The sequence below is a fragment of the Oncorhynchus mykiss genome, chromosome 26 (genome assembly GCF_013265735.2).
Source record: "Oncorhynchus mykiss isolate Arlee chromosome 26, USDA_OmykA_1.1, whole genome shotgun sequence".
Classification (NCBI taxonomy): domain Eukaryota; kingdom Metazoa; phylum Chordata; class Actinopteri; order Salmoniformes; family Salmonidae; genus Oncorhynchus; species Oncorhynchus mykiss.
Genome location: NC_048590.1, coordinates 42,525,939 through 42,778,850, shown reverse-complemented (window position 1 = coordinate 42,778,850; position 252,912 = coordinate 42,525,939). Strand labels below are relative to the sequence as shown.

Below are 252,912 nucleotides of genomic sequence, written 5' to 3'. Positions count from 1 at the left end.
ACAGGTGTGCCAAGCTTGTAGAGTCATACCCTATAAATGCACCTGCACTGTGATAGTCTCAGAGGTCCGTCAAAAGCGCAGAGAGCATCATGAAGAACAAGGAACACACCAGGCAGGTCCGAGATACTGTTGTGAAGAAGTTTAAAGCCGGATTTGGATACAAAAATATTTCCCAAGCTTTAAACATCCCAAGGAGCACTGTGCAAGCGATAATATTGAAATGGAAGGAGTATCAGACCACTGCAAATCTACCAAGACCTGGCCGTCCCTCTAAACTTTCAGCTCATACAAGGAGAAGACTGATCAGAGATGCAGCCAAGAGGCCCATGATCACTCTGGATGAACTGCAGAGATCTACAGCTGAGGTGGGAGACTCTGTCCATAGGACAACAATCAGTCGTATATTGCACAAATCTGGCCTTTATGGAAGAGTGGCAAGAAGAAAGCCATTTCTTAAAGATATCCATAAAAAGTGTCGTTTAAAGTTTGCCACAAGCCACCTGGGAGACACACCAAACATGTGGAAGAAGGTGCTCTGGTCAGATGAAACCAAAATTGAACTTTTTGGCAACAATGCAAAACGTTATGTTTGGCGTAAAGCAACACAGCTCATCACCCTGAACACACCATCCCCACTGTCAAACATGGTGGTGGCAGCATCATGGTTTGGGCCTGCTTTTCTTCAGCAGGGACAGGGAAGATGGTTAAAATTGATGGGAAGATGGATGGAGCCAAATAATAATAAGAAAACCTGATGGAGTCTGCAAAAGACCTGAGACTGGGACGGAGATTTGTCTTCCAACAAGACAATGATCCAAAACATAAAGCAAAATCTACAATGGAATGGTTCAAAAATAAACATATCCAGGTGTTAGAATGGCCAAGTCAAAGTCCAGACCTGAATCCAATCGAGAATCTGTGGAAAGAACTGAAAACTGCTGTTCACAAATGCTCTCCATCCAACCTCACTGAGCTCGAGCTGTTTTGCAAGGAGGAATGGGAAAAAATGTCAGTCTCTCGATGTGCAAAACTGATAGAGACATACCCCAAGCGACTTACAGCTGTAATCGCAGCAAAAGGTGGCGCTACAAAGTATTAACTTAAGGGGGCTGAATAATTTTGCACGCCCAATTTTTCAGTTTTTGATTTGTTAAAAAGGTTTGAAATATCCAATAAATGTCGTTCCACTTCATGATTGTGTCCCACTTGTTGTTGATTCTTCACAAAAAAATACATTATATCTTTATGTTTGAAGCCTGAAATGTGGAAAAAGGTCGCAAAGTTCAAGGGGGCCGAATACTTTCGCAAGGCACTGTATGTAAATGTGATATTTTTTAAATATTTTTTATACATGTGCAAAAAGAAAAAAACAGTTTTGCTTTGTCATTATGGGGTATTGTGATGTCATTATGGGGTATTGTGATGTCATTATGGGGTATTGTGATGTCATTATGGGGTATTGTGTGTAGATTGATGAGGGGGAAAAACTATGTAATCAATTTTAGAATAAGGCTGTACAAAATGTGGAAGAAGTCAAGAGGTCTGAATACTTTCCGAATACGCTGTACTTTGTTATTTTCCATATTACCTCGGTAGCTATTTGGATAGCTCCCACTGACTTTGAAGCAGACAGTGAACACATTAATGTTGGGGAAATTGGCTGAGACACAGCGTTATGGTTAGAGGTACACTTGGCCAGTGGAGGCTGCTGAGAGGAGAATGGCTCATAATAATAGCTGGAATGGAGCCAATGGAAACCATGTATTTGATACCATTCCACTCATTCCCCTCCAGCCATTACCACAAGCCCGTCCTCCCCAAATAAGGTGTCACCAACCTCCTGTGACTTAGGCACATCACAGATCTAGGATCATCTATGCTTGTCAGATCCTATCCTCATTAACCATTAGGGGAGATAACTCACAACTGAACTAAGAGCAGTGTCCGATCCTACTTTTCCCTCAGATTACTCCAGTCCAGACCAGACAGAGAGCTTGAGTTAAATCAATGCACTTCCCAAAGACTGCCTGAGGGTGGTGCTTCACTGGTGATGCAGGCACATGTTGGGCAGACTCACAGCAGTGTTTGAGTGTAGGACTGTGGTTGGGTTTTACAGGCGACTGGGCTCATAGATAAAAATGACCTTTTTGGTTACACATTTCACTCTTCATGCAGCCTTCACTAAACAAGTGTTTCTACTTGTTTTGATTATGACTCTCACTGCTACCACTAAATATTGTGCATGTACGAAGAAACTCATTTTTATGATGGATATTGGTTGTGGTTGTTGGTAAGATAGTAGAGGTGGATGTGTAACTTGTCCTGACAAAGTCCTGTGCATGAGTTGAAGAGTGGAAGAAGCTTCAATGTGGGAGAAAAGTGTAAGAAAAAAGGGAAAGAGAGAGACCCTGCTCAAGGATACTTTCATTAGAAGTAGAAATAGGCCATGTGACCAACAAGGTCTTCTTCTTGGGTGCTCAGACTTTATTGAGCAAACATTGGACCACTAATGAGAAAGCATGCCTTATGCACCATTCACCACTTCCTCTTCCTCGAAATAAGGTGATGTTCAATTAAATGTCAGTGTAGTTTAGTTTATAATCTGCCTCACTGCATGTAACTGTAACAGCACGTACACACACATGCATGCATGTACACACACACACACACACACACACACACACACACACACACACACACACACAGAGAGAGAGAGAGAAACACAGAAACACATAAGTGTTACAGGTCCCAGTTTTGGGACTGATGCAGCAGATAATAGTTCCTGTAACACAGGATAAATGATGAAACAGGAGAGAGTGGCTTCTCTTTCAAAGGTTCCCTCAATTATTTTATTCAAAATTCTCTCAAGTGCAAATCGTCTTTTTCTGTCTTTTCATTGTATTTCAATGTTTTTTTTGTTTTTTGTTTAAAGTGTATTTAATAATTTGTCTCATAAATCCCTGACATAGTATTTCATAAACATCAAAAATATTATATTACAATCCAATTCACATCCTAAAATTCTTTACATTTATACCCCAAACACATTTACTCTTAACTTTAATTCACCTGTTTATGTTATGATTATGTAGTTGACTGTTGCCCACTAAAGCCCCATAGGAGACTCTAAAACATGAAAGCCTTTAAAGACTGGTATAACTCATTGGAAGATACTTTATACCCATGCTCAAAATACATTCACCCAGTTTAAAAAGGGTTAATAGAAAGACAAGACTATTGCAAATTACATTCATGCTAATAATTGGAAAATGACTGAACAAGCTAGCATAGCGCTAACCGAAGCTAGCAATCATCACAGTTACAACATTACATTCTCTAAACCCTTAGGATGTTGTCAGGAGTGTCTTTTTCAAAAATAAAAATGTTCAGGAGTTAAAAATTAGTTTATTTCTAGATCACAGGAATGCACCGCCACATCATTTAATGTTACACTCGACATGCATTTTCTGTCTTCAACAGGCAAGCTACAAAACGATATTGTGGTATTCTGTTTATTTTGACACTTTACTGACCTGTAACACAGGATAAATGATGAAACAGGAGAACATGGCATCCCTTTCAAAGGTTCTTTCAATTATGAGAACACACAGGTGCGGGATCACATATAGTCTGGCAGTCTCTATGGGGGTGCCACAGGGTTCAATTCTCGGGCCGACTCTCTTCTCTGTATACATCAATGATGTAGCTCTTGCTGCTGGTGATTCTCTGATCTACCTCTACGCAGATAAAACCATTTTGTATACTTCTGGCCCTTCTTTGGACACTGTGTTAACTAACCTCCAGACGCGCTTCAACGCCATACAACTCTCCTTCCGTGGTCTCCAACTGCTCTTAAATGCAAGTAAAACTAAATGCATGCTCGCTGTCGATCGCTGTCCGCACCTACCCGCCCGTCCAGCATCACTACTCTGGACGGTTCTGATTTGTGGACAACTACAAATACCTTGGTGTCTGGCTAGGAGACTGTAACCTCTCCTTCCAGACTCACATTAAGCATCTCCAATCCAAAATTAAATCGAGAATTGGCTTCCTATTTCGCAACAAAGCATCCTTCACTCATGCTGCCAAACATACCCTCGTAAAACTGACCATCGACTTCGGCGATGTCATTTACAAAATAGCCTCCAACTCTCTACTCAACAAATTGGATGCAGTCTATCACAGTGCCATCCGTTTTGTCCCTAAAGCCCCATATACTACCCACCACTGCGACCTGTATGCTCTCGTTGGCTGGCTCTCGCTTCATACTCGTCGCCAAACCCACTGGCTCCAGGTCATCTCCATGTCTTTGCTAGGTAAAGCCTGGCCTTATCTCAGCTCACTGGTCACCATAGCAGCACCCACCCGTAGCACGCGCTCCAGCAGGTATATTTCACTGGTCACCCCCAAAGCTAATTCCTCTTTTGGCCGCCTTTCCTTCCAGTTCTCTGCTGCCAATGACTGGAACGAACTGCAAATATCACTGAAGCTGGAGACTCATATCTCCCTCACTAACTTTAAGCACCAGCTGTCAGAGCAGCTCACAGATCACTGCAGCTGTACATAGCCCATCTGTAAACAGCCCATCCAACTACCTCATCCCCATACTGTATTTATTTATTTATCTTGCTCCTTTGCACCCCAGTATCTCGACATGCACATTCCTCTTCTGCACATCTATCACTCCAGTGTTTAATTGCTATATTGTAATTACTTCGCCACCATGGCCTATTTATTGCTTTACCTCCCTTATCTTACTTCATTTGCACATGCTGTATATAGACTTTTTCTACTGTATTATTGACTGTATGTTTGTTTATTCCATGTGTAACTCTGTTGTTTGTGTTGAACTGCTTTGCTTTATCTTGGCCAGGTCGCAGTGGTAAATGAGAACTTGTTCTCAACTAGCCTACCTGGTTAAATAAAGGTGTTCTCAACTAGCCTACCTGGTTAAAATAAAGGTGTTCTCAACTAGCCTACCTGGTTAAATAAAAGGTGTTCTCAACTAGCCTACCTGGTTAAATAAAGGTGATCTAGCCTACCTGGTTAAATAAAGGTAATCTAGCCTACCTGGTTAAATAAAGGTGAAATAAGAATAGAACATTTTAAAAAGTCCCAGTGTGAAGTAAACATGTCTCACTGCCCCCGACTGGCCAACAGGTGTATAAAGGCATCGCGAAACCTTGGAGGACTGACATTTCAGTTAAAGCATTCTTCCCCAATACAAAGAAAATACATAAACATAAATGTGACCATACATTTTATGTGCACCACATATGCATGGGTGCACATACCCCCACTCACATACACACACACATACCCCCACTCACATACACACACACATACCCCCCACTCACATACACACACACATACACACACACATACCCCCACTCACATACACACACACATACCCCCCACTCACATACACACACACACATACCCCCCACTCACATACACACACACATACCCCCCACTCACATACACACACACATACCCCCCACTCACATACACACACACATACCCCCCACTCACATACACACACACACATACCCCCACTCACATACACACACACATACCCCCACTCACATACACACACACATACCCCCCACTCACATACACACACACACATACCCCCCACTCACATACACACACCCCCCACTCACATACACACACACATACCCCCACTCACATACACACACACATACCCCCCACTCACATACACACACACACATACCCCCACTCACATACACACACACATACCCCCCACTCACATACACACACACATACCCCCCACTCACATACACACACACACATACCCCCCACTCACATACACACACACATACCCCCACTCACATACACACACACATACCCCCCACTCACATACACACACACATACACACACACATACCCCCACTCACATACACACACACATACCCCCCACTCACATACACACACACATACCCCCCACTCACATACACACACACACATACCCCCCACTCACATACACACACACATACCCCCCACTCACATACACATACACATACCCCCAACTCACATACACACACACATACCCCCACTCACATACACACACACACACCCCCCACTCACATACACACACACACATACCCCCACTCACATACACACACACATACCCCCCACTCACATACACACACATACCCCCCACTCACATACACACACACACATACCCCCCACTCACATACACACACACATACCCCCCCACTCACATACACACACACATACCCCCCACTTACATACACACACACACATACCCCCCACTCACATACACACACACATACCCCCACTCACATACACACACACATACCCCCCACTCACATACACACACACACATACCCCCCACTCACATACACACACACATACCCCCCACTCACATACACACACACATACCCCCCACTCACATACACACACACACATACCCCCCACTCACATACACACACACATACCCCCACTCACATACACACACACATACCCCCACTCACATACACACACACATACCCCCCACTCACATACACACACACATACCCCCACTCACATACACACACACATACCCCCCACTCACATACACACACACATACACACACATATACCCCCACTCACATACACACACACATACCCCCCACTCACATACACACACACATACCCCCCACTCACATACACACACACACATACCCCCCACTCACATACACACACACATACCCCCCACTCACATACACATACACATACCCCCAACTCACATACACACACACATACCCCCACTCACATACACACACACCCCCCACTCACATACACACACACACATACCCCCACTCACATACACACACACATACCCCCCACTCACATACACACACACATACCCCCCACTCACATACACACACACACATACCCCCCACTCACATACACACACACATACCCCCCACTCACATACACACACACATACCCCCCACTCACATACACACACACATACCCCCCACTCACATACACACACACATACCCCCACTCACATACACACACACATACCCCACACTCACATACACACACACATACCCCCCACTCACATACACACACACATACCCCCACTCACATACACACACACATACCCCCCACTCACATACACACACACATACACACACACATACCCCCACTCACATACACACACACATACCCCCCACTCACATACACACACACATACCCCCCACTCACATACACACACACACATACCCCCCACTCACATACACACACACATACCCCCCACTCACATACACATACACATACCCCCAACTCACATACACACACACATACCCCCACTCACATACACACACACACACCCCCCACTCACATACACACACACACATACCCCCACTCACATACACACACACATACCCCCCACTCACATACACACACACATACCCCCCACTCACATACACACACACACATACCCCCCACTCACATACACACACACATACCCCCCACTCACATACACACACACATACCCCCCACTCACATACACACACACATACCCCCCACTCACATACACACACACATACCCCCACTCACATACACACACACATACCCCCCACTCACATACACACACACATACCCCCCACTCACATACACACACACATACCCCCCACTCACATACACACACACACATACCCCCACTCACATACACACACACATACCCCCCACTCACATACACATACACATACCCCCACTCACATACACACACACATACCCCCCACTCACATACACACACACACATACCCCCCACTCACATACACACACACACACATACCCCCCACTCACATACACACACACATACCCCCCACTCACATACACACACACACATACCCCCACTCACATACACACACACATACCCCCACTCACATACACACACACATACCCCCCACTCACATACACACACACACATACCCCCCACTCACATACACACACACATACCCCCCACTCACATACACACACACATACCCCCACTCACATACACACACACATACCCCCCACTCACATACACACACACACATACCCCCACTCACATACACACACACATACCCCCCACTCACATACACACACACATACCCCCCACTCACATACACACACACACATACCCCCCACTCACATACACACACACATACCCCCACTCACATACACACACACATACCCCCCACTCACATACACACACACATACACACACACATACCCCCACTCACATACACACACACATACCCCCCACTCACATACACACACACATACCCCCCACTCACATACACATACACATACCCCCAACTCACATACACACACACATACCCCCACTCACATACACACACACACACCCCCCACTCACATACACACACACACATACCCCCACTCACATACACACACACATACCCCCCACTCACATACACACACACATACCCCCCACTCACATACACACACACACATACCCCCCACTCACATACACACACACATACCCCCCACTCACATACACACACACATACCCCCCACTCACATACACACACACATACCCCCCACTCACATACACACACACATACCCCCACTCACATACACACACACATACCCCCCACTCACATACACACACACATACCCCCCACTCACATACACACACACATACCCCCCACTCACATACACACACACACATACCCCCACTCACATACACACACACATACCCCCCACTCACATACACATACACATACCCCCACTCACATACACACACACATACCCCCCACTCACATACACACACACACATACCCCCCACTCACATACACACACACACATACCCCCCACTCACATACACACACACATACCCCCCACTCACATACACACACACATACCCCCACTCACATACACACACACATACCCCCCACTCACATACACACACACATACACACACACAATATGTATGACACACACACAGCTTCACATGAAATACATGTATTTATTTTAAGCTATAAGCATTGAGAAATGAATTATGCAAGAGAACTGTTCATTTAGAGTAAACTGCAGCCCCGCCCAGGGGAGCTCCGTTTTTTATAGCTCAGTGTTGTGACAGACGATACATCCCCTCTAACCAATAACAGCCACCACACCTATCAGGAAGTAAGAAGAGACAAGTTTGGAGTTTATAATTAATCCACTGTTTATCCAACCCACAGTGGTACAGCTCTAGGTTGAATGAAAACGTTAGCGTGACAGGGAACGTTAAAGGGCATAATGTCAAGTAATTCGTCAAACAACGTGTCATTTTATTACATACAACCTGTTGTTTTATTACAGTGATGACCACATCTGATTCAGTGTAGGCTAGGCCTATTCAGAAATGTTGACATGTGCAATTGTTTTCATTAAGGACAAACACAGTGGGATAGTGGGTGTAGTTTGATATTCATAAAAACAAACAAATGAGGATGACAAAAAGGATACAGTTCCATGTGTTTTATTCCGCCTGTATAGGAATGCGTTATACAATCTGTTTTATTGGTCTTGCAGTGCTGTGTTTTTATCATGAGTTCAGGACGATGGTTTTATGGCGTCATTCATTGTGTCAAAGGACAAGCTTACTTCTCACAGTTATACAATAGGTTACTGTGTTGGTGACAGAGACAGTGCGAAGTTTAAAGGCGCTCACTCACATTTGCACTGCGTGAACACTTGAGAAAATGGCTAGCCTACATCAATTTGTTACGGCCTTCACTGCGCCTAAGGGATTCAGTTCGATTGACATACCCTGTCTATCGACGCGCTGAGGCATTCAGGGACTTACCGGAAACCAAACTTTTTCTTCAAACTTGTTTCGTAGCTGAGTCGAACGCGTCGAAAGAGGAAAGAAAAAGACAAGACCGTTCCGCGTCCAAACTTTTACAGTTCCTTATTTTCTTCCTCATATTCGAGTCATGTTGGATAATAGTTGGTTGCTGTCTAAAAGAAGTGAAATACTGACTTTTTGTCAAGAATAACGGCCGCCTTCGAGTGTTATTCCTCCACACATAGTATAACGGATATTCGTTTTTATCATGGAAGACGTGAGTATTCAGTCTATTGCATTGTTGTGATGGGCGGCATTGGTGGAATCTCGGTCGGCTATGGTTGGTTTTAAATTAAATAAAGGCTACAGGTCTAATGAAAGTTTAACCTTAGTGAAGATTCTTACATTTTCTCAGTGGCGACATAGGTCAATCTAAACACTCACGGAGGGGTAGGAAAGTAGTCTCAAACTCATCATCATTCAAGGTCAGAAAAAAAAGAGTTAAACGAGCAATGTAGCCTAGATATAAAACAATCCGCAGTTTATTGGATGGACACTACACACTACATATAGCCTGTTGAAGTATCGGCGAAGAAAATAATAATTTGTGTTTCATCAAACTGATATGCTATGCGTCAATAGGCTCCAACAACGCATCGTACTTTTCACAGTTCAAACTCAGGTGCCAGGAGCTGATAAAGCCACGCACCTGACAACCTGCTGCTTTCAACGGTAGCTTACTACTGCTACTGGGGCATTTACAGTGGTTTCTCTCACCCCTCCGTTGCTGGCTGCTGCCCCTGTAGCCATGGAGATGTTAGGGGAGGAGGAGGAGGGGTTAATAACTGTATTTTTACATTGTAATAACTACATTGTAGCTATGTGGATACATTTTAGCCTACAGGGTTAGGTAGGTTACTTTCTAAATGTAATCGGTTACAGTAGGGTGGTACACAATTGGCCCAGTATCATCCGGGTATCGCGGTTGTAGGTCATCATTGTAAATAAGAATTTGTTCTTAACTGACTTGCCTAGTTAAATAAAGGTTCAATCAAAAATAAATATAAAAAAACAGTACTAGTTACCTGTCCAAAATTATAATCAGTAACATAATTTTTGGATTAACCAAATTCAGTAACATAATCTGAGAGGCATTGGAAGAAGACAAAAATGATCCATCAAACGCATTTGGTGTGTCATCATAGTGGTCTCTGAACTTGTGGTCAGACTTGCTCTGGTGGAACAAATTTAAACTTGCGCGTTTTTTCAATGCTTTGATGCATTGCAATGCATTTGAATGTCATTGAGAAAACAAACATCCTTTCTGAATTTAATCCAAGATGTAATCATCTAGTTTTTCAAAAGTATCTGTAATCGGATTACAATAGTTTTACTGGTAAAGTATCTGATTACAGTTACAGTTCTTTTCAAACCGATAACATGTAACCCAACCCTGACCCTACATTATAGCCTACTGTTTAGATAAACTGTAGCCTACCCCTCCGGTACAGTAACTGATCCAGTGTCAGCTCTTGGGTCAAGCTCTTAATGAATATGTTGGGGTAGGCCTATGTGTTATGGAGAGCTGATCTCAAATCAGTTATTGAATGTGAACAAAGTCACCATACCTACAACCATGGTCAGTAGGCCTACACCGCAGTGTTGTCTGGGGATGCAATGCAGCTTGGGTCAGACTGAAAGAACTACTGAGTCACCTGATATGTAAGGCTCTCGTCCTATCCTGAATGATCCTACATCCTAAATAGGCTAGTTAGAACAGAAGAAGATGTACTGCTTTTAAAACTTCATCTGGAGGCCTATTTTCCCTTCTTTTGTTTGAATGTACTGACGTTAAAAAGAGTAGGCCTGAACTGACAAGCAGTGACCTGTGTGTTTTAAACATGTCTTTATGGGATAAACAGGCCTACTGTATGTGCAACAACTCATAAAGCAGCTCAAAGTTGCAAGCCGTAGATGACATTGAGGCGAGTTTCCGGAAGCTGCTACTAGAATGAGGAAGTCGAACAGAGCAGTAAAACAGTAAATCAATCAAAATTGGCTACTTTGCAACTTTTTGCACACACACATATACACACACTGGTGCAAACGCACACACGCGCACACACACACACACACACACACACACACACACACACACACATATACATACGCTGGTGCAAACACACATACACACACACACACGCGCGTGCGCTTGCGATGCAGTGAAACTCTTGTCATAGTAGCCTATAATCTCTGTTAACCCAGAAGTCAGCTGCATGGTTAACTTCTGTGTTCCTACAAATTGTGAGTTCTGGCAGAAACGAAATCTCCACCTTGCAACAAGAAACTCTCAGCCAAAGCCCCCCCCCCCCCCCCCCCATGTGGGCACAGGCACGAAGCTCTCAAGACGACGCGGTTTATGCACCGCCTTCACCCAGTCCTGATACGTCCAAATAACCAGTGACAAAACCCTTAAAACAGAACTAATGCTGCTGTTATCTCCCACATCCCAGTCAGTCCTGGCAGATTCTCTCAGTCTAGATGCTGAGTCACGGGAGATGAAGTAGTATGGAATGTAAATTCATGGTCAAAAAAAGTACTATGCCCAGCAAGGTATGGTACTTCTAGGAGCTTCTCTCAGCTACATAAACATTGATTTAAACAACTGTGTCACAATTGACTTGGAGCAATTGATTTTAAAATAAAATGTTCTTAGTGACCTCAGAAAACCCCTTGCACACAGAGGTTTAGCCCTTAGCAGCACTATCCTATTACAGTAGTGTAGTGTTAGTGTAGTGTTAGTGTAGTCTTACATTAATAACCAGAGTGCAGGGGTGAGATAAGGACCACCATGCAGTCAAGGTTTATACTACAGGGGTGCCTGGCAGTCCCATAACAAATCAGGGCACGTTCATAAACATGAAATATTGACCCAACACCCCCAGAAGTGTTAAAGGTACAACCTGTCATTTGACCAGCCTGACCCTGCCACTTGGTTTGGTAAACTGAGGGATGAGGCTGGAGAAATGGAACCACTCTCATATTCAGATGGACTATGAATTCCAAGACTAACAGTCCATAAGAATGACTTATAGTGTTAACCATATTTTCAAGCTATACATGGATTGTTTCCAAAGGTTTATTGTAAAGACCAAGGGCCAGTTTAATGGAAACTGACCTGTTAGTCCTGGACTAGGCCTGGAAACTAGCCCTGAGAGGAAATCAAGTCAGCCATCACTATGTTTTCACATCAGTATAACTATATGAACAGCTGGACTAACCACACTGAATGCCCTATATGTAGCTATACTAATGTGATCTTAATTGGTAAATGAAAGACCCTATTAGGTAGGACTGGCGGAAAGGGTTCAGCTGTGTGTCTGTGCAGTCTCTCTTGGTAGACATTTCCTATAGCAGATCTAGGATCAGCTTACCCTACCCACACATTTCACCTTAATCATTAGGATTTAAAACTCAAAACTGTCCTCAGATCAGTGTCTATGGGCAACTTCATTCTAGTCCTCTGAGTCACAGCAATAGGTTGACAGGCCATTCCTCGTGGGCCGGGTTTATATACACCGGTGTGGCTGGACAGTGTCTGGCGGCTCAGTAAAGGCCACTGCCTGGCTAGCTGCCTGTTATACACAACCAGCTGTTTTAGCACTCTGTCACTGACCCCTCCCCTCTCTCCCTTCTCCCCTCCCCTCATCCTCTCACTTCACTCTATCTTTCTATCTCTGACTCTTTCTCTGTCTGTTTTTCTCAACCCCTCACTTTATCTTTCTTTCTGTCCCCCCCCCCTCTCTCTCTCACACACACACACACACACACACACACACACACACACACACACACACACAATAAACACTACCTACCCATTGGGCAAAAGCTGTTCAATCAACGTTGTTTCCACCTCATTTCAACCAAAAAAGTCAATGTGATGACGTTGAATGAACTGATTGGATTTGCAAAAAGTCATCAACGTAAGGGCATTTCTCAACCTAATGTAAATCAAACTTAGACGTTGAACTGACGTCTGTGCCCAGTGGGGAGGTTCTTTTGGCTCAGTATCACTGACACCAACACTTCTTCGACACTTCTTCTGTAATTGTCAGTCACGTTCTGCTGTTGCTGGAAGCATGGCCATGGTGTGTGTTAGCCTGCTGGACCACAGTCTGAGGAAACAGACTTGCACATTATGTGAGGAAAACAATTAACCCTCTTTGACCACCGCTCAGCCTTGTGCTGCACAATAGTCCATTTCTGACCGTCGTTTCCCGGCATTTGGACTTGTGCTGCACAATGGTTGTGTGTGAGTAAGTGTGTGTGACTGAGTTCCCTCTGAAACTCTGATGGTGTTGTTGATACGTGTGTGTGTGTGTGTGTGTGTGTGTGTGTGTGTGTGTATGTGTGTGTGTGTGTGTGTGTATGTGTGTGTGTGTGTGTGTGTGTGTGTGTGTGTGTGTGTGTGTGTGTGTGTGTGTGTGTGTGCAATAGGGTATTTCTTTGGGACTTCCTCTTGTTTGTTTGTATCTTTGAGAGCTCTACGTCTCTCCTATTCCCCCCTCTCTCACCTCTCCCTCCCTCTCTCACCTCTCCCTCCCTCTCTCACCTCTACCCCGCTCTCTCAATTCAATTTAAGGGGTTTTAATGACACTGGAAACATATTTTTGCCAAAGCAAGTGAAATAGATAAACAAAAGTGAAATAAACAATACAAATAAAATTAACATAAAAAATTACACTCACGAAGGTTCCAAGCGAATAAATACAATGTCAAGTGTCATATTATGTCTATATACAGTCTTGTTATGATGTGCATATAGTTAAAGTACACCTCTCCCACTTCCCCTATTCCCCACTCTCTCAAAGGATACTAAGGTGTCTTCTCTCCTCTCTCCCACTTCCCCTATTCCCCACTCTCTCAAAGGATACTAAGGTGTCTTCTCTCCTCTCTCCCACTTCCCCTATTCCCCACTCTCTCAAAGGATACTAAGGTGTCTTCTCTCCTCTCTCCCACTTCCCCTATTCCCCACTCTCTCAAAGGATACTAAGGTGTCTTCTCTCCTCTCTCCCACTTCCCCTATTCCCCACTCTCTCAAAGGATACTAAGGTGTCTTCTCTCCTCTCTCCCACTTCCCCTATTCCCCACTCTCTCAAATGAAACTAAGGTGTCTTCTCTCCTCTCTCCCACTTCCCCTATTCCCCACTCTCTCAAAGGAAACTAAGGTGTCTTCTCTCCTCTCTCCCACTTCCCCTAATAGCTAGCTAAGTCAACCAGTGGAAAGGGGAGACCTTGTTAACTCAGATGATGTTGATTAGGACGTGTGGTGAGTTCAAGCCGGGCAGGGCAGCATGGAACTCAATTCATCCCAGATGGAGCCTTCTCCTCCCTGTTTGAGACTTTATAAGGAACACATGTCGACTAAGGTGTGTCTTTTTTAAGGCCTTGAAATGAGGGCTCGGCCTCGGCCCATTTGGGATGGTTGTTGAAAGAGTTGTAAAGTGAATCAGATATTGCAAAGGCATAAGAAAAGGGAGGTTTTGGATTTGGCTCCGGCTTGGTTTTTGGGTTAGGTTGTCTCATGTGAAATGAGAATTTGGAAGACATCCATTTATGACACAATAACAAAGCTTGGCCCAATACAGTTTTATATTAATTGTGTATTTGCTCGTCTTATTTCAAACATCCTCAGAGAGGCACAAACCCGTGTAAACTTCAACTTCATAATGTTACACTCGTCATTACATGCTAGCATACAACAGTCATTATCAGATGTCATTTTGGGATGTCCACGGATTAACCAAGCATCTCTTCCTGTGGGAGTCGATATGTGGTAAAGCTAAAAGCAGATCCATGTTTGGAACTGTTACACCTTCTGGCATGTTCAGCTTGGCTAACTAGCTAACACTGCTAAAGTTGCTTGCAACAATGGCCGACACCACAGAGCTCTGTGAGCTTCCAACCAGTAAGCTCAGTTGGGATAACTAGCCAACATGGCTAATGTTGCCACATGCCACAATGTTGTATGACATGAGTCCATTAAAATGTTGCACCTAACAGCATTCCCTCACTTTAGCTAACTATGCTAGCCAATGTTAAGCTGCATAATGGAAGACACAGAGTCAAGCCAACTGCTGTAGTGCAAAATATATCTTCTATAATGTACACTCTGAGAAAAAAAGGTGCTATCTAGAACCTAAAATGGTTCTTCGGCTTCCCTCAGTGGATAACCCTTTGAAGAACCCTTTTTGGTTCCAGGAAGAATCCCCTTGAGTTCCATATAGAAGAACCCTTTACAGAGAAGGTTCTACATGAAACCCAAAATAGTTTGACCTGGAAGCAAAAAGGGTTCTCCTATGAGGACAGCTGAAGAATAATTTTGGAACCCTTTTTCTAACAGTGTAGATGTATCCAGCACCACACCCAGCATTATTGGCAGGGGTGAGCTGTACTGTCAGGCATTGTACAGTACACTGGGATGTGTTCCACTTTCCACTGGCCTGGCCTTCAGTGTGTGTGTGTGTGTGTGTGTGTGTGTGTGTCAGAGAGACAAAGGCCAATCAGTGCTTTCCTCTTTCACTTAGAGACAGCGATGCATGCCATGTCCCCTCTCTCTCATGTCTCTGTTTTGTGGACAATGCACTGTGGAAGACCAATGACTGCCTTTTATCTGTCTCTCTTTTTCTCTCTCTTTCCTTCTCTCTTTCTCTCTCCCTCTCTCTCCACTTCTCTGTATTTCCATTCCTCTTTCTCTCTCTCTTCCTCTTTCATTCCTCTATCACCTCTAACCTTCTCCCTTCATCTCTTTCTAACTCCTTTAACCTCTCTGTGTCACTCCCCCTCTCTCTCTAGGCCTTTCCTCTCCTCACAGCTGTACCTTTCCTCTGTGTGCAAAGCGGAGCCACTCTTCCCAGTGCTGTCGCAGTGAAAGTGGAAAAACAGCTCGATGACCCTTTAAAAAGACATCCTGTGGAATTTCCTCCAATAGATTCGGAGTGCCTGGGAGTTTTAGACAGGCACCTGCAGTTGTTTGTGTTTTATTCTGTAATAAATGAGGACCAGTCAATTTGCTGCGCAGTGTCTCCTAAAGGAGTTTGAGGTAGATAGTGCTGTGAGCTTTAGTTTTACGTTGTTGTTTCTTCATTGGTTAATATTACAAACGCAATCCAGTCTTATTCAGTGCTGGAAGTTTCATACTATGTTTTGTAGTAACTGAGTAGCATAGAAAAGCATTGTGATAGAAAGGCATTGTGCTACAGCTACTCTACAGTAATCCTCTGGAACTGTAGTCAGCTTTCTCAGGTCTCAATACCCTGGTCTGGACTGGTATCTCCACGTATGGACAGCTCCGTATAACAACAGGGGGGTGTTCATTAAGCAAGAAATGGAAGAAAACAGAACGAAACGGATGGAATACCTAGCAAAACATTTTACAACATTTTTGTTGTGTGCCCTTATGAACAGAACCCTGGCATTCTGCTTCAGATCTGTCCAGTTTCCCGATAGTGATGGAACTTAGGCTTACAAGTGTTTTAACATTGAATATTTCCTACATTGGCTGAAGATGTAACATACGTTTCCCAAAACACCAATCAGCGAGAACGTTTGCTAAGTGCGTTGTTGAGGCATTTGTCGATACTGATGCCCCATTTACATTGTGACGTATTTCATTGCGCTTCATGCAAGCTCTTTCTGCTACTGGACGGAGAGCATAGGGTTTCACAACCAATGCAAGACAAGATGGAGGAGAGCCTAGTCTCTCGGCAGAGATCACATTTATTTTGGGAGATTGCAAAATATGATCTTTTCATTCAATACAGGAGAAACATATTGTTTCAGTTGATAATAAAACATGTTTAGTTACCTTTTCCTCAACTTGTTTCCATAATTTTCTAGCAAGTCAAGCTATCTTACAGAGCAGCTAGTTAGCTAGCTAGCTAAAAGCTAGGCTATACTGTAGCTAGCGACTTCCACCTAATAATTATCATTGAATTAACTAAAACGGCAACCGTCATAAACATAAGTTTTACATACTATTAAAATACTACTGACTTATACGAATGAGTAATTTTTTACAAGTTGCTAGCTATCCTATAAACTCATCATCGAAAACCACATATTTATATATTGGCAACTTTGTATTTGTAGTCAACTTTGTTCTGAAGTTATCAGCGGTCATAGAGAGGCGGATAAACCATGTGATTCTATGTTTAGCAGGGATCTTCTGTGTATAAAGTGACAACAGGAGGGAAAAAGGCATCTTAGCTGCTCTGAGGCAGGCATTAGATTGCGAGCGTTTTTTTCAAGTACAACATTAATAACGATGGTTTTGGGATCAGCTCGAAGATTTAATGATTCTCCTACGAAGGTTCTAACGATGAACTTAGCCTTAAGATTAGAGGTCGACCGACTATGATTTTTCAACGCCGATACCTATACCGATTATTGGAGGACCAAAAAAAGCCGATACCGATTAATCGGCAGATTTTTTACATTTATTTGTAATAATGACAATTACAACAATACTGAATGAACACTTATTTTAACTTAATTGAATACATCAATAAAACCAATTTAGCCTCAAATAAATAATGAAACATGTTCAATTTGGTTTAAATAATGCAAAAACAACGTTTTGGAAAAGAAAGTGCAATATGTGCCATGTAAGAAAGCTAAAATTTAAGTTCCTTGCTCAGAACATGAGAACATATGAAAGCTGGTGGTTCCTTTTAACATGAGTCTTAAATATTCCCAGGTAAGAAGTTTTAGGTTGTAGTTATTATAGGAATTATAGGACTATTTCTCTCTTTACCATTTGTATTTCATATACCTTTGACTATTGGATGTTCTTATAGGCACTTTAGTATTGCCAGTGTAACAGTATAGCTTCTGTCCCTCTCCTCGCTCCTCCCTGGGCTCGAACCAGGAACACAACGAGAACAGCCACCCTCGAAGCAGCATTACCCATCACTCCACAAAAGCCGCGGCCCTTGCAGAGCAAGGGGAACAACTACTCCAAGTCTCAGAGCGAGTGACGTTTGAAACGGTATTAGCGCGTTTCAAACTAGCTAGCCATTTGACATCGGTTACACCAGCCTAATCTCGGGAGTTGATAGGCTTGAAGTCATAAACAGCACAATGCTTGAAGCATTGCGAAGAGCTGCTGGCAAAACGCACGAAAGTGCTGTCTGAATGAATGCTTACGAGCCTGCTGGTGCCTACCACCGCTCAGTCAGACTGCTCTATCAAATCATATACTTTTTTTATTTTATTTTTATTTCACCTTTATTTAACCAGGTAGGCTAGTTGAGAACAAGTTCTCATTTGCAACTGCGACCTGGCCAAGATAAAGCATAGCAATTCGACACATACAACACCGAGTTACACATGGAATAAACAAAACATACAGTCAATGATACAGTAGAACAAAAGAAAACAAAAAGTCTATATACAGTGAGTGCAAATGAGGTAAGTTAAGGAAATAAATAGGCCATGGTGGCGAAGTGATTACAATATAGCAATTAAACACTGGAATGGTAGATTGGCAGAAGATGAATGTGCAGGTAGAGATACTGGGGTGCAAAGGAGCAAAATAAATAAATAAATACCAGTATGGGGATGAGGTAGGTAGATCGATGGGCTGTTTACAGATGGGCTATGTACAGGTGCAGTGATCTGTAAGCTGCTCTGACAGCTGGTGCTTAAAGCTAGTGAGGGAGATGTGAGTCTCCAGCTTCAGAGATTTTTGCAATTCGTTCCAGTCATTGGCAGCAGAGAACTGGAAGGAAAGGCGGCCAAAGGAGGAATTGGCTTTGGGGGTGACCAGTGAGATATATCTGCTGGAGCGCGTGCTACGAGTTGGTGCTGCTATGGTGACCAGTGAGCTGAGATAAGGCGGGGCTTTACCTAGCAGAGACTTGTAGATAACCTGTAGCCAGTGGATTTGGCGATGAGTATGATGCGAGGGCCAACCAACGAGAGTGTACAGGTCGCAATGGTGGGTAGTGTATGGGGCTTTGGTGACAAAACGGATGGCACTGTGATAGACTGCATCCAGTTTGTTGAGTAGAGTGTTGGGGGCTATTTTATAGATGACATCACCGAAGTCGAGGATCGGTAGGATGGTCAGTTTTACGAGGGTATGTTTGGCAGCATGAGTGAAGGATGCTTTGTTGCGATATAGGAAGCCGATTCTAGATTTAATTTTGGATTGGAGATGCTTAATGTGAGTCTGGAAGGAGAGTTTACAGTCTAACCAGACACAACGGTATTTGTAGTTGTCCACATATTCTAAGTCAGAGTCGTCCAGAGTAGTGATGCTGGACGGGCGGGCAGTTGCGGGCAGTGATCGTTTGAATAGCATGCATTTAGTTTTATTTGTGTTTAAGAGCAGTTGGAGGCCACGGAAGGAGAGTTGTATGGCATTGAAGCTCGTCTGGAGGTTAGTTAACACAGTGTCCAAGGAGGGGCCAGAAGTATATAGAATGGTTTCGTCTGCGTAGAGGTGGATCAGAGAATCACCAGCAGCAAGAGCAACATCATTGATGTATACAGAAAATAGAGTCTGCCTTAATTATAACATAATAACACACAGAAATACGAGCCTTAGGTCATTAATATGGTCGAGTCCGGAAACTATCATCTCGAAAACCAAACGTTTATTCTTTCAGTGAAATACGGAACCGTTCCGTATTTTATATAACGGGTGTCATCCCTAAGTCTACATATTGCTGTTACATTGCACAACCTTCAATGTTATGTCATAATTACGTAAAATTCTGGCAAATTAGTTTGCAACAAGCCAGGCGGCCCAAACGGTTGCATATACCCTGACTCTGTGTGCAATGAACGCAAGAGAAGTGACACAATTTCACCTGCTTAATATTGCCTGCTATCCTGGATTTCTTTACGCTAAATATGCAGGTTTAAAAATATATACTTCTGTGTATTGATTTTAAGAAAGGCATTGATGTTTATGGTTAGGTACACGTTGGAGCAACGACAGTTCTTTTTCGCGAATGCGCACCGCATCAATTAATATGCAATGCAGGACACGCTAGATAAACTAGTAATATCATTAACCATGTGTAGTTAACTAGTGATTATGATTGATTGACTAATTGTTTTTTATAAGATAATTTTAATGCTAGCTAGCAACTTACCTTGGCTTCTTACTGCATTCGCGTAACAGGCAGGCTCCTCGTGGAGTGCAATGTAAGTCAGGTGGTTAGAGCGTTGGACTAGTTAACCGTAAGGTTGCAAGATTGAATCCCAGAGCTGACAAGGTAAAAATATGTTGTTCTGCCCCTGAACAAGCCAGTTAACCCAATGTTCCTAGGCCGTCATTGAAAATAAGAATGTGTTCTTAACTGTCTTGCCTAGTTACATAAAGGTGTAAAAAAATAAAATAATAATCAGCCAAGTCGGTGTCCAAACATACCAATTTCCGATTGTTATGAAAACTTGAAATCGGCCTTAATTAATCGGCCATTCCGATTAATCGGTCGACCTCTACGTAACATGCTTTTGGGAAACCGGACCCTGGGAAGTCTTTTCCGAATAACACAACTCAAAGAACCCCTTGTGATTTGATCATTTCACTTTTGTATTTCAGTTCCTAACTTCAAATGTTTTGAGATGTAAATAAATCATATTTTATTATGGGGATGTTTTTCTTTCAGCCGCTTGGAAGAAGTTCTACTTTTACAATACTTTATACCTACTTTCTGCATGTTGATTTGTATGGTGCTGTTTTTTAATTTAAGTGTATCTTTACCCAAATCAAGTAATGTCATTTGATGTAGTACACATGCTCCACTCAATGTAGACAGAAAGACAAAAGATGGCCTCCTTACGTGACCTCAGTGTACAAAATAGGAAACTGATACTAAGCTGAAATGTGATACTAAGAAAAAACACCTGAGAGCAGAGAGAGAAAAGAGCGAACTGCCTAGAAATAAGTGTTTTTCTGAGGTGAGAAACAGAGCAGCAGAGGAGGAAGAGGTAGCGGGAGTGTAAAAATGTAATTAACTGTTACTAAATAAGAGTTGTCGGTGTTAACTTAGCTGCACATGCCTCAAGTGTCATCATTAACCACTATAGTGTCAGTTCTCCTACAGCTTGCAGTGCCCTTGGACTTACTGAGTGTCACAGCTCTCTGCAGTGCCACAGCGGGGCCTATTGAGAAGTCAGGTTTCAGGCGTTTACAAAACTCATACAAAGTCACTTCGTTTTGAGCCAGACACAGCACAAGAAATGTAGCAAGAGTATGAAGAGAAACATGCTCTAATACTTACTAGACACATTTTAGGTTTAATTAGGCCACGTTCCAATCCTTATGACTAGCTCTCCCTCCGTGTCTCTTTTCCTAAACAACCACTGATATTATGAACAGACCATACCATACAGGAAATACTATAACCATAGCCTACATAATGGAAACACACTTTGCCCTCTCACTCACCTGTAAGTGATGATGAAGGGAAGGAGGAAAGAGTATTGAGACATAGCCTCGAGTGTAAGTTTGCTGTGTGCGACTCTGATTTCCTTCCGCTGTTGTCCTCCCAGGAAGTGAAAGAGGACCCCACCAGGCCCAACGAGGACCCCACCAGGTCCAAAGAGACCATGTCCACATGGAAGGCCGGTTGGGTGAAAAAGGCCTCAGGCAGATTCCTGGCCAGCTATAAGGACCGCTACATCCAGGTGGAGAGGACGGAGCTTGTGGTGTACGAGAATGAGGTACGCTACATTTCTATAAACTATTAAACGCCCAGTGCAGATGTCCCTGTGTTTAAGATATATTTACACACTATGAGGTTGGAATAATACTGTGAAATTATGATAATGACTGTTTGAAAAGACCGCCTGAAATATCAGCCTGTTTAGTTGGGATGGAGTCTTGGCCTGCCTGGTGACATCACCAGGTGGTAAATTAGTTAATAGACCAATAAGAAGGAGAGTTCCAAACCTCACTGCCAATAACAGCAATTTTTCAGTTTTCCCCTCCTCACTCAGAACACTCCCAGACAGTCCTAGAAGAATTCTTGAAAGGCAATTAGAAAAATAGTATTGGAATTGGAATAGAATTGACCCCAACTCTGCAGGACACAAGTGAAAATAATAATAATATTAAACATAAAGCTACATTTGCTGAAATGAATGTTGTGATGTTACTACATTCATTATGATATCCTGTATCAATGCATTTTATTGCATGTCTGTCAGATGATATCCTGTATCAATGCATTTTATGCATGTCTGTCAGATTATAGCCTGTATCAATGCATTTTATGCATGTCTGTCAGATGATATCCTGTATCAATGCATTTTATGCATGTCTGTCAGATGATATCCTGTATCAATGCATTTTATGCATGTCTGTCAGATGATATCCTGTATCAATGCATTGTATGCATGTCTGTCAGATGATATCCTGTATCAATGCATTGTATGCATGTCTGTCAGATGATGTACTGTTCTCTTTCACTTTTAATAACTATTTCCATAAACACTCAGTAGTCCTTCAATTTCCACCTGGCAGATTTATAAACATTAAACACACACACGTTCTTCTGGAATAGAACGTCAGTTAATTAAAGGTGCAATTTGCCCTTTAGAGTAAACAACGTTCTGCCTGTTTGGTGCAGGACCTTGCGACCTACTTGGAGAAAGTGGACCTGGAAAACTACGATAAGTGTCACGAGTTGAGGAGCGCCTTCACGAAGAAGAATAGACTGGTGTTGATACGAGCGGCCAAATCAGGGAATAAGGTGAGCACTATTTCACAACCTTGTAAGCGAGCAGAGAGACATGTCTCTGAATCTCTGAATCAAAAGGTCTGTCTGTTTGCTTGACAAACCTGGGTTTCAAATATTATTTGTTTTCTTTCAAAAACGTTAAGAGTTTGATCGAAAACCAAGGCTAGTTTTTGATCAAACTCTTAACGTTTTTGAAAGAAAACAAATAATATTTGAAACCCAGGATTGCCAGATGAGCGGGGATTGCACTTTTGGGAATGGTCCATTGTTTCCATTGTACCAGGAAAGCTCAATCAAGCACAGCTAAAACCCAGGTCTACTCCCAGAGGTTCATTTATGTCAGGAGCATTACTGTAAATGAAACAGCCATATGTAATGTTGGCCTGTGATGAGAAAACCATAGAATGAGAAATTGATCAAACGGACAAAGCTCCTCATACATGTGCAATGCATCAATTATTCAAACATTCCAAATGTCAATTTGAATGGAAATGTCTGTTCTACTGACTCACATTCTATGGTTGAAACTCAGAAGACAGATGCTGTCACATAGTGATGTCATCATCAGCAAGGCTTGTCTTGAGCTATTTCTTAACGGACACAAAGGAGAGCGATCTGGGAAATGAGTTGGACTGTCAGTCGTCCTGGCAACGTGTTTCTCAACCTCCAATCTGTAGACCGGCGCTGGCCCATGGAAGAATGCTGACCGGTCAGTCAGATAGTCAGCTCACAGAGATTTAGTCAATTCTCAAGTGATTGTTTTAATTCAAGAGGTCAAGTTGACCTCTGAAAAGTGGGAGTGGAGGTGAAATAGAAAAAAATCAGTAGGTGTTCCAGGTCAGAGTTGGTCCAAAGCTTGCTGCTCCATGGTATGAAAGAAACTGACAAACTGGTCTGGACTAAAGTATCATATAACTAAGACCCTTCATTCAATATCTTAGTTAGTCTCCAGCTTGTCTTCAGTGTGTATAAAGCTTTGTGCTCATTCACTCAACTAAACTTTAGACACTAAACTGTAGATTCTGAAATGTTAAAGTTTAAAAACTTTAAAAACAATTTTCTCGCTTGGAAAGGTGACAAGCTCTTACCCTTGAAGTCAGCAGGTTTGGTCTTTCTCTCTCTGAGACTGCAGTGTGGCACCACTGCTCAGTGATTATCAACGCGGCCAGAGAGTGTAATTATGGGCTTTCAAGGCCTTGAGGCTTCACAGAGGTGGATGCAGTATGCTAACAGGCCGGCCATAGAAGAGGTTGTCTTTGAAGAGTCTGTCTGTCTGTCTGTCTGTCTGTCTGTCTGTCTGTCTGTCTGTCTGTCTGTCTGTCTGTCTGTCTGTCTGTCTGTCTCTGTCTGTCTGTCTGTCTGCCTGCCTGCCTGGTTTCAAGGCAAACATGCGAAACAGCAGGGTTCAGGTCAATTCCATTTAAATTCAGGAAGTAAACGGAAAATCCTACTTCATTCCAATTGTCCACAATACAAAAGTAATGAGACTAAATTGAAATGGAATTGACCCCAACCTTGTGCTTACTACAGTCGAAATCCATGAGCGATGACAGGGGTGTATTGCTAAACCAGACCTGGTTGGTATGTAGGCCTCAACTCTTCATCACCAGAGGAAATGGATCAGATCCAGCATCTGTTATGGGTTAAAGCCCCAGTCCCTCCTATGGGTTAAAGCCCCAGTCCCTCCTCTGGGTTAAAGCCCCAGTCCCTCCTCTGGGTTAAAGCCCCAGTCCCTCCTATGGGTTAAAGCCCCAGTCCCAGCTATCGGGGTAAAGCTCCTGTCCCTCCTATAAGTTAAAGCCCCAGTCCCTCCTATGGGTTAAAGCCCCAGTCCCTCCAATGGGTTAAAGCCCCAGTCCTTCCTATACTTTAAAGCCCCAGTCCCTCCTATGGGTTAAAGCCCCAGTCCTTCCTATACTTTAAAGCCCCAGTCCCTCCTATGGGTTAAAGCCCCAGTCCCTCCTCTGGGTTAAAGCCCCAGTCCCAGCTATCGGGGTAAAGCTCCTGTCCCTCCTATGGGTTAAAGCCCCAGTCCCTCCTATAGGTTAAAGCCCCAGTCCCTCCTATAGGTTAAAGCCCCAGTCCCTCCTATGTGTTACTGACTGTGTGATTATGAGATACACACACACATTAACACACATGCACACACACACACACAGTTCTGGGTCACTCTTCATCATAACCCCTGAATTTGAGAAGTTGGAGATTTCAGATGGTAAGGGAATGGATGGACTGATACAGGAGGGAATGGATGGACTGATACAGGAGGGAATGGATGGACTGATACAAGAGGGAATGGATGGACTGATGCAGGAGGGAATGGATGGACTGATACAGGAGGGAATGGATGGACTGATACAGGAGGGAATGGATGGACTGATACAGGAGGGAATGGATGGACTGATACAGGAGGGAATGGATGGACTGATACAAGAGGGAATGGATGGACTGATGCAGGAGGGAATGGATGGACTGATGCAGGAGGGAATGGATGGACTGATGCAGGAGGGAATGGATGGACTGATACAGGAGGGAATGGATGGACTGATACAAGAGGGAATGGATGGACTGATACAGGAGGGCCTATTTCATATTGAAAGCATTTAGGACTGTATGAATGTGTGCAGGTGGAGCTGAGGTCCCCTTGGCCCAGATCAAGGACAGTGGAAAAAGTCTCAAGAAATGTGGAAGATTCCAAAGTGGTGAAATAGAATGTATTACTAACAAATGAGGAGACTGGCCAACGCCACAACTTGAGCAGATGTCAGAGGAAGGGGGGTCTGTGTGTGTGTGTGTGTGTGTGTGTGTGTGTCACTTTTTCCCCTGTCCTAAATACAGTGACCAGGCAGGAGAGGAGTGTGAGTCAGACTGCTTAGCCCACAGCTTTATTTTAATGCAGCAGCCCTCAACAGCTTGGAAAGACTTTTGGAGTTGAACTATATGCTGGCCTGTACACTCCCATTAAACACTGAACACGTCAGGTTCTCTGTGGTTCTGACTCTGGTACTGGGATTTAAACTGGGTTTTGACACACTTCCTAGAGTCAGGAGGCTATGTTGGTCTGTATGTAGTATGAATATATCTGACATGCACTCAAAAATGTCAGCAGGGTGCAAACAAACATAATAAACTTGATAAAATAGAGAAAGTCCCACACTGCACCAGACAATAGAGAACGTCTACATGTAATTCTGCTGGGGTTGGTTTTGGAGGCTAGATAGACGTTGTTAAGCATCACTACACGGGTCTTACATATACTGGGCCCTAGCAAGACACCGGATGCCACACCTCCTTCATGAACACCAAGCACACCACTTGAACAATAGGCTGTATAAATAAAGTTTTTACAAAAACAAACAAAGAGGAACAAAAGTAAACATCTGTGAACGTTCATTATGTCGCTGGAAGATTTAGTCAGTGGGGAACCCTGAAGATAATGAAACTAAGGAGACGCGTTAATAATGCTTGCTGTGGTTCGACGCATTTGTTGTTATGGTGCGAAATATTTGTCCCACTGCCACCGCCCCCCCCCCCCCCACCACACACACACACACACACACACACACACACACACACACACACACACACACACATACATACACACACACACACACATACATACACACACCCACACTGTCCCGGGAGACACTTTAGTATTTGTGTATTTCTTAAATCAACATATTCCAGGATGCAACCTACTTATTGTTTTTGTGCACTCTAGTTTCCTGTTTGGTTTTGGTTTCTTTAGGGAGGAGGTTTTTATCAGGGAGAATTGTGTGAAGTAAGCAGTTGGTTGTGCTGGCCCTAGCACTCTCAAGACAAACCAAAGGGCTTTCCACGCATTTGGTTTGCCAACTTTTATTTCGGTCTCTGTCTGGTCGCCGGGTCACCTGAAACAGCAGAGAGCTCAATGCTGAGCGGATGGAACCAGACCTGGGTTCAAATTCTATTTGAAATACTTTCAAATATTTTATATGTGCTTGGTTCCATTGCCTGTTGCCATGGAACCAATAGTGAAGAGCAAACCCTTCCCACCTGGCACTCTGCACCAGGCCGACTCAAACGGCTCAAATTATTTTAAATATTTCAAATAGTAGTTGAACCCAGGCCTGGATGGAACAACAGTCAGCTTTTGGCCCGTAGAAAGTAGAAACCTATTTAACATTCACAACAGACACCCCTGTAATACAGACTCCAAAGTCCACAAACACTAACAAAGAAACGTCTATGTAAAACATTTGTCATAATTTCTGCTCAAAGCTGTGGATATTTGCATGTTCTGTGATGCATTGCATTTACACAGCTGTTTTATGGCGCTTTAAAAGCTATTTGTAGTTTAGCTTCTAAAGATACAGTATTGTAGTTTTGAGTTGGCGCTGTTGTCATTCAGTGTGAATGGACAGAGAGGGTTTGACCAGGATGTTAAGAGCTACTTGGATGCCCCTGCACTCCCTCCCTGGTAACCCTGTTTAGCTCTCTGGCTTGGCCTCAGTAGAAGGTATGTCAAAAGGAACAAAGATGGTCTTCAGACTAGTTCAGCCAGTGCATGTCCCAGAACTGCCACCGAGGCAGAGCTTTTAGTTTCTCGCTCTAATCTGTTGTACTCAGTGCTCTGAATAGAATAGAATGTATGTCCTTTCTGTCCTATTCTTACATATTTGATTATTTTCTATTCTATTCTCCACCCTGGCCCTAATTTCTTAACTCCGCAGTTTTGTACAGTGGTTTCTTAGATTCAGCCCTTTCTGGTACGTAATCTCAATTCTATTCTCCACCCTGGCCCTAGTTTCTTAACTCCACAGTTTTGTACAGTGGTTTATTAGATTCAGCCCTTTCTGGTACGTAATCTCAATTCTATTCTCCATACTGACCCTAGTTTCTTAACTCCACTGTGGGACTGTTTTGTACAGTGGTTTTGTAGATTCAGACCTTTCTGATCCTTAATCTAAATTCTATTCTCCATTCTGGCCCTAGTTTTGAACAGTGGTTTTGTAGATTCAGACCTTTCTGATCCTTAATCTAAATTCTATTCTCCATTCTGGCCCTAGTTTTGAACAGTGGTTTTGTAGATTCAGACCTTTCTGATCCTTAATCTCAATTCTATTCTCCATACTGGCCCTAGTTTCTTAACTCCACTGTGGGACTGTTTTGTACAGTGGTTTTGTAGATTCAGACCTTTATGATCCTTAATCTAAATTCTATTCTCCATTCTGGCCCTAGTTTTGAACAGTGGTTTTGTAGATTCAGACCTTTCTGATCCTTAATCTAAATTCTATTCTCCATTCTGGCCCTAGTTTTGAACAGTGGTTTTGTAGATTCAGACCTTTATGATCCTTAATCTAAATTCTATTCTCCATTCTGGCCCTAGTTTTGAACAGTGGTTTTGTAGATTCAGACCTTTATGATCCTTAATCTAAATTCTATTCTCCATTCTGGCCCTAGTTTTGAACAGTGGTTTTGTAGATTCAGACCTTTATGATCCTTAATCTAAATTCTATTCTCCATTCTGGCCCTAGTTTTGAACAGTGGTTTTGTAGATTCAGACCTTTATGATCCTTAATCTAAATTCTATTCTCCATTCTGGCCCTAGTTTTGAACAGTGGTTTTGTAGATTCAGACCTTTATGATCCTTAATCTAAATTCTATTCTCCATTCTGGCCCTAGTTTTGAACAGTGGTTTTGTCAATCTGTTTTTTTCCTCTTTCCTGGTTTTGACATTTATTTGACAGCAAGAATTCTCTGTTGAAAATGTTTGATAGGAATTGTGTAGTATTGGATTATGTAGTTATATCCAGCGCTATTCTAAGGTTGGCACTCAGCAATGTATTCATAATTCCCTGTTTCTAATTATTACGTCAGTGGTGGAATCCAAGTTGTTTAGGCGGAGAACTAAATGGCACAATTAATATACATTCTTTGGCGTTTGCTGTTTGATTACAGCACCTTGGTTAGTGACAGTGTTTTCTTTTCATTCTAGGTTTAATAGTAATTAAGGAATGATTGACAGCTCTCCAGGTTCTGTGCCTTTGTTCTAATGTTCTAAGCTCTGTGTTCTCCTGGTTCCCAGGTCCATGATGTCAAGTTCCAGGCTCAGAACCTGGAGGAGAAGGAGGCTTGGATTAAGGCCTTTAGTGACGGCATCAACAGAGCAAAGAATAAGATATTTGACGAGGTGAAGTGTTTTCCTTAATGCTGAAAAGCATGTTTCGTAACCAGTGTGGTATACGCATAGCCTGGTCCCAGATCGGTTTGTGTTGTCTTGCCAACTCCTATGGTCATTCCAAACATGATCTAGGACCAGGTTAGTATAAGCACTATCTTTATTACAATCCCAGGAACAAGACATGTTTGGAACCCCTAGAAACCAGTGGTGTTCGACATTTGTGTTCCAGTGCTCCAATATCAAACCATTCCTTTTTGTTTTGTCCCAGGTGAAGGTAGATGAGACCAGTCAGTTGGAGCACGCAACACGCACAAGGCCGAAAGGAAACCGTAACAGAAGACCACCGACCAGGATACACATGAAAGAGGTGTGTGTGTGTCTGTGTGTGTGTGTGTGTGTGTGTGTGTGTGTTATCTGCAACATAGTGCTTAGTGCTAGTGTGTGATGCTGCTAAATGCATCATGTTGTACTATGTGTTTATAGAATTCATTGGAATAAGATGGCTGTTAAACCCCTCCCCTCATCTTCCAGGTTGCCAACGTCTCATCAGACGGCATTCTCCGGCATGACCTGGACGTGGTGGATGCCAGCATCCCCAACGGGACACACCAGATCACCACAGACACCACTGAGACTCCCAAAAAGTCTGTGAAGCCCCCCATGCCCCCCACGTCCAAACCCAGCGAGGCCCCAGAGGAGTGTCAGACCACCCAGAGCCCTGACGAAGGTCTGCCATCTGAAACGGAGCCCAGTCCCCAGAAGGTCCTGAAGCCCCCCATGCCGCCCTCCAAAGAGGCCGAGACGGCTGCTGCTTCTGCAGGGGACCAACTCCCTGATGAGACTAGCACTGACAGAAGCCCAGAGAAAAAGGTTGCATTTTTAAAACATTATAGTTTCTGTTTCACATGCACATGCGTATCAGTGGAGGCTGCTGAGGGGAGGACGGCTCATAATAATGGCTATATTTGATACTATTCCACTCATTCCACTCCAGAGCCCGTCCTCCCCAATTAAGGTGCCACCAACCTCCTGTGGTACGCATGTACAAACGCATCCACACACACGTCTGTGGTGAACACACGCACACGCACACACAAACATTGTAATTCATTTGTCCAGGTCCTGAAGCCTCCTATGCCGCCCTCCAAAGAGGCCAAGCCCACAGTGTCTGCCGAGGACCAACCACCTGGGGAGACCAGCCCTGAGAAAAAGGTGCTTATCATTTGTTGTTTTACCCTCTTCTTTCCATGTATTTTACAATGTGTTGTAACAACCATATGAAAGATGTTAAGTAAATAACATTTGATTTGATTCCAAGGTCCTGAAGACGCCCATGCCACCCTCCAAAGAGGCCAAGCCCACTGCTCCAGCCGGAGACCAACCCCCCAGGAACACCAGCCCTGAGGGCAGCCCAGAGCAGGGCTTCGAGTCAGCACCACCGCCCACCCCTCCCGGCAAACCAATCGGCGGCTCCACAGACAACCTGGCCGAGGCCTCCCAATCCAGCCAGGAACATAGGCCGCCCACCCCACCATCCAAAGACAAGAAGCCCACTCAGACAGCCGTGCAGGAGAGTACAGAGGAGGCTAGTGGGATGAGGAAGAAAGGTGAAGAGGATGAAGTAGAGGAGAAGGAGGAAGAGGGTTCTGAAACAATTGTATCTGACGTTCAACAAAGCAGTATCCTTGAGGGGGCTGAGGATGAGGAGGAGTCTCCTTCCTCTCAGCTTACAACACCCATGACCCCACTAGAGGTCAAAGTTGAAACCTCTGTGACTGACCACCCAGAGGTCACCACCACCACCACCATAGAAGAAGAGACGCAGAAAGTTGCCAAGCCCATGGCTCAAGAACAAGAGTCTGCCCCTAGTGGTGGAGTGGATATATCCCCCAATGAAGAACCTCAGACAATGAAGTCTTCCCAACTCACAGTAACGCCGTCAGTTCAGACACCGGAGCCAATCAAAAAGAGCCCTGGCCCTCCCGGACCTCCCACAAAGAAGAAGCCTGTCGTCCTCCCTCCTCCCAAAGCAGTGGTGGTGGCTCAAGACGTCCACCTAAGTGAGCCTAAGAGCCAAGCGACAGACAAAACCAAGAACATCATCATCACCACCACACCAAGAGAGAAACTCAACTCTATCACTTCACCAACACCAGCCGTGGTGACCACAACCAGTCCGACTGAAGAAACAGAGGACCTGAAAGTTCCTGTGGTCGTTGAGACTATGTCTGAGTTCCCAGTCGTAGTTCTCTCTCTGAGTGACCCTGAGCCAGACAGCTCCTGCTCCAGCCCCGTGTCCTGCCACCTCTCCCCGGAAAAGAAGAGTGAGCGTGAAGAGGAAAAGTCAGTCGACAGCGGCCAACACTCGGACATCGATGTCGATGAAGATTGGTCAGAGAGCAGGGACACTTTGGCAGCCTCCACCGCTGCCCTAATGGGCAGCCAAGCTGGCCTGGACGCGCTGATGGATGAGAGTCAAGACGGAGACACGGAAACCCCCGGCAGCTTGGGACCCAGCACTGTGGAGGACTGCCCTTCTACGACCCAGACCCCCCAGGACAATCACTCTGGCCTACACTCCACCTTCCTCCAGGTGAGGGTCAGTCAGGCCTCCCATTGTCCCCCCATCCCCTTCAAACCCTTAGCCAAGCTCATGTCCACCTCTTTGGGGGATCTCCTCTCTGAGGCCTCATTGGGTGAAAACATTAAACAGCCAATCACAGACGTGGCCGTGACAAAGGCCACCGTGGGTCCTCAAAACTTAACAGATCTTGAAAATGAAGTGGCCCTGAAGCTGGAAAATACAGAGGAGCTCCTGGGGAGCGTCGTCCCCAAAGGGAGCACCGAGGTTGGGCAGAACTCGGCCCTAGCGGGGGGCAATAGCCTGGAGGACAGGTCGCCGGAGGAGCTGCTAGCCAGAGCCATGGAGAAGCTGAGGAAAGCAGACCAGTTCCTCAGGCAGGCCAAGCGTATAAAAGACTCAAAACATTCTGAGAATACTGCCAAGAGAAACAGCTGGTGATTGTTAAATATGAAGGAGAATTAGGGAAAATGTATTGATTAAGGGTGATGGAAAGTAGTAGCTTGGAAGGACGACAGGTGTTTTCTTATTCTGGCTGACTATGCAGCATATTTATGCAAGTGTTCTGCTGAGATTTAGCTAAGTGCAATTTTTTCAACTTTCACTTTTCTCCTGCAAATGGAGGTTGATTGTACTTTTTGTACTTAAAAATGTATTTTTACATTCCACATTGATCATCATCACTTTCCCAAGGATATTTACTTGAATACTTACAACCCCCGATCAAACTTTTTAATGATACGTTTAAGGATGCTTCAAAATGACCTAAGTCTTAGGGGATGTCGGAAGAGCTTGCAACTTTTTGTAATCCACGTTTTGAATGGATACAGATTGGTTTCCTCTGTAATCCTTGCCAATCAAACCATGATGACATTTGAAGTAATCATGTTTATGTAGTTGTAGTAATCATGTTTATGTAGTTGTAGTAATCATGTTTATGTAGTTGTAGTAATCATGTTTATGTAGTTGTAGTAATCATGTTTATGTAGTTGTAGTAATCATGTATGAGGTGGGTTGTGTTTATGTACAGTGCCTTGCGAAAGTATTCGGCCCCCTTGAACTTTGCGACCTTTTGCCACATTTCAGGCTTCAAACATAAAGATATAAAACTGTATTTTTTTGTGAAGAATCAACAACAAGTGGGACACAATCATGAAGTGGAACAACATTTATTGGATATTTAAAACTTTTTTAACAAATCAAAAACTGAAAAATTGGGCGTGCAAAATTATTCAGCCCCTTTACTTTCAGTGCAGCAAACTCTCTCCAGAAGTTCAGTGAGGATCTCTGAATGATCCAATGTTGACCTAAATGACTAATGATGATAAATACAATCCACCTGTGTGTAATCAAGTCTCTGTATAAATGCACCTGCACTGTGATAGTCTCAGAGGTCCGTTAAAAGCGCAGAGAGCATCATGAAGAACAAGGAACACACCAGGCAGGTCCGAGATACTGTTGTGAAGAAGTTTAAAGCCGGATTTAGATACAAAAAGATTTCCCAAGCTTTAAACATCCCAAGGAGCACTGTGCAAGCGATAATATTGAAATGGAAGGAGTATCAGACCACTGCAAATCTACCAAGACCTGGCCGTCCCTCTAAACTTTCAGCTCATACAAGGAGAAGACTGATCAGAGATGCAGCCAAGAGGCCCATGATCACTCTGGATGAACTGCAGAGATCTACAGCTGAGGTGGGAGACTCTGTCCATAGGACAACAATCAGTCGTATATTGCACAAATCTGGCCTTTATGGAAGAGTGGCAAGAAGAAAGCCATTTCTTAAAGATATCCATAAAAAGTGTCGGGTAAAGTTTGCCACAAGCCACCTGGGAGACACACCAAACATGTGGAAGAAGGTGCTCTGGTCAGATGAAACCAAAATTGAACTTTTTGGCAACAATGCAAAACGTTATGTTTGGCGTAAAAGCAACACAGCTGAACACACCATCCCCACTGTCAAACATGGTGGTGGCAGCATCATGGTTTGGGCCTGATTTTCTTCAGCATGGACAGGGAAGATGGTTAAAATTGATGGGAAGATGGATGGAGCCAAATACAGGACCATTCTGGAAGAAAACCTGATGGAGTCTGCAAAAGACCTGAGACTGGGACGGAGATTTGTCTTCCAACAAGACAATGATCCAAAACATAAAGCAAAATCTACAATGGAATGGTTAAAAAATAAACATATCCAGGTGTTAGAATGGCCAAGTCAAAGTCCAGACCTGAATCCAATCGAGAATCTGTGGAAAGAACTGAAAACTGCTGTTCACAAATGCTCTCCATCCAACCTCACTGAGCTCGAGCTGTTTTGCAAGGAGGAATGGGAAAAAATTTCAGTCTCTCGATGTGCAAAACTGATAGAGACATACCCCAAGCGACTTACAGCTGTAATCGCAGCAAAAGGTGGCGCTACAAAGTATTAACTTAAGGGGGCTGAATAATTTTGCACGCCCAATTTTTCAGTTTTTGATTTGTTAAAAAAGTTTGAAATATCCAATAAATGTTGTTCCACTTCACGATTGTGTCCCACTTGTTGTTGATTCTTCACAAAAAAATACAGTTTTATATCTTTATGTTTGAAGCCTGAAATGTGGCAAAAGGTCGCAAAGTTCAAGGGGGCCGAATACTTTCGCAAGGCACTGTAGTTGTAGTAATCATGTATGAGGTGGGTTGTGTTTATGTAGTTGTAGTAATCATGTATGAGGTGGGTTGTGTTTATGGAGTTGTAGTAATCATGTATGAGGTGGGTTGTGTTTATGTAGTTGTAGTAATCATGTATGAGGTGGGTTGTGTTTATGGAGTTCATGAAAATATAATTTTCTTGAGAAGTTAATTGTCTTGAATAACTACTTCCAAGTGTTAAAATAATATTCAGGGCTTTTATAAAATGTCTGAGACAAGCTCTGCCAGTCCAAATCTCAATGGCAGGATGTACATCAAATTTGACAACACACCTATTTTACAAGCTTCCCTTCTGACCGCTAAGGGCCCCATTTATTCAACATTTGCACTTTACATCAGGTATCAATATTGCACAGTAAGTTTACCATAGGGAATTGGACATAAAAGGTTAAATGAAAAGGTAAGAATAAAGGTTCAGAAAGTGAATCATTTATCAAGTATAAATGAAGACAGTTGGCTGTTGTAGCTTTGGTGTTTCATCTAATAAAAACAGGTGCAAACTTTTCACCAGTTCCAAATGCATAGCAAATGTGACCTTAACTCTGTTCTGGAAAATACCAATCAGGCTAGGTTTATATGCCATTTCACAAAAGGTTTCAGACTGCACATTGCAAAATAGGAATTACACTCTTAGAAAGAAATCTAGAACCTAAAAGGGTTCTTCTGCTGTCCCAATAAGAGAACCCTTTGAAGAACCATTTTAGGTTCCAGAAAGAACCCTTTTGATTCCAGGTAGAACCCTATTGGGTTCCATGTAGAACCCTTTCCCAGAAGAACCCAAAGAGTTCTACCTGGAACAAAAAAATAGTTATCTATGGGACAGCCAAAGAACCCTTTTGATTCCAGGTAGAACCCTATTGGGTTCCATGTAGAACCCTTTCCCAGAAGAACCCAAAGAGTTCTACCTGGAACAAAAAAAGAGTTATCTATGGGACAGCCAAAGAACCCTTTTGGAACCCTTTTTTCTGAGAGTGTAGGCGGTATGATTACTGAGCTACTGTAAAAGTGAGTACAGAACCTATGATGCCTGTATCTACTCTCACCTAGCCCCAGTAATGTTGTGTTGTATCTAGTCTCACCTAGCCCCAGTAATGTTGTGTTGTATCTACTCTCACCTAGCCCCAGTAATGTTGTGTTGTATCTACCCTCACCTAGCCCCAGTAATGTTGTGTTGTATCTACTCTCACCTAGCCCCAGTAATGTTGTGTTGTACAGTGCCTTGCGAAAGTATTCGGCCCCCTTGAACTTTGCGACCTTTTGCCACATTTCAGGCTTCAAACATAAAGATATAAAACTGTATTTTTTTGTGAAGAATCAACAACAAGTGGGACACAATCATGAAGTGGAACGACATTTATTGGATATTTCAAACTTTTTTAACAAATCAAAAACTGAAAAATTGGGCGGCAAAATTATTCAGCCCCTTTACTTTCAGTGCAGCAAACTCTCTCCAGAAGTTCAGTGAGGATCTCTGAATGATCCAATGTTGACCTAAATGACTAATGATGATAAATACAATCCACCTGTGTGTAATCAAGTCTCCGTATAAATGCACCTGCACTGTGATAGTCTCAGAGGTCCGTTAAAAGCGCAGAGAGCATCATGAAGAACAAGGAACACACCAGGCAGGTCCGAGATACTGTTGTGAAGAAGTTTAAAGCCGGATTTGGATACAAAAAGATTTCCCAAGCTTTAAACATCCCAAGGAGCACTGTGCAAGCGATAATATTGAAATGGAAGGAGTATCAGACCACTGCAAATCTACCAAGACCTGGCCGTCCCTCTAAACTTTCAGCTCATACAAGGAGAAGACTGATCAGAGATGCAGCCAAGAGGCCCATGATCACTCTGGATGAACTGCAGAGATCTACAGCTGAGGTGGGAGACTCTGTCCATAGGACAACAATCAGTCGGATATTGCACAAATCTGGCCTTTATGGAAGAGTGGCAAGAAGAAAGCCATTTCTTAAAGATATCCATAAAAAGTGTTGTTTAAAGTTTGCCACAAGCCACCTGGGAGACACACCAAACATGTGGAAGAAGGTGCTCTGGTCAGATGAAACCAAAATTGAACTTTTTGGCAACAATGCAAAACGTTATGTTTGGCGTAAAAGCAACACAGCTGAACACACCATCCCCACTGTCAAATATGGTGGTGGCAGCATCATGGTTTGGGCCTGCTTTTCTTCAGCAGGGACAGGGAAGATGGTTAAAATTGATGGGAAGATGGATGGAGCCAAATACAGGACCATTCTGGAAGAAAACCTGATGGAGTCTGCAAAAGACCTGAGACTGGGACGGAGATTTGTCTTCCAACAAGACAATGATCCAAAACATAAAGCAAAATCTACAATGGAATGGTTCAAAAATAAACATATCCAGGTGTTAGAATGGCCGAGTCAAAGTCCAGACCTGAATCCAATCGAGAATCTGTGGAAAGAACTGAAAACTGCTGTTCACAAATGCTCTCCATCCAACCTCACTGAGCTCGAGCTGTTTTGCAAGGAGGAATGGAAAAAAATGTCAGTCTCTCGATGTGCAAAACTGATAGAGACATACCCCAAGCGACTTACAGCTGTAATCGCAGCAAAAGGTGGCGCTACAAAGTATTAACTTAAGGGGCCGAATAATTTTGCACGCCCAATTTTTCAGTTTTTGATTTGTTAAAAAGTTTAAAATATCCAATAAATGTCGTTCCACTTCATGATTGTGTCCCACTTGTTGTTGATTCTTCACAAAAAAATACAATTTTATATCTTTATGTTTGAAGCCTGAAATGTGGCAAAAGGTCGCAAAGTTCAAGGGGGCCGAATACTTTCACAAGGCACTGTATCTACTCACACCTAGCCCCAGTAATGTTGTGTTGTATCTACCCTCACCTAGCCCCAGTCATGTTGTGTTGTATCTACCCTCACCTAGCCCCAGTAATGTTGTGTTGTATCTACCCTCACCTAGCCCCAGTAATGTTATGTTGTATCTACTCTCACCTAGCCCCAGTAATGTTGTGTTGTATCTACCCTCACCTAGCCCCAGTAATGTTGTGTTGTATCTACTTACACCTAGCCCCAGTAATGTTGTGTTGTATCTACCCTCACCTAGCCCCAGTCATGTTGTGTTGTATCTACCCTCACCTAGCCCCAGTAATGTTGTGTTGTATCTACTCTCACCTAGCCCCAGTAATGTTGTGTTGTATCTACTCTCACCTAGCTCCAGTAATGTTGTGTTGTATCTACTCTCACCTAGCCCCAGTAATGTTGTGTTGTATCTACTCTCACCTAGCCCCAGTAATGTTGTGTTGTATCTACCCTCACCTAGCCCCAGTAATGTTGTGTTGTATCTACTCTCACCTAGCCCCAGTAATGTTATGTTGTATCTACTCTCACCTAGCCCCAGTAATGTTGTGTTGTATCTACTCTCACCTAGCCCCAGTAATGTTGTGTTGTATCTAGTCTCACCTAGCCCCAGTAATGTTATGTTGTATCTACTCTCACCTAGCCCCTGTGCTCTTGAAAGCAGCCCCGTTCACTTGGCTTATAAATAGGGCACACAGGAACTAGCCACTTCCTGACTGATCTCCTCTCTTCTTTAGATCTCTCTTTAGGCAGAGACCAGATCATTTGTATCACACTGAAATGCAGTCCTAGGTGTTGCTATGTGCTAAAACAGACTAAGACTTAGAAGCTAAGTGGTATTGAAGGACCGTTGTATTAGACCGTTAGGGCATCCATTTTGTTTTAAAGGGGCTTTTAAGGCTATGAAATCTTGTTTTGTCAGGTATTTTCTTATTTTATCTTAGCATTAGGTTTAACCTTGGTCTGCTTCATAGATTTGACGTTATTGGGTATTGACCAATTGAAACAGAAGGATCTGATCCATTTTGATGTGAACTCAAATGTGGTTCCTACCTAACATTTGTCCTTTACAAATGCACAGCAAGGATGATAATGCCTTGTCCAAGACTTTAGGAAGTAAAATATGTAAACATGATTAGTTTTATATTTTTAAAGTCTAAAGTTGTACTATTAGGTCTAACGGTAGATACTATGTTAATTAATCTATTGTTATTTTGAATATCAAATTGCACATAACACATTTTCTTATGAACTACTTAATATTTAAGTTATTCATCTTGTCACACACTCCTTGTGGTTGGTTGGTCCGTCATTGTAGAAAAACAATAGATTTATCCCCTCAAACTGGCTTATAGCTGTAGCTGAGTTGCAAATGTATGTTGAGCTTTGTAATATTGTTATGTAATATATGTCATTGTACAAATGCTCTTACTAATAATTGGACTGATAAGGTTTATACGCCCGTAGACATTTTGACACGGTTTAACATGTGGCTTTATAAAGCATGTCTGAATAAATGTTGCTTTCTGTATGAAATATCTTCCGTCACATTTGTTTGATGTGGTACAACTAATTCATTTACATTCATCATATCCATGTTTATTTTCTTATTTCACCTTTATTTAACTTTATAAAACATGTAATCCAAACGACACTACTGTATTTAGGATCAAGCACTGGAGTTATAGCAACTAGAGCCAACTATATTTGTCTGCATCATTTTCTTTACAGTTCCAAAAGCCTACTTCCTCTTTCTGAAGTAGATAAAGCGAACAACAGTTTCACTACAGTTCAGAAGTAAAACAGGAATCAAAATTGTATCGCATTTGTCTCTCTAATCTCAGGCATGAACCCACGTACTCCAGAGTAGTTTTTCAATTTGCTGTCAGTTCCCCATCTGCTCACTGCTGTGGCAGTCATTTACAGTCTTATCAGTCAGTAGTGCATCTCACAGGTCTACCTCCTATAATTCACATGTTTCTCCTCATTGACAGCCCTGCTGCCTATCTCAGATCCACAGGGAATAAGATATGAGCATCAGCTGCCCTCAGACCGATTGTTAAAGGATAACCAGGATTAGTAAGACAGAGCTGACCTCTATACAAACAGCACACAGCGCAACAGAGAGAGCTGACCTCTATACAAACAGCACACAGCGCAACAGAGAGAGCTGACCTCTATACAAACAGCACACAGCGCAACAGAGAGAGCTGACCTCTATACAAACAGCACACAGCGCAACAGAGAGAGCTGACCTCTATACAAACAGCACACAGCGCAACAGAGAGAGCTGACCTCTATACAAACAGCACACAGCGCAACAGAGAGAGCTGACCTCTATACAAACAGCACACAGCGCAACAGAGAGAGCTGACCTCTATACAAACAGCACACAGCGCAACAGAGAGAGCTGACCTCTATACAAACAGCACACAGCGCAACAGAGAGAGCTGACCTCTATACAAACAGCACACAGCGCAACAGAGAGAGCTGACCTCTATACAAACAGCACACAGCGCAACAGAGAGAGCTGACCTCTATACAAACAGCACACAGCGCAACAGAGAGAGCTGACCTCTATACAAACAGCACACAGCGCAACAGAGAGAGCAAGAAGAAAAGGGACGTGTTTCATGGCTTGAATGGCAAAACATTACTTCATTATGTGGTTGAGAGATCTGGGGAATATATACCGTTTACTGCATGTTGTTCTGGTGGGGGAGTTTCTCCACACAGCTTTTGTAGACATTTATCATGGGACTTCTAGTTTGCACAGCCTTGTATTCCAAATGTAATGCTCGCTAGTTAATATCTGTATACAGCTGTCCACTGACAGAACGTAAAACAACAACTCATGAAAGGGATGAAGGCTCTCGGACTGAAACTGAAACCTTACCTCTGGACTAGAGAGAATACTGACTGGGCTTGTGGTTTAGTTCCAGAGGAGGAGAGTGATGTGACTCACAGTGTGTGTGTGTGTGTGTGTGTGTGTGTGTGTGTGTGTGTGTGTGTGTGTGTGTGTGTGTGTGTGTGTGTGTGTGTGTGTGTGTGTGTGTGTGTGTGTGTGTGTGTGTGTGTGTGTGTGTGTGTGTCCTGATGAGAGGGGAGATAAATTCTTCAGGCCATATTTTGCTCACCTACATAATGTGTGATGATGTCATTTCATGATGTGTGCAGCAAATGTCTGATGTAAAGTTGGTTGTTTACTGTGTGAGTGTAAACAGAGGATGTCTGGTGTTTACTGTGTGAGTGTAAACAGAGGATGTCTGGTGTTTACTGTGTGAGTGTAAACAGAGGATGTCTGGTGTAAAGTTGGTTGTTTACTGTGTGAGTGTAAACAGAGGATGTCTGATGTAAAGTTGGTTGTTTACTGTGTGAGTGTAAACAGAGGATGTCTGGTGTAAAGTTGGTTGTTTACTGTGTGTGTGTGTGTCCTGATGAGAGGGGAGATAAATTCTTCAGGCCATATTTTGCTCACCTACATAATGTGTGATGATGTCATTTCATGATGTGTGCAGCAAATGTCTGATGTAAAGTTGGTTGTTTACTGTGTGAGTGTAAACAGAGGATGTCTGGTGTTTACTGTGTGAGTGTAAACAGAGGATGTCTGGTGTTTACTGTGTGAGTGTAAACAGAGGATGTCTGGTGTAAAGTTGGTTGTTTACTGTGTGAGTGTAAACAGAGGATGTCTGATGTAAAGTTGGTTGTTTACTGTGTGAGTGTAAACAGAGGATGTCTGGTGTAAAGTTGGTTGTTTACTGTGTGAGTGTAAACAGGATGTCTGGTGTTTACTGTGTGAGTGTAAACAGAGGATGTCTGGTGTAAAGTTGGTGTGTTTACTGTGTGAGTGTAAACAGAGGATGTCTGGTGTAAAGTTGGTGTGTTTACTGTGTGAGTGTAAACAGAGGATGTCTGGTGTAAAGTTGGTGTGTTTACTGTGTGAGTGTAAACAGAGGATGTCTGGTGTAAAGTTGGTGTGTTTACTGTGTGAGTGTAAACAGAGGATGTCTGGTGTAAAGTTGGTGTGTTTACTGTGTGAGTGTAAACAGAGGATGTCTGGTGTAAAGTTGGTGTGTTTACTGTGTGAGTGTAAACAGAGGATGTCTGGTGTAAAGTTGGTGTGTTTACTGTGTGAGTGTAAACAGAGGATGTCTGGTGTAAAGTTGGTGTGTTTACTGTGTGAGTGTAAACAGAGGATGTCTGGTGTAAAGTTGGTGTGTTTACTGTGTGAGTGTAAACAGAGGATGTCTGATGTAAAGTTGGTGTGTTTACTGTGTGAGTGTAAACAGAGGATGTCTGGTGTAAAGTTGGTGTGTTTACTGTGTGAGTGTAAACAGAGGATGTCTGATGTAAAGTTGGTGTGTTTACTGTGTGAGTGTAAACAGAGGATGTCTGATGTAAAGTTGGTGTGTTTACTGTGTGAGTGTAAACAGAGGATGCCCCCCCCGATGATGATCTGGAGGATGATTTTGAAGTCGCAGGCAGGGCTACCTCATCACGTGACCGTGAGCCCCACTCACGTCCGCTACATTAGGCAGAGTTACTCATCACCTGAGCTTAAGTTCAATCCATCAGCTGTTGCTGTATGTGTCACTGTGTAGTGAGGAAGGGCCTTCTACCATTTCATCTCATGTGAGTTAAAACCTAGTTAGACAAAGAGGACCTCAGCTCTGAGAATCTCTCCGTGCTTCTACATTCCCCACAGAGCATTCCTGAGTCAGAGCCAACAATGATGTTTATAGAACCAAAACATTAGAAAAGACTAGAAAAAACTACCTCAGGCTGTTTCACTACTGGGACTGTACCTGGGAGTAGTCAGAGTGGAAGACATTTAATGAATTATGAGACAAATTACTGTAATTTTGGATCAGTACCTGCAGTTGCCTTTTAAGTCTTTGTGTGTGTGTGTGTGTGTGTGTGTGTGTGTGTGTGTGTGTGTGTGTGTGTGTGTGTGTGTGTGTGTGTGTGTGTGTGTGATATGTGTGAGTGTGTGGTATGTGTGAGTGTGTGGTTAGAGTCCAGTGAGTGTACGTTGGGCCTGTCTGTGGAGGTGTGTATATCATTGTGCTACATGTAGACACAGTTCTGTATTTCTCAGTGGATCTGTTCCATTCCAAGCTCCAGTAACCAAATTATAGAGAACAGGGTACCAGAGAGACAGGGCTCTATATAGTACAGTAACTAGATTAAATAGAACAGGGTACCAGAGAGACAGGGCTCTATATAGTACAGTAACTAGATTAAAGAGAACAGGGTACCAGAGAGACAGGGCTCTATATAGTACAGTAACTAGATTATAGAGAACAGGGTACCAGAGAGACAGGGCTCTATCTAGTACAGTAACCAGATTATAGAGAACAGGGTACCAGAGAGACAGGGCTCTATATAGTACAGTAACTAGATTAAAGAGAACAGGGTACCAGAGAGACAGGGCTCTATATAGTACAGTAACTAGATTATAGAGAACAGGGTACCAGAGAGACAGGGCTCTATATAGTACAGTAACTAGATTATAGAGAACAGGGTACCAGAGAGACAGGGCTCTATATAGTACAGTAACTAGATTATAGAGAACAGGGTACCAGAGAGACAGGGCTCTATCTAGTACAGTAACTAGATTATAGAGAACAGGGTACCAGAGAGACAGGGCTCTATATAGTACAGTAACCAAATTATAGAGAACAGGGTACCAGAGAGACAGGGCTCTATCTAGTACAGTAACCAGATTATAGAGAACAGGGTACCAGAGAGACAGGGCTCTATATAGTACAGTAACTAGATTAAAGAGAACAGGGTACCAGAGAGACAGGGCTCTATATAGTACAGTAACCAGATTATAGAGAACAGGGTACCAGAGAGACAGGGCTCTATATAGTACAGTAACCAGATTAAAGAGAACAGGGTACCAGAGAGACAGGGCTCTATATAGTACAGTAACTAGATTATAGAGAACAGGGTACCAGAGAGACAGGGCTCTATATAGTACAGTAACCAAATTATAGAGAACAGGGTACCAGAGAGACAGGGCTCTATATAGTACAGTAACCAGATTAAAGAGAACAGGGTACCAGAGAGACAGGGCTCTCTATAGTACAGTAACTAGATTAAAGAGAACAGGGTACCAGAGAGACAGGGCTCTATATAGTACAGTAACTAGATTATAGAGAACAGGGTACCAGAGAGACAGGGCTCTATATAGTACAGTAACTAGATTATAGAGAACAGGGTACCAGAGAGACAGGGCTCTATATAGTACAGTAACTAGATTATAGAGAACAGGGTACCAGAGAGAGAGGGCTCTATATAGTACAGTAACTAGATTATAGAGAACAGGGTACCAGAGAGACAGGGCTCTATATAGTACAGTAACTAGATTAAAGAGAACAGGGTACCAGAGAGACAGGGCTCTATATAGTACAGTAACCAGATTATAGAGAACAGGGTACCAGAGAGACAGGGCTCTATATAGTACAGTAACTAGATTAAAGAGAACAGGGTACCAGAGAGACAGGGCTCTATATAGTACAGTAACTAGATTATAGAGAACAGGGTACCAGAGAGACAGGGCTCTATCTAGTACAGTAACTAGATTATAGAGAACAGGGTACCAGAGAGACAGGGCTCTATATAGTACAGTAACTAGATTATAGAGAACAGGGTACCAGAGAGACAGGGCTCTATATAGTACAGTAACTAGATTATAGAGAACAGGGTACCAGAGAGACAGGGCTCTATATAGTACAGTAACTAGATTATAGAGAACAGGGTACCAGAGAGACAGGGCTCTATATAGTACAGTAACTAGATTATAGAGAACAGGGTACCAGAGAGACAGGGCTCTATATAGTACAGTAACCAAATTATAGAGAACAGGGTACCAGAGAGACAGGGCTCTATATAGTACAGTAACCAGATTAAAGAGAACAGGGTACCAGAGAGACAGGGCTCTATATAGTACAGTAACTAGATTATAGAGAACAGGGTACCAGAGAGACAGGGCTCTATATAGTACAGTAACTAGATTATAGAGAACAGGGTACCAGAGAGACAGGGCTCTATATAGTACAGTAACTAGATTATAGAGAACAGGGTACCAGAGAGACAGGGCTCTATATAGTACAGTAACTAGATTATAGAGAACAGGGTACCAGAGAGACAGGGCTCTATATAGTACAGTAACTAGGGATGTAACTAACTAACAGTAACTAAGGATGCTTCAAAATGACCTAAGTCTTAGGGGATGTCGGAAGAGCCTGCAACTTTTTGTAATCCACGTTTTGAATGGATACAGATTGGTTTCCTCTGTAATCCTTGCCAATCAAACCATGATGACATTTGAAGTAATCATGTTTATGTAGTTGTAGTAATCATGTTTATGTAGTTGTAGTAATCATGTTTATGTAGTTGTAGTAATCATGTTTATGTAGTTGTAGTAATCATGTTTATGTAGTTGTAGTAATCATGTATGAGGTGGGTTGTGTTTATGTACAGTGCCTTGCGAAAGTATTCGGCCCCCTTGAACTTTGCGACCTTTTGCCACATTTCAGGCTTCAAACATAAAGATATAAAACTGTATTTTTTTGTGAAGAATCAACAACAAGTGGGACACAATCATGAAGTGGAACAACATTTATTGGATATTTAAAACTTTTTTAACAAATCAAAAACTGAAAAATTGGGCGTGCAAAATTATTCAGCCCCTTTACTTTCAGTGCAGCAAACTCTCTCCAGAAGTTCAGTGAGGATCTCTGAATGATCCAATGTTGACCTAAATGACTAATGATGATAAATACAATCCACCTGTGTGTAATCAAGTCTCTGTATAAATGCACCTGCACTGTGATAGTCTCAGAGGTCCGTTAAAAGCGCAGAGAGCATCATGAAGAACAAGGAACACACCAGGCAGGTCCGAGATACTGTTGTGAAGAAGTTTAAAGCCGGATTTAGATACAAAAAGATTTCCCAAGCTTTAAACATCCCAAGGAGCACTGTGCAAGCGATAATATTGAAATGGAAGGAGTATCAGACCACTGCAAATCTACCAAGACCTGGCCGTCCCTCTAAACTTTCAGCTCATACAAGGAGAAGACTGATCAGAGATGCAGCCAAGAGGCCCATGATCACTCTGGATGAACTGCAGAGATCTACAGCTGAGGTGGGAGACTCTGTCCATAGGACAACAATCAGTCGGATATTGCACAAATCTGGCCTTTATGGAAGAGTGGCAAGAAGAAAGCCATTTCTTAAAGATATCCATAAAAAGTGTCGGGTAAAGTTTGCCACAAGCCACCTGGGAGACACACCAAACATGTGGAAGAAGGTGCTCTGGTCAGATGAAACCAAAATTGAACTTTTTGGCAACAATGCAAAACGTTATGTTTGGCGTAAAAGCAACACAGCTGAACACACCATCCCCACTGTCAAACATGGTGGTGGCAGCATCATGGTTTGGGCCTGATTTTCTTCAGCATGGACAGGGAAGATGGTTAAAATTGATGGGAAGATGGATGGAGCCAAATACAGGACCATTCTGGAAGAAAACCTGATGGAGTCTGCAAAAGACCTGAGACTGGGACGGAGATTTGTCTTCCAACAAGACAATGATCCAAAACATAAAGCAAAATCTACAATGGAATGGTTAAAAAATAAACATATCCAGGTGTTAGAATGGCCAAGTCAAAGTCCAGACCTGAATCCAATCGAGAATCTGTGGAAAGAACTGAAAACTGCTGTTCACAAATGCTCTCCATCCAACCTCACTGAGCTCGAGCTGTTTTGCAAGGAGGAATGGGAAAAAATTTCAGTCTCTCGATGTGCAAAACTGATAGAGACATACCCCAAGCGACTTACAGCTGTAATCGCAGCAAAAGGTGGCGCTACAAAGTATTAACTTAAGGGGGCTGAATAATTTTGCACGCCCAATTTTTCAGTTTTTGATTTGTTAAAAAAGTTTGAAATATCCAATAAATGTCGTTCCACTTCACGATTGTGTCCCACTTGTTGTTGATTCTTCACAAAAAAATACAGTTTTATATCTTTATGTTTGAAGCCTGAAATGTGGCAAAAGGTCGCAAAGTTCAAGGGGGCCGAATACTTTCGCAAGGCACTGTAGTTGTAGTAATCATGTATGAGGTGGGTTGTGTTTATGTAGTTGTAGTAATCATGTATGAGGTGGGTTGTGTTTATGTAGTTGTAGTAATCATGTATGAGGTGGGTTGTGTTTATGTAGTTGTAGTAATCATGTATGAGGTGGGTTGTGTTTATGGAGTTGTAGTAATCATGTATGAGGTGGGTTGTGTTTATGTAGTTGTAGTAATCATGTATGAGGTGGGTTGTGTTTATGGAGTTCATGAAAATATAATTTTCTTGAGAAGTTAATTGTCTTGAATAACTACTTCCAAGTGTTAAAATAATATTCAGGGCTTTTATAAAATGTCTGAGACAAGCTCTGCCAGTCCAAATCTCAATGGCAGGATGTACATCAAATTTGACAACACACCTATTTTACAAGCTTCCCTTCTGACCGCTAAGGGCCCCATTTATTCAACATTTGCACTTTACATCAGGTATCAATATTGCACAGTAAGTTTACCATAGGGAATTGGACATAAAAGGTTAAATGAAAAGGTAAGAATAAAGGTTCAGAAAGTGAATCATTTATCAAGTATAAATGAAGACAGTTGGCTGTTGTAGCTTTGGTGTTTCATCTAATAAAAACAGGTGCAAACTTTTCACCAGTTCCAAATGCATAGCAAATGTGAACCTTAACTCTGTTCTGGAAAATACCAATCAGGCTAGGTTTATATGCCATTTCACAAAAGGTTTCAGACTGCACATTGCAAAATAGGAATTACACTCTTAGAAAGAAATCTAGAACCTAAAAGGGTTCTTCTGCTGTCCCAATAAGAGAACCCTTTGAAGAACCATTTTAGGTTCCAGAAAGAACCCTTTTGATTCCAGGTAGAACCCTATTGGGTTCCATGTAGAACCCTTTCCCAGAAGAACCCAAAGAGTTCTACCTGGAACAAAAAAATAGTTATCTATGGGACAGCCAAAGAACCCTTTTGATTCCAGGTAGAACCCTATTGGGTTCCATGTAGAACCCTTTCCCAGAAGAACCCAAAGAGTTCTACCTGGAACAAAAAAAGAGTTATCTATGGGACAGCCAAAGAACCCTTTTGGAACCCTTTTTTCTGAGAGTGTAGGCGGTATGATTACTGAGCTACTGTAAAAGTGAGTACAGAACCTATGATGCCTGTATCTACTCTCACCTAGCCCCAGTAATGTTGTGTTGTATCTAGTCTCACCTAGCCCCAGTAATGTTGTGTTGTATCTACTCTCACCTAGCCCCAGTAATGTTGTGTTGTATCTAGTCTCACCTAGCCCCAGTAATGTTGTGTTGTATCTACTCTCACCTAGCCCCAGTAATGTTGTGTTGTATCTAGTCTCACCTAGCCCCAGTAATGTTGTGTTGTATCTACTCTCACCTAGCCCCAGTAATGTTGTGTTGTATCTACCCTCACCTAGCCCCAGTAATGTTGTGTTGTATCTACCCTCACCTAGCCCCAGTAATGTTGTGTTGTATCTACCCTCACCTAGCCCCAGTAATGTTGTGTTGTATCTACTCTCACCTAGCCCCAGTAATGTTGTGTTGTATCTACTCTCACCTAGCCCCAGTAATGTTGTGTTGTATCTACTCTCACCTAGCCCCAGTAATGTTGTGTTGTATCTACCCTCACCTAGCCCCAGTAATGTTGTGTTGTATCTACTCTCACCTAGCCCCAGTAATGTTGTGTTGTATCTAGTCTCACCTAGCCCCAGTAATGTTGTGTTGTATCTACTCTCACCTAGCCCCAGTAATGTTGTGTTGTATCTACCCTCACCTAGCCCCAGTAATGTTGTGTTGTATCTACTCTCACCTAGCCCCAGTAATGTTGTGTTGTACAGTGCCTTGCGAAAGTATTCGGCCCCCTTGAACTTTGCGACCTTTTGCCACATTTCAGGCTTCAAACATAAAGATATAAAACTGTATTTTTTTGTGAAGAATCAACAACAAGTGGGACACAATCATGAAGTGGAACGACATTTATTGGATATTTCAAACTTTTTTAACAAATCAAAAACTGAAAAATTGGGCGGCAAAATTATTCAGCCCCTTTACTTTCAGTGCAGCAAACTCTCTCCAGAAGTTCAGTGAGGATCTCTGAATGATCCAATGTTGACCTAAATGACTAATGATGATAAATACAATCCACCTGTGTGTAATCAAGTCTCCGTATAAATGCACCTGCACTGTGATAGTCTCAGAGGTCCGTTAAAAGCGCAGAGAGCATCATGAAGAACAAGGAACACACCAGGCAGGTCCGAGATACTGTTGTGAAGAAGTTTAAAGCCGGATTTGGATACAAAAAGATTTCCCAAGCTTTAAACATCCCAAGGAGCACTGTGCAAGCGATAATATTGAAATGGAAGGAGTATCAGACCACTGCAAATCTACCAAGACCTGGCCGTCCCTCTAAACTTTCAGCTCATACAAGGAGAAGACTGATCAGAGATGCAGCCAAGAGGCCCATGATCACTCTGGATGAACTGCAGAGATCTACAGCTGAGGTGGGAGACTCTGTCCATAGGACAACAATCAGTCGGATATTGCACAAATCTGGCCTTTATGGAAGAGTGGCAAGAAGAAAGCCATTTCTTAAAGATATCCATAAAAAGTGTTGTTTAAAGTTTGCCACAAGCCACCTGGGAGACACACCAAACATGTGGAAGAAGGTGCTCTGGTCAGATGAAACCAAAATTGAACTTTTTGGCAACAATGCAAAACGTTATGTTTGGCGTAAAAGCAACACAGCTGAACACACCATCCCCACTGTCAAATATGGTGGTGGCAGCATCATGGTTTGGGCCTGCTTTTCTTCAGCAGGGACAGGGAAGATGGTTAAAATTGATGGGAAGATGGATGGAGCCAAATACAGGACCATTCTGGAAGAAAACCTGATGGAGTCTGCAAAAGACCTGAGACTGGGACGGAGATTTGTCTTCCAACAAGACAATGATCCAAAACATAAAGCAAAATCTACAATGGAATGGTTCAAAAATAAACATATCCAGGTGTTAGAATGGCCGAGTCAAAGTCCAGACCTGAATCCAATCGAGAATCTGTGGAAAGAACTGAAAACTGCTGTTCACAAATGCTCTCCATCCAACCTCACTGAGCTCGAGCTGTTTTGCAAGGAGGAATGGAAAAAAATGTCAGTCTCTCGATGTGCAAAACTGATAGAGACATACCCCAAGCGACTTACAGCTGTAATCGCAGCAAAAGGTGGCGCTACAAAGTATTAACTTAAGGGGCCGAATAATTTTGCACGCCCAATTTTTCAGTTTTTGATTTGTTAAAAAGTTTAAAATATCCAATAAATGTCGTTCCACTTCATGATTGTGTCCCACTTGTTGTTGATTCTTCACAAAAAAATACAATTTTATATCTTTATGTTTGAAGCCTGAAATGTGGCAAAAGGTCGCAAAGTTCAAGGGGGCCGAATACTTTCACAAGGCACTGTATCTACTCACACCTAGCCCCAGTAATGTTGTGTTGTATCTACCCTCACCTAGCCCCAGTCATGTTGTGTTGTATCTACCCTCACCTAGCCCCAGTAATGTTGTGTTGTATCTACCCTCACCTAGCCCCAGTAATGTTATGTTGTATCTACTCTCACCTAGCCCCAGTAATGTTGTGTTGTATCTACCCTCACCTAGCCCCAGTAATGTTGTGTTGTATCTACTTACACCTAGCCCCAGTAATGTTGTGTTGTATCTACCCTCACCTAGCCCCAGTCATGTTGTGTTGTATCTACCCTCACCTAGCCCCAGTAATGTTGTGTTGTATCTACTCTCACCTAGCCCCAGTAATGTTGTGTTGTATCTACTCTCACCTAGCTCCAGTAATGTTGTGTTGTATCTACTCTCACCTAGCCCCAGTAATGTTGTGTTGTATCTACTCTCACCTAGCCCCAGTAATGTTGTGTTGTATCTACCCTCACCTAGCCCCAGTAATGTTGTGTTGTATCTACTCTCACCTAGCCCCAGTAATGTTATGTTGTATCTACTCTCACCTAGCCCCAGTAATGTTGTGTTGTATCTACTCTCACCTAGCCCCAGTAATGTTGTGTTGTATCTAGTCTCACCTAGCCCCAGTAATGTTATGTTGTATCTACTCTCACCTAGCCCCTGTGCTCTTGAAAGCAGCCCCGTTCACTTGGCTTATAAATAGGGCACACAGGAACTAGCCACTTCCTGACTGATCTCCTCTCTTCTTTAGATCTCTCTTTAGGCAGAGACCAGATCATTTGTATCACACTGAAATGCAGTCCTAGGTGTTGCTATGTGCTAAAACAGACTAAGACTTAGAAGCTAAGTGGTATTGAAGGACCGTTGTATTAGACCGTTAGGGCATCCATTTTGTTTTAAAGGGGCTTTTAAGGCTATGAAATCTTGTTTTGTCAGGTATTTTCTTATTTTATCTTAGCATTAGGTTTAACCTTGGTCTGCTTCATAGATTTGACGTTATTGGGTATTGACCAATTGAAACAGAAGGATCTGATCCATTTTGATGTGAACTCAAATGTGGTTCCTACCTAACATTTGTCCTTTACAAATGCACAGCAAGGATGATAATGCCTTGTCCAAGACTTTAGGAAGTAAAATATGTAAACATGATTAGTTTTATATTTTTAAAGTCTAAAGTTGTACTATTAGGTCTAACGGTAGATACTATGTTAATTAATCTATTGTTATTTTGAATATCAAATTGCACATAACACATTTTCTTATGAACTACTTAATATTTAAGTTATTCATCTTGTCACACACTCCTTGTGGTTGGTTGGTCCGTCATTGTAGAAAAACAATAGATTTATCCCCTCAAACTGGCTTATAGCTGTAGCTGAGTTGCAAATGTATGTTGAGCTTTGTAATATTGTTATGTAATATATGTCATTGTACAAATGCTCTTACTAATAATTGGACTGATAAGGTTTATACGCCCGTAGACATTTTGACACGGTTTAACATGTGGCTTTATAAAGCATGTCTGAATAAATGTTGCTTTCTGTATGAAATATCTTCCGTCACATTTGTTTGATGTGGTACAACTAATTCATTTACATTCATCATATCCATGTTTATTTTCTTATTTCACCTTTATTTAACTTTATAAAACATGTAATCCAAACGACACTACTGTATTTAGGATCAAGCACTGGAGTTATAGCAACTAGAGCCAACTATATTTGTCTGCATCATTTTCTTTACAGTTCCAAAAGCCTACTTCCTCTTTCTGAAGTAGATAAAGCGAACAACAGTTTCACTACAGTTCAGAAGTAAAACAGGAATCAAAATTGTATCGCATTTGTCTCTCTAATCTCAGGCATGAACCCACGTACTCCAGAGTAGTTTTTCAATTTGCTGTCAGTTCCCCATCTGCTCACTGCTGTGGCAGTCATTTACAGTCTTATCAGTCAGTAGTGCATCTCACAGGTCTACCTCCTATAATTCACATGTTTCTCCTCATTGACAGCCCTGCTGCCTATCTCAGATCCACAGGGAATAAGATATGAGCATCAGCTGCCCTCAGACCGATTGTTAAAGGATAACCAGGATTAGTAAGACAGAGCTGACCTCTATACAAACAGCACACAGCGCAACAGAGAGAGCTGACCTCTATACAAACAGCACACAGCGCAACAGAGAGAGCTGACCTCTATACAAACAGCACACAGCGCAACAGAGAGAGAGCTGACCTCTATACAAACAGCACACAGCGCAACAGAGAGAGCTGACCTCTATACAAACAGCACACAGCGCAACAGAGAGAGCTGACCTCTATACAAACAGCACACAGCGCAACAGAGAGAGCTGACCTCTATACAAACAGCACACAGCGCAACAGAGAGAGCTGACCTCTATACAAACAGCACACAGCGCAACAGAGAGAGCTGACCTCTATACAAACAGCACACAGCGCAACAGAGAGAGCTGACCTCTATACAAACAGCACACAGCGCAACAGAGAGAGCTGACCTCTATACAAACAGCACACAGCGCAACAGAGAGAGCTGACCTCTATACAAACAGCACACAGCGCAACAGAGAGAGCTGACCTCTATACAAACAGCACACAGCGCAACAGAGAGAGCAAGAAGAAAAGGGACGTGTTTCATGGCTTGAATGGCAAAACATTACTTCATTATGTGGTTGAGAGATCTGGGGAATATATACCGTTTACTGCATGTTGTTCTGGTGGGGGAGTTTCTCCACACAGCTTTTGTAGACATTTATCATGGGACTTCTAGTTTGCACAGCCTTGTATTCCAAATGTAATGCTCGCTAGTTAATATCTGTATACAGCTGTCCACTGACAGAACGTAAAACAACAACTCATGAAAGGGATGAAGGCTCTCGGACTGAAACTGAAACCTTACCTCTGGACTAGAGAGAATACTGACTGGGCTTGTGGTTTAGTTCCAGAGGAGGAGAGTGATGTGACTCACAGTGTGTGTGTGTGTGTGTGTGTGTGTGTGTGTGTGTGTGTGTGTGTGTGTGTCCTGATGAGAGGGGAGATAAATTCTTCAGGCCATATTTTGCTCACCTACATAATGTGTGATGATGTCATTTCATGATGTGTGCAGCAAATGTCTGATGTAAAGTTGGTTGTTTACTGTGTGAGTGTAAACAGAGGATGTCTGGTGTTTACTGTGTGAGTGTAAACAGAGGATGTCTGGTGTTTACTGTGTGAGTGTAAACAGAGGATGTCTGGTGTAAAGTTGGTTGTTTACTGTGTGAGTGTAAACAGAGGATGTCTGATGTAAAGTTGGTTGTTTACTGTGTGAGTGTAAACAGAGGATGTCTGGTGTAAAGTTGGTTGTTTACTGTGTGAGTGTAAACAGGATGTCTGGTGTTTACTGTGTGAGTGTAAACAGAGGATGTCTGGTGTAAAGTTGGTGTGTTTACTGTGTGAGTGTAAACAGAGGATGTCTGGTGTAAAGTTGGTGTGTTTACTGTGTGAGTGTAAACAGAGGATGTCTGGTGTAAAGTTGGTGTGTTTACTGTGTGAGTGTAAACAGAGGATGTCTGGTGTAAAGTTGGTGTGTTTACTGTGTGAGTGTAAACAGAGGATGTCTGGTGTAAAGTTGGTGTGTTTACTGTGTGAGTGTAAACAGAGGATGTCTGATGTAAAGTTGGTGTGTTTACTGTGTGAGTGTAAACAGAGGATGTCTGGTGTAAAGTTGGTGTGTTTACTGTGTGAGTGTAAACAGAGGATGTCTGGTGTAAAGTTGGTGTGTTTACTGTGTGAGTGTAAACAGGGGATGTCTGGTGTAAAGTTGGTGTGTTTACTGTGTGAGTGTAAACAGAGGATGTCTGGTGTAAAGTTGGTGTGTTTACTGTGTGAGTGTAAACAGAGGATGTCTGGTGTAAAGTTGGTGTGTTTACTGTGTGAGTGTAAACAGAGGATGTCTGGTGTAAAGTTGGTGTGTTTACTGTGTGAGTGTAAACAGAGGATGTCTGGTGTAAAGTTGGTGTGTTTACTGTGTGAGTGTAAACAGAGGATGTCTGGTGTAAAGTTGGTGTGTTTACTGTGTGAGTGTAAACAGAGGATGTCTGATGTAAAGTTGGTGTGTTTACTGTGTGAGTGTAAACAGAGGATGCCCCCCCCGATGATGATCTGGAGGATGATTTTGAAGTCGCAGGCAGGGCTACCTCATCACGTGACCGTGAGCACATTAGGCAGAGTTACTCATCACCTGAGCTTAAGTTCAATCCATCAGCTGTTGCTGTATGTGTCACTGTGTAGTGAGGAAGGGCCTTCTACCATTTCATCTCATGTGAGTTAAAACCTAGTTAGACAAAGAGGACCTCAGCTCTGAGAATCTCTCCGTGCTTCTACATTCCCCACAGAGCATTCCTGAGTCAGAGCCAACAATGATGTTTATAGAACCAAAACATTAGAAAAGACTAGAAAAAACTACCTCAGGCTGTTTCACTACTGGGACTGTACCTGGGAGTAGTCAGAGTGGAAGACATTTAATGAATTATGAGACAAATTACTGTAATTTTGGATCAGTACCTGCAGTTGCCTTTTAAGTCTTTGTGTGTGTGTGTGTGTGTGTGTGTGTGTGTGTGTGTGTGTGTGTGTGTGTGTGTGTGTGTGTGTGTGTGTGTGTGTGTGTGTGTGTGATATGTGTGAGTGTGTGGTATGTGTGAGTGTGTGGTTAGAGTCCAGTGAGTGTACGTTGGGCCTGTCTGTGGAGGTGTGTATATCATTGTGCTACATGTAGACACAGTTCTGTATTTCTCAGTGGATCTGTTCCATTCCAAGCTCCAGTAACCAAATTATAGAGAACAGGGTACCAGAGAGACAGGGCTCTATATAGTACAGTAACCAGATTATAGAGAACAGGGTACCAGAGAGACAGGGCTCTATATAGTACAGTAACTAGATTATAGAGAACAGGGTACCAGAGAGACAGGGCTCTATATAGTACAGTAACTAGATTAAAGAGAACAGAGTACCAGAGAGACAGGGCTCTATCTAGTACAGTAACCAGATTATAGAGAACAGGGTACCAGAGAGACAGGGCTCTATATAGTACAGTAACTAGATTATAGAGAACAGGGTACCAGAGAGACAGGGCTCTATATAGTACAGTAACTAGATTAAAGAGAACAGGGTACCAGAGAGACAGGGCTCTATATAGTACAGTAACTAGATTATAGAGAACAGGGTACCAGAGAGACAGGGCTCTATATAGTACAGTAACTAGATTATAGAGAACAGGGTACCAGAGAGACAGGGCTCTATATAGTACAGTAACTAGATTATAGAGAACAGGGTACCAGAGAGACAGGGCTCTATCTAGTACAGTAACTAGATTATAGAGAACAGGGTACCAGAGAGACAGGGCTTTATATAGTACAGTAACTGGATTATAGAGAACAGGGTACCAGAGAGACAGGGCTCTATATAGTACAGTAACCAGATTATAGAGAACAGGGTACCAGAGAGACAGGGCTCTATATAGTACAGTAACTAGATTATAGAGAACAGGGTACCAGAGAGACAGGGCTCTATATAGTACAGTAACTAGATTATAGAGAACAGGGTACCAGAGAGACAGGGCTTTATATAGTACAGTAACTAGATTATAGAGAACAGGGTACCAGAGAGACAGGGCTCTATCTAGTACAGTAACTAGATTATAGAGAACAGGGTACCAGAGAGACAGGGCTCTATCTAGTACAGTAACCAAATTATAGAGAACAGGGTACCAGAGAGACAGGGCTCTATATAGTACAGTAACTAGATTAAAGAGAACAGGGTACCAGAGAGACAGGGCTCTCTATATATTACAGTAACCAGATTATAGAGAACAGAGTACCAGAGAGACAGGGCTCTATATAGTACAGTAACTAGATTATAGAGAACAGGGTACCAGAGAGACAGGGCTCTATATAGTACAGTAACTAGATTATAGAGAACAGGGTACCAGAGAGACAGGGCTCTATATAGTACAGTAACTAGATTATAGAGAACAGGGTACCAGAGAGACAGGGCTCTATATAGTACAGTAACTAGATTATAGAGAACAGGGTACCAGAGAGACAGGGCTCTATATAGTACAGTAACTAGATTATAGAGAACAGGGTACCAGAGAGACAGGGCTCTATATAGTACAGTAACCAAATTATAGAGAACAGGGTACCAGAGAGACAGGGCTCTATATAGTACAGTAACTAGATTATAGAGAACAGGGTACCAGAGAGACAGGGCTCTATATAGTACAGTAACTAGATTATAGAGAACAGGGTACCAGAGAGACAGGGCTCTATATAGTACAGTAACTAGATTAAAGAGAACAGGGTACCAGAGAGAGAGGAACTGATATCATCATGCTCAACAGCCCACTCATCGTATGGCCCCTCATCTCCTTCCCAACAAACCAATATCGAATACCAAATGTAAATCCCTAACAGCACCCTATTCCTTATGTCATGCACTCCTTCTAGTCAGAGGTAGTGCACTATATAGGGAATAGGGGGTCATTTGGGACACAGAACCAAGCCCAATGAGACTACTGGGAACAATCACTGCCCACTGCATAACAGTGATGTTACCGTACAGTCCGTGTGAAGTAAGACTTGGCACAGAGAAACCTAATTATTGAGAGTTATGGCATGGAAGGGATTCAGAAAAAGTTTGTGAATTTAGAGAGAAAAAATTACCCTTACTGTCCCAAAATTACACATATCGTTTAATATGTGACTGGCTGGTCATAAGACTACATGGGCTTGTGGTTTAGTTACTGAGAAGGAGAGGTGTGTGTGTGTGTGTGTGTGTGTGTGTGTGTGTGTGTGTGTGTGTGTGTGTGTGTGTGTGTGTGTGTGTGTGTGTGTGTGTGTGTGTGTGTGTGTGTGTGTGTGTGTTTTTCTATCCAAACAAATCCCTGAAACTTAGCTCCTAGTCAGGTGTGAACCGTGCACTCTCAAACCACCATGACATACAGTTGAAGTCAGAAGTTTCCATACACTTAGGTTGGAGTCATTAAAACTCATTTTTCAACCACTCCACAAATTTCTTGTTAACAAACTATAGTTTTGGCAAGTCGGTTAGGACATCTACTTTGTGCATGACACAAGTAGTTTTTCCAACAATTGTTTACAGACAGATTAATTCACTTAAATTCACTGTATCACAATTCCAGTGGGTCAGAAGTTTACATACACTAAATTGACTGTGCCTTTAAACAGCTTGGAAACTCCAGAAAATTATGTCATGGCTTTAGAAGTTCTGAAAGGCTAATTTACATAATTTGAGTTAATTGGAGGTGTACCTGTGGATGTATTTCAAGGCCTACCTTCAAAGTGCCTCTTTGCATGGGAAAATCAAATGAAATCAGCCAAGACCTCAGTAAAAAATTGTAGACCTCCACAAGTCTGGTTCATCCTTGGGAGCAATTTCCAAACACCTGAAGGAACCACGTTCATCTGTACAAACAATAGGACGTAAGTATAAACACCATGGGACCAGGCAGCCGTCATACCGCTCAGGAAGGAGATGTATCTATATCCACAGTAAAACGAGTCCTGTATCAACATAACCTGAAAGGCCGCTCAGCAAGGAAGAAGCCACTGCTCCAAAACCGCCATAAAAAAGCCAGACTACGGTTTGCAATTGCACATGGGGACAAAGGTTGTACTTTTTGGAGAAATGTCCTCTGGTCTGATGAAACAAAAATATAACTGTTTGGCCATAATGACCATCGTTATGTTTGCAGGAAAAAGGGGGAGGCTTGCAAGCCGAAGAACACCATCCCAACCGTGAAGCACGGGGGTGGCAGCATCATGTTGTGGGGGTGCTTTGCTGCAGGAGGGATTGGTGCACTTCACAAAATAGATGAAATCATGAGGATGGAAAATTATGTGGATATACTGAAGCAACATCTTAAGACATGAGCCAGGAAGTTAAAGCTTGGTCGCAAATGGGTCTTCCAAATGGACAATGACCCCAAGCATACTTCCAAAGTTGTGGCAAAATGGCTTAAGGACAACAAAGTCAAGGTATTGCAGTGGCCATCACAAAGCCCTGACCTCAATCCTATAGAACATTTGTGGGCAGAATTGAAAAAGAGTGTGGGAGCAAGGAGGCCTACAAACCTGAGTCCGTTACAACAGCTCTGTCAGGAGGAATGGGCTAAAATTCACCCAACTTATTGTGGGAAGCTTGTGGAAGGCTACCCGAAACATTTGACCCAAATTAAACTATTTAAAGGGAATGCTACCAAATACTAATTGAGTGTATGTAAACTTCTAACCCACTGGAAATGTGAAAGAAATAAAAGCTGAAATCAATCATTCTCTCTACTATTATTCTGATATTTCATATTCTTACAATAAAGTGGTGATCCTAACTGACCTAAAACAGGGAATTTTTACTAAGATTAAATGTCAGGAATTGTGAGAAACTGAGTTCAAATGTATTTAGCTAAGATGTTAACTTCTGACTTCAACTGTATTTCTCTTCTAAGGGATGAGCATGGACATGGGGAATGTGTGAAGGGTTTTAGATTGATGATCAAACTAATGTGATGCTCTAGTGCTGTGTTGTAGTGATAGAAGAGGAATCTATCTATGACATGGGGTGGTTACTGGTCTCTGTGTTGTAATGATAGAAGATGAATCTATCTATGACACGGGGTGGTTACTGGTCTCTGTGTTGTAGTGATAGAAGAGGAATCTATCTATGACACGGGGTGGTTACTGGTCTCTGTGTTGTAGTGATAGAAGAGGAATCTATCTATGACACGGGGTGGTTACTGGTCTCTGTGTTGTAGTGATAGAAGAGGAATCTATCTATGACACGGGGTGGTTACTGGTCTCTGTGTTGTAGTGATAGAAGATGAATCTATCTATGACACGGTGTGGGTACTGGGCTCTCTGTGTTGAGTTGATCATGTACTAGTCAACCTTTCTCTGTGTGTGTGTGTGTGTGTGTGTGTGTGTGTGTGTGTGTGTGTGTGTGTGTGTGTGTGTGTGTGTGTGTGTGTGTGTGTGTGTGTGTGTGTGTGTGTGTGTGTGTGTGTGTGTGTGTGTGTGTGAGCATGTGCGTGTGTTATTTATAAACCAAACCCTCTTGCAGAAACTCAATCTACTCTGTACAAATGAATCTCACAGCAAAACAAAAATTATGAGGTGAACATTAAATGTGTTGGTTAATAAGGCCAACTTGTTTATTATTTTTCCTATAATTTTTCGCAGTGTGTGGTGGTGGGGAGACTTTATTATTGGAACCTGTATCTGCTTAGTTCCCATAGCAACAGTGTGCATTGGCCAACACCCATAACAGAACTACAGTCTGTCTGGCTAGGACTGAACACTGTTCATCTGTGTGACAGAAGGGAGCAAACTGTGAATACCTCTCACATCGCTTACAAGACGTAGGTGTTTCATCAGAAAACTCAATATTGTTAGTCATTTCAGCTCCAATTTACTGTTCTGTCACGCCTACCTCATGGCCATAAAAACTAATTCACACTATTTGACCAAAACTGACTTGCAGTGAAAGGGGAATGAGCATGGGGAACTCTTACAGGGACCCCTGGTGGCTGATATTAACAGTACACAGAGGACATACAAGAGACTTGTTAGGGGATGTTGGGTGCCAAACACGTATCCCATTAATGATGTGATTGCAGATCTTGGTTAAACACCATCACACAGGCTCCCTGCAGTACAGAGACCTTGGTTAAACACCATCACACAGGCTCCCTGCAGTAGAGAGACCTTGGTTAAACACCATCACACAGGCTCCCTGCAGTAGAGAGCCCTTGGTTAAACACCATCACACAGGCTCCCTGTTGTACAGAGACCTTGGTTAAACACCATCACACAGGCTCCCTGCAGTAGAGAGACCTTGGTTAAACACCATCACACAGGCTCCCTGCAGTACAGAGACCTTGGTTAAACACCATCACACAGGCTCCCTGTTGTACAGAGACCTTGGTTAAACACCATCACACAGGCTCCCTGCAGTAGAGAGACCTTGGTTAAACACCATCACACAGGCTCCCTGCAGTACAGAGACCTTGGTTAAACACCATCACACAGGCTCCCTGTTGTACAGAGACCTTGGTTAAACACCATCACACAGGCTCCCTCAGTACAGAGACCTTGGTTAAACACCATCACACAGGCTCCCTGCAGTACAGAGACCTTGGTTAAACACCATCACACAGGCTCCCTGCAGTACAGAGACCTTGGTTAAACACCATCACACAGGCTCCCTCAGTACAGAGACCTTGGTTAAACACCATCACACAGGCCCCCTGCTGTACAGAGACCTTGGTTAAACACCATCACACAGGCTCCCTCAGTACAGAGACCTTGGTTAAACACCATCACACAGGCTCCCTGCAGTACAGAGACCTTGGTTAAACACCATCACACAGGCTCCCTGCTGTACAGAGACCTTGGTTAAACACCATCACACAGGCTCCCTCAGTACAGAGACCTTGGTTAAACACCATCACACAGGCTCCCTGCAGTACAGAGACCTTGGTTAAACACCATCACACAGGCTCCCTGCAGTAGAGAGACCTTGGTTAAACACCATCACACAGGCTCCCTGCAGTAGAGAGACCTTGGTTAAACACCATCACACAGGCCCCCTGCAGTACAGAGACCTTGGTTAAACACCATCACACAGGCTCCCTGCAGTACAGAGCCCTTGGTTAAACACCATCACACAGGCTCCCTGCTGTACAGAGACCTTGGTTAAACACCATCACACAGGCTCCCTCAGTACAGAGACCTTGGTTAAACACCATCACACAGGCTCCCTGCAGTACAGAGACCTTGGTTAAACACCATCACACAGGCTCCCTGCAGTAGAGAGACCTTGGTTAAACACCATCACACAGGCTCCCTGCAGTAGAGAGACCTTGGTTAAACACCATCACACAGGCTCCCTGCAGTACAGAGACCTTGGTTAAACACCATCACACAGGCTCCCTGCAGTAGAGAGACCTTGGTTAAACACCATCACACAGGCTCCCTGCAGTACAGAGACCTTGGTTAAACACCATCACACAGGCTCCCTGCAGTAGAGAGACCTTGGTTAAACACCATCACACAGGCTCCCTGCAGTACAGAGACCTTGGTTAAACACCATCACACAGGCTCCCTGCTGTACAGAGACCTTGGTTAAACACCATCACACAGGCTCCCTGCAGTACAGAACCCTTGGTTAAACACCATCACACAGGCTCCCTGCAGTACAGAGCCCTTGGTTAAACACCATCAGACAGGCTCCCTGCAGTACAGAGACCTTGGTTAAACACCATCACACAGGCTCCCTCAGTACAGAGACCTTAGTTAAACACCATCACACAGGCTCCCTGCAGTACAGAGACCTTGGTTAAACACCATCACACAGGCTCCCTGCAGTACAGAGACCTTGGTTAAACACCATCACACAGGCTCCCTGCAGTAGAGAGACCTTGGTTAAACACCATCACACAGGTTCCCTCAGTACAGAGACCTTGGTTAAACACCATCACACAGGCTCCCTGCAGTACAGAGACCTTGGTTAAACACCATCACACAGGCCCCCTGCAGTACAGAGACCTTGGTTAAACACCATCACACAGGCTCCCTCAGTACAGAGACCTTGGTTAAACACCATCACACAGGCTCCCTGCAGTACAGAGACCTTGGTTAAACACCATCACACAGGCCCCCTGCAGTACAGAGACCTTGGTTAAACACCATCACACAGGCTCCCTGTAGTAGAGAGACCTTGGTTAAACACCATCACACAGGCTCCCTGCAGTAGAGAGACCTTGGTTAAACACCATCACACAGGCTCCCTGCTGTACAGAGACCTTGGTTAAACACCATCACACAGGCTCCCTGCAGTACAGAGACCTTGGTTAAACACCATCACACAGGCCCCCTGCAGTACAGAGACCTTGGTTAAACACCATCACACAGGCTCCCTGCAGTACAGAGACCTTGGTTAAACACCATCACACAGGCTCCCTGCAGTACAGAGACCTTGGTTAAACACCATCACACAGGCTCCCTGCAGTAGAGAGACCTTGGTTAAACACCATCACACAGGTTCCCTCAGTACAGAGACCTTGGTTAAACACCATCACACAGGCTCCCTGCAGTACAGAGACCTTGGTTAAACACCATCACACAGGCCCCCTGCAGTACAGAGACCTTGGTTAAACACCATCACACAGGCTCCCTCAGTACAGAGACCTTGGTTAAACACCATCACACAGGCTCCCTGCAGTACAGAGACCTTGGTTAAACACCATCACACAGGCCCCCTGCAGTACAGAGACCTTGGTTAAACACCATCACACAGGCTCCCTGCAGTAGAGAGACCTTGGTTAAACACCATCACACAGGCTCCCTGCAGTAGAGAGACCTTGGTTAAACACCATCACACAGGCTCCCTGCTGTACAGAGACCTTGGTTAAACACCATCACACAGGCTCCCTGCAGTACAGAGACCTTGGTTAAACACCATCACACAGGCCCCCTGCAGTACAGAGACCTTGGTTAAACACCATCACACAGGCTCCCTGCAGTACAGAGACCTTGGTTAAACACCATCAGACAGGCTCCCTCAGTACAGAGACCTTGGTTAAACACCATCACACAGGCTCCCTGCAGTACAGAGACCTTGGTTAAACACCATCACACAAGCTCCCTCAGTACAGAGCCCTTGGTTAAACACCATCACACAGGCTCCCTGCAGTACAGAGACCTTGGTTAAACACCATCAGACAGGCTCCCTGCAGTACATAGACCTTGGTTAAACACCATCACACAGGCTCCCTGCAGTACAGAGACCTTGGTTAAACACCATCAGACAGGCTCCCTGCAGTACAGAGACCTTGGTTAAACACCATCACACAGGCTCCCTCAGTACAGAGACCTTGGTTAAACACCATCACACAGGCTCCCTGCAGTACAGAGACCTTGGTTAAACACCATCACACAGGCTCCCTCAGTACAGAGCCCTTGGTTAAACACCATCAGACAGGCTCCCTGCAGTACAGAGACCTTGGTTAAACACCATCACACAGGCCCCCTGCAGTACAGAGCCCTTGGTTAAACACCATCACACAGGCTCCCTCAGTACAGAGACCTTGGTTAAACACCATCAGACAGGCTCCCTGCAGTACAGAGACCTTGGTTAAACACCATCACACAGGCCCCCTGCAGTACAGAGACCTTGGTTAAACACCATCACACAGGCTCCCTGCAGTACAGAGACCTTGGTTAAACACCATCACACAGGCTCCCTCAGTACAGAGCCCTTGGTTAAACACCATCACACAGGCTCCCTGCTGTACAGAGCCCTTGGTTAAACACCATCACACAGGCTCCCTCAGTACAGAGACCTTGGTTAAACACCATCACACAGGCTCCCTGCAGTACAGAGACCTTGGTTAAACACCATCACACAGGCTCCCTCAGTACAGAGACCTTGGTTAAACACCATCACACAGGCTCCCTGCAGTACAGAGACCTTGGTTAAACACCATCACACAGGCTCCCTGCAGTAGAGAGACCTTGGTTAAACACCATCACACAGGCTCCCTGCAGTACAGAGACCTTGGTTAAACACCATCACACAGGCCCCCTGCTGTACAGAGACCTTGGTTAAACACCATCACACAGGCTCCCTGCTGTACAGAGACCTTGGTTAAACACCATCACACAGGCTCCCTGCAGTACAGAGACCTTGGTTAAACACCATCACACAGGCCCCCTGCAGTACAGAGCCCTTGGTTAAACACCATCACACAGGCTCCCTGCAGTACAGAGACCTTGGTTAAACACCATCAGACAGGCTCTCTGCTGTACAGAGACCTTGGTTAAACACCATCACACAGGCTCCCTGCAGTACAGAGACCTTGGTTAAACACCATCACACAGGCCCCCTGCTGTACAGAGACCTTGGTTAAACACCATCACACAGGCCCCCTGCAGTACAGAGACCTTGGTTAAACACCATCACACAGGCTCCCTCAGTACAGAGACCTTGGTTAAACACCATCACACAGGCTCCCTGCAGTAGAGAGACCTTGGTTAAACACCATCACACAGGCTCCCTGCAGTACAGAGACCTTGGTTAAACACCATCACACAGGCTCCCTGCTGTACAGAGACCTTGGTTAAACACCATCACACAGGCTCCCTGCTGTACAGAGACCTTGGTTAAACACCATCACATAGGCTCCCTGCAGTACATAGACCTTGGTTAAACACCATCACACAGGCTCCCTGCTGTACAGAACCCTTGGTTAAACACCATCGATGATGTTGTCCCCACAGTGACCGTACATACCCCAACCAGAAGCCATGCATTACAGGCAACATCCACACTGAGCTAAAGGGTAGAGTTGCTGCTTTCATGGAGAGAGGCTCTAACCCAGACGCGTATAAGAAAGCCTGCTATGCCCTCCGATGAACCATCAAATAGGCAAAGCGTCAATACAGGACTAAGATTGAATTGTACAACACCGGCTCCGATGTTCATCGGATGTGGCAGGGCTTGCAAACTATTACGGACTACAAAGGGAAACACACCCGCGAGCTGCCCAGTGACACTTACTTACCAGACGAGCTAAATTACCTCTATGCGCGCTTCGAGGCAAGCAACACCGAAAAAATGCATGAGAGCACCAGCTGTTCCAGAAAACTGTGTGATCGCGCTTGTCGCAGCCGATATAAGACCTTTAAACAGGTCAACATTCACAAGTCCGCAGGGCCAGACGGATTACCAGCATGTCTCTGATTGAGTCTGTAAAACCAACATGTTTCAAGCAGACCACCATAATCCCTGTGCCCAAGAACACAAAGGCAACCTGCCTAAATGACTACAGGCCCGTAGCATTCACGTCCATAGCCATGAAGTGCTTTGAAAGGTTGGTAATGTCTCACATCAACACCATTATCCCAGAAACCCTAGACCCACTCCAATTTGCATACCGCCCAAACAGATCCACAGATGATGCAATCTCTATTGCACTCCACACTGCCCTTTCCCACCTCGACAAAAGGAACACTTATGTGAGAATGCTATTCATTGACTACAGCTCAGCATTCAACACCATAGTACCCTCAAAGCTCATCACTAAGCTAAGGATCCTGGGACTAAACACATCCCTCTGCAACTGGATCCTGGACTTCCTGACGGGCCACCCCCAGGTGATGAGGGTAGGTAGCAACACATCCGCCACGGTGATCCTCAACACTGGAGCTCCCCAGGGGTGCGTACTCAGTCCCCTCCTGTACTCCCTGTTCACCCATAACTGCATGGCCAGGCATGACTCCAACACCATCATTAAGTTTGCAGACGACACAACAGTTGGTAGGCCTGATCACCGACAACAACGAGACAGCCTATAGGGAGGTCAGAGACCTGGCTGTGTTGTGCCAGGACAACAACCTCTCCCTCAATGTGATCAAGACAAAGGAGATGATTGTGGACTACAGGAAAAAGAGGACTGAACACGCCCCCATTCTCATCGACAGTCATGAAGAGGGCACGACAAAATTGACTCTGTACCAGTACCCCCTGTATATAGCCTCCACATTGACTCTGTACCGGTACCCCCTGTATATAGCCTCCACATTGACTCTGTACCGGTACCCCCTGTATACAGCCTCCACATTGACTCTGTACCGGTACCCCCTGTATATAGCCTCCACATTGACTCTGTACCGGTACCCCCTGTATATAGCCTCCACATTGACTCTGTACCGGTACCCCCTGTATATAGCCTCCACATTGACTCTGTACCAGTACCCCCTGTATATAGCCTCCACATTGACTCTGTACCAGTACCCCCTGTATATAGCCTCCACATTGACTCTGTACCAGTACCCCCTGTATATGGCCTCAACATTGACTCTGTACCAGTACCCCCTGTATATAGCCTCCACATTGACTCTGTACCAGTACCCCCTGTATATGGCCTCAACATTGACTCTGTACCAGTACCCCCTGTATATAGCCTCCACATTGACTCTGTACCAGTACCCCCTGTATATAGCCTCCACATTGACTCTGTACCAGTACCCCCTGTATATGGCCTCAACATTGACTCTGTACCAGTACCCCCTGTATATAGCCTCCACATTGACTCTGTACCAGTACCCCCTGTATATGGCCTCAACATTGACTCTGTACCAGTACCCCCTGTATATAGCCTCCACATTGACTCTGTACCAGTACCCCCTGTATATAGCCTCCACATTGACTCTGTACCAGTACCAGTACCTCGTTACTTTCTATTTTCTTCTCTATTTATTTGTATTATTTTTATTGTTTACTTCAGTTTATACTTTCTTAAAACTTTTTTAATTAAACCGGCATTGGTAGTTAAGGGCTTGTAAGTAAGCAGGTCTACCTGCATTCGGCGCATATGACAAATAACATTTGATTTGATTTGATTTGACCACACAGGCTCCCTACAGCACAGAGACTTTGGCAGCTTGTGCACCATCATGCTTCCCATGAAACATCCTCTGAACCACTTCTGTCATACAGAAGTGGTTCAGTGTCCCACCGACTGAACCAAATGTTCCTCCAGCAAAAAACAGGCTTTAAAGGGATAGTTCATGCAAATTACAAAATTACACATTGGTTTTCTTACCCTTTAAGCAGTCTATGGACAATGTATTAAATAATGACAGGAATACATGCTTTTTCTTTACTTGGCCACAGTTTCAAAATGCCAACTTTTTAGCATTTGTGGCACATTCTAATGCAATTCAATGTTACCGATATCAGCATTTTAATTTGGGTGAACTATCCCTTTAACCTAACTCAAAAAGAGCCTTTATTCACCAGTGGATCCTAATCATTCAGCTGTATTGGCTAGTGCAGAAATCTCTTAAGTTCCAGATCAAATGAAATGTTATGTTTTGATGCAGGCCTTCAGAATGCAAAACACACTTTCACCGACATACCTCACTTTATTGATACCTATCAAGTAATCTACGGATTCTGAGAGTCGGGACCAAAATATGGGTTTGTTTACCGACCTTAAGCTTATGCTATAATTGTTTGGCTGCAAAATAAGTTTCAAAGTTTCAACGTTTATTCACCATGTGCCGAGGATACAACAGGTGTAGAACAATACAGTAACATTCTTACCTTGAGAGCTCTTTCCCAACAATGCAGTGATAATAATAATTATAACAATAATAATTACTAATAATAATTATTACTATTATTATTATAATGATAATAATACAATAATAATAGAAAATATATACATTACCAGTCAAAAATTCTGGACACACCTACTCATTCCAGGGTTTTACTTTATTTTAAATATTTTCTACTTTGTAGAATAATAGTGAAGACATAAAAATTATGAAATAGCATATGGAATTATGTAGTAATCAAAAAAGTGTTAAACAAATCAAAATATATTTTATATTTGAGATTCTTCAAAGTAGCCACCGTTTGCCTTGATGACAGCTTTGCATACTCTTGGCATCCTCTCAACCAGCTTCACCTCAAATGCTTTTCCAATAGTCTTGAAGGAGTTCCCACATATGCTGAGCACTTGTTGGCTGCCTTTCCTTCACTCTGCGGTCCAACTGGGTTGAGGTCGGGTGATTGTGGAGACAAGGTCATCTGGTATCGCTGCAGAATGCTGTGGTAGCCATATTGTTTAAGTGTGCCTTGAATTCTAAATAAATCACAGACAGTGTCACCAGCAAAGCACCCCCACACCATCACACCTCCTCCTCCGAGCTTCACGGTGGGAACCACACATGCGGCGATCATACGTTCGCCTACTCTGCATCTCACAAAGACACAGGTTGGAACCAAAAATATTACATTTGGACTCATCAGACCAAAGGACAGATTTCCACCAGTCTAATGTCGATTGCTCATGTTTCTTGGCCCAAGCAAGTCTCTTCTTCTTATTGGTGTTCTTTAGTAGTGGTTTCTTTGCAGCAATTCAACCATGAAGGCCTGATTCATGCAGTCTCCTCTGAACAGTTGATGTTGAGATGTGTCTGTTTCTTGAAATCTGTGAAGCATTTATTTGGGTTGCAATTTCTGGGGCTGGAAACTCTAATGAACTTATCCTGTGCAGCAGAGGTAACTCTGGGTCTTCCTTTCCTGTGGCGGTCCTCATGAGAGCCAGTTGCATCATAGCGCTTGATGGTTTTTGTGACTGCACTTGAAGAAAGTTAAAAGTTCTTCAAATTTTCTGTATTGATTAACCTTCATGTCTTAAAGTAATGACGGACTGTCGTTTCTCTTTGCTTATTTGATCTGTTCTTGCCATAATATGGACTTGATTTTTTACCAAATAGGACTATCTTCTGTATACCCCCTCATGTCACAACACAACTGATTGGCTCAAACGCATTAATAAGGAAAAAAATTCCACAAATTAACTTTTGACAAGGCACACCTGTTAATTAAAATGCATTCCAGATGACTACCTCATGAAGCTGGTTGAGAGAATGCCAAGAGTGTGCAAAGCTGTCATCAAGGCAACGGGTGGCTACTTTGAAGAATCGAATGTAAAATATATTTTGATTTGTTTAATACTTGTTTGATTACTAAATGATTCCATATGTGTTATTTCATAGTTTAGATGTCTTTACTATTATTCTACTATGTAGAAAATACAAAAAAAAATAAAGAAAAAACCCTGGAATGAGTAACTGTGTCCAAACTTTTGACTGGTACTGTATTTAAACATTAGAATACAAAAACACAGTCATGGGAAGCACAAATAAAACATCACAAATCAGGTGTCTATACTTCAACACCAAAGTTAGATGAGATGATACAAGATGCAGTAATGAGTATCAAAACTGTTACCTGTAAGGAAACGAAGGGCACTATGGTAGATGGCATCCAAAGGTTTAAGAGTAGTAGCAGCTGCACTTTGATAAATACTATCACCATAATCAACAACAGATAAATACGATGGGAGTTAAAGAAACATGAGAATGCAAGTATAGTGTGATAAGAGATGCATACTGGCTACTTCAAACGGCAGATACCTACATCGTAAGGAATTGCTTAGAGATGTCTGTCTCCCTCTTGTGGAATACATGATGACTGGCAAAGATGTTTCTTTAGTTTCAGTATTGTCAGCTATGAGCAAACAGTCTGGGGTTTCTTATTGACTGTTCTCTCTCTCGCCCCATTGATACAGAAGGTGGAGATGTGTTTGCCATAAGATGAGAGAGTAGATTTCCCAAGAAATGTGATTGTGTCAGCTATCAGACAGGGGTTTCAACATTTTTTCTCAATTAAATTATATTCGGTTAAACTTTCTATGAAGTACCTACCTATAATGCTTTATCATAAGACACTGACTATAAGCGTCCATAACCACTCATAAGTGGTTATTAAAGTCTGTATGATGTTTTATAGATTATGAACTATAATGACTTGTAAGAATATATACTGCGTAATAAATAACAACCAAGCTGGTTTAAAACACACAAAAATATAGTTATTGGGCTACACACATTAGGCACCATAACACAGTATTATAAGCCTTTATGTGAGGCAGAAAGCCTAGTTTACATCTATGCGCAGCATTACAGGCTAAATATTATTGCGATCTGAGATGATAGATCGTTCCAGTTCTCTCTCATATCTAAATGATAGGCAATGAATGTGGGCTGGTCCCTCTGCGCTCAACACTCAACACCCGGATGTGTGCGGCACTTTGACTGCATAGTAGAATCGCTGGATCCAGATAATCGACTATTTGATGGGAATCAGATCGCGGATTACGACAAAAAAATGAAATCAACCGAATCAGTGCCGTTTTGGAATCACTGACAGAATGGAGGACGATCTGGTTTCAGAGGATGATATCTGTAAGAATTTATAATTATCTCATTACTAACGGAATAGCTGTATGTATTGGTTTTTGTTATGCCTACTCTGCTCATCTGGCCTATATACTGTACTTGTCTAGGCAGCCTGCCTTTAGCAGGTTATTGCACGCGCGGACACAGTATCAGAACAGATTCAGTCAGAATAATTGATTAATTGATAAGAGCTACCATGAACTGAAGCAAGTTCAAATACTAGGCTATGTTATATTGCAATGTGATGGTTGTCGGGCTGCATGACAGGGCTCATATGGTTCCTCCTTATAGGATGAAACCATAGCCTTTTGATTTGCATTACTTCTGAAATATTATATTGTAGTAGTGCTTGACTTGGGCATCAGATCGCTGGAGCTGAATACCAGCACCTCAAATGTTCTACTGCTTGAGCTCCTGCACCACTTATAGAATATTAGCAGGACCTAGTTTGGGAACCCTGGTCAGTGGTGAGGTGTTTAGCTGTTGTTTTTGCGCTAGTTTATCATTGCACGTATAAGAGGTTGGTGGAACATTAATTGGGGAGGACAGACTCGTGATGGCTGGAGCGGAATGGGTGGAATGGTACCAAATACATCCAACACATTGTTTCCATGTGTTTAGTGCCGTTCCATTTACTCCGTTTCAGCCATTTTTATGAGCCATCCTCTCCTCAGCAGCCTCCACTGGTTGCACTAGTTTTCTGACTTGTAATGCTCAATGTACCGTTTGATGTAGGCCTGGCAATGTTGTCCATAGTACAAGCATATAACCTCCGGGATAGACCGATCTAGGTCAGTCTCAACCAGTCTGTCAATGTTGTCTCATAAGAGAAACCAGCGTCTGTAGTCATAAAGAGTCTCAGAGTAAGAGTTCTGATCTAGGACCAGTTCCCCCCTTTCCATATAATCATATTAATTGTGATTAAAGGACTAAACTGATTCTAGATCAGCACTAAGCCACTTCATGAATACAGTAGGAAGACTACACAGACCAAATCACAGTTATCAATATAGAAACAGTTCAGTCTCCCTCACATGTTTGCCATATCCAGTATGTTGTGTACGCAAAGTGGGAATGTAGTGAGAGTTCTACATTGATGTTTTCCCCAATGTTGATTTAACCGTTAAAAAGTTCCTGGGAGGTGAAACGACAGGCAGCTTTGGCTCTTATACGCACATACATGTGATGGACAACCCATCGGGCACAACGCTGATGCAACAACAGAGAGTCTTTTCTGCGCCCTAAAAAATGATGGCACAATGGTTGTGTGAACGTTTTTGTGTAGACAAACTGTCCGTTGTATCACAAAATAAATATCATCTGTATCACAACCACTGTGTCAAATGTGTTTCAGGCTACATCAGTTGCCAACCTGAGTGAGAACAGGGCCTTAGGGACCTGCTGATGGCCGTTCATTCATCCAGACTATGGCTGCTTCTCAAATGTCACCCGTATAGTGCATTACTTATAGGCCCTGGTCAAAGGTAGTGCACTACGTAGAGAATAGGGTTCAATTTGGAATTCAATCTGCTGGCCCTACAGCATTACCACAGTCTATAGAAAGACAGACATCAGGCCTCCCGAGTGGTGCTGTCACACCCTGACCTTAGTTATCTTTGTTTTCTTTATTATTTTGGTTAGGTCAGGGTGTGCCGAGGGTGGTTTGTTTAGTTTTTGTATTGTCTAGGGGTTTTTGTATGTCTAGGGTTTTTTGTAAGTCTAGGTGTTTATATGTCTGTGGTTACCTAGATTGGTTCTCAATCAGAGGCAGCTGTTTATAGTTGTCTCTGATTGGGGACCATATTTAGGTAGCCATATTCCTTGGGTAGTTTGTGGGTTCTTAGTCTATGTTTAGTTGCCTGTCTGCACTAGCCATAATAGCTTCACGGTTCGTTTTTGTTGTTTTGTTCAGTGTTTTTTCTTTCATTAAAAGAAGTATGTATGCTTACCACACTGTGCCTTGGTCTCCTCCATACAACGAGTGTGACAGAAGAACCCACCAAAAAAGGACCAAGCAGTGTGCTAAAGAGGAGTGGACATCCTGGACCCGGGAGAAAGAGGAGTGGACATCCTGGACCCGGGAGAAAGAGGAGTGGACATCCTGGACCCGGGAGAAAGAGGAGTGGACATCCTGGACCCGGGAGAAAGAGGAGTGGACATCCTGGACCCGGGAGAAAGAGGAGTGGACATCCTGGACCCGGGAGAAAGAGGAGTGGACATCCTGGACCTGGGAGAAAGAGGAGTGGACATCCTGGACCCGGGAGAAAGAGGAGAGGAAGACATGGTCCTGGGAGGAAGTAATGGCTGGGGACAAGACTCTGCCATGGAAGCAGGTGGAGATAGCACAGGAGGAACGACGACGATACGAGGGGACACGGCTAGTATGGAAGTCCGAGAGGCAGCCCCAAGATTTTATTGGGTGGGGCACACGAGGAGATTGCCGAAGCCAGGTTGGAGACCTGAGCCAACTCCTCGTGCTTACTGTGGGGAGCATGAGACTGGTCACGTACCGTGTTATGCAGAGATGCGCACGGTGTCTCCATTTTGCGTTCATAGCCCTGTGCGCTCTATTCCTGCTCCTCGCATTGGCCGGGCTAGAATGGGCATCCAGCCAGGAAGGAAGGTGCCGGCACAGCGCTCCTGGTCTCCAGTATACCTCCTTGGACCAGGATATCCTGTGCCGGCTCTGCGCACTATGTCTCTGGTGAGTCTGCACAGACCAGTGCGCCCTGTGCCAGCGCCCTGTGCCAGCACCCTGTGCCAGCACCCTGTGCCAGCACCCTGTGCCAGCGCCCTGCATTTTCAGGCTGAAAATAAACATCCAGCCAGGATGGGTTGTCAGCTCTACACTCCAGACCTCCAGTGCGCCTGCACAGTCCAGTACGTCCTGTTCCTCCTCCCCACACTCGTCCTGAGGTGCGTGTCCCCAGCCCGGTACCACCAGTGCCGGCACCACGCACCAGGCCTACAGTGCGCCTTGGCAGTGCAGAGCGTCCGATGACGGTACCCAGTCCAGAGCGTCCGGCGACGGTACCCAGTCCGGAGCGTCCGGCGACGGTACCCAGTCCGGAGCGTCCGGCGACGGTACCCAGTCCGGAGCGTCCGGCGACGGTACCCAGTCCGGAGCGTCCGGCGACGGTCCCCAGTCCGGAGCGTCCGGCGACGGTACCCAGTCCGGAGCGTCCGGCGACGGTACCCAGTCCGGAGCGTCCGGCGACGGTCCCCAGTCCGGAGCGTCCGGCGACGGTCCCCAGTCCGGAGCGTCCGGCCACAGTCCCCAGTCCGGAGCCTCCGGCCACAGTCCCCAGTCCACGCTGATCCACGCAGCGAGAGTCCCCAGCCTGGGGCCTACGGCGAGGATCCGCAGTCCAGAGCCTCCAGCGATGATCCACGGGTCAGTGCTACAAGGGCGGAGGGATTAGTGTAAAGAAGGGGGAGCGGCGTCCAGAACCAGAGCCGCCACCAAAGTTAGATGCCCACCCAGACCCTCACATATAGGTTTAGGTTTGCGGCCGGGAGTCCGCACCTTTGTGGGGGGTACAGTCACGCCCTGACCTTAGTTATCTTTGTTTTCTTTATTATTTTGGTTAGGTCAGGGTGTGCCGAGGGTGGTTTGTTTAGTTTTTGTATTGTCTAGGGGTTTTTGTATGTCTAGGGGGTTTTGTATGTCTAGGGGGTTTTGTAAGTCTAGGTGTTTATATGTCTGTTGTTGCCTAGATTGGTTCTCAGAGGCAGCTGTTTATCGTTGTCTCTGATTGGGGACCATATTTAGGGAGCCATATTCCTTGGGTAGTTTGTGGGTTCTTAGTCTATGTTTAGTTGCCTGTCTGCACTAGCCATAATAGCTTCACGGTTCGTTTTTGTTGTTTTGTATTAGTTTTGTTCAGTGTTTGTTCTTCCATTAAAAGAAGTATGTACGCTTACATCACTGCGCCTTGGTCTCCTCCATACGACGACCGTGACAGGTGCAGTGCTAGAGACGTCACTACAGACCTGGGTTCGATCCCAGGTCCAGCGTCGTCCGGGTTAGGGGAGGGTTTTGGCTGTGGGGGGGGCTTTACTTGGCTCATCGCGCTCTAGCGACTCCTGCAGGCTGACCTCGGTCGTCAGTTGAACGGTGTTTCCTATGACACATTGGTGCGGTTGGCTTCCGGGTTAAGCGTGTGGGTGTTAAGAAGTGCGGTTGATTTGGAGGACGCGTGACTCTGAGGTTTAGAGGACGCAAGGGGAAGAAAAGGGGGGTAAGAAAAAAGACAGGCATCAACATGAAGGCAAATAAATAAATTTGACAGATCAATCCATGGCTGAGGCAGTGATCCATACATCACAAAATCCATTGGATAGATATTTAAGAGATAAGATTTACAATGGCAGCCTGGGATCAGTATGTTAACTACCTTGTTCAGGGACAGAATGACAGATATTTACCTTGTCACCTCTGGGATTTGATCTCGCAACCTTTCGGTTACTGCCCCCCCCCCCCCCCCCCCCCCCCCCCCCACCCACCCCCCACCCCCCCCCCCACCCCCCCCAACGCTCTAACCACTAGGCTACCTGCCCCCTCCTTGTGAACAGAGATAGAGCCTGACGCTTGTTCCTGTTTCTCCCATCCTCCTTTCCATGGCCCATGTCTGTTCACAGTGCTCCGGTCGGAGAAGGAGTTCCACGATGCAGCAAAGAGGAACGACACGGACAAAATGCGGGAGCTGATGAAGAAAGGAGTGGACATCAAGGCCAAAAACAAAGTGAGTGCATGTATGGGATTGGAGAGCATACACACACAGTCACAGTCGTTGGCAGATACACACACACATGTGCACGCATGCACACACACTTACACACAATAGTTTACCACTGTCAATTGAATACGGGATGCTATGCATGTTTTTCATGATAATGACTATTGTTGTCTTGAAACCTGACTGAAAGTGAGTTCACAAGAACTTCTACTAATTCCACAAAACTTATACTAAGCTGTACTGATTCCCATTAGTAAACCACAGTGCAAATACCCAGGAAGGATTTGATCTGACAGAGTCGATGCCAGTCAGTCAGTGCCACACTGCCACTGCCAACGCTTTAGCAGCTGTAGCTTTGTTCCTGCCGTTTGTGCTTTGAAGAAAAGGAAACCAGCATCTTGTTGTCCCGGGAAAAGGATATGACCCGGATTTCACCTCACTGTGGTGAAATAACACCATCCGACTTGTTTCTCTTGGCTAGCATGGCCCAAGGTTTCACCGCTAGGTTGTTAACTGTTTCTCACTCAATGTTCTTGCAAATAAGTTGCATAATAAAAGTGTTTTGGTTTTTTTGCCGTAAAATATAGCATGCAACTTATGTTTTCTTCTCTGTGTTGTGATGAACTGAATTACCCTGCAGGGATCATGAAAGTATGAAGCTGTCTATGTGGTTATATAGTGGAAGTATCTTAACCTAGACTTTACATAACCTTTCAGAGCTGTTACTGTATCTGTTCCAGTGGAAAGGGAGAGAGCTTCTGTCTACCTCAAGCTTCTTTATCTGCATGCTCACGTCCACTGCAGATAAACCACCTTTCATGCCTACATTATTGTTGTGTTTTATTCCATTCTGATTCAGAACACTTTATTGTCCTACATTGGGCGATTTGGTTTGCGGCTGTAAAACAACAATATGAAAGAACAGCTACACACTAAAAACACATCAAAAGCATTTCACATTCAAATGTATTTTGCCATCCCCTCGATATGTTCTGCTGTTGTTACTCTCTCCTCTCTATCGTGTTGTTTCTCTCCTCTATCGTGTTGTTTCTCTCTCCTCTTTATCGTGTTGTTTCTCTCTCCTCTCTATCGTGTTGTTTCTCTCTCCTCTCTATCGTGTTGTTTCTCTCTCCTCTCTATCGTGTTGTTTCTCTCTCCTCTCTATCGTGTTGTTTCTCTCTCCTCTCTATCGTGTTGTTTCTCTCTCCTCTCTATCGTGTTGTTTCTCTCTCCTCTCTATCGTGTTGTTTCTCTCTCCTCTCTATCGTGTTGTTTCTCTCTCCTCTCTATCGTGTTGTTTCTCTCTCCTCTCTATCGTGTTGTTTCTCTCTCCTCTCTATCGTGTTGTTTCTCTCTCCTCTCTATCGTGTTGTTTCTCTCTCCTCTCTATCGTGTTGTTTCTCTCTCCTCTCTATCGTGTTGTTTCTCTCTCCTCTCTATCGTGTTGTTTCTCTCTCCTCTCTATCGTGTTGTTTCTCTCTCCTCTCTATCGCTATCGTGTTGTTTCTCTCTACTCTCTCTCTCCTCTCTATCGTGTTGTTTCTCTCTCCTCTCTATCGCGTTGTTTCTCTCCTCTATCGCGTTGTTTCTCTCTCCTCTCTCTCGTGTTGTTTCTCTCTCCTCTCTCGTGTTGTTTCTCTCTACTCTCTCTCTCCTCTCTATCGTGTTGTTTCTCTCTCCTCTGTGTTTCTCTCCTCTCTATCGCGTTGTTTCTCTCTCCTCTCTATCGCGTTGTTTCTCTCTCCTCTCTATCGCGTTGTTTCTCTCTCCTCTCTATCGCGTTGTTTCTCTCTCTCCTCTATCGTGTTCTCTCTCCTCTCTATCGTGTTGTTTCTCTCCTCCTCTCTCACCATTCTCATTATGTTTTCTCTCTCTTCCTCCTCTCGCTCTCCACAGAAAGGCCGTACAGCGCTGCACTGGGCGGCAGGGGCTGGGAACGAGCAGGCTCTACGTCTGTTACTAGACCATAATAATGAGGTGGATGTGGAGGACAGTGTAGGTACACACACACGCTCACACTCACGCTTACACTTACACTCATGCTTACACTCACACTCACAACCACACACTCATACAGACTCTATTTTATTGTGGGCTATGGCCTCACAAAGTTTATTGCAGTTACTCAGCCATGATCTTCATTTTCTAATGAACTGTGCGTAAAATTGCTCATAACATCCCACCTTTGTTTATGAGCCCTTGAGACAACTCTGTCTCTGTAATGCAGTTAATTTGGGTGTCTAATGAGGTAACAGTTAGAGACCCCTTCATATTCATCAGCGTAGACGTGGGGGGTCGTAGAAATGACCTTACTCAGTGTTTCTTGTCTGGTTCTCTGCACAGACACACACAAAAGTGCATGCTCGCACACACCCGCACACACACACACACGTATGCGCGCACACACACACGTATGCACACACACAGTAAACACCCTTTGTCTCAGGACACTGGCATTATAATGACTGTGATGATGAATATTTCATCAAACACAAGTAAGACACAGACAGGCAGTCTAAATGGTGATTTCATGTGTTTTGCCACTGCAATGTGTTGACTGTGTCCTGCTTGTGCTACTGCAATATTCTTAATTACAACATACATAAGGTTGTAGCCTACATTCTAAATGAACCTACAAAATATTCAGACCCGTTGACTTTTTAAACATTTTGTTACATTACTGCCTTATTCTAAAATGGATTAAACTGTTTTCATTCCTTTTCAATCTACACAAAATAGCCTGTAATAACAAAGAATAAACAGGTTTCTTTACATTTTGAAATAAACTGAAATATCACATTTACATAAGTATTCAGACCCTTTACTCAGTACTTTGTTGGAGCACCTTTGGCAGCGATTACAGCCTTGAGACTTCTTGGGTAGGACGCTACAAGCTTGGCACACCTATATTTGGGGAGTTTCTCCCATTTTTCTCTGCAGATCCTCTCAATATCTGTAAGGTTGGATGGGGAGCGTCGCTGCACAGCTATTTTCAGGTCTCTCCAGAGATGTTAGATTAGGTTCAAGCCCGGGCTCTGGCTTGGCCACCCAAGGACATTGAGATTTGCCCGAAGCCACTCCTGCGTTGTCTTGACTATGTGCTTGGGGTCGATGACCTGTTGGAAGGTGAACCTTCACCCCAGTCTGAGGTCCTGAGCGCTCTAGAGCGCTCTTCATCAAGGATCTCTCTGTACTTTGCTCCGTTATTCTTTCTCTTGATCCTGACTAGTCTCCCAGTCCCTGCCGCTGAAAACATCCCCACAGCATGATGCTGCCTCCACCATGCTTCACCGTAGGGATGGTGCCAGGATTCCTCCAGACATGATGCTTGGCATTCAGGTCAAAGAGTTCAATCTTGTTTTCATCAGACCAGAGAATCTTGTTTCTCATGGTCTGAGAGTCCTTTAGGTGCCTTTTTGCAAACTCTAAGTTAACTGTCTTGTGCCTTCTATTGAGGAGTGGCTTCCGTCTGGCCACTCTACCGTAAAGGCCAGATTGTTGGAGTGCTGCAGAGATGTCCTTCTGGAAGGTTCTCCCATCTCTACAGAGCAACTCTGAAGCTCTGTCAGTGATCATCGGGTTCTTGGTCACCTCCCTGACCAAGGCCCTTCTCCCCCGATTGCTCAGTTTGGCTGGGTGGCCAGCTCTAGGAAGAGTCTTGGTGGTTCCAAACTTCTTCCATTTAAGAATGATGGAGGCCACCGTGTTGTTGGGGACCTTCAATGCTGCAGAATTTTTTTGGTGTACCCTTACCCAGATCCGTGCCTCAACACAATCCTGTCTCGGAGGGCTATGGAAAATTTTTGCTCTGGCATGCACTGTCAACTGTGGGACCTTACATAGACAGGTGTGTGCCTTTCCAAATCATGTCCAATAAGTTGAATTTACCACAGGTGGACTCCAATCAAGTTGTATGGAAACAGGATGCACCTGAGCTCAATATTGAGTCTCATAGCTTGAAAACAATTCTAAAGCCCATTTTTTTCTTTGTCATTATGGGATATTGTGTGTAGATTGATGAGGGAAAAAGTATTTCATCCATTTTAGAATAAGGCTGTAACATAACAAAATTTGGAAAAAGTAAAGTGGTCTGAATACTTTCCGATTGCACTGTATACATTACATTCAAAAGGTATTCACACCCCTTTCCAAATTTTGATGTGTTACGGCCTGAATTTAAAATGTATTCAAATGAGATTGTGTCACTGGCCTACTACACACAATACCTCATAATGTCAATGTGTAATTATGTTTTTAGTAGTGTTTACAAATTAATTTAAAAAAAATAAAAGCTGAAATGTCTTGAGTCAATAAGTATTCAACCGCCAAGCCTAAATAAATTCAGGAGTAAAAATGTGCTGAACTTGTCACATAATCAATTGCATGGTACAATAATAGTGTTTAACATGATTTCTGAATGACTACCTCCTCTCTTTACGCCACACATACAATTATATGTAAGGTCCCTCAGTCGAGCGGTGAATTTCCAACACAGATTCAATGACAAAGACCAAGGACATGTTCTAATGCCTAGCAAAGAAGGGCTTTGTGAAATAAAATTTAAAAAAGCAGACATTGAATATCCTTTTGAGCAGATACAGGCATCTTTCCTAACTCAGTTGCCGGAGAGGATGGAAACCACTCAGGGATTTCACCATGAGGCCAATGGTGACTATAAAACAGTTAGAGTTTTTAATGGCTGTGATAGGAGTAAACTGAGGATGGATCAACAACATTGTAGTTACTCCACAATACTAACCTACATGACAGAGTGAACACAACACAACATGCCTACCACTTTTAAGCTGCAAAATATTTTTTATTGTGAAACAAACAAGAAATAAGACAAAAAAACAGAACTTGAGCGTGCATAACTATTCCCCCTCAAGTCAAAACTTTGTAGAGCCACCTTTTTGCAGAAATTACAGATGCAAGTCTCTTGGGATATGTCTCTATAAGCTTGGCACATCTTGCCACTGGGAGTTTTGCAAAACTGCTCCATCTCCTTCAATTTGGTTGTGTTCCGTTGGTGTACAGCAATCTTTAAGTCATACCACAGATTCTCAATTGGATTGAGGTCTGGGCTTTGACTAGGCCATTCCAAGACAATTAAATGTTTCCCCTTAAACCACTCGTGTTGCTTTAGCAGTATGCTTAGGGCCATTGTCCTGCTGGATGGTGAACCTCTCAAATCTCTGGAAGACTGAAACAGGTTTCCCTCAAGAATTTCCCTGTATTTAGTGCCATCCATCATTCCTTCAATTCTGACAAGTTTCCCAGTCCCTGCCGATAAAAAAACATGGTTATTTAAAAAATGTTTTAACCAGGTAGGCCAGTTGAGAACAAGTTCTCATTTACAACTGCAACCTGGCCAAGATAAAGCAAAGCAGTGCAACAAAAAATAAGAGTTACACATGGGATAAACAAAAGTACAATCAATAACACAATAGAAATATATATATATATATACACAGTGTGTGCAAATGGAGTAAGGAGGTAAGGCAATGAATAGGCCATAGTAGTGAAGTAATTACAATTTAGCAAATTAACACTGGAGTGATAGATGTGCAGATGATGATGTGCAAGTAGAAATACTGGTGTGCAAAAGAGGTAGGTAGTTGGATTGGCTATTACAGATGGGCTGTGTACAGCTGCAGTGATTGGTAAGCTGTTCAGATAGCTGATGCTTAAAATTATTGAGGGAGACATAAGTTTCCAACTTCAGCGATTTTTGCAATTCGTTCCAGTCATTGGCAGCAGAGAACTGGAAGGAAAGGCGGCCAAAGGAGTTGTTGGCTTTGGGGATGACCAGTGAGATACACCTGCTGGAGCGTGTGCTACGGGTGGGTGTTGTTATGGTGACCAGTGAGCTGAGATGAGGCAGAGCTTTACCTAGCAAAGACTAATAGATGACCTGGAGCCAGTGGGTCAGCCGAATATGTAGCGAGGGCCAGCCGATGAGAGCATACAGGATGCAGTGATGGGTGGTATATGGGGCTTGGTGACAAAACGGATGGCACTGTGATAGACTGCATCCTGTTTGCTGAGTTGGTGTGTTGGAGACTATTTTGTAGATGACATCGCCGAAGTCGAGGATCGGTAGGATAGTCAGTTTTACGAAGGTATGTTTAGCAGCGTGAGTGAAGGAGGCTTTGTTGTGAAATAGATTCTAGATGTAATTTTGGATTGGAGATGCTTGATATGAGTCTGGAAGGAGAGTTTACAGTCTAGCCATACACCTAGGTATTTGTAGTTGTCTCAGAACCGTCCAGAGTAATGACGCAAATCGGGCGAGCGGGTGCGAGCAGCGATCGGTTGAAGAGCATGTATTTAGTTTTACTAGCGTTTAAGAGCAGTTGGAGGCCACAGAAGGAGTGTTGTATGGCATTGAAGCTCGTTTGGAGGTTTGTTAACACAGTGTCCAAAGAAGGGCTAGAAGTATACAGAATGGTGTCGTCTGCGTAGAGGTGGAGAAAGGAATCACTCGCAGCAAGAGCGACATCATTGATATATACAGAGAAAAGAGTCGGCCCGAGAATTGAACCCTGTGGTACCCCCATAGACTGCCAGAGGTCTGGACAACAGTCCTTCCGATTTGACACACATGAATTCTATCTGAGAAGTAGTTGGTGAACCAGGTGAGGCAGTCATTTGAGAAACCAAGGCTGTTGAGTCTACCGATGAGAATACGGTGAGTGACAGAGTCGAAAGCCTTGGCCAGGGCGATGAAGACGGCTGCACAGTACTGTCTTTTATCGATGGCGGTTATGATATCGTTTAGTATCTCAGAGTGATGAGAGGTGTTGGGTTTGCGCCAGATATAGCGTTTTCCTTGATGGCCAAAAAGCTAAATTTTAGTCTCATCTGACCAGAGTACCTTCTTCCATATGTTTGGGGAGTCGCCCACGTGCCTTTTGGCAAACACCAAACGTGTTTGCTTATTTTTGTTCTTTAAGCAATGGCTTTTTTTGCCAGTTCTGTGGAGTGTACTGCTTAAAGTGGTCCTATGGACAGATACTCCTATCACCGCTGTGGAGCTTTGCAGCTCCTTCCTATCTTTGTTCTCTTTGTTGCCTGTCTGATTAATGCCCTCCTTGCCTGGTCCATGAGTTTTGGTGGGCGACCCTCTCTTGGCATGTTTGTTGTGGTGCCATATTCTTTCCATTTTTTAATAATGGATTTAATGGTGCTCTGTGGGATGTTCAAAGTTTCAGATAGTTTTGTATAACCCAACCTTGATCTATACTTCTCCACAACTTTGTCCCTGACCTGTTTGGCGAGCTCCTTGGTCTTCATGGTGCCGCTTGCTTGGTGGTGCCCCTTGCTTAGTGTAGTTGCAGACTCTGGGGTCTTTCAGAACAGGTGTATATATACTGAGATCACGTGACAGATCATGTGACACTTAGATTGCACACAGGTGGACTTTATTTAACTAGTTATGTGACTTCTGAAGGTAATTGGTTGCACCAGATCATATTTACGACACGCAGTTGCGCGTAACGATGGTGACAGGTGTGCGCCATAACGAGCAGCCTGATGACCTAGAGGCCTGAGAGGGAGCACACTTGACACAGAGACAAATTCCCCTTTCAGCAGGACAATAACCTAAAACACAAGGCCAAATATACACTGGAGTTGCTTACCAAGACAACATTGAATGTTCCTGAGTGGCCTACTGTAGTTACAGCTTTGACTTAAATCGGCTTGAAAATCTATGGAAAGACTTGAAACTGGTTGTCTAGCAATGATCAACAATCAACTTGACAGAGCTTGAAGAATCTTTCAAATAATAATGTGCAAATATTGTACAATCCATGTGTTCTCAGGTGTGATTCTAACATGTATTGACTCATGGGTGTGAACACCTATGTACATTTGATATTTTTGTATTTAATTAACAATAAATTAGCAACACTTTCTAAAAACATGTTTTCAATTTGTCGTTATGGGGTATTGTGTTAAGATGGGTGAAAAAATAACAATTTCATCCATGTTGAATATCAGGCTTTAAAACAACATTTGGAATAAGTCAAGGGGAAAATACTTTCTGAAGGCACATGTTATATATGAGGCAGAGATGTAGGCTACATAATCATGGAGATCAAATTGGCTGCGAGTCCAGAAGAGGGTGAGTAAAGTGAACAGCAGCAGATACTTGTGTGTTCATTCTATTTCTACAACATGCTGTCCCTTCTCAGTTTGGTATGAATCCTCTGCTGCTGGCAGCCTGGTTCGGTCACCTCAAGATCCTACAGATCCTCGTGGCCTCTGGCGCAAAGCTCAACTGTGAAAACAAAGTAAGTTATTCAATTAATTACATGAATTGACCCAATACAATGGAATGGATCCTACCCCCAATGATGTAAAAACGCGGATAGAACTACATCATGCAATTATCTTCATGTTTTAGTGTTTTAATTGTGTCTATTCTACAATTGTGTCTAATTGTAACTAGTCATTGCTTGTGTAATTCAGGCAAACAATATGCTGTTTGTATTCACACATATGCACACAAAAGAAAAGCCAACTTAACCAATTGCTTAATCAGGGGTACTCTGAGTTGGCTGGACTTCAAAAGGACAAGAAGTTGAGCTAATGTGTTCGTTTGTTCACTCAACAAATACTGCTCGAAGTTGGCTGAATTTGAACAAGCTTGTTGAGTAAAATTTCAAATTCATGTTTGCTCAAAACCAATCATCTTCATATTTCCCTGCAGGTTTGTTCTCAGAATTGTTGATTAATCTTATGCTACATTTTTCTGAACTAACCCAATCTGTTAGTAGTTGGACTTATTGCACCAGTTACTGAGATGGCTGTTCCAGTTTAGATGATTTAGGTCTCATTAATCAAACTTCTCTACCCCAGCAGTCAATTTTGGATATCCTTACTCTGGCTGGATTCCTCAAAAAATTACACATCACTTTGCAAGCCCGCATACTGTGTTTTGCAGGGTTGTGTCAGACCAGTGTGTTATGGTGTAATTAGACCCTCAAAGAATGATACATTGTCATAAAGAGTTTAATTTGAAAAATAACATTCACAAACATTTTAGCATCCAGGCAATGGCGGAGCAATTTCTGCATATTACGCCTTTAAAGCTTGCAAATATAGTGCTCTGTAAGTTCATTTATATGTCATAATAATTGACTGACTGACTTGATTTAAGCCTTTGGCTCCTATGAGGAGCATAGGCCATTGACAAATGTACTCCATCTCACTCGGTTTGGGGCAAGTGTCACGCCCTGACCTTAGAGACATTTTATTTCTCTATTTGGTTAGGTCAGGGTGTGATTTGGGTGGGCATTCTATGTTTTCTATTTCTTTGTTTTTGGCCAAGTGTGGTTCCCAATCAGAGGCAGCTGTCTATCATTGTCTCTGATTGGGAATCATACTTAGGCAGCCTTTTTTCCCACTTAATGTTGTGGGTAATTATTTATTTTCTGTGTGTGCCACAGTTGCGTCACGGTCGGTTTCTGTTTACCTGTGTTTTTTGTGAAGGTTTCACTTTATTAAAGATGTGGAATTACATGCACGTTGCGCCTTGGCTCATCTATGACAGGGAGTTTGAAGACAGTGAACGTGACAGCAAGTTTTCCAGATCACACCACTTGAGGCGGCTTTCAGTCATTTCTGTCTTACAATTCATTTTTGTATTATAATAAGACTTATAATATGTTATGTATCTGTCTCTCTGTCAGAATGGGCTGGGCCTGCTGCACTGTGCCGCCCAGCGGGGTCATAGCAGAGTGCTGGAGTTCATCATGGAGGACCTAGTAGAGGATGTACTGCTGGACAGGGTGGACAATGTGACTGCCCCACACCACATTACCGGTTCTTCACTAGCACGCTTTCTGCACTTTCCTAGTTCTTCCAAAGACCTTTCATAGCAAATTCCTTGAACTTGTATTTTCCTGGGAGTGCTTTCCTTTCCCAGGACTTTCCCAGTACTGTCCTAGGGCTTTCCTTTCCTTATACTCTCCCTGTGTGTGCTTTAGTCTCAACCCTGCCTGGTTACAGGATTTACAAGGGAAATTGATGACACAATGAAATAAATCTTGTTTACTTTAAGAATTTGATTGATGCAGTATCACCACCCTCTGTGCACAACAGATACCTTGAGGGTTTGCTATGCTACCTATTATTTATCCTGTGCCATGTTGGATGTGTTTACTAGGATGTCAAACCTGCTTGTCGCATGTTGGCTGGACATCAGTGACATCAAGCCCCACCCCCAACAGCCAACTGTCGCTTACAGAGTGACAGACTAGTCCCTTGCTCTGTTGGCTAAAACGGTTGGCTTGTGTGTTTGTGCAGGAGGTTATTAGTTCGAGCCCTGCTTGGGGCAGAACAGAAGACACTGTTATTCCATACTGTCAATACTTTCATACTGTAATTTGGTCATATTGTCATTAGTGTCATTTGTCCATACTGTGATGTTGTCATTACTGTTACTGTCTTCTTCTAGTTAATCCCTCACTCCCTGTTTTACTGTCAGTCTGGGAAGACAGCGTTTCACCTGGCTGCAGAACATGGACAACTAGAGGTGGTTGAGTTCCTCATCGGTATGGGCTGCACTCACGGCCTCAAGGATAAGGTAGGTTGACACGTGGACACATACACACTTATAGGTTAATACATGATTAGGCTGGTGTTACAGTAGCGAGAGTAAACATGAACTTTAAACACATTTTCCAAATGTGTTTAATTACTTTTCGTGTGTTTGTAACTAAGATGTTATCATGTAAATAGCATGATGTCTTTGATGTGTTTTTATATATTGTATAGGATGAAAACATGGCCATCCATCTAGCAGCCAAGCATGGACATAACGAGGTCCTGCAGAAGTTAGTTGAGACAGGAGTGGACATTGACGAGAGAAACATAGTGAGTAAAGAACATATTGTCACTGTCAGGTGTGGTGTAGGGTTAAAAGCAGCCCAGAAACTATATTTTATATTCAATACCTTTTAGCTGTCGTGGTTCCTGCTTCACTTTATATGGATAATGATGAGAAAAAATAGTTTACTGTTAATTTATGTTTTGCTTCTAAACCTTTATTTTGCCAGGAAATAACAAATTATATTTTACTATAATAACAATTAGGGTTACTGCTACTTGTTGTTCTGTTTTATATGGTTGATTATTCCCTATTCTGTTGATAGAATGTAAAGCTGATGGAGGCCTTTTGTGACGTGATATTTGGTTCTCCAGGACGGACTGACACCTCTGCACCTGTCCTCTGATGGAGGTCACTATGAATGTGTCAAACTACTGCTGGAGGCCTGCTGTAATGTCAACGCGCTGACAAACGTAAGGGTCAACTTTCAATTAACTATAACTCATAAAGGCTTTATAGAGCATTCATCTATATATTCATATAGCTGTAAATGTAGAGGACCACCTAGAAGTGGGTGCACTGACTGGGACCTTCTCTTCCAAGACATTGATGTTAAAACCCTTGCAGAGACAGGCATGGATGATACTACATGATTTCTAAAGCATCTAAATATGTCTTAACAAAGTCTTTATAAACCCTTTCTAAGTCAGTTGTAATTAGTTTAAAGTAGTACCTGATTATCACACTTACATTTAAGAATCTGAGATGGATGGATAGATAATTGGATGGATAGATAATTGGATGGATAGATAATTGGATGGATAGATAATTGGATAGATAGATGACATTATACAAAGTGCCAACTAATGTGTGAGACTGATGTACATTAGTGAGTCTGAACTGTGACCTGTCCCACTATGTTGTTGTCTGTGCAGAAGAATATGAATGCCCTCCACTACGTGGCCCAGCACGGCTTCGAGAGGGAGACCAGTCTGCTGCTGGAGGCGGGCGTCAACACAGACACGGTGGATGGTGTGAGTATGCAAGCCAACCTTTAACCATACTGTACATGCTACATTAGTTTGTGCATCGGTTAGCTCCCCTGTAGGAATAGTTGGTAGCACTTATTGCAACTTGGTTAGCTCCTCTTTCAAATTACAATAGTGAACAGCCAGGTCTTTTAGTTAAGCCCAACAGCTCAGAATACACCAGTAGGGTTCAGCATCTGCACCATGTCTTCTCCACTCTCTTTTTCCTAACTTTTTCCTACTCAGAGAATTGGTGCCACATTTGTTTGTATAATTCAGTGCATGTCCTATATTGATGTTTTCAGTAAAAGTGTTTTATTTATTTTATTTTTTAAGGAGTAGGACAGTCCCACTCCACTCATATGTTTGTTGTATTGGATAGAGAGAGTCAATAAACAGGTGTTCTGACATGCTAGTTTTAAACCCTTGCTGCAGCAGTAGGGTCCTGGAGGCAGCAGCTTAGACCACTGGATTCGCCCAAGACACAAAAGGTGTTTTTTCAGTGCCTCAGTGCAGAATAGGTTCTCTCCATAGATCTTTGTTTTAGTTTGTGTTTGACACAAGACCACAAGCTACAGTACAACAGGCCTTTTCCTCCCACGTACCACTAATCAAAAGAGAACCATCGCACTCCCCCAGAAGCTTGGCTGGTGGGTAAAACCCGCCAATTCAGACAAACAAAGAGGTGTAATGGGTTCTTACTGAATACCTGTCTGTGTAAGTTATCCCTGATGCAGTGACCATTATAAAACACAGTGAATAATGAAGTAAGATTTATGCAACGTCTTTTTGAGTGTGAACTCATTACACCTCCTTGTTCCTCCCACGTACCACACCTCTGGAACTCCCTCAATGACAATCTCAAAGCTGCTCAGACTGTTGGTGCATTTAAAGCAGGCCTTAAGACTCATCTCTGTCGGCTGGACTAGCCTCGTTCCTAGACTCCTATTGTTGTTTTCATGATATTGTTATATATTTTTAAATGTCTTGTTTGATATATTATCATTAAAAATATATATATTTTACTGTACTTCCTAGTTTATATTTCATTTTATGCACTTTGAGATTATTCTTGCATAATGAAAAGCGCTTTACAAGTACAACTTATTATTATTTACGTGGCATCTGTATGTGGTAACCATCAATGTGTATCTCATTTTACCTTGTGTTTTGAACAGCAACACACATCCCCTCTTCACACCGCCGTGCTCCACAATCACACCGAGGTGGTACGGCTGCTAATAGACGCTGAATGTGATCTGGACATATCTGACAATGTGAGTAATGTTTCCACTCTCTGGGCGTTACAGTAAACACCTTACTGTATGGAAACTTTCTATACAATGCATTCAATGATTTGTTAGGCCAATGGTGCATCGTGTACCTTAGTGTCTGTATCGATTCTGAGTCATCGTGTTGCGTGATCTGTGTTTGAAGTTTTGTGTACATTATCATTGAGGTAAAGACCATAGAACAGAAAGAATGCTTCTGTACAGTAACTGCCATAACACTTGTAACACTAATGACCTAATTCATCTCTCTTTTTCTGTCTCACTCTCGTTCTTTCTCCCTTCCCTCTCTCCCTCCTTCCTTACAGAGGCTCCAGACAGCCCTGCACATCGCAGCAGAGCATGGAAGACAGGACATCGCTGAGATGATCCTCATAGCTGGGGTTAACCTCAAACTACTGGATAAGGTATTTGATTTAATCTCATTTTAAAGGGTAATTTTTTTATCTTGTTTTTTATTTACCTTTAGAAGTGAAGTGATCCATTAAAACATGGCGCAGCAAACAAGAACGCCTGTATGTGGGAGTTGTAATGGATTGTTAATAACGCGTGGATAAAACACATTTCAAGAGTTTATCTAAATTCCAATGTGGTTGGACAACTCATTGAGGGTATCAATCACTGAAGATATGGTATCTAAATCATACCAATACAGATAACGTGTTTCACTGACAGTCACACTTGCAATAAAAATGCAATAATGTCAACTTTATTTTCCTTGATGGTAAAATTGCATTGGAAACAATGCTGTGTATTAAAATAACTCATATCATATAATACAAACATTTAACATCAGAATTCCCAACACACTTAAACACAATTTCTAAGAAAGCTTCCATTTTCATATCTCATCAGTCTGGCACAGCAGATGCTTCCTCCTGTGAGTAATAGTCCTGAGACTAGGTTAACATCTCATGGGCTCTTTGTGTAGTATGGGACCAGCCAGTGTCTCACTGGATTAATGAAATCATTTCCCCTATTCCCGTTAAAGTGTGTTTAAAGGGCTCAAGCATTATTTAATTCCAGTCTGAAGACTATGCCAGGATCCTGTTAATCAGAGCACACCGGAGAAAAGCATTTTGCAACAGAAAACAACAAGTATTGCTTATTAGATAAGTTTAGGTAGTACTTCTCATTTCACTGTTTCCCCCCGAATTAGTGCTAATGAACTGGACCCAGGTGAATTAGTGCTAATGAACTGGACCCAGGTGAATTAGTGCTAATGAACTGGACCCAGGTGAATTAGTGCTAATGAACTGGACCCAGGTGAATTAGTGCTAATGAACTGGACCCAGGTGAATTAGTGCTAATGAACTGGACCCAGGTGAATTAGTGCTAATGAACTGGACCCAGGTGAATTAGTGCTAATGAACTGGACCCAGGTGAAGTAGTGCTAATGAACTGGACCCAGGTGATGTACTGTATGTCATATTGAATCCAGTGTTGTGGCTGTGTGTTGCTACTCTCAGCAGGGGAAGACTTCTCTGGAGGTGGCAGCCAGAGGAAACCATGTCATCTTAGTGGACATGATCATCAAAGCAGACCGGTTTTACAAGTGGGAAAAAGTAGGTTCATATTTAAACGCGCCTGCAGCTCTACTTTGTTCATGTTGAGATCGACTACTTTAGGTCTTCACAGCTGTACCAGATCATCACGATTCCGGAATGAGTGTTTTGGAATTTCATAATTAAATATCAGTCTGCTTCGCAGCTCAACTGCAATGCAGTCAATCTCAAACACACCCCCTTTATTTGTGTACCAGGACAACGTGATCAGCGATGATGATTCGTGGCTGGGGAAGCAGCTGAGCTTTAAGCAGGACCACCAGGTGGAGACCCAGCACCTGCGCTCTGTCACGTGGAGGCTGGCCACCAAAGACCTGTCCCGCGGGGAGTGGAAGAGTCTCGCACAACACTGGGGCTTCACGGATGCCCACATACGCTCCATAGAGCAGCAGTGGACAGGTGAAGTGTTGGCTTGGTCTAGAAATAACCCCCAGAGCCTAGCTCGTTGTAATTTTCAGATCTGAAGCAATCACATAGGTCTAAGTGAAAATTCAACTTTCCATCTAGCTTTCTATCTGATTTTAAGGGCGTTTCCGCCATATTGCTTACATTCATATGATTCCTTCAGATCTGTAAACACCAAAGAGCCTAAGGAATAAGGAGTTAGCAGCCTGGGCAGACAGGTAGCCTTTAGGTGAGAGAGGCTGACCAGTAGCCAGAGGGTTGCTGGTTCAACCTAGAGGGTTAATTGACAGATCCCAGGTACCATATCCTGCCGTTGTGCCCTTGAGCAAGGCACTTAAGCCCAGAACTGTCCTTATTGTAGCCCACCTATTTTATATAAGTCTCTTATGACATTCACATATGTTAGGTACAAAGAGCTTCAAGGAGCATGGGCACCGTATGTTGCTGATCTGGCTGCATGGAGTAGTCATCGCAGGGGAGAACCCAATCAAAGGCTTGTATGAGGGACTGACGGGGATCTCCAGGACCGACCTAGCTGGTGAGTCAATGGAACGGGGGACGGGAGTCAACACCCATCAGGTATTCGAACCTGAGCACCAGGGCACAATGGGCGAATAGCATTTTTTAAAATAAAAAAACAACAATGGATGTTCTTATCGGACTGTACTGTCCAATCATTGTCAGTCATTTCATGCCTACTGAACACTGCCCAGCTTCCCTCTAGACCACACTGCTGTCTAGCCTGGGGGAGGTAGTTGTCCATAAGCTTTATGAGCATATAATGTAGTGGTGTAAAGTAACTAAGTAAAAATACTTAGAGTAGTTTAAGTAGTACTTCAATCTTTTGGTATTTGTTTCATTAGCCCATTGTTGATATAGTCCAAAAATGTTTTGCATGTCAGCAATGAAGATTTCATGATATATAAGTAGAGAAATACAGCCGGTAAGATGCATTTTGCATCATAAGATGCTGTGTTTTGCGTTTTGCATCAGAGGATGCAAAATGCATCACACCGGCTGTATTTCTGTACTTTGAAAGGGTATCTGAACTTTACTTTATTATTTATATTGTTGACAACTTTTAGTTTAATTCTAAAACAGTCCTAAAGCAAATATGTACTTTTTACTCCCATACATTTCCCTGTCACCCAAAAGCACTGGTCACATTTCGAGTGCTCAGGTAGGACAGCAATATAATCCAATTCAATTACCAATATAACAGGTTTTCATCCCTACTGCCACTTTTCTGGCGAACTCACTATTATGTCTGAGTTTTGGAGTGTGCCCCTGGTTCTCCGTAAATTTAAAAAACGAGAAAATTGTATCGTCTGGTTTGCTTAATATAAGACATTTGATGTATAGTATTTACTTGTACTTTTCTCAAGAATGACAATTTAGTACTTTTTCCACCACTGATATTGTGGTTATTAATTACATAAGTACATTAAATGCTGGTTTGACCATCTTTTATCATCTCTACCAGTAATGGTCCGTAGCCCGTAGGTCAACTTGAATGAACAAAGAAGTTTCCTTTTTCTTTCTTTCAACAGAAAGCATCAGACAGAAGGCAAATGCAGACACAAGCTCTCCCAAGAAATGCACCGCCATGTGAACAAGTCCATCCTGAAACACACTGATATACTGCAGGAATAAATGCCCATTCCAGGGTTCAAAACTAAAAATAGTGTCTGAATAAAGTTAACACACTGAACAAAATATAAATGCAACATGTAAAGTGTTGGTCCCATGTTTAATGACCTGAAATAAATGATCTCAGAAATGGTGCATTTGCACAAAAAGCTTATTTCTCTCAAATTTTGTGCACAAATGTGTTTACATCCCTGTTAGTGAGCATATCTCTTTTGCCAAGATAATCCATCTGCCTGACAGGTGTGGCATATCAAGAAGCTGATTAAACAGCATGATCATTATACAGGTGTACCTTGTGCTGGGAACGATAGAAGGCAACTCCAAAATGTACAGATTTGTCACACAACACAATGCAACAGATGTCTCATGTTTTGAGGGAGCATGACATTGGAATGCTGACTGCATGAATGTCCACCAGAGCTGTTGCCAGAGAATTTAATGTCCATAAGCCTCAAGTCATTTGAGAGAATTTGGCAGTACGTCCAACCGGCCTCACAACCACAGACCACAGGTATGGCGTTATGTGAGCGAGCGGTTTGCTGCTGTCAACGTTGTGGACAGAAAGCCCCATGGTGGCGGTGGGGTTATGGTATGGGCAGGCATAAGCTACAGACAACGAACACAACTGCATTTTATTGATGGCAATTTGAATGCACAGAGATACCATGACAAGATTCTGAGGCACATTGTCATGCCATTCATCCGCCACCATCTCATGTTTCATCATGATAATGTACGGCCCCATGTCGCAAGGATCTGTACACAATTCCTGGAGGCTGAACATTTCCCAGTTCTTTCATGTCCTGCGTACTCACCAGACATGTCACCTGTTGAGCATGTTTGGGATGTTCTGGATCTACGTGTATGACAGTGTGTTCCAGTTCCTGCCAATATCCAGCAACTTCGCACAGCCATTGAAGAGGAGTGGGACAACATTCCATAGCCTTATCAACTCTATGTGAAGGAGATGTGTCGCGCTGCATGAGGCAAATGGTGGTGAAACCAGAGACTGACTGGTTTTCTGATCCAAGGTATCTGTGACCAACAGATGCATAGATTAGGACCTAATTCATTCATTTCAATTGACTGCTGTCCTTATATAAACTGTAACTCAGTAAAATCTTTGAAATTGTTGCATGTTGTGTTTATATTTTTGATCTGTATATATTTAATGCTTATGGAGGCACCCATGTAAATATATCTAATATGTTATGGTGCCCCGCAACCTGTAATTCGACCCCTGGATCAGTCAAGGATCCATGTCTGTCATACAGAGAACTATAGCAGTCAGTGTTTTTCTCTAAGTTCAACTGAATTAAATGTTAAGAGTTTTTTTGTGTGTGGGGTGGTGCATTGTAAATATGAAAAATATTTGCTCTACTGGTGCAGGTGCAATGAAAATAAATGTTCTACTGAGCCATTATATTTCCATATTCAAGGCATGGCCTAACTATCTAGGCACCATGCATTTAATACCACATGTTTAGCCTAAAAGGCAAAGAGGGCATAATAAATTAACAATCACCATCTTTTTCATGCCTGAAAATAAAACAAATATTCTACCATTTAATGTTTTCATACCTGAGAAGTAAAACATGTTTTCTCTCTACATCTGCCATATTAGTATAATGCTTTTTTCAATGTTTTACTAGCGAGACCACATGTTTTATACTGCTTTCAGCTGTGTGGTGAAGTATTCCACATTGCTCTCTTCTGTACCGGACTGCAATGCCAACTCAGTCTACTAAATTACAACTGTTCATGACTATGCAGCTCAATAACTAAAATAGGTGGTGGTTCTACCACATGGTAGATTTTTACCATAAAATGCCATACATATTGTGTAAAGATCTGTTTTTAACAAATGCTTAACTATTTTCGATTTTCTTGTATTGATGGACAGTGCACTGGAATGGACTGTTATTTAGTTGATCACTGTTTGGCTTGTACATTTAGTTCAATTAAACAATTGATGATCAACAACTGATGAGGTATGAATTTGTTAATTGACTTTCTATACAGAAACATCTTAGTGAAACTTTCTTTAAAAATATATTTTTTAAGTGTATTTTGAAGATTTATTGACGTATTAAAACAGATGAAATAGATGACAGGGATATAGTGGAGAGGGAGTGGTGGAACAGGGGATCAAACTGCTGCCTTCACTGTCATGTGATCCAGGGGGCAGCAGAATTACCACTAGACCAGGGTTCCCCAACTGGCAGCCTGCGAGCCAAATTCTGTGCTTTTCTTTGGCATCCCAAGTTTTCTGAATAGCAAGAAATCAGCTTCAATTGATTTTAATTTGGTAAATCTGTTCCCAATTATTTCCACGAATAATAGAGACATGTGATAAGCAAGGTTTGAAAGTACGTTATATTTCAATATATCTGTTTGGGTTTCTTGCAGTTAATTTGCAGTTTACAAATAATTTGTAATTACACTACTGTTCAAAAGTTTGGGGTCGCTTAGAAATGTCCTTTGTTTTTGAAAGAAAAGCACATTTTTTTTGTCCATTTAAAATAGCATCAAATTGATCAGAAATACAGTGTAGACATTGTTAATGAGGTGACTCCGGAATGCTGAACTTCTAGGCAGAGTTGCAAAGAAAAAGCCATATCTCAGACTGACCAATAAAAATTAAACAAATATTAAGATGGGCAAAAGAACACACACTGGACAGAAGAACTCTGCCTAGAAGGCCAGCATCCTGGAGTCGCCTCTTCACTGTTGACGTTGAGACTGGACAGAAGAACTCTGCCTAGAAGGCCAGCATCCCAGAGTCACCTCTTCACTGTTGACGTTGAGACTGGACAGAAGAACTCTGCCTAGAAGGCCAGCATCCCAGAGTCGCCTCTTCACTGTTGACGTTGAGACTGGACAGAGGAACTCTGCCTAGAAGGCCAGCATCCCGGAGTCCCTCTTCCCTGTTGACGTTGAGACTGGACAGAAGAACTCTGCCTAGAAGGCCAGCATCCCAGAGTCACCTCTTCACTGTTGACGTTGAGACTGGACAGAAGAACTCTGCCTAGAAGGCCAGCATCCCAGAGTCGCCTCTTCACTGTTGACGTTGAGACTGGACAGAAGAACTCTGCCTAGAAGGCCAGCATCCCAGAGTCGCCTCTTCACTGTTGACGTTGAGACTAGTGTTTTGAGGGTACTATTTAATGAAGCCACTCTTCTTTCTATTCTGGTTAGAGCCAGTTTGCGCTGTTCTGTGAAGGGAGTAGTACACAGCGTTGTACCAGATCTTCAGTTCCTTGGCAATTTCTCGCATGGAATAGCCTTAATTTCTTAGAATAGACTGACAAGTTTCAGAAGAAAGTTCTTTGTTTCTGGCCATTTTGAGCCTGTAATCAAACCCACAGATGCTGATGCTCCAGACACTCAACTAGTCTAAAGGGCAGTTTTATTGCTTCTTTAATCAGAACAACAGTTTTCAACTGTGCTAACATAATTGCAAAAGGGTTTTCTAATGATCAATTAGCCTTTTAAAATTATAAACTTGGATTAGCTAACACAAAGAGCCATTGGAACACAGGAGTGATGGTTGCTGATAATGGGTTTTTTGCAAATCATTCCAGTCACTGGCAGCAGAGAACTGGAAGGAAAGGCGGCCAAACGAGGTGTTGGCTTTGGGGTTGATCAGTGAGATATACCTGCTGGAACGTGTGCTACGGGTGGGTGTTGTTATCGTGACCAGTGAACTGAGATAAGGCGGAGCTTTACCTAGCATAGACTTATAGATGACCTGGAACCAGTGGGTCTGGCGACGAATATGTAGCGAGGGCCAGCCGACTAGAGCATACAGGTCACAGTGGTGGTGGTCTAAGGTGATTTGGTAACAAAACGGATGGCACTGTGATAGACTGCATCCAGTTTGCTGAGTAGAGTGTTGGAAGCTATTTTGTAGATGACATAGCCGAAGTCGAGGATCGGTAGGATAGTCTGTTTTACGAGGGTGAGTTTGGCGGCGTGAGTGAAGAAGGCTTTGTTGCGAAATAGAAAGCTGATTCTAGATTTGATTTTTGATTGGAGATGTTTAATATGAGTCTGGAAGAAGAGTTTACAGTCTAGCCAGACACCTAGGTACTTATAGTTGTCCACATATTCTAGGTCGGAACCGTGCAGGGTGGTGATGCTAGTCGGGCTGGTGGGTGCGGGCAGCGAACGGTTGAAAAGCATGCATTTGGTTTTACTAGCGTTTAAGAACATTTGGAGGCCACGGAAGGAGTGTTGTATGGCATTGAAGCTCGTTTGGAGGTTAGTTAGCACAGTGTCCAAGGAAGGGCCAGAAGTATAAAGAATGGTGTCGTCTGCGTAGAGGTGGATTTGGGAATCGCCCGCAGCAAAAGTGACATCATTGATATATACAGAGAAGAGAGTCGGCCCGAGAATTGAACCCTGTGGTACCCCCATAGAGACTGCTAGGGGTCCGGACAACATGCCCTCCGATTTGACACACTGAACTCTGTCTGCAAAGTAGTTGGTGAACCAGGCGAGGCAGTCATTAGAAAAACCAAGGCTATTGAGTCTGCCGATAAGAATACGGTGATTGACAGAGTCGAAAGCCTTGGCCAGGTCGATGAAGACGGCTGCACAGTACTGTCTTTTATCGATGGCGGTTATGATATCGTTTAGTACCTGATTGCAAGGGGGAGAAGTTACGGTGGGATTCGAAATGGTCAGTTATCTGTTTATTAACTTGGCTTTCGAAGACTTTAGATAGGCAGGGCAGGATGGATATAGGTCTGTAACAGTTTGGGTCTAGGGTGCCACCCCATTTGAAGAGGGGGATGACCGCAGCAGCTTTCCCATCTTTAGGGATCTCGGACGATACGAAAGAGAGGTTGAACAGGCTGGTAATAGGGGTTGCAACAATGGCAGCGGATCGTTTTAGAAAGACAGGGTCCAGATTGTCAAGCCCAGCTGATTTGTACGGGTCCAGGTTTTGCAGCTCTTTCAGAACATATGCTGTCTGGATTTGGGTGAAGGAGAAGCTGGGAGGCTTGGGCGAGTAGCTGCGTGGGGGGCGGAGCTGTTGGCCGGGGTTGGAGTAGCCAGGAGGAAGGCATGGCTAGCCGTTGAGAAATGCTTATTGAAATGTTTGATTATCATGGATTTATCATTGGTGACCGTGTTGCCTAGCCTCAGTGCAGTGGGCAGCTGGAAGGAGGTGCTCTTATTCTCCATGGACTTTAGTGTCCCAAAACTTTTTGGAGTTAGAGCTACAGGATGTGAATTTCTGCTTGAAAAAGCTAGACTTGGCTTTCCTGACTGACTGCGTGTATTGGTTCCTGACTTCCCTGAACAGTTGCATATCGTGGGGACTATTCGATGCTATTGCAGTCCGCAATAAAAAAGTGACCCCAAACCTTTGAACGGTAGTGTATGTTCCGACCCCATGACCATCCGCTCGAGAAAATTAAAAATCATCCCATGGCTGATTGTAGTTATTGATCCCTGCAATAGACCAACCCCCAGCATTATGGAAAATGTTCTATCAACATGACATCTTGCATTTATTGTGCTTTACATCATTCCAGCACAAATAGGATTTAGGCATTCATAAGTGTATAACAACCTATGGAAATGCATAGAAAGTTGGTTGAAATTACACAAAACCCCACATGGCAGGGCATGTTTTCAAGAAGGCTTTATTAAATTACAAATTAAATTTAACATTATTTCTTCTGACTAACATCCTCCGCTGTATATCTAATCAGTGCAGGTTTTCTAGCTTACCAAGTATCGCCACGGTTGGCAGAGTTAACCATAAACATAGAAGGAAAAACATGGAATTCAAAAGTGCAACATCAATTAAATGCATGAGATTTATATCACATAAGGCAAAAGGTTCATAACATGGCGTTTCTTCTCTCAAAGCAACGTAGCCAATTACGCTCTATTTACAGTAACAGTGATAATTAAAATATATATTTTTAACTGTAAAGTAAAAATAGTATCAGTTCAACTTGTGGATTGATTGTATTCAATATCGTAGAAAAAACAGAAAGAAGATCAGGTGAAGAGATGACCTTTTTTAACAAGTGGATCCATAGATCCGTGTGACCAGTCGTGGTGACTGGGTGATGATGGTTGAGATCATAGAAATACAGAAATAGAATTGAGTCATTCTAATTTCTATGGTTGACTTTTTCTTGGCTGTTTTGCTGGTCAGGGAAACGTAGTTCCCATAGTTCTGCCCCACAGAATCAGCCAATCCGATTCTATGGTTCTGGCCTGCCGGTCAGAGCTGGGAGAGAGGAGAAGGTGCTGGGTAACAGTCTCGTCATTGGTCGTTGGCGCTATTCACCAGGTGGCTCTTCTGCACCTCCAGCTCCTCGGCGCTCACCATGTCCGAGTTGATGGCGGCGTACCGCGTCCCGTGGAACTGCCGCAGGTGAATCTGAGGAGAGGGGTCGAGACAGAGGGAACATGTTCAGAAATAGTCTATATGAAGTTACATGCAGGAAGCCTCATATGACCATCCTTACAGAATGTAAGCTTGAGATCAGGATGTTGGTACAAGGCTAACTTGCAGGTACAATAAGTAAGGTCATGACAGGAAGAGTGGTAACCCCACACTGTTGAATGTTCTAACAATTCTCAGACTCGTACATCTAGTAGTGTAGCCTCGGTAATGTATTAAACATGTGAGTTTGTGATGAATCCAGCAGTGCAGGCTCCTGCACATTTCTTATTGCCGTTTCATTGTGTTACTACTATGGTGCTATTTCTACTGAAACAACCTTAAACGGTCATAGACCACAAGCATCACTACGTACCATTTGGTACCAGATAGTTACCAATAGTGCTGACTTCTTTGATGCAAGTCAAGTATCTATTGTTGGTACATAGTTACTACTGTAGTTAGTTAATACCAATGTACATACCAAGTACTAGCTGGAAAGAAAGATTTTTGGCTGCATCTCCAAACACCAGACAGACAATCTTGTTGAAAAGCACCACTTAAAACATAGTCAAACACTTAACACTAGGGATTAACAAGGGATGTCAGTGACCAAAACCTCTTTTGTAGCACAGATGCAGCTGGTTGGGTTAGCCTGCAGAGGAAGCTGTGGAATCAAGTGTCTGACTATGTTTAGTGGTGCTATTCAAGATTGTGGTCTATCTGGTGGTTGTAGATACCTACAGCCTGATTTCCAGCTAGTAATTGGTATGTACATTGGTATTAACTAACTACAGTAGTAACTATGTACCAACAATGGATACTTGACTTGCATCAAAGAAGTCAGCACTATTGATAACTATCTGGTACCAAATGGTACATAGTGATGCTTGTGGTCTATGACCGTTTAAGGTTGTTTCAGTAGAAATAGCACCATAGTAGTAACACAATGAAACGGCAATAAGAAATGTGCAGGAGCCTGCACTGCTGGATTCATCACAAACTCACATGTTTAATACATTACCGAGGCTACACTACTACATGTACGAGTCTGAGAATTGTTAGAACATTCAACAGTGTGGGGTTACCACTCTTCCTGTCATTGACTTTAATGACCTGCCAAGTTAAATACAATTTTAAAGATAAACACCGGTAGCCGGGATCAACACCTCACATTTCCCAAGAAAATAAAATTACAAGACCTGAGAAATTACAACAATGTCGCACTAAAGCAATTCCGCAAATATTGGCATAAAATAGCACATTATCCAAACAGGTTTTCACATGGAAACCTTGAGCATAATTGACACCGCCGGACTGCACATGAGACCCGAATGCAGTTTAGAGTTCTCATCAGAACTGAAATTCGATCCCGGTCTGACCGAAGCCCGGTGAGCTGAAGCCCGAGCCCAGGCCTGACATCACAGAAATGAAGTGCCAAAAAAATGAGTAAAAAGATTTCTAGAAAAGTGTACATTGAAATAAAGTGGTGTTGAGAACAACATGGCGGAGGCGGACGACAGCAGAGTGAGGAGAGGAGGAAACAGCCATTGGATCTAGAAAAAGCGCAGATAGAGGAAAACTCACCTTAGTTATGATGCACTGAATGATGACAATATTTGAATAAAGTAGGCTAATGCAATTGAAGGCATGTATCAAATTCTTGCTTATACTGAAACTCCCAAAGTCATATCCAGCCGTTATACTAATTTAAAGCAATAGTCGTGTGTGGTCACCTAGATTATAATTTCAGCACCGTTTTGATTGGGACAGCGACATCTCGCTGCTTTGAGACAAGCGTGGGAGACTCCTCGAGATAAATCAATCTATGTCAGATGTTAGTATTCACTGAATCTCCATTTGGATATTTGGTAACAATTAGGCTGGGAAATGTTAGCCACATTGAGGTGAGAGCGGTATGAGAGTAGAACTGTTGACACTATCATCATCAGCTGAGTCTGAAATATACAAGATAAACATACTAAAGTGGTGAGATAATACCACAGCTTCCTCTCCAGGCTAACCCAACCAGCCGCATCTGTGCTACAAGATACATTTTGATGACAGACATCACTTCACTTTCTTATAAACTTCTGTTCCTAATACAATGTAAGGGGAAAGTCACATCATATCCCCACATGAAATACATTGTGTAATATTTATCATATCAGTTTGGTGGTTTAAATGGTACAGTGTGTCTTTTCTACCAACTCTGATGTGCTCACCTGTATGTATAGGTTGACCTCAGCACTCCTACACAGGTAGGGGAAGTTTCCACCCGTTTTGAGGTGAGCCCGTCTGGCATTTGGATACAGCTTATACATTTCCTCTTTCGCCTCGTGTGACAGGGCACTCTGGTCGAACACCTTTAAACCAAATGAAACGCGCACACAAACAAGTAGCACACACACAGTTATACACAGTCGCATACATATGCATAAGCACAGAACACATCCAGGTTACAGCTCCAATGACCCACCCACAAGCCACAAAACAGCCAATCCCTACTGATATGTGAAGTGAGATGTACAGTAAACAAGAATGCAAATGCAAATGCAAATGAACAGCAGTTCCTCCTACATCCATAATGGTGACAGCCAGGTCCTTTATCTTGTGAGGCTCCACGTAGGAGTTCTGACAGTTGAGTGTTAGTCTGGAGGCTAGCTCACCCTGGTTCAGGCTCTCCAGCTAGGGAGGGGGAGAGAGAAAGAGGTGGAGAGAGACAGAGAAGGGGGTTGAGAGAAAGAGAGAGATGAAAGAGAGAAATGGGTAGAGAGAGAGAGAAGGGGGGGGGAGAAAGAGAGAGAGAGGTGGTAACTGCCATACCTCATCAAAACCCAAAATATGCATCTCTGCTGTGAATTTGAGTGGTTACATTTCTCTAGACAATCCCTCAGCTGTTTACCAAAACAATTTCAGATTACCCCTTTAATAGAGGTCTGGAACTTACTCTGTCGACCATAAAGTCGATTGCGTCGGCCATCTTGGGGTCGACAGGTCCTTTAGCGAAGTTCCCCAGGACAATCTTCTTCAACATGAAGGCGGGCATCAACCAAAAGCTGGAAGGCAAGAAATAACATGGCGTCCCTGTATGAATGACTCAGAACAGGGATCTACAGGTAGAGAATAGAGAAACGTATGTGGCTCAAAGCTAAATGGTAAGGCTAAACCAAAAAAGACAAGACTGGCAAACATGTAACTTTAATGAACTCTGGAGGCCTACACGGTACACAGATGACATTTGTAATGACAGACCATAAACAAAGGCTATGTTTTGCGTTTTGACAAACACCTGGGTCGCGTTCAACAGGGTAAAATGTTGCCTTTCTGACATGTAGAGAAAGGAATCATGTCAGCTCTATTCATGGCATTTCTATCTGCACCGCTCCACAACGTCTGTCCACTGAACACGACCCTGTTCTTCCTCCACAGCACGGTAAGGGTAAAACGGTCTTATTCATTAGGCACCAAATCGAAAAAAACAGACAAACCGGGCAGGACTACTTGAACTTGTCCAATAAGAAATGCTTGTTTTAATTTTGCTACAGTGTTCCTTAAGGAATACAACCCAGGACTGTACCTGTTGGCTGTCAATGTCTGGTTGAAGATGGTGGTGTCACTGAAGGAGTTGCACAGGATCAGAGAGTGGACTCTGGGAGACTTGTGTGTGTGCTCGGCAAACTTCTGGGCCAGGAAGCCGCCCAGAGAAGCACCAAATAGATGGACCTATAACAATAGAAATAGTCTGACACTTTACTTAAAGCCTTAATGCATTATGATGCACTTAGAATGGAAGTCCATAATGATCATGACTATATTGAACATTTGCTACATAAATTATAATAAGACAATTATAACATGTTTATATAACAAGTAATAATGTATTATGTAATAATACCATTAATATAGTAATAATATGGTCCTGTATGGCTCAGTTGGTAGAGCATGGTGCTTGCCCCGCCAGGGTTGTGGGTTTAATTCTCAGGGACACCCATACGTAAAATGTATGCAGTATAGACGCATGACTAAGTCACTTTGGAGAAAAGCATCTGCTATATGTCATATATTATTATATTAAAAACGCATTATAGCTGTCGGTTTTGCATAATTCCAGGTCATACCATTGTAAAACCATAAAAGACTAGCGTTACAAGTTTTCCATGGTAATACAAACCTTGTCCAAATGCAAGTGATCAAGAAGCTTCCGAAATCCATCACAGAACTCCAAGAGATCCCAATAAACAGGATACTGCAGCTAAGAGAGACAGAGAAAAGTCATTTTCAGAAACCTTAACTTGTAGAATATATCCAGTCTAGGAACCCCTGGGGCTAGTTTAAAACACATTTAATCCAGATCAAAACGGTCCTGTGTTGGGTAAACTTATTCTGCTTCGGATGTGTTTTATCCTTGTTTGCATACAGTTCTAAAACAAAACAAAGCCAAATCTCTAACAGCTAAAAGCACTAGATGAACCTAGCAGCTACAGAGAACCGGAATCAACTCTATGCCACTCAGTGTGATGTTAACGTCATGACATTCAATGGTGCCTGGCTCAAATAAAAATCACTTGGAATATAGCCTAGTGAAAGACTTCTACTCCTACATCAGAATAGACTTGTATTGTACCCTGGCTGGTCTAGAGGTAAAGCCTCCAGCACGCGTCTTTAGTATCGGCATGTGATCAAATCCAGCCTACTGCCCTTTCACACAACCTCGCTTTAACCTTCCCCACTGTTATTCTCTCTCACTATTTGGTCAATAAAAATCTGAAAACACCTTTATGAACCTATAGCGCAATTAAAAGTATACCAGCTTCATAAAGATGCTTATAAAAGCATTAGACTTAACTACACTCCTCAGTTTTGCCTGTCTTACTGTTATATTCGTTATATTAACTGTGTAGGTCAAATATCAAAATACCAGCATTCATCCATTACTGATCCATTCTAAATTCTCACCATACAGTCCGAATACAGTTTTTCCAAAGTTCTTCATATAAAAGGCGTTTTATTTTAAATTCTAAATATGGAGGATGGCCTAACAGCCAAAATGTTTGATTTGCACTGGTTGCCTCTACACTGAATAAATAAGCATCACAAAACCTGTAGAGTGGACCCAGTCTAGTGTATCTAATATTCCAAAAGGAGTGCCTTGGTCATTTGACTGTGGATGATGAATATCTTAATGAATATTATGAGCCACAAGCCATAAAGGTGTTCTTTCACAGTGACTCACTGAGATGACTCTGTAGCCCCAGCCTGTCAGGGCTAAGACCTGCTGGAAGAACACCTCTGCTGTCCCACTCACAGGGGGAAGGAATATGATGGGACACCTGATGCTCTTTGGGCCTGCGTCATACAAGGACCACACCTTGCTGTCATCGTCGTCCACTATAATCTAGAGAGATGATACAGAGGTGAAACATGAATGTACAACCCATAAATGCAAAACATTCCATGTAATATTATAGCAAATTCTATAACAAAGAACTGTGTTTCTAGATGGGATCACGTCAATGAAAGGAATATTTAAGAAGACTGGTGTTGGACTCGTCAATGTCAACAAACTGAAGATATATAGTATAACTGTTCAATTAAATATTATTGTATTGAGTTCATACGGGCTATGTGAATGGCCAGCAACTGAAACAACTGTAGTGATAAAGCTAGCTAGGCTATTGTGGAGTGCGATATGGTGTTTTTGCTTACTTTTTTAAGTGGCACTGTGCTTCTGAACCAGTTGTAATCAGGAGATATTCTTATCTCCTCCATTTCTGTGGAAACAAGAAGACGAAGGCTAGTATGCAGCTAATAGGCTGGTATTAAGTATCCTCCTGTTAAAGGAAGGAAGTATGATGATTCTGAAACTGATTAGCCATCCTTCAGCGTGTGCTTGTTTATCTCTTTAGTAACTAAAGAGGGGGGTTGATGAGAACCGTCAGCTAACACCAGTTTGCATTTATTTTATTTGGCTAGTTTGTCGCATGTCTCTGTCTAGTTCACGTTAGCCATCCTAGCTAACGTTAGTCATCACTCGTGACGAATACTTAAGCTGTAACGTTAGCTAACGACTGTACGATTTTCTCTCTCACAAAGTTATTACCTGCAAACCGATGATCAATGACAAAAACAAAAATATGTCAAAATACATAGGGTCAATATTACCGTGTTTGCTTTGGATATCATTCACCGTTAAGGTCCACTTTTATCCACAGATTAGCAACATTTTATTTCTCGTTCTGAACAAGTCATATGACATTACTTGCACGCACTTCCGTGATGCTCAGGGGCGTGTTTCAACATTCTTAAATTACTTCCTTCCTCTCCTCGTCTCCTTTACTTCATGATTATTGATCTCCTAAAACCACAGACTTCTATTAAAAACCTAAAGCCTAAAACCTTTGTCTATACATTAGAGAAAAGATGGTCATGAGACCAATGTATACATTTTGTTCACCAAGATTTTACAATAGGACATGGTGTGTTCCCTTTTAGGCTCATATATCTACAGCGAATAGTCAAGGGGCCAGACCAAAAATGTGTCCACTTTGAGGTGTCAAAGGTTTGATGGCATTCAATTGTTCTATGTTTTTCACATCTTTAAATATTTTGTTGTATGGGGTCTATTCAATAGAATGTTCGCAGGCTGATAAAGGAATGTTGAGACAAGTTGGAATGTTCACATGTTCATTGAAAATGACAAACAAACAACATTCTATTGGATCTCTTAAAAACCATGGGATTAGGTACATTTTTGCCTTCAGATCTAATGATTTACTTAGACTGACTCATCATTGAAACAACAATGTAACAAACTACATATTTGTTGTAGGGAAATTGGTTATAATGGGAAATTCTACAAGTCCAAGAGATCCAAAGCTGGTAGCGTATTTTTTTATAGTTTTATATAGCCACCTGTAATAGTCTGTTGTACACTGAGTGTACAAAACATTAGGAACACCTTCCTAATATTGAGTTGCACCCCCTTTTGCCCTCAGAACAGCCTCAATTTGTCGGGGCATGGACTCTACGAGGTGACAAAAGCATTCCACAGGGATGCAGGCCCATGTTCACTCCAATGCTTCCCACTATTGTGTCAAGTTGGCTGGATGTCCTTTGGTTGGTGGAACATTCTTGATACACACGGGAAACTGGTGAGCATGAAAAACCCAGCAGCTGTGCAGTTCTTTACACATTCAAACTGGTGCGCCTGGCACCTACTACCATACAAAGGCACTTACATGTTTTGTCTTGCCCATTCACCCTCTGAATGGCACGCATACACAATCCGTATCTCAATTGTCTCAAGGCTTAAAAATCCTTCTCTAAGTCCTCTTCATCTACACTGATTGAAGTGGATTTAGGTGAAATTAATAAGGGATCATAACTTTCACCTGGATTCACCTAGTCAGTGTATGTCATGAAAAGAGCAGTTGTTCCTAATGTTTTGTACACTCAGTGTGTAGAGGTGGAGTTGTCGGACCAGGCTATGATAAAGCCTGACAGTATGCTCTCGATGGTGCTCCTGTAGAACACTGTGAGGGCCCTCGGGGACAGGCCACATTTCTTCAGCCTCCTGAGGTTGAAGAGTCACTGTCGTTCCTTCTTCACCATAGTGTCCGTGTGGTTTGACCATTTTAGCTCCTTGGAGATGTGTACCAGAGGAACTGTCTCAATGGCGGCCCCGTTGATGAGGATGGGGGCATGCCCAGCCTGGTTCCTCCTGAAGTCCACGATCAATTCCTTGGTTTTGCTGACGTTGAGGGAGAGGTTTTTTACCTGGCACCACACCGTCAGAGGGCCTACCTCCTCCCTGTAGGCCATCTCGTCGTTGTTGGTAATCAGGCCTACTACTGTTGTGTTGTCAGCAAATTTGATGATGGAGTTGGAACTGTGTGAGGTCACACAGTCGTGGGTATACAGGGTATACTCCATGTTTATTGGATTTATTTTATTTTACCTTTATTTAACCAGGTAGGCCAGTTGAGAACAAGTTCTCATTTACAACTGTGACCTGGCCAAGATAAACAAAGCAGGGCGGAGGAGGAGGGAGGAGGTTAGAAACAGCCTCTCCCTCAACGTCAGCAAAACCAAGGAGACGATCGTGGACTACAGGAAACAGGGGGAGGAGCCTGCACCTATTGTCATTGACAGGGCTGCTGGGGGAGGGTAAAAACCTTACAGTTCCTCTGTGTGCACATCACAGAGATCCAGACATGGCCCAATCACATCACCATCATGGTGAAAAAGGTGCAGCAGCACCTCTTCAACCCTAGGTGCCTGAAGAAATTTGGCATGGCCCATTGAATCCTAAATAAGTTCTATAGCTGCACAATCGAGAACATCTTGACTGGCTGCATCACCGCCTGGAACGGCAACTGCACCACCGCCTGGAACGGCAACTGCACCACCGCCTGGAACGGCAACTGCATCACCGCCTGGAACGGCAACTGCACCCCCCTCAACCAGAAGGCCCAACAGAGAGTGGTGCGGCCGGCCCACTGCATAACTGGGGGAGAGCTCCCTGCCCTCCGGGACAAATCAAATCAAATGTTATTTGTCACATACACATGGTTAGCAGATGTTAATGTGAGTGTAGCGAAATGCTTGTGCTTCTAGTTCCGACCATGCAGTAATATCTAACAAGTAATCTAACCAAACAATTTCACAACAACGACCTTATACACACAAGTGTAAAGGAATGAATAAGAATATGTACATACAAATATATGAATGAGTGATGGCAGGACGGCATAGGCAAGATGCAGTAGATGGTATAGAGTACAGTATATACAGTACATATGAGATGAGTAATGTAGGGTATGTAAACATTATATAGAGTGGCATTGTTTAAAGTGGCTAGTGATACATTTATTACATCAATTTTTCCATTATTTAAGTGGCTAGAGTTGAGTCAGTATGTTGGCAGCAGCCACTCAATGTTAGTGATGGCTGTTTAACAGTCTGATGGCCTTGAGATAGAAGCTGTTTTTCAGTCTCTCGGTCTCCGCTTTGATGCACCTGTACTGACCTCGCCTTCTGGATAATAGCGGGGTGAACAGGCAGTGGCTCGAGTGGTTGTTGTCCTTGATGATCTTTTTGGCCTTTCTGTGACATCGGGTGGTGTAGGTGTCCTGGAGGGCAGGTAGTTTGCCCCCGGTGATGCGTTGTGCAGACCTCACTACCATCTGGAGAGCCTTACGGTTATGGGCGGAGCAGTTGCCATACCAGGCGGTGATACAGCCCAACAGGATGCTCTCGATTGTGCATCTGTAAAAGTTTGTGAGTGTTTTTGGTGACAAGCCGAATTTCTTCAGCCTCCTGAGGTTGAAGAGGGACTGCTGCGCCTTCTTCACCACGCTGTCTGTGTGGGTGGACCATTTCAGTTTGTTCGTGATGTGTACGCCGAGGAACTTAAAACTTTCCACTTTCTCCACTACTGTCCCCTCGATGTGCATAGGGGGCTGCTCCCTCTGCTGTTTCCTGAAGTCCACGATCATCTCTTTTGTTTTGTTGACATTGTGTGTGAGGTTATTTTCCTGACACCACACTCCGAGGGCCCTCACCTCCTCCCTGTAGGCCATCTCGTCGTTGTTGGTAATCAAGCCTACCACATTAGTGTCGTCTGCAAACTTGAGGATTGAGTTGGAGGCGTGCATGGCCACGCAGTCATGGGTGAACAGGGAGTCCAGGAGAGGGCTGAGAACGCACCCTTGTGGGGCCCCAGTGTTGAGGATCTGCGGGGTGGAGATGTTGTTACCTACCCTCCCCACCTGGGGGCGGCCCATCAGGAATTCCAGGACCCAGTTTCACAGGGCGGGATCGAGACCCAGGGTCTCGAGCTTAATGATGAGTTTGGAAGGTACTATGGTGTTAAATGCTGAGCTGTAGTTGATGAACAGCATTCTTACATAGGTATTCCTCTTGTCCAGATGGGTTAGTGTAGTGTGTAGTGTGATCGCGATTGCGTCGTCTGTGGACCTATTGGGGCGGTAAGCAATGACATCTACACTAGGCGTGTCTGAGGGAGGCCCGAAAGATCGTCAAGGACTTCAGTCACCCGAGCCAGAGACTGTTCACTCTGTTACCATCTGGGAAATGGTATCAGAGTATCGGGTCACGGACCAACAGGATCTGAGACAGCTTCTACTACCAGGCCATCAGATTTCTGAAAAGCTAAACTTAGCTGTCTCCCTGCACAGACCTGCAGCTTAGAGACTATATACACCGGAGAGACTATATGTATCTTAGAAATTGTTTGCACTGACTACCCACACATACAACCCTTATACACAAACCTACACACACACACACACGCACGCACTACGCACGCACACCCACCCACCCACCCACCCACCCACCCACACACACACACACACACACACACACACACACACACACACGCAGTCAACCCTCCTGTTCTAATATATACTATTGATTCCACTACCAGCTTTATACTTGTAAATAGAGTCCATTATTACGATGCACACTACCTCTTCTATTACTTCTACTACTTGTTATTTTTGGCTCAACTCTTTTCTGTGTTATTAATGATTAATGTACTGCATTGTTATGGGAGCTAGCACATAAGCATTTCGCTGCAAACTGTGTAAGTGACGAATACATTTTCTTAACTCTTATTTTTCTTTAAACTGCATTGTTGGTTTAAGGGCTTATAAGTAAACATTTCACAGTACGGTCTAAACCTGTTGTATTCGGGGCATATGACAAATAAAATTGGATTTGATTTTGATTATATACATATAACTGACATACTTGGGTTGTCCTCATTGTAGCACACATTTTAAGTCATTATTGGTCTATTACACTAATTATTTATTCAGTTACGCAAAATCAATGTAGTCAAAGAGGAAGAGGCAAAGCAAGAGGATTTACTACACCCAAAATCTGTCCTTGGGATATTTTCTTATTTAACCTTTATTTAATTTGGCAAGTCAGTTAAGGACAAATTCTTATTTACAATGACGGCCGACACCGGCCAAACCCGGACGACGCTGGGCGAGTTGTGCGCAGCCCTATGGGACTCCCAATCAGAGATAAGCCCTTTTTTGTATGGAGGTCTATGAGAGCGTGTCGAATAACATGGCTTGTTTGATCTAATAGAAGTTTCGTAATGTTTAGACTGTTACAAATGTACTGATATAAGTGGATGCATGTGGCATTCCGCCAACTTTGGAAGAAAAAAACGACTTAGTTGTGCCAGTTGTTCAGAGCACAGCTGCCCTGGTGCCCTCTCATTGGCTAGAAGGGTCCCACCTGATCGCACCTCGTTGAGGACATGTATTTCCATTGTTGGAGCAGTCACTCTAATGTCTTGTCATTATAATAGAACATCTTTGATGCAGTTCCTCCCCGGCCATCTTGAAAATGGGCGCAGCGGTCTAAGGCACTGCATCTCAGTGCTAGAGGCGTCATTACATACACCCTGTTTCGGTTTGTACCACAACTGGTCCAGCGTCGTCCGGGTTTGGCCGGTGTAGGCCTTCATTGTGAATAAGAATTTGTTCTTATTTACAAAAAAACGTATTGTTCTGTGTGAAATTTGGTCTAGAATCGCTTAGCGGGCTAACGATTAGAGCACACTATAAGGAGTGTAATGACACCAAGATGTTGTCTGACTGTATCATGTACCATTCACAGATCATATACTGTAGGTCTAAAAGAGACCTAAAATAGCCACTTTCATCAAGATACATTTTTTTATTAAATAAATTGTGATACAAATGTAAAAAGCAAGTCAAACGTACTTCCTCCCAGTGAAGTTTCTATGTGAGAATTGCCAGAAAAATCTGAGATACCCTAAATATTTTTTGTTTGTCCTGGCGTGGAATCGCCCTTGAGCTCAAGCCAATAATAATAGCTGTACGCGGAAGTGTATTCTGTTCATCCTCTCTTGAAGTATAAATATTGGTTGTCCATATTATTCGAATCCAGAGTCATATTTAATACTGCTCTTATTCTGGTTGTTCTAGATCTACAATCTACAATATACTGTACAAAGGGTATACGTTTTTTCTGCTCTCTTCTGAATGGCCCATCATAACACCATTCATTGGTTACATCACTCAAGAACACACTGTCACATAAGAAAACACACGAGGGTTGTGTAACTCGCACCCTCTGTGGTATTGACAGCATGACAGTGTCATTTGATTTACATTTCATCGATGATTGTATTTGTTTGGCTTTCAAGCCAGCATAATCGTAAGTATATGTTTAGACTACTTTATTGGCAAGCTAGCAAGAACGTTAAGCTACTTGATACTTGTTCTGCCACACTAGTCTCTGTTCTCTAACTAGATGTAGTCTCCAGGTATAATAACACATTCATATTATGGGTATTGTTCTGCATTATAATTACATTCTATTTTCAACTCCTTTTCTACAGGTTCGGACCAGACACACAGACTGGATACGTTAATGCTGGCTAAACTAAACAGTGTGCTCTATTTACCAACGCTACTGCTGGTCCGTTAGCCAGCTAAGCTAGCTAGCTAGCCTGCCAGTCAACATATACTTTGGCTAGTTATTTTTTATTACTCTGTGATATTCCCCACATTCCTATTTCTATCTTTTCTGTCGACTTAAATAAAAGAATGTCATGCACATGCAGATCAGCGGCGAGATTGTTCATAACTTCTCAAAAAGGTAAGCATATTTTGCTAGCTAGCTAACTTGCTGGCTAGCTAGCTAACGTTAGTCTTCTAGCCAGTCAGCTTGCAAGTTGCACAATCATATAATGTTCAAATACAGCACAAATAATGATTATGAGGTGTTGAGAAAAGCAAACTAATGTGAAATGGGGTAACATGGTTGTTTTGCAAAGTTGTAACCTGTAACATCTACCTGCTAGCCTTGTAGCTAAAGCTAGCTAAGCTGATGTGAACTTGACTTACAGTGTTGTTACGCAAGAAAGAACCATACAGTGGTGGTGCATGCATTACAGTTAGTTATTTATCCAAAGACTTTGTCAACATTTTCATGTTATGAATACATGTATGTTCAGGGGAACTTTCAGCGACGTGCCCCCTTATGCATTCATATTTGACACGCATGAGGAAATGTAGGTGTTTTTATCTATTGATTAGTAATATGCTCAACGTTTGCTTTGCTGATTTAGAAAATGTACATTAACAGTATGTCAGTTGATTGAATCTGCTTGTACGTTCACAGGTATCTCTTCCACCAGAGTCCAGTTATTTTCTATTAGCAGACCAGGAACACCTGAAGTCCGATTAACCAGAAGAGTTCCTGTGAGATCCTTCTCCGAATCATCTGTATGTTTTTCATCAAAAGATGTCAAAGATGGCTCCGGTGATGGAGGAAAGGTATGTCAAAATCAGGCCTTATTAACATGTTGTTACTATTAATAAGACATTATAAGGAGGTTACACATGCTTATGATGACAATTCTTACAATGAATTGCAATCACATCATAATGCATTGGGGCGGCAAGTAGCCTAGGCAGGTAGCCGAGTGGTAGCCTAGGCAGGTAGCCTAATGGTTAGAGCATTGGACTAGTAACCGAAAGGTTGCAAGATTGAATCCCCAAGCTGACAAGGTAAACATCTGTCATTCTTCCCCTGAACAAGGAAGTTATCCCACTGTTCCTAGGCTGTCATTGAAGATTATAATTTGTTCCTAACTGACTTACCTAGTTAAATAAAGGTCAAATAAAATAATAATGTAAAAAATATCTGTTGGCTATAAGTAAAGTTCATTGAATGTTATAATATCTTCATGACGTCCTTCATGGTGAATGATCTAGTCCCAGCAGGAGCTACAGTACCTAATCTACATTCTCTGCTCTTCCACTCTTGACAGAAGTCAGTTGGTGATGCAGGAAGTGGGAAAAGAGGAGCTTCTGGTGGCTCCGGAAAAGGAGGCAGCCAGCTACGCTGTCCTAAGTGTGGAGATGCCTGCACACATGTAGAAACCTTTGTGTGTAAGTGTTTTACTTTTCTTCTAGAGGAATTGACAAGAGAGGAGTTTGTGTACGGTCAAGCTTGGCACAGGAGCAAATCTCAATTATGAGAAATTGAGTGCTTTGAAAAGTGCTTTGAAACAAACAGCAAACTGTTAGCCTGGTCCCAGGTCTGTTTGTGCTGTATGGCCAACTCCTATATGGTCGTTGTTATACCAAAAATATGCCAATTGACCATACGAGTAGGCAAGACAGCACAAACAGATTGGGAACCCAGGCTAGCAAACTGTGCAGTGACCCTGACACTTACTTTCTTTTAATTTATTTGAATTAATTGAACATATGGTTTATAACATGTACCAGTACCAGTCTGAATGACATGCACATCATGTGGAAGGGACATCATTTAAGAGAATATGGTGTTACTCCAGCTTTCAACTGATCTGCTTTACCTAGTATCTACTGGCTCAGTGCAGCTCACACATCTATAGGGAATGCCAGACTACTGGGCAACAGCTGTCAGACATATTGCGTGTTACTAACAAATAAAGTCCTTATGTAACAAATGGGTCATAGTCACAGAGCAGCTAAGTGTAACACAGGTCTAGTTTGTGTGCTTATGCCCCCACTAGCAATATCATGATCCGGCTTAGTTGGTGCCATAACATCCTTCCCCCCTCCCTCTTCCTAGCTTCAACCCGCTTTGTGAAATGTGAGAAATGTCATCACTTCTTTGTGGTGCTGTCAGAGACCGACTCCAGCAAGAGTCTCAATAAGGAGCAGGAAGCAGCCAACGAGGCCGTCAAACTGGCCTTCCAGCAGAAACCTCCCCCTCCTCCTAAAAAGGTACAGTGGAAAAGTCTTACAATGCATTATACCTGCAGGCTTTAAGTAAAGTGTTAACAAGTGGGACAAGAAGAAAAGTAGGATGGTGGTCTAATCCGCTGCCTCAGGTGCACACATACCGCTGCAGCATGGGTTCTAATCCGCTGCCTCAGGTGCACACATACCGCTGCAGCATGGGTTCTAATCCGCTGCCTCAGGTGCACACATACCCCTGCAGCATGGGTTCTAATCCGCTGCCTCAGGTGCACACATACCGCTGCAGCATGGGTTCTAATCCGCTGCCTCAGGTGCACACATACCGCTGCAGCATGGGTTCTAATCCGCTGCCTCAGGTGCACACATACCGCTGCAGCATGGGTTCTAATCCGCTGCCTCAGGTGCACACATACCGCTGCAGCATGGTTTCTAATCCGCTGCCTCAGGTGCACACATACCCCTGCAGCATGGGTTCTAATCCGCTGCCTCAGGTGCACACATACCCCTGCAGCATGGGTTCTAATCCGCTGCCTCAGGTGCACACATACCGCTGCAGCATGGGTTCTAATCCGCTGCCTCAGGTGCACACATACCGCTGCAGCATGGGTTCTAATCCACTGCCTCAGGTGCACACATACCGCTGCAGCATGGGTTCTAATCCGCTGCCTCAGGTGCACACATACCGCTGCAGCATGGGTTCTAATCCGGCCCACTGCTATTTCAGGACACTCCTCTATCTTTCACCTGTATCTCTCTCTATCCAATAAACATACAGACTTTTAAAAAGTATATGGTAATCAGGATGATTATTAGACATTATAAGGGGGTCATATAAGTTTATGACAGGTCTTGATGCATTATAACTGCATTATACTTGCAGGCTTTAAGTAGTGTTACCAAAATAATCACAATAATGTGAAATCAGGCTGATACATCTCATTCAAACTGCATTCAACCCTTCCAGCTACTGTCTGTCCTCTTGCAATGTCCCAACACATCCACTTGTTGTGTCTGCCAGACAACGGGTGGTTCAGTCATCCATGTTAAGTTATAGCTTACCGGGCTTTGTAACATCCGCCATACCACTGAAAGAAGAACAAGTAGAGATTGTACGACAATAGCACCAAAGAGGGACATGTGTCTATAAACTGTCTGCAGAACTTATTGGTAACATTTTACATAACACTTTACTTACAGGGGCAATCTGGGATTCAAACAACAACAATGCGGCCATCCCTCCACTTTTTTGTGTAAACAGCTATGGTTGGGGAATGGGGCTGGAGCAATGTAGACACTCTCAAATTCAAAATCCAAAAACATATGTACAAATCAACGATAGCCCCTTTAAAGCCTGTAGACATAATGCTTTATATCTTGTTATTGGCTTGTATGAGCCTTTATAATGAATGTCTTATTATAAGGCTTATAATATGTTTTTTTCACTGTATGTGGGACATTTTCAACTGACTCGAAATGGCTGTTCTTTTAGGATCATTATAAGATTATTATAATGTGACATTGTAAGGAGAGTCATTGATGCTTATGATAAGTCTTGTAATGCATTATAACTGCATCATGCATTATGCTTTATGTAAAGTGTTACCAAATTGTCTTTCAGATCTATGCCTACCTGGATAAGTACGTTGTTGGACAGTCCTATGCAAAGAAAGTGCTGGCGGTGGCTGTTTACAACCACTACAAGCGCATCTACAATAACCTTCCGGGAGCGGACACCAAGCCACAGGCGGAGGTGGAGAAGCAGGCCTCCCTTACTCCACGAGGTTGGTACTGTCCCTGAGCTGTCTATCTCCAGTTTGACTCTGTATTTCATTTGTCTGAAATGGCCTTCTCCCTTCCTCACTACTTATTTCCTCCATCTGCACCTATGTGAATGACTTGACAGGAGAAAGGAACTATTGAGTAGCTATCCTATGTCTTCAAATCAGTGCAGAAGAAGAAGAGGAGATTAGAGGAAGCGACTTTATACTATCGAGATGCATACTATGTGCAGTGGCAGTTTTTTTCTACTGTGCACCTTGAAATGTAACAGCATGCCATTCACTCAGGTTAACAAAATGCCTGAGCCCATTTGTAATGTAAAACAGAATCACAGCTGAATGGAATGAATGGTAGGATAAAGTGTTCTCTTGCAGGCTCCTCTGCAATGGTTTGGCATGTGTACAATGGCTTCTTGCAGTCCTTCCTCATCCATGGATTTAAAGTAACGACCCAGGGTTTCCAGATTTCTATAAAATATGACCAATAATGAATTACAATATAAGTGAAATAGTTTTCCTTCCCAAAAATGGTAATTCAGTATGTTAAGAGGGGTGTGGGCGTACCCAAACAACAGAATGGCGTATACCGGTCATAAGAAATGTTCATGTGGGTAGACAGCTGATTGGTCAGCTTGATGAAATCCTCCTCTATAAGGAAATAGCAGCATTTTTTAAATGGCTTGTTTGAGATAAAAGTTTGAGGTGATTTTAAGTGTTTTTTCTCCAATTTATGCTTTGGCCACTAATATGAGTATATGATGAGTCAACAACATTATTTGGGTATGAGTTAACAATATGAACTTTTAAAAGAGAGCTTTTCACTGGACAGTTACTTTAAGGTTTTCCCAGTTTTTTTAACCTTTATTTAACTAGGCAGGTCAGTTAAGAACAAATTCTTATTTTCAATGACGGCCTAGGAACAGTGGGTTAACTGCCTTGTTCAGGGCCAGAACGACAGATTTTTTCCTTGTCAGTTCAGGGATTTGATCTTGCAACCTTTCGGTTATTAGTCCAACGCACTAACCACTAGGCTTCCTGTCACCCCATTAGCCCAAAGTCCTGTTTGAACAGGACTTTGGGATAATGACAATGTCAGATAACACTACTAGTGACAATGTCAGATGATAACTTTCACTCTCGTTCTGTGGAGCTAGAGAAGACAAGAGGATGAACACAGATTGACAAGTAAGTGGTACAGTAACTCGTACAGAATATCAGTTACATGCAGCCAGAGGCTTTCAGCACTTCTCTCACCAAAATGGTCTCTAGCTCGCTAATAGTCTCTTTCCCATGTTACCTCTCTCAGACATCTACAGTAAGTCAGTCAGTCAGTCAGTCAGTCAGTCAGTCAGACAGACAGACAGACAGACAGACAGACAGACAGACAGACAGACAGACAGACAGACAGACAGACAGACAGACAGAGAGGATATGGTGGCCAAATACAGACAGACAAAGACAATCAAGCAGAAATACAGACAGACAGACAGATAGTGGCCTAGTTGTTAATCATGCACATGGTATATATATCTCTCCACACAGTAACAATACACTGTGCCTTAGTCCAATATTTATTCACTCTCACAGTATCTCTACACAACACCCTTATTCCCTATATAGCGCACTACATTCCTAGCTGACCTCTCTCTCTCCCCTCTTGCCTCTCCATTCCCTCCCTTTCTTTACCTTCTCTCTGTCTGTTCTTTCAGAGTTGCTGCAGATCGCTGGGATCAATCCCCATGGCAATGCGCTGGGTGCGTCAGTGCAGCAGCAGAGCCAGCAGCCTGCCCAGGAGAAGAGGGGGGGCGAGGTGCTCGACTCTCACCACGCCAACATCAAACTGGAGAAGAGCAACATCGTGCTGCTGGGACCCACCGGATCAGGTGAGCTTTGGAAGAATTGGAGCACGTGCCAATTTATAAGGGAAGTCTTTTTCTACTATAGTGTACTACTTTGAGCAGAGTCTCCTGTGTCACTCTGTGATTAAACAGTTTATCATTGGGTCAGCTCTTTAATTGGCCCTACACTGTCATAAGGCCTACGTAGGGTAGTAATGACATACAGTAGCAGTTGTCATAAATGCTCATAAGGGTGGATGGAAACTGACTTTACACAGTTGTGACACGGACAGTAAGAGTTGTGCCAAGGCCCTGAATTCACCCTGCACTGCTCTGCATAAGGTGACACAGTTATGGCATTACAGATGGCATTACTGTCACGACTTCTGACTTGACTCTAAAGTCAATTGCTATACGCTAACATTTACTTTTACAACCATGAATGCCATCTGTTGCGTAGTCGTACGTAGTCTTTTACGAGTTCCCAAGAGGGGTCTAACAAAACACATACAAAATAAGTTGTAATCGGATTCTTGGCTTTGATATCTATATTACAGGAAACACAAATTGTGTTAAAGCAATAGTACACTCAGTTTTTGCTCTGTATTGAAAGGGCTCTAGAATAGCTGACTGCTGACATGCACAGTTTGTTGTGATTGCGCTAGTTAGCAACTTCCTTCAAACTGCACGCAGAGACATAAAAATTGTATCCATGAGTTCATCTCTCTGGGGAAGTAGATAAAGGGCCAAGATCCTGAAGTATCTCTTTAACACAAAGCTTTTTTAGTGTAGTATTCCTTTAAACAAAAGTTGTAAAATGGATGTGTTGGTGTTTCCTATTGCCTGACATTGATTGACATCCATATTGCAGGTAAAACCCTCTTGGCCCAGACACTGGCTAGGTGCCTGGATGTGCCCTTCGCCATCTGTGACTGCACCACGCTAACCCAGGCAGGCTATGTGGGCGAAGACATTGAGTCTGTGGTGGCCAAGCTCCTCCAAGACGCCAACAACTCTGTTGAGAAAGCACAACAAGGTATATGCTATAATGTGTTACTTACTTGCTTGTGTATGTGAATCCCTGTGGTTGTGTGTGACATGTGACATCAGTATGACTATCTTATCAAGTAGTGTACTTTAAGCACATCAACTTCATTCCTTGTCCTAAGAGTTGGTAGAGTTTTGATGCTGAATGATTTCATTGGATAAAGAAAAGTTTATGAAACTGAATCTGTCCGACTAGCTTATCAGTTACTGTACTTGTAGCAGATCAACTTCTCTAAATGCCCTAAGAGTGGAAGTTTTTGAAAGTAAATAACTGAATTAAAGGCACAGTAGGCAGCTGTTTTGATGAGCCGACCAAATGCACATAGAAATGTTATAGATCTGTCATTCTCATTGAAAGTATGTCTGAGAAGCGGTAGATCCATTCTATGTGTGCTATTTTTCTGTGCTTCCGGCTTTTGCTCGTTTTACTTTGAGTTTTGTATACCATCTTCAAACATCTGAAAACAATATATTTGTAGTTATTGAAAATATATTTCTTAGTGGTTTAGATGGTACAACGATGCTCTACACTATTCAATACTTCTTTTGTCGCATACACTGAAATATAAGCGAACCATTAGAACTTTAGTAACCAGGAAATGGTGCAGTGATTTCTTCCTATTGTACCTTTAAAGATAGAAAAGAGAGACAGGCCCACATTTTTCGTGACTGCTGTGCAACATATATATTGCATGTGTGACGAACATAGGTGAAGCAAAATATTATTGTGTGGTAAAAATGTTGATATACTGTATGCTAACTCGCTCTGAACGGTGATTGGTTCTCGTTCTCTTCACTGATTGGCCCTCGCAGGCATCGTGTTCCTGGATGAGGTGGATAAGATTGGCAGTGTGCCCGGAATCCACCAGTTACGAGATGTGGGGGGTGAGGGAGTACAGCAGGTCAGTGTATACTGTGTATAGATAGATATTACAGTGGTTTGATTATTTATAGATATGTAGATCTGTCACTGTCAGGCAGTACAGTCCTGCCATGAACACTGTTTTCCCTGTCAGTTATAAACCTGTAGATCCGGTCGCTTCATAACAGATTTCCTTGACCTTTCACCGCATTGTCTGTAAAAAAACACACTTGTTGACTTGTTGATCTCCCATAAGGATTCCAACATGGGATCATACATACCTGTTACAGTGGTTTCCCATCCAAACTTTACTTGGCGATACTTCCTTAATTGTCTATTTGGAAAGCTTGTGTCTTATAACTTTCAGTGGCTAGTTGCCCTTGAAGTAAAAAATAAATAAAACATGTTAACACCATGTGATAAATTCCCTCATTACCCTTCCACCATCTTGGCTGTTGCCTCCCTTCGCAATATTTGCTCTAGATGTTTGATCGCCCAGAAACGACTAGGGCAAAGATGTTCAAGTATGAGGAGAGGTAATGAGAGAATTTCTCCTGGTGCAAAAACATTTATAGTTTTGGAAGAGGTTGAGAAGAGGTTTAGGAAACACTGGGTTATTGTACATTGTGTGTGTCTTATAATGTCCTCTGTTTGGTGGTCGTTTGGTAGGGTCTACTCAAACTCCTGGAGGGTACTATCATCAACGTCCCAGAGAAGAACTCCAGGAAGTTGAGAGGTGAGACGGTCCAGGTGGACACCACCAACATCCTGTTTGTGGCCTCCGGTGCTTTCAACGGCCTGGACCGGATCATCAGCATGAGGAAGTGTGAAAAGGTAAGCATTTCAATGTCAACATTTTAATTACGAATTTTATTTAAATTGAATTTCAAATTTTTAATAACTACATTTTCTGTAAAGGAATTTCTTGTGGAGTGGTTCATACAATAAACAAACTGTACACAAATAACAGTCAATAAAGAATGAAACTAGACTGCCGTCCCTGTGTGGCTCTGGCCAAATGTACTATACTAGACTAGATAAGGAGGCTGATATTTCAGACAGACCCTTCATTTTGTGGCAAGGTTGCATTTGTAAGTGCAGGGGTTTTGGTGTTACCATAAGTGATATTGCACTGAATCAGTGTATCCTGGACACTGAAGCTCTTTGATCAAGTGCCTTCAGAAAGTATTCATACCCCTTGATTTAATCCACATTTTGTTGTTACAGCCTGAATTCAAAATGGATTAAATATTTTTTTTTTTTCTCTCACCCATCTGCACACAATGCCCCATAATGAAAAAAAAGTGAAAAAAGTGTTTATTAGAAATGTTAGCAAATGATATTTACAATTAAATACAGAAATATCTAATTTACATAAGTATTCACACCTCTGAGTCAATACTTTGTAGAAGCACCTTCCACACTTGGATTATGCAACATTTGGTTAGGTCAGGGTGTGACGAGGGTAGCTTGTGTAGTTTTTGTATTGTCTAGGGGTTTTTGTATGTCTAGGGGTTGTTGAATATCTAGGTGTTTATATGTCTATGGTTGCCTAGATTGGTTCCCAATCAGAGGCAGCTGTTTATCGTTGTCTCTGATTGGCGACCATATTTAGGTAGCCATATTCCTAGGGTATGTTGTGGGTTATTGTCTATGTGTAGTTGCCTGTCAGTACTCGTGTCGTATAGCTTCATGGTCGTTTTGTATGTTTATTCAGTGTTTATTCTTCATTCAAAGAAGTATGTATTCTTATCACGCTGCGCCTTGGTCTTCTCATTATGACGAACGTGACAATAGGTGCCCTTTGCAAGGCATTTGTAAACCTGGTCTTTGTGGTTGAATCTGTTTAAAATTCACTTCTTGGGACCTTACAGTTAATTGTATGTGTGCGTCACAGAGATGAGGTAGTCGTTCAAAACACTATTATTGCACACAGTGAGTCCATGAAAATGATTGTGACTTGTTAAGCAAATCTTTGCTCCTGAACTTAAGGCTTGCTATAACAAAGTGGTTGAATACTTATTGACTCAAGACATTTCAGCTTTACATTTTTTATTAATTTGTAAACATTTCTAAAAACATAATTCCTCTTTGACATTATGAGGTATTGTGTTTAGGCCAGTGACCCCAAATAGTATATTTAATCCATTTAAATTCAGGCAGTAACACAGTGAAATGTGTAAAAAGTAAAGGGATGTGAATACGTTCTGAAGGCACTGTATCGCCATGACATTACAAGGTAAATGAGGACAACTTTAGTTGTGTTTACAACGCTCTCAACCTGATACAGTCCAGTTACTGTGAACCAATCCTAACTTGAAATTGGTGTGTAAAAATGTCCTTTCACGATTTGCGTGAAAATCCAAGCTATTTGTGCATAGGCCTATCTCAAGTTAGGATTCAGCCTTGGGTCAGAAAAGACTGCAAATGTGGGTGGGATTAGTAAGGTTCAAGGGGCGGTCAAGAAGATTTGGGTATTCGTAGCAGATTCACCTGTGTGTATACAGTGCCTTCAGAAAGTATTCAGACCCCTTGACTTTTTCCACATTTTGTTTCGTTACAGCCTTATACTAATATTGATTAAATTGTTTTTTTCTCCCTTATAAATCTATACACAATACCCCATGATGACAAAGAAAAATTGTTTTTTAGAAATATTTGCAATTTTTTTTAAATAAAAAAACTGAAATATCACTTGTATTCAGACCTTTTACTCAGTACTTTGTTGATGCATCGAGACTTCTTGGGTATGACATTACAAGCTTGGTACACCTGTATTTGGGGAGTTTCTCCCATTCTTCTCTGCAGATCCTCTCAACCTCTGTCAGATTAGATGGGGAGCATTGCTACACAGCTGTTTTCAGGTTTCTCCAGAGATGTTTGATTGGGTTCCACTCAGGAACATTCAGAGACATGCCCCGAAGCCACTCCTGGGTTGTCTTGGCTGTGTGCTTAGGGTTGTTGTCCTGTTGGAAGGTGAACCTTCGCCCCAGTCTGAGATCCTGAGCGCTGTGGAGCAGGTTTTTATCAAGGACCTCTCTGTACTTTGCTCTGTTCACCTTTGCCTCGATCCTAACTAGTCTCCCAGTCCCTGAAAAACATCCACACAGCATGATGCTGCCAACACCATGCTTCACCTTAGGGATGGTGCCAGGTTTCCTCCAGACGTGACACTTGGAATTCAGGCCAAAGAGTTCAATCTTGGTTTCATCAGAGCACAGAATCTTGTTTCTCATGGTCTGAGAGTCTTTAGGTGTCTTTTGACAAACTCCAAGCAAACTGTCATGTGCCTTTTACTGAGGAGTGGCTTCGGTCTGGCCACTCTACCATAAAGGCCTGATTGGTGGAGTGCTGCAGAGATGGTTGTCCTTCTGGAAGTTTCTCCCATCTCCACAGAGAAACTCTAGAGCTCTGTCAGAGTGACTATCAGGTTCTTGGTCACCTCCCTGACCAAGGCCCTTCTCCTCTGATTGTTCAGTTTGGCCAGGTGGCCAGCTCTAGGAAGAGTCTTGGTGGTTCCAAACTTCTTCCATTTAAGAATGATAGAGGCCACTGTGTTCTTGGGGACCTTCAATGCTGAAGAAATGTTTTTGTACCCTTCCTCAGATCTGTGCCTCGACACAATCCTGTCTCTGAGCTTTATGGACAATTCCTTTGACCTTATGGCTTGGTTTTTGTTGTGACATGCACTGTCAACTGTGGGACCTTATATAGACAGGTGTGTGCCTTTCCAAATCATGTCCAATCAATTAAATTGACCACAGGGTGACTCCAATCAACTTGTAGATACAGTGCCTTGCGAAAGTATTCAGCCCCCTTGAACTTTGCGACCTTTTGCCACATTTCAGGCTTCAAACATAAAGATATAAAACTGTATTTTTTTGTGAAGAATCAACAACAAGTGGGACACAATCATGAAGTGGAACGACATTTATTGGATATTTCAAACTTTTTTAACAAATCAAAAACTGAAAAATTGGGCGTGCAAAATTATTCAGCTCCCTTAAGTTAATACTTTGTAGCGCCACCTTTTGCTGCGATTACAGCTGTAAGTCTCTTGGGGTATGTCTCTATCAGTTTTGCACATCGAGAGACTGAAATTTTTTCCCATTCCTCCTTGCAAAACAGCTCGAGCTCAGTGAGGTTGGATGGAGAGCATTTGTGAACAGCAGTTTTCAGTTCTTTCCACAGATTCTCGATTGGATTCAGGTCTGGACTTTGACTTGGCCATTCTAACACCTGGATATGTTTATTTTTGAACCATTCCATTGTAGATTTTGCTTTATGTTTTGGATCATTGTCTTGTTGGAAGACAAATCTCCGTCCCAGTCTCAGGTCTTTTGCAGACTCCATCAGGTTTTCTTCCAGAATGGTCCTGTATGTGGCTCCATCCATCTTCCCATCAATTTTAACCATCTTCCCTGTCCCTGCTGAAGAAAAGCAGGCCCAAACCATGATGCTGCCACCACCATGTTTGACAGTGGGGATGGTGTGTTCAGAGTGATGAGCTGTGTTGCTTTTATGCCAAACATAACGTTTTGCATTGTTGCCAAAAAGTTCAATTTTGGTTTCATCTGACCAGAGCACTTTCTTCCACATGTTTGGTGTGTCTCCCAGGTGGCTTGTGGCAAACTTTAAACAACACTTTTTATGGATATCTTTAAGAAATGGCTTTCTTCTTACCACTTCCATAAAGGCCAGATTTGTGCAATATATACGACTGATTGTTGTCCTATGGACAGAGTCTCCCACCTCAGCTGTAGATCTCTGCAGTTCATCCAGATTGATCATGGGCCTCTTGGCTGCATCTCTGATCAGTCTTCTCCTTGTATGAGCTGAAAGTTTAGAGGGACGGCCAGGCCTTGGTAGATTTGCAGTGGTCTGATACTCCTTCCATTTCAATATTATCGCTTGCACAGTGCTCCTTGGGATGTTTAAAGCTTGGGAAATCTTTTTGTATCCAAATCCGGCTTTAAACTTCTTTACAACAGTATCTCGGACTTGCCTGGTGTGTTCCTTGTTCTTCATGATGCTCTCTGCGCTTTTAACGGACCTCTGAGACTATCACAGTGCAGGTGCATTTATACGGAGACTTGATTACACACAGGTGGATTGTATTTAGAATCATTAGTCATTTAGGTCAACATTGGATCATTCAGAGATCCTCACTGAACTTCTGGAGAGAGTTTGCTGCAATGAAAGTAAAGGGGCTGAATAATTTTGCACGACCAATTTTTCAGTTTTTGATTTGTTAAAAAAGTTTGAAATATCCAATAAATGTCGTTCCACTTCATGATTGTGTCCCACTTGTTGTTGATTCTTCACAAAAAAATACAGTTTTATATCTTTATGTTTGAAGCCTGAAATGTGGCAAAAGGTTGCAAAGTTCAAGCGGGCCGAATACTTTCGCAAGGCACTGTATATCTCAACGATGATCAATGGAAACAGAATGCACCTGAGCTCAACTGCGATTTTCATAGCAAAGGGTCTGAATACTTATGTAAATAAGGTATTTCTGTTTTTTATTTTTAATACATTTGCTAAAATTTCTAACAACCTGTTTTCACTTTCTCATTATGGGGTATTGTGTTAAGATTGCTGAGGATTTTTTATTGAAAACATTTTAGAATCAGGCTGTAACGTAACAATGTGGAAAATGTCAAGGGGTCTGAATACTTTCTGAAGGCACTATATGTTTTGTTATTATGGAGAAAAGTTTAAAAAAGAACAAAATAGACAATGCAACATAAGTACAAAATCAGCCAACATCAGCCTATAGTAGCAGAACTGTCCCTCTTTAACTGAATCCCTCCTCTCTGCAGTATCTGGGCTTCGGAACGCCGTCCAATATGGGACAGGGGCGTCGGGCGGCTGCGGCCGCAGACCTGGCCAACAGCAGCGGAGCGGAGATGGACGCCGTGCTGGAGATCAAGGAGAAGGACCGACTCTTGAAGCACGTGGAGGCCCGGGACCTCATCGAGTTTGGGATGATCCCCGAGTTTGTGGGGCGCCTGCCTGTGGTGGTTCCCCTGCACAGCCTGGATGAGGAGACCCTGGTTAGGATCCTGACGGAGCCACGCAATGCTGTCATACCACAGTACCAGGCCCTGTTCAGCATGGACAAGGTGGAGACTCATTATTGTTATTATTAGTGGTGGTGGTGGTAGTAGTAGTAGTAGAAGTAGAAGTATTAGTGTTACTGGTAGTAATAGTAATAGTAGTGGGGTTAGTGGTGGTAGTAATAGTCATAGTAGTAATAATCGGTCCTTTCAGGATTTTGCCATTCTGTACATAAAACAGTCATTGCAATATTATTGCATAAAACTGCTGATCACCCCACATTTCCAGCATAATGTGATTCAGTCGATCCAGACGCAAACAAACGTTTTCCCTCATCGCATATTGCCACAGCAAAATAAAGCATTTATGCCTGCAAATATCACAACAAATCTCTGCCAAATCCTGGAAGGACTGAGTTGTAGTAGTAGTAATATAAGTAGTAGTGGTGGTAGTAGTAGTAATATTAGTAGGAGTAGCAGTAGTAGCAGCAGTAGTAGTAATAGTGTCCGTAGTAGTAGTAGCATCAGTAGTACTATAGCAGCAGTTGTAGTAGTAATAGTAGCAGCAATAGTAGTAGCTGTGATAGTAGTAGCAGCATATGTAGTATTAGCATCAATAGTAGTAGGATCAGTAGTAGCAGTAGTGATAGTAGTCGTAGTAGCAGCAGCAGTAGTAGTAATATAAGTAGTAGTAGCAGCAGTTGTAGTAGCTGCAGTATCAGTAGTAATAGTAGTAGCAGCAGCATTATCAGTAGTAGTAATAGCGGCAGCATTATCAGTAGTATCAGTAGTAGTACCAGCAGTTGTAGTAGTAGCAGCAGTTGTAGTAGTAGCAGCAGTTGTAGTAGTAGTAGCAGCAGCATTATCAGTAGTAGTAGTAGCGGCAGCATTAACAGTAGTATCAGTAGTAGTACCAGCAGTAGTAGCAGCAATTGTAGTAGTAGCAGTTGTAGTAGTAGCAGTTGTAGTAGCAGCAGTTGTAGTAGTAGCAGCAGTTGTAGTAGTAGTAGTAGCAGCAGTTGTAGTAGCTGCAGTATCAGTAGTAATAGTAGTAGCGGCAGCATTATCAGTAGTATCAGTAGTAGTACCAGCAGTTGTAGTAGTAGTAGTAGCAGCAGTTGTAGTAGTAGTTGCAGCAGCATTATCAGTAGTAGTAGTAGCGGCAGCATTATCAGTAGTATCAGTAGTAGTACCAGCAGTAGTAGCAGCAGTTGTAGTAGTAGCAGCAGTTGTAGTAGTAGCAGCAGTTATAGTAGTAGTAGCAGCAGTAGTAATGGTAGTAGTGATATAAGTAGCAGTAGTAGCAGTTATGGTAGTAGCTGCAGTTGTAGTAGTAGGATCAGTGGTATTAGTAGTAGTAGGATCAGTAGTATTAGTAGCAGCAGTTGTAGTAGTAGCAGCAGTTGTAGTAGTAGTAGCAGCAGTTGTAGTAGTAGTAGCAGCAGTTGCAATAGCAGCAGTAGTAATGGTAGTAGTGATATAAGTAGCAGTAGTAGCAGTTATGGTAGTAGCTGCAGTTGTAGTAGTAGGATCAGTGGTATTAGTAGTAGTAGGATCAGTAGTATTAGTAGCAGTCGTACCAGCAGTTGTAGTAGCAGGAATAGTAGTAGTAGCAGTAGTAGTCGTACGAGCAGTTGTAGTAGCAGGAATAGTAGTAGTCGTTGTAGCAGCAGTTGTAATAGTAGCATTAGTAGTGATAGTAGTAGTAATATAAGTAGCAGTGATAGTAGTAGTAACGCCGTCATCCCCCAGTACCAGACCCTGTTCAGCATGGACAAGGTGTTTCAGGAGGGGAGGTGGTGTGGGATGGAGGAAGGGTGTGCGTACTTTCCTGTATTTATCTGTGTTTGGATGTGCACACACTAGTGTCTGTGTACATACATCTGTGGGTTCTGATGTCTTTGTGTGTGCCCTCCAAAAAAGTTGTGATGACTTCATTAACACTTTAATTACCTTAATCTCATTCCAGTGTGAACTGAATGTAACTCCAGATGCCTTGAGAGCCATCGCCAGGTTGGCTTTGGAAAGGAAGACCGGTGCTCGTGGGCTAAGGTCCATTATGGTAAGCACCTCCAATATATATTTTGAAACGTACAGTAATGTATAAATTGTGATTTACATTTTAAAATGTATATTTAAGAATATGAAATGTAATTGTTTTACATGCATTTTGAAATGTACGTCTTAAACCTTTGATGGTGGCGAGTAATATTCCTTCTCTTGTCTTTTTAAGGAAAAATTGCTTCTTGAACCCATGTTTGAAGTGCCACACTCAGACATCATGGCTGTTGAGCTGAACGAAGACGTGGTCCAAGGGAAATCAGTGCCTGTGTATGTAAAGTAAGTATTCATAATTACCTGAGACTCAACTCGGTTGGGGACAATACAGTATTAAAGTGTATAAGTAACATGCTGACCACTCCGCTCACGTCACGTGCGTGAGTGTTGCAAAATAAATGTAAACATACATGTTATTCAATTATTGCATCCACACAGCTCGCGGGCGCCAACGAGCATCTGCGTTACCAAGCGCTAAAATAGAAGTCAGTTCTATTTGTAACGCTGAAGGCTGTGGAAGTCCTGCCTCTCCCATCTCCTCATTGGTTTATAGAAGCAGATACCCACATGCCGTCTCCTCATTGGTTATACCCACGTGGGTGATTGAAAGATGAACTGAGTTCGGTCGGTCATCATGGTAACTATGGAAGTTAGATATCAATCGCCATATAAAGTCCAAAGAAGAAAAGGCCTGGAAGGAGGAGAGATGACTAGAAATTATTTGGTTGACCATTTTATGTGTGGATTAATTGTCGGAGGAGAGGACCTTGTGCATTTCAGGTAAAATAACAACTCAACGTTTATATCCCAGGACAAATTAGCTAGAAACGGCAAGCTAGCTAAATATGACTAATTAGCTAGCAACTGCAAGCTAGCTAGCAAAATTGCCATAAATGTTTAATGCTTTTTTGACCTGTCCCCAAATTAATATAATTGGTTCAGAGTTTGTGTTAATATTTCAACCTGCGTATCATGATCGCGTTTGATGTGGTGGGACAAAATCAATTTGCGCACGATGGCGCAAGCGCTCGGCCGGTTTGGGTTTGGCGTAAGTAACAGTCATCAAAATGGAAACCTTACTGGAGACCTAGTCATTTTTAGAGGCATGAAGCAGAAGTAGCTAGTAAAGGACAGCAGGAGCTGTAGCTAACTAACGTAAATAATCCTAGCGAGGTATCCAGGTGCTCTTTTACAAACTTCAGATGTGCAGCAATGTTTTTTTGGACAACAGGGGCTTCTTCCATGGTGTCCTCCCATGAACACCCTTCTTGTTTAGTGTTTGACATATCGTAGACTCGTCAACAGAGATGTTAGCATGTTCCAGAGATTTCTGTAAGTCTTTAGCTGACACCTGACCTCATTGAGTATTCTGCGCTGTGCTCTTGCAGTCATCTTTGCAGAACGGACACTCTTAGGGAGAGTAGCAACAGTGCTGAACTTTCTCCATTTATCGACATTTTGTCTTATCGTGGACTGATGAACATCAAGGCTTTTAGAGATACTTTTGTAACCCTTTCCAGCTTTATGCAAGTCAACAATTCCTAATCTTATGTCTTCTGAGATCTTTTGTTCGAAGCATGGTTCACATCAGGCAATGCTCCTTGTGAATAGCAAACTCAAATTTTGTGAGTTTTTTTTTATAGGGCAAGGCAGCTCTAACCAACATGTCCAATCTCGTCTCATTTATTGGACTCCAGGTTAGCTAACTCCTGACTCCAATTAGCTTTTCAAAAAGTCATTAGCCCAGGGGTTCACATACTTTTTCCAACCTACACTGTGAATGTTTAAATGATGTATTCAATATAGACAAGAAAATACAATAATTTGTGTGTTATTGGTTTGTCTATTGTTGTGACTAAGATGAAGATCAGATTGAATTTTATGACTAATTTATGCAGAAATCCAGGTAATTCCAAAGGGCTCACATACTTTTTCTTGCAAATGTATATACAGGGGGTACCGGTACAGAGTCAATGTGCAGGGGCACCTGTTAGTCGAGGTAATTGAGGTAATATGTACATGGCGGTAGAGTTATTAAAGTGACAATGCATAGATAATAACAGAGAGTAGCAGCGGTGTAAAAGAGGGGGGAGGGCATTGCAAATAGTCTGGGTAGCCATTTGATTAGATGTTCAGGACTCTTATGGCTTCGAGGTAGAGGCTGTTTAGAAGCCTCTTGGACCTAGACATGGCGTTCAGGTACCGCTTGCCGTGCGGCAGCAGAGAGAACAGTCTATGACTAGTGTGGCTGGAGTCTTTGACAATTTTTAGGGCCTTCCTCTGACACCGCCTGGTATAGAGGTCCTGGATGGCAGGATGCTTGGCCCCAGTGATGTACTGGGCCGTACACACTAGCCTTTGTAGTGCCTTACGGTCAGAGGCCGATCAGTTGCCATACCAGGCAGTGATGCAACCCGTCAGGATGCTCTCGGTGGTGCAGCTGTAGAACCTTTTGAGGATCTGAGGACCCATGCAAATCTTATATGGTGTGGTTTCACAGCAATTTAATTGAAAATACAGTTTTTTACCATGACTTTTCATTTATTTGCAGCAGAATTTAATATTTTTTTGTGTGTCTCCAGAGCACCTGCTAAAGAGTCTGAGGAGGAGTATGACTCTGGGATAGAGGAGGAGAGCTGGCCAAGGCAGGCGGATGCAGCCAACAACTAACAAACAGTCCAAAATGGAACTTCAGAAATTGCCATTTCGATTTAATAAGCTATGGCATTTTACAAATACCATTATTGTAACTTCAAATGTAATTATGTCATCTGAATTACATCAGTGTTGATCATGATGATGTAGGTTATGCAATTTCATACATCGGAAAAAGTTTGTTCCCAAATTGTTGCAAAGGTTTAATTAACATTAACCAAGTATTCTCTACCCATCTTTCCCAGAGAGAGAGAAAAGGAGAAAGAACGTTATCCTGTTTAAATGTAAAGATACTTTTACTTTTTCTCATAAAGTAGCTAGTGTCTCTTTGTGATAAGTACTTGTTTGGGAAACCTTAATGGAAATGGATTGTATCAAGTCCAAAATCTATTTTCTCTTATTTTGTTTTGACACCATTTTATTTTTGACAGTCAAGGATTAAGGTAAATATAGGATACTTGTTTTAACCACCATGTCTTTCTGATGTAATTTAGGAAGCAATTTTGTTTCTTCACAACTCTCTGACGAGGTCAGCCAGGTCATAGAAACCAGCGTTCTTTACAGAACAAGTATTTATAGTCAAATTGTTAACCTTTTCAAAAAAGATCAGTTTGGCTGCTCTGTGGTGGATTTCAAATATCCAACACTGGAATTACTAGTATACTGTATGTACAGTTAGTATGCCATGTATGAGATGAAACGTGTAAGATATCTGGGGTCGAGATAGGGGGGGTGACTTAAATGGATCCCAATCAGCTTTGATAATGTCAGATTTTCAGCACATTTTCCCATTGTGGTTGTTTTTGATGTTTCTTTATGGAACCGTTTAGAACTACCTACACATTTAATGAAGCCATGACATCACTGGTGTTTTTAAATGAAAACATACCAGTCTTTAGAAATGCATTGTCTGATTTTCTCAACACTATACACTGAGAAACTGTTCATTCAATGCAGTTTCTTTAAAAGAAGCTGGGCTTTTTTGTACACTTTATATACAGATATAACATTTTGAAATCTCAGACAGTAAGGGCCTAGAATCTAGATAATTTGCTCAATTCCACTTTGACCCTTAGACCCTAACCCCGCCAGGCACCTGTGTAGATCTCAGAAGATTTGATAGGTGTTAGCAATATGGTAACAGTTTAGTCTTTCTCTTATGGGTTTCTGTGATGTTGGTTACACCCATCCAAGCCTTTCAAATCTACACAGGGACTTTATCTTGGAGCTTATGTTGCGTTCATAACCGAGTGGGAAGGTGGTAATTACCTGCTGTGAAGTCGTAAATATCAGTTGGATGCATTCACATGCTTTGAACTCATTGAGAAACGCTGATTGGCTAATGGCAAAAAAGCTGCGTCAATCATAAACTAAAAGTACAGCTATCATGCTTGTAAACATATGTGTTCAAAAACATTAATAGATAGATTTTTATAAATAATGTTTTACTGCATGTAACTGCCTAAAATGCTGTTATCGAGGTAATTTCCTTAGTGGGTGACATCAGAGGTCAACATGTGGGAGAAGTTGGCGCTCAGGAATGATATATGAGTTTCCTACTAGTAATTACCAGTTGGAGGGACGTTCAAGTAGGTTTTGTATGTGGTAAATAACACCTTCCCACTTGGTTATGAACACAGCATAAGGTCTTGATTTAGAGTTGGGCAATTGTGTGATGTACAGTCCATCAGAACTGATGCCATCTGTGTGGCAGCAACCCTATTTTGCTCTGAATAGTTGTGAACTTATGTAAATGTGAGACTTTAATAAATATATTAATCACTTAAGAGTGTTCAGAGGTTGTTTGATGAACTATAGTTGTCCAGTGTTCTTCAGTCCTGGTGGGTTTATTTAGTCCAAGCCACCCAAAAACATGACCCTCAACAGTTTTTATAGGCTGCGGTTACACAGGAAGCCCAGTCTTGATATTTAGCAAATTAGTGGAAAAAGATCCGAATTGGGCTGTCTGAGTAAATATTTATATTATTAGATATTTATATTATTAGATATACAGTGGGGAGAACAAGTATTTGATACACTGACGATTTTGCAGGTTTTCCTACTTACAAAGCATGTAGAGGTCTGTCATTTTTATCATAGGTACACTTCAACTGTGAGCGACGGAATCTAAAACAAAAATCCAGAAATCACATTGTATGATTTTTAAGTAATTCATTTGCATTTTATTGGATGACATAAGTATTTGATCACCTACCAACCAGTAAGAATTCCGGCTCTCACAGACCTGTTAGTTTTTCTTTAAGAAGCCCTCCTGTTCTCCACTCATTACCTGTATTAACTGCACCTGTTTGAACTCGTTACCTGTATAAAAGACACATGTCCACACACGCATTCTAGTTTGCTCTGTTTTTTTGTAAATTCTTTCCAATGTGTCAAGTAATTATCTTTTTGTTTTCTCATGATTTGGTTGCTTCTAATTGTGTTGCTGTCCTGGGGCTCTGTGGGGTCTGTTTGTGTATGTGAAAAGAGACCCAGGACCAGCTTGTTTTGGGGACTTTTCTACAGGTTCATCTCTCTGCAGGTGAAGGCTTTGTTATGGAAGGTTTGGGAATCACTTTAATTTAGGTGGTTGTGGAATTATCTCCCCTCTCTCTCTCTCGAAGCCAGCTAAGAGTAATGGGACCTCGTCTACTTTTTGAAACTGCATCTCAAGTCTAAAGTGTCTTCCTTTCCTCGTCACCTTTCTTTCTCTTTTCTTTCCTCTGCACCGACCTGGCAGAATGGGATGGTTATTATATAGCTCAATGGTTAAACGGTCTCGTTTCTTTAGATGTTGGAAGTCTGTTCTCCAAATTAGTAGAGGAGACAAAGACAATTGTGCGGAAGGACTGATGCCAATGACAGACAACGTATTCTAGGCCGTTTTTTTTACTCTGCATTATTGGGATGGACTCCTAAAAAATAATTTCACGGTTGTCTACACCCGTTGTATTCAGCACATATGACAAATATAATTTGATTTGAGGAGAGGAACCAATTTTAGCCAATTAGGATGCTCCCGGTCATTCGCTTCGTAAAAAAAAAAAAAAAAAACGGATATACGTGTACTATATCCGGTGTGTGACGTCAACTTGTAAACATGGTCGCTCCCGGCGTTCAACAGTGTCGTTAGCTAGCTAAATACATTTGAAAACAACCGAGTTTATTATTTTCCACAGTATCACGCCTGGATGGATAAACCAACGTTCCAGTCTACGTCGGGAGGACGGCAGCACCCAGTTTCTAACACCGGAGGTCCCGATACTTTTTACCTTAGAGGGGGACCTACATATCTCGGACCGCAGCCGATACAACCACCACCAGTATGTGAAACCTCGTTTCAAAGTAACATGCCGAGTTCAAATAACGTTGCTGGAGCGTTTTGGCCGGGTCAAACCCCTTCCCAATATCTTCCTCCACCACAAGCCCCAGTTAGCGACCAGAGATTCCCTCAAAGTCAAGAGTGGACTCCACCCGTGCCAGGATATGGCAGTCAACCATATGGCTTCAGACCCCCCTTTCCACAACCACCGCCTAGATTTGAAGGCTACGGACCACCTCATATGTCGTCCCCAGGATATGGTTTTGATCCGTCGATACCGCCACCGCCCCTCAACAACCCGGCACTCAGTCAGTTCCCTCCCATGTGTTCACAACCAGTTCCCTTCCACAGTCATCCAAAGCTGGAACCCAACACACATGAGGGGAGACCACCAAACTCATGGGCTCAGGGCTACAATATGGGTGATGCTCAATCGAACATGGGAACTTCAGATTTCCAAAGATCATTTGATCACAATCCAGCATACCCTAGACCCGGTCCACAACACAGTCCGTATGGAAACCCTGATGCTAGTTTTAGACCAAAGCATGCGGACAGTGGTTACACTGAACATCGTAGCAGACCTCTCCTCGCCTCCCCGTCCTTGATTCCGATGGGAACAGCTTTGCAGCGTGACCAAGGTTTTAGTAGGCCTATGGCTCCACAGCCACCAGACCAAGACTCCATTCAGAGGATGCAAGACGAACAGTGGCTGAAACATTTCTTGAGGAACCGAGAGAGGACAACAGCCAAGACCTCCAAACCGGCGGAACCTCATTCAAGGCAAACTCACCCAAAGGTCTCCGTGGCTCACATACGAGACACCCTGTACGGTGCCATACAGCTAGTTTCAAAGCTGTCCATGGCTTGTGAAACGCTGAAGCACAACATGGAGAATGAGAGCGTCTGGGCGGATTCTTACGCTGAGGCAGTGAGTGTGAAGACAGATCTGCAAGAGAAACTGAAGGTCCTCGGTGACTCTGAGTTTGTTGAAAGTCTTAAAAAGAAACTGAGTTCCATCAGTAAGAGAAGGGCCAGGCTACGGCGTCGACAAGTGGAACAGGACGAGGACAAACAGAGGGAGGAGGAACGAGTGGCTGAGCGTGAAGCGGCCATCGACAAGTGGAGGATGAAACGTATCCATGAAGTAGAGGAGAAGAAGAGGGTGAGAGAACTGAAAGGGAGCACTGTCAAACTCAGTGTCTCATCTCTGATCGATAGCTCCCCCTTTCCACCTTCAGACTGGAGCCCTCCTGCTTTAAACATAAAGGTTGCATTTTTTTGTTCTAGCCCAGCACATCTGATTCAACTAAGGAACGGTTTAATGTTTAGATGAGAATTTGAAGCATGTGTGTTGGGCTAGAAATAAACAGTTCAACCTGAGACACACTCCTGCTCTAAGTAATGTGCGTTACACACGTCAGCAGCAGGTGGCCCAGTGTTCTTAGTTTGGTGTCAGTGAATTTCAAGACTGTCTAACTGCTTTCATTTTGATTTAACTCGCTCATTGGACAGCTGTTGATTGATACACAAATCATGGACATATCTGAATATGCATTGATGGATGAAAACACTGCTTTTTTGCAGAGGTGTGTGTATATGTGTGTGTGTGTTTTCTGTATTGATTTGACCCAGACTATGAACACGGCTTCTGTTATGTCTTTTTTTGTGCTCTCCTCCCCCATCAGGCGCAAGAGCTGAAGCTGGCTGCTGACACGGTGCTCTGTGAAGTGAGGAAGAAGCAGGCAGATGCCAAGAGGATGCTGGACATCCTCAGGTCACTGGAGAAGCTACGCAAACTCAGGAAGGAGGCAGCCTCCAGGAAAGGTAAGTAGAAGCACCATAATGGTGCAACAGTTTCTCTTCAGATCTTTTGTCTAGCCAACTGCTGTTCAACTTCACAACAACAATAGTAAAAAATCTCTGTTCTCATTGAACAAATTCATGCAGTACCTCTCTGTTTCACTCCATTTTAAAACGTTTTCTGACAACTGAACATAAACGTTTCTCTGATTGTGTCCCCTACCAGGGATCTTCCCGGAGAAAGAAGCCGATCAAGCATTTGATGAGCTGGTGGAGCGCCTGCGTGCACTGATCAGGAAGAGGACAGGGGTGTATGGGGCAGAGGAGAACGCCCTGCGGGTGATGCTGGAGAGCGAGCAGGAGGAGGAGCGCAGGAGGGACCTGGAGAAGCGACAGAAGAAGGAGAGGGAGAGGCTACTGCTGAGGAAACGAGAGATGGATAGCATGCTCTTTGGAGGTAATTAGAAACCGTATAAAGGCTGGTGGTTTTTCCCAAAAGGAGAGTCGTGACCCACTTTCAGGTTGTAGCCTGTTTATTTCGGATTATGGAAATAAACACATTATTTAGTTAATTGGAACACAGCAATTCAAAAGGTATTAGGTTGGTCATCTCATGGCACACAGTTTCCGAACCACTGGTAAATAAGAGGAAAACAGACACATCATTTAGAGATTCTGATTTTATAAGTTCATATTTGAATAACCATTTCTCTTAATGTGACTGTTCTCCCCTCATCCCCTCCTCTCCTCCAGATGAGATGCCTCCTGACCACCCCCTACAGCCCTTCAGAGAGTACTACACACAGGCAGAGCGCTCACTACCAGCCTTAATACAGATACGGTTTGTGTCACACAAGCATTTTACTAGACTTAGAGATTTACCTCCACTAAGGCCCTGTTCAAATACTTTAAGACTGCACCCTTCCTTCCTTTTCTTCTTCCTTCCTTGTTTCCTTCCTTCATTATACGTGTATGTATGAAAGGGCTCCACCAATGCTTTTACTGTTAAAGCATATCTAACCAGTGATATTTAACCAGTCATTAAATGAAGGAACGAAGGATGCATGCACTTTTAAAGTACTTCAGTATCCTATGTTTTGGCTCACCTGCTGTCTTTCTCCTCTAGGAGAGAGTGGGACCTCTGTCTGGTCTCAGTGGACCACCCAGACGGCACCACGGTCCCCCAGGACTGGGTCTTACCACAATGCCCCACAGACGAGATTTGGGCCACAGCCCTGGACCGAGGGGACTGCCTCGGACCCTGACTGACGCCCAAATTGGCTCTGGAAAGGACTGGTCATTTGTTAGCACTGTATTCAGCAAGTTACTGCAACAAGACCTGCTGGAGAAGTGAAACAAGAGTGAAATTGGTTTTCTTTTAAGGATTTCAAAATCAGTTCTTAATTTTACAAACAGCTATGTGGTAGTTGTTCTCTCCAACTGATATTTGACTGAATTTGAAATCCTATTTATCAGGAATTCTGTATTTTCTGAAGTCAATAAATATTTGTTATTCCTGCCTGCCTGGCGTACCAGATTATTGACCATGGTCAGTTGGTGTCACTGCTACAGTTGAACTAAACGTGTCTTACAGAGGAGGGTTCTGAGTGACGTCACACTGTTGTCTGGCTCTTGGAGATCTCTGTTTCCCTCAGTCTACCTTCTGTTTACCACCTTTACACAGCATGGGTGTACCGAGAATCTCTTAACACCCTGGCCTGCCAAGGAAGGAAGGAATGGAAGGATTACTCTTCTCGTTGTTGGCCTTCTCATTAATCAAACCAATTGAATTCCCAGTTGAATGTCTAGTACAAAAAATGTAATAGTAACATGAGAATTAAAATACACAAGAATGGAGGGAGTACCAGTACAATGTGCAGAGGTATTTGAGGTAGATGTGTTATGGCTTGGGGGTTATATCTGTTCTACAAAATATATGTATATCTGAATGCTCTGCAATCCTTCACCCTTAACAGACCCTGGGGGTGGTCCCAAATGGCAGTCTATTCCCTATGTAGTGCACTACTGTTGACCAGGGCCCATACCTATTCCCTATATAATGCACAGTATAGGGAATACCAGAATAGGGTACCATTTGGGATGGTGTAATGGGAGCGGTGTTCCTTGGGTGTTTCCAGTCGGCATGCGCCTGGGCAGCAGCAGGTAAGCCGCTGAAGTCAGTGACTTATGTCAGTAGCATAGTAGTTCAGGAGGGCTAATCCTCCTGTATCCTCAGACCTCACGCCCACTGCTCTTAATCACCAACAGGTTGGGAGAGGCAGCAACAACACACACGACATCAGTAACCCAGGCCTGAGAGAGGAAGAAGCACTACAGAGAAGAGGGACTGCTCACAGAAACAAGTACAGGTACATAAAAAAAACTGACAGATTATTTAAGTAGCACATTTTTTGTGATGATTTGGATTTGGTTGAGCATTTACTTGATGATTTTTTATTTGATTTCTCCTTTATTTAACCAGGTGGCCAGCTGAGAACAAGTTCTCATTTACAACTGCGACCTGTCCAAGATAAAGCAAAACAGTGCGACAAAAACAGAGTTACACATGGAATAAACAAACGTACAGTCAGTAGCACAATATGAGGATAATGCCTCTTGTCACTCCAACTGTTTTTTTCACATAAAGATGTTTTGATATGCTTGTGCTTTCGTTTGAGTAGCAAATGCTTTTCTAGAGGTGATGATAGTTCCTCTGGTGATGAGTTCCTCTGGTGATAGTTCCTCTGGTGATGATAGTTCCTCTGGTGATGATAGTTCCTCTGGTGATGATAGTTCCTCTGGTGATGATAGTTCCTCTGGTGATGATAGTTCCTCTGGTGATAGGAATAGTTACCATGTGGCAGGGGGTGCTGTTGGGTGATATTAGGCTTTTTTCTTTTTTTTGGTGATTGGAATTATCTTCTTTCTGGAGTTTTTACTAGCCTACTTCATATTACCTTTCATTGTTAGGATAGTATATAGTAGAAGAAACCTCTAGTTATCATCTTATTTCTTTTGGGCAACTGTGACTTATTAAACCCTTGTGCATCAGTCAATGTCCTGTGTATGGCACTATTGTCTTCTGGGGACATAATACCTGTCATAGCGTTGTGTGTTTAGTGGTTCTTCTCATGTGTTTCTCATATTTTTTCCTCACCTTTGCATGATGGCCATAATAGGCCTACAAGTGTTAAACAATATGGAGGGTGTTTCCCACTCTGGAATCATACAACAATATTTGCTGAATAGGTTATTCATTTAAAACGGATAGATAGGCCTACTTAAAAAAACAAATTTTGAAAAACTAAACATTTCCAGTGACGCAGTTTAACTATGGAAACAGACGACTATATTGTACAATGTAGGTCTACTGTCATTGAACTTTCCATTGTCTCGCTCTTCGTGCGTTTTAAAACTAGTTAATAAGCTTAACCGGTATGCCTGTTTAGGTCTCCAGCCTCGTCATTAGTCCAGCACCATCTGAAGCTAGAAGGGCAGCCATAGAATCAAAACAAGTAGTGCTAAAATGGGTACAACCCCTCAAACCAGAGTTTGACTGCATCCTCATGGATACACTTTTAAAATGGCTGCCAGTCCACCCATTGTGGCATCATTGACTTAAATGAGGACATTCATTCTACTCATTATGGTTCCTTGGAGCAGACATTCCCATTCAAATGAACATCTCATGGTGGGTACATCGGTGGCCATATTGGTGTACCATTAGGAATGTTGGATCAATCAAGGCTTCTCACATCCGGGCCAATATTCATAAGCAATCTAGGATCAGGTCCTGCCTGTTCACATAGGCCTAATCTTATTCATTATGATCTTAAAGGCAAAACTGATCTTAGATCAGTACTCTATCCTGAGACTTTTTATTAATACGGGCCCAGAATTCTGCGCCACATAAAAATGCATTGTTTGCAACAATGATTGTTTTCAGCTGTTCGGCCACGCCTCAAATCACACTCTTTTATATATGCCCTATATAGTGCTCAACTTTTGACCAGAAAAAAGTAGGGCACTATATAAAGAATAGGGTATTATTTTCCTTTCTAGTAATTCTAATTCTACAGTAGCAGACGTACTGGGGTTGATGATCAGCTGTGGTGGTGGAGGGGCTTAGTTGTGATGATGCTTTAGCCTCACAACACCTGTCTGCGTAAGGAGGGTTTACTGGAGTGTGTGTGTGTTTGCATTCTTTCTTTCGTATGGCAGTGTGTGTGCATGCATGCGTGCATGCTTGCTTTCTGCCTTGCGTGCGTGTGTTTTCCGTCCCCTTCGGCCAATAGGAGAGGAGCATCATGTGTTGACATCTGAGAGAGTCAGACATGGTACCTTATAATCCTTAATCCTCTTCCCCCAGATTTCCCTCTCCTAGATTGTGTAACAGAATATACCGATATAGGAAGGAAAAAGTGTATGTTTCTGGGAACCAAGAGGAGAATCTGTTTTGGTCTCCTATCCAATCCTATCAAATATTTTTATTTATTTTACCTTTGTTTAACTAGGCAAGTCAGTTAAGAACAAATTCTTATTTTCAATGACGGCCTAGGAACAGTGGGTTCAGTTGCCCCTGTTCAGGGGCAGAACGACAGATTTGTACCTTGTCAGCTCAGGGGTTTGAACTTGCAACCTTCCGGTTACTAGTCCAACGCTAGGCTACCCTGCCGCCCAGGCAATTTGTTTCAGGAGAGGCAATATAGCTCACTTGTCACCTTCCCACTTGTCTCTCGGTACCAGACCTCAACACCATATGCTAGTTACTGGAACAGCTGGAGTCCAGGTTACAATGATTGACAATAGTAGACTGTTGAAAACTGATCTCTCCTCCTCTTCCTCCAATCCTCCTCTCTCCTTCTCTTACTTCTCCTCCTCTTCCTCCTCTCTCCCTCCTCCTCTCCCTACTCCTTCTCTCTCCTTCTCCCCCAGTGACCAGAAGAGCAGCAGGAGGATGTCCTGTTTGGATGAGGTTCCTTTTAAGACCCTTCTGGGATCTCTGGAGGGACCCAGGGAAGAGGTGGAGCTGATTGCTGCCCCAGACATCACTGTCCCAGACTATCTCACCATACTGCAGGAGACAGAGGTTGGTGTGTGTAAGAGATTGAGGACATAGGCTTTGTGGCTATCATTTATTTATTTGTTGATGATACCAGAAAGCTTTGATGACATTCTACACATGGTTGGAACATCAACACAGATAGAACATAACACTCAAAATACAACACAGACAGAACATAACACTCAAAATACAACACAGACAGAACATAACACTCAAAATACAACACAGACAGAACATAACACTCAAAATACAACACAGACAGAACATAACACTCAAAATACAACACAGACAGAACATAACACTCAAAATATAACACTCAAAATATAACACTCAAAATACAACACAGACAGAACATAACACTCAAAATATAACACTCAAAATATAACACTCAAAATACAACACAGACAGAACATAACACTCAAAATACAACACAAACAGAACCTAACACTCAAAATACAACACAGACAGAACATAACACTCAAAATACAACACAGACAGAACCTAACACTCAAAATACAACACAGACAGAACATAACACTCAAAATACAACACAGACAGAACCTAACACTCAAAATACAACACAGACAGAACCTAACACTCAAAATACAACACAGACAGAACCTAACACTCAAAATACAACACAGACAGAACCTAACACTCAAAATACAACACAGATATACAACGGTGTTTTAATCACGCTGTTTTCCAATGTTGTCATCGACTTTTACTGAGTAGAAGTTAAAGTCATGGGAAAATGGCTGACGTCTCCTGCTCTTGTCTTAGTGTAATTAGGACTATTATGATACTGGGTGGCCTTTGACCCAGTCCACTGCAACACCGCCAAACCTAAATCCCACAGTGACCACCAACATTGTCCATACAGTCAAATGTTTGTGTATTTAACGGAGAAGGGAAAATATGTCGCTTCGGTTTAGTTGTCAAAACCTCGGCCAAGCTTTCTCCTTAATCGTGTTAGGGTTCGAGTAAGGTTTGTTTCCAAATTCACAGTGGCCTCAACACACAGAGTGTGTACGATGTTCTCCCTACATAGCTTTGCAGTTTGAAGCTATAACATAGCTAAATACTGCGGCCAGAAAAACTCTGCTGGGAATTGTTTTGATCAACACCTTTATATAATTAATAAAACATCAACAGAAATGATGGTTTCCTGGTCCTAGTTGTTTGTGCTATACTCACCTACTTCTATGGTCATTGGCAAGTCAGCACAAACAGATCTGGGAACAGGCTAATTTGTGGAAGTATTTGGTTGGATTTAAATTAATTGAATAGGTATTTTCAACAAAAAAAAAACTTTTAACTTCTGCCTTTGCAATGCATATAGTACGTACATTAGAAGGCATTGTAGAACTTAACATCTCTCCGACTTCTCTCGAAGCCCCAATACTGCAAGTCTCTTTATTCTTCCAGCTTGTGGGAGACAGACTATGCATCCCAAATGGCACCCTATTCCCTATATAGTGCACTACTTTTGATGGGAGCCCTATTGGCCCTGGTGAAGAGTATTACACTATATAGGGAACAGACAGCCACCTGCAACACATACATAATCTCCTCATTGTTAATACTACTCTGAAGCCATAGTCAGTGGTTTAGAATGTGATAAACCCAGTGTGATTATTATAGGAGCCTGATGTTGACATTTTATTTTCACCTCCTCTGATCTGGAGAGAGTTGAGTTTGACAGCCTCATCCATCTAAAGCCAACCTAGGTTGTGTCTCAAATGGGACCCTATTTCATATGTAGTGCAGGAAATAGAAAGGGAACAGGGGTGCTATTTGGAAAGAACATCTAGTCTGGGTTGAAGCAGGCACCTTTGTATAATTCTGAAAACACACGCACAAGAACACACACACCTCTATTGGGATCAATTCATTCATCTTGTTAACAGAGAGAACAGCTTCAATCTGATGTGTGGTGTCGTGGTGTCGTGGTTTTTGGGCATCACATGCAAGGATATTTCCTACAGTCTGGGAAATTGATGGGAAGGCAAACAAAGCCATAAATGTAGACAAAATGAAGGTGGAAAATTGATAGTGAAACATTTGCTGTGTTGCGTCCTTGGCCTTATTGGATCCTTCCTTCCTCGCTTCCTTCCCTTAATCACATGATATTGGATAAGTGTGATCCAAGTGAAAGACCAAATCGCTAAGGGAAAGCCGAGTGGGTGTTAGACATTGGCGGTGGGTGAGTCGATGAGTTGCGTGACACACGTTAACAATGTGAGGGAAGAAGGAAGCATTTGCTAGAATGACTACTTACCTGATTAATTGTTTGATTGGTTCGCCATTTGATTGGTTGGTATTCGAAAATATGTTAGTGACATAACGTGATTAAATGGTTCTCTTAAAGTACACTCCATTCATCCACCCACCCATCAACCAACAACCATTTACCAACCCATCTTCACCTCTGTCAACAGTACATGTTCAGCTTGGAGAACTGGGTGCTCCAGGGCCTCCAGGGAGGTTACCCCAGCCAGCCCCAACCCTCCGGCCCCAGATCCCCATCCGAGGTGCTCCCCTCCAGCCCACCCTACTGGCATCTCTTCAGCAGCCCCCAGGAGAGCCGCCTGGCCAGCCGACACAGCTCTGACTTCTGGGAGCCCAACCCCCGCCAGCGCTCCCACAGCCTGAACCAGGTTGACATGCGCACCCGGGTTAAGTTCGTCATCTCCGACTCCGAGGAGGAAGAGGAGTGCTCTTCGTCTGGTTCAGGGTACAGGTCGGATCAGCGTGTTCCTGGGGTGAGGAACCCACGGCAGACCTGCACCCCTAACGTCCTGAACCTACCTGTCTCTCAGAGTGGTCTGGTGACCAACCAGCGTAGGAAGAACCTCCGCCAGTACTCGCTGTCTGTTCTGGAGACCCCCAGAGAGTGTATCCAGGGGACCCCCTGCCCCCCTGGAGGACCCAAGCCACCGTCCTCCTCATCCCTACCCAGACACCCATTGACCAGGGCCAACACAGAGATTATCCCCTCCATCAGACACCACAAGCCAACACATCCGGTACGGACATGACCTCCTATTAGGAGAAATATAGTAGAGAAGTAGTATTGAAGGCCCAGAATCAAATCAAATCAAATTGTATTTGTCACATGTGCCGAATACAACAGGTGTAAGTAAACCTTACAGTGAAATGCTGAATACAACAGGTGTAAACCTTACAGTGAAATGCTGAATACAACAGGTGTAAGTAAACCTTACAGTGAAATGCTGAATACAACAGGTGTAAGTAAACCTTACAGTGAAATGCTGAATACAACAGGTGTAAACCTTACAGTGAAATGCTGAATACAACAGGTGGAAACCTTACAGTGAAATGCTGAATACAACAGGTGTAGTAGATCTTACAGTGAAATGCTGAATACAACAGGTGTAAACCTTACAGTGAAATGCTGAATACAACAGGTGGAAACCTTACAGTGAAATGCTGAATACAACAGGTGAAAACCTTACAGTGAAATGCTGAATACAACAGGTGGAAACCTTACAGTGAAATGCTGAATACAACAGGTGTAAACCTTACAGTGAAATGCTGAATACAACAGGTGTAAACCTTACAGTGAAATGCTGAATACAACAGGTGTAGTAGATCTTACAGTGAAATGCTGATTACAACAGGTGTAAACCTTACAGTGAAATGCTGAATACAACAGGTGTAAACCTTACAGTGAAATGCTGAATACAACAGGTGTAAACCTTACAGTGAAATGCTGAATACAACAGGTGTAAACCTTACAGTGAAATGCTGAATACAACAGGTGGAAACCTTACAGTGAAATGCTGAATACAACAGGTGGAAACCTTATAGTGAAATGCTGAATACAACAGGTGTAAACCTTACAGTGAAATGCTGAATACAACAGGTGTAAACCTTACAGTGAAATGCTGAATACAACAGGTGTAAACCTTACAGTGAAATGCTTACTTACAAGCTCTTAACCAACAATGCAGTTTTAAGAAAAAAAGTGCTAAATAAGAAAAATGTAAAAAATGAAAGAGCAGCAGTAAAATAACAATAGCGAGGCTATATACAGGGTCGATGTGCAGGGGGTACCGGTACAGAGTCAATGTGGAGGCTATATACAGGGGGTACCGGTACAGAGTCAATGTGGAGGCTATATACAGGGGGTACTGGTACAGAGTCAATGTGGAGGCTATATACAGGGGGTACTGGTACAGAGTCAATGTGGAGGCTATATACAGGGGGTACCGGTACAGAGTCAATGTGGAGGCTATATACAGGGGGTACCGGTACAGAGTCAATGTGGAGGCTATATACAGGGGGTACCGGTACAGAGTCAATGTGGAGGCTATATACAGGGGGTACCGGTACAGAGTCAATGTGGAGGCTATATACAGGGGGTACCGGTACAGAGTCAATGTGGAGGCTATATACAGGGGGTACCAGTACAGAGTCAATGTGGAGGCTATATACAGGGGGTACCGGTACAGAGTCAATGTGGAGGCTATATACAGGGGGTACCGGTACAGAGTCAATGTGGAGGCTATATACAGGGGGTACCGGTACAGAGTCAATGTGGAGGCTATATACAGGGGGTACCGGTACAGAGTCAATGTGGAGGCTATATACAGGGGGTACCGGTACAGAGTCAATGTGCGGGGGCACCGGTTAGTCGAGGTAATATGTAGGTAGAGGTAAAGTGACTATGGTTTACCTAGCCACTGTCACCAACGTTAGTTACCTTCTGTAGCTGTACACCATCATGAATATCAACACACGCAAAAACCACAGTCTCTTTGGATTCAAGTGTCCGTTTTACATTATTGTTGCCTAGTCATTGTCCAACTGAGAAGCTCAGAATTATCTAGCATAGTAGACTATTTTATTCATCAATCCCCTTATTCTATATTAGTAGGAATGGGTTCAGGTACACCTGAACGCCTCTATCAATAAGTAAGAATGTTTTCCCATTTCTTAAAAAAACATTTTCTCTAGGCTGTGTAGTTCAAGGCCCCACTTCCTAGTTCCCATGTGCTGTCTTTAAAAACTAAAGCACCAAACCAGATGTCCTCAGTGGGCAGTGTGATGGTTCTATAACTGGCTCTGCCTCGGAGCAGCATGGGCCTGGAAAAAGATGGAGGAATTTAAACCCCCACACTAAGTATCAGACGTATTCTCACGCCAACCACAGCTCAACAAGCTCATGTGGGATTTGCTCAACCAGGCCTCCCGATACAGTAGATCTGTTGAATGGAAATATGATAGATTGTATTTCAGACAAACGTGAAACTTTTAGATATATTTGTAAAATACATTTTTACAAAAAACGAATGAAATTCATATTTTTGTAAAGCAAATTGTATATAGTATGTTAGTTGATAGAGAAAACAGATCCTCCTGAGTATGTTAAGGTTCTTTTCCAATTCACATTTCTCAAATGTTTTGAGGGATGTGTGCTCTAAATATAGCTAGTGTAAAGTCTGTCCTTGGAATCGTCTCAAGTTATTATTAGTTCATCAGGATTAGCGAGTGGAATTACTCAGGGAAATGTATTTCTCAGCAAACCAGTCTTTCAAGGTTAGCCAGCCGTGTACATTTCGGCGCTGTCATGCACTATAAATGTTGCACTCATGTTGCGTGAATGTTGCCAGTTCCACGCACAGGCTGTCAGTCAGGTTGTCAATCTACAGGCACGTAGAGAGGCATCAGTCAGGCTGGGGTTTCAGGCTAACCCTCTCCCTTTATGGGGTTGGTTTTCTTTCTTTCATAAACTCCCCACCTCCCCTCCCCCTTGCTCTCTCTCACACTCTCTCTGCTCTTCCCCCCTGTGTGTGCAGTCCCTGAGTCCGTACTTCTGCCTGCCGGCCCTTCCCTCTGTGACCTCACGACCCCTGGGTTCCCACGCCGCGTCAGTACTGGACTCCTCGGTGGAGCTGCTGTCCGCGCTGAGCCCCGAAGAGAGAGAGCTGCTGCAAGCCATCACTGAAAGGGGCTATCCGCTCCACACCGCCATCATCGCCCTACAGAAGACCGGCCAGCAGAGCCTAGAACAGGTTCGTCTCAAAACACAGTCACAAACATTTCAGAAACATGAATTTGACCAGTTTCTAGAATGAAAGTTTCTCTGACCAAGATGGCGGTCCTATAGTTGTGTCACCGGGATGCCATGAATTCAAGAGACTAATGCTCGTCTCTTGAATATATTTGGCTTTCAGACTGTTATTTCTGGTGCTCTGTTTAATTCTGTGGTCAGCACAACACTATGGACATTTAGCATGGGCTTTTATCCACAGCAGTGTGTGTTTTTACATGACATCATTGACACACCGTACAGAGTGATATGATGATGTAGCAGCCAATTGTGTTCTAGCCTAATAAGACATTGTCATAAAATGTAGTTGAAACAGAGCTCTCTCCGATCCTGCCAGCCACATCCTCTAGTCTCTCTCTCTCCGATCCTGCCAGCCACATCCTCTAGTCTCTCTCTCTGTTCTCTTTTTCAATAGCAGAGGTGCATAAAGATGGCGACCCCATGTACTTGCCACAAATCCTTGCTTTGCTAAGTTCGCCGTATGATACACTGCGTTCCATTACTCTTCTTTAATGTTCGTCAGTAGAGTATACATGATCCCAATTTTCGCTTCAGGACGACCGCAATTAAAAACCCCAAAAAGTAGATTGTGCTGATTTATTGGCACATTGAACCATGTCGTGCGCCGTAGTTAAAAAGAAATCTGTGGATCGTGCTAAAACGTCATATCTGAATTCTGCCAAGGTTTATGAACCTTCACCATTCAATTCAATAAGATGTATCATCATGAAATATTGCCAATGCACAATAGTTTTATATCTTTGTCTTATTACCCTTTTAAAAATATTTTTTCAGTTATACTCAGTAAAAGTTATTTAAGGTGCTAATTTTATCTCTTTGGTGTCTGGAGTCTCTCTCTCCGTCGTGTCCTCTCCGTCGTGTCCTCTCATCGTGTCCTCTCCGTCGTGTCCTCTCATCGTGTCCTCTCCGTCGTGTCCTCTCATCGCGTCCTCTCATCGTGTCCTCTCATCGTGTCCTCTCATCGTGTCCTCTCCATCCTGTCCTCTCATCGTGTCCTCTCATCGTGTCCTCTCATCGTGTCCTCTCATCGTGTCCTCTCCGTCGTGTCCTCTCATCGTGTCCTCTCATCGTGTCCTCTCATCGTGTCCTCTCTGTCGTGTCCTCTCCGTCGTGTCCTCTCATCGTGTCCTCTCATCGTGTCCTTTCATCGTGTCCTCTCATCGTGTCCTCTCATCGTGTCCTCTCATTGCGTCCTCTCATCGTGTCCTCTCATCGTGTCCTCTCATCGTGTCCTCTCATCGTGTCCTCTCCATCCTGTCCTCTCATCGTGTCCTCTCATCGTGTCCTCTCATCGTGTCCTCTCCGTCGTGTCCTCTCATCGTGTCCTCTCATCGTGTCCTCTCATCGTGTCCTCTCATCGTGTCCTCTCTGTCGTGTCCTCTCCGTCGTGTCCTCTCATCGTGTCCTCTCATCGTGTCCTCTCATCGTGTCCTTTCATCGTGTCCTCTCATCGTGTCCTCTCATCGTGTCCTCTCCGTCGTGTCCTCTCATTGTGTCCTCTCATTGTGTCCTCTCATCGTGTCCTCTCCGTCGTGTCCTCTCATCGTGTCCTCTCATCGTGTCCTCTCCGTCGTGTCCTCTCCGTCGTGTCCTCTCCGTCGTGTCCTCTCATCGTGTCCTCTCATCGTGTCCTCTCCGTCGTGTCCTCTCATCGTGTCCTCTCATCGTGTCCTCTCCGTCGTGTCCTCTCGTCGTGTCCTCTCATCGTGTCCTCTCCGTCGTGTCCTCTCATCGTGTCCTCTCCGTCGTGTCCTCTCGTCGTGTCCTCTCCGTCGTGTCCTCTCGTCGTGTCCTCTCGTCGTGTCCTCTCCTTCGTGTCCTCTCATCGTGTCCTCTCGTCGTGTCCTCTCGTCGTGTCCTCTCCGTCGTGTCCTCTCCTTCGTGTCCTCTCGTCGTGTCCTCTCGTCGTGTCCTCTCCGTCGTGTCCTCTCCGTCGTGTCCTCTCCGTCGTGTCCTCTCCGTCGTGTCCTCTCCTCGTGTCCTCTCCTCGTGTCCTCTCCTCGTGTCCTCTCGTCGTGTCATCTCGTCGTGTCCTCTCCGTCGTGTCCTCTCGTCGTGTCCTCTCGTCGTGTCCTCTCCATCGTGTCCTCTCGTCGTGTGCTCTCCGTTGTGTCCTCTCGTCGTGTGCTCTCCGTTGTGTCCTCTCCGTCGTGTCCTCTCCGTCGTGTCCTCTCCGTCGTGTCCTCTCGTCGTGTCCTCTCGTCGTGTCCTCTCGTCGTGTCCTCTCGTCGTGTCCTCTCCGTTGTGTCCTCTCGTCATGTCCTCTCGTTGTGTGCTCTCCGTTGTGTCCTCTCATCGTGTCCTCTCATCGTGTCCTCTCCATTGTGTCCTCTCGTCGTATCCTCTCATCGTGTCCTCTCATCGTGTCCTCTCGTCGTGTGCTCTCCGTTGTGTCCTCTCGTCGTGTCCTCTCTCAGGCTGTTTTTCTTTTACATTACTAAAATATGTGTATTAAGATTTATCTCTCTTCAACATCTGGTTTGTAACTTTTATGTTTACACTCCTCTCTCTCTCTCTCTCAGGGGCTGCCTCTGGCTCCTCTCTCTCTCTCTCTCTCTCTCAGGGGCTGCCTCTGGCTCCTCTCTCTCTCTCTCTCTCTCTCTCTCAGGGGCTGCCTCTGGCTCCTCTCTCTCTCTCTCTCTCTCAGGGTCTGCCTCTGGCTCCCCTCTCTCTCTCTCTCTCTCTCTCTCTCTCTCTCGGGGGCTGCATCTGGCTCCTCTCTCTCAGGGTCTGCCTCTGGCTCCCCTCTCTCTGGCTCCTCTCTCTCTCTCTCAGGGGCTGCCTCTGGTCAAGGCCTTATCAGTGTCCTTGACCGTGAATCAAGTGACACATTAAAGTTATCTAGGCTAAATGGTTTAGAAAGTTTCCTAGCCTGCAGTGTGGAGGTTGCAGCCAGGGTTCAGCTCTTTTCTTATGTCCCCCCGCCCCTCTCTCTCTTTCTCTCTCTCTCTCTCTACACCGCCCACCCCTTTTGCTCCTATCTATTTCTCTCTCCATCCTTCCCCAACCCTCTCTTCCCTTTTCTGTTTCTCTCCCTCTCCTTCTATCTCTCTTTCCTCCCATCTCTCTCGCATTTCTTCCTCTCTTTCCCTTCCTCCTTCCGTCTCTCTATCTCTCTTCCTCCATCTCCTTCCCTCTCTCCCAGTGAAGAGAGAAGGCAGCTGGAGAGTTACATTAACAGGGATCAACTCTTTAATCGATGACCTCTTTAATCAGTGTAATCCCCTGCCCCCTCTCCCTCCCAGCTCAACATGTTAAAGCAGGGCCATGGGTCACGCTGCTCTCACACATATTACCTTTCACTCCGCTGATCTCAGATCAGTTCTTCTCCTTTTCAGAGTGATGTCATTAGCACAAGATTGGCCTATCAGATTATTGTTATATATAATGTGTCAATGGAATCACCTAGTGTGTGTGTGTGTGGGGGTGTGGGGGTGTGTGTGTGTGTGTGTGTGTGTGTGGTTGTGTGTGTGTGTGTGTGTGTGTGTGTGTGTGTGTGTGTGTGTGTGTGTGTGAGAGCGCGAGACCAAGTTGTCACTGCAGAAATATGATCTGATTTTATAATAATCTGTTCTACACTGCTGTGTTAGGCGTAATTGGACTCTTGCCATAATAACACACATATTGATATAGAACACCACAGAGCACAGTGACAGATTCACGATAACCACATCAGTTAATACTCAGTTACACTGAAACATTTACCCTTTTCACACTACCAATCTGTACTGCACTGACATGGTTACACATCCACCATAGTTACTGAAGCCGTGCTGGAAAGGACACTATGAAAATGAAATATCCAAGTCAGTTGAGGTCAGTGTGGTGGTGTGAAGCGGTATTCTTCAATGACCTTGTCCACCATATCTGTGGCTGCTTTGTGTCTAATGCTCATCTCTTGAATATATTTGGCTTTCTGACTGCTGTTGAGCGCAGAGACAGACAGTTACCCAGGCAACTGTTTACCTGCTAACTGACAGTAATGCTATTAGTCGTAGTAATCTGTGGTGTTGTGCTTGTTGTGTGCAGATCCTGCGCTATCTGGTGGCCTGTGACAGACTGTGTGAGCGGGGCTACGACGAGGCTCAGGTGGAAGAGGCTCTGGAGATGTTTCAGAACTGTGAGACTAAGGTAAACATCATAGATTATTCATTTATTTATCCTGGTATTCTCTGTTCACCTCACAGCTTTCCTCTAATGAACCACAAATCAATTTGAATTGAATTGTACTGCTGGATTTAAAGGAATAGTTCACCCAAAATACAAACTTACATATTGGCTTCTTTACCAACATGGAGTGTTGTCTTACCCTTTTAGCAGTTTATGGACAAGGTAAGAAAATCAACATGTCATTTGGGTGAACTACCCCTTTAACTGTAAAAGCTGCTCTATCATCTGATGGTTTCTCCTCTCTCTCTCCCCTCAGGCTGAGGAGTTTCTTCACCTGCTGGCTCAGTTCAATGAGATGGGCTTCCAGCAGAACGCTATCAAAGAGGTTCTGTTAGTCCACGAGAACCATCGCGAGAGGGCCCTGGAAGAGCTGATGATGCGTGTGGCATGACAGGGTCAATGTCTGCTCCCATGAAAAATACATTGTAGGAGACATACATGCACCAACACAAACACAGTTCCTGTTTACTTGCCTGTTTACGACAAACAATCATGTTAGCTAATGTATCATATTAAAGGGATAGTTCACTCAAACTATATTTTACTATTTGGTTCATTAGTCCACTGTTAATACAATCCACAAAAATGGTGTATGTCACCAGTCAAGTCTTCAAGATTGAGCACTTTCAGTCCAGAGCAAAAACGATGATGATGATGAGTTTTCAGTGAACTATCCCTTTTAATGGTATGTCATTTGCAAATTGCAATTGGCATGTTGAAACAATGTTGATTGACTGGAGCACACTAAAACTATACATTCTAGCAAATCAGGAAATGAACAGTGGCCTTCTAGGAAAAGTACAACTTAAACAATACCATTTACAGACAATCGATATATTACATAGTTTTATTACATTTCAGGTTTTGACATGGTATATGTGATTTGCCCATTGTCAATTTTCTTTGTCAATTTCAAGTGTCACAGCATTTGTCATGTAGTATTTTTAACTTAAGTTCGATCTGTAATACAATGAAATAAAATCCAGTAGACTATGGTTACATGCCAAATGGCACCGTATTCCCTTTGTAGTGCACTACTCTTCAACCTAGTGCACTACATGGGGAATAGGGTGCCATTTGGGATGCACACTGTGTTACTGGTAAGTCATTATCTGTATTTGTAGGGTGTGTGTACGGGGTAAAAGATGGAAACCTGAAAGAAGCTTGTAAATCTTTTTCTGTATGGCAGGTTGTCTGAAATGACCCACGTGAAGTTGTACATACTGTAACTTGCACTTTCAAATGTATTGAATGTATTTTCTATTCATTTGATTTGTTTTTGCCTATGAATCAAAAGTATTGTGTACAGATCAAATACGTATGAGAATTGAGATTTCTGTTTTCAGTTACAAAAAAAACATTTCTGATGAACCAAAATTCAATATACTTGTAATATCATACTCATGTCTCATGGTTCCCACATCATATTAGGTCTTGATATGTGTGGGATACACTTCCACATTTTTGCCATGCTTTCCCCGCTGACAACGAACGGATGGACGGGGTTACCACAGTACAGGTTTGTTATTTCACTATCAAAGCCACGGCAGAACTTAGATGGGAGCAGCCAAGCAAAGGGAAGAGTCGGCATCTATTAAAGATGTGTATCTTCTGTTGATGGACCGGGAGAGCTTTAGAGGTCCTCTATGTTTGGTCAAGAGAGCATTTCTTTTATCACTTTGCTATTAATGAACTTCACTCATAGACTGTTAACAGACTGTAGACCAGTGGTGGCTGGTGGCACTTTAAATGGGGAGGACAGTCTGATAGTAATGGCTGGAACTGAATATATGGAATGGTCTTAAACACATCAAACACTTGGTTTCCATTTGTTTGATTCCATTCATTATTATGAGCCGTCCTCCCTCACCAGTCTCCACTGCTGTAGGCTAAAGAATGAGGGAAAGAACCATTCTTATATTATCAAGGGAGATTTTTGCCTGTTAACTATAGGGGAAATTAATGGTAATATAATTTGATAAGTGGAAAAATCTGCACATCATTAGCAACATTCCTCACCCATTAACACATTATTTGAACAGTGTTTGATTTGATCATTAAAAAGACAATTATTTCATATATCTTCTGCCAAAGACAATCTATTCATTTGAATTCCCCAATCATCCTGTATTTACACAGGTGATCCCATGGAGAATACAAATCTCTCCTTCAAGGGATACCTGTCCCGAGACGGCAGCAAACATGCCCTCGTTACGTTTTATTGTACAGTGTGAACTGCCAGCCTTATCTTACCCTGTTCTCTAGCAACGAATGCCTTGGGGACCTGAGCCTGGGTTATAAATGGTTTGTTTGTTGTAAAAACAGGAAAGGATTTCAGTCTTTATGTACATTACTGAACATGTGTTTGGCTTTCATGGAAAGAGCTCTCTGATAGGGCTGTGTCAACTCAATGTAATGAATCACTTGATTATAGTACACTTTATAGTACACTACATTTGGATACAGAGTCAAATTACCCAGAAGGCTACTTGAGGCAACACATTTCTCAAGAACTATAGAAGACAATATTACTCTAGAGTTTCTTAAATGCTATTTAATTATTCTTGGAAGATATGCTGCACTCATGACATGTGGAAACTAGGGAACTGATATTTCTCACTTGGAAAGTATCCAAATCAACCAATATGTTAATACATTTTTACTCAGAGGTTCCGAGTTTCCAACTTGTCATGAATGAAGCAAACTTTAATGTTTACAAATTACTGTTGTCTCTGACATTTACATCTTTAGCTCGTTTGTTGATTTGTAGACAGACGCCGCAAGATTACATTCAGAACGGCACAACGTTGTGTAATATTCAGATAGAAATATGCTATGAAGAACAAACATGCCTCTCTGACATGTAAAAAAAGGAATCGTCAGCTATATTCATGACATCTCTTTCTGCAACGTTCCATGTTTGCCTCCTAAAAGTGGCCCAAGTAACATACTAAACCTATTCACAAGAAGTCAGTCAAAGCATTCTAGTTCATTGTCCTGTTGTTGGTTTGTCAGGAGATATTAAAAGACTAAACTTATTCACAGGAAGTCAGTCAAAGCATTGTAGCAGAGAGTCTCTGCGTCTGTGGTCGATCCGATTCCCAAACTCCAGCCCGTCCGTCAACACCTCAGTGTTTCCCACAGTCTTGGCCTTGGGCAGTCTCATGAGAAATGTGTACATGGAGCCGATTCGCCCGAAGCCCTTGGTCTCTCTCTTGGTTTTCCATCTGTGCTCCTCCACGGCGAACTCTGTGGTCCTCATGCGGTTGAGTGTGAACACTGAGTCCCCTCTTACTACCGATGTGAACAGGGCTCCTTTACTGTTTGCGTATTGCCCCGGCAAGGCTGTCCACTGACCCGTAGTCAGGTTGTAGCAGTCCATCACGCACATCAGGAAGTCTTCGCAGGGCCCGTTGCGCATGACATACAAATTGTCCCTGTGACCCACCATGCAGTGGCCATAGCTCTGGTCACGGACTAGTGTGGTGACCAGGACCCATTGGTCCCTCTCGGGGACGTACTCGTGGATCTCCGTAACGCCCTTGGGTTTCCAGAGGCAGATGAAGATGCGGCTCATGGCTTTGGTGGAGGCCACGTTGGCGGCTCTGCAGGGGAGATTAGCGGCGAAGCGCCAGGTGGCTGTGGAGACACTGTACTTCTCCACCAACGCCATGGACTTCCGGTCGAACTCCCCACCGATGGCGTAGAGGCAGCCTTCGTGGCCCACTAACGTAAAGTTGTAGCGTGGCTGCTGGGGACTGGAAATAGTGGACCAGGAGTCACTCTCTGGGTCGTAGCAGAAGCCAGAGTCCACAACTTTCTTGCTGAGGTCGTGGACGCCTCCTATAATGTACAGCTTGTTGTCTAGCATGGTCACACCTGCCATAGTGGTGCTTGTGTTTAGGGGTAGGTGACTCAGCACCTTCCATTCTCTATCTTCGTCATCCAGGTAGCAGACCGTCCTCTGACAGTCCTGGAGCTGCTCGACGGTAGGAGAGTGGCTGCAGACTGTGACGTACCGACTGGGGATGAGAGACTCAACGTACTCCACTAGGTCTTCTGGTAAGGTGCTCACAACATCTTCCTTCAGGTCCGAGTACATGTCTTTAATGAATAAAGCAGCTTGATGGGACAGATCCCATAAACCGTAGGTCGCAGCCGTGTGGTACATCAACAAGCAGTTCTCTGAGTTGATGATATTGGTCAGGTGCTTTGTCACAGACTCCACCTGTAGAAAGGTGGCACACTCTATGGCTTCCACAATCTCGTCACCACCCAGGATGGGGCGATCCCCGTCCAGGACCCGGAGCGCCAACACAAATCCCCGGGCGCTCAGCCCTTGCAGATGGACCTCATCCTGTTGGCATTCCCGCATTCCCGACTGGAAGAGGGCTCGGAAGTACTCACAGTGCTGCTCGAGTAGGGCTTTGTTCACCACAAAAACGCTCCCGTCAACTCTCACTTTCAGGCTGTCCATCCCTGAGTCCAAAGACTTGCCGAGGGCAGGCTTGTCACTGTCGGTCCCTGAGCCAGGGCAGCTGCTTGGCTCCATCGCCTCAACTGAAGTGTTCAAACAGCACATTTGCATTTGTCAGGAGTGACGAAGTGCTGAGTCCGATCAAAATATCTCATGTCCTAGCATGACATTTTATCCATGATGATATTTCCTTGAGGTACAGTAGCAGCTAGACCGAATCCCCCTCTTTCCTCTCCTCTGTGCAGAGCAGATGCACTTGACAGGGTAACCACTGTTTGTATTGCTCTTCACAGCTACGAGAATAGCAGAGGCTATAGATAGCTGTTAGGCAACGTGTGGCACAGTTATCATACATTATGGTGACATGCAGCCGGAGGGGAATCTAGTGTTGACCTGCTGGAAAGGGGAGATGGGTCGGGTGGGAGCGGGTGGGCAAATGGATGGGCACAGCAGTACAGTTATGCTGATGATTGATTGGTCTTTGTCTGTGAGGCTGACAGTTTGTGCCAGCGGGAAATGTCAGAACTCTTGGCCTTGGAGCGGTTGGGCAAAGGTGAGAGACAACAATAGATTGTTCCCTGAGGTCACATTTGTTATACGAGACTATTATTCCAAACAGTTAAATTCTTAGTAACCTTGTCTGTTAGGGATCTGTTGCACATGACAACAGCATGCTACCAGTCCTTGTTCCAATACAGTCGTGGCACCTGTGCAAATACTTACATGCACATAGACGGATTCACCTACTCTAGTATAAATCGTTCACCCCCTATAAAAATCGTGTAAATGTTTACACACAAGGCTACATAATTACTCCTCTCTCTGTCCTCCATGCAAACCCTGATACAAACAGGGGCGCTCTTCCAAAAGAGGCCAGAGACTACCTTTGCCACCAATGTAGAGAATGAGGAGGGAGTGGAGTTCTCATTCATTAAAGGGTAAAGGAGGAAACCAAGTCCAGTATGTCAAACGGTACCTTTTCTTTGTTCTTTCTGTTCAAATATGTCCGATTTGAGACTATTACACGAGCAATTACTGTAACATGTGCAAAGTATTAACTGTGAAGTTATGTGATTATCTGTGAAGGAAACTATGCTGCATGAAGACAACAGAATCATTCACTCACTGGATGCAATCCAACCATCTAAACTGACATCACAATTTTATTGATGTCCTTGTTTCTTGTCAATGAAGTTAGTTGGAGATGAGAAAGGTCTACCTTTCCAAATCATATCTGACTGCATGTAGAATAACTATGAGAACTCACCTCAGTTCCCTTAAATGGAGTTTGGCAGTAAATCATGTGCGTAAGCAGCAACATTCTTCAGCAAATGTTAACCGATTCGTCTACTTGACGCAAGGTCCTACCAGCTGTGCACGCACGGAGCAGCTCGAGCTTCTTTCACCATCGAGTATGAGCATCCTCATCATCGGACAGGATTTAAGAGCGCGTTCTAAAACTCGTTGGGATGTTTTTATCGCATTTGGATTCATATGATTTTAAATGTAATACAGATTTTTTTTTAAACCACATCAAACCAACTAGCCGATTCACTTCAACTCCAGTCTTTAACTCTGAGAAAAGCTTTTAAGGTAAGGTTATATTGAAACGTTTTGGAAACGTTCAACGTGGGCGTTATTTGTGTTTCCTGCATAGTAGCCTATCATCCATATGCATCAATATTAGTGTTTATGATACCGTTATAAACATTTATATTATTTGGTTATGTTATATTATTTTTATTGTTAATAATATTCTGAATAATGCATGTAGGCACTGAATAAAGATCTGTTACTTGGATCCGTTTTGAAAACTTGTGTTCCTGGGTTTTAGTCTAAAGATGTCACAGATGTTTGGGAAAGCAAGGAGTTGTAACTTCTCTGCTATCCCTGAGGGGGGACAACCTGAGGTCAATGTGGTCATCCTTGGAGTGAAGGGCTCAGGAAAATCAGGTGGCCCACCCATCTTTTTCCCTTTTCTCCTTCATATGCTATTGGATTGATTTAGTGTTTATTTTTAAAACATTAGTGATGTTTAGGTTGGTTTTATATTGTGTTCTGCCACTTAATATACACTGAGTAAACCAAACATTAGGAACTTTCCTTGATTTGTCGTCCTTAGTATTTGTAGTGGAGTAGATCCCAGTTTTGTTTACATTTTATTCCAGTTTTGATAGACCCAGTTTTGATAGTTTGTTATTCATGAAAAGCAATCTACTCCTATCTGATATTTCATGGGAGTGTTTATATAAAAACAGGGTTCCCATTCCCCATTTGGGACACTAGATTGTACAGTGTGACAGACTGACAACAAAGAGCTGAATCTAAACAGGAAGTGAATGATTCCCTTCTCTCTTTTCAGCGTTGACTGTCAAATTTCTCACCAAGCGCTTCATTAGTGAATATGACCCCAATCTAGGTAAGCTGCCATTTGTTACCTTCTGAAATAAAATGCAATTGTCAAGAAATTTCTTTGTTAAATAAAATCATTTTGGCTCTGTTCTAACATCCCCTCTAGTACCATTTAGAATCATGCTGTGCATTGGGAATGCCTTTTATGGTTGGCTAGTATGGACATTAGAACACCTCTGTAATAGTTTGTGTACACTAACTATACAAGAATCGGCAGATGCACTTTCAGAGAAATGTACAATAAACTTGTTCATATTGAAACATGAATAACTGTATTGTGATGTTGGGTCCATGTTGTGACCTCCATGTTGTGTTCACTGCCATCTAGAGGATACTTACTCTTCTGAGGACATGGTGGACCAACAGCCTGTCGTTGTGAAAGTTATGGACACAGCTGACCAGGTGGGAATAGTCTTTTTTTAAAGACTATACTACTGCCGTTGTGCCCTTGAGGCACTGAACTGCTCCAGGGGCGCTGCTCTGCCGCCGGCGTTCTGCCGCGGTTGGATAATGTGACAGAAGAAAAAAGGTTTTCAGATTTGCATTGAACACAGAAACAGAGGATGATATTGAGGAAAGATGGTTGAGGTTGTGTGAAAGGGCAGTAGGTCGGATCCAAACCTGAAGACGTGTGTGCCGTAGGCTGGGGCATTACCATTACAAGAGCCGGGACACAATGACACATTTTCTGTGCAAATGGAAACCATTTGAAGATCTATTCTAAATCAATTGATACGTCTTCTAAAGCCTTTGCCACTAATTGTTTTGAAGTGATGACCTTTTCCCCTTGTCTGTCTCTACCGCCAGGACGGCCCAGTGAACTGTGAGCGCTACCTCTCGTGGGCCAGTGCCTTCCTTGTGGTCTACAGCATAGACAATAGACGGAGCTTTGAGGGCTGCCAACAGTACCTGGAGGCCGTCACCGTCCACACCAAGGCCCTGCAGCCCAAGACCCCCATTATACTGCTGGGCAACAAGCTGGACATGGAGAGATACAGGTGTGTAGTGAATTGGTGGGGTGGATGGAAGTCCGAGTGGGACTCAAACCTGCAACTACTTGTCTGTTAGTGTAATGCCTGAGACATTATACCAAGAGGCCCAAACGTCTTGATGAGATTCCGGTGTTATAGCTACTAAGTATTGCTGCAGGCGCTCAGAGCTCACTACTGGCTCATATCAGCATAGTCAGCAGCAGCAATACATACCACAGTAGTTAGACATGGAAAGATACCGGTGCAGAAGTCTTACATGCTAAGATGTCTGTTTAGGACTGTTAGAGATACAGCTGGTGGATGTTTAAGAGATACAATATAACCCGGTTCATCCCCACCAAGGCGGACCTGCGATTCAAACCCACACCACAACGACATAACATACTCCAAAAGTCCAGGCATGTCTTGGTCCGGGCCGACAGTGCTTCCAGGAGGAGTGATGCCATCCTCAAAGTTCTGTTTTGGCCCATAGCCTCTCAAGTAACACCAAAGCGTTTTGCAGCTCTAGGCCTACTTGTGGTAGTCATCTGAAAGCCTGAAATGAAACATCATGTCAGTCCTACTCAATGTTAATGCACACCCCCATCACTGCTGCATGTGTGGCAACCCAAGCCCTCTTAGCTGGTGTTTATGGAAACAATCATGTTTATTCAAGCACTTCCAGTAAAGTTGATTCATGGCAAGACTCCAACCACTTATATTTGTCTCCCAGTGTAAGATGTCTTCATGTTGCTATATTTATCCAAAACATATAACGTACAGAAATGTATGAAGCCATAATGGCCAGCAGACTTATAGCCACTCCAACACACCTTCTTTTTTTTCCAGGTGTAAGACGTTGTCATGTTGCTAGTAACAAGGCATGATGTGTAATTAACATTTTTTTGTGGGACAACATTTCTTTGGTTCCATCAGGTGACGTCCTGACAACTGATAGACAGAAAAGTTCTTGCAACGTTGCCCATGAAACTTGTCTAGAACATTAATATATTATTATTTTTTCACCCCAATTTTGATCTTGTCTCATCACTACAACTCCCCAACCAGCTCGGGAGGCAAAGGTTGAGTCATGTGTCCTCCGAAACATGGCTCGCCAAACCGCGCTTCTTAACACCCGCCCGCTTAACCCGGAAGCCAGCTGCACCAATGTGTCGGAGGAAACACTGTTCAACTGACAACCATTGTCAGCTTGCAGGCAAACAGCCTGCCACAAGGAGTCGCTAGAGCACAATGAGCCAAATAAAGCCCCCCCGGCCAAACCCTCCCCTAACCCGGACAACGCTGGGCCAATTGTGCACCGCCCTATGGGACTCCCGATCACGTCCGGTTGTGACACAGCCCGGGAACGAACCCTTAGTGCCTTAGACCACTGCACCTCTTGGGAGGCCCAAACATCAATATGTTATGTTTGGAGAATATGGAAACCATGTTCTGTGTATGTTTGGTGGGACATCGATGGAATATTCTCCAAACCCACAGAAAACTGGATACATACATGGAGATGTTCTTGCAATGTTCCCATGAAACATGTCTAGAAAATGTATATCTTAAGTTCTGAGAACATGGTCAACGAGTTCTGGGTTATATTTGAATGGAATAATCTCTTGGGACATTCCTATGAAAAAGTTAGTTTATGACCTAATAAGACTTTTAAAGGAACGCTCTCTAAAGTTGTGGGAAAGTTTGTTGTTAGCTAAGGATGTAGGGTGTGTGATTGACTAATGATATGTGCAAAGTTGACACATTATAGTACTGATTATAGTGGTCAGTGTGTTTTGGAGCTGTTTAAACTAAAGGGCTTCTCTTTTCTCTCTCTCTCTCCCTCCTGTTTTCTCTTTCTCTCTCTCGCTCTCCTTCTCTTCTCTCTCTCGCTCTCTTCTCTCTCTCTCCTCACTCCCCATCACCCTGTCTCTCCCACTCTGTCTTTCAGGCAGGTGAGTAAGTCGGACGGCTCGGCCCTCGCCACCCGTTTCGGCTGCCTGTTCTTCGAGGTGTCTGCTTGCCTGGACTTCCTGTCTGTCCAGCGGGTCTTCCATGAAGCCGTTAGGGAGGCCAGGCAGCTGGGCGGCAAAAGGAGCCCCCCGTTACGTCCCCTTTACATCAGTGAGGACAACAAGCCATTGTTCAGCCTCGCCACCGTGCCCCCGTTCACCACCCCCTGCTACAAGGAGCTCCCAGTGCCCGCCACCGCCAAGCTGGTGACGGTCAAGTCGTCACGGGCACAGAGCAAACGGCGGGCACCCACGCTGACGCTGCTCAAGGGCTTCAAGATCTTCTGATGAGTCGATGGAGAATGAGACCAGACTTAAAGAATGGAAATTTGAGACTTGTCTCAAACTTGTGCTCAAAGACTTGAAACTTATGCTCAAACCTTGAGACTTAACTTGGACTTGTGCCAGAGACTTGAGACTTGACTGAGTGTCTCAGGCTCGAAGACTTGACTCAACCTGGACTTTCCTAAAGTGACTTATTGACAAGTCTGCCATAGTGGCTTACAATATGGACAAGTGAGAGAACTGTGAAATAGGTTATGAGAGACAATGGACTGTGTCAAATGTGAAAAACGGAAGAAAATGGAGCCAGAATAACATACAACCAAGCCATCAACATACTGTATGCAGCAGAAGCTGTCATGGTGATATCACCTTCGTTGGAGCGTGTACCAAAACATCATGATGACTTACTGCACCTTCAAGTGAGGAGAAGGAACAGTAATTATCAGAGCTCCTTGAGAGATGGACAGTAATGGACTGGTGTTTAAACTGTCATTGTGAATGTTGAATTTATATTGCCAAAGTTTTCAAAGTTTGTCTTGAAGTCAGTTACTGGGACAAAGTTATGTTAGTTGCCAAATGTATTGTGGTGATTGGAGTGCATATGACGGTGATGGTGTGTTCACTGTAGTATAGATTGCTGACACTATGCACATGTATTTTTATATACATTTTAATAAGCTTTAAAGGAAAACTAATTTTATCGGTTGAAGACATATGTTGTTCATGTAGATACATGTTTTAAGTTATTTGATGTTATAACACAAAGTAGCAAGTCAATCTGAGTAAAAGGCCCAGTGCAGTCAAAATTCAGTTTTTCTGTGTTTTATATTGTACAACAGTTGATGAAACTAACACTGTAAAAGTGTGAAAAATGGGATCAGTGTAATTTCCTGATAGGTGCTGGTTTCTAATCAGCAGGTTTGCATGGCCGGGAGTTTTGGCTTTCCATGGGGACATCACCATGCTATAAATTGGTTCATAGACAAATAACAAAGACAGTTCCAAACATCTCTGCCAATAACAGCTAGTTTTCAGTTTTCCCCTCCCATCTCAGACCACTCCCAGACAGTCTGAGCGAAATTCTTGCTTGAGAAATATGTTTTTGCTAAAAAAGCATTTTTTGCCAATTTGAATGGAAATCTATTACAGTAAGGTACTTAATTGCTACCCAGTAATGATTTGATATTGATATCAAAACAACTGCATTGGGGCTTTAACTTCATATATACATCGTTTTCACGAGTTGTGGGCGCCCTCCTCAGGCTCATCAGTGTAACAACGGTTGCATTTTTTATAACTTAAAACACAGTTTTATACTATTGTATGCTAATGCCATCCCAACCAAAATTACAAAACAGAACTATTTTGATATGAACAGTTTTATTTCCTTATTGTAAATACTGCAATTGTTGGAATGCTTTTATAACACAATGAAAATCTATCTTACATATGGAGAGGTGGTGTGATGACAAAAGTTAACCCACTGAATTCTGTTTTCTATCCAAAACATCTATATGTGAATACTCTCTCACAAGAGCGTTCCACTATACTCACAGCAAGATCATTCCAGTTTGTATTATATTAGGATCCCCGTTAGCTGATGCCATGACGTCGGCTAATCTTCCTGGTGGCCAGCATTATAACTAAAAATACTGTACAAATACAATTACAAACGAGATGTATAAAGATAAGTTTGATCTTCCAATCTTAATGTTATCTCAGACCATGTTTAGTTGCCTTTTAGTGTTTCCCAAGTAGACTACACTTGAATAGCTTATGACACATGGTTTATAAGTGTTCCTACATACTGTCAAGAGACATAGGAAAACTTTTCACTGCACTATAAACAACACGTTGCACTTCTTCATGACCAAAAAACAACATTTACTAACTATTTGGTATCCCAAATAGTTGGTTGCGATGTTTCGACGGCCAGCAATGTTTACAGTAGATGTATATTCCATTGCTGAAACTGCAAACAACAAAGTACTTGTGAATGATGACTGTGATACTGCACGTCTTGTACACAGCATTATTTGTAGTAGTTGTATACCCTTTTCACACTACTGAGCCAAGTCAAGCTGTACTGCGCTGGCATGGTTACGCATCCACCAATAAAATATCTGGCTCAGCACAGTACGGTCTGGCTCAGCACAGTAGTGTAAAATGGGCATTACAGTAATTACAGTGGTTGTTTAAGTTACAGGTCAAAATAAAACAACTTAAAAGGACAGTTATTCCTAAGTAAATAGGAGTTTATGTTCTGCCTCTGCAGAGGAGCAGTAATGAGGAACGTGGCTGTTATATCTCTCTCCTTCATCCCTCTACCACCACTCCCTCTTCTGCCTCCTCTTTCTCTACCTCAACCACCTCCTCTTTCTTCAACACCTCCTCTTTCTCTACCTCCGCCAACACCTCCACTTCCCCCTCAGGCTCGGGGTACAGGCTGGACACGTTCCCGTCATTCCAGGTCACCACAATGTCCCCCGGTTTGAGCCCCTCTACCTCCCCGTTGTCCTGGAGGGGCTTGGCCTGGCTCACTGGGATCTCAGATGGGCTCATACTGACCTGGACATAGGCACTATTGACGGAGTTAGTTCTTTGACCTCCAACTTCCGTGACGATGACCTGTAGTTCTTCCGCCTCCGGCTTCATGGCCAGAGCCGCCGCCTTGTACTTGGCTATCTTATTCCGGTTTCTGTGTGGAGGATGATGGGAAATGTAGTCACTGTGATGTAAATAAAGATGGCCAGACCAGCACGCACAAATATGGCGATTTCTTTTGTTTTCTTCCATAACAGGTCCTTTATTTAGGTTCCACAGAGCCTTTGGTTGCATCCCAAATGGAACCGTATTCCCTACATAGTGCACTACTTTTGACCAGGGGCCATAAGGCTAGGGTGTTATTTGGGATGAACACTTTGTTTGGATCATTTACTGTTGTTGACCATAAGTATCTTCACCATGTTTCATAATTGAAGACACATGAGATATTTATTGTTTAGAATGACAGTGTATTACATTAGTATTTTTGAGTTGAGTGGGTAGACATTAGTCTACTTAAGTTGAGTAAGTGTCAGATAGGGGGCTTACTTGTTCGCCATGGAGCCCATTCCCAGAAGCAGACAGCCCAGCAGAAGGGCAGCGAAGGACAGAGCCAGCATCGCAAACTTCCAGGGAGTTGCTGTGACGACAAAAACACACAGTTGTAACTGCGGAAAATCTTCCCACCGTTATAAAACCCCACAGGACATTTCAGAGGTGATCAAATACAAAACATTGGAACTTGGACCAACTGTGCACTTAACAGATTTTTTTTTTACAGACTTGGCGAGAATAAAAGTTTACTACCATGTAAATCTGACTATGAGAAAAAGTGCTTCACTATAACCAATCCCTTTATGGAGGCTTTGGGATCAGATCACATAAATGACACCACCACCACTACAGTGCCATGAAAAGTGAAAACTGATTAACTGAGTATATATTGTAAGAACAAACTGCTCAGGAGGATAACATAATGGAGCTGGATAACATAATGGAGCTGGATAACATAATGGAGCTGGATAACATAATGGAGCTGAATAACATAATGGAGCTGGATAACGTAATGGAGCTGGATAACATAATGGAGCTGGATAACATAATGGAGCTGGATAACATAATGGAGCTGAATAACATAATGGAGCTGGATAACGTAATGGAGCTGGATAACGTAATGGAGCTGGATAACATAATGGAGCTGAATAACATAATGGAGCTGAATAACATAATGGAGCTGGATAACGTAATGGAGCTGGATAACGTAATGGAGCTGGATAACATAATGGAGCTGAATAACATAATGGAGCTGAATAACATAATGGAGCTGGATAACGTAATGGAGCTGGATAACATAATGGAGCTGAATAACATAATGGAGCTGGATAACATAATGGAGCTGGATAACGTAATGGAGCTGGATAACGTAATGGAGCTGGATAACATAATGGAGCTGGATAACATAATGGAGCTGGATAACATAATGGAGCTGAATAACATAATGGAGCTGGATAACGTAATGGAGCTGGATAACGTAATGGAGCTGAATAACATAATGGAGCTGAATAACATAATGGAGCTGGATAACGTAATGGAGCTGGATAACGTCATGGAGCTGGATTACATAATGGAGCTGGATAATGTAATGGAGCTGGATAACGTAATGGAGCTGGATAATGTAATGGAGCTGGATAACGTCATGGAGCTGGATAATGTAATGGAGCTGGATAATGTAATGGAGCTGGATAACTTAATGGAGCTGGATAACATAATGGAGCTGGATAACGTATTGGAGCTGGATAACGTAATGGAGCTGGATAACGTAATGGAGCTGGATTACATAATGGAGCTGGATAACATAATGGAGCTGATAACGTAATGGAGCTGAATAACATAATGGAGCTGGATAACGTAATGGAGCTGGATAACGTAATGGAGCTGGATAACATAATGGAGCTGAATAACATAATGGAGCTGAATAACATAATGGAGCTGGATAACGTAATGGAGCTGGATAACATAATGGAGCTGAATAACATAATGGAGCTGGATAACATAATGGAGCTGGATAACGTAATGGAGCTGGATAACGTAATGGAGCTGGATAACATAATGGAGCTGAATAACATAATGGAGCTGAATAACATAATGGAGCTGGATAACGTAATGGAGCTGGATAACGTAATGGAGCTGGATAACATAATGGAGCTGAATAACATAATGGAGCTGAATAACATAATGGAGCTGGATAACGTAATGGAGCTGGATAACATAATGGAGCTGAATAACATAATGGAGCTGGATAACATAATGGAGCTGGATAACGTAATGGAGCTGGATAACGTAATGGAGCTGGATAACATAATGGAGCTGGATAACATAATGGAGCTGGATAACATAATGGAGCTGGATAACATAATGGAGCTGAATAACATAATGGAGCTGGATAACGTAATGGAGCTGGATAACGTAATGGAGCTGAATAATATAATGGAGCTGAATAACATAATGGAGCTGGATAACGTAATGGAGCTGGATAACGTCATGGAGCTGGATTACATAATGGAGCTGGATAATGTAATGGAGCTGGATAACGTAATGGAGCTGGATAATGTAATGGAGCTGGATAACGTCATGGAGCTGGATAATGTAATGGAGCTGGATAACGTAATGGAGCTGGATAACTTAATGGAGCTGGATAACGTAATGGAGCTGGATAACGTATTGGAGCTGGATAACGTAATGGAGCTGGATAACGTCATGGAGCTGGATTACATAATGGAGCTGTCATATCAAATAGCTTACTTAAGAACAATCCAATCATACAGTGCCTTGCGAAAGTATTCGGCCCCCTTGAACTTTGCAACCTTTTGCCACATTTCAGGCTTCAAACATAAAGATATAAAACTGTATTTTTTTGTGAAGAATCAACAACAAGTGGGACACAATCATGAAGTGGAACAACATTTATTGGATATTTCAAACTTTTTTAACAAATCAAAAACTGAAAAATTGGGCGTGCAAAATTATTCAGCCCCCTTAAGTTAATACTTTGTAGCGCCACCTTTTGCTACGATTACAGCTGTAAGTCGCTTGGGGTATGTCTCTATCAGTTTTGCATATCGAGAGACTGACATTTTGTTCCCATTCCTCCTTGCAAAACAGCTCAAGCTCAGTGAGGTTGGATGGAGAGCATTTGTGAACAGCAGTTTTCAGTTCTTTCCACAGATTCTCGATTGGATTCAGGTCTGGACTTTGACTTGGCCATTCTAACACCTGGATATGTTTATTTTTGAACCATTCCATTGTAGATTTTGCTTTATGTTTTGGATCATTGTCTTGTTGGAAGACAAATCTCCGTCCCAGTCTCAGGTCTTTTGCAGACTCCATCAGGTTTTCTTCCAGAATGGTCCTGTATTTGGCTCCATCCATCTTCCCATCAATTTTAACCATCTTCCCTGTCCCTGCTGAAGAAAAGCAGGCCCAAACCATGATGCTGCCACCACCATGTTTGACAGTGGGGATGGTGTGTTCAGGGTGATGAGCTGTGTTGCTTTTACGCCAAACATAACGTTTTGCATTGTTGCCAAAAAGTTCAATTTTGGTTTCATCTGTCCAGAGCACCTTCTTCCACATGTTTGGTGTGTCTCCCAGGTGGCTTGTGGCAAACTTTAAACGACACTTTTTATGGATATCTTTAAGAAATGGCTTTCTTCTTGCCACTCTTCCATAAAGGCCAGATTTGTGCAATATACGACTGATTGTTGTCCAATGGACAGAGTCTCCCACCTCAGCTGTAGATCTCTGCAGTTCATCCAGAGTGATCATGGGCCTCTTGGCTGCATCTCTGATCAGTCTTCTCCTTGTATGAGCTGAAAGTTTAGAGGGACTGCCAGGTCTTGGTAGATTTGCAGTGGTCTGATACTCCTTCCATTTCAATATTATCGCTTGCACAGTGCTCCTTGGGATGTTTAAAGCTTGGGAAATCTTTTTGTATCCAAATCCGGCTTTAAACTTCTTCACAACAGTATCTCGGACCTGCCTGGTGTGTTCCTTGTTCTTCATGATGCTCTCTGCGCTTTTAACGGACCTCTGAGACTATCACAGTGCAGGTGCATTTATACGGAGACTTGATTACACACAGGTGGATTGTATTTATCATCATTAGTCATTTAGGTCAACATTGGATCATTCAGAGATCCTCACTGAACTTCTGGAGAGAGTTTGCTGCACTGAAAGTAAAGGGGGCTGAATAATTTTGCACGCCCAATTTTTCAGTTTTTGATTTGTTAAAAAAGTTTGAAATATCCAATAAATGTCGTTCCACTTCATGATTGTGTCCCACTTGTTGTTGATTCTTCACAAAAAAATACAGTTTTATATCTTTATGTTTGAAGTCTGAAATGTGGCAAAAGGTCGCAAAGTTCAAGGGGGCAGAATACTTTCGCAAGGCACTGTATCTATTTTACTTGTAATTTCCCAAACAATGGCCATGGATCAGTTTGCTACCCCAACATTAACCTAATACAACACTAATAATACCCTTTTCACACTATCAAGCCAACCTTATCTGTACTGTGCTGGCTTGGCTATTTTCCTTCCTCATTGTCCTTTCCAGCAAGGCACAGAACAGCTTAACTCAGTTTGGCTCAGCTCGGTAGTGGGAAAAATTTAGCTTTGTAAAGAGCATAACTTACGGTCCTCGGTGCGATAGAACCATCTGAGGAATTCTTTCTGTTCATCGGTCATACCAGGAGGCCCCACTTTCTGCTCTTCCGCAGGTTTCACCTCAAACTCATCGGGATCGCTCGATGCCCTTTTGGATCCTGCAGGTGCCAATACAAATATACAAACACATGTTGCATCACCATCCCCTGTGTTAGTTTTTATGCTGACAAAATGGTGGCCACAATGGCACCATGTGGCCAAGGTGGGCTTTAGGACTATTGTGGAACGACATTGAGTTACTATCTTCTAGCCTAGGTTTGAGAGGCCCATGCTGTATCAATTCACACAAAGCCCCAATCTAACTGCTAACTTGTGATGAAGTCAATCATTCAAAAGGAGATGAAAATGTTACATTATTTTCAACATCTTGAGTGCTTATTTGGCTCATTCTAGAGCTTCACTTATGTAAGTCAATTTACACAAAGATCCAATTTCATGCCATGTTAAATGTAAATTAAGCGATTAAAAAACTATTGAGGCAACAACAATCACTTACTGAGCCTCTCCTGGCATATATCCCCTTCATCCAGAGACCTCCACTTGGTCTGCTTGCTCCTGTGGGACAGCATCAGTCGTTTCCCGTCTGTGGAGAGCTCCAGAGAACTGTTCTGACTGATCAGCCTGTTCAACTCACACCCCCACCGCAGCCCCCCATCACCCCTGTGTCCCCCATCCTCTACCCCCTCACAGGGTACAGTCTGGACAGGGTCAGAGTGGTGGGCCGACAGGCACCTGGAGGTCCCCACACTCTCCAGGAGACTCTGGTCCCTCCAGATCCACTGCTGGAGAACTGAGTCCAGGTTGCATTTATTCAGCTGAACCAGGCCCGTCTTGGGGAAGTCCTCCAAGCACAGGCTGTGGAGGGTGTTGTGGATCATGAAGCTACTTACCCCTGGAAGTGCAGTATAGTGGACATGCACTGTAGTGAGCGTAGTGTTATGACAATTTTTAAAATTTTATTTTATTTAACTAGGCAAGTCAGTTAAGAACAAATTCTTATTTTCAATGACGGCCTAGGAACAGTGGGTTAACTGCCTGTTCAGGGGCAGAACGACAGATTTGTACCTTGTTAGCTCAGGGGTTTGAACTTGCAACCTTCCAGTTACTAGTCCAATGCTCTAACCACTAGGCTACCCTACCGCCCCAAATCAAAAACATGCTTCCACTTGTTGTTGTGGTTTTATGGCAAAATGAATCAGGGGATTGTTTCAGTGAAAGGTGTACGTGTGAAGGGATAGCATTACCTGGCAAGAGGAGACAAAGTTTGATCCACACACGAAACATGTCTGAAGTGGATGAAATCTGCAATGACTGTTGACATAAATCAGAATGACAATGTATTCCCTTAGTCAAGAATACAAGATCAACACTTACACATAATAATAATCATAGTTATGTAAATGTAACTTTTATTATGGCTTGGTTCCCATTAGAAAGTTGTATGGTAGTATTCCTGGGATGGTAGTATCTAGCACACATTTTTACTGGGCTTCTCAACCATCAAAAACAAAGCTTTTAGTCTGCATTGAATTAGTGGACCAAAGGGAAACATACACATCCACCTTATAAACTGAGAGTTTATCCAAAGCACTGCCTTCTTTGTGCTGCAATTCCATCTCTACACTCAAAACAACGTTGAAAGTATGTAGAGGCATTGTACCTTGCTAATTCCATTATGTGCATGTGTATTCCATTATGTACTGTAATAGTGTGTATTAGGCTACAATATTAGGTCCTGAAGAGAAATACTCATCATCAAGTAAACTATTTAGAAAAGTTGTCCATCATTGCACTTTTAACGCCGATAGTGAGGCGCCAATCAAATGTTAGAGGTTCAATCGAAACATACTCCCATCCCATAAACAAATTCAAATGTAGATAATCTAATGGTTGACTCTCTGTGTGTATAGTACACATCAAAAGATGATGGTTATCAATCATATTACCCCAATGATCCTATTAATTATGATCCAAACATCCTATCAATAAAAGTTGCTATAAGCGTTAACAATCCAAACAAAAAAATATACACTACAAGTCCTCCTAACCAATGGCTATATATCATTAATTTAAAAGTTTAAAAAATGATATACCATTTGCAGACAGTAGCTTTAAAGTAATGAAAACAATTTACTCACTTACCAGGGGCTGTTTCTCTCACAGCCTGACTCGGAGAAGGGAGGTAGTGCAGTAGGGAACATGATTCTACCTGTTGAACATACACAACGCAGAGGAGAGGCTTTCCAAAGTGCATGTGGGAGGAGATTGGTTCATTGAGTCTCTTGATTATGGCTATATGGCATCTGTAAATGTTCCCTTTATAGCTGGGGAGATGGGGACTTTTTATGTGGTGCAATGTGTTCTTCATTTATTAAAGAATGCATAGTCTGGAAGTAGTTGGGGATGTTATTGCTGAGAGAAATTTTGAGACAGGTGAAACAGCCTCCTTATAGTGATGGCAGTCTTTTCTTTCTCAATGATAAGAAGTTGTGAATGCTTCATTAGGCTACTGTAAACTAATGCATAGTGTACTGCACCATAACTGGGCTGACTTCATTACAATCTTCTCCTAACTCAATGGAATGGAATCAATCCTGTACTCAAGCTTTTAAACTCTACATTGGGGGGGCATTATCCTTGCATCGACAAGGTCAGTGACCAGGGTTGCTTGGTTACTGTTTAGTTAGCCTTGCTGGGACCTTGCCATTGCAGTTTGTAGACATGGGAGGAAAACAGTCTGTGTTTGGTCAAACATCTGGCATATGTGGAACTGTCTTGATATCTCTGTTAAACAAGAGACTTAAATTGATTTTTATTTCTTTATGGCAAGTATGTTTTACAGTTAAAGGTAAATGACCTCCAGGTCATCTACTATACCTTAGCAGAGGAGAAAGAAGTAGGCTGGCCTTTTAAGTGAGTGAGTTAAACTGTTTTGTGAACACAAAGACATTATTTGCCAACACTTTAAAAATCGAATGGGATGAGGATACTCAAATAACAAATAATTTTGTTGGTTGGTTGTGAAGATACCCTAAAAACACACTACTTCGATACAGCTACGACCAGAAGTTACTTTTTTTGTAGCGGGTTAGGAGATTTTACGCAGCAGGTAAGGAGAATCAACATAGCAGGTTAGGATTTTTTTTTTAAATTTTTTTTACCTTTATTTAACCAGGAAGGGCTCATTGAGATTAAAATATATTTTTCAAGAGCGCCCTGGCCAAAATAGGCAGCACCAATTCATTACAAAAGAATTACAGACAGAAAACATGAAAAACTACAAGTAATCTAGTAAAAAGGATACTTAGATTAAGGTTAGGAAAAGGGTTAGGGTTTGGGTTAGCGAAAATGCTCTCAGATCATAACCTGCAATGAAAAGTAATTTCTGGTCATAGTTGTTTCAAAGTGGTGTGTTTTAAGGGAGTCCCATTGGTTGTGGTTGGAATAAAGTCAATTATTTACACATATAATATCCCTTCTCTGTGAGGAAAAAAATAAACAGTTCAGTTTCATGGGAGAGAACTTGATTCTCTCTGAAGGTTTGGACCACATAATATACCTCTCTGCACAGGGACTCACGCCTCGATCACACGGACCGTGCTCTTCATTCCGGGACTCCAGAAGTACATTCATTCCAATGGAACGCTGCTTTGCAGAGGCAGTTGCAATGCGTTCTATGTGGTGCTAAACATAGGATTTAAAAAATGTATGCGTCAAACTGTATTCGTAGACGAATTGACAGAAATGGTAGCAGTAGGTGAATGTTGAACTTTTGTTGCACCCATATCCAGATGATGCTGCGTTCTATTGTGCGCAGAGCACTATCGGTCTGATCAAGGCGTCACTGTCTAGTCGGAACTAAAAGTGTCTGATCAAACGAAGGGAGAACTATTTTCGATAGAACCGGAAACATGGTGTATGTCAAGAAAAAATATGGCGGCGCCCGTATGTAGAAATACCTTAACGTTATAGCTGACATTAATCAAGCTACATGTTGGACAATATTAATTAACGCTAAAGGTAACAGTGTCACACGAATAAATCTTAATTCTAGAGGGGCCCTCGTGTAATTTGTTGAGCTTGTCTTGACGAATAAACTAGCCATACTGGAGTCGAGCATTGCTAGCTAATTTTGACACACTGGTGGCATTAGTAGATGCCCGCCCGACCAATGACAGAAGATGTGGAACAATGTCAAGGCAAAAGTAATGGGTCTGAAAATACTCCATGGCTTTTGCAATTATTACACCCAGAGGCATGCATCTGTTGGCGTGTGGGTCAAAAGAACGCCGGAGAAACATAGGCGTTGTGGACAAGTCCCTGGCAAGACTCGCCTATTTGCCACTAGGAACTACTTATCAACAGAACCACCTTGGAGGGTCCTTTTCTTTGGGACAGATGATTTTGCTGTAGAATCCCTCAAGCTGCTCTCTGCGTCAAGGTATGACACCCACAACAGTTTACATGCCAGTGAGCAAAGAGGAGAGAGTCTTTGCAGTGAGTAACTTTAACCTGGTCCAATATCTGTTTGTGCTGTCTCATAAGAGTTGGAGCAACAGTGCGAACAGATCTGGGACCAGGCTAGAGTAACTTCTCGTCGCCTAATGTCAGTTGTTTGCTGTCATTATTTGTCACAGGGACTCCAATGACCGAATTGTGGAATCACTTGAGGTTGTCACACTATCCAATGACGTCCCTGTGAAGAAGTTTGCTGATCAAAACAAACTACCCGTTCATGTCTGGCCTCTCGGGGATCTTCAAGGGCGGTTCGATGTCGGGGTGGTGGTGTCGTTTGGCTGCTTGCTTCGGGAAGGACTTATCAACCAGTTTCCATGGTGAGTAACTTCTCTGAAAGTGATTCATGCAATACAAGTGTAACGTTATAGCTTCCGTCCCTGTGTGCCCCTAGCTGGGTGCAAACCAGGGACCTGCACACAACACTCTGACTCGCCACCAAAATAAGCATTGTCATTACCACTGACCCAGAATGTACTTGTAGATCTCAGGGCGGGCGACATCACTTGCTCCATGGTAGCTACTATGTTCCATATCAGCTACACAAGCAGCAGACGCTCCAAGAAGTGTCAATCTTATGAACACCTCCAAAGAGTCAAACCCTGACTGTGTCCAATCTGTTTGATTGTGATAGTTGCAGCATATGTGTCTTTTGCCTCTATTCCAGTGGGATCCTGAATGTCCACCCCAGCCTTCTCCCCAGATGGCGCGGCCCCGCCCCAGTGTTCCACACCATCCTACACGGAGACACTATCACCGGGGTCAGCGTCATGCAGATACGACCAAAGAGGTAGGCTAACATGACCCAGAGCTACTTTCTGGCCCTTTCCCTCCTTTCCTCTCTTCCTTTCCTCATGGTGCTGAGGGAGGAAGGGTAAGTCATGAAAGGGACCAGTCATCTGCCAGTAACATGGACCTACTATTGACAAGCAAAAGTGAGGGATGACATTAGCAGATGGTTGTTTGTTCAAATGCATATTTAGGGATGGTTTCCCAACCTAATCCTGGACTGAAAAGCCTTTTTAATGGTGATTTTCCCCATTGAGCATGTGTTATAGCCCTGTACAGGACAGCTTTATCTGGGTCCAGGAAACTGCACCATAATGTCTCCAGAGGCCATCAGATTTCAATAGGCCTATATATAATAGTGTACTCTACTACCGTATTCACTGTCAAAGCACATACTACTATTCCTCAAGTCAAAGATCATGAAACCTTTGCACCTCAGTGTATCTCTGATCTGTGTTACAGTAAACCTCATTGTCTGTTACAGTAAACTGCAGTGTGTGTCTGTGTTACTGTAAACCTCGGTGTGTCTCTGGTCTCTGTTACAGGTTTGATGTGGGTCCCATTCTTCATCAGGAGATCTACCAGGTCCCAGACAACTTCACAGCTGACCAGCTAGGAGCTACTCTGGCCACCAAGGGAGCCCAGCTGGTGAGTGCACTTCACACTGTGTAGTTATAGCACCCTATTCCCATCGAGTGTACTATGTGGCTCGAGTCTTATGTGACTCTGTTGGTCAAATGTAGTGCACTACATGGGGAATAGGGTGTGATTTGAGCTCACTCATTTGGGGGCGTAGATCCACAGAGCGTAATCCGTTTGAAGAGGCTTGTCAGAAACCAGTCATGGTTAATGTAAGCCCTCTTATATGGGACCTTTCTTATTTTGCTTGAACAGTTGATTGACACATTAAGGACCCTTCCAGAGAGAATCACAAACCGAAGGGAGCAAGCTCAAGACGGTGCCACTTTAGGTAAGAACATTTATTTACTCAACCAGACATTTGATGCTAGTAGTAATTACAATTTGAATGATAAACAATCAGCAAGAATTGCAACTTACTGCGAAAGCTGCATGTACTTTCTAAGCACCCATTCATGCCTCAGCTTAGAGTTGACTCTTCTCAACAGCCCCTAAAATCAGCACATCGATGAGCTGGATCGTATGGGAGGAGCAGACCTGTGTCCAGATCGACTGCCTGTTTCGTGCCATCGCATCCCGGGTAATAAGACAGACCAGTCATGTTCAGTTGGCACGAAACTAGAAGTCAGAAAACTTCAAACTAAAGTGAGCAGTCTTATTGGGCGATTTCAGGCTGTCCCTCACCTGTTTCAAGATGATTTTCTAATTCTGTGCATACTGAACATGACCTTGATTTACTATGACCGGCCTCTCAACACACATTGTCCAAGAGTGTTAAAATAACGCCCTCCTCTTCTCTCTCATTAGATCCCATTGAGAACAATTTGGATGGGCAAGACCATAAAGCTGCTGGACTTTGCTGGCAAGTGCAACATTTCACTATCAGGTAATTTCCTCTTTTAATCAGGACTCTTCATTGTTTCCACCACTGCTTGGTGGTAGATGGTGGTTGACTCAGTCAGCTAGTTCAATCAGTATGCGGTAAGTAGCTGTGTGGACCGGCAGCAGTAGTGCTGGAGTCCACAATCTGTCTGGTAACATCCGTTTTGAATATTTTAGGTTGAGAAAGGTTGTGATTGTTTTAATGACAGGTCGAGGGAGGATACCTGTGCCAGGATCTATGAGTTATCAGAAAGAATCCAACACCTTGGCTGTCTGTTGTAAGGTGCGTGAGCCAGGCTTTTCATCCTTGACACTTTCCACGGTTTACTATTATGTCAAAACACCTCAAATTTTGTCTTATTGAAATATGTCTAATATTAATGACAAATAATTCACTTCCTGATGTATCATGGCATAATATAAATAATTAACTTGATGGATCCCATAAAGAAATGATGACAAGCACTTTTTGTGTGTTCGGTGGTCAAGGATGGCTGGGTGGGATTCAAGGCGGTGATGCTGAAGAAGAGACTGTCGGCAGCGGACTTCTACAACGGATATCTCCATCAGAGCTTCCAGAACAGATCTGGCCCTCCCAAGCAGGAGTGCCTGTTCCACAGTAACAGAACTAAATTACATTCAGCTGGAGAGGAGAACTCATTGACACAGCTACACGCTGTGCATTAAAACACAAAACAACAACCTACTTTAATGTTATTTGATTAGATACATTTCCTGTAAAAAATAAAGGATCTATACTATGTCTGTTTTAAGACAACATATTTAAGAGTACACACAAGAGTAGTGTTCAGCAGGGAACACCGTGGCAAAACGTTTTGAAACTAAAAATGAGCATTTCTTATTGTTCAAGTCCAGGTAGTAACGACCCTCTGTTTCAAAAACGTTTTCTCTTATTTTACACCTACTGGAAACTATTTCCTGATAGCCTATGGAACACATGAATGTAATAATAGTGATATCATGGAGAGACTGTTGTGTGTGAGTAGTTTGTTGTCGAATGCAAAACCCTCAAACCCGTTAGACTACCAAAATAACAGTTGTATTTGCATAAATAAACATTTACAATGTTCTGTTGCCTTTGTCATTTGCTCTATGACATTATCCATTACCATATTATGCATTGGACTTGGTAATATTTATCACAGTTGTAGAGATGGTGGGGTCTGTTTTAGAGATGTACTCTTCCCAGGGGACTAAATGGTGCCGTTCCAGGCCGACTACATTGCAGTCGCGCTGCACAAATTAACCAATGATCGAATGCCACGTCATCAGGGCTCAGATATTAGATTGCAATGCCACATTGATACGGCTACTGACATGTTTGAGTTTAAACCTTTATAATAGTAACAGTTTGGCCTTCATCCAGGTTTTATGAGATTTGGTGTGAATCTGCTTCCTCCACCCGCTGGGACGCAGCAGCTGTGTTCGTCACAGCATGCTGGTCTCGGGGACGTTGTCTGTTAACTGTGAGGCTTTACAACTGTGTTCGTCACAGCATGCTGGTCTCGGGGGCATTGTCTGTTAACTGGGAGGCTTTACAAGAGGCACGTACCACTATGGAAGAGAGAAAGAAAGTTCAGAATTGTAGCATTTCACTAAGTTTTAAACAAAACATTGAAGGAAATGTATTTATTCACTTGATAAAGTGGGTGTGAATTAGACCAGTGTTTAATTTTTTCTTTTAGCCCTGTTGATTCAACTAATCAAGTGCTTGGTAGGCTAATTAGTTCATTAGTGATAAGGATGTATCAGTGAAGTGGTAGAACACAAATGTCTGGTGCTTAAGAGAGGGTTGGGAAACACTGACTGCATGTTTCCTTTTAGTCATAAAGCTAGCTGCCGTTAGCTAGTGTGAATGTGTTTAGGGTGTCATCATACCTCCTCTGTCATCCCTGCTGTCTTCCTACCCTCTGTGTTAAAGGGAGGCTTCAGGTAACCTTTGAAGTGCTGCTTCACCAAGTCATGGAAAGTAGATAAGCAATCCTAAAAAGAGCATCAGGAAAGCTGAATATTAGCTTATTAGAATATTAGCATTTTAGATGAGGCACAGCTGCATCAACTATGGTGGATGTGTTACCAGGCCAGTGATTTACTACATTCACCATAAAACCAATTGTAATGTGGCAGTGACTTTATTTGAAACATTTCTTCAACAATGTGCATTATAAAGAGGAAACTATTTATGCTCTGTTCAGTCTACTAAACTGTAGTTAAATAATGGCCTCCTTATAGACATACCCGTTCTTCCTGTGAACAGATGTAGGTGAACCAGCGGAGCCCGGCGGCCACGTGAGTGATCTCATCCCGGTAGATAACCTCCAGCACCTCCACAGAGCTGCAGTCCCCCTGGGCAGCGAAGCGGGAGAGGGTCTGGGGGTGCACATCTAGGCCCCTTGCAGGAGGAGAGAGAGGGAGTTAGGTAGATGTACTTTCCCCGAGCCCAGTCGATTTAGAAAATACAAGAATTTCATCCATTTTTTGTTTTAGCCACCCTGTGGGTATTTGTGGCCAAGGAGGAGTGACATTTCTCACACCTATCCAAACCTTTCAGATAATGTGAACCCCATGGGTGTATTAGAAGATGTGTCAAGGTAATAGGGACCATAATGCTTCCACTGCACTGGTAACATAATAATTCTGTTGGTGCTGTAATTCAGGTGGATGCTGTACCTGGCTTCATGTACCATATGCACAATGGCTAGCCTCGCCAGAAGGTCGTGGGACGTATCCGTTGCTGACTGCCACAGTCCTGTGGAGACGAGCGGAGGAAGCTCAACTTACACTGGCTGCACTGAAAATGTCATGTACTTTTTCATAAAGCCAACTGTGATGATATTAATAGTTAGGCCAGGATTCAATCCAATCTGCATTATAGCACGCGTGATACTTAAAAGTTCATTTCCGATTGAGCCGCAGTGTTTACCGTGAATTAGATCTCCACGAACACGGGGAACATTGCCTTTCCAAAGACGCATTGTCTACAAAAGAGATCGGATTGAAGCCGGGCCTTAGTCTGGAGAAGCCAGCGAACCACCCACCATTATGAACAGGTAACGCACCAAAGAAGCTGTCGAGTTCTGTGATCCTCGTCTCTAGTAAGTGATAATGCTGTTGGGAACTGTAGAAATTCATTGTATTCCCAGGGTAACAGTCCATCCAATACTCACAACTGATACAGTACTACCACTTTTTATCCTCCTGGAGGAACACTGTCTTGCAGTATTATAGAAATATAAACATAGTAAATATACTTGGACTACCAATATCTGATGTACAGACGTTTGAACAACAGACATACATAACAATAATGTGCATCATTCTTAAAGGAATATTCCACTTTCCCCCCAGCTTGTTTGAAAAAAATAAGCTGAAAGTGAACTATACTTAAAACAACACGTAACAGACCACATTAATATATGTTCGGACACTGACCTTGGCCTCGTCTCCGGCCACTTTGACAAAGTCGCTGAAGAACTGGCGGGGCAGGGGCTCTCCAGTGTCCAGTCTGACCGATGAGAAGCGAGCGATGACGTCCCAGGACAGGTCTATAGCCCACTGCTCTATGTTAGCCAGGGAGTGGAGGAGGGCTATCCTGCTAGCCTGGTCAGACACATAGTAAACACACACGCTCATATCAATCATCATTCATGAAGCATGGAATGTTGCAGTTCTATAGCCTTTGTCCGTACTGTATGTACTAATGGCATGACAACGAATGCTAATACCATGAAAATGAATGCTAATACCATGACAATGAATGCTAATACCATGACAACGAATGCTAATACCATGACAACGAATGCTAATGCCACACACATTACACATGAACACACACCATTTATGCTGCTTCTTGTATTTATTTTATTATTTATACTGCTGACAGTCACTTTTACCCCTGCTCATACATCTAGCTCAACTACTCCAGTATCCCTGCACATTGAAATGATGGTGCTGGTACTGATCCTGTATAGAGTTTACAATCTAGTTTTTTCCTACTGTTTTTCCTTCGTATTATTTCTCTTACCTTTCTATTGAATACTGCATTGTTGGGAAAGAGCTTGCAAGTAAGCATGTCACTGCACTGTTTCACACCTGTTGTATCCTGTGCAAGTGACAAATAAACTTTGACTTCCGAAGAGATTATTTTATTGCGACAGTGGGTAGTTAGCATGCCCATTTTGTTAATCTAGGGGTTGTGTAGTTCAATACTGGCATGGCATATGTTCCCTCCTTTTTCTCAACAGTACCATTACCTGTGTCTATTGTCATTGTCGTGTTTGGTCTTCTATTTGTTAGGCTACATGATTGATTGTGATTGATTTCAGTATCTACTGGCACCCAGCCCACATGGGCTTACAAGACACTACTAAACACAGTACCATTTTCCTTGTACTCAACACAAAATAAGATTGTACAAATTATATGCATATACTGTACAATAATCATGGCAAGTACAGCTACCATCTAGCCCCACTACACAAACAGTACATTACAAACAGTACAGCTACCATCTAGCCCCACTACACAAACAGTACAGCTACCATCTAGCCCCACTACAAACAGTACAGCTACCATCTAGCCCCACTACACAAACAGTACAGCTACCATCTAGCCCCACTACACAAACAGTACAGCTACCATCTAGCCCCACTACACAAACAGTACAGCTACCATCTAGCCCCACTACACAAACAGTACAGCTACCATCTAGCCCCACTACACAAACAGTACAGCTACATCTAGCCCTACTACAAACAGTACAGCTACCATCTAGCCCCACTACACTAACAGTACAGCTACCATCTAGCCCCACTACACAAACAGTACAGCTACCATCTAGCCCCACTACACAAACAGTACAGCTACCATCTAGCCCCACTACAAACAGTACAGCTACCATCTAGCCCCACTACACAAACAGTACAGCTACCATCTAGCCCCACTACACAAACAGTACAGCTACCATCTAGCCCCACTACACAAACAGTACAGCTACCATCTAGCCCCACTACACAAACAGGAAAAAACATCTTTCTGGTAAAAAGAGGGGCGGGGGCGTATGCCTTATGACTAACGTGACATGGTGCGATGAAAGAAACATACAGGAACTCAAATCCTTTTGTTCACCTGATTTAGAATTCCTCACAATCAAATGTAGACCGCATTATCTACCAAGAGAATTCTCTTCGATTATAATCACAGCCGTATATATCCCCCCCCAAGCAGACACATCGATGGCTCTGAACGAACTTTATTTAACTCTCTGCAAACTGGAAACAATTTATCCGGAGGCTGCATTCATTGTAGCTGGGGATTTTAACAAGGCTAATCTGAAAACAAGACTCCCCAAATTTTATCAGCATATCGATTGCGCAACCAGGGGAGGAAAGACCTTGGACCATTGTTACTCTAACTTCCGCGACGCATATAAGGCCCTGCCCCGCCCCCCTTTCGGAAAAGCTGACCACGACTCCATTTTGTTGATCCCTGCCTACAGACAGAAACTAAAACAAGAGGCTCCCACGCTGAGGTCTGTCCAACGCTGGTCCGACCAAGCTGACTCCACACTCCAAGACTGCTTCCATCACGTGGACTGGGAGATGTTTCGTATTGCGTCAGATAACAACATTGACGAATACGCTGATTCGGTGTGCGAGTTCATTAGAACGTGCGTTGAAGATGTCGTTCCCATAGCAACGATTAAAACATTCCCTAACCAGAAACCGTGGATTGATGGCAGCATTCGTGTGAAACTGAAAGCGGGAACCACTGCTTTTAATCAGGGCAAGGTGTCTGGTAACATGACCGAATACAAACAGTGCAGCTATTCCCTCCGCAAGGCTATCAAACAAGCTAAGCGCCAGTACAGAGACAAAGTAGAATCTCAATTCAACGGCTCAGACACAAGAGGCATGTGGCAGGGTCTACAGTCAATCACGGACTACAGGAAGAAACCCAGCCCAGTCACGGACCAGGATGTCTTGCTCCCAGGCAGACTAAATAACTTTTTTGCCCGCTTTGAGGACAATACAGTGCCACTGACACGGCCTGCAACGAAAACATGCGGTCTCTCCTTCACTGCAGCCGAGGTGAGTAAGACATTTAAACGTGTTAACCCTCGCAAGGCTGCAGGCCCAGATGGCATCCCCAGCCGCGCCCTCAGAGCATGCGCAGACCAGCTGGCCGGTGTGTTTACGGACATATTCAATCAATCCCTATACCAGTCTGCTGTTCCCACATGCTTCAAGAGGGCCACCATTGTTCCTGTTCCCAAGAAAGCTAAGGTAACTGAGCTAAATGACTACCGCCCCGTAGCACTCACATCCGTCATCATGAAGTGCTTTGAGAGACTAGTCAAGGACCATATCACCTCCACCCTACCTGACACCCTAGACCCACTCCAATTTGCTTACCGCCCAAATAGGTCCACAGACGATGCAATCTCAACCACACTGCACACTGCCCTAACCCATCTGGACAAGAGGAATACCTATGTGAGAATGCTGTTCATCGACTACAGCTCGGCATTCAACACCATAGTACCCTCCAAGCTCGTCATCAAGCTCGAGACCCTGGGTCTCGACCCCGCCCTGTGCAACTGGGTACTGGACTTCCTGACGGGCCGCCCCCAGGTGGTGAGGGTAGGCAACAACATCTCCTCCCCGCTGATCCTCAACACTGGGGCCCCACAAGGTTGCGTTCTGAGCCCTCTCCTGTACTCCCTGTTCACCCACGACTGCGTGGCCACGCACGCCTCCAACTCAATCATCAAGTTTGCGGACGACACAACAGTGGTAGGCTTGATTACCAACAACGATGAGACGGCCTACAGGGAGGAGGTGAGGGCCCTCGGAGTGTGGTGTCAGGAAAACAACCTCACACTCAACGTCAACAAAACTAAGGAGATGATTGTGGACTTCAGGAAACAGCAGAGGGAACACCCCCCTATCCACATCGATGGAACAGTAGTGGAGAGGGTAGCAAGTTTTAAGTTCCTCGGCATACACATCACAGACAAACTGAATTGGTCCACTCACACGGACAGCGTCGTGAAGAAGGCGCAGCAGCGCCTCTTCAACCTCAGGAGGCTGAAGAAATTTGGCTTGTCACCAAAAGCACTCACAAACTTCTACAGATGCACAATCGAGAGCATCCTGGCGGGCTGTATCACCGCCTGGTATGGCAACTGCACCGCCCTCAACCGTAAGGCTCTCCAGAAGGTAGTGAGGTCTGCACAACGCATCACCGGGGGCAAACTACCTGCCCTCCAGGACACCTACACCACCCGATGTCACAGGAAGGCCATAAAGATCATCAAGGACATCAACCACCCGAGCCACTGCCTGTTCACCCCGCTATCATCCAGAAGGCGAGGTCAGTACAGGTGCATCAAAGCTGGGACCGAGAGACTGAAAAACAGCTTCTATCTCAAGGCCATCAGACTGTTAAACAGCCACCACTAACACTGAGTGGCTGCTGCCAACACACTGACACTGACTCAACTCCAGCCACTTTAATAATGGGAATTGATGGGAAATGATGTAAATATATAACTAGCCACTTTAAACAATGCTACCTTATATGTTACTTACCCTACATTATTCATCTCATATGCATACGTATATACTGTACTCTATATCATCGACGGTATCCTTATGTAATACATGTATCACTAGCCACTTTATACTATACTATGCCACTTTGTTTACATACTCATCTCATTTGTACATACTGTACCCGATACCATCTACTGTATCTTGCCTATGCTGCTCTGTACCATCACTCATTCATATATCCTTATGTACATATTCTTTATCCCCTTACACTGTGTACAAGACAGTAGTTTTGGAATTGTTAGTTAGATTACTTGTTATTACTGCATTGTCGGAACTAGAAGCACAAGCATTTCGCTACACTCGCATTAACATCTGCTAACCATGTGTATGTGACAAATAAAATTTGATTTGATTTGATTTAGTACAGCTACCATCTAGCCCCACTACACAAACAGTACAGCTACCATCTAGCCCCACTACAAACAGTACAGCTACCATCTAGCCCCACTACACAAACAGTACAGCTACCATCTAGCCCCACTACAAACAGTACAGCTACCATCTAGCCCCACTACACAAACAGTACAGCTACCATCTAGCCCCACTACACAAACAGTACAGCTACCATCTAGCCCCACTACAAACAGTACAGCTACCATCTAGCCCCACTACACAAACAGTACAGCTACCATCTAGCCCCACTACACAAACAGTACAGCTACCATCTAGCCCCACTACACAAACAGTACATTACAAACAGTACAGCTACCATCTAGCCCCACTACACAAACAGTACAGCTACCATCTAGCCCCACTACACAAACAGTACATTACAAACAGTACAGCTACCATCTAGCCCCACTACACAAACAGTACAGCTACCATCTAGCCCCACTACACAAACAGTACATTACAAACAGTACAGCTATCATCTAGCCCCACTACACAAACAGTACAGCTACCATCTAGCCCCACTACACAAACAGTACAGCTACCATCTAGCCCCACTACACAAACAGTACAGCTACCATCTAGCCCCACTACACAAACAGTACAGCTACCATCTAGCCCCACTACACAAACAGTACAGCTACCATCTAGCCCCACTACACAAACAGTACAGCTACCATCTAGCCCCACTACACAAACAGTACAGCTACCATCTAGCCCCACTACAAACAGTACAGCTACCATCTAGCCCCACTACAAACAGTACAGCTACCATCTAGCCCCACTACACAAACAGTACAGCTACCATCTAGCCCCACTACACAAACAGTACAGCTACCATCTAGCCCCACTACACAAACAGTACAGCTACCATCTAGCCCCACTACACAAACAGTACAGCTACCATCTAGCCCCACTACACAAACAGTACAGCTACCATCTAGCCCCACTACACAAACAGTACAGCTACCATCTAGCCCCACTACAAACAGTACAGCTACCATCTAGCCCCACTACACAAACAGTACATTACAAACAGTACAGCTATCATCTAGCCCCACTACACAAACAGTACAGCTACCATCTAGCCCCACTACACAAACAGTACAGCTACCATCTAGCCCCACTACACAAACAGTACATTACAAACAGTACAGCTACCATCTAGCCCCACTACACAAACAGTACAGCTACCATCTAGCCCCACTACACAAACCGTACACTACACAAATAGTACATTTCTCCTTCTCCAGGCAGTGTAAAGAAACTGAACAATCTCAAACCCCCTGCCTAAAACAGACTTCAAGTCCCTGCTTGTCCCGTAACCACAATACTTCAGGGTTTAGCACCAAACATTTTCACAGAAGATAACGTCTCAGATCGTTATACAAAGGGCTATAAAACACTAAATGGATTTTGTTTTTGATTTCCCAACACAGTAGGCAAATGATCTCCTCTTCAGGCACTGTGTTAAATCGACCCTTCTCTAAGCCAGAGGGAGAGGGCCGGATGGGAGTTGAGCACAAACTGACCTTTGGCTTTTTGTTAGGTTCAAGAGGACATATGGTTCAGGGATATAGTTCTCTTTGATGACAGTATGTTCTAAGTTTTTAGGTCTAAACCATATATCAGCTGCCCATTTTCCCTTGTGGATCAGAAAAAGCTTGTCCTAGATTTGGTTAACACCACATGGTAATTTGTTCCTGAATATATACTGCAAATCAGTTTCACAAAAAATAGGTAATTATCTAGGTCCCAGTCAAACCCTTTTTTTGTGATTCTGCGTTCTGGCATATTCATCAGTCTGTTCCATAGACGTACCATGTCACCTTTTTAACTACCTTCACAACCCATATCTCCACAGATGGCCAGGTTTCGAGTCAGTTTATGCACACCAAGAAAGCAGCGGATTGCTCTGTTTGGAACATTGTTACAATTAGTATGTACTTTGGATCCCCATAGTCCATCACTGGACACACACAGGATTGAAACAGTTGAGAATAAGCACAGTAACCAAGGTCCTTTTCATTTGGTCTAAATCATTAACATATAGAGTAAATAAAGTGGGTGAGAGTACGTCTCCCTGCTATACACAGTAAGGGGTTGGAAACCAGGTCATTAACCTGAACACAGGCAACTGGAGCCAGATAAAGAGGTTTGATAACATCAGAGAATCTTCCATCAATTCCCATTTTAATGAGTGGTTAAATCCATATGAATTCAATGACTTTTTGACAGCTTCCCTTTTGATTTAAACAGAACGTTCCAGACATGTTTGCTCATGGAAGAAGTGGTCAGAAAGTGACGTTTTGGACCTGAATGCAAAACATTCAGGAGATAAGATGTGCTCAAAGTTGACCCATTTAGCATTACCCCACCATACCATGAGACATCCATGTCATCATCATTGGAAAAGATCATCGGTTGAGTTTGATATAATTCAAAAGCTTACAACAAATAGGGTTCTCAAACTAAATGTAAAAAATATATATAAAAACAATTACCTTTAATGTCAATTCTGTAAAAAGGCGTAAACTCCGATTTTTTTTCATATTCGCATATGTTGTAGCTTATACCCTACTTTCCATCATCTGGGGTTTTTGTGTTGTGTCCGTGGTTGAGACACAACGTGCTCCTGAATAAAGGGTGTTGTCAAAAAGTGATCGAATTCAAATGGATTTACCCCAGTCTAAAAGCAATTAGGTCTCTATTTACCTAATCAAAAGCCTTCATAAAACCAATAAAACAGGCAAAAGTTGGTTTTCTCTGTTCAATTCTAGCCTGGACCACTGTAGAGACAGTATAGATGTGGTCTATACATGTTCTGGCTTTCCTAAAGCCATTCTGTTCTTCAGCAAGCTGACCAGACAGTTCTAGATAGTGAGAAGAGAGCCTGTTATTTAGGATGCAGGACTACAATTTACATACAGTGCTAATGAGAATAATCCCTCTATAGTTCAATGGGATTTTAGGCTCAGTTTTTTGGGATTTCAGAGATTCTGAACGTGTTAGTTCATACTGCCAACCTGTCTGGTCTGAGTGATTAGAGAGTGTTCTTAACACTGACCTGTGTGCCACCTTTGCCACGCTTGATTTTGCCCGGCTGCAGTACGGTCAGGTTCTCCTTCCTGCTTGGCTGGACAGGTGGTGTAGCCTGACCCACCTCTGTTATCTCCCCACTGTTCCACCTCTCCTGGACCTCCAGTGTCATGGCTACCTACAGGGATTGGATCAAAGTCAGTGAGCCAGTGAGATATGCAGTGTTGAACAAATCATCAACGTTACACTATAGTCAAATACAAGCATTGCAGGTGCAGCGAAATAACATCTGCAAATCTGTGTATGCCACCAAAAACTATTTTTGTATGTTTTGCCATGGAAAGTCCAGGGAGTCTCTGCCTGTTTCAGACATTTTCTTTCCTTCATTTGGTGCCTAATGAACACAAACCAACACTCCATTCCCTCCCAGTTTAACACTTCATGAGGTGGTTAGTGTGAATGGGGCTTGCCTTCTCTTTGGGGTCTGGTGTGCAGAGGATCTTTGTAGCCCAGAAGCACAGTGTGTCCTCAGAGGGTGATGGCTCGACATCATCTACTGACAACTTGCCTGAGACAAAAATAGATATCTTATTAATGTACTTAACATCATTCAAAGCTTTGCCAGAACAAAATATCTTAGCTACTAGCCTGCTCTCAGATATGTGTGTTCTTGCCTGCTCATCATCAAGCCAACAAGTTTGGCATGACAATTCCATAAGGAGATGGCAAGAGTGCAGAAACAGACTGTCACCCAGGCTACACTACTTTCCTTTATGTAATTGTAAAAAAACTGTGATTGGTGTACATTGTTCATTAGGTATACTATCGCCTTACCATTAGATGTGTCTGTCTCTGGGATGGGACTTAGACACAGCTCATTCTGTGTGTTGATATAAATCATGTCTTGGACAACTCTGACCTCATACACCTGGTTCTGTAGACAGAAAAACAAACTTTCATTTTAGTCTCATGGTATTATTGATGAATAAGCTGTTGTTATTCAATGACCAGATTCTAATAACACATACAGTACATTCCCTAGTGAATGTCTTCACACCTCTTGCAAAGCTGTCACATATGTAAATATAAAAAGGGATTCAATTAGATTGTTTCATCCGCTTGTGATCTACACATTCTCAAAGTGAAAGAAAAATTCAAGACGTCTCGATTGTCTCAGGGGTGTCAGTACTTTCTCTAAGCAACTCCAAATGCCTGTCTCTTGTCCCCAAGCACACACATTAATGCCACATTGACTTCTGTATGAAGCCGATGGTGGTAATACATATCAACCTTCCCTTTATCACACTGTTTCAGGAAACCTATATTTAGAATACTACGAATAAATAGGCTCTGTTGGAGACCATCTCTCTCTACCTGTAGTCCCATGGAAGAGGCACCTGTCTCCAGGCAGAAGTCAAAGTGATGCCAGGGACAGACCAGAACCCTCTTTCCATCTCCCAGGTCCTCAATGTCACCGAGGTCAAGAGGGCCTCCTGCGCCAAGACAGTGGTTGTAATGATGAAAGACATCATCGTATGGTGACCATGATCATTTTGTTCTTATAGCATACTCTCATCCTTCTGCTTTATCCTATAGCCACTTTGGCACGTAGTTGTTTATGAATGAATCATCAGAACAGCAAGCTACCATAGCATAGTGCTGAGTGATTAATACTGCTGTGTGCTGATGCCATCAATTAGGCTAACTTATACCTTCATGGGGACAGGATGAATCCATAGCCCAGAATCTGTCATCTTCTGTGTGAACCAGGACAATGTGTTCACCATCCTCAGAGTACAGCCTTGGGGAAACGTAGAAAAGTCATGCAGTTAGGCCATCTTTTTAGAATAGGCAAGGGCAGCTAATGTGTATATGCTAGCTGCTGCTATTCTAGCTAATTGGACTGCTTACTTTGTGCATGGTGAGTCAAAATCACACTTCTTTCCTACACATTGCCAGTTTCCGTCTTTGACAATTTCTCTTAATGCAGCGACTAAATCTTCCCCGAAGTGATCCATTTAAAACATACGATGCAGAAAATAGTAGTAAGAGTAATGTTGTGCATAACTAGCTTGCTACTGCTGCCGTCCATGCCGATGTGTGGCAGAATTGTTTTCTTCTGAACTACAAAATCAAATTGTTTCAACCGGATGTTGGTACTCCACGAATTCTGCCCGACATAAAACCACTAAGGTAAAACAAGAACCTAAACTTAACAGAGACAAACCTTTGACATGCTATGAAAAATGATAACACTTGAGACAAAGAATGAATGCATAGAAATGTATTTATTGATTAGACAAGATTTAGAATTACAATTAACAGTCATTTTCTCATTTTGATATGGTTGATTACATAAAAAATGTTTTTTAAACGAAATTACAATGAGAGCAATTAACCTCAAGGCCAGCAGATGACGATGCAGCCAGCTATGTACACTCATGTCCCCCATGGACAGGTTAGTACATAAAACATTCTCCATTCACGCTGCAAGTGTGTCAATTTCCTCCTTTACTTTATTTAATGGTGAGAAGGTTTGATTTAAAAAATAATAATAATAACAAAAAATAAAAAATATATATAAGCTTCCTATTGGTTGATTCTGCTTACACCCCTTTTTCAGCCAGCGGTAAACAACAGACTGCTGCAGCCTAAATGGCTAAAGGCTATATGCACATCTGGGACTAGCGTTCCTAGGTATTATGCTGTGTTCATGTCATGTCGGAAACTCGGGACCTGTGACTTAAAATGAACTAAAGTTATTTGCGTAAAGCTTCCTATTGGTTGATTCTGGTCCAAACCCAAGAGGGAAATTCAGAATCTGATTCTTCCACCTAGGTTAGCAAGTGTAACATTTCAGAGTTTCCAACATGAGTGAACACACATTAGCCACCCTAGCATGGTGGTGCAAAATTGTGTTTCATAAAGTACACATACTTTCCCTGTTTTTTTCCCTGTGGCATTATCGCCAATAAATCAAATTAAGGAGGAAATCGACACCTTTGCAGCCTGAATGGAGAATGTTTTATGTACGAACCGGCTACAGGCTTATAGCCAGCTGCAAACAATGCCTTTGGACATTATCATGAAACAACTCAATATCGCCATCTGCCAGCCTTTGGGCTAGAAAATAATATGATTGATATGATCTACTGTACGACATTGTATCTCAAAATTGCCAGGAGGAACATACAGACTGCAGGCACCAAGTCAGTGAAGGTTTGAAACTGAACTGAATTATCTACATAGTGACCTACAGTACCAGTCAAAAGTTTGGACACACCTACTCATTCAAGGGGTTTTCTATGGAATCATGTAGTAACCAAAAAAGTGTTAAACAAATTAAAATATATTTGAGATTTTTCAAAATAGCCACCCTTCGTCTTAATGACAGCTTTGCACAATATTGGCATTCTCTCAACCAGCTTTTTTTCTTCTTTTAAAACTTTATTTAAGTAGGCAAGTCAGTTAAGAACAAAATCTTATATACAATGACCGCCTGCCAAAAGGCCTCCTGCGGGGATGGGGGCTGGGATTAAAAATATAATTAAATTAAATAAAAATATAGGACAAAACACACATCACGACAAGAGAAACAACACAACACTACATAAAGAGAGACCAAAAACGACAACATAGCATGGCAGCAACACATGAAAGCACAGCATGGTAGCAACACAACATGACAACAACAGCTTAATTTCATTTCAATTAACAGGTGTGCCTTGTTAAAAGTTTATGGATTTTCTTTCCTTCTTAATGCGTTTGAGCCAATCAGTTGTTGTGGCAAGGTAGGGTTGGTATACAGAAGATAGCCCTATTTGGTAAAAGACCAAGTCCATATTATGGCAAGAACTGCTCAAATAAGCAAAGCGAAAAGACAGCCCTTCATTACTTTAAAACATGAAGTTCAATCAATCCGGAAAATTTCAAGAACTTTAAGTTTCTTCAAGTGGACTCTCAAAAACCATCAAGCGCTATGATGAAACTGGCTCTCATGAGGACCCCACAGGAAAGGAAGACCCAGAGTTACCTCTGCTGCATAGGATAAGTTCATTATTTAGCCCCAGAAATTGCAGCCAAAATAATTGCTTCACAGAGTTCAAGTAACAGACACATCTCAACATCAACTGTTCAGAGGTGACTGCGTGAATCAGGCCTTCATGGTCAAATTTTTGCAAAGAAACCAGTACTAAAGACACCAATAAGAAGAGACTTACTTGGGCCAAGAAACATGAGCAATGGACATTAGACCGGTGGAAATCTGTCCTTTGGTCTGATGAGTCCAAATTTGAGATTTTTGGTTCCAACCGCTGCGTCTTCGTGAGACGCAGAGTAGGTGAACGGATGATCTCCGCATGTGTGGTTCCCAACGGGGAGGAAGTGTGATGCTTTGCTGGTGACACTGTCAGTGATTTATTTAGAATTCAAGGCACACTATTAACCAGCATGGCTACCACAGCATTCTGCAGCAATACGCCATCCCATCTGGTTTGCACTTAGTGGGACTATCATTTGTTTTTCAACAGGACAATGACCCAACACACCTCCAGACTGTGTTAGGGCTATTTGACCAAGAAGGAGAGTGATGGAGTGCTGCATCAGATTTTTATTTTTTTTTGTATTTAACTAGGCAAGTCAGTTAAAAACAAATTATTATTTACAATGACAGCCTACTCCGGCCAAACCCAGATGACCTGGCCTCCAATCACCCAACCTCAACCCAATTGAGATGTTTGGGATGAGTTGGACCGCAGGGTGAAGGAAAAGCAGCAAACAAGTGCTCAGCATGTGGGAACTCCTTCAAGACTGTTGGAAAAGCATTCCAGGTGAAGCTGGATGAGAGAATTCCAAGAGTGTGCAAATCTGTCAAGGCAAAGGGGGGCTACTTTGAATAATCTAAAATATATTTTGATTTGTTTAACAATTTTTTTGTTACTACATGATTCCATGTGTTATTTCATAGTTGATGTCTTCACTATTATTATACAATGTAGAAAAGAGTAAAGATAAAGAAAAACCCTTGAATGAGTAGGTGTGTCCAAACCTTTGACTGGTACTGTACGCACACAGAAAATCAAGTTGTGGAAAAAAAGTGATGACGGCACATAACTCATGAGTGTAAAATAAATGATTTAATATACAATAGAAAACATGTGCAAAATATTCATGATCGGTATGCTTTGAGTATAATAAGATGGTGAAAGCCTGGCTTAAAAGGAAAGAACGAACACTGGCTACCCCAAGCCTCTTTCACCAAAACCATCTGGAGCACGAGATTGCAGGCAATACTGTCTGCTCCATCTTACTACATACAAGGAACATAGTCATCCGTGCCATTTTAGAGCTTCAAAAAATTGTTTGTTACAATATGATACATTTCATTACATGACCTTTAAGGTTTTTTAATTCGAACACTTACATAGTTATATATATATATATATATATATATATATATATATATATATATATATATATATATATATATATATATATATATATATATATATATACACACACACACACACACACGTATGTATGTATGAATGAATGTATGCATGTATACACACACACACACACATATACGGTGCCTTGCGAAAGTATTCGGCCCCCTTGAACTTTGCGACCTTTTGCCACATTTCAGGCTTCAAACAAAGATATAAAACTGTATTTTTTTGTGAAGAATCAACAAGTGGGACAAAATCATGAAGTGGAACGACATTTATTGGATATTTCAAACTTTTTTAACAAATCAAAAACTGAAAAATTGGGCGTGCAAAATTATTCAGCCCCTTTACTTTCAGTGCAGCAAACTCTCTCCAGAAGTTCAGTGAGGATCTCTGAATGATCCAATGTTGACCTAAATGACTAATGATGATAAATACAATCCACCTGTGTGTAATCAAGTCTCCGTATAAATGCACCTGCACTGTGATAGTCTCAGAGGTCCGTTAAAAGCGCAGAGAGCATCATGAAGAACAAGGAACACACCAGGCAGGTCCGAGATACTGTTGTGAAGAAGTTTAAAGCCGGATTTGGATACAAAAATATTTCCCAAGCTTTAAACAACCCAAGGAGCACTGTGCAAGCGATAATATTGAAATGGAAGGGGTATCAGACCACTGCAAATCTACCAAGACCTGGCCGTCCCTCTAAACTTTCAGCTCATACAAGGAGAAGACTGATCAGAGATGCAGCCAAGAGGCCCTTGATCACTCTGGATGAACTGCAGAGATCTACAGCTGAGGTGGGAGACTCTGTCCATAGGACAACAATCAGTCGTATATTGCACAAATCTGGCCTTTATGGAAGAGTGGCAAGAAGAAAGCCATTTCTTAAAGATATCCATAAAAAGTGTTGTTTAAAGTTTGCCACAAGCCACCTGGGAGACACACCAAACATGTGGAAGAAGGTGCTCTGGTCAGATGAAACCAAAATTGAACTTTTTGGCAACAATGCAAAACGTTATGTTTGGCGTAAAAGCAACACAGCTGAACACACCATCCCTGAGCTGAGACTGGGACGGAGATTTGTCTTCCAACAAGACAATGATCCAAAACATAAAGCAAAATCTACAATGGAATGGTTCAAAAATAAACATATCCAGGTGTTAGAATGGCCAAGTCAAAGTCCAGACCTGAATCCAATCGAGAATCTGTGGATAGAACTGAAAACTGCTGTTCACAAATGCTCTCCATCCAACCTCACTGAGCTCAAGCTGTTTTGCAAGGAGGAATGGGAAAACATTTCAGTCTCTCGATGTGCAAAACTGATAGAGACATACCCCAAGCGACTTACAGCTGTAATCGCAGCAAAAGGTGGCGCTACAAAGTATTAATTTAAGGGGGCTGAATAATTTTGCACGCCCAATTTTTCAGTTTTTGATTTGTTAAAAAAGTTTGAAATATCCAATAAATGTCGTTCCACTTCATGATTGTGTCCCACTTGTTGTTGATTCTTCACAAAAAAATACAGTTTTATATCTTTATGTTTGAAGCCTGAAATGTGGCAAAAGGTCGCAAAGTTCAAGGGGGCCGAATACTTTCGCAAGGCACTGTATATACATATAGTATTACCTTAAATTTACATAAACGCAGACAAAAAAAGGATAGTGATCCACTTTAAAATGACAGCTGGTGGGGACTTGATGGGACACAAACACAGGATGTCAATCAACCAACCGCGTCATTGTCTGGTGTCAGGGGGTCAAAGGTGAGCAATGGTGGAGTTCAGTATGTCTGGCTTGCTCTTGGTGTTAGTGGCCTTGGAGAGGTCTCGCTGTGGACAAAGGTACAGAGATAAGCATAGATATTCCCTTCCCACCCAACATCAACAGGCTAGTGTTCAGTTGGCACAATGATCTAAATTAGAAAATGCTAATTTTCATGCTAAATATTTTGCTACAGCATATCCTAATGATCATGACCATGGTGCAGTGGAAACAAATTGAGTAGCGACAAATAGCAATGGACACTACCTCAGTTTTCATTTCATAGTAAATAAACACAAATCTAGAAAATATGCAATTCTGGTAATTGCACATTTCCCAAAAACATTTTCATTTAAAAAGGCAGAAACAACCACAGTGACAGCCAGAGAAAGACTGAAGAAAGGATATTAGGAGTGTGGATGTAAAAAGGTTACATCAGTAAATAGCGACACCCAGCCTAGCCTGAGAGCCCTCAAGGACACACTAACAAGAGAGGGTACACTACTGTTACCTGTGAACATAATCAGGGATGAAGCATTTGAAGAATGTATCTTAGTGGTTAATGACATGCATATATTTGGATACAGGAAGAATTATTTGATGTGTATGGTTTTAGTTTAGGCAATTCACACATTCAAACAAACCTTGATTGAACCGATTCGATTACTGTGTTGATTAAGCATGTCTAAAAACAGAATACATTTATCAATTAGCCACAATTCTCCACTCAAACCCCCTCTCATGGCTAGACCGTGTGTTGCTGCATAGAAACAGTCAAATGTGGAAAATAAGACACAGAAAAAAACACAAATTACCGCAAACTCGGAATAAGTGCTGGCGACAGAGTTAATGCTGAAGTTACGCTGCGGACTAGCCAGGGTTTTAAACCCACCGCTCTGAAGAGGGACTCCAACTCCGGTCACCTGGCCCATGTTCTCCTTGTTGCGCTCCTGCAGTCCCGCAAGAGGGGGCTTACTGCGACCCGGGGTCCGTACCGATGGGACCTGGATGGGGGAGAACACAGAGAAAAGATGGATGAGGAGAAAAAGAAGTCTGGAATCCAAACTGATATATTCCATTTCCCCATCACTTCAAAAATGGTGAAACAGAGCATCAGTTTGTATTCCAAGCTTGGGAACAGAAAACGCAACAGATGGTTTGCTTTGAGTAAATGTCAGGGTTTGGCCAAAGATTAGCATGTTAGCCATACCAAATGACTGGTCTAAATTGAGAAAAGTAATTAAATATCGTCTAAGTATACTGAACATAAATATAAACGCAACATGTAAAGTGTAGGTCCCATGTTTCATGAGCTGAAATAAAAGATTGCAGAAATTGTCCATATGCACAAAAAGCTTATTTCTCTCAAAAAAATAGTCACACAACACAATGCCACAGATGTCTCATGTTGAGGGAGTGTGCAATTGGAACGGTGACTGCAGGAATGTCAACCAGAGCTGTTACCTGAGAATTTAATGTTAATTTCTCTACCATAAACTGCCTCCAACGTCGTTTTAGAGAATTTGGCAGTACGTCCAACCGGCCTCACAACCACAGACCATGTGTAACCACGCCAGCCCAGGACTAGGGTCTTGACCGGACTGCAGTTCGGCATCGAAACTGACTTCATTGGACAAATGCTCACCTTCTATGGCCACTGGCACATTGGAGAAGTGTGCTCTTCACGTATGAATCCCGGTTTCAACTGTACCGGGCAGATGGCACGCAGTGTGTGTGTGTATGGCGCTGTGTTGGCGAGCGGATTGCTGATGTCAATGTTGTGATCAGAGTGCCCCATGGTGGAGGTGGGGTTATGGTAATAGTAGGCATAAGCTATAGACAACGAACACAATTTCATTTTATCGATGGCAATTTGAATGCAGAGATACCGTGATGATTGGCGTGCCATTCAGCAAGAGAATGTTGCAAGAGTCGGTACACAATTCATGAAAGCTGAAAATATCCTAGTTCTTCCACGGACTGCATACTTAACAAACATGTCACCCATTGAGCATGTTTGGGATGCTCTGGATTGACATGTACAACAGAGTGTTCCAGCTCCCGCCAATATCCAGCAACTTCACACAGCCATTGAAGAGGAGTGGGATAACATTCCACAATCAACAGCCTGATCAACTCTATGCGAAAGAAATGTGTTGCATTGCATGAGGAAAATGGTGGTCACACCTGATACTGACTGTTTTTCTAGGGTGTCTGTGACCAACAGATGCATATCTGTATTGCCAGTCATGTGAAATCTATAGACTACTGCCTAATTAATTTATTTCAATTGACTGATTTCCTTATTTGAACTGTAACTCTGTAAAATCCTTGAAATTGTTGCATTTATAGATATTTTTTCAGTGTAGTTAGTTGTTGTACAAACATGCTTCATTGACCTTGTTGACTGACAGAGGGGGGCGGGAGGGTGAGTGGCAGACAGTTCCGCCATAGGCTGAGCGCATGGTGCTGTTAGAGTTGGCACTAGAGAGGCTGGAGGTGGTGCCATTGAACTGGAGAGAACACACAGACAGAGTTAGTTAGTGATGCCAAAAGCTCACGTTATTAATGCGCAACTATTTAAAACACAAGCCAGTGATTGTGTTAGCCTGGGTGTCCAGTCTTGTTTCTGCTTTAGCCACCTTTGTCATACAAACATAGGCAGTCCAGAAACAGACTGGATACCCAGGCTAAGATTGGGCCACGCAATTGTTCCATGAGTATGAAGGCTAGAAAGAGCAGCAGCAAAGTCACTGGAGTGGTACCTTTCGTGCTTTGCTGGGGGTAGTTGTGCCAAGGAATCTCCTTTTGGTAGGCGTCCGGACAGCTGTCCCATACAGCATATCCACCTCAATCTGCTTGCTCTTTTTCAGTTGCTGTTACAATAAAATATAGATCAAAGTATTGTAACAAAGTAAGCGTTTAGCTGCACAGACCTAACCCTAACTTGAGACAAGTGTGTAACAAATGATGATAGGTCCGGTTTCCCAGATCCAAATAAAACCTAATCCTGGACTGAAAAACACTTCTTTGGTCATGCTTCTTAGTCCAGGACTAGGTTTGATCTGGGTCCAGGAAAGAGGACCAATACTGTATCTCTCAAGTTAGGATTCTGCCCTCAAATGAGTAGCCATGTCTTTACCCTCTCCAGCTTCTCATTCTCTTTCTCGATGCGGTGCAGCTCCCACTGCTCCTCTACAAACTGCAGGAACTTCTGTCCATTCACCAGGAACTCCCTGGCCTGCTCCTGCTCCCACACATCAATCTGAGCCTTCAGCTTCTTCTCCAGCTGGACAAACAAAACAAAAATATAGGGATATAGCCAAGTGTTTTACAGTATAGTATGTGTTTATATAGCATAGCATTATGTACGGCTGGTAAAAAACAGAGCCTTGTCATGTTTGTATGTACAGTAGCTAACCCCCTAACAAGGGAATAATACAGACTCGTCTTTTTCAAAAGGATTTACCTTGGGCAGGCTTTTGTGGAGCTCGGCTTTCTGTTTCTCCTCTTTCAGCAGATTCCCTCCTCTGTTGGTGAACCTGGAGGGGTCTGTGGCTTTTTTCTGTGGGGATAAAAAGGTCATGCCAGGGGTTAAACCCCCCTAAGGTTGATGACTGTGCCTCCTTGGAAATCTAAATTAGCATAATACAAAAATCCACACACACACACAAAAAAATAATTGTTGGTCAATTTAAGCTAGAGATGTTTTTTTGTGCATTGGATGTGTCTCAATCCACTGCATCCGCCTAAGTAACACTTCCGCATTTGGGGTGAAAGGTGACAGAGCGGTGTTTGTCAGACCATGAGACATACCGAAAATGGGTCTTTGCACAAAATCGTCTGTAGCGTCCAAATGGTTTTGCCTACAAACTATCATGACCCCTCTTTGGAAACATTTTTGCTCCACGACCCCCACAAGCATCTTGGGACTCATCTGAAGTCGGTACAGACGATCTGCCAACTTCTGTCTATACTGGCCGAACAGTTTGGGCTACACACTAGTAGCCCTGTATAAAGTACATCGGTCGTGTTGCTCTAGGACACCCACAGGCCTCATCTGAATGTCCCTCGGTACCGGTGACAATTTTTTAAATGAAAGTAGAGTACCAGTCAAAAGTTGACACACCTACTCATTATTTTTACTATTTTCTACATTGTAGAATAATAGTGAAGCTATCAAAACTATGAAATAACACATGGAATCATGTAGTAACCAGAAAAGTGTCAAATGCATTTTATATTTGAGATTCTTCAAAATAGCCACCCTTTGCCTTGATGACAGCTTTGCACACTCTTGGCATTCTCTCAACCAGCTTCATGAGGTAGTCACCTGGAATGCATTTCAATTAACAGGTGTGCCTTGTTAAAAGTTCATGAATTTGAGCCAATCAGTTGTGTTGCGACAAGGTAGGGGTGGTATACACAAGATAGCCCTATTTGGTAAAAGACCAAGTCCATATTATGGCAAGAACAGCTAAAATAAGCAAAGTAAAACAACTGTCCATCATTAAAGACATGGAGGTCAGTCAATGCGGAAAATTTCAAGAACTTTTAAAGTTTCTTCAAGTGCTGTCGCAACAACCATCAAGCGCTATGATGAAACTGGCTCTAATGAAGACTTCCACAGGAAAGGAAGTCCCAGAGTTAAGTTCATTAGAGTTAACTGCACCTCAGATTGCAGCCCAAATAAATGCTTCACAGAGTTCAAGTAACAGACACATCTCTACATCAACTGTTCACAGGACTGCGTGAATCAGGCCTTCATGGTCAAATTGCTGCAAAGAAAACACTATTAAAGGACACCAATAAGAAGAAGATACTTTCTTGGGCCAAGAAACACAAGCAATGGACATTAGACCAGTGGAAATCTGTCCTTTGGTCTGATGAGTCCAAATGTAAGATTTTTGGTTCCAACCGCTGCATCTTCGTGAGACGCAGAGTAGGTGAACGGATGATCTCCGCATGTGTGGTTCCAACCGTGAAGCATGGAGGTGGTGTGATGGTGCTTTGCTGGTGACGTTGTCAGTAATTTATTTAGAATTCAAGGAACACTTGACCATCATGGCTACCACAGCATTCTGCAGCGATACGCCATCCCATCTGGTATACGCTTAGTGGGACTATCATTTGTTTTTCAACTGGACAATGACCCAACACACCTCCAGATTGTGAGGGCTATTTGACCAAGGAGAGTGATGGAGTGCTGCATCAGATAACCTGGCCTCCACAATCACCCAACCTCAACCCAATTGAGATGGTTTGGGATGAGTAGGACCGCAGAGTGAAGGAAAAGCAGCCAACATGTGCTCAGCATATCTGGGAGCTCCTTCAAGACTGTTGGAAAAGCATTCCTCGTGAAGCTGGTTGAGAGAATGCCAAGAGTGTGCAAAGCGGTCATCAAGGCAAAGGGTGGCTACTTGGAAGAATCGGCAATATATTTTTGTTTAACAGTATTTTGGTTACTACACAATTCCATATGTGTTACTCCATAGGTATACAAACACGTAAGAAAATATATATAATAATAATAATAACAACAACAAATGTTTCCTGACCTTTCTTATATCTCTTAGACACTTCAGAACAACCTACTTTAGATTTTTTGGGGGTACTAGCTGTTGTTCTATGTAGTGAATTTGTTATTTAATGCGTTTGTATGGGCTAATAGCGGTAAGGCTCCCCAAAAAATAATCAAGTCATTTGTACAAATATTTTTTTATAATTCAAAATGAAAATGTTATGTTATTTAACTTCAAAATTGTTTGGATAAAACAGCCTAGGTAATTCAAAAATAAGCAATAAACATTTTCTTAAAGTGAACTATCCCTTTAAAGCCCATAAAAAAAAGAAGATGATTGCACTTGTCTTTTCCTCCTAGAACCAACTTTGCTGATAACGTCTTTATTGAGAAAAATGTACGAACTACAACTGTGATATGTGGTTGTCTCACCTAGCTATTTTAAGATGAATGCACTAACGGCAAGTCTCTCTGGATAAGAGCGTCTGCTGAATGACTAAAATGTTTCCACGGTGCTTCTCCACTGCTAACCTCTAGTTCCAGGAAGAGTCTCCAGCTCTCCTCCCAGCGTTGAACCCCCTCAAACAGCTCCTTGTGTTCTTCATAGTGCTGCTTCAGCCTCAGGATCTCAGCTTCGTGCAGCCCCAACAGCTGCTCTGTAAAATCATCTGAAGGAGGGAAAAACAAATAATTAAATGTACTATTAAAATCAGCAAGTCACATCAATTTTTTTTTTGCCTTTTCAAAAGGGAAAACTAAATGCCTGGGTATGTGATTAATAAGTTAACAATCATAAAACACATTGTTCACTAGAAAGACTTATCTGAGTCTTCATTCATTGATTGGTCTACCAAAGCTTGTGTTTAACCTGTAATCAAAAACCTAAAACCCAACTTACTGCTATAATAGGGCACAAAGGCCTGTTGCTGATCACTGCTGAAGAAGCATTTCTCCCAGAGCACTGCGATCTCTGAGCGGATGGCTTCAGTAACGTTTTGCATGTTCAGTTGTTTGAGCTCCATCAGTCGCCTGCCCTCTGCCTCCAACTGAGGTGCGTAAAAGAAGAGAGAACAATTTGGTTCTTTGATTCTAACATTTTCTTGATTAATAGACAGACCTTGTTTAGAAACAGCTTTAGAATGGCAGATAGAGTACTGGAGACAATGGTGACTAGCCAGGGTACAAACCAGAGGGGTATACATACTACAAAGCAGGATCAATTAGATAACCTTTTTTTGTTTTAACATCATAAACATCTACTGACTTTCTGGTTCATTAAGAAAGCTAAACTTAGATATGTGTTTTAAGTTGTTGAGTCAATTAGACCAAGCCCATTTCAAGCTTATCTTTCAAAAATAAATAAAAACAGTTATTTCAGAATATTTAGGAAAGTAAGGGACATGGTCAACATTTGTTAATTGGGCTTCGGTCAAAATAAGTGCACTAGAAAGGGATTAGGGTGCCATTTGGGACATAAGCTAAGTGTGTTCACTGACAGCATCCAGGTTCTTCTTCTTGGAGACGACCATGTGCTCTGAGAAGAGCTCTCTCTCCTCCTGGGGCACCTGCAGTCTGTCCCACAGCTCCTGGATCTTCTCCCTGTGAGCCTCACACACCGCCTGGTTCTCTGCCTTCCTCTCCTCTAGCTAGACAGAACAACATAGACACGGGACGGTCAGTAAAGGAGCACTATGGAAATGGGCACGTTCTAGGACATCTGTATTGTCTTTACATGGGGCGCGACTGCAATAAAGACCTGGAACACGGCCAATGACAGATATTAGCAACAAAATGCAAATGAAGATATTTACATGATCTATAGTGAAGTGATAATGAACTGATACAGTATTGTTGAAATGTAGAAATGTAATGCGTGTAGGTCGACTGGTTTTCTACTGTATTGTGATGGTGAGCAGATCAACTTTGTTCATTCTGCACAGACATGGCAAAGTATCGCTCAAACCATCATCTCAAACATATTGGATTAGTTCCATTCTCACTTGGCCGAGAAGGAGTTTGAGTGAGGCGATGTTGTCTTTGGACAGGCAGAAGGCCTCCTGGTCCTCGCAGATGATGTCCTTCTCGAAGCTGGTCTCTGGCAGCTGGTCCAGGTCGTCCATGCACAGGATGATCTGCCTCTTGATGCCCACAAACTCAGCATGCCGCCGCTCCTGGCCACAGACAGAGAGATATGCTGTTAGGGATCTCCTCAAATGTGTATATTAGTTTACATCAGTGTTTTCCCCCAATATTATTTTCTCTAAGTGAGGCGCAGAATCAATGGCCAACCTTTTTTGTCTTTACGACAAACAATTCAACTAATCATGAATCTAGATTAAAGACGGAGAGTAGTTGAATCAGCAAATAAGTGCCGGGCTGAAACAAAATGGCAGAACAAACAGCAGCTCTCCAGGAGCAGGAAGTATGCACCATCATTCACATCTACGTTCAAATAACATGTTTTCTTTCAAATCCTTTGAGTATTTGATTGAGCCTGCATGATGTATCACATGGGGTTTGCTCCTTTGGGACTATTCCATTAGTTCCATTGCGCCAGGTAAACGCAATCAAGTGCAGCTACATTATGTTTTTTTAAACAAATACTACTGGTATGTGAATCCAGGGTCTGCTTTTATTACAAATCCCTATCCACCTTCTCTGTGGTCTGGCTGACGATGTGCTGGCGGAAGCCGTCCAGCTGCTCCAGGGAGGGCACGGCGTTAGGGTCGAGGGCGTAGGGGTCCGAACACAGAGTGTCAGATAGGCCCTGGTCGCGCTCCGTCAAGGCCTTCAGCTGCTGCATCCTCTGGGTCCGCTCCTTCACCAACATCTCCACCTGGGTCCGGATCTCCTTCTCCTGCTGCAGCATGGTGACGCCCCGCTCCTCCTGGTGAGAGAAAAGGTATTGGGTGAAATTGCCCCTAGACACTGTATTTCCCCCACTAATGGTTAAGGTGAGTATTGAGGAGGGGAAAATTATCCCAGATCTGTACCCAGGGAAGGCACCAGGGTTGGGCTTAATGCTATTTACATTTTGAGTATTCAGGAAGTAAACTGAAAAGAGAATTTCAGTTTACATCCTGAATTGGCCCCAACCCTGGAAGACTTATCCAAAGAAATCTTCAAATTCAAAAATGGACTTATCTAAACTGGAATGGCCTCATTCCCTTCTTTTCCATAAGAGCCTTTTTTTTCTCCATCCACTCATCTTCAAGAAATGGACAGCAATAAGTCCATAAATCATCATAGTAAGCCGTACATGCTTTATCCTAGAAATATAATTACTAGAAAGGACAAAGCCAATCAGACCATGGCAATTTGAGTGGGACATTGATTTGAATCCCTATCCACCAGTCATTATATTTCTATGTGTTATGTCATTTGCATACTAGTCAAACTTTGCAGACCCTGTTAGAAACTGTTAGGATGCTTACCTCAAATGGGGGTAACTGCAGTTCCAAGCACAGGGTATCCAGTTGTTTGCGACAGGCTTCGATGCTGCTCAACAGTCTGGTCCTAAGAGACTCCTCCTCTGTTATCATCATGTCTAACAAACCCTGATGAGAGATGTGCAGAAATGACTAGTCAGTCCACATATAGGAAGGAATACATACTTGTGAATTAGCTACATATAGAAATCTCACATTTAGCAGACTAAATAGATAGGGCATAAGTGTGATGTAGCCTAGCAACACACCCCTCAAAAGTAGGTTAGCTAGCTACTGTTCTAGCTCTTCACCAGACGCCCTGGAGCAAAAATAGCTAGTTAACTAGCTACAGCAGGTGCACAGACAGGTGTCACGGCTTTGAGAATGTTGTTTATTGGAGAATAATTACACTCTATGCTTGAGTGTCAATTTGTTCTGACTCACCTTGATGTGATTCTTGACCACATTGGTTCTCTGTAGTCTTTGGTCTTCTGGTATTCCTATCTCTTCCCAGATGTCCTTCAAGTGGCAGAGAGCTTTATTCAGGCAAGCCACAGACTCGGCTGCGAGCACCTCACTGGAATGGGCCGGGGTCATATATAAAAATGTTTAATTTTTGGACTAGCATGGCAGCATTAACGTTATTGTCAATGTCGTCCTGCTATTGTAATTTATCAGTCTTTGAATTGATAACACACAGCAGTCCATCCTTCATTCAGCTTTGCAGACACACCCAGTCGTTAACTGTTAATGTTACAGTATAGTACAATCAAATATGTTATATCTGTGGTATTACAGACAGTAACGTTAGCTAACGTGCTCGCAGCCTAGTCTGTGAATGACTGCCTTGCCTAACGTCAGTCATTCCTGGCAAATTGACATCTAACGTTTGCTAAAATGTTGATTTAGCTAGCAAACTCATAATCTTCAGTAATCTTGCAATTTCTATATAGGTAGCTAGGTATAACGTTAGTCACAAAACACTGCTGCTGTTAAGTTAGCTAACAGCTAGCTTGACATTTCAATTCTGCATGCCAAATGCAATACTTTTAACAAATACAATTCACTTGCCTCTTCCTCATCGTGATGTCCCAGTAATTAAGTCAGTTGTGTTGAAGCTTGCAGCAAAACTTCTCATAAATCCTCAGATCTCTGTCCTTCAGCTTTGCCTGTGTTAAGTCTCTCTCAAGTCAAGCCGTTTCTGTCCGATTCAAAAATATGCATCAAATTGCGGTCTTGTTTCTCATTGGTTGAGGACGGCCATTATGTCATCGTCTAGACATGGTGGTACCATGTGCGCATGCGCAAGGGCGTGGACTTAAGTGACAGACATGCTTTCAAATGTCACAGTACAGAGACGTCATTGTTTATTTACCTACAGGTATTTGATATCGTAAGATTCATAAATATAATTTATTATAAATCACAGACAACAAATAAAACATCATATTTATTTTGTACTGTGGACAAAAAACAACATTCTTTGTACACCTTTTGCAGTTGGTATAGCACTATGATGGAATATATTCCAACGTCAATCAATTTTTTTCTGAATCAGATCTATCCTAGACAGTGACTGCTTCCAATACAAGACTCTGAATAACAGGTGCAAGCATGTAGCTTGTTGTCATATTGTTGATGCAAATTGTCCAAAAAGTCATCTGTATGTGTCCACATGATGTCTTGGACCACAAGCTGGATGCTTCCATTGGCAATGATAGAAAGACCCCAGGACTCATGCATGGTTGTCCAACATAGACTCCAGAAGTCTGGCACTGTTTGTGATAGCTGTGGTCACCACAATGAATTTAAGACCTAGAAACACCATAGAGATAACACATTATCCACTTTTATTCAACTTGTATTTATACCGAGAATCCCAATTGAGAGCCAAGGTCTCTTTTTCAACGGTACAAAGTAATTATGTAGAACCCGCTTGACCTATATAAAACATGTATTGTAAACTATGTAGCCACCACAATAAATGTATAACCTAGGAGAAATAGAGGTAGAAATAGGGGCATGAATATATCTTTCCTTAGCTCACACCCTCTACATTTTCCCTGTCAGCATTGGGATTCGAACCGGCAACCCTCTGGTTACTGGCCCACCTCTCAAGACTTCTGCTGTTCCCTACATTGGCACACTGCTAAATTTCTAGTACCACCACCTTCCAGAATCCCAATATAAAGCCTTCCTTACCTTTCTCTCTGCCCAGGAAGCGTAGTGCTGAGATCTCTGAGAAGGTGCACCCACAAACTTTTAAAAAAGTTTGAAATATCCAAGAAATGTCGTTCCACTTCATGATTGTGTCCCACTTGTTGTTGATTCTTCACAAAAAAATACAGTTTTATATCTTTATGTTTGAAGCCTGAAATGTGGCAAAAGGTCGCAAAGTTCAAGGGGGCCGAATACTTTCGCAAGGCACTGTATATAAAGAAAATCACTCTTGGTTCTTAGAACCAGGGTTTTGTCAGAAACCTCCGGTAGCCACTAGATACCGTTGTAATAAACAGGTTTCTGTTTTCTTCCTACAAATGTGGCTCAATCTTTTAAATGGTTCAAGATACAAAATATTATGACCCCATTACTGTAAGATTAGACTCTCAGGAACACGTATGTATCTTCTGTTTCTCTCCACAATGCCCACAAGCCACGCAGGACTCATTAAAACAGACTGGACAAGACCAGGCACCAAATCAAACTGAAGATCAGACAACATTATTGTCTGATGATCTTCTGATCTTCTGATACCTTTCCTGGTGCATTTTAGTCACTTCAAACCAGATTTCCTTCAGATTGAAATACTGACAAAAGTACAGTCAGACTGATTTATAATAGACTGTCATAGCCAAAATGTAAACATTTGCCGTTGATAACATTAGTTTTTTGACATGGTGGGGTCAACTTTTTATTTATGTCAAAAACGGGTCGCAGCCAAAATCGTTTGGGACCCTGTTTTATGGCCATTTCACAGCCTAGTCCTGAACTAAAAACACAGTTTCCTGGCCATTTCCCAGCCTAGTGCTGAACTAAAAACACAGTTTCCTGGCCATTTCCCAGCCTAGTACTGAACTAAAAACACAGTTTCCTGGCCATTTCCCAGCCTAGTCCTGAACTAAAAACACAGTTTCCTGGCCATTTCCCAGCCTAGTCCTGAACTAAAAACACAGTTTCCTGGCCATTTCCCAGCCTAGTCCTGAACTAAAAACACAGTTTCCTGGCCATTTCCCAGCCTAGTGCTGAACTAAAAACACAGTTTCCTGGCCATTTCCCAGCCTAGTCCTGAACTAAAAACACAGTTTCCTGGCCATTTCCCAGCCTAGTCCTGAACTAAAAACTAAATTTCATGGAGAATCCAGGATTAGGCTTAATCTGTGTACACGAATCCGCCCTATAATGTTTAGTGAAATTTCATGAAGTTAAAGTAACTCAATACATGGGTATGTTTTTAATATGGTAATTGCTTTGTTAATTAAATTAAAAGACTACATACCAGATTGAGCCTCCTGCCCAAGGCACGGAAATTGCTCTTCTTGGCCAGGGAGGAGAAGGCATCAGTCAGCTTTCCTAAAATAGAACATGTTGAAAGGTTCAAGTGCTGATATTTTGCAGAGCATCTTGTCATTGTCAGGACTCTAAAGTACAGTATATCTATGATGTATATTTTGTGGCTAGTAGTAGTCTCAAAAATGTAAATCACTGTACCCTCACTTGGTTCAGATCAGTCAGTCTCTCACTATTCTTAATTAGCTTAATTTCCTTATCCCAATTCCTTATTACAATGACTTGACAGGTTAAAGAAACCTATTCAGACACTTCATCAATTAGTGGTGGTCACTCAGGAAAGGAAACGAGGAGAAAAACAAAGTAGTTATATACAGCAACGGTATTAGGACCCAGCCTGTATTAAATACAGTAACGGTATTGGGACCCAGCCTGTATTAAATACAGTAACGGTATTGGGACCCAGCCTGTATTAAATATAGTAACAGTATTGGGACCCAGCCTGTATTAAATATAGTAACCGTATTGGGACCCAGCCTGTATTAAATACAGTAACTGTATTGGGACCCAGCCTGTATTAAATACAGTAACAGTATTGGGACCCAGCCTGTATTAAATACAGTAACAGTATTGGGACCCAGCCTGTATTAAATATAGTATCAGTATTGGGACCCAGCCTGTATTAAATACAGTAACAGTATTGGGACCCAGCCTGTATTAAAAACAGTAACAGTATTGGGACCCAGCCTGTATTAAATACAGTAACAGTATTGGGACCCGGCCTGTATTAAATATAGTAACAGTATTGGGACCCAGCCTGTATTAAATATAGTAACAGTATTGGGACCCAGCCTGTATTAAATACAGTAACAGTATTGGGACCCGGCCTGTATTAAATACAGTAACGGTATTGGGACCCAGCCTGTATTAAAAACAGTAACAGTATTGGGACCCAGCCTGTATTAAATACATTAACGGCATTGGGACCCAGCCTGTATTAAATACAGTAACGGTATTGGGACCAGCCTGTATCTGACCTGCGGTTTTGTCGTTGACCAGTTTGCCCACTCTGCTCTCCATGACAGTGAGGGTCTCTCCAGGCTGCTGCTCCACCAGCAGGCCTAGCTGCTTCAGGTTGGAAAACGTCAGTAGGTGTTCAATGCCATAACTCTGAGAGAGGAAATAGGACACAGAACTATGTAACAAGGAAAAGGCTCCAACAAAATAACAATGGAAATACAAAGATACAGAAGGAATCCAGTCTAAATGCACATTACACTGACAATGTTACACAGTAACACACTAGCGAGCAAAATTTGGTCTGGGATGTCATCATTTTGTGGTTGTAAAATGGTTGGTTGTATAGACGTCTTTTATCCTGACAACGTCAAGATATCTGGGACTGGGAGAGGTCATTTTTCTGGTCACAAATTTTTTTTTTTCTTCCAACTAGTACACGACATGACCATGACATCACAAAAGATGTCAGCCTGATATCATTACAACCAGTTTTTCCCAACCAGTACTAGATATCATTTAAAACAATACCTATGATACCAGAACCCACCTGTAGAAACTGGGCTTTTAATGACCGATAATCTTTGGGAAGGAGGCCTGAAGGAAAATATAAACAGCTGATTTAAAAGGACTAAGAATCTTATCATGAGATAAATTATATTTTCATGTGTTTGGTTAAAAAACATCTCTGTGAAGTCTCACCGTTTTCTGTGAGAGACAGCAGACAAAGGAGTCTCATACTTTCCACCATAGAGACCTAAGGTGGATGATAACACAATAAGGTGGATGATAACACAATAAGGTGGATGATAGCTTCCTCCAGGTTTACAGTTTGATGTGGTTGGAGAGAACAATTATAGTTATAAAGGAACAATTATGTGCCAGGATGATTGATGAACACAACCAGTAATATAAATCTTATTTGGCCGATTTAGCACTATGATTACCTGTATGCATGTAGCATTCATAGAAATGTAATGAATAGAATGGGTTTGGAGGCTCTACCCCTGGCAATTTGACTGGTAAACTCATGGGTACACTCAGAATGGCTGCCAGTCCACCCATTATGACACCATTGACTTGAATGGAGACGCCCTTTCTATTCATTATATTTCTATGGTACCATTATCTTCCAAACAATCTCACCTGTCTATTGATATGCTCCTCTATGTAGGAAATACATTCACGGATTTCAAACCCCTCCAGTAAGGCTGTCGGGTGGGGAAATAAGTATCAGTTATTATGCAATGCAATGCAGGAAATGGGATTCATATGGGGAAAAAACATATGCCTCAAAGTACAGTATAGCCTATGTAATGTAATATTACAGTGCTCTGTCTTCAACAGCTCTTGGAAGTCCTGCTTTGTTTTCTTCTTCATCATCGACTCACTGGCACCAATATCTGAAGAGAGACATGTCTTTTTAAAGGGATACTTTAGGATTTTTGCAATGAAGCCCTTTATCTACTTCCTCACAGTCTAATGAACTCATGGATACCATTTGTATGTCTCTACATCCTGTATGAAGGAAGTTAGAGGTAGTTTCTCGAGACAATGTTAACTAGTGTTAGCGCAATGACTGAAAGTCTTTGGTATCTCATAGCATACTAGCAGTTACCATAGACGGTCTAAGGCTGCATCGCAGTGCTAGAGGCATCACTACAGACCCGGGTTCGATCCCAGGCTGTATCACAACCGGCCGTGACCAGGAGTCCCATAGGGCGGCACACAATTGGCCCAGCGTCGTCCGGGTTAGGGGAGGGTTTGGCCGGGGTAGCCCGTCATTGTAAATAAGAATTTGTTCTTGACTGACTTGCCAAGTTAAATAAAAACAAAAAATAAATTGCGCTAACACTAGTTAACAACTTCCTTCAAAATGCACGCAGACATAAAAATGGTCTCAACCAATTCATTTGACTCTGGGGAAGTAGACTCAATACTCACGCAGACTGAGGAGCCGATGCTCCTGTTTTAACCCTTTCAGCTCCTCCGACACAAACGTCTTCATCTGTTTAATGTCCATTCCACTACGCTTCTGTAATGACAGAGACGGAGAGAGATGAATAATCGTCAAACATGAACTTCTACTCTTTGATGTAAAGAAAGCTCTAAGAGGACATTTAAGACAAATATTATACATCCACGTAGGGCAACACTTCAACAGGGGGGAATTGTTGGAAATTATAAATGTGCTGTCAATCAGCTTACCATACCTAGCAAATAAAGGTAAACAAATAGATTGGAAGCACAAAGGCCCATATAGATGTAAATATGGTCAGAATGAAACACTCACATCATATGCAGTCTGGAGGTTTCGGGCCTTTTGACTTAGGAAGCCAAACACCTGGGAGAAATGCTCGTTCCTGATCTCGTTAAAAACCTGAGATAGAAGCACGTACAAATTCCAGTGAGACTGTCATCCTTAAACCAGTGATGGGGAAATGATATCAATTCAACCGTGTTATACTTCTAAAAGGCCAACCTTATCTTGAGAGTTTAGCATCACTTTTATACTCTTGTCAGAGGAGGTGACATCTGGACAAAACTCCACACATCCTATAGGACAAAGAGCTGGATTAAAATTCCATACAGACAATGGACATGCAATGAGATCTTAATGCCATTTTATGCATTGTAACTGTAATGGTATACAGCAATAAGAGGCTTCAGTGTGTGTGGTCCTTGACTAGGACACAATATATAAAGACCACATTATTTGCAGTATAGCTATTTCAAAGTAGGGACTGTAATCAGAGGAAATATCATTGCTTACCACATTTAATTCTGAAAATATCATCGACAAGTCCTTCATAGACAACCTGGGAACACAGAGGAGTCACAAGGTCCACATCTGCAAAGAGAGAAAACATTAGTATGATATCAGCTATTATTATGACAAGTATCACCCTATTGTTATACTTAAAGGAGAATTCCATTCCAAATCCACATTTTCATACGTTAGTCTGATTTAAAATGTAAAAAAATGAGAGCAACAAATAAGACAAACGTCACAACTGCCGTGATTCACAGTTCAAGAAAGATCTACCTCTGTCAATGAGAAACACATTTCCGATCTCCGCTTGAAGCGCTCTCTGTTCCCCCTCCTCCACCTGCTCCCTCCACGATTCATACGCCATCTGAACCGGGCAAGAGACCAGACATACTGTTAACACATACTCTATGAATCTCGTCTAAATCATGGTGTTTGAAAATCTAAATCATCTGTACCGGTGCTGATTTCTGACTGTGTCTGCATTCAACAACATACAGCTCTACCTTGATGAACACGACAAAGACTGGTTGGCTGAAACATAAACAGACTGGCACCCATAATAAATCATTCATTCAGTACCATCTAGAATCATAATCCCAGATGTATTTTAGCTTTGTTTTAATTCAGTATACAAGGCAGCTAAACGCTGAATTGCGGTATACAAAAGTACATTAAAGAGTGTTGATGTACTGAGCTGATCTTACCTTGGAGCATCGTCCGATCCCATACACCTTAGAGAAGGGGCCGTAGACAGAGTGTAGGAGATGCAGGGCACTACCCGCTGTTCTCACCCAGCGCTGGTCTCCCTCCTGTGGACACACAGGTCATGCTTGTTAGCAAAATAATTAGCACTATGAATATAACCACGCTAGTCCCAGTACTAGGTTGTTAGTTATATGCCCAAATGTGTTACTAATTTGTTATTACCCTGTACCTGCTTACGTAACTACATGTAAATACATCATTTTTGCATCATAAAGTGGGACTGATATTCCTAAATACAGCTCCCATCAGCACTACTGTCTATCATTACCAAGAAGTAGTCTCTGAAGAATTCCGGAAGCTCCAAGCTAATGATGTCATCGTCCAGGGGCAGGAGGTAGAATGACCACTCGTCAGTAGTCACATCTTCACAAGGGAGTGAAAAAGTGTCTGTTAACGTTCAAACATCTGGAATACCAAAATATGAATATGAAATATCAAAAGACACCTACCACCAAAGATTCCCTGCTCCTCCAAAAGGTTCTCGCATGCATAAAACTGTAAGAGACACGGAAAGCGAGAGAAGAATGAGTAAAGAAAACAAATATAATTGTTTTATTGCAGAGAGTATACAATAACTACATAATAATCACCTTCTGAGGGCTAAATATGATCTTGTATCTTCTGAATCTCCCAAATGCTTTGTCTGCATTGACCACATCTGGAAAAAGAAACCAATTTGTCAGTGGATATAAGAAACAGCCACGAACCATCCTGTATAACTGCCCATACAAACCACCTGGGAAACGGCACTCTACTCACTGCTGTCAGACTGTATAATAACTCTACCTCTTTAATGATTTCCCCCCTCAATTTTTTTGTTGTTTTACAATCACATTTTAATATTTCAATTTCCATTCTAAAAAATGTCCTGTAATGTTTCAAGTGTTCTGTATTCTATTTATGTAATGTATTATGTGTTATGTATTTAAATGAGTGTTTTGCAATTATTAGTCATGTAAATTTTGCATTTTTTCAGTTGATCTGTGAGCAAGAATAAATCAAACTCATAACAGAGTGATTTCCTTCATTGTCTTCCCGATCAAGGACATTAAATCAGAAGCCTTTGTTTGCACAGTAACACAACGTACTCCAGAAGCACTGTCGATAATACCACTGATCCAGAAAAGACAAGGCATTTCAAAGTCTGGGACGACAGTAATACAGTCATTCATTTCTCTGGAAGGGACTAGCGTTGCTAACTTAATCTTTCACTGCATTGGCATCCCAAGAATTACACTTTAATGACATACAATATGAATCAGGGTGCCACCATTCTACTTACCACATATCCACTTGACAGTTTTTATTCTTGGGCGGATCAGGAAGCATAGTCTGTCAAGGAAGGCACATTGTTATGGCGGTGTTACAACATTGTTATGGCTGTGTTACAACATTGTTATGGCTGTGTTACAACATTGTTATGGCGGTGTTACAACATTGTTATGGCTGTGTTACAACATTGTTATGGCGGTGTTACAACATTGTTATGGCTGTGTTACAACATTGTTATGGCTGTGTTACAACATTGTTATGGCTGTGTTACAACATTGTTATGGCGGTGTTACAACATTGTTATGGCGGTGTTACAACATTGTTATGGCTGTGTTACAACATTGTTATGGCTGTGTTACAACATTGTTATGGCTGTGTTACAACATTGTTATGGCTGTGTTACAACATTGTTATGGCTGTGTTACAACATTGTTATGGCTGTGTTACAACATTGTTATGGCTGTGTTACAACATTGTTATGGCTGTGTTACAACATTGTTATGGCGGTGTTACAACATTGTTATGGCTGTGTTACAACATTGTTATGGCGGTGTTACAACATTGTTATGGCTGTGTTACAACATTGTTATGGCTGTGTTACAACATTGTTATGGCTGTGTTACAACATTGTTATGGCTGTGTTACAACATTGTTACGGCTGTGTTACAACATTGTTATGGCGGTGTTACAACATTGTTATGGCGGTGTTACAACATTGTTATGGCGGTGATACTTGTTCCTCCAAGACAATAAAAGAGAAGCAGATCTATGGAACTACAATCGGATTTGCTACTTACTGATCTGAGGTGCTGACAATGGGTTTGTGTTCCACTTTGTAAAGCTTGTCCACATCATGTTGCTACAAGGAGAAGGGTGACAAAGATTGTATAGGACTGAACCTCATTGTAACCTGGTAAACTGATATATGTAAGGACATGCAATCAATATGGTATACAGCAATATTCAGAAACATAACAATGACATGTACCTTTAGTGTTGTGACATTAGCAATGCGGTCTAGGGGGCTCATCAAATCTGCCTCAATGAACAGGTCCTTCCTCCCAGGTAGCTTTAAACCAGGGGAGTAAAAATGCAGTATGATGATGAATATACCTAATCAATCCCCAGAAGAGGAATTTAGGATTGCTACCAGCAGTAGAGACTAATATACATTAGAGAAACATAGAGGGACGCTTTCCCAGGCACAGATTAAGCCTATAGAATCTCAATTGAAACAGATTTTTAGTCCAGGACCAGGACTGTCTGGGAAACTGACCCAGGCTTTACACCTTTAATAGGATCCATGACTTGTGTGAGTACTTGTGGATAATGAGACACAAGATAATTGATAACCTGAGTGGGGGGAAGATGAGTGGAGTAGTCCTACCTGTTCCAGTAGGTAAATGAGCTGGTCCCTGGCCAGCCTCTTGAGCAGAGAGAAGTCAGGGAGCTCAGGGGCATCTCTCCTGACACTGTGAGCCATGGGGCCTGAGGTGGAACAGAGTGACACACCTGCCCAACCATTCACCTCCCTGGAAAATACAATCCAGCTGTGATGGGCTACCCACTGGGCACACTCTAATTCAATTAACACTGTTTCCACGTCATTTCAATTAAATTGAACCAATGTGGAATATACATTGAATTGACTTATTTGCAGAGTGGGTAGCTTCACAATGACAACGAGCTAGCTAACGTTAGCCACCTAGCTAGAATTCGCTAGTAATATATTGTATTTTTTGCAAATTCCTAAAATATAATATGAATTATAATTTGTCAAATATCATACGAAATGGTTGATGGACATCCACAAATTAATGCATACCATACGAAATATAACTAATATAACTAAATGGAATGTCTCGGATTTAAATACAAAATAATAAGAAATGATCTGAGACCAGGTGCCCCTACACACACACACACACACACACACACACACACACAGCAGTGGGCTCTGTCTATTGTGCTGACAATGCAGCATAGATACAGATTTTGTGCCAACCTGTCACTCAATCATTTTAAAATATTTTTATATAGAGACATTACAACAAAAACTGAAGGGGCACAAGTTTCAAGTGAGGGGGCTAATCCTTTTGGCTAATCGTGGAACAGGGCCAGCTACAGTTTAGTGTATATTTTTTATTTGAACAAATTATTTCTCACTGAAATGAAATATACGTTTCGAAAACCGGGTTGAACGCGATTATTATTCACTTTTCTAAACGTTAAAACAGAGCGTCGAATTTTTGTTTACATTGAGACAAATGCGGGTTTAACACCTGAAACCCTGAAAACCAACATACAGAGAAGAGTTTTCGAGAGCTAACGTTAGCATACTGTAGTTATCAGCTGATTTAGTAGTCACACCATGATTAACTGTAAATGGCAATAAGGACGACGACAGTCATTAAAACCAAATGTATATACCGTTACCTTATAGGTTATTGGACGATTTTGACGATTTAAAAATGTAAAATAAACAAAAAATGCTCTATCAATTTTAGCTAGCTATGAACATTACCTTGGTTTGTTTCCGGATGTGCGGATGGGATGTTGCGAATCTTTGTTTCACTACGAACAAGTAAATAGAGGGCACCGTATCTCAAGACATGACTGGAGAGAACAACTGTTTGGAGAACTGTACCTAGTCAATGCACTTTGCTGTTTACAGTATGCAACTTGCTACTATGAGTTCAGATTCGGTTATATTGTTGCAGACGGTGACATTTTCTGCTGAAAACCACCAAGATCAACGGATTAAAGAGCCCAAAGAAACCAACTATCCAATAGGTACCGTAGCCTCTCCCTATTACCTATCAATGATGTAGCTATATAAAAATCATTGGTACTAATGTGGTGGAAAAGTGGATTTTTTAAAGCAAATACCAAGTTGGCAGCATCCAGCACTCACCATGTTTCTTTCCTTTATCCTGAAGATCCTCTTTTGACCATTTAGATGCACCAGGTCCCTAGCAGAGCAAACCTTCCTCATCTTAATTCCAACATCATCACCCGTCTCCATCATAACCATGTTCTCTTCTTTGTTGTTAAATATGTTTACAGGTGTGGACCAAAGACTCAAAAGAAAGGAAAACAAACACAAAACACAAAGGAGAGGACGAAAGAGGTGTCCGGTGGATGGCTGTCAAGTCACCGTCATTCACCTACCTCGTCACCTGCGGCAGGTCCATGAGTGGGGCAGAGAGGAGGCCCAGTCTGCAGTCAACACATTTGGTCTCGGAGCACCAAGCAGACATGGTGACAGCAGCTGCAAGGCTAAAAACAACCATCACTCCAGGCCTTGCCCCATGACAGGCTGTCATGAATTTGTCAAAAGACTGCCAGCCCACCTGAGAAAGCAACACAAGCTTGAAAATAACTCTCCTCTATACAGAGAGCTTCTTACAGCATCACAGAAGAGAAGGTCAAATGTCAATGAATGAATGTTATGATGTTTACTGTGAATAATTATTCTAGCTGATGTATTGAAGTTGAATGAGAAATATGTAATTGAATTGGGACATGATTGAACAAGACAATATTTGGGAAAGGAATAAAGAATGCGCTTGAACTGCCACACAGCAGGCCGACTCAGACATCCTTTCTGAGGCTTGTAACAGATACAGCATAGAAAGACCAGCATCAATTCATATCCGAAGTGGTCACACTCATTTACACACAGACCTTTTTTGTAGGATGTAAACCTTATGTATGTCCAGTGGTGTAAAGTACTTTAGTAAAAATACTTTAAAGTACTACTTAAGTCGTTTTTGGGGTATCTGTACTTAACTTTATTATTTATATTTTTGAAGACTTTTACTCCAATACATTTCCCTGACACCCAAAAGTACTCGTTGAATGCTTAGCAGGACAGGAAAATTGTCTAATTCACACACTTATCAAGAGAACATCCCTGGTCATCCCTACTGCCTCTGATCTGGCAGACTCACTAAACACAAATGCTTAGTTTGTAAATTATGTCTGACTGTTGAAGTGTGCCTCTGGCTTTCCGTATAAAAAATATAAAAAAACATTGTGCCGTCTCAGCTGATTATTATAAGGAATTTAAAATGATTTATATTTTTACTTTTGTTTCCTAAGTATATTCAAAACCAAATACTTTTAGACTTTTATTCAAGTAGTATTTTACTGGGTGACTTTCACTTTTACTTGAGACATTATCTTTTAAGGTATCTTTACTTTTACTCAAGTTTGACAATTGGGTACTGTTAAACCACTGCGGACATGTCTGTTCCTAGAAAACCAGAGAACGCAAATGGCAATGTCAAAATTGATGAGCAAAAAATTTGCTAAACTCAGCAAAAAACGTCCTTTCACTGTCAACTGCGTTTATTTTCAGCAAACTTAACATGTGTATATATTTGTATGAACATAACAAGATTCAACAACTGAGACATAAACTAAACAAGTTCCACAGACATGTGACTAACAGAAATGGAATAATGTGTCCCTGAACAAAGGGGGGGGGGGGGGGTCAAAATCAAAAGTAACAGTCAGTATCTGGTGTGGCCACCAGCTGCATTAAGTACTGCAGTGCATCTCTTCCTCATTTCTGGGGGGAATGGCCCTAGCCCTAGCCCAAGCCCTCACCCTCCGATCCAACAGGTCCCAGACGTGCTCAATGGGATTGAGATCTGGGCTCTTCTCTGGCCATTGCAGAACACTGACATTTCTGTCTTGCAGGAAACCACGCACAGAATGAGCAGTGTGGCTGGTGGTATTGTCATGCTGGAGGGTTATGTCAGGATGAGTCTGCAGGAAGGGTACCACAGGAGGGAGGAGAATATCTTCCCTGTAACGCACAGCGTTGAGATTGCCTGCAATGACAACAAGCTCAGTCTGATGATGCTGTGACACACCACCCCAGACCACGACGGACCCTCCACCTCCAAATCGATCACGCTCCAGAGTACAGGCCTCGGTGTAACAATCATTCCTTCGATGATAACGCAAATCTGACCATCACCCCCAGTGATACAAAACCGCGACTTATCAGTGAAGAGGACTTTTTGGCAGTCCTGTCTGGTCCAGTGATGGTGGATTTGTGCCCATAGGCGACGTTGTTGCCGGTGATGTCTGGTGAGGTCCTGTCTTACAACAGGCCTACAAGCCCTCAGTCCAGCCTCTCTCAGCCTATTGTGGACAGTCTGGGCACTGATGGAGGGATTGTGCATTCCTGGTGTAACTCGGGCAGTTGTTGATGCCATCCTGTACCTGTCCCGCAAGTATGATGTTCAGATGTACCGATCATGTGCAGGTATTGTTACACGTGGTCTGCCACTGCGAGGACGAGCAGCTGTCTGTCCTGTCTCCCTGTAGCGCTGTCTTAAGTGTCTCACAGTACAGACTTTGCCATTTATTGCCCTGGCAACATCTGCAGTCCTCATGCCTCCTTGCAGCATGCCTAAGGCACGTTCACGCAGATGAGCAGGGACCCTGGGCATCTTTATTTTGGTGTTTTTCAGAGTCAGTATAAAGGCCTTTAGTGTCCTAAGTTTTCTTAACTGTGACCGTAATTGCATACCATCTGTAAGCTGTTAGTGTCTTAACGGCCGTTCCACTGGTGCATGTTCATTAATTGTTTATGGTTCATTGAACAAGCATGGGATACAGTGTTTAAACCCTTTAAAATGAAGATCTGTGAAGTTATTTGGATTTTTACAAATTATCTTTGAAAGACAGGGTCCTGAAAAAGGGATGTTTCTTTTTTTGCTGAGTTTATTTCTATTTTTAAGCTGAAATTAAGGTTTCTTGGATAAGCCCAAATAAATATTTACATGCAAGCTTTGGTTACTGTCCTTCTCCACCTGACATTTTCCATCTTTTTGGGTAGAGTTTACTTAGAAGATACACAAGTGATTTGACTGCAGTCTTCCTGTTTAGGTAAGAGTAGTGTGTAGTTGGTATTGTGCGTGTGCACATGTTGAGTAAGGAAAGTTCTCTGACAGGTGGTCCTGGTCCACTTGTGTACAGGTGAGGGCATACTAGGCATCTAATTGGTAGGGCTGGAAATTGCCAGAGACCTCACGATACGATATATCATGGTACTTAGGTGCTAATACGATATGCAGTGTGATTCTATACGTATCACAATTCTATATGTATTCTGATTCAATACTGCAATTTGATTGCCATTAGGCGTTCCAACCACACTGCTGGACAAGAGAACGCCGTGAGAACATAGGTTTTGGATGTAAAAGTGCTCACAACATGTTGGCTAACCATTTAAAAAAAATCAAAAGTAGATGGGCTGTAGGATGATAAATAGCTACATTTTGGCACAGGTAAACCTTACTAACAATAGCTAGCTTTAACAAACAAGAATACAAAATAAAATAATAATTCTAGTCACCGGAAGGTTGCAAGATCGAATCCCTGAGCTGACAAGGTACAAATCTGTCGTTCTGCCCCTGAACAAGGCAGTTAACCCACTGTTCCTAGGCCGTCATTGAAAATAAGAATGTGTTCTTAACTGACCTGCCTAGTTAAATAAAGGTTAAAAAAACAAGAGTGAGTCCTAGGGGGGAGAGAGAAATGTAGAGGCTATCTAATACACTAACTAAAAGTCTGTACAACATATATTATTACCACCGTGTGCTCTGTGTGTCTATGTAAAACTACGGGTCAAGTCAATGTAATTAGTATTAGTAAACTTGTTACTATCATTGTCCTGCTCTTTATATATTTTTGTAATATAGCAGTAAAACTGCTAAGTGCTGGAGGACATTTGTAAGTCCTATTAGTTTGCAGGATCAATCTAAATTCAGATATTTATCTTGTATCACATACATTGCATCAGTTTCCTTTTGAATCATCAATACTGAAAATCAAAGGGTTCTTTGGCTGTCCCAATAGGAGAACCCTTTTTTACTCCAGGTTGAACCTTTTTGGGTTCCAAATAAAAATCTCAAAAGTATTAGTCCACATCCCAGAGCCTCATTAAATGTGCATGAGAGCTTTTCTGTGCCGAAGGACTTAACATTGGCTGTGATGTGGGTGGGGGAGGGTGAAGGTTAATGAATCCTTTCCTCTGTGGAAAGGGTTCTACATGGAACCAAAAAAGGGTTATTCAAAGGGTTCTCCTATGGGGACAGCCAAAGAACTGTTTTAGGTTCTTGATAGCACCTTTTTATCTAAGAGTGTAATGAAAGAAATGTATTATTTATCTTATTGCTTCACCGACATAGTTCATCACAACTCACTCTATACAAGTCACTTATATTAACATAGTCAGGGCATTCTATTTCAGTTTTGTTATTGTAGGAAGACGTTAAACGTGTATATCAATCTAAAGTTTTGTCCTATTTTGACAAGTTAATCATACATGCAGGTAGAACTTGCAAAACATTTATGATGACATCATATGCTATATTACACGTATGTTACTATATTCCACACCGACATTTGAGGTTAAAAATGTGTAAGGGCATATGGTCAAGAAGATGAACTCTTTCTCTACTGATTCTCTGTTGGAGGGATTTACATGTCAGCTTTGGTTAAAGTTTATTCTGGTTCTTTGGACCGTGAGATTTTCCGAAGCTCCTGGGTAGTTTGCTTAGAAACTGCAGGAGTTATTTGAAGGGCCCTTATAGTAAGGGCCCTTACTATATTGTCTTTCCCTGAATCCTCACATCCCTTTTCTTCTCCTTCTGCTCAAAACCATTGGAGGAGAAGATCCAAGGTTGTCCGCAGGGGGTTTTGAGAAGGATACGAGGTAAGAGAATGTGAGGAATCAAGGACAGACAATTAAGAAAGAGCCCAGTAGAAAAAATATAAGCAGTCTAATTGGTAACCTGAGAGTACAGGTGATGTAACAAGGCACTCTGATGGTGTGGTGGGGCCTTTTCTCATTTGGACAAAAGTACGTCCTGCACCCTCTCTCCTCCGTGACCCTGAGATGAAGAGATGGGAGGAGGCTCTGGAGTACTGCAGGGATCACTACACCGACCTCCCCAGCCTGCTCTCTAAGACTGAACATCTCCAGGCCCAGAGCAAGATGGAGGGTGCCCAGACCGACCATGTGTGGACGGGTCTGATCTTCCTGGCCAGAGAATGGCTGTTGGTGAACGGGGACCACCTGGAGTACCAGGTCTGGACCGGCGCCCCACCTAATACCTCCATGGTGGGACCCTGACCAGAGATGAAGAGCAATGGGGAACCAGGAACTGTGAGGAGAGGAGGAACTTCCTCTGCTACAGAGCGTGAGCCCCAGAGAGAGATATTACTGTAGTAGATATGATCATCTATGTATGTTCTCTACTTATTACTAGTTAACGCTGTCATGACGTTGCCCTCTTTGGGTACAGCGAGCACCATCCCCCTCTCTGTCTCCTACAACTAGGCTGCTGTGGTCAGAGAGGTCGTAAATTCCTGGAGGAGATGATCTCCTCAAGGCCACAGTATAGAGACAGAGTAGAGTTTTCATAGAAGAGAACAAAGGAATTTCTTCCACCTCACAGAACTTGAGGTCCGAACAACATTTATGTTCCGGAGAAGGTATAAAAGATCAGTGAAGAATCCAGCTGGTGCAATTTTGTGGGGCTCATGGGAGACAATACAGCCACATTACCATAACGTTGTTTATATAATAGCCTCAGATATGAGGTTTACATCTAATTGTTGTATAAGATGAATGAGTGATAATGATACTGTTTGTAAAATTGTGTAATGTGATTTTGGACTGTTTAATGAAGGAAACTCCAATTCCCTTTTGAGTTTAACTAAATCAGAGGACCGCCCATGAGCCCAGTTCGGACCTTGCGTCATGAGACAGCCTTTTCTGCAACTCCCGAATAAAACCCCCACTTTGAGAATTTCTGAACAGACCATGTTTCTCTCAATTACTAGAGGACAAAGGTTGCAGACCAGCTTACCTCAATAACGAGAGGGCCAAGGTTGAGACCAGACTGCTGAATCTTTTAACCATCCCACGTGGTTAAACTCTTAGACTATCGATACCCACAGAATAAGAACAAGTCTTTGATATTAATTACTAGTCTGCAGCTAGGAATTCGGTATCATTGAAGGGCAAGACCGACACCTGCCGAAACATCTATTCTATAACAACATCGCTGAATGTTACTCTGAAGTATCCATTCTGACCACGGCAGAGAGAGAGAGACGGACAATTCTACAAAAGAAACAAACTTTTCAACAGCGATCAAGACGACACACTGAGCGTAAATATATACAGTGGGGAGAACAAGTATTTGATACACTGCCGATTTTGCAGGTTTTCCTACTTACAAAGCATGTAGAGGTCTGTCATTTTTATCATAGGTACACTTCAACTATGAGAAACGGAATCTAAAACAAAAATCCAGAAAATCACATTGTATGATTTTTAAGTAATTAATTTTCATTTTATTGCATGACATAAGTATTTTATACATCAGAAAAGCAGAACTTAATATTTGGTACAGAAACCTTTGTTTGCAATTACAGAGATCATACATTTCCTGTAGTTCTTGACCAGGTTTGCACACACTGCAGCAGGGATTTTGGCCCACTCCTCCATACAGACCTTCTCCAGATCCTTCAGGTTTCGGGGCTGTCGCTGGGCAATACGGACTTTCAGCTCCCTTCAAAGATTTTCTATTGGGTTCAGGTCTGGAGACTGGCTAGGCCACTCCAGGACCTTGAGATGCCTCTTACGGAGCCACTCCTTAGTTGCCCTGGCTGTGTGTTTTGGGTCGTTGTCATGCTGGAAGACCCAGCCACGACCCATCTTCAATGCTCTTACTGAGGGAAGGAGGTTGTTGGCCAAGATCTCGCGATACATGGCCCCATCCATCCTCCCCTCAATACGGTGCAGTCGTCCTGTCCCCTTTGCAGAAAAGCACCCCCAAAGAATGATGTTTCCACCTCCATGCTTCACGGTTTGGATGGTGTTCTTGGGGTTGTACTCATCCTTCTTCTTCCTCCAAACACGGCGAGTGGAGTTCAGACCAAAAAGCTCTGTTTTTGTCTCATCAGACCACATGACCTTCTCCCATTCCTCCTCTGGATCATCCAGATGGTCATTGGCAAACTTCAGACGGGCCTGGACATGCGCTGGCTTGAGCAGGGGGACCTTGCGTGCGCTGCAGGATTTTAATCCATGATGGCGTAGTGTGTTACTAATGGTTTTCTTTGAGACTATGATCCCAGCTCTCTTCAGGTCATTGACCAGGTCCTGCCGTGTAGTTCTGGGCTGATCCCTTACCTTCCTCATGATCATTGATGCCCCACGAGGTGAGATCTTGCATGGAGCCCCAGACCGAGGGTGATTGACCTTCATCTTGAACTTCTTCCATTTTCTAATAATTTTGCCCACAGTTATTGCCTGCTCACCTAGCTGCTTGTCTATTGTCCTGTAGCCCATCCCAGCCTTGTGCAGGTCTACAATTTTATCCCTGATGTCCTTACACAGCTCTCTGGTCTTGGCCATTGTGGAGAGGTTGGAGTCTGTTTGATTTAGTGTGTGGACAGATGTCTTTTATACAGGTAACGAGTTCAAACAGGTGCAGTTAATACAGGTATATCAAAGGGGGTGAATACATATGCATGCACCACTTTTACGTTTGACATTTTTTAGAATTGTTTTAAACAAGTTATTTTTTAAATTTCACTACCCCAATTTGGACTATTTTGTGCATGTCCGTTACATGAAATCCAAATAAAAATCTATTTAAATTACAGGTTGTAATGCAACAAAATAGGAAAAACACCAAGGGAGATGATTACTTTTGCAAGGCCCTGTACGTACGGTCACTGTGGGGACGACGTCGTCGTCGATGCACTTATTGATGAAGCAGATGACTGAAGTGGTGTACTCCACAATGCCATTGGATGAATCCCGGAACATATTCCAGTCTGTGCTAGTGTTGGAGTGTTTTGCTGGTGCAGTGCTGGACTTTTGATAGAACCTGTGAGAAGATATTTATTTATTTCACCTTTATTTTACCAGGTAGGCTACTTGAGAACAAGTTCTCATATGCAACTGTGACCTGGCCAAGATAAAGCAAAGCAGTTCGACACATACAACAATACAGAGTTACACGTGGAATAAACAAACATACAATCAATAATACAGTAGAAAATATATATACAGCATGTGCAAATGAGGTAGGATAAGAGACGTAAGGCAATAAATAGGCCTTGGTGGCGAAGTAATTACAATATGTCAATTAAACACTGGAATGGTAGAATGTGCAGAAGATGAATGTGCAAGTAGAGATACTGGGGTGCAAAGGAGCAAGATAAATAAATAAATACAGTATGGGGATGAGGTAGATTGGATGGGCTATTTACAGATGAGCTATGTACAGGTGCAGTGATCTGTGAGCTGCTCTGACAGCTGGTGCTTAAAGCTAGTGAGGGAGGTAAGAGTCTCCAGGTTTAGTGATTTTTGCAGTTCGTTCCAGTCATTGGCAGCAGAGAACTGGAAGGAGAGGCGGCCGAAGGAAGAATTGGCTTTGGGGGTGACCAGTGAGATATACCTGCTGGAGTGCGTGCTACAGGTGGGTGCTGCTATGGTGACCAGTGAACTGAGATAAGACGAGGCTTTACCTAGCAAAAACATGTAGATGACCTGGAGCCAGTGGGTTTGGTGACGAGTATGAAGCGAGGGCCAGCCAACGAGAGCATACAGGTCGCAGTGGTGGGTAGTATATGGGGCTTTGGTGACAAAACGGATGGGACTGTTGTAGACTGCATCCAATTTGTTGAGTAGAGTGTTGGAGGCTATTTTGTAAATGACATCGCCGAAGTCGAGGATCGGTAGGATGGTCAGTTGTACGAGGGTATGTTTGGCAGCATGAGTGAAGGATGTTTTGTTGCGAAATAGGAAGCCGATTCTAGATTTCATTTTGGATTGGAGATGTTTAATGTGAGTCTGGAAGGAGAGTTTACAGCCTAACCAGACACCTAGGTATTTGTAGTTGTCCACATATTCTAAGTCAGAACCGTCCAGAGTAGTGATGCTGGACGGGCGGGCAGGTGCAAGTGTAGCCGATGTGGAATGGCTAGCTAGTTAGCGGTGGTGCGCGCTAGTGGCGTTTCAATCGGTGACGTCACTTGCTCAGACCTTGAAGTAGTGGTTCCCCTCGCTCTGCAAGGACCGCGGCTTTTGTGGAGCAATTGGTAACGATGCTTCGAGGGTGACTGTTGACGTGTGCAGAGCGTCCCTGGTTCGCGCCCAGGTCGGGGCGAGGGGACGGGCGTAAAGTCTATACTGTTACACAGGCAGCGATCGGTTGAAGAACATGCATTTAGTTTTACTTGCATTTAAGAGCAGTTGGAGGTCACGGAAGGAGAGTTGTATGGCATTAAAGCTCATTTGGAGGTTAATTAACACAGTGTCCAAAGAAGGGCCAGAGGTATACAGAATGGTGTCGTCTGCGTAGAGGTGGATCAAAGAATCACCAGCAGCAAGAGCGACATCATTGATGTATACAGAGAAGAGAGTCGGCCTGAGAATTGAACCCTATGGCACCCCATAGAGACTGCCAGAGGTCCGGACAACAGGCCCACCGATTTGACATACTGAACTCTATCAGAGAAGTAGTTGGTGAACCAGGCGAGGCAATCATTTGAGAAACCAAGGCTGTTGAGCCTGCTAATGAGAATGTTGTGATTGACAGAGTCGAAAGCCTTAGCCAGGTCGATGAATACGGCTGCACAGTAATGTCTCTTATCGATGGCGGTTATGATATCGTTTAGGACCTTGAGCGTGGCTGAGGTGCACCCATGACCAGCTCTGAAACCAGATTGCATAGCGGAGAAAGTACAGTGGAATTCGAAATGGTCGGTAATCTGTTAGTTAACTTGGCTTTCGAAGACCTTAGAAAGGCAGGGTAGGTAAAGGAAGTATTTGGTTATCTTTTCAAATGTAGTCAGAAAGGTCAAACAAAATACTACTAAAACAATTTAGATGTCCTCCTTACATAGGAAAACACACATTAAAAAAAGATGTCTAAAATACATGTTTTGATGGCAAAACACTGATCAAGTTGATCCTTGTTTTTGGCAAACTTTTACATTTTTGCAACTTCTTTCTGACAATAATCCCCCCCCCCCCCTATAATCATAACCCTATTACAACATTTTGGCATAGATTTTTCCTGATTTGGATCAATGATTGGGTCTCAAATGATGACTTACCAAATCACTTTACGCAGCAGATAAAGTTCCTTCCCTCCTGACAGTCCCTTGTTCGCCAGTGCTCTACCTCTCTGATCAGGGTCGCGCGGGGGAGGTCCAGGCCTGGTATGTACTACTGGGGGTAGCCTACCCGTTCATCCACATGTCCACAAGTCTCTGCCTCCTAGACAAATCCAGCCCCTGATCATGACATTCAAACAAACCCCTGCTCATAATGGGGACTTTATGCAAAAACGTTCTTGTCTCTAATGAACACATGGACATTAGGACTAAGTATTGATTTACGCTCTATTATGAATCAAATCAAATCTATTTATAAAGCTCTTCTTACATCAGCTGATATCTCAAAGTGCTATACAGAAACACAGCCTAAAACCACAAACAGCAAGCAATGCAGGTGTAGAGGCACGGTGGCTTGGAAAACCTCCCTAGAAAGGAATACTGCTAAAATATATATATAAAGGTAAGGCTCATTCGTATTTATATTGTTTCGCAAGGAGGCACACAATTTATCCCAATGCAATATGTTATCCTTGCTTCAGTGGAAGCGGATGGAATGTTGCGAGACTTTGTCTGACTACGGACATTTAAAGAGAAAGCACTGACGCACAAATGACGGGTGAGATCTGCGACCAAACGTTGGTAATAATGTGCCGTCTGTAGTGTGAGAAACTATTTTTACAGCATGAGTTCAGAAGCGGTCATTCTGTTGGAGACTGTCAACTTCGCTGCTGAAAAGCACCGCAATCAACGACGTAAAGACGCTGAACAAACGCCATATATCAACCACCCAATAGGTACAGTTGTTATAAAAACAATCTTAACAGATGCTAGCTAGTTAACGTCTATGAATGGCATAAGGACTTAACTAGCTACCATTAGCGCCTATTGATGATAGCTAGAATCTTCTGACCGGGGCTTGTTCTGAACGTTAAAACATATTTTGCGGTACGGTTTTGGAAACACAAGGAACATATATTTCATATTAGCTAGACGTTTTTTAAAAATTATTAACACAAAAGGTAAAAGCACTACACCCTTTTGTTTAGGGTAAGTGTTCCCACGGTCTCATCTCCATGGTACAGCGCTTGTTTACTGAAGACAGGCGTTCATGTGCTAATTAGCTGTCTGCATCTGTTGTCACTGAAAGATGCTGTCAGCTGCATCTGTTAATCTGTTAACAGTGCACAGTAAGTGTGTGTTTTGTATTTGGAAAATTATTTTTGATATAAAAGTTTTTCTAGAAATGTACTGTAATTGAGAATTGATTCATGTTTAGATTGAGTATTTAGCGGTTTTGGCTGCAAGGGCCAATTTGCCTCTAAACATGCAAGGTCCTTGGACGATAAGGAGTAACGTTAGCCTCTAGTCCATTATTGAGAGAGGTCCTTAGCAATAACTCTCTCACTGCTCGGACTTCAGTGTATGGATATCTGCATTTACATTTGCTGTGTTCATCATTTTGCAGGTGTGGCAAGGATCCTAAGCCATGAAGGTGGGATCACAGACATTGAAGTTTTGCAAGTAAGTGTTTTATGTATCAGACAAACTCAAAATACTTTCTTGCATACTTGTTCCTGGAGGGCAATATTTTAAATCGTAATGAAATTATATTATTAAGTATAGACGAGTCAATGGGCAATGTTAAGCTCATGAAAACATTAAACATTTGTGTTACGAGTTTGTGTTATTAACAGGAAGGTCATGACTGATATTTGTGTTTTCCAACTGTCCTCAGGCAGCTTTGCTCCATGACACAGTGGAGGACACTGACACCAGCATAGGAGAACTACAGGCCATCTTTGGGCAAACGGTGTCTCGAATTGTTCAGGAAGTGACAGATGATAAGGCGCTACCCAAGCATGAGAGGAAACGTCAGCAGGTGGAGCATGCACCTCACGCCAGCCACCAGGCCAAACTGGTCAAACTGGCTGACAAACTGTACAACCTGAGGGACCTGAACCGCTGCACACCTACAGGTGATTGATTGTAGGGTGTCCAATCAAAAAAGCATATTTTTGGACCCTCTGTGTAAAATATGTTAATTGTGTTGGTTATCCTATGAGAGAACCAATGGTCCAAACCCCATTTCACTATCATATAAACCCCATTTCACCGTTCAAAGGTTATTGGAGTTTTTACCCTTGTAGGTTGGCCAAAATGTGTGACTAAGTCAATGGAGGCCAGAGAGAGAAAGTGGTCAAAATAAGGAAAACTGCACAGCGTTGCGTTAACTAGGCTAGAAGCTGTGTAGGAGATCATTACCTGACAGGCTCACTTTTCTGTTGATCTAGTGTAGGAGATCATTACCTGACAGGCTCACTTTTCTGTTGATCTAGTGTAGGAGATAATTACCTGACAGGCTCACTTTTCTGTTGATCTAGTCATCTATCTTCTCAAATCATGTCTGCTATATGCATCTGCTGCTAAATCATGGCCGCTACTGCGGGATGGTAAATGTTGTCAGAAGTTAACTTAAATGACTAAGCAGTCGATGGACAAGGTATGACAACAATCCATGCTTTGGTTTTGTTATCCACCATTTCAAATGCTAACTTTCTAGCATTTTTGGCACATCCAATGCATGCGAATGGTTTCTTTATTAGCATTTTCACACGTCATGTCCAAATCCTAAAGTATCTATAAAAAAATAACTCAATGTTACTGTGTGAAAATTCTAATAACCCTTGACTTGCATTGGATTTGTGCCACAAATGTGAGTGACTGATTCTTTAAAAAAAAAAGCAAGAGCAGCACCATCTAGTGGTTAGAAGCTGGTGAATCAGGATGCAGGATGGGACATAAACCTAACAACCTCCATGACCAATTTCTCTGAACTGGGGAAACTGATCTTTATTTTCTAATTATATCTCTGGCTCATTGCTTCTCTTTACTTCCCTCTCGTTGTCTGACTGTCCCTCTCTTTACCCCTGTCCCATATCTTATATTTAAATCTGTGTTGTGGTTGCCAGGTTGGCCGGCAGAGCGTGTTCAGGAGTACTTTGTGTGGGCAGCCCAGGTAGTGAGAGGACTGAGGGGGACCAACCCAGCACTGGAGAGACACCTAGAGGAGCTCTTCAAGCAGAGGGGGGTTGAGCTTTGACACCTCTCTACTTCTGATACAGGGTGGCACAACACAGCAACTCTTGATGCACACTTTTGTAAAGAGTTCATGTGAAAAGATTTGAGCATATTGTCTTCATAATAGGAGCCTTCTCCATTGAATAAACTCTTAGCTCTCATAAGGATTTATTTTTTATGGCTAATTTATTATTCATTCATTCTACAGTAATTTGCATACATTGTCTGTAGAACTGGCAAACCATCAATGTCACCTTGAGTTTTCTCGTATTGAATAAAGCAAAGATATGCATAATTTTGTGAAGATGAAAGGCTGTTGTGGAAATTCACCACCATGTCATGGAAATGACCACCAGGGACACTTAAGTCAATCTTAAATGAATGATCCTTTATTATCAGCGCGCTGGAGAGGTTCCAACTCAATGCACTATAGAACATGTCAATCAGGAGCTCTGCTGGGGCAGTCCCAACTGTTGTCTTCTATATGGCTATACACAGACATGTTATATTTGCATAATTCATTCATCATTACTGTTTTGTTTCATACATGTGACCGACCAGTACTGGTTCATAACATGTGACAGACCAATACCTCAAGGCTTCTTCTCTAAGCCGAGACCTTGAAACTGAGAACTTTTGTTCTTAGAAAAGCACAAACGTTAAACATTTCCAGCACAGTTACTTTTGTAAATCATAGTTTGCAGGACTCATCTGAATTCTGATATGTGTTTTATCACCTACATTGCATCTGTTGCCTTTTGTATCATTAATACTGACAATCAAAGATGGGGTAGAAAATACATGTAATATTTATCCCCTCAATAAAAAAAATGAATTACACCATTTTATTTTACATTTGAGTCATTTAGCAGACCCTCTTATCCAGAGTGACTTAGTTATTGCATTCGTCTTAAGATACTATAGCTAGGTGGGAGAACTACATGTCACAGTAAGTCGATTTTTCATAGATAAGGTCAGAGCTAGTAAGGGGGGAAAAGTCTAGTGTAAGTTAATGAAAATCCTTTGGGGGGGGGCACAGAACCATATAGAATTTCTTTGTATGCTGTACCGTTAAGATTTCCCTTCACTGGAACCAAGGGGCCTTGGCCGAGCCATGAAAAATATCCCCATTATTCCTCCTTGACAAAACTTTACAGTTAGCACTATCCATACCTTCAGCACTCGGTGGTCCTATTCTGTGAGCCTTGTGGCCTACCACTTCGCGGCTGAGCCGTTGTTGCTCTTAGACATTTCCACTTCACAATAACAGCACTTACAGTTGACACTCAAACCTCAAAAGTGGTCTCCTGATGTGGTTTAAGCATTGTTATGGACTTAGATAATACAATTGCGTTGTTTTCTGTAAGAAAAAGTGTAACAGAACGAAAACCTTACAGAAATGGGGAAAAATCTGAAACCTGTGAATTTGTGACTCAGTTGGCAGCCTCATTTATCTGTTTCAGTAGTAGGCCTACTATTAGCCTACTGCACAGTACAGCATGGGTTGGTCTGACTGTGAAAGACCAATATGGGATTCAACATTTTAGGTAATTCATAGTGTATGTCACTGTTTCTCATATATTTCCACACAGGGCGCCTTTCCTTCGCCGGACGAGCCCTTTGGTAAAATGAGAGTATACCCACTTCTCCAGGCACCACTACAGCTGGTTAAATATGTAGGTTAAATATGTAGCATCAAATATGGTCAAGAATATTGAGTTCTCTGAACTCGCTACTGATTCTCTGTTGGAGGGATTTACATGTCAACTTTGGTTCAAGTTTATTCGTGTTCTTTGGACCGTGAGATTTTCTGAAGCTCCTGGGTAGAATTTGCTTAAAAGATGCAGCCATTATTTGACTGCGGTGTTCCTTTTTAGGCAATGTGTGTACAGGGCCCTTACTCTATTTTCTTACCCTGAATCTTCACATCCACTTTCAAAGTCTCTCCCCTCTGACGCTGTCCTTCAATTCATTTAGAGAAGGCGAGGAAAGAGGATGTGGCCAATCAGAAAACCTATGAGGAAGAGCCATGGATTGGTTGGCTAGATTAAGGAGGCACTCTGATTGGTGGGCTGTGTGGACACATGAGAGGGGGCCAGTAGAGTAGCAGCAGGTTCATAATATCAGCAGCAGCAGTGGGGTCAGCTCCGCTCCACACCTACTGAGCACTGGGGCATCATGCAGAGGAAGAGTAGCTTCACTGGTCTCCTCATCACTGCTCTGTGTGCAGTGGCCTCTGGTAAACTCAGAGAATATCACTATGTGTCTGAAGAGAAGACCTGGTCAGAGGCTCAGCAGTACTGTCAGGAGCACTACACTGACCTGGCCTTCATCAGCAACCAGGAAGAAGTATATCAGCTCCTTCCCATTTCAAGGGGTGATTGGACCTGGATTGGTTTGCACAGAGATGCTAACGACCCAACAGGATGGACATGGTCAGGAGGAGAGAACTCAGCATTTAGGTTTTGGAAGTCAGGAGAGCCAAACAATGCTGGTGGCATTGAGGACTGTGTCATGGTACAGTGGGATATGAGATGGATGGATTCGCTTTGCTCCCGGACACTCCCCTTCTTATGCTACAAGGAGAAGCTGATCCTGGTTCAGGAGATGAAGACGTGGGAGGAGGCTCTGGAGTACTGCAGGGGTCACTACACCGACCTCCCCAGCCTACTCTCTAAGACTGAACATCTCCAGGCCCAGAGCAAGATAGAGGGTGCCCAGACCGACCATGTGTGGACGGGTCTGATCTTCCTGGCCAGAGAATGGCTCTGGGTGAACGGGGACCACCTGGAGTACCAGGCCTGGTCTGGCGGGAAGCTGCCCCACTGCCCCGCTCAATACCTCCACTGTGGGACCCTGACCAGAGATGGAGAGCACTGGGGAACCAGGAACTGTGAGGAGAGGAGGAACTTCCTCTGCTACAGAGCGTGAGCCCCAGAGGAGAGAGATATTACTGTAGTAGATATGATTATCTATGGATGCTCTCTACTTATTACAAGTTAACGCTGTGATTGGTTATTCACCCTATTTACTTGTTGATGCATATAAACCTATTGGGTTTAACCCACGGGGCGGCAGGTAGCCTAGCGATTAGAGCGTTGGGCCAGTAACCAAAAGATTGCTGGTTTGAATATCTGAGCCGAAAAGGTGAAAAATCTGTTGATGTGCCCTTTAGCAGGACACTGAACCCTACTGTGCTCCAGCGACGCCGTACTACAATGGCTGACCCTGTAAAACAACACAATTCCTGCACCTTTCTGGTCTATGTGACAATAAAACATTTTTTTTTTTGTGTGTGTTTTCTACAATAGTCTACTATTTTTCTTCCTGTAGATACCGTGGTTATGATAGTGGGTGCTTTGTGTGTACAAAGACCATAACACTGGGCACAGATAACACTGGGCACAGATGTCAGTTCAATGTCTAGTTTTGATAACATTTAATTGAGTTGGTAATTAACTTATTTTTTTTACGATGTCATTCGATTTAGGTAGGGTAAAATAATATAGACAAGAAATCACGGAATTCCTTCAGGTTGATGACTCTGCAAATCCAATCAGTTTTCCTCTTTGATTCATCCCCATCAGAATGAGAAACAGTAACAGTAGATATGAACGTACACATCATGTATTGAATATCATGTAAGGAAACCAACTGTTGGTATGAAATAAATAAATAACTTAGACAAAGATAAGACCTTCCTTCTCATTTTTATTGGTGCACCTAGAAATAATAATAGATAGCAGAACATCTAATTGAGAGATCATCAACACATTGATAACCTGTCATGTACTATTAAATATGTGTCTGAAATAGTGAAAATATGAACTATTTACATGGTTTATGGTTACAAAAGGATGTAATCCAAAATGCACTTGAAGGAAACAGAATTGACAATAACTGCAAATCAAATCACAAAGTGGGGGAGAGAGGGGGAGAGAAACAGAGGGGGGAGTAAGGAGGGAGAGACAGAGAGGGGAGGAAGGAGGGAGAGACAGAGGGGGGAGGAAGGTAAGGAAGGAGGGAGAGAGACAGACAGAGGGGAGGAAGGTAAGGAAGGAGGGAGAGACAGACAGAGGGGAGGAAGGTAAGGAAGGAGGGAGGGAGACAGACAGAGGGGAGGAAGGTAAGGAAGGAGGGGGAGACAGACAGAGGGGGGAGGAAGAGAGAGACAGACAGAGGGGAGGAAGATAAGGAAGGAGGGAGAGACAGACAGAGGGGAGGAAGGTAAGGAAGGAGGGAGAGACAGACAGACAGAGGGGAGGAAGGTAAGGAAGGAGGGAGAGACAGACAGACAGAGGGGAGGAAGGTAAGGAAGGAGGGAGAGACAGACAGACAGAGGGGAGGAAGGTAAGGAAGGAGGGAGAGATAGACAGAGGGGAGGAAGGTAAGGAAGGAGGGAGAGTCAGATAGAGGGGGGAGGAAGGAGGAAGAGAGAGACAGACAGAGGGGAGGAAGGTAAGGAAGGAGGGAGAGACAGACAGAGGGGAGGAAGGTAAGGAAGGAGGGAGAGACAGACAGAGGGGAGGAAGGTAAGGAAGGAGGGAGAGACAGACAGAGGGGAGGAAGGTAAGGAAGGAGGGAGAGAGAGACAGAGGGGAGGAAGGAGGAAGAGAGAGACAGAGGGGGGAGGAAGGAGGGAGAGAGAGACAGAGGGGGGAGGAAGGTATGGAAGGAGGGAGAGACAGACAGAGGGGGAGGAAGGAGGGAGAAACAGAGTGGGGAGGAATGTATGGAAGGAGGGAGAGACAGACAGAGGGGAGGAAGTTAAGGAAGGAGGGAGAGAGAGACAGAGGGGGGAGGAATGAGGGAGAGCCAGACAGAGGGGGGAGGAAGGTATGGAAGGAGGGAGAGACAGACAGAGGTGAGGAAGGTAAGGAAGGAGGGAGAGACAGACAGAGGGGAGGAAGGTAAGGAAGGAGGGAGAGACAGACAGAGGGGAGGAAGGTAAGGAAGGAGGGAGAGAGAGACAGAGGGGAGGAAGGTAAGGAAGGAGGCAGAGACAGAGGGGGGAGGAAGGAGGGAGAGACAGAGGGGGGAGGAAGGTAAGGAAGGAGGGAGAGAGAGACAGAGCTGGAGGAAGGTAAGGAAGGAGGGAGAGACAGACAGAGGGGAGGAAGGTAAGGAAGGAGGGAGAGACAGACAGAGCTGGAGGAAGGTAAGGAAGGAGGGAGAGACAGACAGAGGGGAGGAAGGTAAGGAAGGAGGGAGAGAGAGACAGAGGGGAGGAAGGTAAGGAAGGAGGGAGAGAGAGACAGAGGGGGGAGGAAGGAGGGAGAGAGACAGAGGGGGGAGGAAGGTATGGAAGGAGGGAGAGACAGACAGAGGGGAGGAAGTTAAGGAAGGAGGGAGAGAGAGACAGAGGGGAGGAAGGTAAGGAAGGAGGCAGAGACAGACAGAGGGGGGAGGAAGGAGGGAGAGACAGAGGGGGGAGGAAGATAAGGAAGGAGGGAGAGAGAGACAGAGGGGGGAGGAAGGAGGGAGAGACAGACAGAGGGGGGAGGAAGGTAAGGAAAGAGGGGGAGAGAGACAGAGGGGGGAGGAAGGAGGGAGAGAGAGACAGAGGGGGGAGGAAGGAGGGAGAGACAGACAGAGCTGGAGGAAGGTAAGGAAGGAGGGAGAGACAGACAGAGGGGGAGGAAGGTATGGAAGGAGGGAGAGAGACAGAGGGGGGAGGAAGGTATGGAAGGAGGGAGAGAGACAGAGGGGGGAGGAAGGTACGGAAGGAGGGAGAGAGACAGAAGGGGAGGAAGGTACGGAAGGAGGGAGAGAGACACAGGGCGGAGGAAGGTACAGAAGGAGGGAGAGAGACAGAGGGGCGAGGAAGATACGGAAGGAGGGAGAGAGACAGAGGGGGGAGGAAGGTACAGAAGGAGGGAGAGAGACAGAGGGGGGAGGAAGGTACGGAAGGAGGGAGAGAGACAGAGGGGGGAGGAAGGTACGGAAGGAGGGAGAGAGACAGAGGTGGGAGGAAGGTACGGAAGGAGGGAGAGAGACAGAGGGGGGAGGAAGGTACGGAAGGAGGGAGAGAGACAGAGGGGGGAGGAAGGTACGGAAGGAGGGAGAGAGACAGGGGGGAGGAAGGTACGGAAGGAGGGAGAGAGAAAGAGGGGGGAGGAAGGTACGGAAGGAGGGAGAGAGACAGGGGGGAGGAAGGTACGGAAGGAGGGAGAGAGAAAGAGGGGGGAGGAAGGTACGGAAGGAGGGAGAGAGACGGGGGAGGAAGGTACGGAAGGAGGGAGAGAGAAAGAGGGGGGAGGAAGGCACGGAAGGATGGGGACGGCGAGACAGACGGTGATCTGGGAAACCTGTTGTCTGGGAAGTGTCCTTGTGTATCGCTTTGTTGTTGTTGTAGTTTGGTTACTGACATACTCCAAATGAACTTAGCTAACTGTATCTGATACAATATATCTGATTCCAGCCTCGGGGCCATCAAATAAACGTAATAATAATAATAATAGTAAATGAATCGGTTTCATCTGACAGTTGTGTCCAGTAATAGTCATTGTAACAACCACAAGCACCGTGGAATGTAATCTGTGTAAAATAACGGGCTGGACCAAAGATTATATTCTTAACACGAAACCAATGGTGTACATTGTCCCCTAAACCGGGCATTCATCTACTAAATTCCATAGGTTGTAATTCTACATTTACAAACAGTATATTTTTTCCCTCCACCACAAACACCCATGTCAATCAAACAGTGCTCTTGAATTTCAGGATGAAGACTAAAACAAATGTAGTTAAAGAAGCAGAAAATAAGTGCAGTGCTGGACTTCTGAACCTGTGAGAGGAAAGTATTCAGACCCCTTGACTTTTTCCACATTTTGTTATGTTACAGCCTTAATTTAAAACCGATTTTAAAAATGTTTTTCCCCCTAAACAATCTACACGCAATACCCCATAATGACAATGCGAAAACAGGTTTTTCTAATTTATAACAAATGTAAAAACAGAACTAATTGATTTACATAAGTATTCCATAGGTCATCCTTGAGATATTTCTCCAACTTGATTGGAGTCCACCTGTGGTAAATTCAATTGATTGGACATGATTTGGAAAGACACACACCTGTCCATATAAGGTCCCACAGTTGACAGTGCATGTCAGAGTAAAAACCAAGACATGAGATCGAAATAATTGTCCGTTGAGCTCCGAGACAGGATTGGGTCAAGGCACAGATCTGGGGAAGGGTACCAAAACATTCCTGCAGCATTGAAGGTCCCCAAGAACACAGTGGCCTCCATCATTCTTAAATGGAAGAAGTTTGGAACCACCAAGACTATTCCTAGAGCTAGCTGCCCGGCCAAACTGAGCAATCGTGGGAGAAGGCCCTTGGTCAAGGAGGTGACCAAGAACCCGATGGTCACTCTGACAGAGCTCCAGAGTTACTCTGTGGAGATGAGAGAACCTTCCAGCAGGACAACCATCTCTGCAGCACTCCACCAATCAGGTAATTATGGTAGAATGGCTAGATGGAAGCCACTCCTCAGTAAAAGGCACATGACAGCCTGCTTGGTTACCAAAAGCACCTAAAAGACTCTCCGACCATGAGAAGCAAAATTCTCTGGTCTGATGAAACTAAGATTGAACTCTTTGGACTGAATGCCAAGCGTCACGTCTGTAGGAAACCTGGCACCATCCCTACGTTGAAGCATGGTGGTGGCAGCATCATGCTGTGGGGATGTTTGTCAGTGGCAGGGACTGGGAGATTAGTCAGCATCGAGGGAAAGGTGAATGGAGCAAAGTACAGAAAGAGACCCTTGATGAAAACCTGCTCCAGATCATTCAGGACCTCAGAGTGGGATGAAGGTTCACCTTCCAACAGGACAATGACCCTAAGCACACAGCCAAGACAACGCAGGAGTGGCTTTGGGACAAGTCTCTGAAGGTCCTTGAGTGGCCCAGCGAGAGCCCGGACTTGAACAAGATTGAACATCTCTGGAGAGACCTGAAAATAGCTGTGCAGTGACGCTCCCCATCCAACCTGACAGAGCTTGAGAGGATCTGCAGAGAAAAATTGGAGAAACTCCACAAACACAGGTCTGCCAAGCTTATAGCGTCATACCCAAGAAGTCTCGAGCCTGTAATCGCTGGTAATGGAGCTTCAACAAAGTACTGAGTAAAGGGTCTGAATTCTTATGTAAATTTGGTATTTAAATTTGTAAAGAATTATACATTTGCTAAAATGTTTAAAAACCTGTTTTTGCTTTGCCATTATGGGGTATTGTGTGTAGATGAGGGTTTGAATACTTTCTAAATACACTGTATTTCAGCATAATGTAGGCCTACCAACAAAACCAATGGAGCAAATCCCATCACATTTTCACATGGAAATGGCATTTGATTTCTATGATATTGCCTACAGTAGTCTGTCTGTATGTGGTGTTCAATACAGGCCTACATTGCATGAGACTTCTAAAAACGTTTTTACATTATGAAGGGCTTAACATGAATTCAAACTTTTTTACTTGGTCTGTAACACCATGTGCCAAGTCGGTGACTGTAAATTGCATTGTATTATGTTGTATGATGCAAGAAACCACTTTACAAAATACAATTAATTATTAGTACCAAACAGAGAATTAGAAAATATAGGCTACCCCTCTGCCTATTGGCTTATTTGCATGTTCAAAACTGTCTCAAAATGCAATGCTGCTGGCACTAAGACAGCATTGAATGAGCTGTATTCCGCCATAAGCAAACAAGAAAACGTTCACCCAGAGGAGGCGCTCCTAGTAGCCGGGAACTTTAATGCGGGGAAACTTAAGTCTGTTTTACCAAATTTCAATCAGCATGTTAAATGTGCTACCAGAGGGGAAAACACTCTGGACCACCATTACTCCACACACAGAGACACATACAAAGCTCTCCCTCACACTCCATTTGGCAAATCTGACCATAATTCTTTCTTTCTGATTCCTGCTTACAAGCTCAAATGAAAGCAGGAAGCACCAGTGACTAGATCAATAAAAAAAGTGGTCAGATGAAGCAGATGCTAAGCTACATGACTGTTTTGCTATCACAGACTAGAATATGTTCTGAGATTCCTCCGATGGCATTGAGGAGTACACCACATCAGTCATTGGATTCATCAATAACTGCATCGATGACGTCTTCCCCACAGTGACAGTACGTACATACCCCAATCCGAAGCCATGGATTACAGGCAACATCCGCACTGAGCTAAAGGCTAGAGTTGCCGCTTTCAAGGAGCAGGACTCTAACCCGGAAGCTTATAAGAAATCCCTCTGTGCCCTCCGATGAACCATCAAACCGGCAAAGCATCAATACAGAACAAAGATTGAATCGTACTACACCGGCTCTGAAGCTCGTCGAATGTGGCAGGGCTTGCAAACCATTACAGACTACAAAGGGAAGCACAGCCGAGAGCTGCCCAGTAACACGAGCCTACCAGACGAGCTAACCTACTTCGATGCTCGCTTCAAGGCAAATAACACTCAAACATGTATGAGAGCACCAGCTGTTCAGGAAGACTGTGTGATCACGCTCTCCACAGCCGATGTGAGTAAGATCTTTGAACATTCACAAGGCCGCGGGGCCAGACGGATTACCAAGACGTGTACTGCGAGCATGCGCTGACCAAATGGCAAGTGTCCTCACTGACATTTTCAACCTCTCTCTGTCCGAGTCTGTAATACCAACATGTTTTAAGCAGACCACCATAGTGCCTGTGCCCAAGAACAATAAGGTAACCTGCCTAAATGACTAGTGACCTGTAGCACTCACGTCTGTAGCCATGAAGTGCTTTGAAAGGGTGTTCATGGCTCACATCAACACCATTATCCCAGACACTTCGACCCACTCCGATTTGCATAACACCCCAACAGATCCACAGATGATGCAATCTCTATTGCACTCCACACTGCCCTTTCCCACCTGGACAAAAGGAACACCTATGTGAGAATGCTATTCATTCACTAGGTTCAACACCATAGTGTCCTCAAAGCTCATCAATAAGCTAAGGACCCTGAGACTAAACACCTCCCTTTGCAACTGGATTCTGGACTTCCTGATGGTCCGCCCCCAGGTGGTAAGGGTAGGTAACAACAAATCTGCAACGCTGCGCCTCAATACTGGGGCCCCTCAGGGGTGCGTGCTCAGTCCTCTCCTGTAGTTCCTGTTCACTCATAACTGTACTGCCAGGCATGACTCCAACACCATCATTAATTTTGCCGGTGGCACAACAGCGGTAGGCCTGATCACAGACAGCGACGAGACAGCCTATAGGGAGGAGGTCAGAGACCTGGCCATGTGGTGCCAGGACAACAACGTCTCCCTCAAAGTGATGAAGACAAAGGAGATGATTGTGTGGACTACAGGAAAAAGAGGACCGAGCACTCCCCCATTCCCATCGACGGGGCTGCGGTGGAGCAGGTTGAGATTTTCAAGTACCTTGATGTCCACATTACCAACAAACTAACATGGTCCAAGCACTCCAAGACAGTCGTGAAGAGGGCACGACAAAACCTATTCCCCCTCAGGAGACTGAAAAGATTTGACATGGGTCTTCAGATCCTCAAAAGGTTCCATAGCTGCTCAATCGAGAGCATCGTGACTGGTTGCATCACTGCCTGGTATGGCAACTGCTCGGCCTCCGATCGCAAAATAATGAAGAAAAAATATAGATAAAACGTATCGGTGCTCATCAGCCATTGGACATAAACATTACACAACAAGTTGGAAATTCAAATTCAACAATGAGTTGTTTGGAAGGAATCCGTGACAGTGGATAACCGCAAGCATTGCAACTGGGAAGTCCGACTGGGAACATACGTTTTGAACGGTCATCCAACTGGGGAGTCCGACTGGGAAAATACGTTTTGAACGGTCATCCAACTGGGAAGTCCGACTGGGAACATACGTTTTGAACGGTCATCCAACTGGGAAGTCCGACTGGGAAAATACGTTTTGAACGGTCATCCAACTGGGAAGTCCGACTGGGAACATACGTTTTGAACGGTCATCCAACTGGGAAGTCCGACTGGGAACATACGTTTTGAACGGTCATCCAACTGGGAAGTCAGACTGGGAACATACGTTTTGAACGGTCATCCAACTGGGAAGTCAGACTGGGAACATACGTTTTGAACGGTCATCCAACTGGGAAGTCCGACTGGGAAAATACGTTTTGAACGGTCATCCAACTGGGAAGTCAGACTGGGAACATACGTTTTGAACGGTCATCCAACTGGGAAGTCAGACTGGGAACATACGTTTTGAACGGTCATCCAACTGGGAAGTCAGACTGGGAACATACGTTTTGAACGGTCATCCAACTGGGAAGTCAGACTGGGAACATACGTTTTGAACGGTCATCCAACTGGGAAGTCAGACTGGGAACATACGTTTTGAACGGTCATCCAACTGGGAAGTCCGACTGGGAACATACGTTTTGAACGGTCATCCAACTGGGAAGTCAGACTGGGAACATACGTTTTGAACGGTCATCCAACTGGGAAGTCAGACTGGGAACATACGTTTTGAACGGTCATCCAACTGGGAAGTCAGACTGGGAACATACGTTTTGAACGGTCATCCAACTGGGAAGTCAGACTGGGAACATACGTTTTGAACGGTCATCCAACTGGGAAGTCAGACTGGGAACATACGTTTTGAACGGTCATCCAACTGGGAAGTCAGACTGGGAACATACGTTTTGAACGGTCATCCAACTGGAAAGTCAGACTGGGAACATACGTTTTGAACGGTCATCCAACTGGGAAGTCAGACTGGGAATATACGTTTTGAACGGTCATCCAACTGGGAAGTCAGACTGGGAAAATACGTTTTGAACGGTCATCCAACTGGGAAGTCAGACTGGGAACATACGTTTTGAACGGTCATCCAACTGGGAAGTCAGACTGGGAACATACGTTTTGAACGGTCATCCAACTGGGAAGTCCGACTGGGAACATACGTTTTGAACGGTCATCCAACTGGGAAGTCCGACTGGGAAAATACGTTTTGAACGGTCATCCAACTGGGAAGTCAGACTGGGAACATACGTTTTGAACGGTCATCCAACTGGGAAGTCAGACTGGGAACATACGTTTTGAACGGTCATCCAACTGGGAAGTCAGACTGGGAACATACGTTTTGAACGGTCATCCAACTGGGAAGTCAGACTGGGAACATACGTTTTGAACGGTCATCCAACTGGGAAGTCAGACTGGGAACATACGTTTTGAACGGTCATCCAACTGGGAAGTCAGACTGGGAACATACGTTTTGAACGGTCATCCAACTGGGAAGTCAGACTGGGAACATACGTTTTGAACGGTCATCCAACTGGGAAGTCCGACTGGGAACATACGTTTTGAACGGTCATCCAACTGGGAAGTCAGACTGGGAACATACGTTTTGAACGGTCATCCAACTGGGAAGTCAGACTGGGAACATACGTTTTGAACGGTCATCCAACTGGGAAGTCAGACTGGGAATATACGTTTTGAACGGTCATCCAACTGGGAAGTCAGACTGGGAAAATAAGTTTTGAACGGTCATCCAACTGGGAAGTCAGACTGGGAACATACGTTTTGAACGGTCATCCAACTGGGAATTGTAAATCTTTTTCTTTGATGACAAAATTTGCCAAAGAAGGACCGCCGCGCACAACAAGGTGAGTCCAAAAATGTATTTTATGCTGCTGCATAAATTATGTAATATGCCAGGGAGATATGGTCAGCCATATCAGGTATGTTTTTAAAAAGGCAGTAAATGAGGCTGAATGAATTGTTTTGCTGCCAGACAAGGCTCCGCTGATAGCCAAGTGTAGCGGTGGTAAGGATTCACTCCATTGTGCTGACTTCCCAGTTGCAATGCTTGCAGTTAGCCACTGTCACCGATTCCTTCCAAACAACTCATTGTTGATTTTGCGATTTCCAGCTTGTGTAATGTTTATGTCCAATGGCCGATGAGCACTGATAAGTTTTATCTATATTTTCTCTTCATTATATCTCTTCCTATGACAAGGACTAAAAATGATTTTCCAGTAGACTTGATTCATGAAGTAAGATGTTGATATGATCAGTCCAATCAAAGCTGCTGTACATATAACATGATTTGACGTCATTTCTGTGGCCAATGACTCTGCTGTTGGGACAGCTTTATGTAGGCTCTGAATGTTTTTGGGCACCTCTTGTCGCCGTTATAGTGCAATTAATGTATTGTTTAGTGTTGTGGCTTTGCTGGCATGCATCAAACATCTTTTTTTTTTGCGGTTGCCCCACCAAGATTTATATGCTAAAATCGACACTGTTTATAGTGCAAACTAATGGGGAGAACTTTCAATCTTGTGTCTCTGCACAGCCTGGCATTTCTTCTGCACAACAGTCCTGGAAGAGATATGCATCTGCGCCCCTGTGGAGGGAACATTGTCCACCACCCAAAGGACATCCAGCCAACTTGACACAACTGTGGTAAGTATTGGAGCCAACATGGGCCAGCATCCATGTGGAACGCTTTTGACACCTTGTAGAGTCCATGCCCTGACAAATTGAGGCTGTTCTGAGGGCAAAAAGACCCCTACTAAAGTCGTTTTTGGGGCATCTGTACTTTACAATTTATATTTTTGACTACTTTTACTTTACTAGATTCCTTAAGGAAGTAATATACGTTTTACTCCATACATTTCCCCATACACATACAACGTTTTAAGAACATGAACAACTGTGCCATCTGGTTTGCTTAATATAAGGAATTTGAAATTATTTATACTTTTGATACTGAAGTACATTTTTGCAATTGCATTTACTTTTGATACTTAAGTATATTTAAAACCAAATACTTTTAGACTTTTTCTCAAGTATTATTTTACTGGGTGACTAATGGGTCATTTTCTATTATGGTATCTTTACATTTACTCAAGCATGACAATTGGGTACTTTTTCCACGACTGCTATTCCCTGGATAGGGGCACAGTAAAAGCATTGATATTTGTGCCAGAGTCTGCTCATGTGGTAGTGCTGCCGATGTCGGACCACACATTGCCCAACTTGGCGGGGTTTCAAAACTCACCCTGCACCTTTAAACTTTCATTCCTCTCTATATCAGTACATCCAATAAAGAAAAATATGCCAAGAATCACAGACACAGATGTTAACACTTCATTACAAAAAAAAATTGATATATGAGTATTCTAGGTTAGAAATTAGTTCAATTCAATTGGAATCATCAGAATGATGTAAAATATTGTTGTATATGTTAATGTCCTATCAATTCAACAGTGGTCTAATAATATCATCACAGGTTCACTACTAATTGTAAAAGATGTTCAGTTATTGTCAGTTCTATGTTTCCTTCAGGTGGATTTTGGATGACATCTTTTTGTAACCATAAACCGTGTAAATATGTAGTAACTATTTTAATTATTTCAGGCATATCGTATTTCATGGCACATGACAGGTTATCAGCGAGAATGTGTGCTCTCTCAACGAAATGTTCTGCCATTTATTTCCTTGACATATCTGTTGCTACTGTGCCAGAAAGTATTCATACCCCTTGACTTATTCCACATTTTGTTGTGCTACAGCCTGAACTCAAAAGGGATTCAATAGTTTGTCTCACCCATCTACACATAATACCCTATAATGACAAATTATATTATTATTATTTTTTAAATGTTTCACGCTCTGGTTGTTGGTCATTACTATACAACAATTTTCATGTATTATGTGATGTATTTTGTCCAACGTTGTGATTCACAGTAGGGAGCTGGTAAAGCCCAACGATGCCTTCAGAAAGTATTCATCCCCCTAGACTTGTTCCACATTTTCACGTATTACAGCCTAAATTCTAAATGTTTTAAATCATTTTTTTCCTCACCCATCTACACACAATACCCCATAATGACAAAGTGAAATTATGTTTTTAGAATATTTTTTTTTAAATGTATTAAAAATGAAATACAGAAATATCTAATTTACATGAGTCAGTACATGTCAGAATCCCCTTTGGAAGCGATTACAGTTGTGAGTCTTTCTGGGTAAATCTCTAAGAGCTTTCCACACCTGGATTGTGCAACATTTTCCCATTATTCTTTTAAAAATTCTTTAAGCTCTTTCAAATTGGTTGTTGATCATTGCTAGACAAACATTTTCAGGACTTGCCGTAGATTTTCAAGTAGATTTAAGTAAAAACTGTAGATCGGCCACTCAGGAATATTCACTGTCTTCTTGGTAAGCAACTCCAGTGTAGATTTGGCCTTGTGTTTTAGGTTATTGTCCTGTTGAAAGGTCAATTCATCTCCCAGTGTCTGATGGAAAGCAGACTGTACCAGGTTTTCCTCTAGAATTTTGCCTGTGGTTAGCTGCATTCTGTTTATTTATTTTTTATCCTGGAGAAACTCCCCAGTCCTTAACAATTACAAGCATTCCCATAACATGTTGGGACCTTACAGATAATTGTATGTGTGAGGTACAGAGTTGAGATAGTCAAAAACCATGTTAAACACTATTATTGTACACATAGTGAGTCCATGCAACTTATTATGTTACTTGTTAAGCACAGAAGGCCAGCATCCCGGAGTCGCCTCTTCGCTGTTGATGTTGAGACTGGTGTTTTGAGGGTACTATTTAATAAAGCTGCCAGTTGAGGACTTGTGAGGCGTCTGTTTCTCAAACTAGACACTCTAATGTACTTTTCCTCTTGCTCAGTTGTGCACCGGCCCCCCCCCCCACTCTTCTTTCTATTCTGGTTAGAGCCAGTTTTCGCTGTTCTGTGAAGGGAGTAGTAAACAGCGTTGAATGCTCAACTAGTCTAAAGAAGGCCAGTTTTATTGCTCCTTTAATCAGAACAACAGTTTTCAGCTGTGCTAAAATAATCGCAAAAAGGTTTTCTAATGATCAATTAGCCTTTTTAAATGATAAACTTGGATTAGCTAACACAACGTGCCATTGGAACACAGGAGTGATGGTTGCTGATAATGGGCCTCTGTACACCCATGTAGATATTCCATTAAAAATCAGCCGTTTCCAGCTACAGTAGTCATTTACAACATTAACAATGTCTACACTGTATTTCTGATCAATTTGATGTTATTTTAATGGACATAAAATGTGCATTTCTTTCAAAAACAAGGACATTTCTAAGTAATCCTAAACTTTTGAACGGTAGTGTATATACTCCTGAACTTATTTAGGCTTGCTATAACAAGGGGCTTGTATACTTTGACTCAAGACATTTCAGCTTTTAGTTTTTATGAATTAGTAAAAATGTAAAAAACATCATTCCACTTTGACATTATCGGGTATTGTATTGTGTGTAGGCCGGTGACAAAAAATCTTATCTTCATCCATTTTAATTTCAGGCTGCAACACAACAACATTTGGAAAAAGTCAAGGGGTATGAATACTTCCAGAAGGCACTGTAGGTGCACCAATACAAATGAGAAGGAATATTGTCTATGTCAATTGTTTATTTCATACAAACAGTCGGTTTCATGACATGATATACAATACATGATATGTACGTTCATATCTACTATTACTGTCTAAACTAATAGTAATGATACACAGACTTAGGCCTACAGGCTGAAGAAGGCTTTAACGTGGAGTTTACATGTACCAACAAGATGCTAGTAACTAGCATACAGCAGCATCTTAGCATTCTTACTCTTTTATCATGTTATATAATTATGAAACATCATGTGAGCTAGGTGACTTCCCACTGTACACAAACTGGTTGATTCAATTTTGTTTCCATGTAATAAAAAAGAAAAAATAATAATCTATGTTTTTCATTCAGAACATGATTAAGTGGAAAACTGATTGGATTTGAAAAAAGTCAACAACCTGAAGGAATTTTGTGATTTCTTGTTTATTTTGTTACTCCACCTAAATCGAATGACATGTTTAAAAAAACTATTTTAATTCCCAACTCAATTAAATGTAAATCAAAACTCACAAGTCACACACTATTATAACCACAGCATCTATAGATACAGTAATAATAGACTATTGTAGAAAACACACACCCAATAGGTTAATATTCTCCAACAAGTAAATAGAGTGAATAATCAATCACAGCGTTAACTAGTAATAAGTAGAGAACATCCATAGATAATCATATCTACTACAGTAATATCTCTCTCCTCTGGGGCTCACGCTCTGTAGCAGAGGAAGTTCCTCCTCTGTGGTTCCCCAGTGCTCTCCATCTCTGGTCAGGGTCCCACAGTGGAGGTATTGGGCGGGGCAGTGGGGCAGCTTCCCGCCAGACCAGGCCTGGTACTCCAGGTGGTCCCCGTTCACCCAGAGCCATTCTCTGGCCAGGAAGATCAGACCCGTCCACACATGGTCGGTCTGGGCACCCTCTATCTTGCTCTGGGCCTGGAGATGTTCAGTCTTAGAGAGTAGGCTGGGGAGGTCGGTGTAGTGACCCCTGCAGTACTCCAGAGCCTCCTCCCACGTCTTCATCTCCTGAACCAGGATCAGCTTCTCCTTGTAGCAGAATATACGTTTTTATCACTCCATGCCTTATCATACCATTTGCCTTGCCATACAATGACACTGTTCTCAGCAGGCTGATCTGCTGCACAAATCCTAAATGCTGAGTTCTCCTTTCCTGACCAATTCTGAGCATTTTAATAGTGTAAAAATATTATGGGTGATGTTTTGGTCATTCAAAGGGTATTTTTACTTGGGAAATAGGATGGCTGCGGCCAAAAGGTGGGCCATTGGCCACGTGGGGGGACACCCTGATTGTTTCTCTCTTTCTCTCTCTCTCTCTTGTTTCTCTCCCTCTCCCTTGCGTGCTCTTCATCTGTTTGTCTATCTTTATGTGTCTGTCTCTGTCTTTATTCAGCCATCTTGATCCAACCAACTGAACTGCAGTCAAATGGCATAGAATGTCATACTACACAATAAACTGACATCATCTTACTTTATCTCTCTCTCTATCTGGCTCTTTGCTTCTCTTCACTTGCTTGCTTCCCTCTCTGGTTGTCTGACTGTCCATATCTTTATCTACCCCCCCATATCTTATATTTATTCTGTATTGTGGTTGCCAGGTTGGATGGCAGAGCATGTTCAGGAGTACTTTGTGTGGGCAGTGCAGGTGATGAGAGGACCGAGGGGGACCAACTCAGCACTAGAGGGAGACCTGGATGAGCTCTTCCATCAGAGGTTTGATACTTCTCTTCTTTTAACACAGGGTGACACAACAGAGCAACTGTTGACGCACACTTTTGTAAAGAGTTTATTTGAAGATTTAGATGTATTTATGTTAGATGGCTTCTCTGTGGAATATACTTTCTATACTCTTAACTCTCACAAGGAAAAGGCCCACTTAATAAGATTTATTTTAATAGGTGATTCGCTTATTACTTTATTCTACAGTACTTTGTATACATTTTGTTTGTAGAACTGGCAAACCATGAATATGTCACATTGGGTTATCTCACTGTATTGAATAAAGCAATGCCATGCATTTGTAAAGATGAAAATGGTTACTTGTTAAAAAAATAAATATGCATTTAATGGTGATGCGGAACCGGTAACTACTCCATAATGACACACTGAGTGAAAAATACATTTGATTTATTGTGTGTATGTGTCATCTATTTTTTTGTATACGAATGTAGGGGTTTAGGGTTACAATCAGCATTACAGGGTGTCTGGGACTGGTAGGCCTATTCTTGCCTGGCTACACTAAAAATGCTGGGTTAAACAATCCAACTTGGATAAGTATTGGACAGAATACAAGTTCAGTTATTCTGACCCAGCCATTTGGGTCACTTAGTTGGGTTGTTGGGTTATTGATGCTGAGTTATTGAGCTATGAGACAACAACACATCTGCCATGCTAACCCTCAACACAGGGGCCTCTTAGGGGTGCGTTCTCAGTCCCCTCCTGTACTCCCTGTTTACCCACGACTGAGTGGCAGCGCACAACTCCAACACCATCATTAAGGCTATTTTACAAACTGATGTAACATTCAACCTTAAAATGAGTATCACATCCATGGACAAATGTTGAGGTTAATGTAACTATTTCTTCTTATATAATCATATAAAGTGTTCATGTTGAAGATAGCATGCATAGATCATTGCAGGTCTGTGGAGATCGCTGCAATAATCTGTGCAGAATCTCGAACGGCATTGATCACTTGCACCATGTACTTTTAATATAATCTCAACTGCAATCCAGGTGGCGCAGCCGTCTAAGGCACTGCATCTCAGTGCTAAAGGCGTCACTACAGACCTTGGTTTAATTCCAGGCTGTATCACAACCGGCCGTGATTGGGAGTCCCATAGGGCGGCGCACAATTGGCCTAGCATCGTCCGGGTTAGGGTTTGTCCGGGGTAGGTCGTCATTGTAAATAAGAACTTTTTCTAAACTGACTTGCCTGGTTAAATAACTCAAATGAGTTTCTGCTATTAGATAAGTCACAGTGATAACACATTCATCTGTTATAAATAAACAAAATACCTGGCATTGTATTCCCCATTTGAACGTCGCTGTGCTTTTGAATGGTTGAAAGTGCAGTGATAGACAATTCGGGTGAAAACTAAACCCCCCAAATAAATTCTAGTGGAATTTGGTTGTGCTTTTAGATGTTTGAACGTATAGTGATAAAACATTGAATATTAAACTAACTTTTGTCTGTCTTTTTGACTGGGTGAATATAGTTTTAATCTCATTGATCAATGTCTCAAACAAATAATACCCAATTGTCTACGTTGAAATTACCTGGTGTGCCCAGTGGGTGGGGAGTTTGGCAAATGACTGGATTAAATAATGACCTACACAAACACAACTTGCTCTATAAATACTTGGAATAAATGCTTTAAAATGAATGTCTCTCTAGTGAAGGCCACTCCTTCACAACCCCTTTTCCGAAACTTGAGAGCAAATATTTATAGGCTGATTTGTTTCAACTGCCAAGAATGCAGTCTTTCAGGTCATGGGTGTATACTTTATGTCTTCTGTGCTGGCAGCCTACTCCTGATACAAATCATAGTGTAGTATATCCTGCCATTATCATCACTTTACCATGCATTATCATGTGAATTCTAATGACTCCTCCATCATCGTGACAATGCATTTCAGACACGGTATGTGTTTTTTCTGCAATGTCACTTCACGTGTCTTTGAAATTCACTTTGTTAGGCCTAGGGTTTTTCCAAAGCAGCACTGCACTCCAGTTTTTATTTTAAGCACTAGTTATATTTTTGGTAATTGTGTTTGCATCACCCAGGGTGATTCTTAGGACTTAGAAAGAGAAGTGTCAACAACCTCTACATAATCAGAACAGTTGCTTTGTGAAGTGTTAAGTGGAAGGTGCCATGTAAGCCATTGAAGCCTGAAGAGTCCCACTTCCCCTCAGCCTGGCAACAGGTGAAGGGGAAACCTATATTGGATAAAAACCTGAGAAGTCCATTAAGGGCTTCCATTCTACCAAATGTGATGATGAGAGGAAGTGCAGTGGCAACGCAGAGGGAGAAGATGGAACAAGATTAAATTTTGCGGACATTCTGCTACATTTCTCCGAAATGAATCATCTGATCTCAATACAAACAGAGCGCATTTCTTTTTCTAGACTTGACCCTTTTCTAAAGTTATCCTTGCATTGTCCCAGAAATTCTCTGTTTAGCAGATGGGACATTAGGAGGGAGCAGCTTCAGGGTTAAATACCAGAACAAACATAAGGAAATGTGATTCAGGTAAACAGTTCCCAGCTATCACCTGTGCTTTCCTGAACCAGTACTTATATCTGTTCTGGTATTTAACCCTGACACTGCTCAGTTCTTATGCCCCAACTACCACACAAATGGGCTAACAAAAGTGATTAAGAATTGCAAAGTTGTGTTTAGGGGCTCATATTGGCACATTTCCATTGTCACATTTGACTCCAGTGTTTAGCCGACCAATGCTACCTTTTGTGTTTCCATCTCCAAGACCTGGCCCAAAAGACTAACTGGGCCATGGCCTTGGCGGACATACCCTGATTTGGGTCCAGACCAATGTCGAATTTCCATTTGGGATTTTTCCCAGTATTTGCCTGGTGTGGTAAAATAGTTTTGAACTTCCAACTCCACGGCCCGGGTCAGTGAGTTACTGGGCCATGTTGGGCCCTATAAAATCTGTTTACATTTTTAGCCAGATTCCGTTGAGTAATTTTCCAAAATGATGTTTTCTTTGTTTTGTTTTTCCAGGTTTCCGTGTTCCCTGTTTTTTTTCTGATTTTCACTCTACAAATCACACATTTTAAAAATAGAAAACAACTAAGTTTGATGTTAAGTCCACAACAATGCCTAAACCACATCAAGAGATGACTGAATCTATTCTACAATGCCCAGAAATCTGCTCCTTTTATTCTCTGTTCCCAACGCACTAGACAACCAGTTTTGATAGCCTTTAGCCGTACCCTCATCCTACTCCTCCTCTGTTCCTCGGGTGATGTGGAGGTTAACCCAGGCCCTGCGTGTCCCCAGGCACTCTCATTTGTTGACTTCTGTAACCGAAAAAGCCTTGGTTTCACGCGTGTTTACATCAGAAGTCTCCTCCCTAAGTTTGTTTTACTTACTGCTTTAGCACACTCCGCCAACTCTGATGTGCTTGCCGTGTCTGAATCCTGGCTTAGGAAGAACATCAAAAATTCTGAGATTTCCATACCCAACTACAACATTTTCCGTCAAGATAGAACTGCCAAAGGCGGAGGAGTTGCAATCTACTCCAGAGATAGCCTGCAAAGTTCTGTCATACTTTCCAGGTCTATGCCCAAACAGTTCGAGCTTCTAATTTTAAAAATGTATCTCTCCAGAAATAAGTCTTTCACTGTTGCTGCCTGTTATAGACCACCCTCAGTTACCAGCTGTGCCCTGGACAGCATATGTGAATTGATTGCCCCCATCTATCATCAAAGTTTGTGTTGTTAGGTGACCTAAACTGGGACATGCTTAACACCCTGGCAGTCCTACAATCTAAGATCGATGCCCTCAATCTCACACAAATCAATTATCAAGGAACACACCAGGTACAACCCTTAGTCCGTAAACATGGGCACCCTCATAGATATTATCCTGACCAACTTGCCCTCCAAATACACCTCTGCGGTTTTCAATCAGGATCTCAGCAATCACTGCCTCATTGCTTGCATCCGCTATGGGTCCGCGGTCAAACGACCACCCCTCATCACTGTCAAATGCTCCCTAAAACATTTCTTCGAGCAGGCCTTTTGAATCGACCTGGCCCGGGTATACTGGAAGGATTTTGACCTCATCCCGTCAGTCAAGGATGCCTGGCCGTTCTTTAAAAGCAATTTCCTCACCATTTTAAATAAGCATGCCCCTTTAAAAAAATGTAGAACTAAGAACAGAAATAGCCCTTGGTTCACTCCAGACCTGAATGCCCTCGACCAGCACAAAAACATCCTGTGGCGGACTGCACTAGCATCAAATAGTCCACGCGATATGCAACTTTTCAGGGAAGTCAGGAACCAATACACGCAGTCAGTCAAAAAATCAAAGACTAGCTTTTACAAACAGAAATTTGTCATCCTGTAGCTCTAACTCCAAAACGTTTTGGGACACTGTAAAGTCCATGGAGAATAAGAGCACCTCCTCCCAGCTGCCCACTTCACTGAGGCTAGGTAACACTGTCAACACCGAAAAATCCACGATAATCAAGAATTTCAATAAGCATTTCTCTACGGCTGGCCATACTTTCCTCCTGGCTACCCCAACCCCGGCCAACAGCTCCGCACTCCCCGCAGCTACTTGCCCAAGCCTCCCCAGCTTCTCCTTCACCCAAATCCAGATAGCAGATGTAAAAATCAGCTGGGCTAGACAATCTGGACTCTCTCTTTCTAAAATGATCTGCCGCCATTGTTGCAACCCCTGTTACCAGTCTGTTCAACCTCTCTTTCGTATCGTTGTTGCCTTCTCACCAAGCTGCTTGCCTATTGTCCTGTAGCCCATCCCAGCCTTGTGCAGGTCTACAATTTTTTTCCCTGATGTCCTTACACAGCTCTCTGGTCTTGGCCATTGTGCAGAGGTTGGAGTCTGTTTGATTGAGTGTGTGGACAGGTGTCTTTATACAGGTAACGAGTTCACACAGGTGCAGTTAATACAGGTAATGAGTGGAGAACAGGAGGGCTTCTTAAAGAAAAACTAACAGGTCTGTGAGAGCTGGAATTCTTACTGGTTGGTAGGTGATCAAATACTTATGTCATGCAATAAAATGCAAATTAATTAATTATAAATCATACAATGTGACTTTCTGGATTTTTGTTTTAGATTCTGTCTCTCACAGTTGAAGTGTACCTATGATAAAAATGACAGACCTCTACATGCTTTATAAGTAGGAAAACCTGCAAGATCGGCAGTGTATCAAATACTTGTTCTCCCCACTGTATCAACGATGTTGCTTTGCTGCGGGTGATTCTCTGATCCACCTCTACGCAGACGACACCATTCTGTATACATCTGGCCCCTCTTTGGACACTGTGTTAACTAACCTCCAAACGAGCTTCAATGCCATACAACACTCATTCCGTGGCAACCAACTGCTCTTAAATGCTAGGAAAACCAAATGCTTTCAAACGTTCGCAGCCTGCACCCGCCCGACCGACTAGCATCACCACTCTGGACGGTTCTGACTTAGATTATGTGGACAACTACAAATACCTAGGTGTCTGGCTAGACTGTAAACTCTCCTTTCAGACTCATATTAAACATCTCCAATCCAAAATGAAATCTAGAATCGGCTTCCTATTTCGCAACAAAGCCTCCTTCACTCACGCTGCCAAACATACCCTCGTAAAACTGACTATCCTACCGATCCTCGACTTGGCGATGTCATTTACAAAACAGCTTCCAATACTCTACTCTGCAAACTGGATGCAGTCTATCACAGTGACATCTGTTTTGTCACCAAAGCCCCTTATACCACCCACCACTGCGACCTGTATACTCTAGTCAGCTGGCCCTCCCTACATATTCGTCGCCAGACCCACTGGCTCCAGGTCATCTATAAGTCTATGCTAGGTAAAGCTCCGCCTTATCTCAGCTCACTGGTCACGATAACAGCGCCCACCCGTAGCACGCGCTCCAGCAGGTATATCTCACTAGTCATCCCCAAAGCCAACACCTCATTTGGCCTTTCCTTACAGTTCTCTGCTGCCAATGACTGGAACGAATTGCAAAAATCGCTGAAGCTGGAGACTTATATTTCCCTCACTAACTTTAAACATTAGCTATCTGAGCAGCTAACCCATCGCTGCAGCTGTACATAGCCCATCTGTAAATAGCCCACCCAATCTACCTACCTCATCCCCATATTGTTTTTATTTACTTTTCTGCTCTTTTGCACACCAGTATTTCTTTCTACTTGCACATCATCATCTGCTCATCTATCACTCCAGTGTTAATTTGCTAAAATGTAAATACTTTCCTACTATGGCCTATTTATTGCCTTACCTTCTCACACCATTTGCACACACTGTATATAGACTTTATTTTTTTCTATTGTGTTATTGAATGTACGCTTGTTTATTCCATGTGTAACTCTGTGTTGTTGTTTGTGTCGCACTGCTTTGCTTTATCGCTGTTGTAAATGAGAACTTTTTCTCAACTGGCCTACCTGGTTAAATAAAGGTGAAATAAAAAAATAATAATAATGTTAAAAAAAATTAAAGTAGGGGAAATGTTTGAGAATCTTTTGGGGGGTGTAGTTACCTTTTATTTTTCTAGTGTGCAGCTATCAAGAGGCTGTTGTTTAGCAGTATTTTCTGTAGGGCACATGTGATCAGTGATGTAAATTACTTGAGTAAAAATACTTTGGAGTACTACTTAAGTCGTTTTTGGGGTTATTTGTACTTTACTATTTATATTTTTGACAACTTTTACTTTTACTCCATTACATAGAAAGTACTTTTTACTCCCTAAAGTTTCCCTGACACCCAAAAGGTCTAAATATCAAATGCTTAGCAGGATATTGTCCAATTCATGCACTTATCAAGAGAACATCCTTGGTCATCCCTACTGCTTCTGATCTGGCGGACTCACTAAAGCAAATGCTTCGTTTGTAAATGATGAGTCTTGGAGAGTGCCCCTAGCTTTCTATAAATAAAAAAAACACGAAAATTGTGCCTTCTGGTTTGCTTAATATAAGGAATATGAAATTATTTATACTTTTACTTTTGATACTTAAAGATGCACTATGCAGAAATGCTCCTCCATTTCATGGTTGCTAACATTCTAATAGTTCACCTAATTTCAGTTTACAAAACAAGCAAGTAGATTGTAGATAGTCATTGTGCCATCTAAACCGCTATATTTTCCATAACCACAAATGTTGTGGCTGTTTGAAGCTGGTGTACAAAACTGAAAGTAAAATATTAAATTCTCCATATTGCAGATTTAGTAGGGCCCTAGCCTTGGCCTCTGTTGACCTGCTAGCTAACATTAACCGTCTATCTTATGTAGTCATACAAATCATAACATATCATACTAGTATGGCGTACCAGATTTACTATTACTATGTTACGTCTAGTGTATGAGACCAGGCTGGCGATATACGTCATCATTTTGGGCAACAGGCGTGTCCGTATAGCCTCTCCCTGGAGGAACGCGCCCTTAAAGAGAAGGCAGAGACGCTGACATCACTGAGATGTGCCAATTTGATAAATGGTGATCAAACGTTAATATACTGTCTGTATTGTGTGTCAATAACTACTTTTACAGCATGAGTTCAGATTCTGTCATTTTGTTGGAGACGGTTAACTTCGCTGCTGAAAAGCACCGCAATCAACGACGTAAAGATGCTGAACAAACACCATATATCACCCACCCAATAGGTACAGTTATGACAACAATCTAACGGCTATCAAGCTAGATAGTTATTGCTAAGGACCTATCTCTCTACTCGGACTTCATTGTGTGAATATCTGCATTTACATTTGCTGTGTTTATCATTTTGCAGGAGTGGCAAGGATCCTAAGCCATGAAGGTGGGATCACAGACATTGAAGTTTTGCAAGTAAGTGTTTTGTGTTTCAGACAGACTTAAAATGCTGCTTTCCACAAAATCGCACATCCACGAAGTCAAAATTGTCCATATTGTAACGACCC

General features: G+C 42.9%; 16 protein-coding genes and 3 long non-coding RNA genes across 37 annotated transcripts in view; 12 read left to right on the top strand and 7 right to left on the bottom strand.

Annotated features, from left to right (window-relative positions):
- The first annotated feature begins 9,599 nt into the window (after positions 1–9,599).
- On the top strand, positions 9,600–33,337 carry LOC110526693 (fibrous sheath CABYR-binding protein). Of its 2 annotated transcripts, none has more exons than XM_036964573.1 (8): positions 9,600–10,091; positions 22,385–22,555; positions 23,434–23,586; positions 29,642–29,746; positions 30,006–30,104; positions 30,269–30,607; positions 30,857–30,949; positions 31,056–33,337. In XM_036964573.1, the coding sequence occupies exons 1-8, from the start codon at positions 10,083–10,085 to the stop codon at positions 32,757–32,759; spliced, it is 2,673 nt and encodes an 890-aa protein (XP_036820468.1). In that variant the 5' UTR covers positions 9,600–10,082; the 3' UTR covers positions 32,760–33,337. The 2 variants fall into 2 exon arrangements, with proteins under 2 accessions (XP_036820468.1, XP_036820469.1); XM_036964574.1 differs by having other exon boundaries at positions 23,464–23,586; positions 31,056–33,336.
- Positions 33,338–38,299: 4,962 nt separating this feature from the next.
- On the bottom strand, positions 38,300–48,255 carry LOC118944566. Its single transcript, XR_005039921.1, has 2 exons — positions 48,130–48,255; positions 38,300–38,497 (listed from the first exon to the last, which is right to left on the bottom strand). It is a non-coding gene; the product is annotated as an uncharacterized LOC118944566 (long non-coding RNA).
- Positions 45,281–47,605, top strand: LOC118944567. Its single transcript, XR_005039922.1, has 2 exons — positions 45,281–45,328; positions 47,186–47,605. It is a non-coding gene; the product is annotated as an uncharacterized LOC118944567 (long non-coding RNA).
- A 21,842-nt stretch (positions 48,256–70,097) lies between the features above and the next one.
- On the top strand, positions 70,098–91,971 carry LOC110526688 (ankyrin repeat and death domain-containing protein 1A). Of its 2 annotated transcripts, none has more exons than XM_036963937.1 (15): positions 70,098–70,315; positions 74,951–75,054; positions 76,945–77,043; positions 83,247–83,345; positions 84,747–84,854; positions 85,544–85,642; positions 85,834–85,932; positions 86,260–86,358; positions 86,821–86,919; positions 88,092–88,190; positions 88,511–88,609; positions 89,672–89,767; positions 89,965–90,166; positions 90,579–90,710; positions 91,723–91,971. In XM_036963937.1, the coding sequence occupies exons 1-15, from the start codon at positions 70,282–70,284 to the stop codon at positions 91,782–91,784; spliced, it is 1,530 nt and encodes a 509-aa protein (XP_036819832.1). In that variant the 5' UTR covers positions 70,098–70,281; the 3' UTR covers positions 91,785–91,971. The 2 variants fall into 2 exon arrangements, with proteins under 2 accessions (XP_036819832.1, XP_036819833.1); XM_036963938.1 differs by lacking the exon at positions 70,098–70,315 and adding an exon at positions 74,139–74,274.
- Positions 91,972–97,461: 5,490 nt separating this feature from the next.
- spg21 (spastic paraplegia 21 (H. sapiens)) lies at positions 97,462–104,554 on the bottom strand. Of its 3 annotated transcripts, none has more exons than XM_036963151.1 (10): positions 104,400–104,554; positions 103,944–104,008; positions 103,471–103,632; positions 102,409–102,489; positions 101,815–101,960; positions 101,185–101,293; positions 100,815–100,922; positions 100,460–100,600; positions 99,710–99,790; positions 97,462–98,231 (listed from the first exon to the last, which is right to left on the bottom strand). In XM_036963151.1, exons 2-10 carry the CDS (start codon positions 104,004–104,006, stop codon positions 98,115–98,117), a joined length of 1,008 nt encoding a protein of 335 aa, XP_036819046.1. In that variant the 5' UTR covers positions 104,007–104,008; positions 104,400–104,554; the 3' UTR covers positions 97,462–98,114.
- A 5,553-nt stretch (positions 104,555–110,107) lies between these two features.
- LOC118936599 (ATP-dependent Clp protease ATP-binding subunit clpX-like, mitochondrial) lies at positions 110,108–131,086 on the top strand. Its single transcript, XM_036963638.1, has 14 exons — positions 110,108–110,459; positions 110,644–110,903; positions 111,429–111,583; positions 112,081–112,201; positions 112,872–113,026; positions 114,621–114,783; positions 116,490–116,663; positions 117,490–117,654; positions 118,479–118,567; positions 119,197–119,361; positions 124,350–124,652; positions 126,556–126,648; positions 126,820–126,926; positions 129,227–131,086. Exons 2-14 carry the CDS (start codon positions 110,852–110,854, stop codon positions 129,312–129,314), a joined length of 1,830 nt encoding a protein of 609 aa, XP_036819533.1. The 5' UTR covers positions 110,108–110,459; positions 110,644–110,851; the 3' UTR covers positions 129,315–131,086.
- Positions 131,087–132,360: 1,274 nt separating this feature from the next.
- Positions 132,361–135,947, top strand: LOC110526685 (programmed cell death protein 7). 2 transcript variants are annotated; one of them, XM_036964103.1, is made up of 5 exons: positions 132,361–132,622; positions 134,310–134,448; positions 134,651–134,881; positions 135,178–135,265; positions 135,551–135,947. In XM_036964103.1, exons 1-5 carry the CDS (start codon positions 132,491–132,493, stop codon positions 135,687–135,689), a joined length of 729 nt encoding a protein of 242 aa, XP_036819998.1. In that variant the 5' UTR covers positions 132,361–132,490; the 3' UTR covers positions 135,690–135,947. The 2 variants fall into 2 exon arrangements, with proteins under 2 accessions (XP_036819998.1, XP_036819997.1); XM_036964102.1 differs by having other exon boundaries at positions 132,363–133,786.
- A 650-nt stretch (positions 135,948–136,597) lies between these two features.
- On the top strand, positions 136,598–150,173 carry ubap1lb (ubiquitin associated protein 1-like b). Its single transcript, XM_036964150.1, has 6 exons — positions 136,598–136,793; positions 139,360–139,513; positions 141,931–142,518; positions 145,315–145,530; positions 149,619–149,720; positions 150,016–150,173. Exons 2-6 carry the CDS (start codon positions 139,382–139,384, stop codon positions 150,148–150,150), a joined length of 1,173 nt encoding a protein of 390 aa, XP_036820045.1. The 5' UTR covers positions 136,598–136,793; positions 139,360–139,381; the 3' UTR covers positions 150,151–150,173.
- A 1,646-nt stretch (positions 150,174–151,819) lies between these two features.
- On the bottom strand, positions 151,820–154,547 carry LOC110513925 (kelch repeat and BTB domain-containing protein 13-like). Its single transcript, XM_021593567.2, has one exon. The coding sequence runs from the start codon at positions 154,345–154,347 to the stop codon at positions 152,809–152,811; it is 1,539 nt and encodes a 512-aa protein (XP_021449242.1). The 5' UTR covers positions 154,348–154,547; the 3' UTR covers positions 151,820–152,808.
- Positions 154,548–155,543: 996 nt separating this feature from the next.
- On the top strand, positions 155,544–162,101 carry LOC110513924 (ras-like protein family member 12). The gene is made up of 6 exons (XM_021593566.2): positions 155,544–155,829; positions 156,071–156,189; positions 156,599–156,655; positions 156,977–157,050; positions 157,456–157,646; positions 159,571–162,101. Exons 2-6 carry the CDS (start codon positions 156,078–156,080, stop codon positions 159,917–159,919), a joined length of 783 nt encoding a protein of 260 aa, XP_021449241.2. The 5' UTR covers positions 155,544–155,829; positions 156,071–156,077; the 3' UTR covers positions 159,920–162,101.
- Positions 161,278–169,490, bottom strand: si:cabz01068815.1 (Solute carrier family 51 subunit beta). 4 transcript variants are annotated; one of them, XM_036963168.1, is made up of 6 exons: positions 169,324–169,490; positions 168,430–168,496; positions 167,682–168,104; positions 167,155–167,283; positions 163,010–163,100; positions 161,278–162,614 (listed from the first exon to the last, which is right to left on the bottom strand). In XM_036963168.1, exons 2-6 carry the CDS (start codon positions 168,467–168,469, stop codon positions 162,233–162,235), a joined length of 1,065 nt encoding a protein of 354 aa, XP_036819063.1. In that variant the 5' UTR covers positions 168,470–168,496; positions 169,324–169,490; the 3' UTR covers positions 161,278–162,232. The 4 variants fall into 4 exon arrangements, with proteins under 4 accessions (XP_036819063.1, XP_036819062.1, XP_036819065.1 ...); XM_036963167.1 differs by having other exon boundaries at positions 169,328–169,490; XM_036963170.1 differs by having other exon boundaries at positions 167,682–168,077; positions 169,324–169,483.
- Positions 169,491–169,984: 494 nt separating this feature from the next.
- LOC118944394 (methionyl-tRNA formyltransferase, mitochondrial-like) lies at positions 169,985–175,100 on the top strand. The gene is made up of 9 exons (XM_036963166.1): positions 169,985–171,626; positions 171,823–172,020; positions 172,368–172,490; positions 173,035–173,137; positions 173,384–173,459; positions 173,617–173,708; positions 173,936–174,014; positions 174,220–174,293; positions 174,500–175,100. The coding sequence occupies exons 1-9, from the start codon at positions 171,367–171,369 to the stop codon at positions 174,695–174,697; spliced, it is 1,203 nt and encodes a 400-aa protein (XP_036819061.1). The 5' UTR covers positions 169,985–171,366; the 3' UTR covers positions 174,698–175,100.
- On the bottom strand, positions 173,452–187,228 carry LOC118936412. 2 transcript variants are annotated; one of them, XM_036963164.1, is made up of 12 exons: positions 186,988–187,228; positions 186,789–186,877; positions 186,451–186,569; positions 185,911–186,010; positions 185,547–185,644; positions 185,105–185,254; positions 177,464–177,631; positions 177,070–177,139; positions 176,702–176,780; positions 176,270–176,423; positions 175,910–176,014; positions 173,452–175,585 (listed from the first exon to the last, which is right to left on the bottom strand). In XM_036963164.1, exons 1-12 carry the CDS (start codon positions 187,092–187,094, stop codon positions 175,553–175,555), a joined length of 1,272 nt encoding a protein of 423 aa, XP_036819059.1. In that variant the 5' UTR covers positions 187,095–187,228; the 3' UTR covers positions 173,452–175,552. The 2 variants fall into 2 exon arrangements, with proteins under 2 accessions (XP_036819059.1, XP_036819060.1); XM_036963165.1 differs by having other exon boundaries at positions 177,091–177,139.
- A 4,824-nt stretch (positions 187,229–192,052) lies between these two features.
- On the bottom strand, positions 192,053–202,474 carry LOC110526666 (protein regulator of cytokinesis 1). Of its 4 annotated transcripts, XM_036963651.1 has the most exons (15): positions 202,307–202,473; positions 201,680–201,812; positions 201,242–201,364; positions 200,461–200,694; positions 199,808–199,978; positions 199,304–199,453; positions 198,706–198,853; positions 198,339–198,475; positions 195,756–195,851; positions 195,429–195,575; positions 195,052–195,162; positions 194,686–194,799; positions 193,102–193,290; positions 192,931–192,971; positions 192,054–192,354 (listed from the first exon to the last, which is right to left on the bottom strand). In XM_036963651.1, the coding sequence occupies exons 1-15, from the start codon at positions 202,315–202,317 to the stop codon at positions 192,306–192,308; spliced, it is 1,854 nt and encodes a 617-aa protein (XP_036819546.1). In that variant the 5' UTR covers positions 202,318–202,473; the 3' UTR covers positions 192,054–192,305. The 4 variants fall into 4 exon arrangements, with proteins under 4 accessions (XP_036819548.1, XP_036819546.1, XP_036819549.1 ...); XM_036963653.1 differs by lacking the exon at positions 194,686–194,799 and having other exon boundaries at positions 192,053–192,354; positions 202,307–202,474; XM_036963654.1 differs by lacking the exon at positions 192,931–192,971 and having other exon boundaries at positions 192,055–192,354; positions 193,179–193,290; positions 202,307–202,472.
- A 198-nt stretch (positions 202,475–202,672) lies between these two features.
- LOC110526664 (vacuolar protein sorting-associated protein 33B) lies at positions 202,673–213,220 on the bottom strand. 4 transcript variants are annotated; one of them, XM_036963655.1, is made up of 22 exons: positions 213,094–213,218; positions 211,957–212,101; positions 211,558–211,638; positions 211,367–211,428; positions 210,580–210,629; positions 209,888–209,955; positions 209,747–209,792; positions 209,566–209,660; positions 209,237–209,341; positions 208,806–208,896; positions 208,533–208,610; positions 208,242–208,315; positions 208,053–208,139; positions 207,704–207,794; positions 207,088–207,162; positions 206,906–206,970; positions 206,462–206,516; positions 206,310–206,356; positions 205,780–205,912; positions 204,732–204,805; positions 203,438–203,565; positions 202,673–203,050 (listed from the first exon to the last, which is right to left on the bottom strand). In XM_036963655.1, exons 2-22 carry the CDS (start codon positions 212,050–212,052, stop codon positions 203,044–203,046), a joined length of 1,608 nt encoding a protein of 535 aa, XP_036819550.1. In that variant the 5' UTR covers positions 212,053–212,101; positions 213,094–213,218; the 3' UTR covers positions 202,673–203,043. The 4 variants fall into 4 exon arrangements, with proteins under 4 accessions (XP_036819550.1, XP_036819551.1, XP_036819552.1 ...); XM_036963656.1 differs by having other exon boundaries at positions 213,006–213,115; XM_036963657.1 differs by lacking the exon at positions 211,558–211,638 and having other exon boundaries at positions 213,094–213,220.
- LOC118944434 lies at positions 213,161–214,602 on the top strand. 2 transcript variants are annotated; one of them, XR_005039698.1, is made up of 2 exons: positions 213,161–213,537; positions 213,636–214,602. It is a non-coding gene; the product is annotated as an uncharacterized LOC118944434 (long non-coding RNA). The 2 variants fall into 2 exon arrangements; XR_005039697.1 differs by having other exon boundaries at positions 213,164–213,362.
- A 9,739-nt stretch (positions 214,603–224,341) lies between these two features.
- Positions 224,342–227,639, top strand: LOC110526673 (guanosine-3',5'-bis(diphosphate) 3'-pyrophosphohydrolase MESH1). 2 transcript variants are annotated; one of them, XM_036963862.1, is made up of 5 exons: positions 224,426–224,533; positions 224,887–224,926; positions 225,205–225,260; positions 225,475–225,715; positions 226,709–227,639. In XM_036963862.1, exons 2-5 carry the CDS (start codon positions 224,887–224,889, stop codon positions 226,837–226,839), a joined length of 468 nt encoding a protein of 155 aa, XP_036819757.1. In that variant the 5' UTR covers positions 224,426–224,533; the 3' UTR covers positions 226,840–227,639. The 2 variants fall into 2 exon arrangements, with proteins under 2 accessions (XP_021463488.1, XP_036819757.1); XM_021607813.2 differs by lacking the exon at positions 224,887–224,926 and having other exon boundaries at positions 224,342–224,533.
- A 131-nt stretch (positions 227,640–227,770) lies between these two features.
- On the top strand, positions 227,771–230,502 carry LOC110518657 (macrophage mannose receptor 1-like). The gene has a single exon (XM_021596121.2). The coding sequence runs from the start codon at positions 228,996–228,998 to the stop codon at positions 229,746–229,748; it is 753 nt and encodes a 250-aa protein (XP_021451796.2). The 5' UTR covers positions 227,771–228,995; the 3' UTR covers positions 229,749–230,502.
- Positions 230,503–252,385: 21,883 nt separating this feature from the next.
- The window catches only part of LOC110526670 (guanosine-3',5'-bis(diphosphate) 3'-pyrophosphohydrolase MESH1), a 1,885-nt gene continuing 1,358 nt past the window's right edge, over positions 252,386–252,912 (top strand). For both annotated transcript variants that reach the window (XM_021607810.2, XM_021607811.2), the window contains exons 1-2: positions 252,386–252,639; positions 252,765–252,820. In XM_021607810.2, the coding sequence (XP_021463485.1) occupies positions 252,528–252,639; positions 252,765–252,820 (168 nt within the window). In that variant the 5' untranslated portion in view covers positions 252,386–252,527. The remainder of the gene's footprint in view (positions 252,640–252,764; positions 252,821–252,912) is intronic.

What these genes read in the sequence shown, in the direction of transcription:
- LOC118936412 (XM_036963164.1), bottom strand. Translation starts at nt 187,094, where the DNA reads ATGGATCACTTCGGGGAAGATTTAGTCGCTGCATTAAGAGAAATTGTC. An exon ending in TTTGACTCACCATGCACAAA is followed by an intron (nt 186,878 to 186,987) that starts GTAAGCAGTCCA and finishes CGTTTCCCCAAG; the next exon opens with GCTGTACTCTGAGGATGGTG. An exon ending in CAGCAGGGATGACAGAGGAG is followed by an intron (nt 175,586 to 175,909) that starts GTATGATGACAC and finishes TCTCTTCCATAG; the next exon opens with TGGTACGTGCCTCTTGTAAA.
- LOC110518657 (XM_021596121.2), top strand. Translation starts at nt 228,996, where the DNA reads ATGCAGAGGAAGAGTAGCTTCACTGGTCTCCTCATCACTGCTCTGTGT.
- ubap1lb (XM_036964150.1), top strand. Translation starts at nt 139,382, where the DNA reads ATGTCCTGTTTGGATGAGGTTCCTTTTAAGACCCTTCTGGGATCTCTG. An exon ending in CCATACTGCAGGAGACAGAG is followed by an intron (nt 139,514 to 141,930) that starts GTTGGTGTGTGT and finishes CTCTGTCAACAG; the next exon opens with TACATGTTCAGCTTGGAGAA. An exon ending in GCCAGCAGAGCCTAGAACAG is followed by an intron (nt 145,531 to 149,618) that starts GTTCGTCTCAAA and finishes TGTTGTGTGCAG; the next exon opens with ATCCTGCGCTATCTGGTGGC.
- si:cabz01068815.1 (XM_036963168.1), bottom strand. Translation starts at nt 168,469, where the DNA reads ATGTTTCGTGTGTGGATCAAACTTTGTCTCCTCTTGCCAG. An exon ending in ACTTTGTCTCCTCTTGCCAG is followed by an intron (nt 168,105 to 168,429) that starts GTAATGCTATCC and finishes CGCTCACTACAG; the next exon opens with TGCATGTCCACTATACTGCA. An exon ending in ATGGGCTCCATGGCGAACAA is followed by an intron (nt 162,615 to 163,009) that starts GTAAGCCCCCTA and finishes TCCTCCACACAG; the next exon opens with AAACCGGAATAAGATAGCCA.
- LOC110526685 (XM_036964102.1), top strand. Translation starts at nt 132,491, where the DNA reads ATGGATAAACCAACGTTCCAGTCTACGTCGGGAGGACGGCAGCACCCA. An exon ending in GGATAGCATGCTCTTTGGAG is followed by an intron (nt 134,882 to 135,177) that starts GTAATTAGAAAC and finishes CCTCTCCTCCAG; the next exon opens with ATGAGATGCCTCCTGACCAC. An exon ending in CCAGCCTTAATACAGATACG is followed by an intron (nt 135,266 to 135,550) that starts GTTTGTGTCACA and finishes TTTCTCCTCTAG; the next exon opens with GAGAGAGTGGGACCTCTGTC.
- LOC110513925 (XM_021593567.2), bottom strand. Translation starts at nt 154,347, where the DNA reads ATGCAAATGTGCTGTTTGAACACTTCAGTTGAGGCGATGGAGCCAAGC.
- spg21 (XM_036963151.1), bottom strand. Translation starts at nt 104,006, where the DNA reads ATGGAGGAGATAAGAATATCTCCTGATTACAACTGGTTCAGAAGCACA. An exon ending in GCACAGTGCCACTTAAAAAA is followed by an intron (nt 103,633 to 103,943) that starts GTAAGCAAAAAC and finishes TCATCTCTCTAG; the next exon opens with ATTATAGTGGACGACGATGA. An exon ending in GGGGCTACAGAGTCATCTCA is followed by an intron (nt 102,490 to 103,470) that starts GTGAGTCACTGT and finishes TGTCTCTCTTAG; the next exon opens with CTGCAGTATCCTGTTTATTG.
- LOC110513924 (XM_021593566.2), top strand. Translation starts at nt 156,078, where the DNA reads ATGTCACAGATGTTTGGGAAAGCAAGGAGTTGTAACTTCTCTGCTATC. An exon ending in GAAGGGCTCAGGAAAATCAG is followed by an intron (nt 156,190 to 156,598) that starts GTGGCCCACCCA and finishes CTCTCTTTTCAG; the next exon opens with CGTTGACTGTCAAATTTCTC. An exon ending in CTGGACATGGAGAGATACAG is followed by an intron (nt 157,647 to 159,570) that starts GTGTGTAGTGAA and finishes TCTGTCTTTCAG; the next exon opens with GCAGGTGAGTAAGTCGGACG.
- LOC118944394 (XM_036963166.1), top strand. Translation starts at nt 171,367, where the DNA reads ATGTGGAACAATGTCAAGGCAAAAGTAATGGGTCTGAAAATACTCCAT. An exon ending in AAGCTGCTCTCTGCGTCAAG is followed by an intron (nt 171,627 to 171,822) that starts GTATGACACCCA and finishes TATTTGTCACAG; the next exon opens with GGACTCCAATGACCGAATTG. An exon ending in TCAAGACGGTGCCACTTTAG is followed by an intron (nt 173,460 to 173,616) that starts GTAAGAACATTT and finishes TCTTCTCAACAG; the next exon opens with CCCCTAAAATCAGCACATCG.
- LOC110526693 (XM_036964573.1), top strand. An exon ending in AGAATAAGATATTTGACGAG is followed by an intron (nt 29,747 to 30,005) that starts GTGAAGTGTTTT and finishes GTTTTGTCCCAG; the next exon opens with GTGAAGGTAGATGAGACCAG. An exon ending in CCAGGATACACATGAAAGAG is followed by an intron (nt 30,105 to 30,268) that starts GTGTGTGTGTGT and finishes CTCATCTTCCAG; the next exon opens with GTTGCCAACGTCTCATCAGA.
- LOC110526688 (XM_036963937.1), top strand. Translation starts at nt 70,282, where the DNA reads ATGGAGGACGATCTGGTTTCAGAGGATGATATCT. An exon ending in ACATCAAGGCCAAAAACAAA is followed by an intron (nt 75,055 to 76,944) that starts GTGAGTGCATGT and finishes CGCTCTCCACAG; the next exon opens with AAAGGCCGTACAGCGCTGCA. An exon ending in CTCACGGCCTCAAGGATAAG is followed by an intron (nt 85,643 to 85,833) that starts GTAGGTTGACAC and finishes TATATTGTATAG; the next exon opens with GATGAAAACATGGCCATCCA.
- LOC110526666 (XM_036963651.1), bottom strand. An exon ending in AGAATGAGAAGCTGGAGAGG is followed by an intron (nt 195,163 to 195,428) that starts GTAAAGACATGG and finishes TTATTGTAACAG; the next exon opens with CAACTGAAAAAGAGCAAGCA. An exon ending in CCCCCAGCAAAGCACGAAAG is followed by an intron (nt 194,800 to 195,051) that starts GTACCACTCCAG and finishes TGTTCTCTCCAG; the next exon opens with TTCAATGGCACCACCTCCAG.
- LOC118936599 (XM_036963638.1), top strand. Translation starts at nt 110,852, where the DNA reads ATGTCATGCACATGCAGATCAGCGGCGAGATTGTTCATAACTTCTCAA. An exon ending in ACATGTAGAAACCTTTGTGT is followed by an intron (nt 112,202 to 112,871) that starts GTAAGTGTTTTA and finishes CCCTCTTCCTAG; the next exon opens with CTTCAACCCGCTTTGTGAAA. An exon ending in GTGGGCTAAGGTCCATTATG is followed by an intron (nt 126,649 to 126,819) that starts GTAAGCACCTCC and finishes TGTCTTTTTAAG; the next exon opens with GAAAAATTGCTTCTTGAACC.
- LOC110526673 (XM_021607813.2), top strand. Translation starts at nt 224,422, where the DNA reads ATGAGTTCAGAAGCGGTCATTCTGTTGGAGACTGTCAACTTCGCTGCT. An exon ending in CAGACATTGAAGTTTTGCAA is followed by an intron (nt 225,261 to 225,474) that starts GTAAGTGTTTTA and finishes AACTGTCCTCAG; the next exon opens with GCAGCTTTGCTCCATGACAC. An exon ending in GAACCGCTGCACACCTACAG is followed by an intron (nt 225,716 to 226,708) that starts GTGATTGATTGT and finishes TGTGGTTGCCAG; the next exon opens with GTTGGCCGGCAGAGCGTGTT.
- LOC110526664 (XM_036963655.1), bottom strand. Translation starts at nt 212,052, where the DNA reads ATGGCTCACAGTGTCAGGAGAGATGCCCCTGAGCTCCCTGACTTCTCT. An exon ending in ACCTCCAGACTGCATATGAT is followed by an intron (nt 207,795 to 208,052) that starts GTGAGTGTTTCA and finishes CTGTCATTACAG; the next exon opens with AAGCGTAGTGGAATGGACAT. An exon ending in GCTGTCTCTCACAGAAAACG is followed by an intron (nt 206,357 to 206,461) that starts GTGAGACTTCAC and finishes ATTTTCCTTCAG; the next exon opens with GCCTCCTTCCCAAAGATTAT.